We start from the raw sequence: 285,056 nt of genomic DNA, 5'->3' as shown, positions 1-285,056 counted from the left end.
CATGGCAAATCGGGGGGAAAAATGATGATTGTAATGCTGTCAATTTCAACCCATCTTTAAAAAAATACCACGGTTCAGGGTCCTGTGTATGACACGGCACTTCCTCCTGATTCGCTTAGCTTGTAGACTATTGAGTAAACGTGCCGCTACAGACATTATATTAGGTGTTAAGCAGAAACATCGGCAGACGTCACAAAAGCAATTTCGCCATAATTTCGAGTTTTCGGGAAGCCGTTTACGTTAGTTTGCGTCGCTAATCTGTGGAATCGGTAAAAATGTCCGTAATTATTTTTTTTGCAATTTTGTCCGAGGTCGTATTATTGTCTTTTAGAAGCTTGGCACCGAGCTGTTTCGTACCTTGCGTTGCTTCAGTGTCAGAAAGATCGATGATGATCGCGGATCACGCCGCTGCCCTCGGTGTCTGGAGTTTTAAGTTTGATGCAGATACATGGAGGTATCATAAACAGCTTCAGACGCTTGTTTCGCCTTATCGACCAACGTCGCACTTTACTCGCGTCTGGCCACACCCACTTTTTCCTCACCACGTCTGAAGCAATATCGTTTCTTGAGCAGCGATAGGACAATTTTCAGAGCCTGTCTACTCAAAGTGCAGTTCTGTCAGGGGATTTAGGATTTTATTACATAGATAGATTTTGTTTATTACAACCTCGGCACTGCCCCTCTGACGGACTACGTCTTGCCGATTAGAACTTTTCTGACTTGCAGCTAAGGTTTAGATGTGGTTATGGAGCTGTACATAAATTCAATAATAGTTATATATGTAATTGCGCTCGGGACAAGTTCGGAAGTTTTTCCGTTTTGGAGGCACAAAAAGAGAACAGCGAGCGACTGGAAGAAGGTCCTTTGGAATCCAAATGTGACATTTTTTTGGCTCTAATAGAAGAACTTGTGTAAGATTAAGAACAGGAGAGATGATGTTAGCAGGCCGCCTCACGTCCACTGTCAATACATGGTAGTCGTGGAGACTTATTCCAAGGGAAAGGAAAACAGATCCAATATGGCTCCCATTCCATACTTCGTCACCGTCATCTGGACTGCGGCTTTTTGGAACCAACTTCATCAGACAACTTCATCAAAAAACACTCATCTGGATTGTTCTCTTTTATGGAATGACCTGCCCAGTCACCGCACCTAAATCCTATGAAACTGCTCTGGGATGAACCGGACCACAAGGTCAGATGGAAATCTAACGAAGAACACTTTTGGTAAAGCTGTTATTCAAAATGTAGTAAAATGAAAGTGGAACATCTGTACTTATATTATCTGTACTCATAAACAAACGTGCGCTTGCGTCTCAAAAACCCATTAACATCAGGTGTTTCCAAACTTATGCACTGCACCTTCCATGCTCACACCTCCCCACCCCCCGCATTTCATTGCTAAATCTTTTTTTTTTTTCTCAGCACATTCCAGATGCTTTCCGCTTGCAATAGTGCTGCGTCAGAGCAGTGCCGGTTTGCAGTCAGACTAAAGGATAGTTTAGGATTGTCTGAGCTCATTGTCGGTGTGCAGAATGTGATAAATGGCCAGATCTGAAACCTCAGAGGAGTAAAACCCTGCTTTTGTACCACTAAGACTGTTATTAGGGGGCCGAGCACATAATTCTTGTTCCTCCATCTCTTCTTATTCGTTTCCTTCAGTGTATGGAGGGCGCTGACCAAACCATTGGCCCAAGCTAAGGTGATGAAACTGTCGCAGTGTGTTTTTAGGACTTACCTAGAAAAGTTCCTACAGCAAATTTTCTTATGCATCTGTATTGCGTGGGTTCTCCAAATAAAGCCTCAAGGCCAACAAGAACCAACCCTAACCCTAGGATTTTTGACCTATCGTTGTCCAACTTCTAAGAAGAGCATGGCCATAAACATGGAAGTTGTAAACATTGTGGACTTCACACACAAAACCAGGAAGCCTTTATCACTGCTGAATGCTCACGTCATGTTTTGGAGGTTTTGGCTCGTCTCTAAACCTCTGAAACTTATAATTACCTACAAACCTTGTCTTTTCACTCCACCCATTCTCTGTTTCCATGACCAGGGCCTGACCCTGAAACCCTGTTTGCTCAGGAAGATTTTTAATGAAAATGAAAGTGGTCAAAGCCTTATTGATTCCAGCTTTGGTTTTCTCTCAACTGTTGTCACGTTTTCAGGAAGGTTGAAGCTTCGAATGTTTGGCCAGAGCTCGTAGTTATTTACAGCTGCCATTTTAAACGAGTGAGCACTCGCGATCGGATTTCACACTCTGTTTCGGCTGGAGGAACGCTGTCTCGCGTTATGTCCATCTTAAAAGCCATTTGTTTTCAGGCAGGAACTTGATGTAAGACCTGCACAGGTTGTCGTCCTGGTTTTCTGACGAAACTTGCACACAAACCGGACAGCAAACGAAGCTGGGAAATGCTGTTACTGTTCACTGAGATAGAACATAGATAGGATCTTTTGTCGCTTTCTGAGACGTATCGAGAAGCATTCTTTTGGATACTATAGACATTATGTGGGTATCGGATGTTGAGAGGATGGGACATCAAAAAGACAGTGGTAGCACAAGTGACTCGCATAGTATTAGAAGGTGATGAGACAGTGATAAGGACAATTGACATTGAACATTGATTAGACAAAGTTTGGTACAATGTTTGGACATTGATAGGTCAATGATTGGACGTTGGTAGGACAGTGATTGGACATTGACAGGACAAAGATTGGTACAATGATTGGACATTCGTAGGAAAAAGATTGGTACAATATTTTGTCAATGTTAGGACAAAGATTGGTACAATGTTTGGACATTAATGGGTCAATGATTGGAGATTGGTAGGACAAGGATTGGTACAATGATAGGACATTGATAGAGCAAAGATTGGTACAGTGTTTGGACATTAAGTCAATGATTGGACATTGGTAGGACAAGGATTGGTAGGACAAGGATTGGTACAATGATTGGACATTGGTAGGAGAAAGATTTGTACAATATTTTGTCAATGTTGGGGAAAAGATTGGTACAATGTTTGGACATTGATGGGTTAATGATTGGACATTGGTAGGACAAAGACTGGTACAATGTTTGGACATTGATACTACAATGATTGGTACAATGATTGGACATTATTAGGACAAAGATTGGTCCGGTTATTGGAGATTGATAGGTCAATCATTGGACAGTGATGAGTCAAAGATTGGATACTTATTTGACAAGTGATAGGGTAATTAACCATAATAAGACATTGATGAGGACAATTGACATTGACAGCATAACAATGTGACCTTGAGAGGCATTGGTATGGATTTTTGCTATCGACCTCTACACAAAGATTTGTGTGTGCTGTTAGAAAATCCCATTTCACATTTAATCCCAGTTCCCTATTATAATAACCTCTACTCTTCTGTGAAGATGTTCCACTAGACTTTATGGAGATTTGTGCTCATTAAATTACAAGTGTTAGTAAATTCAGGTAGTGATGTAGGTGAGGTGAGGAGGCCTGGGGTGCAGTCAGCATTCACATTCATCCCAAAGGTGTTCACTAGGGTCTAGAGCTCTAAAGCATCAGATCTTCCATTCCAACCCATCTAAAGCAGATCTTCATGGAGCTGGCTTTGGGTCATTTCATGCATCCACAGCCAGAGAAGTTCGATACAATAGGTGAGCCTTCAAGTTTGTGGTAACAGTTTGGGGAAGAACCGCATATGGCTGGGAAAGTCAGGCGTCCCAATCCTTTTGTAAATGTAGTGCAGGGGTCTTCAACTAAAAACTAAAATCGAGGTCCAGTGAATGAATCCTCCTCGCCAGCGGAGGTCCGGACAACATTAACAACATTTATTGGACACATTATAAATGAATAAATAAAAGAAAAAGCCAGAGTGTCACATTTTAAATTTACCCTTATTCACTCACTCAATGTATCTAATGTTTAACACTTGCTCTCTTCATCAGCATCATCAAATATCATATCAGCTTGATGTGTCTGATATAAATAAGGTTTTATTAGAAAATAGCGTATATATTCATTTCCATCATGTGAAAAAGTTTCACGGTCCGGCTGGACGCATCTCTCGGACCCGAGTTCGGCAGTTTGAAAGAAAAAATAAATAAATCTTTGAGATTGTCTTTGAGAAGCTCCGATCGCCTAAACAGCTCGAGTGCTTTCGCTTTTCTTTGCTCAAAAATAGCAGAGATTATTCTCGACCTAAAAAAACAAATCTGGAGGTTTTCTAATTTGACGTAAGAACGATAACCTGTACATAACCTGTAACGTAAGAGCCGGCCGATGGCTGCTCCTGTCCTTTTTAGATCGAGACCAGAAGCGTACGTGACTTCACCGTCTCTGATTCTGTCTTTAAATAGCACAACGTAACTGGAGATGATAATGGGGCTGATGTGGGTGATGTCATTGTGTGTGTGTGTGCGCTGTGTGCGCTGTGTGCTCTAGGAAGCTGCATTTATTGTAAAGGTGTGTGCAGGGCTGTATTTTTTGAGCACTTATTCTTCTTTATCGTCCTTCAGACCTTCACAGTGCAGTCGTATATAATTGCTAGATACGGGCTACAATATATTTCAACGAACGTTCTGTGGATTCAGGAGGCACGTCGCTGTTCGTTCTCCACGAAAAAAACCTGAGCTACAGCGGCCACAATTACCAGGTCAATAGGGCTTCACTGAAAGGGGGCGGGGCTTTCAGGACATTTCAACTCGTAAGACAGATCATCTGCGTGAATCATCCATGTACATCCTCATGTTAGTGAGGCGAATATGGGGGTAGTTTGTAAGAAAGCGCATGCTTAGTGGATCAGATACGAGTTCAAATCCCAGCACCACCAAGCTGCCTTTTGGGCCCCTGAGCAAGACCCTTAACTCTTATTTGCTTAGTGAATAATTGAAAAAAAAGGAGGATGAGATAGAAGATGATTTGTATATATGGTTGTATTACGTAAATGTAAATTCAGTTTGGCGTATACCTCTGGGTCTGGTAATGTAATATGATCATAATAAATTGTATTATTATTATTATTATTATTATTATTATTATTATTATTATCATCCCAGTGCTGTTCATTTCGAGTCAGAAATCAGGAGCTTTATGGGTCTTTATGCACTTTATCATGTATTCTGTTTTTATTGTCGTTTAGGCCCCGAGTTGTTTTTATGGCGTGCCTTTTTTTTGTAGAAGAAGAGTCTTTACCCGATTTACTAACAAGTCAATAATTAACCCTTTCCAATGCATCTTTTTTTTTAGATGGACTCGGGCTTGACATGGTTATCCGTGTGTTCAGGATGCAGTCTGCATCAAACAATTGACAGTTTTTTATATGGCATTTAATGGAAAAAATTGCTGTTTTAAGAACCCCCACTCTCTACGTGCTGATGCAGGTGACGTGAGGAGGTCTTGTGTGCAGTCAGCGTTCACATTCTCCCCTCCCCCAAAAAAAAATTCAGACGGAGCAATCAGGGGTCCCAAAACTTTATAGTGTATTCAAGTATCGAGAGTAAAACCATCCTGTACATACATCCCATAAAGACAGAACAAACAATGGCACCTCTGGTTCAACCACTGGGTTTCTGCTCGTTTCTTAGGCTGTGGACTTTACATAAGGGGACATTTACAACTGAGGGTTAAGTGCTTTGCTCGAGGGCCACTTGGCGGTGCCGGGATTTGAACTTGTGACCTTCCGCTCCAGAGTTCAATGCCTTAACCAGCTCCCATGAAGAACTCGTGAAGAATATGAACAGTAGCTACAAGTTCTAGTACTAATCCAACACTTCTATAAGATCTGTCGTGTAATCAGATTCACATTCTAGATGTATGTTAGTGTGCACGTGTGTGCGTTTATTCCTGTTTTTATGGAGCGTGAACACTGCTGGTCAATACTAAAAGAGGTTATCATTTCCTGTTTTGGATGCCGTTTTGGTATCTCCATGACAATTGTATAACAGGCAACTGCACATCTGCGACTGCCTCTGTATTCTATGTGAAAACTCAGCAGACACCAAGCGAAAGCTCAGACTCGCACCAAAACAGCAACACACACTTAATAGACTATTAATCACGGTAAGGTTTTGGCGTGTTTTGTAGCGCAGGCCGAAAAACATTCCTTTGACGAAATACAAGGCATGTTTGTGTTCTTCCCTGTGTGTGTGTGTGTGTGTGTGTGTGTGTGTGTGTGTGTGTGTGTGTGTGTGAGTCTTGTTGCTGGGTGTGAGCCTTCAGCTTTCCTCTTCTGAAAAATAACAAAGTTTTATAGGTCTTTCTTTAGTCTCCACTCATTGTTTTTTTTTTTTGTGCTTTTTTTTTTTTTTTTTACTTATTGCAACTTTCCCAGTAACCTGGGGCAGAGGAGGATAGGGATTTCCTCAATTGAAGGGGGTAGACATGTGACTCGCATTCTCTTGCCTGTGCTTGTACCCAGTTTATACACATACACATTCACATACACACTCGCACACATACAGCAGCAGCAGTATTGTAAGAGCTTGGTGAAAGGTTTACATGGATAATTTTATGGTTTAAAAACAAGTTCCGTTACATTCGTGGAGTTTCACCTCGGAAGGATTTTGAGGTTGTCCCCGGAAAGCCGTGTCCCAAAAAAAAAAAAGTGTATTTCCGTGAAAGCGAACAAGTCGGAACGGCTCTTAGATCAAACATGTATAAACACAGAGATTGACATCTTTAGCTGTGCAGAAAAGCGAAAGCCGTCAAAAAGACACGCCACGTGTCCTTCTCCCCTCTGAAGTGCAGGAAATTACTATCGAAGGCGATTTTTGTCACAAAGCTAATGATGTCCCGTGTCTCTCTTTGTGTCTATTTGTCCAGCTTCTGTCCCAGTGAGCAGCAACAGCAGCAGCAGCGCCAGTAGACGCTACACGGCTCTGTCCGTTCCACTCAGCTGGGAGAAGCGCAGCGTTCACGCCGCAGCCATGTCCAGCATCACCATCGACCCCGAGCTCAAGCCCGGCGAGTTCGTCATCAAGAGCCTGTTCGCCGAGTTCGCCGTGCTCGCCGAAAAGAAGATCGAGGTGGTCATGGCTGAACCGCTGGTCAGTATTCGAGAGACATAAAAACACAATCGGTTTATTTCAGCAAAATCAAAAGTATTATCATATAATATGCAGGTGTTTATTATATATTTTTCCTTACTATCACTACGCTCTACTGCAGGAACGGGCAACTGGCGGCCCACGGGCGAGATACGGCCCGCAGTATCTTTTTTTTTAGTTACGGCCTGCAGAACCATGTCAGTCCTATCGTTGAAGAATGAAAAGACTGCTTTCCTATTACGGTGCTAATTCTCCAACCAGGAGAGGGTGTTAGCTTTTGCCGGTCACCGTAGTAATTAAAAACAGCAGGATTTGCGCTCTATTTAAACGTTCACCCGAAATGAGTTAAAAAAAAAAAAAAAAGACAAATTGATAAAGAAACAGATGGTCTTTTTACCGAGTTTAAGGGGGACACTTTGACATTGATTCAATTGTGCACCAGCAGGGGGAAGCCACAGGTTTCTCATCGAGACTGTTTGGTGTAGGAATGTTGTCTGAAATTATATACAGTCAACCCCCCGATTATGAAGAATATTTTTCTACTTTCTCATTTGGAAAGTGACTAACCGCAAGTTGCAGGAATCCTCAGCGGGATCGAATGTTTAGGAACGTAAGAAATAAGATTTTAAACAATTTAAACAAATGTCATTACATTTTTAAAAACACTATTGTATTAAAGTGACATAATGTCTAGATTTATTCACTACAGTACCATAGGTGCTGCGGGGGTGCGTCCAAAATCCACGGATTTTCAGAACTCTTATAAATAAATGTATTTGGGAAAATGATGCACTAAATTGTTCATAAATTCATTATTTTATTACTATTTCAAGTTCTTTTTTAAAGGGATAGTTTACCCAAAAAAATGACAATCATTTACTCACCCCACAATTTTGTTCCAAATACTTTGTTTTGTAGTCAATAAACTCATTGTGATAATTGTAAATTGAGTTCCTTTAATAAAAAGCAAATTGAGAAATGATGTCAAATGTGTTAGTCTGGATTAATAATCTGGTCCCCTGCTATAAAGGAGAGAAAGACATTTTATCATCCACTTCATTCGAAATGAGCAGCTGTTCTTCTTTCAGTTGGTTTCTTATAAAATCCAAACGAAAATTTGTTTCGGTTGTTTTTTTTATTTTAAATTTTTTTATTATTGTTGCAGTTTTGCTCGGCTCAATGGATTTTCCTTGTAGAAAAACAATCTTTTGAATGTCTGAAATCTTTCTGAATGCTCTTCTCCCCTGACCATTTGTCCATTTTCTGTCCAGGAGAAGCCACTGTCCAGATCTCTGCAGCGAGGGGAAGACTCGCAGTTTGATCAGGTGAGACGTTAAACAGAAGCTGGAGATTTGCTGCGTGTGCACGGGAATCGCTGCATCATCCACAGCGATAGATCACTGTGGGGTGTTGGAGTGTGTCGGGCCGAACGAGAGAGAGCGAGAGAGAGAGAGACAGCAGTTACATAACTCTTCCCAGCAGCATCCGTCACTTCACCACGCGGTCCAGACGATAGAACTGGGAATCGCTCCCTGATTCCGACTTGCTCGATAGGAGTCGTGCCTTTAACAGTCTTTGGGAAGGCATTTTCGTTACCTGATCCCTGTGGACCAGGTGTCCAATCTTTTCCACTAAGTGTGGGTGCAGGTTTTCATTCCAACCAATTAAAAAAATCTACCTGTTTAAAATCTAATGATTTTCATTTTCAGTGACTCTCAGGTGTGGCTCTTGATTGGTTGGAATGCAAACCTGCATCCGCCCTTTGTCTGCATCCTTAAAGCAGCCCTACAGTGTTGAAACCTTTCTGTATTGTTTCAGTCGTCGTATGGTTTTATGACAGTACAAAGTGCCTAATACAATGATCAGGCATAACATTAAGACCACCTGCATAATATTGTGTTGGTCCCCTTTTGCTGTTAAAACAGTTGTGACCCATTAAACATTAACATTACAAACATGAACTCCTTCAGCAGTTTGAGCTACAGGAGCTTATCTGTTGGAACATCCCACAAGAGCTGCAGGTTTGGAGATGCTCTGACCCAGTCGTCTAGACATCACAATTTGGCAAACTCGCTCAACTCATTACGCGCGCCCATTTTTCCTGCTTCTAACATCAACTTTGAGGACAAAATGTTCACTTGCTGCCTAATAAATATATGCACCCACTAACAGGTGCCATGATGAAGAGATAATCAGTGTTCTTCTCTTCACCACTCATAATGTTATAATGTTATGCCTGATCGGTGTATAATCGCAATATCTGTTAGTTCAAACTCTTTCATCCCAAAAGCACTAATGATATGGAGGATCGATCCAAAACAATCAGCTAATTTAAATCATCAAAAAATAATAATAATCAATAACAAACCAGCATCTTCTAACATGCAAGTGAAAAACAAATAGAAATGCAGTACAGCGAGTCCTTTAAGACTCCTGGGAAGGCTGGGCCATGCCTCAACTTACCATATTGCATCTCCATTACAGGTCAGGGTTTACCTGTGTTTCGACTTCCGGGAAAGAAGGATTCTAATGTCTAATGTTCGTTTATACGTATAGTGTATATAATGCAGTGGTTTATAACGTGATTTGGCGTTTGTGTGTTGTAGTTAATAAGCTCTATGAGCTCCATAGCGGAACACTGTTTGCCCTCGCTGTTGCGCACACTGTTCGACTGGTACCGGAGGCAGAGCGGCACTGAAGACGAGTCTTACGAATACAGGCCCAGATCCAGCACCAAGTCCAAAGGGTAAACACAGACATATACACACACACACACACACTGATGTATGGCACGCAGGCATGTTTTTGCACGTTCTCCTATTTTTTTCCAGTGTTTAAAGTTCATTTAATTTGTTGCGTTCGATTTTAGATTTCATTTTAACCTAGGGATTTGTTTTTGTCCTCCTCCAGGGATGAACAGCATCGGGATAAAGACTACCTACTAGAGAGGAGGGATTTAGCCATAGACTTCATTTTTTGTTTAGTTTTAGTGGAGGTTTTGAAACAGGTGAGATGTTTGGACTACACCTTTATCAGACCTTCAACCAGCTTCAGTCTTGTACTCATGGCTGATGATGCCTCTGTTTTTGTCTTTCGTAGATTCCTCTTCATCCTGTACCAGATGCATTAGTACATGAGGTCCTTAACCTGGCCTTTAAGCACTTTAAACACAAAGAGGGGTAAGTGGGGCACGTGTTCACACCTTCTCCCAAATTCTCATATCTATGTTCTCCTTAAGCTAGTTTTGTCTCTGATGTTAATTCGAAATATCGCTCTAATTGAACATGTGGCACATTTTTCAAAAATCTTTTTTTTTAGTGTTCAAGAGTTTATAGTTATGTGTCCAGGACACTAGAGGTCGACCAATACTTATAGCTAGGTTAAATTGTACTGCCGATAACCGATTAATCAACCAATTGTTTTTAAAGTAGATACTGGATAAAAAGAAAAACCATAACAATCCTTGTAAAATAGTACAGAAATAAAAAAAACAAACAAAAAAAAATATTACAAAATCATGGAAATGTGCTAAATATGATATATATATATATATATATATATATATATATATATATATATATATATATATATAACTATAATTAATATATATATATATATATATATATATATATATATATATATATATATATATATATATATATATATATATATATATAGATATAGATATAGATATAGATATATATAGATATAGATATAGATATAGATATATAAATTATATTAATAAATATTGAGGAAAATCAAAGGCATGCGTTTAAACTGAACACAAATAAATGTTAGTTACATCCGAAATTAATAAAAAAAAAAACACTTCAAATAAACAGCATATGGCATCAGTGATCTGCCTCTAGAGGCCACTTTCGTACTGTATAACGCAACCCGGAAAAACTATCGTTAAGTATTTTTGCAGAGAGTTTCAGCACATATTGGTGCCGAATAATCTGTAAAACTGGTTGACCCTCTACAGGACACACATTCTCAAATGCTTTTGTTTGTTTTTTTAAATACACATGGTGCATAAAGGACATCCCGAGTACCCACAACGGAATAAAAAATTGTGTGGGAGGCTTTGTTTTGTTTTGGTTTTTTCGCTTTGATTTTACCTGCTCAGAGGTGAGAAATTACGAGCTCCGATTTCTAAACGAATGCAGCAAAGACAACATTATAAAAGAGTGTTATCTACTTCTAATCGGAAGGTCATGTGGTCAAATTTTAGCACTACCAAGCTGCCCCTGCTGGGCCCTTGAGCAAGGCCCTTAACCTTCAATTGCTCAGTTGTATAACAGAGAGCTCTGGATGAGGGCATCTGCCAAATGACGTAAATATTAACGTAAATGTGTTGAGGTTCTTTTTTGAGTCCTTTCTTTCTCATACCATCTCAGGGAATTTTCCTTGCTTCGATCTAAATTGCTCACTCATTAGGGATAAACCTAAAGGCTTAACATATAAATTCCTATTTTATAACCTCTTTCTTTCTGTAAAGCTGCTTCGGGGCAATGTCCACTGTTAAAGGCGCAATACACATAAAGCTAAATGGACTGGAATCGAATCTAACTTGTTGCTTGTGATGTGTTACAGGTACTCTGGCCCCAACACTGGTAACGTGCACATCATTGCAGATCTGTACGCCGAGGTCATCGGAGTCCTCACTCAGTCCAAGTGAGTCGGGATTTCGGCCAAAACCTTACTTTGAATTTTTTTTTTAGGACTTTGTAAGATCTGAAAATGAGTTTCTGAAAAAGACTGTTGTTGTCGTCCTGGTGTCAGGCTGTTTATATGACTTGATCAAAACATAGTCTGTGTTTTATGCAAATTCCAGCAATTTTATCACTTCCAGACAAACTAGATGGTCTGTGCAGGACAAACAAAACTTGTGTTCAAACCTTTCGCCCAGAACAGGGAATCCTGGGCAGCTCCAGACACATTTACCGCCGGCATAATTCACCATGAACACATGCTAAATCTCCAGCACAGTTACACCGAGCACCCAATAATCTCTTTTTACTTACTACTGCAATAGTAATAAAGAGTGATTTACTATATAAGCTTCATGCTCTTCGTCTTTTGCCCAGAACTACTTAATGTCTGTAGCAACATATGTAATTGTGATGAATTTGCTTGTATCCTGGTGTCTGAATATAATAACATTGGGACTGGGGGTAGTTTATTTTTTTTTTTATTATTATTATTTTTTTTTTAAGGAAGCGAAAGTCACTGAACCGATTAATGTGGTGTTTTGGTGAATGTGTGCAGGTTTCAGGCAGTGCGCAAGAAGTTCATCACAGAGCTGAAAGAGCTGCGGCAGAAAGAGCAGAGTCCTCACGTGGTGCAGAGCATCATCAGCCTCATCATGGGGATGAAGTTTTTCAGAGTCAAGATGTACCCTGTGGAAGACTTTGAGGCTTCCTTTCAGTTTATGCAGGTTGGTCTATATACACACACACACACACACACACACACACACACACACACACACACAAGCAATCCTATGTGCATGTGTTTTTTCCAATTGTGCATTTTGGCCAAACGTTTTTGGACACCTGACCATAGAGGCTGCTTTTGTACTGTATAAAGCAACCCGGAAAAACTATTGATATGGTTTTTTGCCAGTAGTTGATAGTACCAGGTCGACCGATTAATCGGAATGCTAGTGAAAATAGTGAACATTTTATTGCTCCTATTTTTAAGAACACAAGTATCTCTTCCCATAAATGCTAAATCTCCATTATCACATTGACACCGGAGTGATTTTTTTTCCCATCATATATCGCTTATTTTCATCTCATCTCATATCTAAAAGTGATATATTTTGTATATGCTGTTCATGTAGGAATGTGCCCAGTATTTCCTCGAGGTAAAGGACAAGGATATAAAGCATGCTCTAGCTGGCTTGTTCGTGGAGATCCTCATCCCTGTAGCTGCTGTAAGTACCTCACTGCCCATCTTCTGCTTGCTCCTTGTATATTTTGGTACGTGTGTGAGATCTTGAACCACCTGACCCAGTGCTTTAGACAGTCCTATTTCGGAACTTTTTTGGGAGTTGCATTCCAAAGAAGAACCACAATATTTGACTTGCGCAGCCCAGGTGCAAATATGCAGCCTTATCTTCGAGCCCGAGCCACGTCCTTACTCCCCATCGCACCGGTTGCACAATCGTTTTACAGCCACAATTCTACTGCGGCGGGGTTTTGAGGAGCTAATTAGGCTCCCCGCACTAATTAGATGTTCAGCTCATCATTATTTCCAGCGTGGCCCTAAATGGAAGAGAAAGACGATCCAACTAATTGTCAGATTAATTTTTTTTTCCATAATTGTAATAATGAGATCTCTGGAACCGAACACATGGATCCTAATCCCGATTGTGTATGTTTGTCAGACTTATACTGTGTGTACAAGTGTAGTTGATGCTCTGTTAGCGCAAAAACTGACCTCAGAGTAAATATGAATATATGTGTTACATATTTCTTAGCAGAAAAACAGGGGTCAGGGGTTTGTTTGAGGTGTAAAAATAGTTAAGTGTAGCGTTTATTATTTGCAATTATTATGTCAGTGGAATGACTTTACAGAAATGTGTGTGTGTGTGTGTGTGTGTGTGTGTGTGTTTTAAGGCTGTGAAGAACGAGGTGAACGTGCCCTGCCTGAAGAACTTTGTGGAGATGCTCTACCAAACTACTTTTGACCTCAGCTCCAGGAAGAAGCACTCATTGGTAAATTCAGCTCTCATGCAGCTGTTATGGGGGAACGCAACAGTGCATGTAGGGGGCGTGGCCTCAGTAACCCTGCAGAAAGTGCGCTGTGCACGTGCGATTGATGAAAGCGTAGAAATTCAACTCAAACCGCATTAAATCTCTGTTTTAACTTTTTTTTTTTCAACTGCATTTAAGTTTCTTGTTATAGGCTCACCTACAATTTAGTAAATTACCAGTTTACTACTATTAATTCCCGTGGAAAGTTTCCCGTCTTGGATTTTGCAACATTACTGACAACTGAGTTCTTATGACAAGTGTAAAGCGTTCTTGTACTAAGTGCATTGAGCCTCTGAGTGCGTTATTTAGCAGTATGAGAAGTTGTGTCCGTGTCTAGGTGTCTGGGAAGAAACTGCACAAACTGCACCGATTTCATTTAGTAGAAGTGTCTTTCATTATGCGGGTGTCTTTCAGGGTTTTTTTTTTTTTTAAGACTAATTTTAGATTAAAGAATGTTAATCCTCTCTCTCTCTCTCTCTCTCTCTCTCTCTCTCTCTCTCTCTCTCTCTCTAGGCACTGTATCCTCTGGTCACATGTTTGCTGTGTGTCAGTCAAAAGCAATTTTTCCTCAACAACTGGCACATCTTCCTGCAGAACTGCCTCTCACATCTAAAGGTACACAGATCCTTTACAGTACAGTGAACTTCCCATCAGTCATATTCATCATCATGCTTCAAAAGGGCATCCACAGTCCTGTAGTGATCTCAAATTACATATTCACTATTATTTATCGGTGGCCATATTCAGGATCATCTGAGATAATTTCTGCTCTATTTATATAACAGGGCTTTCTGAACTACCCTTAATAATCCTTACAGGTGGTCCCCGAGTTATGATGGTTCAACTAGCAATTTTTCGATCTTAGGCCGGCGATAGCGAGAGACAAAACCGTAAAGATGTTTTTGTGCGGCAGGAAACGTCGCAGCGTATACGCGGTATATTGGGATGCTGTCTTTTTCTCCGACATCACCAGACACGAACTCGTCCATGCGCCCGCATATATACATACATATATACTGTATAGTATATACAAATCCATAATCCATATTGCTAGACAGTGACACTGCGCAACTCGATCAATACTTGGAAAACACCATATTTTGTGATTTTGTTCTGCATGAAATCGCTGACTTCCTGCCATTTTTAAATATTTCTACGACAGTCCAGTGATACGGATGTATACACAATTTTATCAATATCATTAAAAAAGTGAATTGCTTTCATTTGCGTTATTCGATTAAATTTTTTTATATGTTCCACACATAAAACAATAATTGCATTGTACATGTGCGCACCGTAGCGAATACCTGTTCTGTCAGACCCCTACAAATTACAGTAGACTTCCCCATAGTGATCACCATTCTTTAAGACTGGTGTAGTCTAGGCCATGTCTCGATTTACTCAAGTTGCAGCAGGTTCAGCAAAGCGCGTCTGCACTGTAATCAGGGACTACTTGTGTTTTGTAAAGTACTTTAAATGTAGGGCCACTTTTTAAATACATGCAGATGTTTTGTGTCTCTGGATTTTAATCTACACGTACAGTGTTACCACTAATTAACACGTGAAAGGGAAACGTTCCTTATGTCCCTCCCTCCCACCCAAAAAAAAAAAAAAAAAAAAAGTCAGATGAGCCAATCAGCACATGCGTCTGGAGCGATTTCCAGTCCAGGCCGCGGCTCAAATGTTGACATGTTTAAATCATATTTCTATCATCACATTCAATTTATTCTTAGTTGTAACATCTTGTTTCTTAAACGAGTGGAATGAAAGTAAATTTTTTGTGTGTGAGCAGCTTATTCAGATTTTACATACGTTTTAGTTACGTGATATAACCGTACGTTACAGTAAGTAACATGACATGACACATTTTCTGTCTTTGTATTAAATTTGTATTGTATTGTATTGTATTAGTTCAAGCCTGAATGAATAGGACATACAGGTGTTGGAACTGTTTACCGTGTCCGATCTTTTTCTTGCTTTTTTCCTCCTGTTGATGTTGAGCAGGAATATATTAGATTTTTTTTCTCCTCTCTGTGATTCTCTGGTTTGTAGTCGACTCTGTGATCATGCTCTTGTAATTCAGTCCGATTTTTCCATTCAGTTCTCAGTGATTCCCTGCAGTAACTTGTTCAATTACAGTACAAATTTGCGCTTATACATCGGCTTTGCTTGCGAGGTTTCGTGGCCTCTCCTGTCTCTCCTGTAATCCGAGCCGAGTTCTGATCCGATTTGCGTTTTTTATTTTGTGAATGGAACCAATCTATCGATGATCAATGAGTAGCTTTGACGTCGGTGGTGGATAAAACGCGTCTGTAGCCCAATTGCTTGTGATTCCTCGGCTCATTGTTGGGATTTTGTTTTTTCCCCCCTGATTTGATCCTTGAGCTCTTCCAGTTCACTTGTGCTTTATGATACAGAATGTAGAATGTTTTTCCCCTCATGTTTGTCCGCGTCTCCTTCTGTCGCTCCACCCACCAAAATCAACCAAAATTTTGCTTTGCTTGCTTTTAATCGCTCCATTTGTCTTGTTTTTTTTTTTTTTTTTTTTTTTTTTTACTAATCCAAGTGCTTTTTCTGCAATGATGCTGATTTCAGACTTTTCCTGATTTCAGATTGAGATACCATTCCAGTGTGTCGGCTCAGAAAAACTAAGATACCCAGACTATAGTTTAGTTTGGGGCCAGAAGTACCAAAATTTGTTTTTTCAACAAAAATATACACATTTAAATAAGAAAAATTCTGGGGAAAAAAAGCTTTCTCGAATAAAAGTTTTCATTCTTTAATTAATGACTCAAAAACTCAATATTAATCATAATCTAATATCTTATCAAATAAAGCATGGAAGGAAAGGAGTAAATTCCGGTACTGGACCACCTCCAGAACGCTCTCCAGACTTTGTTCAGAATCCAAATCCCACTAGTCAATGAGAGTGAAGAGTGATTAAGCCCGCCCTGTAGGAGAAATTTGTACTGGAACTTAAACACAAACTTTCAAAGCGAAAAACAGCTCTTTCATAAACAATGAATCCTTTTGTTTGCATTTTTCAGTCTTTTTATTATTAGATATGTTTTGGCTGGTTTCTCCAAAATGTCATTCCGATAACGTGTCGTTTTGTCGATCAGACATTTTGTTGCTTTGTCAGTCACGAATTCCAGGTTTTATCGAGTGGATATTCATTTAAAGAGGTGTCTTTTCCGGCTGCCACATTGGGATTTTCAGGTCGAAATATCGTTCCTTTGCACTTTTCCCTCCCAAATCTAGAACCCTAGATTGCCATATTTGTGTTTCTCTGTTATCCTTTGGTTTTCTCATGATTCACTCTGGGGGAATGTCCAGTCTTCTTCTAACGCTGTACACAGCTCACACACACACACACACACACACACACACACACACACACACCACTGTGCACAATATTAGTTTATTAAATATTTGATTTGTGTAAGTTCATGTTGCATCTTTTTTTTTTTTTTTTTTTAACATGCATGTTTTCCTCTAACTTACAAAACCCCCTATACTTTTGACCCTCCCCCCTATTCTTACCCCGTTTCACAAATTCACTTGCTCCAGATGCCATCAAACAACAGCATCCGTAAGCAGATTGAGACTCTCCAGGTGAGTGGCGACCGACACCTGTTACGGGAGCCGATCTTGTTTCTAGGAGGTCTTTTGATTGGCCTCGTCTTCTAAGCGGGTTTATTCGACTCATGGTGATCCTTGTGCACTGATCTTAGGGGTTAAACAAAAAAACAGATGCAGACATATGCGGTACATGGAAACATTTGAATGGCCCACAAACACACAAGTGGGTTGTGTTTCGGTAAAAGTGTTGAAGTGTCCAGCAGCATTAAAAGCCTCCTCAAGGTGTTCAAACTCTGGCTTGCTGATCGCTGCATGCACTTCTTCCATATCTACCTTAGCATTAGTATCCGCACAAATGTACACAGGAGTCAATGGCGGAGAATGCTCTTGGTAGTAGAAGCAGAGCAGTGAGAATCTGCGCACCATGATTTGTGAATGAATACACAGACCTTCTCCATTGAGTCCGGAGTTCTTACTACTCGGGGAAAACGTGACACTGTAACTCTGTAGTGCTGCGGGGATTTTTGTATTGCCATCAGTGGTGGACGAAATAAAAGTGAAAGTGCTCACTTGAGTAAAAGTACAAAAGTATTTGCCTTCAAATTAAGCATACAAGGTACTATGATTTATTACGGCTGTAACGATCCTATTATCATTTTTATCACAAGACTCTTAATCAACTCAGTTTATGTGAAAAGACTCTGATGTGAATCTCAGCACAACGATCTATTAATAGAATGATATTAATGAGTCGAACACTGATTGATATCTATTCAAATGATCATGAGTCCAAAACCGAACTGTATGTTGGTGATCAGTAGAAACCACCAAGCGCCAATCAGAACAAGTTTAAAACAGACCCTGATTGGTTGTTTGCTGCGTGTTTGACCAGTTACTATTTTTTCCCCATAGAAATAAAAAGACTGATTTCAAAACATGTAGCGGAGTAAAAAGTAAAAGTCTCCCCGAATAGAAACACTTCAGTGAAGTACAAATACGCCAAAAAGCTACTTAAGTACAGTAACGTTATATTTACTTTCTTACTGTCCACCACTGATCCTCGGCCCGGCGCCTCCCGGTCTTCCAGTAAGTCTCGGCATGGACGCTGGGTTCCTTCTGTCCTATGGGACGGATTTGCAGCCCACATCAGTCTGTGGATTTCCCGTGTTTTGCAGCTGTACTGATGATGGACTCAGGGCTGAGGAGTTGTTCGAAGCACGTTGGGCAAATGTGTCAATAAAAGGCTTTTTTTGCAGGAGCTTTTCTTAATTCTTTCATTTTAACCAATCAGATCTTCTTCTTCGTGATAATCATTAATATTCTGGGCTCATTAAATCACATTCCTGAAGCCTTCATGCTGATTCTCGATTCTAATCTAAATCATCGGTGCATGGACTGACGGGGTGAATTTAATTTTCAAGAATCGATTCTATATTAAATATATGCAACATTTTTCCGTAATATGTGAAACCTTTCACTAAAGTTCACTCCCACGTGTCTTGTGTCTTTAGAACAAAGACCCCAAAATGTCTCGTGTAGCACTGGAGTCCCTCTACAGGCTGCTGTGGGTTTACATCATCAGGATCAAGTGCGAGAGCAACACCACCACTCAAAGGTAACGCTTCCAAGACAGACAGAAACAGAGTTTTTAAATAGTGTACAGAAATCACTAAACTCTTCTCTCTTTCTCTTTCAGTCGCCTTCTCAGTATTGTTTCAGCACTTTTCCCCAAGGGCTCCCGCAGCGTGGTGCCCAGGGACACGCCACTGAACATCTTTGTCAAGATTATCCAGTTCATCGCTCAGGTAAAAGAAATTAATACAAAAATAAAAACTCTCTTCTCATGCAGGGACCTCTAAAAGAGGAATTTGTATATTTGGCTCTCGGGTTTCAAAGCATGTCAGCCAAAATTGTGAAAAGGGGATTTTTTTTTTCTTTATTTACTGCTGCAAAATTAAAATAAAATAAATAAAAGGTCTGCATTTAAACTCCATCACTGAACATAGATGGCGCTATAATAAATGGACATTTGGTGATAAGGATGAGGACGGGGTCCCTTTATAGCAAGGGCCCCAAACAGTTTTTCTGTGAGGGCCACATAGTTTTTTCTTTCTTTAATGGGGGTCGGTCTGTAATAGGAAATGACATGGGCCCGAGTGACTACTAGTATTATTGCGGAGATTTTATTATGATTTTAAATATATATATTTTGCCTCTTAATGCTACGTTAGTTTTTGTTATTTTTTGACACTTTTTCAAAGATATATCGCTTATTAAAATTGCATTATTACTGTCCTAATGACATTTCTTCATTTTCATGAAATCAAGCTGTTGAAGTCAAAACATTTTCTTACTTATGCATATGTTTGGTGAGTGAATCTAACAAATAATTAGGCTACATTTCATTTTACAGATACCAATAGCTTGGACGATATACTTGCCGATAACCGATTCGTTGCATAACATTCATATAAACATAACACTCCATGTAAAATTGTACTGAACTGAAAAAAAAGATTATCAAAAACTAAATCATGAAAATATGCTAAATTAAATTATTAAATATAATTTTATGAATCAACAAATTATAAATAATAAATATAGCGCTCTTCGTGCAGTGCGCAGTCTGACGCGTAAAAACAAAGGGCACGTGGTGTCAGTGATTCTCCTCTAGAGGCCGCTCTCGTCATGACAGCCACCCAGAAGCCGGAAAAACTATCGGTGTGGATTTTTGCTGAGAGTTCCAGCTGTCAAAAATCGGTGCTTTGACCTCTATTAATAACTAAGGGCTTAAAAGCCAACATTTGTTATCAAATGGAGAATATGATATGATTTATTTTAAATTACATTTTCAAAATATATGTCTCTGGCACTGTTCAGAGGGCCGTTCTAAATGTGGGGTTCCTCTCAATATCTATTCACTTTCCACAGTCGCCACTGGCGCATTTATTGAGGATAAACCTAATGTTTTGTAACCTGTTTGTCTGTGTAAAGTTCGGGCAATGGCCATGGTTCAAAGCACACTACAAATAAAATAAAATTGAATGGAAATAATATATTTGAGCTCGTTAAACGTTAATGAGGACGAGATGGAGGAACAGTAGAGGGATTTTGTATAAGACACGATGACTCTCGTAGCCATGTTGTTGTGGTCGGCCTGAGATGTTCAGGGAAGTGCTGCAATCAGAAGAAATTAGGGCCGATGAACCGCGGACATTCCAGTAAACTAACAAACATAGAAGAACAAAACTAGTGTAGTGTTTGTGTAAGCTCTGTGTGTCCTTACTGATCCCTCATGGTTGTGGTTATACAGGAAAGGCTGGACTTTGCCATGAAAGAAATCATCTATGACCTGCTCTGTGTTGGAAAGTCTCACAAGACCTTCACCATCAACCCAGAGGTACGACACACACACACACACACACACACACACACACACACACACACACACACATTATTTTACATTCTTTTCATCTCGCATCTCTCTTTCTTTCCCAGAGAATGAATATTGGTTTACGGGCGTTCCTGGTGATAGCAGACAGCCTCCAGCAGAAAGATGGCGAGCCCCCCATGCCCACCACCGGTGTCATCCTGCCCTCGGGGAACACCTTACGGGTCAAAAAGATCTTCCTGAACACCACGCTGACCGATGAGGAGGCCAAGGTCATCGGTAAGAGAATCCTGTCTTGCCTGCTCAGCTTTTTGATTTGGCCTCGAGGAAGGGCTTGTGTTCATATATGAACTCCCCTCCGAAAAAAATAACAGAATAAAGCATTGTACGAGATTTTTTGTTGTTTTTGTCTGTATTTCAGGCACTGCGTTTTTTTCTTCTCTCTCAGCCCATTGTTTTATACTTGAAAAGCATTTCTCAGATATATACTGTTTTTCCTGTTGTGAATTATATTGTGAGAATTCAAAAGGTTCTTTTGTTCTTTTTAATGTGTGTGTGTGTGTGTGTGTGTGTGTGTGTGTGTGTGTGTGTGTGTGTGTGTGTGTGTGTGTGTGTAGGAATGTCCCTGTACTACCCTCAGGTGAGAAAGGCTTTAGATAACATCCTCAGGCACCTGGATAAAGAGGTGGGTCGGTCCATGAGCATGACCAGCGTGCAGATGTCCAATAAAGAACCAGAGGACATGATCACGTGAGTGCTCCCAGTCTGTCTCTCATCATAGTTCCCATGATCACTGTGTTAATTAGATGCAAAATGTGCAACAATGTGCACGTATTTCCGCTGTAGCGGAGAGAGAAAACCGAAGATCGATCTGTTCCGGACGTGTGTAGCCGCCATCCCCAGACTGATCCCTGATGGCATGAGCAGACAAGACCTAATTGAGCTCCTGGCCAGGTAATGACCCGTCACTTCAGACCTCTTTTCCCTTTTGAAAAAATTGTAGCATAGGGTTCCGATGCGAATCGCTGAATCTTACCATCACCAACATTTATTATCGAAATCCTGAGCGATTAGACAAGGACTGCATTAAACATACCAAGATTATTAAACGTTTTTCACAAAACAGGGCGTTTCTCGTCATACAACACGTCAGGGCGGAAAAGAACAAATTGCGCTAATTTGCCTGCTTCATGAACACGTGTTTTTTGCTAATATTTTGCAGACTGACCATTCACATGGACGAGGAACTGCGAGGTCTGGCCTTCACCACTCTGCAGGCTCTGATGGTGGATTTCTCCGATTGGAGGGAGGACGTGCTCTCGGGCTTCGTGTACTTCATCGTGCGGGAGGTGACGGACGTGTACCCCACGCTGCTGGACAACGCCGTCAAGATGCTGCTGCAGCTCATCATTCAGTGGAAACAAGCTGTACAGAGCAGCAACCGCAGTCAGGACTCACAGGTGTGTGTGTGTGTGTGTGTGTGTGTGTGCGCGCCAGGGACGGCTTCAGTACGATACCAAAATGTAATACCTCGGTTTTGATACTAAATCGATACCATAAGTGACAAATAACCAGCCTCAAAAGACAAGTGAATTAATAACAAATTTTACTGATAATAATAAAAATGTATTCATATCTTAATACCTTTGTATCAAACTGTAACAAAAAACCCCACAAGGAACATGGGTTACATTTTGATGTTGAAGGAAAAAAAATCGACTGAAGTAACACAATTAATGCACAATGTTCATAACTTTTCAGTCTTTTACCAGTTTCGTGGCAATTTGGGAAGCACTGCCACCTACAGGTACATTTTGGAACAGCAGCATATGAAATACCGGAGTCAGCAAAATGATGTACCGTTTTACGTAGTAACTCGAGTAATTGGAATACATAAATGATTTGCTTAGATGCTTCGTTTAGTCTATTTAACCACACACGGAGCACTGTGTTTCATCACGGACCGTTAATAATAAAGCACCGTTCAGGGGTCTCATTTATAAACATGGCGTATGCACTAAACATGTTCTGAGGAGGAGTTATAACTCTGAATGTGTGTCTGTGTGTGTGTGTGTTAGAGCTCTAAGGGGTGTCTACCTCTGGAGCGTTCTCCCGTCATGGGCGTGCTGCACGTGGTGGAAGGTCTGGCTCTCGCGGTGCTGTGCAGCTGTAGGCCGGCCACACGCCGCCTTGCCGTCAACGTGCTCAAGGAAGTGCGCGCACTCCACAACGCTCTGGGCATCTCCAAGGTAACCGCCATTGCCATGACCACAAAGGAGCATTTTTTAACGTCTGCAATCATGCATCGCTGGAACAGTGCGTTTTCCAAATTGTTTCAGGGGGATGAGGAGCTGGCTGTAGATGTCATGGATAGGGTGAGCGCTTCAGTTCTGGATAGCTTCATCCATCTTACCGGTGCAGATCAGGTAGGAAAAGTCCACGTCTATAAAAACGTTCCCCGCACAACAATGCATGCTGTAATCCTGATATTTTCTCCGTGCAGACCAGCCTGCTGTACTGTCCCAGTGGAATAGACCTCCAGACTCTGGCGGAGTGGAGCTCGTCTCCCATCAGCCACCAGTTTGACGTAGTCAGCCCGTCACACATTTGGGTTTTCGCACACGTGACTCAGGGTCAGGACCCGTGGGTCATCAGCCTGTCCAGCTACCTACGCCAGGAGAATCTGCCCAAGCACTGTCCCACGGCGCTGAGCTACGCCTGGCATTTTGCCTCCACCCGACTCCAGCTGCTCTCCCCACAAGTTGACATCAAGTAAACGATATTAATCCAAAGTCTGTCTGTCTGTATTGGTTTGTGTCCATGTCTGGTTTTCATGACAAACGTACTTATGTAAGTTTTTAAAATTAAATTATATATTTAGATCTAAAGACACACCTCTATTTACCCTGTTTTACTTTTGCAATATTTTATTTCTATCAAAATTCTTTTTGATTAAGGGTGTAACGGTACAAAAAAAATGCACAGTTTGGTTACGTACCTCAGTTTTTAAGTCACGGTTCGTGACAATTTCAGTACGGTTAAAGGGGAGAAATGCAAAACATAAAATCGCTTGCTTTTTTCCCCTCATCATCGTTTATTCATCATCAACAATTTACATTTTTTTAAAACAACTTTAAATCAAATGCCTGCTTGGTTAAATAATATATAAAATTGTCATAATATTTTATATAGAATAAAATATCAAAAAATTTAATAGAATAAATCAAATGCGACACTTTTAATTGTATTTAATTGATTACATTGAGTGATCTATAAAAATGGCACAAATTAGATCGATTAAATAAAATAAATGGAAAAAAGAAAAATAAATATTTGACATTTGTTAGATCTCATTTGGTACAGAATCCTTTCAAGAGAAATTCTTAAAGTGAACGCGCTAAAATCCGTATCGCTAGCATTGGCAATGGCGGCGATTTTGTGCACGTGCAAAAACGACGCACTACGAATTTTTTACTACGAATTATTAAGAATACGTGTCCCGTTACACCCCTAGTTTCTATACCAGTAAAAGTGTGTACCCTTTCAATTTTCCATCACTTTTCTCTCTCTCTCTCTCCCCCTCCACACCCGTCTCTAGTAGCCCGATCAATGCTAAGAAAATGAACAGCCTGAGCAGCAGCGACTCGTATGTCGGCTTGTGGAGAAACTACCTGATCCTGTGCTGCAGCGCCACCACCTCCTCTTCATCATCCTCATCGTCCTCTTCCTCGTCCTCGGCCACAGGATCCGTGCGCTGTTCCCCTCCAGAGACGCTGGCGTCCACCCCAGACAGTGGATACAGCTACGAGTCAAAGGTCAGTGTCACCGCGGACTTAACTCGATTTGGATTGTTGGACTCAAGTTCGTTATTTGTTATATCCATGGAAAGCTTTGAATTTTTGAATTCTTGATTCCGATTGGCTTTCCTATTTGTCGTGCTTCATTGCAGTATCGAGGTGAATTCATTGAGGTGGTATCAAAAAGTTTGGAGAGTAGTTTTGTAACAACAGATGGCAGCACAAGGCTGCACGCACAGTCACAGGGTGCACCTTTGTAAGTCAGTGTGCCAAAAGACATCGTCCTGTGTACATCGGGAGCTAGAGCAAGTCTCGAAACTTTCTGATACCATCTCTGTCTTTTTTTTTTTTTTATCCATTCAGTCAGTTTTGTATTCAGAGCATCAATGCTGGCACATGACCATGTTATAAGCGGGATAATCCACGGCTCGGTGTGAGGCTTTACACAGTTTTAACTCTGCTTCGTGTCAGGCGGTTATTCGGTTCTGTGTCGTGTGTTAAAACACACACCTGTTCGTGGATTATCTGTTACATGTTGAATGTTCAAGGTGAGAGCAGTTACACATATTATATATGCTAAGGATTTTGTGTGTGTGTGTAGATCATTGGCATTCCGTCCCCCTCTTCCTTGTTCAAGCATGTGGTTCCTATGATGCGTTCTGAGAGCATGGATATAACGGAGTCTCTTGTCCTGGGGCTTGGCCGGACCAACCCTGTCGCTTTCAGGTGTGTCTACATGTGTGTGTTGTAATGCAGTATCTACTCGTCATCGTAAAACTCCTGTGTGTTCCCTGCGATACTGAATACGTGTGTGTTTGTGTGTGTGTGAGATGTCAGTCTCAGTAATGCTGTAATGTTATTGTCTGTTTGTCAGAGAGCTCTTGGAGGAGCTGAACCCCATCATTAAGGAAGCTCTGGAGAGAAGGCCAGAGGTGAGCGGATTGAGCGGATAAATCAGCCACGTTGTACAATATACGGCTTGTTTCTTTTTTTTTGTCATCTTCACATTTGTATCTCGTGTGTGCATGTAGAACATGAAGCGGCGCCGGCGTCGTGACATTCTCAGAGTCCAGCTGGTCCGGATCTTCGAGTTGCTGGCTGACGCGGGAGTCATCAGCCAGATGTACGGAGATTTCTCTTTATCGTTCTGATCGCATTTGTCTCTCATTAGATCTCAATTTTTATTATATTAAAATTTGTGAGAATCCGCAGATTTGTTCTGTTAGAAAAGTTACTGTTACTTCAATGAAATTTTACTCAAGTACAAGTCACATTACCAGTCTAAAAATCTACTCAAGTAAAAGTAGTGTACAAAACAAAAGTGCAGATTCAGGATTCAGACATCGAGCACACGTGTTACACATCTCAAACAACGTTTTCCTCAAAGTGACGAATCAAAACGATTTAACTGGCCACTGCATTCTCAACAAAAGTATGTGTTTGGGTTATACAGTAATGCTCTACTCTAATGCAATAACACTTTTCATTCATTACACTTAAATCGTAAACAATTGAGTTAACTTCACAATTTTTCTCTATTAAAGTCCTCGTTCATTTCCAACCCTGGTGCTTAACAACATTTTTTTACTCAGTAAAGGATGTGATTTTAAAATGTACGATACTTTAAACCAAACATACTTAAGTAAAAGTAAAATAACATGAGTAAATGTAATCCGTTACTTTCCATCTCTGTGTGTTAACCAGGAAGCTCTATGGTTTAATTTGCTTATAACGATCCTGTTTATTCTACAGTAATTAATTTCTTTTTCTTTTTCTTTTTAAGGAAATAACTAAATAATTCAGAGATTTTTTTGGACTTTCGAAAATCAGATTTTTGTTTTTTCTATACATCGTACAGTAGATCCCAATTTCAGCTTATTAGCAGATAAGTTTTACACCACCCAGTTACTATCCAACTATCCAATATTATCTGATAGACTCATATTTGATCGAATACAGCGGTGGACAGAAAGAAAGCAAATGTAATTCGTTACTGTACTTAAACAGTTTTTTCACATTTCTGTACTTTACTGAAATGTATGTATTTGGGGAAACATTTACTTTTAACTTCACTACATTTAAAAGTCAAATATCTTATTTTTTACTCAACCACATTATGGTCAAACAAACCACCAATCAGGGTCGAGCGTGCTGTTTTGAACTTGTTCTGATTGGTGCTTGGTGGTTTCTACTTATCGCCAATTGACAGTTTAACTCGAACTCACCACAACACACGTGACCTTATTTACGTGTTTTTTTTTTTTTTTTAGATCATTGTGTTGAGTCTTTTCACATAAATTGAGTTGATTAAGAGTCTTGTGACTAAAATGATAGGAACATTATAGCTGTAATAAATCATAGTACTTTGGATGCTTAAGTACATTTGAAGGCATTCGTTTCTGTACTTTTACTCAAGTGAACGTTTAAAGGTAGCACTTTTACTGGAGTAACGTTTTACCCCGTGTATGTTTGCTGATTTGATCGTAAGTTTACTCTGTAAACTGGCAGGTTGAATGTTTCATGAAATTCATGATCAAGGAAGATTAATAAGACTATTTCAGAAGCAGCCATAATGAGTGCTTTGCCTCCCATAGTATAAGCCTGATATTATCTTTGAACAGTAGATCATGAGATCTTCACTTCTGCCCCTATATAGACTGTTGGTGACATCACTGCCTGTTTTTTTTTTTTCCCCTTCTTTTTCTTTTATCTACACTCTCACAATGTTTCACTTTTTTATGTTTGACCTGTTTGTTTGACCCCAATATCTGGTGGTTGGTATTGAAGTGGTCGCTTTCTTTTTCCAGACATTTCAAAAGGTTATATTGACTATACCCAGTGCTTGTGCAACGGCTCTGAACTTTCTCTCTTTAATCGGCTTGCTTTTCCCAAAGACAGCTTTCTGATCTTCATGTTGGTTTATCCTTGATAGATAGATAGATAGATAGATAGATAGATAGATAGATAGAGATAGATAGATAGAGATAGATAGAGATAGAGATAGAGATAGAGAGATAGATACTGTAGGTAGGTAGATAGAGAGATACGGTAGATAGATACTGTAGGTAGGTAGATAGAGAGATACTGTAGGTAGGTAGGTAGATACTGTAGATAGAGAGATACTGTAGATAGAGAGAGATACAGTAGGTAGGTAGATAGAAAGATATACTGTAGGTAGGTAGATAGAGAGATACAGTAGGTAGGTAGATAGAGAGATACTGTAGGTAGATAGAGAGATACTGTAGGTAGGTAGGTAGATACTGTAGATGAGAGATACAGTAGGTGGGTAGAAAGAGATACTGTGGGTGGGTAGGTAGATAGATACTGTAGATGAGAGATACGGTAGATAGAGAGAGATACTGTGGTAGGTAGGTAGATACTGTAGATGAGAGATACTGTGGTAGGTAGATAGAGAGATACTGTGGTAGGTAGGTAGATACTGTAGATAGAGATACTGTAGATGAGAGATACTGTGGTAGGTAGATGAGAGATACTGTGGTAGGTAGGTAGATACTGTAGATAGAGAGATACTGTGGTAGGTAGATGAGATACTGTGGGTAGGTGGGTAGATACTGTAGATGAGAGATACTGTGGTAGGTAGATAGAGAGATACTGTAGATAGAGAGATACTGTAGATAGAGAGATACTGTAGGTAGGTAGATAGAGAGATACTGTAGGCAGGTAGGTAGATACTGTAGATAGAGAGATACTGTAGATAGAGAGATATACTGTAGGTAGGTAGATAGAGAGATATACTGTAGGTGGGTAGATAGATACAGTAGGTAGGTAGATAGAGAGATACAGTAGGTAGGTAGATAGAGAGATACTGTAGGTAGGTAGATAGAGAGATACTGTAGGTAGGTAGGTAGATACTGTAGATAGAGAGATACAGTAGGTAGGTAGATAGAGAGATACTGTAGGTAGGTAGGTAGATAGATACAGTGGGTAGGTAGATGAGAGATACGGTAGATAGAGATACTGTAGGTAGGTAGGTAGATACTGTAGATAGAGAGATACTGTAGGTAGGTAGAAAGAGAGATACTGTAGGTAGGTAGGTAGATACTGTAGATAGAGAGATACTGTAGATAGAGAGATACTGTAGGTAGGTAGATAGAGAGATACTGTAGGCAGGTAGGTAGATACTGTAGATAGAGAGATACGGTAGATAGAGAGATACTGTAGGTAGGTAGGTAGATACTGTAGATAGAGAGATACTGTAGGTAGGTAGAAAGAGAGATACTGTAGATGAGATACGGTAGATAGATACTGTAGATGAGAGATACTGTAGATGAGAGATACTGTAGGTGGGTAGATGAGAGATACTGTGGGCAGGTAGGTAGATACTGTAGATGAGAGATACTGTAGATAGAGAGATATACTGTAGGTAGGTAGATAGAGAGATATACTGTAGGTAGGTAGATAGATACAGTAGGTAGGTGGATAGAGAGATACTGTAGGTAGGTAGGTAGATACTGTAGATAAAGAGATACTGTAGATAGAGAGATACAGTAGGTAGGTAGATAGAGAGATACAGTAGGTCGGTAGATAGAGAGATACTGTAGGTAGAGAGATACTGTAGATGAGAGATACGGTAGATGAGAGATACTGTGGGTAGGTAGATAGAGAGATACTGTGGGTGGGTAGGTAGGTAGATACTGTAGGTGGGTAGGTAGATACTGTAGATGAGATACTGTAGATGAGAGATACGGTAGATGAGAGATACTGTGGGTTGGTAGATAGAGATACTGAAGGTGGGTAGGTAGATACTGTAGATGAGAGATACGGTAGATGAGAGATACTGTGGGTGGTAGGTAGATACTGTAGATAGAGATACTGTAGATAGAGAGATACTGTAGATAGAGAGATACGGTAGATAGAGAGATACTGTAGGTTGGTAGATAGAGAGATACTGTAGGTAGGTAGGTAGATACTGTAGATAGAGAGATACTGTAGATGGAGATACTGTAGATGAGAGATACTGTGGGTGGGTAGATAGAGAGAGATACTGTGGGTGGGTAGGTAGATACTGTAGATGAGAGATACTGTAGATGAGAGATACTGTAGATGAGAGATACTGTGGGTAGGTAGATGAGAGATACAGTGGGTAGGTAGATGAGAGATACTGTAGATAGATACTGTAGATGAGAGATACAGTAGATGAGAGATACTGTAGATGAGAGATACTGTGGGTAGGTAGATAGAGAGATACTGTGGGTGGGTGAGAGATACTGTAGGTAGAGAGATACAGTAGGTAGGTAGAGAGATACTGTAGGTAGGTAGGTAGATACTGTAGATAGATACTGTAGATAGAGAGATACAGTGGGTAGGTAGAGAGATACAGTAGGTAGGTAGATAGAGAGATACAGTAGGTCGGTAGATAGAGAGATAATGTAGATAGAGAGATACTGTAGGTAGGTAGATAGATACTGTAGGTAGGTCGATACTGTAGATAGAGAGATACAGTAGGTAGGTAGATAGAGAGATACTGTAGGTAGGTAGATAGATACTGTAGGTAGGTAGATACTGTAGAGAGAGATACAGTGGTAGGTAGATAGAGAGATACTGTAGGTAGGTAGATACTGTATATAGAGAGATACAGTAGGTAGGTAGATAGAGAGATACTGTAGGTAGGTAGATACTGTATATAGAGAGATACAGTAGGTAGGTAGATAGAGAGATACTGTAGGTAGGTAGGTAGAGAGATACTGTAGGTAGGTAGGTAGAGAGATACTGTAGGTAGGTAGATACTGTAGATAGAGAGATACTGTAGGTAGGTAGATAGAGAGATACTGTAGGTAGGTAGGTAGAGAGATACTGTAGGTAGGTAGATAGAGAGATACTGTAGGTAGGTAGATACTGTAGATGAGAGATAATGTAGATGAGAGATACTGTAGAGAGATACTGTAGATAGAGATACTGTAGATAGAGAGATACTGTGGGTGGGTAGATAGAGAGATACTGTGGGTAGGTAGGTAGAGAGATACTGTGGGTGGGTAGATAGAGAGATACTGTAGGTAGATACTGTAGATGAGAGAGATACTGTAGATAGATACTGTAGATAGAGAGATACTGTAGATAGAGAGATACTGTAGGTCTGTAGATAGAGAGATACTGTAGGTAGGTAGATAGAGAGATACAGTAGGTAGGTAGATAGAGAGATACAGTAGGTCTGTAGATAGAGAGATACTGTAGATAAAGAGATACGGTAGATAGAGAGATACTGTAGGTAGGTAGATAAAGAGATACTGTAGGTAGGTAGGTAGATACTGTAGATAGAGAGATACTGTAGATAGAGAGATACAGTAGGTAGGTAGATAGAGAGATACAGTAGGTAGGTAGATAGAGAGATACAGTAGGTAGGTAGATAGAGAGATACAGTAGGTAGGTAGATAGAGAGATATACTGTAGGTAGGTAGGTAGATACTGTAGATAGAGAGATACAGTAGGTAGGTAGATAGAGAGATACAGTAGGTAGGTAGATAGAGAGATACAGTAGGTAGGTAGATAGAGAGATATACTGTAGGTAGGTAGGTAGGTAGATAGATACAGTAGGTAGGTAGAGAGATACTGTAGGTAGGTAGGTAGATACTGTAGATAGATACTGTAGATAGAGAGATACAGTAGGTAGGTAGATAGAGAGATACAGTAGGTAGGTAGATGAGAGATACAGTAGGTGGGTAGATGAGATACTGTAGATGAGAGATACTGTGGGTGGGTAGGTAGATAGAGAGATACTGTGGGTGGGTAGATACTGTAGATGAGAGATACAGTGGGTAGGTAGATAGAGAGATACTGTAGGTGGGTAGATGAGATACTGTGGGTAGGTAGATACTGTAGATGAGAGATACAGTGGGTGGGTGGATGAGAGATACTGTGGGTAGGTAGATGCTGTATATAGAGATACAGTAGGTAGGTAGATAGAGAGATACTGTGGGTAGGTAGATACTGTATATAGAGAGATACAGTGGGTAGGTAGATAGAGAGATACTGTGGGTGGGTAGGTGAGAGATACTGTGGGTGGGTGGGTGAGAGATACTGTGGGTGGGTAGATACTGTAGATAGAGAGATACTGTAGGTAGGTAGATGAGAGATACTGTGGGTAGGTAGGTGAGAGATACTGTGGGTAGGTAGGTGGGTAGAGAGATACTGTGGGTGGGTAGATACTGTAGATAGAGATACTGTGGGTGGTAGGTAGATACTGTAGATGAGATACTGTGGGTGGGTAGATGGAGATACTGTGGGTAGGTAGATACTGTATATAGAGATACAGTGGGTAGGTAGAGAGATACTGTAGGTAGGTGGGTGAGAGAGATACTGTGGTAGGTAGGTAGAGAGATACTGTAGGTAGGTAGATACTGTAGATAGAGAGATACTGTAGGTAGGTAGGTACTGTAGATAGAGAGATACTGTAGGTAGGTAGGTAGAGATACTGTATATAGGTAGATACTGTAGATAGAGAGATACTGTAGGTAGGTAGATACTGTAGGTAGGTAGATAGTCTTTAGTCTTTATTGCAAAAAAATCTATTGAAATTTTCTGATCTCCATAGAGCTTGTTTTTTTCTACAACGGCACCCCCCCGCCCCCCTACATCAAGTTATTCATATGTTGTGTGTTCAGGTTTCAATATATATTGTGGTTCTGGTACTGACTGTGTGTTTGTCCGTGTGTACGCAGTGGGAGTGGGGGGCTGGACGGGGAGAGTCATTCTCTGAACAGTACCCTGTTAGAGTACGTCGATCTGACGAGGCAGCTGCTGGAGGCCGAGAACGACAAAGACTCAGACACACTCCGGGACATCCGCTCGCACTTCAGCGCCCTGGTGGCCAACATAATCCAAAATGTGCCAGGTACATACAGGAACACACTTCAAAACCTCATACACTGCAATTTTCGGCCGGTTTTAGTCTTTCCAGAAACACCAGTACATTCTTTTTTTTCTGTGTGTGTTCTCCAGTGCACCAGAGGAGGAGTATTTTCCCTCAGCAGTCTCTGAGACACAGTCTGTTCATGCTGTTCAGTCACTGGGCCGGACCCTTCAGCATCATGTTCACACCTCTAGACCGCTACAGTGACCGGAACATGCAGATCAACAGACACCAGTACTGCGCCCTGAAAGTAAGGATGCGCACAAAATACACAACTGATCAACTATCAACTACCCAGATTTTAAAGCCTACCTGTAGCCTAAACTAAAGCTGGTTGAAGGTTTGCTAACAATACGGTTCCAAAAAGTTACTCACGTTCTCTCTTACTGTCGTTTTTTTATAAACATTTTTTAACTCTGATTGGCTATACTTCTCTTTGCAGCTTTGCAAAAACGATTGAAAAAAGCTACACGAATCCGCTAGTACACGCTGCTCGCTTTATACAATTCAAAGTTCTGTCTCCCGGTTTCCTTGTTTGGATGGCGAATACAGACTACCGCCACCTGCTGGCATTAGGGAGTTACGTGCTCCTGTGGTTTGGTGTGCCAGATGCCCATGGCTAATAATCAGCTCGGTCTGACTGTATGAGTGTAGAAAGGACATTACTGATAATCACACAACTACAGTGTGATATTTCTCACTCTCCATTGTTTTGTATTGTGGATTTGACGATTTAGAATCACACTCTCGGTGTCTCCCAAATGAGGACGGGTTCCTCTCAAGGTTTCTTCCTACTCTTACTAGTCCATTGTGAAAAGCGCAATGGAAATAAACTGGAATCGAAAAAGCCTAATTTGCAGCACATCAATAAAAAAAAGCCTAGATTAATCAGAAGGCCGATCAGTCGCTCAATCTACCCACGATCAAGGCATCACGTTTATTTGTTGTACCCCACAGGCCATGTCGGCGGTTCTCTGTTGCGGCCCGGTGGCTGATAACGTCGGCCTCTCGTCTGATGGATACCTCTACAAATGGCTAGACAACATCCTGGATTCTCAAGACCGCAAGGTAATCCACGCACTCTTATCGTAAGCAGGGAACGATGGATACAGTTTGAGGAAGGAAATGAAAGCATTTATGTGTGTCTGCAGGTTCACCAGCTGGGCTGCGAGGCCGTGATGTTGCTGTTAGAACTGAACCCAGACCAGAGCAATCTGATGTTCTGGGCCGTGGATCGCTGCTACACCGGCTCCCGCAGGGTTGCCGCCGGCTGCTTCCGAGCAATCGCTAACGTCTTTCAGAACAGGTCCGACTCACTGCATTTGATCGTGAGGGTCCTTTGAGTATAGAATGTGTGCTAATGATATTATTATATCTCGTGTGGCAGGGATTATCAGTTTGAAACTGTAGTGCTACTCAACCTGATCCTCTTCAAGGCTGCGGATTCTTCTCGAGACATCTATGAAGTGGCCATGCAGCTACTTCAGGTACAAAAAAGTGCACACTTTGCGCCACCGGAAAATGTTTAAACATATGAATTATGTCTAAATAGTGTGTCTGTGGTAGATCTTGGAGCCGAAGCTCTTTCGCTACGCCCATAAACTGGAGATCCAGCGTTCTGATGGTGTCCTGACTCCACCCTCACCGCTGCCCCATCTCTATTCCGTATCTTACTACCAGCTGAGCGAAGAGTTGGCGCGAACCTACCCCGAGCTAACGCTCCCTATCTTCTCAGGTACTAAACACAAAGTCCATGTTTTTTTACAGCATCTGCAGCTTTTTGGAAATTAATATCAAACACTTTGTAAATTATACTTGAGCCAGAGTTACTTTCACTTCCCCGACTAACATTTGCTTTCACATTGAGCCATTTCGACTGTTTTGGTTCATGTCAATGCAATGATATGATATGGTGGCCGAGAAGTGCAAAACTAACGAAAAAATACGAAAACAAATGAACAAACCCGCAAACAAAATAACAAATCGCAAAACAAATGAACAAACCCGAGAACAAATGAACAAATTTGAAAACACATTAACAAATCCAAAAAACAAAATGACAAATCACAAAACAAATTAACAAAATTGAAAACAAATGAATAAATTCGAAAAACACGTCAACAAACCTGAAAACAAAATTAACAAACCTGAAAACAAATTAAAAAAAAAAAATCACAAAACAAATGAACAAATCCAAAAGCAAAATAACAAATGACAAAACAAATTAAATATTTTTAACCAAATCCATAAATTGGAAAACAAATAAAAAGAAATCACAAAACGAATGAACAAATCTGTAAACAAATGAACAAAATTGAAAACAAAATTAACAAGTCAAAATGCAAATTAAGAAATCCGAATATTGTGATATCTTGAATGTTAGATGTCTTGTCCAATGAGCGGTAAGTACTTTATTGGCGTTAGATTTTCGTTTTAGAAAGAGAAATAAAAAAATGAAAAAGGACTGTTATGTTTATTTTCTTTGAATACTCCAGAACCAAACAAGGCTTGATTTTTTTTTTCTCACTTTTTTTTTATGTCTAAATGCAGAACTGCAGAAGCAGTGTTTTTTGCTACTTTGTAAGACTTTTGTGTTTTGAGTTCATTTCCTGAGGCTCCTGCCTGCTCTCAAGTTTCCGCTGTTGTGATGTATTGTTTCTTCAGTTCTGCAATTAGACGTAAAAAAGAAAATCAACCCCTTTGTACTTGTTTTTCTGTAGTTTGGTTCTAAAGTATTTTCTTTCTTCCTACATTTTTATGAAAATTGCATGACTGGAGAGTACTATTTTACTATTTTCATTTTTAATTTGTTTTCGGATTTGTTTAATTTGTATTTGCATTCGTTTATTTGTTTTCGGATTTGTTAAATTGTTTTGCACTTCTCGTCCACTGTAAAATGAAGAGGTGAGTCAGAGGATCCAGACAGCGCACCCTGGTGGTAGACAGGTCATGCTGCATTACCTGCTGCCGTGGATGAACAACGTGGAGTTGGTGGACTTTAAACCGCTGGTGCGTCGGCAAGAGGAGTCCGAGGACGAAGACAGCGCACGCGAACGTGAGATGATGGTGAACAGTCGCCGCTGGCTCAGAGGAGAGGGCTGGGGATCTCCACAGGCAACGACTATGGTCCTAAACAACCTTATGTTCATGACTGCTAAGGTACATTGTGTTGAGGATACCATTTTAGAGTAGCTTAGAAATGCATGCACGGCCTAACGTGTGTATATCGTTTGTGTTCAGTACGGGGACGAATTTGCGTGGTCGGAGATTGAGAATGTGTGGACCACTCTGGCAGACAGCTGGCCAAAAAATCTCAAGATCATCCTTCACTTCCTCATCAGCATATCTGGAGTCAACAGTGAGCCAAGTCTCCTGCCTTACGTGAGTTTCAGCTAATTTCACATTCAAGCATTTTGGCCTTAATAATGTGTAACATATATTATACATAAAATTACTTGTTTTTTGTTTAACCTCGTTTCTTTTATTAACATTTGCGAACATCAACAGTTTACATTTTCTTTTATCATTTTAAGTAAAATGCCGACCTGGTTTAAATAACAAATATTTTATATAGCACCAAGCATAGAAATAGAAAAAAACAAAATTATAATAATAAAATAAGTAAATAAAATAATCACAGATACGTCACAACAATATTAAATAAATAAATAATAAAAAAAATTCAAATAAATAAATTAAATGTCAAAAATGTGATGAATAAATGGAAAAATTAAATGAGTTTACATTTGTTAGTCTCTATTTGGGTAATACAGATATAGATATATATTTAAAATAATTTTCTAAAGATATATTCTACTAAACTGTTGTACTTTATTTCAGCATTATTTATGTGTTTCTTAGATGCATCCACTTGTTATTTTCATTCCGTTCATTCATCCATTCACTCCCTCGATGTGCATAATGTCTCCTTTACATAAAATGCTAAAAGAATCCACATGGCTAGATTGTCGTAAAAACATCAGCGATGACAGGAAGTGGCAGCGACTTCACCCACAGCTAGAGCCGAGACTTGCAGTCCGCCATTAAAAATGTCAAGGGAACGCAGATATGATGTTCCGCGTGTAAAACAAGGATTGAATTGGGTACGAACGAGTGTGCTGTTACACACCTATTAGTAATGCATTAAGTAAAGAAGTCCATGCATGATATAAACAGGTAAAGCGTGTGGTGGTCTACCTGGGAAGAGACAAAACCATGCAGCTCTTGGAGGAGCTGATGACCGAGCTGGAGCTGACTGACGCTGTGAGCTCGGCTGTAACCCACATGGATAACCCACCGTATTACCGTATCACCTCCTCCTATAAAATCCCCTCAGTCACTGGTGAGCATGTTTGTCTACAAAATCCCCTCTTGCTTGTGAATTTATTAATATTGTAATCAATCCTAGTCTTGATAGTTATTTTTGTTTGAAAAGAAGCTTCTTTTTTTTTGTCTTTGATAACTAACAGGCACTGCATCCAGCAGTAACACTATGGTCCCCGGGCCTGATGGTCACCATGACAACAAGATCAAAGATCCCAATATGGACGACAAGTAATGCACATAATTCCTTTCATTCTGTAGTGACCCTGCAAGCACTGCTTTGGCTGATATTGATTCTTATCTGTGTGTGTATGTGTGTGTGTGTGTGTGTGTGTGTGTGTGTGTGTGTGTGTGTGTGTGTGTGTGTGTGTGTCTGCAGTTATTCCCATTTGGATATCTACACTGGGCTGAACAGCAATCTGAACAGACAGCACCACCGACTGGAGTCTCGTTACAGCAGCAGCTCCGGAGGCTCCTATGAAGATGAGAAAAGTGAGCTCTTGTGGCTCATCTTGTGGGCCAATTTGCATTTTATCTGACACAATAACATCCGAGATTAGTGTGTCCCAAATTCTAAATCAGGGGTCCCAGACTTTTTTTTTTTTTTTCTGTGAGGGCCACGTAATGATTTTTTTTCTTTAATAACACGGCCCGGAGTGACAACAGTATTATTGTGCAGATTTTAAGATAATTTTAAATGTATTTATTTTGCCTCCTAATGCTAGATTAGTATTTGTTGTGCACCGTACAGACAATAAGCACTATTACTGTCATAATGCCGTCATTTTTTTATTTTTATTGATTTATAGAAATTCAAAACATGTACTTACTTATGCATAATTTTCACTTATACACGTTATACGTACACGTTAAAAACTAGAGGTCGACCAATTGTGGTTTTACCGATTGCCAGCTTGGATCGTACTTTCCGATAACAGATTAATCAACCAATTGCTTTTAAAATGGATACTGGATTAAAAACACATACATAACACTCCATGTAAAATAGTTCTGAACTTTATTACAAAAATAAAAAAGTACTGAATCATGAAAATGTGCTAAAGGAAATTAAAATCAATATATTTATTACTAAATGTAATTATATAATGAATAAATAATATATATAATAACAATGCTCTCTGTGCAGCGCGCAGTCTCACGTGTATAATCAAAAAGCATGTAGCGTCAGTGATTCGCCTCTAGAGGCCGCTCTCATAATGACAGCGGACAGAAAGCCGGAAAAACTATCGGTGCCTCGACCTCTTTTAATAATTATGGGGAAATTTAGTTTGGAACCGACCTTTACTATTAAATACAGATTTGATTGTAGTAAAACCTATTTAAAATTACATTTTCTAAATTAGCAGTTCCAAATCTGGGGCGGGTGTAGTTCGGGGACTCCTGCTCTAGTATGTTGGAAAAGTATCATAAATGGAATACAGTTTTGGGTAGATGTTTGAAGTGTGCATCTGTGTACTTTCTTTTCACACAGATTTTTATTATCCTGCATAAATGTCTGACACGTGTAAAAAAAATTTTTAGTGCACAGTGATAGTTGGGACACGGCATAACCGTGCGTTATTAAATTATTATTAGAGCCCGATGATGATCACAATCAACCATGTACAATTCGGGTTACAGCTTTTTCACTTCCCCCCTCTTTTTTTTTCCAGGCGACTCTATGCCAGTCTATGCAAACTGGCGCTTGAAGGTTATGGAACATAACTGTCCTGAGCCCCTTCCATTCCCACCCACTGGAGGCTGCTGGTCACCACTGGTTGACTATCTGCCTGAAACCACTGCACCTGGAGTCTCCCTTCACAGGTACATAAAATTACAGTACATACATACATTTAATAAATAATCAATAATAATAAAATTAATGCCATTCAAATTAATTTTAAGCTCTAATTTATATATATATATATATATATATATATATATATATATATATATATATATATAATCATCCGGAAAGTATTCACGTTTCCACATTTTATGCTACAGCTATATTCCAAAATGGATTATTATCTTCCTCAAAATTCCATAAACAAAACCCCATAATGACAACGTGAAAGAAGTTTGTTTGAAATCTTTGCAAATTTACAGAAAAAAATAAATCACAAGTGTTCACAGCCCTTAGTAATATTTAGGCCGAATTACATTTTAATTGTTGGATATCAGACTAAATTCTCAGCGTTTCCACCTCTGCTCACCTTCTGAACTTTTCGCAGGTGTAACATTGCTGTGATCCTGCTCACTGACCTGATTGTGGACCACGGTGTCAAAGTGGAATGGAGCGCTTACCTGCATCTTCTACTGCATGCCATCTTCATAGGTAGATTTGTCTCATAGAGAGATTCATTTTAAAACATCTCTATATACACTGCATATACAAAAGTTTTGGGACACCTGACTTCCTGGTCTCCAAAATCTCTACAAAAGCACTCCATAATTTAGTGGAACATCCCAGAAGAGTGCAGGATATTTTGAGAGCACGGAATGGGATACTCACAAATCTTATGGTCAGGTGTCCACAAATTTTATAACTATACATTCTATACGTTCTACTACATTTACATATACTACATTCTATAACTATAGTTAAATTGTATATGCTTTCTGTTCCCCTGTAGGTTTTGACCACCAGCACCCAGAGGTCTATGAGCATTGCAAGCGTCTGCTGCTCCACCTGCTGGTAGTCCAGGGAACCAACAGCAGCATCCAATCGCTAGCCTCCGTCCTGCTGCGCAACCGTGAGTTCCACGAGCCCAGAGTTCTCACCGTTAAACCCATCCCCCAAGAGTTCAACCTGACGGGTGTGTATACAGTATACGCACGAAAGCCATAACAGTATTAAAGATGTTTTCTCTATATATATACGTGTGTGTGTGTGTATATATATATATATATATATATATATATATATATATATATATATATATATATATATATATTGTACTTCTCTCAGGTGTGTCAGAGTTGGCTCCGGAGTACCAGCCTTCCCCAATGACCGACTCCGGTTTGAGCTCCAGCTCCACTTCCTCCAGTATCAGTCTGGGTGGTACAGCTCTGCCCCACCTTCCCCACACGCTGCTCAGCGAGGTGCAGCTGTCGGCCGAACAGGACGAGAAAGTTAAAAACCTCATCGAGTTCATCAGCTCCAGGTGCGCACCAGTGCAAACAGCGTACGTGCGCGTAATGTCACGCGGTTCTTCCGAGAACGTAGGTGTTTTATGTCCAATGTGCAGCTCTGTCTAGCATTTTTCACCTTCACCCTGGAGGTGGAAATGGTTCTTGCTTATGTGTTTTGTAAGAGACATTGTTGTTGAGAGTCGCACCTGTGCCAGCTGCCTGTGCTCAGGCTCTGTTTGTTGTCTTGTGCCCACAGCCATGTCTAACTGGAGAGGGTATTGTTGCTTTGCATGTGTGTGTGTGTGTGTGTGTGAGATTTATATTTATTTAGATTTTTTACTGTGTGAGATCTTAAATATCTAAATTATATATCAGGGGTGTAACGGCACACACAATTCACGGTTCGGTACGTAGCTCGGTTTTAAAGTCGCAGTTCGGGTTCAGTTTCTCTACAGTTCGGGGGAAAACAAAATTGCTTGTCGTGTTTTTTTTTTTTTTTAAATTAACGTTGTTCATTAGAATAAACATTTGTGAACTTCAGCAGTTTCTTTTTTTTATTTTTAAACAATTTTAAATAAAATGCCTGCTTGGTTTAAATAAAAAAAAAATCCAAATATATTTCAGAATAAAATCGAAGTGAATGCAATACACTTTTTTTATTATATTGATCAAATCAAGTGAAATTGAATTAAGTGAAGTAACTGATTAAATTGGCACGAATTCAACTGATTAAATATATTAAAAGAAATGGAAAAATTCTATTTATTAGTTTGTTAGACCCATTTGGGGTGTTTTAGGTTTAATATTTAATTTTCTGATTATATGTTCTACTTAACTTCTACTTATTTTAGCATCCTTTCACAAATTTCTGCCTTTAAGAAACAAGATTTTTTTATGTCTCGAAGCTGGACATAAAACACAAAAAATATCGTTAGTCCGTTGTAAAAACGTCGGCGATGACAGGAAGTGGCAGCGATTTCACGTGGCCGCAGCGACACTGCATTTAAAGTGCGAGGCGGAGACTAAAAACATACTTGCGGTCTGTCACCTAATATGTTCGTGATGGATTTTAACTCTGTTCTTTATACTTTGTTCCGCCGTACCGAAATTCCTGTATCGAAGCAGCTCGGTGTGAATGTGTGTACCGTTACACCGTTAGTAAATCGATATTGTTAGAAGCTGTGTGCTTTCTCTCTTTTCTTTTGTCGTGCTGTATGACATCTCTTCCTGGACTGATTGTGTTGTCTGGTCGCTCGGCCCGCAGGAAACGAGCCCCCTTGTGGAATCATGAGGACATGTCTCCTAAAAACACCAACATCAAGAGTGCCGAGCAGCTCAGCGTCTTCCTCAGACACGTTGTTACGGTCTTCAAACAAAGCCAAACTGGTTCGTTAGTGCTTTGTGTTTTTCTTTTTTGTGTGTTTTTTTTTTTTTACTTTCTAAAATGATACAGAATGACTATATATGTACGTACCTGATGACCGTTTTGTGTGTGTGAGAACAGGATTCCAGCTGGAGCAGCTGTTGAGCGAAGTAGCCTTGCAGACTGCCCTGTCTTGCTCCTCTCGCCACTACGCCGGTCGCTCTTTTCAGATCTTCAGGGCTCTAAAACAGCCTCTAACAGCCTCCACGCTCTCAGACGTGCTGTCGCGTCTAGTGGAGACTGTCGGAGATCCAGGAGAGGAGGCTCAGGTAACAGCACGCCCTAATAATGGTAGCTGAGGGATCGCCTTTATATATGAAAACATACTTCTGCTCTCAGGATGTTTATCATCTTTAATGAAAATACAGTGATTTTGTTTTCCTGGACAGACGGTCTCCGAGTTAAGACATTTCTACTTACGTATTTTTGATCTTAGGATGGCAAATGTAACAGGGTATATGCAATGCGATATTTTGATATATGCCTTATTCTCGTCTGCAGTCAACAAAGTTAAATTGTCTTTTGTTAGAGTGCGTATTTTTATACTTCATGACAGAGGTCGACCAGTTTTGCTAATAAATCGGCTCCGATTGCTGGAATGATCGACTTTCAGCAAAAATTCATATTGATCGCTGTCATTACGGGAGCGGCCTCTAGAGGTGAATCACTGACACTCCGTGCTGTTTGTTTTAACACGCAAGACGGCACGCAGCACGGGGAGTGTGGTTACATTTATTATTGATCATTTATGAATTGTGATTATATTTATTCATTTATATAATTTATATTTGTTTCATTCGGCACATTTTAAAGATTCGGTTGTGTATTTATTTATTTTTTTTCTCTCCCCAAATTCAGTATTATTTTACATGGAATATTATGTTTGGTTGTTTACAAAAAAAAAAAAAAAAAGTACTGATTGATTATTGATTATATATTAGAGGCTGACCGATAGTGGATTTTACTGATAGCTGTGTTAAATCGTACCCTGTTAAAAAAAAAAAAATTAAATACCGGTTTTTCGGAATCCATCCGTCTTCTTCACTCACTTGCTTTTCTTTCTTGTCCCCCAGGGCTTTGTGATCGAGTTACTGTTAACGTTGGAGGCTGGTATCGACACTTTGGCCGATAACATGAAGAACTACGATCTGCTCACAGCATTATCCCAGTAAGCCCATTTCCAGCTTAAAAGATTATTAATACACTTTCCTATCAACAATTAGTGTTAATTGAGCAAAAATCTATAATGTAGAACTAACATTTTCGACTTTCCTGCAGAGCTTCGTGCCACGATCCTTTGCTAGGTACGAAGTTCGCCATCAACAGGAAGAGCACGGGTCAGCTGAACCTGAGCACTGGCGGCCTGTTGCACACGCACTACGGTCATATACGCAGCAACTCGTTACGCGTCAGTCTGATGGGAGAGCGCAGGGGAGACCGGAGGCGGAGTAACACTCTGGACGTCGCCGACCGTTCCGGAGCCAACCACGGCAACCTGGCCCGAACTCGCAGCTTATCATCCCTCTGTGAGGGCGGTGTACTGGCTGGTGGGCGAGGAGGAGGAGGAGGGGGTGGTCCCGGGACTTGTACAGGAGACCCTGGTCCACCTGCGGACCCCACAAACCTGTTGGCGACGCTCTTTTGGATCGCAGCGTCGCTCCTGGAGTCGGACTACGAGTTCGAGTACTTGTTGGCGCTGCGTCTGCTAAACAGGCTCCTGGCCCAGTTGCCCCTCGACAAAGCCGACAGCAGGGAGCGACTGGAGCGCGTACAGACCAAGCTGCGGTGGTACAACTTCCCCGGGCTGCTGCAGCTGTTCCTCAAGGGCTTCACCTCAGCTGCCACACAGGAGCTCACCATACACCTGCTGAGCAAGCTGATCAGTGTGTGTCGGCACACGCTCGTGGACCCCTCGCAGGTGGCAGGTCAGAACACATCTCACGTCAGCATTCAGGTGTACTGATTTGGTTCCGTATATCGAAATTTGCATTCGGGCAAGAGTGTAATTAGGTGCAATATCGATTTGAGGCACATCCGAAAAAATGCAGTAGTCATGGAAATAACAAAGGAATTAGGTTGCAGAACCTTCTACAGATCTTCTGGACATTCTTGTTGCAAACCCGAGAAACTTAATTATGGTTTCTTAAGTGAAAAGGGATCTGTTAGGTAATACGTTTCTTTCATGACCAATATTTTTCTGTCATATTAAAGACAATTTAAAAAATAATTTCTAATGACTCAATAATGCAGAAGTGATTAAATAAAGATCTATCTATCTATCTATCTATCTATCTATCTATCTATCTATCTGTCTGTCTGTCTGTCTGTCTGTCTGTCTGTCTGTCTGTCTATCTATCAAATCAGTCAAGTTTCAGTTTACAGTTTTTGGGAGTTTGGGGCAGATTGTGAGGAATTTCCTACTTTAAACACTAGGGGTCGCTATAAAAAAAAAAATCTAAAACCTCAATACTTCATTCTCAAGACAATAAAGATGTTTTTTTTTTTTTTCCTCTCAGGTTTTCCTTTGAACATCCTGTGTCTGCTGCCTCACCTGATCCAGCACTTTGACAGCCCCACGGTGTTCTGCAAGGAGACGGCGGACCGCATCGCCAAAGTCTGCGCCGAGGAGAAGTCGGCCACGCTGGCCAACCTGGCGCACATGATGAGCCTGTACTCCACACACAGCTACTCACGAGACAGCACCAACTGGATCAACGTGGTATGCCGCTACCTCCATGACGCCTTCGCGGACATCACCTTTAACCTCGTGACCTATCTCGCTGAGGTGAGACCCGAACCTAAGTCAATTCTTCCGGTGCAGTTCAAAACATAAATGAAATGCTCTTCCTTCTGAAAAATTGTTGTTTTGTCCTGTTTTTAGTTATTGGAGAAAGGGCTACCCAGCATGCAACAGTCTCTGCTGCAGATCATTTATAGCCTGCTGAGTCACATAGACTTATCAGCTGCTCCTGTTAAACAGTTCAACCTCGAGATCATGAAGATCATTGGCAAATACGTACAGGTGAGTCTTCTTTTCTGCATTTGGAATATTATCACGTATTGTACGTCAGCGAATGAATATAAATTGTGGGTTTTTGTTTTATATATTCAGTGAGGAAAATAAGTATTTGAACACCCTGCTAAACCTGACAATCCCTCCTGCAGTGTGTGCAAACCTGGTGAAAAACTACAGGAAACGTTTGACCTCTGTAATTGCAAACAAAGGCTACTGTACCAAATAATTAACATTGACTTTCTCAGGTGTTCAAATACTTATTTGCAGCTGTATCATACAAATAAATAGTTAAAAAATCATACATTGTGATTTCTGGATTTTTTTTTAGATTATGTCTCTCACAGTGGACATGCACCTACAATGACAATTTCAGACCCCTCCATGATTTCTGAGTGGGAGAACTTGCAAAATAGCAGAGTGTTCAAATACTTATTTTCCTCACTGTATATATATATATATATATATATATATATATATATATATATACGGTTAAAGAGCTATCAAAGAAAAAGCAATGATTATGAAATTGCACATTTTGCACTGATGGTCTTGATGCAGGAGTGTTCTGGGGGTGACCCCGAATTGGATGCTTTGATAGGAGCATACCAATTTCACAGTTGAATCCTCACTAATGTGTAATGAAACGATCCTGTACATCGTGGCGTTCAAATGTTATGAGGAATTGTTTTACGAATGTGAATCCACACTGCCTTTCAATTCAACGTAAAAAAAAAGCAAGAAAATAAACACACACACACACACACACACACACACACACTCCCACACACACACACACACACACACACACACACACACACTTCCACACACACACACACACACACACTTCCACACACAATTTGACTATCAGTCAACTATTGGCAAGATTCTGATTCGACTTTGTAAATCCCTAGTCGGGGAAACCCCTAGTAAATACATTCCTGAGCAAAAGTCATTGGTCAGGACATAAGACAGAATGAACCTCGCACCCCCGAGACTCTCCTGTGCCTCAATTTGCCGCAATAAACTGTCTTTGGTTCACGCCTACAGTCTTCTTGTAAAATGAAACACGTTTCTGGATTCACAAAATCCTGCTGAATTTCCAATGTGCTTAAATTCACCTCGATTTAATTCCTCCATTATAAGTGTATAATTATTGTCCTGATCCTCTACAGGCCACGTGTTACATGTCAGGCTCCAGATCGTACCCGTTTTTGAAACTCGACTCTTTGCGTTGTTCTGAGTTTTACGGACAAACCATGTCTCTGATTTGATCTAGAGCCCCTACTGGAAAGAGGCTCAGAACATTCTGAAGTTGGTGGTGTCTCGCTCTGCGTGTCTGGTGGTACCCGACGAGGTGCAGCGCTCCTACGTTGCCGAGTCGTCCGGCTCTCCGGAAATCACCTTCACACGCATTTTCAACAACGCTTCCAAAGAGCTGCCCGGCAAAACACTGGACTTTCACTTCGACATCTCGGAGGTACATGCCGTCCTCCAACAACACAAACACACCTTTTCTGTCATGCGACTGTGGTACAGCACAGATCTAATCTTCTTCTAAGGTGTGTTGGTTCTTTCACGTTTATCGATATCAATAATAATCCTCTCGACCTTTGACATTTTAGACACCCATAATCGGGCACAAGTATGGAGATCAGCGCAATGCGGCCGGACGTAACGGTAAACCTCAGGTCATCGCTGTGACCAGGAGCACATCCTCCACCTCGTCTGGGTCGAACTCGAATGGCCTGGTTCCGGTCAGCTGGAAGAGACCTCAGCTGTCCCAGGTGCAGTGATTTACTTTTTTACATATGTTTAATATTACATTTTTTTCATTTTTACAAACCTGATTTTCTGTAAAACTAATTTTGTGTTTCCTACATTTCCTTGATTTCAGAGGAGAACTCGAGAGAAGCTCATGAACGTCCTGTCTCTGTGTGGACCAGAGACCGGCCTGCCCAAAAATCCTTCAGTATGTGTAATGTTCAATTTTAGTACCACCGAGTCAGCACTTTCACATAGTTCTGTTGTGTACTGTTCTGAGTGACGTGTTGCTTTTCTTGCAGGTGGTCTTCTCCTCAAACGAGGACCTGGATGCAGGCGATCAGCAGACCAGCCTTATCCCGACAGTAGAGGAAGTGACCCGTGAGGAGGACGGGCAGGCAGAAGACGCAGGAAGTGAGCAGCAGTTTGGAGTGTTCAAAGACTTTGACTTCCTGGATGTAGAACTGGAAGATGCCGAGGTGAGAACCGATCTGCTCTCGGCCCCTCTATTCAAATCGATTCGAAAATTGTTCACTTCACTGTTCCTAATGTAACCAGGGTTTCTACGCATTTTGGAAAAGTATTAAAAAAAGAATGACATTTAATTTGAGTAAATTCTAGGTTTGTTTTTTTACGGGGGAAACAGAAACACAGAGTATTGAAAAATATTTGTTTCCATTCGGTAAAATAAAAATAAACAAATTGTAAAAAAAAAAAAAAAAAAAGCCTACTGTAAGTTTACACTAATTTTTTAATTAGTTTTTTTTAAAAGGTATGTTTTCGGCGACTGAGGCCAAAACTGGAAAATTTGCGTTTTCAAACCAAAATCGAAAAATCAGGCTTCGTCTACACTAATCAATACATTTGAATTCTTTTGTCTAAACAAAGTTCCGCTTCCAAGTTTTCGTTTTCGGTCGTTTCCCGAAAGTTGCCAGTTGGCATTTTTTTACCCTTTTTTTTTTTTTTTTACCATTTATTTAAGCCACGACAGTACAGCGCCCCCTGCTGAAACACATGGAAAATGAATATTTTAGATATTAAATGTGGTTTTAAAAATCGTTAGGGATCCTCTGTATTGTCGAGTCTGGAAAAACACGGTATATTGAAATGAAAAATGTGTAGAAACCCTGCGTAAGGTATCATAAATAATTATTCAGTATTTAGATTTCTGTCAATCTTGACATTGCAGATACAGCCATATGAAGCCGTTTTGGTGTGTAGAATGCGATACAATTCTGTGTAATGTATCATAAAAATATGTAGTTTTTTTTATTAGTAGTAGTTTTAAGCACATCAGGAGTGTAGTGATGCTGTGGAATTATTATTGTTACGATTGTGAACAGTGTGATTAGTTATAATTATAAAAAAAGAAAAAAAGAAATGCAAAACTGCAAAAACAGTTTCTCTAAATATTTAATCGTTTTGCATGTGATTTGTGATCGGAAGGTAAGTAGGCGCTTTAATCAACTTTGACAGCGTGCGTGTTTGTTTCTTCAGCTTTCTGACTCTAACACCACTGTTGTCTTTCCCCCCTTTTCTTGCGTTCAGGAGATGCAGGTAAGTTTCTGTGTCAGGCTGTGGGTCATTAAACATATAATAAATAAACCTCTGATTAGTAAGCAATAAAAGAAACGAACCAAAAAGCCAAAATGTGCATGTGTGTGCAGGGCAGCAGCTATCGGTTATTTAAGCAATCGAATATTCTACCGATTAATCGGATGAGAAGTACTCGTTCTTTATTAAAGCGCAATGCTAAACAGGAGAGAGAAAATAAGACGGGTCTTTTAAAACGAACAAGTAAATTGTTTCCTTTTAAGAAAAACATTGTTATTGCTGAAATTGCCTAGAAGAATCTCTGTGCAATTAATTAGCGTATTCAATCAAAATGCAAATACAAATATGTACATAAAAAAAAAAAAACTGCATGGTGCAGAGTTTTCTTCGTTTTAGTTTGAAATGATCCCAAATTTTAGAAACGTTGTTCTCCGTCGTTCCTCTATTTTTAGCGTGTGGTGCGTCAGGAATAACGGTCCGCAGGGAAACACGGTGCGCCGTGTGTAGTTAAATGGACCAAATGAGGCAAATCATTTGCCTCGATGCTTTTTTGTATTCGAATTACTCGAGGAATTGTTTAAACCCTAATATGCGTGTGCGAATTTCATTTCATATTTGAAACATATATTTGAAATTCGACTATGAATTGCATCCTCGAACGAGAGACAGAATAATATGCTTGGTTTTCTGTATAATATCCACATTTAAAATCTAGCTGACCTGCTCTATTTTTGTGTTCCTTTGTTGCTGTGTGTGAAAGAATATATTATAAATCTGATTAATTAAACCTATACAACTCTTCAGTCATGTGGCTGCAGCACGATGCAGATGCAGGTCTTGAGCATCAGTGAATGTTCTTACCAGACTTCAGAATGATGAAAAAGTGTGAAATCAGGGATTTTAATTTAATAGCCATTTGGGTTATTGTGGGCTTTTTTTTTTCCCCAGTAAGCCCAAATCTGAGAATCAAAAGCTCCTGAAATACTCAAACCCATCCTATTTGGTTCCACCAAACATATTCTGATGTTTGTTGAGAAGCAGTGAGCTCACGATCGGCTGATAAGTTAAGAACGGCATGATTTGTAAAATATCAGACTTTCCATTATTTCTCCCTCTGTGTTCCTCGTCCAAAGTGGTGCTTGTTCCTTCGTTCTTTCCTTTCATGTTTTTCATCTCCACGAAGACTAGGAATGGCGTGCGTTGTGTCGCGGTAGCGTCTGACCTCATTCTTTTACACACTCAGGGCGAGAGCATGGACAACTTCAACTGGGGCGTGCGACGGCGCTCCCTGGACAGCATGGACAAAGGTGACACGCCGTCGTTGCAGGAGTGCCAGTACACGGGCAGCACGCCGAGCCTCAATCTGACCAACCAGGAAGATACGGACGAGTCATCTGAGGAGGAGGTACTGAGCGCTAGCCAGATTCTCACCCGCTCCAACCTCGTAAGTCCCGTAACCCCACGTCCTCTATCCGGGGGCCCTTCGTTCAAACGGGGCCGCCGGCACGGTGTGTCTGTGCCGAGCTGGGCTTAGATGCTGCCATGTATCAGCTGTGGGTGGTTAGACGCTTGCTTCTGCCCGTAGCTCAACAAACCCCGATCATCTTCCTTCGAAAATACCTTCTCCCCCATCCCCTGCCCCTTTTCTGCCCAGTAAGCCTATTGCCCACCATACATTGCCTTCCTGAAGTATATTTCCCAAACCCCCTTTTATTTTAATTACACATTTATGCTTTTCAACGGTAAGTAAAGACACATACGACTTTTTCCTCCTTTTGTCTTTTTTTTTTTTTATTTTTTATTAAGAAAAGGACTTTCAGTGAATATGCATGTAAATGCGAGAGTCACTTACAACTAATTACACCACGTAATAACATGAACTCGGCCATCTAGAATATATAACCGCATGAGCATGACGCCGTATATGGACATATACTCTATATTTCATGAAATCTCTACGCTCCTCTTAGACCTACTCTAACTCCCCTCCGCTTGCTATGGCGCTTTGCCGTTTTCCGCCGGGCTTTTGCAGAGCAGCGCCGCAATTTCCGACGATTTTTATATATTTTTTTTTTCGTTCTTCGAGCCGGAAGCGTCCTTCCGCTTCTTGTTTTTCTACCCCCCTTTTTTTTCCTACTAATGAGTGACATTAAGGTCTTTTTCTAAGCTTTATAACGCTAGCATGCAGCATGAAGAAGATGAATGAGATGCTTAGGTGCACTATGATGTAAATGCTGACAAAAATAGGGTTTGATTTGAAATATATAAATATATCTATAGATCAGGGGTGTAACGGTACACAAAATTCACAGTTCGGTACGCACCACGCTTTTTACGTCACAGTGCGGTTCAAAACTGTTTGCCGTTTTTTTAATTATTAATTTTGTTTTAAAATGAACGCAGTTGTTTTTATTAATAATATAAAAACAGCAACAGTTTACATTTTTTCAAACGATTTGAAATAAAATGCCTGTTTGGTTAAATAACATTTTATAAAAAATAAAATATATTGAATAAATCGAATTAATGCAATACACGTTTTTATTGTATTGACGAAAGCGTAATCAAATTAAATTGTCACAAATGAAATTGATTAAATGAAATTTGATAGACATTAAATAGCAGCAGACTTTAAAAAAATAACGTCATTTCTTCCATCCTTCATTCATTTAATACCTTTATATGCGGAATTGCCAGGATTTTCTTTTAAGAGAATTTCTTGAAACTGGACATAAAACGCTAAAGAATCCATAGTGCTACAAATCGTATTTCCAGTACGGCGTGAGCAGCCACAGTAACACTGCGCTAACACTAGTACTTTTTCATACCCCTGATGTTGTTGTGTGTTTTCAAGTTTAATGATAATAATAAAATTTCTTTAAAAAAAACAGTGACTGCACTTAATGTCCGAGGTGGAGACTAAACATACTTGTGGTTTATCACTTAATACGTTCGTGAGGGAACGCAGATTTTAACTGTGTAAAAAAAGAATGCATTTGTTACACGTGTACCGTAACCAAAATCCTGTACCCAAATGGTTCGATACAAATAAATGTACTATTACACCCCTAAAGTTTATTGCTAGTATTTGGCATGTTTGCATGCAGGTATTCATGATTTTTTTTACAGAATCTCACAAAAGTAAGTGCACCCCTCACATTTAAGCAACCATTGTAGTTTATCTTCTCAGGGGACAATACTATAGAAATGAATCTTGGATATTTTTAGGGTAGCAGCTTGTATAGCAGTGCAGATTTACTGCCTTGCCGAGGAAGGTGAAGGTGATAAAGTGGCAGAATATGTCTCCAGACCTAAACATATTGAGCACCTGTGGGGATCCTCAAGCGGAAGGTGGAGAAGCACCATGTGTCTAACATCCAGCAGCTCAGTGATGTCATTATTGGAGAGTAGAAGAGAATCCCAGCAACAATCTGTGCAGCTCTGGTGAATTTCATGCCGAGGAGGATTAGTGCTGGATGGTGCTCATACAAAATATTCACACTTTGGACACAGTTTTGACATGTTCACTCGGGGTGTACTCACTTTTGTTGCCAGGTATTTAGACAATAATGTCTGTATGTTGAGTTATTTATAGAGGACAGTAAATCTGTACTGCTGTAAAAGCTGCACATTGACTACTCTAAACTATATCCAAGTTTCATTTCTACAGTATTGTCACTTGAGAAGATGGGGTGCACTCACTTTTGTGAGCTACTGTATGTATATATATTTATATAAGTGTGTGTGTGTGTGTGTGTGTATATGGAGAACATGTCTATTCACTGAAAATCCTTTGGTATTTTCCTCGTTTGTGTCTCAGCTTAACAGCGACTCCGCTACAGACGACGCCACGTCCAATCACATGGATTCCCTGCAGCAATCCCAGGAGTCTTCCAGTAGCGTCCTTACCGAGGAAGCTCTGCGCACCCCTCCGCTGCCCCGCCCGGACAGCCCTAGCCACGAGACCGCGCATTCTGACAGCAATCTCAGTCAGCTGCCTGAGGTGGGATCAATCAGGAGCCTCAATAATTTCTGGTGCACGGGTGCTTTCTAGCTCTTGCCTGACATCTGTGCGGGGTTGTGTGGTGGTTTGACCTGGTGTGCCTTTCTTATCTTAACATCTGTTACGAAAAAAAGACTTTGACTTTATTTTTCGCTATTAGGAAAAGGTCATGGTGTTGAATCTACACAGGGCTTGTAGTTTGCCCCTGTGCAACACCATTCCCTGTTAGCCTTCTCACTCAAGTCTTCTGCTGCTTTTCATCCTTTTTCTTAGCCCTTTTCATGTTTTCATAGCCATGCTGTAAATGCTTTTTCGCACTCGTTACGGGGCAATCGGGCAGTGATTTTTTTGTTGCGCACAGGGTTCGTACAAGATGCTCGAAAATCACAGGACATTAGTAAATCGGACCAAATAACCTCTACAGACGTTATCACAAATGTAATAATAAATCTAAACAATATACCACAATTTCATAAGACATAACTCGTATGCTGCCTCAGCAAACTGTACGAACCCTGACGGTGGGCGGGGCTTGCTTGTCATTTGGGTTGATTTTGGGGTGAAGATTGCTATTAGCACCTCAGGCCAGCTGTGCTAAAATTGGATTGAGAGAAAATACAAAAGCACAGAATGTGTTTTAAAAGAAAAAATAACCCTCCTCGGACAGACATTCCAGCTCGGAGCTACAAGCATAGAGTGAGTAAAGCTTAACACACAGCATTGGGGTAGAGCATAAGATAAATTTTTTGTCACTAACAAGCTTTTGCATTGCTTCCTACCGCATCTAACATGGTCACGTGACTGAATGGCTACGCCGGATTTAATAACGTCATTACAACAGTATTTTAACCGTCTTCCAGCTCCCGGATTCTTACTGTTATACGTATATTAAGGGTCAACACTGAATGTATTATTGTTTGTGCATATTAATTAGCAGGTGCATGAATGAATTTCTTACATTTTGTTTGACATTACATATTTTTTGTTATAATAATCTCCACTCTTCTGGGAAGATTGAATTGTACCTGTAGAGATTTGTGCTCATTTAACCGCAAGGGTGTAAGTAAAGTAAGGTACTGATGTAGGTGAGGTGAGGAGGTCTGGGGTGCAGTCAGCGTTCACATTCATCCCAAAGGTGTTCCATGAGAGTAGAAGTGCAACAGATCAGTTACAGATGAATTGCTCTTTTTTTTTTTTTTAACTCGTGGATTCATCTTTTGAAGTCATTTCGTAGCTACACAGTGCAGGCAACATGTTCACGTGAAGGAGACCTGTTAATCAGTCAACAACAACGGCTGGCGGAGGAGAAGTTTGAAACCCTCTCGCTTCTATCAAATCGCATGCATGGGAGCATTTCCTTGCTGTAAATTTTCTTGTATTAAATGGAAATTAGATTCGTCTCCTCCCCTTTTTGAGTTTTGTGATCCAACACTAGTTGCCACTTGAGATCTTCCACTTCAAAACATGGAAAGCAGATCTTAATGGAGCTGGCTTTGTGCACAGAGGAACCGTCATGCTGGAACAGGTTTGGGTCTCCTGGTTCAAGTGACGGGAAACAGTAGCGCCACAGCATCCAAAGACATTTTATACAATTGTGTGCCTCCGAGTGCGTAGTAACAGTTTGGGGAAGAAACTCGTATGTCTGGAAATGGCAAGTGTCCAAATACTTTTGGTTTTTACACAGTTCTTGTATAAAGTTTGCGTTCCATTGAGCAGATTTGTCGCATTGTTTTACCTTTTAATAAATGCTGGTAGAAATTCGATTTTGTAAACAATTAGCAGTCGTGGATGAAGAAGGACACGATGCTTTTTCTCCATTCGATATTCATTCCTCCATTAAACACTGCAGGTAATCTGTCTAAATATACGCATATGTAAATATCTCCGTTATGTTTTTCGATCCTGTAGGTCATACACATTATTCACAACTGCACCGGTGTTTCCCAGTGACCGAGAGAAACACTGCGTATTTATATTACGTGATATGGTCCTAACACTAGTTCAGTTCATTCCAGTCCAGTCCTAAATTTAGCTCAAGGACATCTTCCTTTGTCGTTCCTCCAGCTTTTAGTGTAATGAGGTCTGATTAATCTCATCAGCTTCTCCATTACAGTCGTTCCCTTTTAAAAGCTTTCAATAATACTAAAGCACGCTTCTGGACGACTGCCACTGTTCTCTCTTGAGAAAGCAGAACGAATGAGGAAAATAGCAGGAAGGATCTAGTAATTTTCATTTATAGTATTTGTGTCTTTTATCGTGTGACTAACTTGGTGGGCTTGAAATATATTGTTTGTGATTTTTTTTTTTTTTTAATTACAGCCTTACAGCCATTTTCCTTGCTGTTTTGCCCTGGTTCTATTTAAACATCATTAATAGTCTGAGAAGAGAGAGCACCACTCTGTCTTATTTGTCATGATCTTGAAAGAGTGTGGTGATAAATATGCTTTGTGCCTATTTTTATTGATATCTCTCGTATGCTAAAAGGAGCAGTTTCTCTGGAATATATATATATATATATATATATATATATATATATATATATATATATATATATATATATATATTTTGTTCTTTTTAAAATTGCTGCCTCTAAGTGCCCCCTCGTGGGTGACCGGGGTTTGACCTCTGGTTAATTGGATTGAATTTCTCCTGCTGTTAAACATAGAGAGAGGGTGAGGTCAGAATTGTAACTGCGCAAGATGGTTGCCACATCCTTTGCTTTTAATCCAGAAATCTTCATATTCATGATATTAAATGCCCAATAGTACAGTGTGAATTGATTTTCAATAGTTATTGTTTTTTTTTCTTTCTCACATTAACTGATTACCAGACAGTGTCAGCGAGCCACAACCAGAATATCATCTTGGTTCAATCCGGTAGTTGTATGTCTATAGATTAAACTTTGGACCTTGACTGTGTTATCAAAAAGAGCATATGATTTCCATTATAAGTCTTGAATGCATTCTTTTTTCTGTCTTAACATTTAGTATATAAATGATAATCCATGCCTAGGTGCCATTGTCACCTGTGGCAAGTGCAAGTTATTATTGATGTTTTGGTGTAAAACAGGAAATTGTTAAAAGTAATGGGTAATTTTTTAATTTAGTTAATTAGATCTAGAATTCTGCCCATTCCATATCATACACAGGGATAAAGTAGTGTGATGAGATGTAGTTTATTTGAACTCATTTTTATTAAATTACAGAAAGAGAGATCTGAAATTCATGCAAAGATTCTCTGTTTTAAACAGTATTATTTGTACTAGAAAAACGGTGCCCTGCTCTTTACCACCATTCCATATTTACAGGACACCAGTGTGATGGCGGTGGATGAGCTGAGCAGCAGCGTCAGCGAGGACACGGGCTTCTGCAGTGCCCCCCCTTTACCGTCAGACCCCCCCGATCTTTGTGAGCTCCCTGACCCTCCGGATGACCCGGACCCTCCTCCTCCACCTCTAGGCATGGACAGTCCGCTTGGTTCGCTTTGCGAAGAGGAGACGGCGCCGGACTCGGTGTGCGACGAAGACGTGACCCTGGCACTCAAGGAGCTCGATGAGAGGTGTGAAGAAGAAGAGGCAGACTTCTCCGGCATGTCCAGGTGAGCGAGATCGGCAGGTGGAGCATACGACCCTAGTTCCAAAACAGTCGGGACACTGTGTAAAATGTAAATATAAACAGACTGAATTTGCAAAACTCACAAACCCATATTTAATTCACAATAGAACACAGCAAATGTTGAAACTGAGGGAATGTACCATTTTAAGGAAAATAAAAAGGGTGATTTTGATGGCCACAACACATCAGGGCCAAGGGCTAGAAATGTAAGCATTACCAAAAAGACAGCTGGAGGAACATTTTGGTAACTAATTAGGTTACTAGCAAACGATCAGTAAGATGATTGGGTATAAAAAGAGTAGAGGTGGAGTCTCTAAGATGTAAAGATGGGTGGAGGTTCATCAATCTGGTGCAATTCCAAAATAATGTTCCTTGGACATCAAATTGTGAAGACTTTATATATCTTATCAACAACAAAAGATTCTGAGAATCTGGAGAAATGCGCTGCAGATGCTCCTCAGAGATGCATAGCCACCAAAAAGCTCAGCTTCCAGCAGATGTTTGCCTACAAATTCACGCGGCTGCTTGATTAAGAGCAACACTTTATATAAAAATGGCGCACATAAGAAATAACGGAACTCCACGTTGACAGGACGGGACGCAGGCTGCCAATGTGCACTTGTCACAGAGTCATTCAAAGCGGCTTTGTAAACACTATAACGGATTAGAGAACGTCTCATGTAAACAGTCCACCGAATCTTTCATTCGGAATGAACAAATTGTAAACGTGAGTATTTTGGCCTTAGTAATAACGTGTGTGGTGATTGGGTCGAGGTTAAATATATGTAACTTTGGCTCTGTGGACACCAAATAACCTCCAGCATTTCCTGTCATTTGAACCAGAGCTGAAAATAAAATTCTTAGCGTGTCTGATTTGAACAGAACTTGACTCAGTATTTGACTCATTTACAACGTAGGTTCAAAGATGCACCAGTCCAAGACACACGTTAGCGAAAAGCCAAAAACTGTTCATTTGTGAGGTTTTATTTCCTAAAATACAATTGTGCATCTCAATACTCCATTAACCATCAACACAACAGCCTCTTCAACACGCGAGAACGAAACAAAGATCAAACAAGTCGGTCAAAAAAACTAAAACAAAGTACAATAAAAGTAAATCTTTTAAAACGGAATCTTCAGTTACCAAATATTATTACGGTGTCATGTCACAAATATTCAGAGGTGACTGATTTGATTCGCCGGTCAGGTGATGTTTTTATTTAACTTCAACAAAAGCTGGTTCTCAAAGTTTATGGATTTTATTCCACCTTTCTTTATTTTTTTCCCTTAATCTAAAAATGAATGGAATGGATGAAAACGTAGCTAAAACGTCACAGGCAGCAGATACTTATTTTAAAGTATCCGGATAAGTATAGACGTAGCCTCAGGGCAAAAAAAAGTCTTTATAAGAAGGAAATTAAAACTATAGAGCAGTGACACAGACATCAAACTGCATCTTTAATTAGGTGTGTTCATGCTGTGCTTAGGGATTGGCTCTGATCCAGGTTCTTCCAGAACATTGGATCCTCAACTTTCAGTAAATAAGTTGACACACAAACTTCCACAGAACAGATGGCACGAGTCCCCAAACTGCAATAAAAACGCAAAAGCGATTTCCACGAATCGCTGTGTGTCTCAGGAGACTCGAGCGTTACCGGCGATTAACGTCGCACCAGCACTCCAGGTTTGACTGGTGCTTTAGCGCAGCGTAGGAAGCAGGTGCTCCGTCCGGCTGTGAAGCGTGCCGAAGATGCGCACATCTCCCACAATGAAAACTGCCTCCGTGTGCGTTAGAGTGTGGCGTCGGGGGTGGGGTGAGGGTAATGTAAAACCGCTCGATAAAGCAGCGCACACTATCGGCTCACGGACAGGGTGCGAGACGAAGAGGGAACGTTATTAGGAGACGTGAAGGATAGAAGAGGCACCGAGTATGAGGACTGCAGAGAGAGAGAGTGTTTGAGCGGCGCCTGGGTGTTCGAGAGAAGAGTAAAGGAGAGGCTGCTGCTGGTGAGGATGAGAATGAAGACCGAGTCGGTGTCCTTCATGTCACTCAACAACGCAAGCTTTAAATACTTCTATTCCGTCTGCTTTATCAAGATCTTTGGGCCCTCCGGGCTGTAAGTGTGCGCATGTTTGTGTTTGTGTTTGAGATGTTTTTCTTTTTCCTCTGCAGTACGTCCGGGTAGAAACTACGTTGCAGTGCAGAGCATCTGCAGTGGGATGGGGGAGGGGGGTGGTGGAGAGGAGGACAGGAAGTAGAGGTGAAGGGGGAAAAAAAGAGCAACTAGGGGGCAGTGTCGAATCAGAGTCGAAGAGTTTACTTTGTTTTTCTATTTATTTATGTAGGAGATACTGGATAAAAGAGCGAAGCAATAACATGAGACATCGGTTGTGATTTTACTTTGCTTACCGTGGTTGTAATTTCGCCTGTGTGTGTGTGTGTGTGTACACAGTCAGGACGAAGGAGACACCGATGGCTTTCCTGAGCTCGAGTCTTCTCCACCCCCATCTCCTTTTCTCTCCGCCATCCTGGCGGCTTTCCAGCCCGTCGCTTACGATGACGAGGAGGACGCCTGGCGTTGCCACGTCAACCAGATGTTATCCGACACGGACGGATCCTGCGCCGTCTACACGTTTCACGTCTTCTCTCGGCTCTTTCAGGTGTGTCCGGGGGTCCACCATGCACTCGCATTGTACACTTATTTTCACACACGTACTGTGAATAATGTTGTTTTTGCTCCTTTTTCAGCACATTCAAAGAAAATTCGACTCCATTACCCACACTTCGGTACGTTTTCTCGGGGATGGGCTCCAGCGAATGGGAAACCAGTTCCTGAGCTCCCTGGAGGTCATGACCTCTTGCTTGCAGTGCCCTACAGTCTTACTGGATGCAGAGACTGTGAGTCTGAAGCATCTTTTATATATATATATATATATATATATATATATATATATATATATATATATATATATATATATATATATATATATTTATTTATTTATTTTATTTTATTTTTATTTTTTTTTACATGATCTATTCAAATAGGCACCTTTATACTGGTATATACAGATACACAATTATGAATTATTCTAAATATTTTAGTATATATTAAAATAAATAGATCATTTAATATGAACTATTAACACTTTTTCCAGTTCAGTAGTATTAAAGGGTCCTGTACTGAGATACAGTGAAATCCTAGCGCTCGTCACTCGTGACGTCTGTGTGTGTGTGTGTGTGTGTGTGTGTGTGTGTGTGTGTGTGTGTGTGTGTGTGTGTGTGTGTGTGTGTGTGTGTCCTACAGCTGGTTTCTTGTGGGCTGTTGGAGACGTTAAAATTCAGCGTCCTGGAGCTGCAGGAGCACCTGGACACGTACAACTGCAAGCGAGAGGCAGCCGAACAGGTGAGCATTAAACATCTGTGCATAATACACTTATAGAGCCATTTACATCCATCTATCTGTTTGTTCACCCCAGCTTTAAACCAGAGGAGGGATCCTGGGGTATGCAGTATATGCAGTGCATAGGGGCACATGGGGGGGCGCCATTGCGTATAGTGTATTCATTTTTGTATTTACCCCTTTTTTTTTTGTGAGGGTGAGGGGGTGCCTACCATGAACTTGCACCTCAGCTTCACACACCACAGTAAAATACTTTAATATAAAATATTATCTACTAGGGGTGTAAGAGAATATCTATACACACGAGTATTGCGATATTTTGTTTGGCGATACTCGTAATATCGATATACAAGATTCATGGAGGTTGTTTCGTCTCGAGTTCATATACCGACTGCTAGCTAGCAGTCTGAACTTAAACAATGATGGGAAGTACCAGGTTAAGGGCACGCCACTAACATTAGTGCTAATATTCACCTGTTTCTTATGCCCCATGAGGCTTTGCGATTAGTATCATTGTACCAAACATCCTACTTTTTTTTTGTCATTGTTAAAAACACCTAATATGAAGTCGGAGCACCCCCAGGAAACAGGTGGATATTTCGCTGCTAGTAATGGAGAATGAAAGGATTGTTCCAGCTCCCTAAATTTAAAGGATTTATCTAAAGAAACCCTGCAAGCACTTTATTTTCCCCCTCCCCCCTTTATTAGTACTTCACAAAAAGTGGTTCAATAACGTTGAACATTGACTAATACAAAAGCAGATGAGTTCTGGGAAAAAGCGTTCCAGCGTTCCTAAAATGATGATATATTCCTATATCCTATGTATCGCAAAATATCGTATCATATCACCAGATTCTTGCCGATACACAGCTCTATTTTTCACACTGTATTCACTAAAGGTTACGTGTGGAGATTTTGGACCACGAAGCGCACTGGTGTTTTTTAAGCTTTGTGGAGTTTTAGAGTGAAATAACGATCGAAGCGAAGGAACATAAATATCACAGTCGTCTTCGTAGTCGCAGCTCGAGGCATTGAGTCCTCTTGATATCTCAAGACGAGAGCAACAGCGTTAGTTTCTGCTTGCAGCCACCCAGCATTCGCGTTCGAAGCTAAGAATAACCCGAACATGCTCTATGATTACGGTTAAAGGGGAGGGCAAGAGAGAAAAGGAAAGGAAGGGGTGGGCTGATGGGAGTATGAGACATGTTACAATATGGAGCCTCTCTGAAAAAGACCTATGCCTGCCTCTCTCTCTCACACACACACACACACACACACACACACACACGTGCATTGCTATCCTCATATTGAACGTCCTATTATTGCTATTATTCCTACTACTGCTTACACTTTATCATATATCTACCTTTTATATAAAGTTATATACACTAGAAACCGTCTTTCGGCTGCAGCTGTTGTATGTGGCTTTTTGGTCTGAGATGAGAATAGTCTAAATCTTTTATACCTTCTTTCTCCACCCTCTGCCCCGACATCTTGTTTCTTTCCCCACAGTGGTTAGAAAATTGCAGAAAGACCTTCGGGGATAAAGATAGAAACCGTCGACCGAACACTCAAGCTCAGGTAATACACACACACACACACACACACACACACACACACACACACACACACACACACACACACACTAATCTACACTGACTTTTAGCAGAGAATTAGGCCGGGGTTATACTTCTGCCAGTGGATTCTCGTTAAAGCATTTTTTATTACAGTTCTGTTTACAGCAGGATCTCCTGTATTAATGCATTCGCATTTATTTATTTGAAAATGAGAAAAATTAGGTTGTATGGCGTATGTTAGGAACCTGGAGTCCATGGTGTTTGTTACATACCTATACATCCTATACAAGGAGACCCAAACCACCCCAGTCCTCCTCACCTCACCTACATCAGTACCTGACTTTACTAAAAAAAAAAAAAAACCTTGTGGCTGAATGAGCACAAATCTAGAGGAATTGTAACAGCACATGGGAACTAAATATAGAATGGGATGTATATAAAACACACACCAATATTATGCTCAGGTGTCCACAAACATTTGCCCCTATATCTTGCCCCTATATCTTGGCCAAATATTTATTTTAAAACGGATTCAAATCACCTTTAACTCACTATAGCACTAAAGCACTATATATTTTTTTATACATATAATGTATACATTTATAGAATATACAATATCTTGCCTAATGCACCTAATTTGCATGTAGTTCATTTGCATATTTAACATTTATTATTATTATTATTATTCTGCCTAATTTTTTGCATAGAGTTGTAAAGATCTGATGATCATCACACACACACACACACACACACACACACACACACCTTCTCATTTGCAGGAATTTCACACAAAACTGTAAAAACACACGTGAAAAACACTTCTGAGCACCTTTCCTACCCAGATCCCCAAAATACTTTCTATGCTTTGAGACAAATGCTACCACACACAGACGTATAACCCTGGCTATAAATTCACTCAAAGCGTACGAATGCATGTTTAATTTTGCATCGTCTCATTTTCTTTCCTGCCCAGTTTTATTTGTTGTTCTTCAGAGTCGCAATCTTGTTAGGTCTAAATCAGAAAACACAAGAAATAAATACAAGTCATTTATTTGCAACAATCCTTTGCAGATATCCTGTGAGGTAATGATGAAGGGTGAACATGTCTAGAGACCTCACAACCTCGTTTTCCTCCCGCATGCTTCGAGTTTGAACGAAAGCCCAATCAGAAGCTGCATTTTGCCACCTGTCTCTAAACATGTTGTTCATGCTATGCTTTTTTTTTATTCTGCTTATCGAAATTCTGACTAATTCACTTCCAGGAAGCATTATGGGACCCGCTCTTTTTTCCATTTTGGAATCAGCCTAACTGAATTATTCCCGCATGAAGGAGGACAATGTAATTTTTAAAGATAAGATCTTAATCACATATGGAACAAGAATGTTTGATGTTGGCTCATGGTATTCTTCGCTTTTAGGAGCTACACATGTGTGTAGAAGGGCATGTACAGTATCTCACAAAAGTGAGTGCATTTCAGCAAAGATTTTATTATATCTTCAATACTATAGAAATGAAACTTGGATATAGTTTAGAGTAGTCAATGTGCAGCTTGTGTAGCAGTACAGATTTACTGTCCTCTAAAAATAATTCAACATACAGCCATTATTTTCTAAATAACTGCCAACAAAAGTGAGTACACCCTGAGTGAGAACAGCTGTACAAAGCCACACGTCCTATTCATCATGTTGATGTTTTTGTCTGCTTGACAGGACCATACAAATTGGTGTATCTTGTATTAGAGAAGTTAAAATTTGGTGCTTTGAGTCTAATTCTCTCATACTGACCACTGGATGTTCAACATGCACCTCATGGTAAAGACTCTCTGAGGATGTAAGAATTAGAATTGTTTCTCTCCACAAAGATGCAGAGGCTATAAGATCAGTAACACCCTGAAACTGAGTTACAGTACAGTGGTCAGGGTCATACAGGGGTTTTTAAGACGGGTTCCACTCAGAACAGACCTCACAAGGGTCCATTTAAGTCGAGTCCCCGTGCTGTGTGTCAGATGCAGAAGCTGCTTTAAAAAACAGAGGCATGAGTCCTGCAGCATTGCTTTAGGGGCAGAAGCAGAGGGTCCGCTTGTCGGTGCTCAGACCATACGCTGCACACTTTAACAAGTCGGTTTGCATGGCGTCGTCCCAAAAGGAGCAGTTTGCTGAAGACGACCTGTCCAAGAGCATGAATTACTGTAACATGTCCTGTAGTGTGATGAGACTAAGATAAACTTGTTCGGCTCAGATGGTGCCCAGCATGTGTGGCGACGTCCTGGTGAGAAGAACCAAGGCAATTGCTTTGCCTACAGTCAAGCATGGTGGTGGTAGCATCATGGTCTGGGGCTGCATGAGTGCTGCTGGTACTGGGAAATATATATATTGAGAGAAACATGGATTCCAACACATGTACTGTGACATTCTGAAGCAAAACATGATGCCCTTTTTTGAGAAACTGGGCTGAGCAGCAGTTCAACATAATAACAACCACAAACACACCACCAAGATGACAACTGCCTTGCTGAGAAAGCTGAGGGTGAAGGTGAAGGAGTGGCCCAGTATGTCTCCAGACCTGAACCCTATCGAACATTTTCAGAGGACTGCTACACAAGCTGCCCATTGCCTAAAATATATCCAAGTTTAATTTCTATAGTATTGTCCATTGAGAAGATGTAATAAAACGGATGTGAGATATTGTAACTATTTTCAATTGTGTAGTTGCAGCATGAGCAGGTGCCGAGATGAGAGAACGTGGCCGCTTCATGAGTTACAGACGATGTACAATTGGCAAAAAATAGGTATTATGTAGGAGCATTGTGGAAAGATTGATGAATCTGGCTAACGTTATATATATATATAATTTTATATCAAATTCTCATGCAAGTCTTCCAGTGCAAATGTGTCCAGGTTCCTCGAGAATAAAAATTCAGTCAGTTTTAATTCACGTCACACAGGTTTTCATTCGGCTTGTAATTCGTATCTACACAACATCTCGTAGATATACGTTTAATTTGTGTGTATATGTTTGCACACGGTATTAAACATGCAGCTTTCACAGCCACCTCAATATCACCACTTCAATTTCCTTTGCAGGGATTTCTTTTTCCTCTGATCTCCTCCATCTCTGTTGGAGTCTGCTGTCTGTCCTGCTTCCACTGTTTGTTGTTCTATTTGCGACAAGTTTTATATGTGATGTGATTAGATGAGAAATTTTCTCTGCGTCTTTTTTTTTTTTTTTTTTTTTTTTGCATGTATCTTGCTTATGATCTGTTTTCTTGTAGTGATAAAGTCCACTGCATTGTCTCTGCTCTCTCTCTCTGCTCTCTTTTTGCTCTCTCGCTCTCTCTCTCTCTCTCTCTCTCTCTCTCTCTTTTCTGTGGTTTGGAAGTAATACTCTTGACTAATGTTTTTTCTCTCCATCTTTTCTGTTTTTTGTTTTGTTTGTTTGTTTGTTTGTTCTTATGGTGACCTCCCTCTTGCTTAGCAAATGGAAATTCTTGCAGTAAGTGGTTCTTGTATTCTTGACCTTTCCATAATCATTGTCGTTCCGGCGAAACACGCTGCTCATTCCATCTATTCATCGTAGACACAAACGACTTATGCAAATCGTCACGCTACACAAATCCGAGACTTTTATAGGTCCCTTGCTCTAAAACTGATTATCGAGCTTTGGAGATTTTGTAGATCTTTGCTCCTTCTTGCACACACATTTCCTACCGGGTGTAGTACTGGTGTGTGTCCTGTGGGTTACGGAAAGGAGAACAATCGACCTGAATTAACATTATACATTATACACATTCTGCTTTTTCCTCAGTAGTCTGTCCTTTTCTTCGCTTTTTGCTTCAGAAATTCCGCAAATACACTCTAATATTCATTCTGCTGCATACAGCTCAATGTCCTGCCGCTTTTCTAATCATGGTCAGCGTTAGTTAGTGAGCATGTTCGATCCATGCTCTTTCCAGAATGGGCTTTAACTCGGAGTTTCTCAACCTTTTCCGATCATTAAACTCTCGTTAATACTTATACTTATGTCTGGGTTTTTTTGGCCATTTAACAAGATTCAGACCGACCATGTAGTCACGATCAATCATATCAGTATTTATATATATATGCTGTGTGTGTGTGTGTGTGTGTGTGTGTGTGTGTGTGTGTGTGTGATGCTGATTTTACACCAGACATATGCCTTAGAATGAATCGTTAATTTCGGTGCTTTGATGCACATGCATTTATTTGGACTGACCATCAAATGAACCTTCATTATTACGTTTCTCGTCAGCACTACGTCAACACATCACACACTTGGACTTCAATCCCACAGCCTGAACATGGCGGTTATACCGAATACGAGCAAAATATATTCAATGCAACATTCAGTCCAATTGCACGGTTATGAGTGAGATATTTACTTATATGCAAGAGTTCTATTAATAGGAAATGTCTAGTAATTGATATCTCGGACAAAAAAAAATACAATACAGCTGTTAGATAGACTGTTGGGTGTTGTCATGCCAATGCACAAATTGACGACAACCTGTAGTAAGTGTAGTAATTGTAACGGCCTGTTGTTCAAATTATAATTTCACGTCCAAATGCAGTTGTATAAATAGTTGTGTGTGTGTGTGTGTGTGTGTGTGTATATATATATATATATATATATATATATATATATATATATATATATATATATATATATATATATATATAAAATGTATTAATTCCTCTTAACAGTTTTTCAATGGTATCTTAAGTTTGAAATCTAGTGAACCATATTATATAGATGTTTATAGAGACTCAAAGCACTTCTCTACGGCGCTCTGGATACGGGCTCCTAAACGCGATAAATGTAAATATAAACACACTTTAAATGCTGCTTGTCCAATCAGATTAGTGGAACAGAATTGCCTTTATAATTCAAATCATGATTAAAGGAAATCATACATTAACTTTAGGCTCGTCTATCGAAACTTCTACATGAAATAAACAGTCTGCTTCAACTTTTAATGAACAATAAAAAGGGTTTACTTGTAATAATTTTTTAATTTTTTTTATCTATTTGGTCTCATGGTTGAGAAGCTTTGGTTTAACTCGATCATCGATTTCTCTAACTTAGAACTTCCATTTACCCATTTGTTTATTCATTCACCTGACCATCCAACCAAACATCTGTCCATTCGTCCACCCTTGTGATTATGTAGCCGTTCTGCTCGTGCAAGTCTCTGTTAATGAAAATATATCAGTGAGTGGAATGATGATGATCATGATGATGATGGTTTTGTGTCTGTCTGTGTAGGAGCTGGAGTTGGGTCGGAGGTTGTACAAGCTTCATTTCCAGCTGCTGCTGCTCTTTCAGGCCTACTGCAAACTCATTAGCAGAGTGGAAACCATAAAGAGAGAGGCCGAGGTGTGTGTCAGTGTTTATTACAGTCATTCTTTCCTATTGCAGATTATATTACAGACATTGGATTTTATAGATAAGTAGAAGAAAGCAGAATAATCATATGTGGAGATTTCTCCTTTCCGCTGCTATAAATAATGATTCCATTTGTTTGTTCGCATTGATAATTTGTCAGCGTGATATAAGGTAAGGTCTGTGTGCTCCGAGCTCTCGGGCTGCAGCTGTAACGATTATTTCTCTGAGGAAGACTGATGAACTACAGGGCTGGACCAAGCCATTCATCTAATCACAGATCAATGCTAACAAAGTTAGTCATCTCTAGAGACTGCACACGGTGTGTGTGTGTCCGCGCGCATGCGTGTTTTCTCTCTACTAAAGCAACCTCAGAGTTTCTCATTGCAAATAGAACTCGATTGAAATGTAGTATAGAAATATATGTCTAAAATTTTTTTTTTTTTTATTGGAACGCTTGTGCTTCGCAGGTCACCAACATGTCAGAGGAGCTGGCCATTTTGGAAAGCTGTCTGAAAGAGGCGGAGTTAGTGAGCGACGGACAGGAGGGGGTGAGCGTGTCTGCAGCAGTGCAGTCCAACACAGAGACGGCTATCCACTCTCTGATCGAGAGCCTCCGAGCACGAGACTTCACCTCTGCTCTCGCCCAAGTCAAAGCCTTTAGGTAAACACTGACTCACAAACTTCACCAAAAGCTTCACAGACGTCACCAGGCTACTGGAGTTGTTGTGTGGTACACTGTTATAGTTAGTAAGCACACACATGCTTCATGTGGAGTTTGGACATTGGACCTCTTTGAGTGTTTAAAGGCTCTGGCATGGAGAAGCTGGTGTTGGATCTGTGATGATCGCAAATGTTGAGCTATTTTATGAGTTGCTCAGTAGCTCCTGGTTCCATAACATCAGCTAACTGTAAAAGACTGTAGAAAGATCATTACTCGTAATCTTACATTCCAGTGCTCATGCTAGTTCTCACTCTCCGGTGCTTTGTATTGTTATAAAGACTATAATCACACTCTTGATGTCACCCAAATGAGGATGGGTTCCCCTTTTGAGTCTGGTTCCTCTCAAGGTTTCTTCCTCATAACATCTAAGGGAGTTTTTCCTTGCTACAGTCACCATGGCTGATCATCAGGGATAAATACACATCGTTCACCTTCACTCTCAAATTCTGTAAAGCTGCTTTGTGACAATGTCTGTTGTGAAATTGACTTGACTTTCAGCATTGTCCCAGAGCAGCTTTACAGATAAAAGTACGTTATAAAATTAAAATTTCTATGTTTGTGCCTATAAGTTTAGTGCCTACGTTTATCCCTAATGAGCAAAGGAAAGGGAAAAACTCCCCGAGGAAGAAACCTTGAGAGGATCTGGACTGAAGGAACCCATCCACATTTGGGTGGGCATCAAATGTCCATTCATTATTGTTTTATGATAGTTGAGGCTTAAAATGGTATCTATCCTGCATTAAATATTGACATGATCTTAGATTAAAGCAGATGTTATAAGGGCATGTAAAACGCATGCGTTCGACTTCTAATCCAAATAGGGCATGTTTTCGGTCAGGGGTAACGCACCACAGTACTCTACACTCACTCTGAATAACTTGCGCTCTTGTTCTTCCTCAGATGCTTGTGGCCCAACGATATTTTCGGCAGCGAGAAGGAGAACGCCGTGCAAACCCTGCTGCATATCTACTTCCGTCACCAGACTCTGGGTCAGACGGGCTGCGTGGCCGTGGTGGGGCCGAGCAGAGACCTGTCTCAGGCCAGCGCTCGCCTCATGGAGCTCAACCTGCAGATCCGCGAGGCTGTACGCCAGACGCAGAGCTCCCGGAGCGCTCTCATTTACGACCAAACCCAGACGCCCGAGACCCGGATCGAGACACATAACACAGTCCTCAGCTCGGGGCTGTGAAAACACCATGCACGTCAAACAGTGTAGGCTAGAGACTCGCGAGTGGGTTTGAGTACGGTGTGTTTAGTAGGAGGGCCAAAGGGCTGAGGGTATTTCTTGACATTTTCACCTTAAAGGGCTAATGGACGTACCTACGTGTGTGTGTGTGTGTGTGTGCGCGTGCTTGTATGAGGATAATATTGACTGACAGACACACATTCGTTTTCCTTTTTTTTTTTGCTGTGGTTCTTTCTCGTACAAAGCACTGATGACGATCGAGGAAGAGATACGAGGCGATGATGATGCTAAACCGGAAACTTTAGCAGAACAGCCTATGTCCTCTAGTGTTCGAAAGAAAGACAAAATAAATAAAAAAAATCCTGTGTATAGAGCACTGGGATGTAACGGTTGTCTGGAGGTGGGGTCGCTATGGAAAGTCGTATTTTGCTCATCGACCACGAAACAATAAAGCGTTTATTTTTTCCCCAGGGTGCACGCTTGAAAGTGAGAGAGCACTGCAAGAACTATTTTTTTCGAGAAATCTATTTTTTATTAGAGCTAACAATCCTAGGTTGTAAATGTCAAAAGGGTATTTAATGTATAATTGAGAAAGCGAGGGCTCGGCCCTCAGACTCTGTACAAAGAGAGGATTAACTTTATTTGACCCGCGTGGAGCAGAAACCTTCGCTTTCACCACCGGGTAGCTCTAACAAAAAACTCGTACTCTTATAACCAAATAAGTAGCTGCCTGTAGACGACCATAGACCCACCTTTCTGTGTGTGTGTGTGTGTGTGTGTGTGTGTGTGTGTGTGTGTGTGTGTGTGTGTGTGTGTGTGTGTGTGTGGGCGAGCGCGAGTGTGTTCCGTACGACCGATCTTTTGCATTCTCACATGCACATTAGCACATTAAAATGCGCGCACGAACGTGCAAAGCGGCTGCAACTCATTATGGAAATGTCAATAACTTATTGTACTCTGTATATATTTTAGAAAAAAATGTATAGTGTAAAAGCAGTATTTTTTCCCTTGTACATTTGTGTAATGCACTGTTCAAACAGAATAGAGTATAAAGCTAAGGCAAAAAAAACAACAAAAAAATGAATAAATCGATGTAAACAAAAAAAAAAAACAGCTGTAACATTCACTAACCAACCCTCAATACACAAATCGAAATTTTTGATTTTTTTTTTTTTGGGGGGGGGCAATTTCAGGTACGCCTGATCCGTTCCTCTCACTCTGGCGCACTCTTGCCTTTTTCCCCCCCCAATATGCATTCCTTTATTAAGCTCCACTGTGATCCTCACGTTGGCTTGCAGGCTCCTGCTGACGCCATGCTTTAACTTCCCTGATGATGGGGGCGGGGCTTGGGGGAACTGTGGGTGGGGCTTGTGGAACTGGGGACCAGCTCGGTCCATCCCAGACTCAGGGCTGCACTGATGATGGGTTTTTTCCCCACTTAACCACAAGACACGAAGCGCTTACTGCTTACTTCCAGCAACGGAGGGACATGATAACGTCACGGCACATTACTCTTTTCTTTTTTTTTAAGTCACTGTATTCATTCCTTGAAGATCATCTTTCTTTCTGTTTCTTGTCTGGTACATTTTGGATGCTGTTCTTAATTATTTAAGGGAGATATTATTTACCTGGAGAAAGGTTTTTATTTGGAGGTGTCCTGTTTTTTTCCCCCTCATGTTCCTTGTTTTGGTTTTTTTCCCCCGTCATCTCACTTAACTGCCTTACCCTGTTCTGAATAAATAAAAGCAAATTGAACATGTTTTCTTCCTCCGTGTGCACGTGCGGTTTAATGGTGCATTCACCATTGAATTAAACATATGGATGTTTATATATACACACACACAGGTATGATTTGACTGCATGCCCCAAGAAAAGTGCAACCTCAACAAAATATTTTTACTGAGAGTCTCAGATATGAAATATCACAGGGGGTCAGATTTATTCAGGCACATTAAAAATGTTTTCTCTAGATTTTTAATTACAGTATTACCATAATAGGCTGTATATTAGGAGAAACCCAGTAGTTCTATGTAAAGTCAGACATTGAGCACCTCCATATAAAACACAATGGCACGATCCTTGTTTCATGACCTCTCTGCAAAGATTCGACTGTGATTGGTAGTGGAATAGAGCTCCTATCGAAGCATCCAAGCTTCAGATATTCAGGGTGTGTACACATATATAAAGACTGAGACTAGGTTTATTACAAAATATTGTGAGGCCGATGTGACTGCTCAAGCATGGATGAAAATCTCCAAATTGGTGCACAATGATTGACAATTTAAAGTTTACATTTTTGATGGGTAGCCTGAAATACAAACTTAAATACCAATCTAAGATCTAGGGTTGCCTCTTCTAGTGGGTTTACATTTTGGTTTTTCTTTCAACTGTATAATTATTTGGAAAACAATCACTATTCGTTTACCAAATGTGTACACCAGCGAGTCAATTTCAGGGCTGAGGCCAAATCCCAATCAAGGCTAGATACAAAAATGAAGGCATAAAAGGGAAATATCATTAGAATGCAGCATTAAAAAAAGTTTAATTTTCATTTACTGCATGTTTTTTCCTTAACAAAGTCAACCAGATTAACTGGAACCAGCTTTAGAAAATAAAACCCACACCACAGCTGTGCTGCTGTTCATTTAGATTTATTTTCACCACTGGGAGCGCTGCTGTTCAACACAATTGAACGAAATCAAGAACAGTCACGAGGTCTCCTTCAAGTAATCTGATTGAGGTCATCGCCTGGTCGAGGCCAATGTTGGGGAAACTCCTTGCCCGAGCATCAGTTCTGACGGCAGTGAGCTTCCATCGGGATAGACTGATGGACAGAGAAAGCACTAAATGATGTACTTAAAACTGAACGTGCTGTCGCAGGAGAGCCTCTTGCCTTTGCAGCGGCCGCACAGGTCTTGTCTGTGCGGGCGTTTGGGATCCACGTGGCGTGCCGTCTCCGGACACGTACAGCGTGCCTTCTTGCAGCTCTGAAACCAGAAATAAACCGGTCATGATCTTTAGATAAAGACGTTTTAAGGTAAGGTGATCAGCGTACCTGACAGGTTATGTCCTCTACCCTGTATGGGTTGAACGCTTTCTGGCACGTTCTGCAAAACTGCTTGAAATAAACCTGTGAAAAGAGGAGTCCATAATGCAGACAATGTTCACAGTCAAGAAATAATGCAAAATTCTGCTGCTACCTTGTTTGTCCCCTGGACACACCACACGTAGGCGCTCTCCCAGCGAAGGTTGCAGTCTCTGCAGTGGTAGTAGCCGTACTTCTGCTCCAAAAACTACCAGGAGGAGAAGTGATGCTCAGGCAGTGTGGACATACGTCAAGTAGTTACAGTTACAAGACATCAGTCAACATTTCACCAAGATCTCGACAGGGTTTTCCCCTGAGAAACCTTATGCTACAAGAAAGCCAATGACTTAAAAAAAAAAAAAGCATTTGAAAGATCTCACCTGAAAGCGCACTCTCCCCTTGGACTTGAAGTCCTCCTGACCGCTTTTCTCATTCTCGCTCTTCGTGCCACCATCCACTTCTTCTGGCTTGCCTTCTTCATCATCAGCACCATCATTTTCCCCAGGACTAAGCTTTGGTTTGGATTTTGGGTTTTTGGTCTCAACACCTTCATCCCCACCCTTGATTGTGCTCTCTGAGTCTTTTCCTTCTCCACACTTTTGCATCTCCTCTTGGTTATTGCGATCATCATCCTCTTGGTCCTGGAGGAGAGCTGCGAGTCCCCTGGTGGCGATGGGGGAGTACACAGCTTGTGTGCGCGGGAAACGGACGCCGGGGCTCACCGGGCTCCCGGGCGTCGGGCCGTCCGGTCTGCGCCTGCGCACCGCGTCCCGCCGGCACGCCGCCAGCGTGCGCGGGCCGAGCGAGCACTGCACCGAGGCGTCGGCCCGCGGGTTCACCTGCACGCCCACGTCCTTGGTGTTAGCTTTGCGCAGGCGCGGTGTGAGGTTTGGGTTGATCTGAGACAGGATGGACTTGAGGTGCGCGCGGTGGTAGTTGTCGAAGTATCCGCCGTCTCCTCCTCCGCCGCCGCACGCGCTCAGGTAGCCTTTCTGCCGCCAGCTCTTGGGCTTCGGGCATCGGTATGAGTAAGGGTTGTACGAGGAGTAAACGTAGGTGTCAAGCGCTTCATCTCCGTACGTAGCCATTTTTATTTTATTTTGTTTAGGTTTTTTTTCTTTTCTTTCCGCTTAGCCACCTGCCCGAGTCTCGGGGCGCGTTAAGTAGGCGGAGAGAGAAGCGTCTTAATTCGGGTCAGGTGTTCAATTACAGACAATTACCGCCCCCGCCTTCATTATACCGCGCATGCGCGCACGCACGTGCACACACCATGTACTTAAGTTAAATGAGATACACTAGTTGAAATATTACTTGAGTAAAAGTATTTGCTTTCAAATGTACTAAGTATCCAAAGTACTATGATTTGTATCTATTTATTATTTTGTCAAAATCAATTCAATTTATGTGAAAATTTTATGATAATGTGACTCAGCACAACAACCTATTAATAGAATGATATTAACGAGTCAGATACTGATTGAATCTATTACAATTAATAATGAACCTTCTTTTCAACAAAAAAAAGGTCACGGGTGTTGTGGCGAGTTCGTGTCTGGAGTTTCTTAATCATTTATTCTTCTCTAAATGTTCTGCTTGCTGTTGAACTGATGTTGAACTGTATGTTGGTGATAAACCACCAAGCACCAATCAAGTTCCAAAAAGTACGCTCGACCCTCATTGGTGGTTTGCGGCGTTTTTGACCAGGTACGTTTTTATCCTTATAAATAAAAAGACTGATTTCACAAAATGTGGTTGAGTCAAAAGTAAGATATTTGACTTTGAAATGTAGTGGAGTTAAAAGTGAAAGTCTCTCCAAATGGAAATACTTCAGTGAAGTACAGATACGCAAAAAGCTACTTTTTATATACTACAAATTACATTTACTTCCTTACTGTCCACCGCTGACACACACGTGTGCAAACACATGCCCACTACATTTTACTTTGTAATATCGTACACTTTATTTATCGTGCTACATTATAGAAAAAATGTTTAAGAAAAACAGGGCTGTCAAGATTAAGGTGTTAATAGCGTGTTAACATAAATTATTTTTAAGGCCACTCATTTTATTAACGAGCATTTAATACAGTGCACATTTGTTTTACTAATGCGCCAAGTCTCAAAATCAAACACCAAAATCCACCATGATCATCTTCTTCTTTTGGTTGCTGCCATTAGGGGTCGCCACAGCGGATCATCCTTCTCCATACTACTGTCCATCTACATCTGCCTCTTTTAAACCAAAAACTGCATGTCTTCCTTAACCACATCCATAAACCTCCTCTGTGGTCTTCCTCTTTTCCTTCTTCCTGGTGGCTCCATCCTCAGCATTCTCCTACTGATATACCCCATGTCCCACCTCTGCACATGTCCAAACAATCACAATCTCGCCTTCCTCACCTTGTCTCCAAAACGTCCTACATGCGATGTCCCTCCACCTTTTCCACCTCCTGTCTTTTACTCAATGCCACTGTCTCTAAACCATACAACATCGCAGGTCTCACAACAGTCCTATAAACTTTTCCTTTCACTCTTGCAGATACTCTTCTATCACAAATCACTCCTGCTATCACTCTTCTTCACCCACTCCACCCTGCCTGCACCCTTTTTTTCACTTCTCTAACACACTCTTCATTACTTTGCACTGTTGACCCCAGGTACCTGAACTCCTCCACCTTCACCACCTCTTTTCCCTGCAACCGCACCCTCCACTGCCCTCCCTCTCATTCACACACATTTACTCCGTCTTACTCCAACTGACTTTCATTCCTCTTCTCTCCAGCATGTACCTTCATCTCTCCAGGCTCTTCTCAACCTGCTCCCTACTCTCACTACAAATCACAATATCACCCGCAAACATCATAGTCCATAGAGACTTCTGTCTGACCTTGTCCGTCAACCTGTCCATTACCACTGCAAACAGAAAAGGGCTCAGGGCCGATCCTTGATGCAATCGAACCTCCACCTTGAACCGGTCTTTCGTTCCTATCGTACACTTCACTGCTGACACATTGTCCTCATACATGTCCTGCACCACCCTCACATACTTCTCTGACACACCAGACTTCCTCATACAATACCACAACTCCTCTCGTGGCACTTTGTCATACGCTTTCTCTAAATCCACAAACACACAATGCAACTTCTTCTGTCCTTCTCTATACTTTTCCATCAACATTCTTATAGCAAATAACAATCTGTGGTACTGTTCCTCGGCATGAAACCATACTTTTGCTCACAGATGGTCACCTCTTGTCTCAGCCTGGCTTCCACTGCTCTTTCCCATAACTGCATGGTGTGACTGATCAAATTTACTCCCCTTTATTTACTGCAGGTCTGCACATCTCCCTTATTCTTAAAGATTGGTTCCAGCAAACTCCTTCTCCATTCCTCAGGCATCCTCTCACCTTCCAAAATCCTGTTAAACAACATGGTTAAAACTCCACTGCCATCTCTCCTAAACATCTCCATGCTTCCAGGTATGTCATCTGGTCCAACCGACTTTCCACTCTTCATCCTCTTAATCGCTGCTCTCACTTCCTCCTTACTAATCCTATCCACTTCCTGCTTCACCATCTCCACACCATCCAACCCTCTCCCTCTCTCTTATTTTCCTCATTCATCAGCTGCTCAAAATACTCCCTCCCTCTGTCTAGGACCCCTGCTCTTCACAATATACATGCTTCCCTTGGGAAATATTATTAAAAGGCATGGGATGAGCTTCCACTGTTATGCTGATGATACCCAGCTATATATCTCATCGACACCAGATGAAACATCTCAATTGGCTCGGATAACTGAGTGTGTTAAAGAATTAAAAGATTGGATGATGCATAACTTTGTATTATTAAATTCTGATAAGACAGAGATTTTGCTCATCATCCCAAAATCCAGTACACAGAAGCTCCAGCATTTCAACCTGCATTTAGACGGATGTTCTGTAACTACCAGTTCAACAGTAAAAGACCTGGGAGTTATTTTAGACACCAACTTGTCTTTTAAACATCATATCAACCATGTTACAAAAACAGCCTTCTTCCACCTGGAAAATATCGCTAAGCTAAGACACTTGTCTGTATCTGATGCAGAGAAGCTCATCCATGCGTTCATGACCTCCAGACTGGACTGTGTCCAACTCCTTCAGGGTAGATTTCTTTGATCATCATCCTCTCTTAAGAAACATCTCCTCCTCGAATAACAAGCAGATGTAATCATTGATATCTATGGATTCGACCACTGGTTTTCAGACCAGTTTCCATTTCAGGCTGCACAAAAGAGGCAGTTTCCTCAACATCTGTCTAATTTTTCTTCTTCTTTATTTCCTACATAACCTGCTGCAATGTTCGTTTACTAATTACAGTATAACTCCAACATAGAATTTCCTTATTACTAAATCCTAACCTAAAGTAGGATTTAACTAAATTCTTTAACTAAATTTTTTGCAAAACAGCTAAATGTGTCTCGCAATTCTGTAATTTTCCTAAAAATATTACCACTTTATTCTTATATTGCTATGATTTTTATTCTCAATATATATTTAGACTTTATTCTCCAATTATTTTGACTTTTCTCTCATAATTTTAACGTTTCTTCTAAAAATATTTTTACTTTTAATCTCAATCTTAGATTTCTTTTTTTTTTTTTATAGCACTAAAATGCTACATTGTAACGTTGTCTCGAAGCCACTTTACAGTGTTAAATATGTTAGCAATTTTTTATTTTTATGTTGGTGCCTATAATTTTATCCCTTTTTTTAATGAAAAGGTACTAAATCTGGAATTGGATTTTTATATGATAGAATATTTAGCTATATATTCATTCATGTAACCGGTATAATGTATCAGGGGAAGTGGCAGTTTAGTGGGGACAGCTCTGGGTTACTGAAAGTCGGCTGTTCAAGCCCCAGTTGGGTCACTCTTGGGGCCCCTGAGCAAGGCCCTTTGACTGAGAAAGAATTTGACTGTACTGTAATGTACGTGTGACAAGAATAAAGCAAATTTTGTTTAATAAGTAATATACCTTAGAGCATAAATATAATTCTCGGTGTTTGCATGAATCAGGTTAAATTGGAGCTTGGAGTGCTCTGTTAAAAACTGACCCTGATGTTTGGATATTTGGGTTGATTGTTTGTTTGGAGGGGTCAGTGGAATTTATTTGTAGTTAAACATCTGCCTGGCTGCACCAGAGTCAAGAACCCCTGTCCTGGAGAGCACAGATAACACATATCCCACACATGGACTGGGCAGTATAATGCTTTTATTAACAGTATACTTTCCTGGCATTCTCATCTCGTTCACTGTAAACATCGAAAATCAATTCTAAAAGTAGAGTGTGTGTCGTGTCTATACATAATATACTCCCTTATACTATATTTCTTTGAATATAGTCGTATTTTACGATGATCATTTAGGTACATGACTGTAGGAATTCCCAGGGTTATTTGTCCACTGGAACTGAGCCGAACCACAGATTGTCAATGAAGATTGATCAAGATTAAAGTTTCTGTATATCTATTCCTTATTTTCACAGAACGGCTTCTTCTGAATCGAGGAGTTTCTTAAGCATGCAAGGTTTTGGAACGAGCCTTCAGAGCTCACTAAAGCCAATGACGAGGTAATGAGAAATCAAATTGCAGTATGGCTACAACACTTCATCAGCAAATGATTGGCAAAGAAGCATAGAATGGCACAATGTATTGCACAGTTCAAGCAACTGTTCACAGTGATGTCCCGTATTTTATTAGATTTCTTGGTGGCTTCTAGAGAGGTGTTGGACTTCCCGTCCCTCCCTGAGTTTCCAGCTCAATGTAGTCGGGGTTGTTTACGGTAACCGAGCCGTACGAGGTGTCGAACGGGCCATCTTCCTCCTCTTTCATTCGCTTGTATGTGACGCTGGTGTCGTTGTCATCCTCACCGTTCAGGTCCTGCTTGCGGAGCACCTCGCTCCTGTACACGCGATACACTAGGATGATGACTGCGGCCTCGGCTGCCTGGAAGAGCGCGTATAGGAGCGGGAACATGTACATCGCGCCCATGAGCTGTGGTGGGAAGGTTAGTTTCAGGATGGCATTGCAGAGCTGGACGTTCTGGCAGCCCGTCTCTAGCGATACGGTGCGGCAGCTGTTGGGGGGAAGAGAGAACAACACACCCAGCCCGTAGCCTGCTGCGTATCCCGCCATCGGCATCAGCACGGCTACTACGTACACCGCCGGAGGGATGGTTGCCAGCAGCTCGGGCCCCAGCATGACACCCGTCATGATGAACAGCAGCACCAGTGTGACCAGCATCAACCACAGTGACACCTGGGGGATAATCAGGAGCGACAGGTAAAATGCCGGGAATGGGATTTGAAAAATATATACAAAAGACATACAAAAAAATTCAGAATAGTTTGTGACACAATTTATTGCGATATTGATTGTAATCATATCGACCAGCCCCAATGCTATTATTTCTCTGAGTTAACCTGTTTGACTACTAGATGGATTGCGTTGTAGCTTCATCATTATTTCGGTTCCTTGTTTCCGGTCATTTGGGAACTATTGTCTCTTTTCATTTACATTTATAGCATTTGGCAACGCCTTTATCCAGAACAACCTACTTTTATCTCATTATTTATGACGCACTTTTATTTTTCTGCATCCATTACTAATAAAAATAAATCCTCCCTCCAGATCTTCCTATTATCTAGGCTAAAGCAAATACAAAAAGATGCCCATGATAAATACTTCAGAATAACAGATTGAAGTATAAACTGAATCCTGGGTGTTACAGGCATGTAGGCAGGTCTGACTTAAAGCCATTTATCAGAGGACAAACGAGCAGAGCCATCAGAGCGACAGTGCCGCCTGCTTTTATCCACTCCCTTTAATTTACAGCACTTTCCTCCCCCTTTTACCCTGTAAACACACGCACACACACACACATCTTGATACCCTTTATCACTGTGCTCATCCCTCTTTCGTTCCCTCCCTCTCTCTTTATCTCTCATTGACCACCGGGCTTTTATCAGGCTGGTCGCTGACAAAATCAACTGAAACAAAGAACTCAAGTTTGTTTAATATCCAGAACAAGAAACCGACAAAACACCAAAGTGCGACACAGAAGCACCGACAGCGAAGACTCACTCATATATTCATATATATATATATGTCCCTCACAGAACCCTGACCTTGACCCCCACCGAAGACCTTTGGGATGAACTGGAACACAATCTGCATGAATGTGATGTGTGTGATGGTCAAACATTTGCATATTACATGTGTGTTAAAACCTCTGGCAGGTGAAGTAAATAACATGGTCATTCAAGGTGCAGCTGTGAAGCAGTGGGATACATTAGGCAGCAAATTAGCAGTCCACGCTGGTGTGTTGGAAATAGGAGAATGTGGCAAGTCTAAGGATCTGTGGTCCATGTAAAGTGTTCCCCAAAAGGGGTTAGAATTAATACATAGTGGATGTAGATGGACCTTGGAACATGGCCTGTGTAATGCCAGATGTTACCTTGAGCACGATGTCGGCGGCGCGGGGGTACCGGGCCCTGAGTGCGACCCCGAGTCCGATGGGAATGAGTGTGCTGCACACAGTGAGAGTAACAGCACCCAGGGGCAGCAGCTGCACCACCGGCGTGTCAATCCACGCCCGACTGTACAGCCACAAACACACCGGCATGAGCAGCAGCGCCAGCACCGTGGACGAGATGGTCATTACAACACTGTCGACACACACACAGCGACATACACACACATTACACACAACACAAGGCTGACACACTACCACCACTATTGTTTTTTATTATGCAATTACTGTATTAGAAGCAGAAATTATTAGTTTGGGCATTTCTAATGGGAAATGACTCAGGGGGCTCCAACAACAAGGGCAAATTTATAAATATTGACATGCAAAACAGCTTTTTTTTTTCTTGCAAAAGTAAAATCGGGAGATTGGGGGGAAAGAAGAGTTATTCACTTTTCACCCTATTACGAATTATTATTATTGTTATTAAGAATAACAATAATAATAATAATAATAATAATAGGAAAAATATAATAAAAAAAAAATTACTTGTGGAATATTGGGGCGTGCGTGTGTGTGTGTGTGTGTGTGTGTGTGTGTGTGTGTGTGTGTGTGTGTGTGAGGTAGTCTTATCTACCTAAGGTTCATCTCTCCGTTGATCAGTAAGGTCATGAGGTTAGACAGGTTGCCCCCGGGGCAACAGCCGCACAGCAGCACAGCAACGGCGGCCACGTCGTCCAGAGAGAAGGCGAGCGCCAGCAGGAAGGCCACCAGCGGCATGATGGCGAACTGGCAGACGGCCGCGAGCAGCACCCCGACCGGCCTGCGCACGTGCTCGCCCATCTGCGCGATATCCACCGTGCAGCCGAGCCCGAGCATGGTGAAGCACAGGGTGAAGCCCACGAAAACGTTCATGCCGTGGCTCAGCGGCGAGTCCCAGAACGCTACGACCAAGCGCGCGGGCACCGGCGGCTCCACCGACGCGCGCCAGCTCGCCAGGGCAACGTGCGGCATCTCGGACACGTTCAGGGCGTCCACCGGGAAGTTCAGAAGCGCTACGCTGGAGGGGTCACTGCTGCTGCTGCTGCTGCTGCTGGTGGTGAAGTTCTCCATTGTGTTCTCAGGTCCCGTGAGGAACAAACCACGGGGAAACCCGGAGAGCTTCGAAACGACTGCGCCTTCAGTCAGCAGCGCGCGCTCATCTTCTCGTGACGCTGGAGTGTGCGAGGGGTGTGTGTGTGTGTGTGTGTGTGTGTGTGTGTGTGCGCACACCGCTCGTGCTACCCAGGTATGGATGCAATGGCACCTCAGAGGGCACGTGCATGAGCACGGAAGCTGGGGTATGATCTAAATAATCATTTGGTGATAAAAAGTAGAAATGTGCATAACCAAAAACAGGAAATCTACCTATCTAATAGATAGACATGTTCCTTATAATTAAAGTTTAATAAATACTATTTAATATACTAACACCTCCACACTCCATCTCCATCCTCACCAACGACGTGCACTCAGCCATATTATATCTTATCATCAATGCAGATGTTCCGGATTTCATTTCAACATCAGGTTTGCATAAGACCCCATAACAAAACCCGCCTTCAGCACTGACCTTCCTCTTCTGAGTCATCAGCGCCTCTTTCAGTCCACCATGCTGTCATAAGACGTGAGCACTCTGTTAAATGAGACCGGGTGTTATATTGCCTCTGCAGGATTTATAGGAGCAGAGTGAGCGTGGGGTTCAGGGTCATTTCACCTGCATGATGTGTAGGAGTTTAACGCAGCAGGCTTTTTAGCTTGCCATTATTGTTTAGTGTACAATAGCATACTACAGTTTAGTGCAGTATAGTATAGTACTGTACTGTACAGTATAATATATATTATGATAAAGTATAGTATACTTTAGTATAAAACAGTAGTAATAGTATATTGGATAGTACAGTGTATTATAGTGCAGTATAGTGTACTTTATATTACAGTATGTTACAGTAAAGTTACTATAAGTGCAGTGTAGTGTACAGTACAGTGTAGTACACAATATTCTATAGTACAGTGTAGTGTACAGTACAGTGTAGCCCATAATATTCTATAGTACAGTGTGGTGTATAGTGCAGTACAGTGTAGTACATAATATTATATAGTACAGTGTTCGGTACAGTACAGTGTAGTACATAATATTCTATAGTACAGTGTAGTGTATAGTGCAGTACAGTGTAGTACATAATATTCTATAATACAGTGTAGTACATAATATTCTATAATACAGTGTAGTGTACAGTACAGTTTAGTACATAATATTCTATAGTACAGTGTAGTGTATAGTGCAGTACAGTGTAGTACATAATATTCTATAGTACAGTGTAGTGTACAATACAGTACAGTGTAGTACAATATTCTATAATACAGTGTAGTGTACAGTACAGTGTAGTACATAATATTCTATAGTACAGTGTGGTGTATAGTGCAGTACAGTGTAGTACATAATATTCTATAATACAGTGTAGTGTACAGTACAGTTTAGTACATAATATTCTATTGTACAGTGTAGTGTATAGTGCAGTACAGTGTAGTACATAATATTCTATAGTACAGTGTAGTGTACAATACAGTACAGTGTAGTACACAATATTCTATAGTACAGTGTAGTGTATAGTACAGTGTAGTACATAATATTCTATAATACAGTGTAGTGTACAGTACAGTTTAGTACATAATATTCTATAGTACAGTGTAGTGTATAGTGCAGTACAGTGTAGTACATAATATTCTATAGTACAGTGTAGTGTACAATACAGTACAGTGTAGTACACAATATTCTATAATACAGTGTAGTGTACAATACAGTACAGTGTAGTACACAATATTCTATAGTACAGTGTAGTGTATAGTGCAGTACAGTGTAGTACATAATATTCTATAATACAGTGTAGTGTACAGTACAGTTTAGTACATAATATTCTATTGTACAGTGTAGTGTATAGTGCAGTACAGTGTAGTACATAATATTCTATAGTACAGTGTAGTGTACAATACAGTACAGTGTAGTACACAATATTCTATAGTACAGTGTAGTGTATAGTGCAGTACAGTGTAGTACATAATATTCTATAATACAGTGTAGTGTACAGTACAGTTTAGTACATAATATTCTATAGTACAGTGTAGTGTATAGTGCAGTACAGTGTAGTACATAATATTCTATAGTACAGTGTAGTGTACAATACAGTACAGTGTAGTACACAATATTCTATAATACAGTGTAGTGTACAATACAGTACAGTGTAGTACAATATTCTATAGTACAGTGTAGTGTATAGTGCAGTACAGTGTAGTACATAATATTCTATAATACAGTGTAGTGTACAGTACAGTTTAGTACATAATATTCTATAGTACAGTGTAGTGTATAGTGCAGTACAGTGTAGTACATAATATTCTATAGTACAGTGTAGTGTACAATACAGTACAGTGTAGTACACAATATTCTATAGTACAGTGTAGTGTATAGTGCAGTACAGTGTAGTACATAATATTCTATAATACAGTGTAGTGTACAGTACAGTTTAGTACATAATATTCTATAGTACAGTGTAGTGTACAGTACAGTGTAGTACATAATATTCTATAGTACAGTGTAGTGTACAATACAGTACAGTGTAGTACACAATATTCTATAATACAGTGTAGTGTACAATACAGTACAGTGTAGTACACAATATTCTATAGTACAGTGTAGTGTATAGTGCAGTACAGTGTAGTACATAATATTCTATAATACAGTGTAGTGTACAGTACAGTTTAGTACATAATATTCTATTGTACAGTGTAGTGTATAGTGCAGTACAGTGTAGTACATAATATTCTATAGTACAGTGTAGTGTACAATACAGTACAGTGTAGTACACAATATTCTATAGTACAGTGTAGTGTATAGTGCAGTACAGTGTACATAATATTCTATAATACAGTGTAGTGTACAGTACAGTTTAGTACATAATATTCTATAGTACAGTGTAGTGTATAGTGCAGTACAGTGTAGTACATAATATTCTATAGTACAGTGTAGTGTACAATACAGTACAGTGTAGTACACAATATTCTATAATACAGTGTAGTGTACAATACAGTACAGTGTAGTACACGATATTCTATAGTACAGTGTAGTGTATAGTGCAGTACAGTGTAGTACATAATATTCTATAATACAGTGTAGTGTACAGTACAGTTTAGTACATAATATTCTATAGTACAGTGTAGTGTATAGTGCAGTACAGTGTAGTACATAATATTCTATAGTACAGTGTAGTGTACAATACAGTACAGTGTAGTACACAATATTCTATAATACAGTGTAGTGTACAATACAGTACAGTGTAGTACACGATATTCTATAGTACAGTGTAGTGTATAGTGCAGTACAGTGTAGTACATAATATTCTATAGTACAGTGTTCATTTTGACAGCAAATTTATTATACTAAGATATAATCTTAGTTATAGTCGTTTGACAAAAATAGCATTTAGATTTTAGTTATATTTCAGTCATCTGAATTGTTTTAGTTATTGTCTAGTTTTAGTCAACTAAATACCGTAAGATTTTAGTCTTTAGTCTAGTTCAGTAAATTAATTTGACTAAAATCAAATAGGTTTCGTTCAATTGTAATTTCTCGAAAATTTCCAAACCTTATATATTCCTGGAGAAACGTTTGTTATACAGTAAGAATGTTGTTAAGGTTTTAAATTGCAATACAGACATATTCAACTAAAAAAAACTCTTCTCTTACAGAGACAAGTATTAATTAATAATAAGATAATTTTTATTTTTTTGCTTTTTATTCTTTGGAACAGTCACACTTTTAGCTACGGTCTCCATCATTAGAACAGTTAAGTTCTCAGCTTCAGTTGTTGTGACTGGTAGTCCTGTGCATTCTATCCATTTTGCATTCATCCAAGGCCTCCTCCTTGTTGTTGTTTTTTCATCTGTACAGTCTCTTTTGTACTTTGACTCACTTAGAAAAGCTGTTGCAATTTTCTGTTGGAATGCAGTAGGTTTATTTGAACCTTTTGACTCATTTTTGCCATTTAGAGTCTTTTGTATCTGTTGAATAATGGGGAAAACAAGTTAATATGATTATTTCTTCTCTCACACACTCCTCTTACTCAATCACATGCAATGCACACACTGACTAAAGCAAATTTTAAATAAAACAGCATAGTATTTATTATTTACATTAAATATAGATTGATTCTTGCTACGAAAAAGTTACAAGAAAGTTATTCAGTTAGGAGCAGTGAGCGATTTAGTCTCGAGAAAAAAATGTATGCCGCCAATACGTGTAAAAATATTTAGGTGCTGACTAAAACGATTTTGTTTACTTTAACTGCAAATCTAAAATGTATCCATATGTCTGCTGTTCTCTTTCTCCGGGATGTTGACATTTTGAAAGTTTTGAGCAGCATGCAGCAGGTGTATGTGTGGCAGGTAGATCAGTGTAAATGTGCGCATCTGACCTGCCTGCCATGAAGGGTTTTTATTCTGAATGGATCTCTTCCCATATCGTCACACCAACTAAACTAACATTTCATCTAATTTTTATACGTTGACAAACGTCAATTAATTTAAGTCACAGCTTTTTTTTTTTAATTAACAACTAATTTGTTTACATGTTTTTCTAATTTATATATGCTATTTAATCATATTCACTATAGTATATCGTATAGTACAGCACAGTATAGTACAGTATATTGTATAGTACAGTAATGTATAGTACATTGCAGTGTAGTGTATTGTACAGTTCAATGTATTACAGTATAGTGTATAATACAGTACAGTATTGTACAGTATATTGTATAGTACAGTATAGTATATTACAGTAGTGTATAATACAGTACAGTATTGTACAGTATATTATATAATACAGTCATGTATAGTACAATAGTGTATAATACAGTACAGTAATGTACAGTATATTGTATAGTACAGTATATTACAGTGGTGTATAATACAGTACAGTATTGTACAGTATATTGTATTGTACAATATAGCATAGTATAATGCAGTATAGTGTAGGACAGTATAATGCATAGTGCAATGTACAGTGCAGTACAGTACAGTATAATGTATAGTACAGTACGGTGTACAATATAGTACAGTATAGTGTGTAGCACAGTATAGTGTAGTGTATAGTATGGTACAGTGTGTGGTATAGTACATTATAAGGTATAGTACATTGCAGTATAATGTACAGTACAGTGCAGTGTATAGTATAGAACAGTATAATGTATAGTACAGTGCAGTGTATAGTATGGAACAATATAATGTATAGTACAGTGCAGTGTATAGTATAAAACAGTGTAACGTATAGTGCAGTGTACAGGAAAGTACAGTACAATGTATAGTACAGTGCAGTGTATAGAATAGAACTCTATAATGTATAGTACAGTGCAGTATATAGTATAGTACAGTATAATGTATAGTACAGTGTATAGTAAAGTACAGTATAATGTATAGTACAGTGCAGTGTATAGTACAGAACAGTATAATGTATAGTACGATGCAGTGTATAGTATAGTACAATATAATGTATAGTATAGTGCAGTGTATAGTATAGAACAGTATAATGTATAGTATAATGCAGTGTATAGTATAGTAGAGTATAATGTATAGTACAGTGCAGTGTATAGTATAGAACAGTATAATGTATAGTATGGTGCAGTGTATAGTATAGTAGAGTATAATGTATAGTACAGTGCAGTGTATAGTATAGAACAGTATAATGTATAGTATGGTGCAGTGTATAGTATAGTAGAGTATAATGTATAGTATAGTGCAGTGTATAGTATATCACACTATAAAGTACAGTATATAGAACAGCACAGTATAGCACAGTATAGTACAGTACCATATAGTATAATTTATAGTATAGTACAGCATTGTACAGTATAGTTTATAGTATAGTGCAGCACATTATAGTGTATTGTACACTACACTTTAGTGCAGTATAGTGTAAAGTATAGTGCCGTATTTTGTAAAGTATAGTACAGTGTATTGTAAAGTTTAGTACAGTGTAGTGTAAAGTATAGTATAGCACAGTATAGAAGAGTAAAGTACAGTCTCATGTATAAAATAATGGCATATAGTACAGTATAGTGCAGTGTAGTGCAATACAGTGTATAGTATTGTATATAACAGTATAGTGCACATATAGTATAGTACATATATTATAGTACAGTGCAGTATATTGTATAGTACAGTTAAGTGTATAGTAAAGTGTATTGTATAGTATAGGCATATTTGTAGAATTTAGAAGATGGAGACAAAATTGGCTGACTGTTCCGTAAAGTACAAGGTACACCACGTTCTGGAACAGTGTGTGTATGTGTGTGTAAGGGGGAGAGAGAGAGAGAGAGAGAGAGAGAGAACTCATATGAATGATTCACTTTTATTGATCAGGAATCTGCTGAAGCCTTCACACGCGGTACGTAAAACCTACTTTTTGTTTAAAACTTATGACAAGAGATATAATCATCTGAATCCTGTATTAAATAGACAGCCAGTAATACAACTACTTAGTCTAATCCGAACTTTATTCTCTGAATGCTGGACTGGACGTGAGGTCCTGACATTATTTGTTTAGTGACGGATTTTCAGACTGTAGTGAGTTTAAAAAAGAAACACCACAGTGAGAGGTAAAGGCTTGGTTTTTCAATGTTATTTCATCCTGTTTTACCCTGAATATACTCAGTATAGTTTCATGTGGGAAGAAAATTAATTATATGTGCATATATTATTGCACTATAATATTTTTATTATGTCTATGTTTTGTGTAACCCTCATAATAATTAGTGCACTTTAAAGCCTATTTATTGGGGATCTGGGATGATTGGTGTTTGTATGTTTGTGTATATATCTGTCCTTTAGATGGATCGTTCTCGAGGTCTCATTGTGCTTGGGCTGGTTGTCTGGTTCCGTGTCTATGGCGCCCTCTCCTGCCCAGTGCGCTGCACATGCCACTTCGGCATTGAGTCCATCGAGGCTGTGTGTCCAGACGCGGAGCTGTCCAGTTACCCAGCCGCTGGTCTCCCGGCCAGCACCACCTCCCTAACCATCCAGTTCACAAACCTCAGCAGCATCTCTGCCCATGACCTGGGAGCCACACCACTTCTTCAAGAGCTCCACCTACCAGGGAACAGACTCAGCAGCTTACCGGAGAACCTGTTTACCGGTCTCAATCACCTGCATACCGTAGACCTAACAGGTGCGTGTGTGTGTGTGTGTGTGTGTGTATGTACAAGTATGTGTATGGATGTGTATTTATAGTACCAATCAAAAGTTTGGACTCCCATCTTATTCAATGGGTTTTCAAAACTATGTAAGAACACATGGAATTATGGAGTAAACAAAAATGTTTTAAACAACCCAGAATATGTTTCATATATTTCTTTTAATTTTTATTCTGTTGAAGAACAGGAGATACGTGGTCCATTGAAGGAGTGAGTATTCGTGCACCTGAGTTCTGCACCAACTGTAACTTGTGTAAGAGTTTATGAGAAATACCAAGAAAATTGCATTGCAACAGTCTATGCGTGAGGTGACAAGAGCATTAACCATAATAGCAGTTTTCCTCATTGGGAGAGCCGGGTGGAGGTGATTTATATTACGCGTGTGATAGTAAGATGTCTGGGTGATCTTGGTAATATGTGTTGTAAAAGATTGTGATTGTGTGAGTGTTGTCAAGGATACCACCCAAGCTCTAAACCTGTGTTGAAATAGATTATAGAAGCTTCAATACACATAGAAAAACTACTATAGATAGATTTTTTTTGTGCCCACAAGGAGTAATTCAGTTTTACTACTGTTAAGTTTAAAATTATGGTTTTAATTTGGCCTCTTTAATGTTTATTTACTTATATTTTTATTAGAAATGCTCAAACAAATGCATAAATCGCATGCTAATAAAATTTGTGTCACATTAAAATCCTCTTGTCCAATCATAGTGTATTCATCAGTATCTGCTGTAGAAGAGGCTCCAGTGCTCATGATATTTCTCACTCTCTGGTGTTTTTAATGTTTTAATGATTTATAATCACACTCTTGGTGTAACCCAATGAGGATGGGTTCCCTTCTGAGTCTGCTTCCTCTCAAGGTTTCTCATACCATCTAAGATTCTTTCCTGGCCACAGTCGCCTTGGTCTTGCGTTTTGATGATAAATACACACAATTCAATTATAATAACATTTTTGTTCTTTCATTCTTACATTCTGTAAAGCTGCTTTGAGACAATGTCCATTGTGAAAAGTGCTATAGAAAAAACTTAAATTGAATTGAACTTTACTGGAGTTTAATGGATGTGTGTGAAGGGCTTTGCTGGAGATTTTCACTCATAAATGTAAACGTATTTGTTAAAATGATCCACTAAAATATTTGTTTATATATTTTATTAACATGGACGCTCTGTGTGCTGAAGTACATAGTTATTGTTAATATTTATGTAAATTTTCATGTGTTTTTTTTACTTGAAGGTAACCAGCTACAAGAGTTGCCCGCTCGGGTGTTTTATCACGCCCCACTCCTCAACCTGGTCCTCAAAGACAACCGTCTCAGTAGCGTCGATGCTGACGTGCTTCCTACCAACAGCAATCTCACATGGCTCGACCTGTCAGGTAACAAGCTGAAGAAAATCCCCTCAGCTCTGCTCCAGAGGCTGAACCGCCTAGAAACTCTGCACCTCTCTCAGAACCTGTTAGAGTCCATTCCATCTGAGACCTTCCACTCCCTCCATGCTCTAGAGAGACTTCACCTGGAAGAGAACAAACTCCAGTCGCTGGACACCAAGGCATTCGGTCACAACTCGAGCCTGACTCACTTGTTCCTTCAGAAGAACAAGCTGCAGTCTCTCCCAGCCATGGTCTTCCACGGCCTTGACCGGCTGCAGTACCTGGACCTCTCAGAGAACCAGCTCACATTCCTGTCACCTGGCACCCTGGGATTGGGGATCAGCGTGGTGGAGTTGACCTTTAACCCGTGGCACTGCGACGCTAAAATAGAGTACCTGTGGAAGAGGCTCAATAACGTGGCGGTGCAGTCGGAGCCGAGATGCGCTTCACCCGAAGCTCTGAAGGACAAAGCGATCGTGGAACTTACACGCAAAGAGCTGGGCTTGGCAGACTGAAGGAAGAAAGGATAATGAAGGAGGAATGGAGAAGGAAGAATGTTGGAAATGTTGAAATCAGTGACGAGCAGAAGCGAGAAATAAACGAATAGCATTAGAAAATCAAGAACAGCGAAGACAAAGTAACTTCAGCTTGTGTTTAGCAGTATAATGATAAAAGAAATGATTTGAAGATGACAAAAATAAATGACTGTATGATAAGTTGTGTATGTGTTTGTTACCACTGATCTCTCAAAAAACTAAAAATAAATGTGTGTGTGTGTGTGTGTGTGTGTGTGTGTGTGTGTGTGTGTGTGTGTGTGTGTGTTTTGGCATATCGGCTACAGTGTGTCCTGTATTTTAGAGACTGGATAATTTATAATAAACACGTTGCCAAAGATTAAATTATTATGCAGAGGTGGAAATTAACGAATTTACTTGCGTTACTGTAAGTGAGTACCGTAATTTCTGGACTATAAAGCGCACCCAAATATAAGCCGCACCCACTGAATTTTACAAAGATTTTTATTTTGAACATAAATAAGCCGCACCTGTCTATAAGCCGCCTTCTTTATGTCTACACTGAAACTAATGAACTTTACACAGGCTTTAATGAAAGACAGTGTCTGTAACGGTGTAACGGGTGAAATATGTTGTGGCTCCTTTAAGAGCAGAGTGGCATTTTGGGAATAGCCTGGCGCCGCATTTTTCCGTTATTACTGCATGTGTGCAAGACCTCATTATTTTCTGATGCTCATTTCTAAGTTTCTTTGACTAACCTGTAACACTGTTGCCAAGAAAAATGAAAAAGCACAAGTTTTGGAAACCTGTCTGTGCTTATATGATTTCTGTTGTAACTGGAGTTAGCGAGTGAGCAGCAGGTCTAACGTCAGAGGAACCTTATCCATATTTATGATGTGGTGCGGTCTTATTCAGTTTGAGCACGTCTGATTTAATATAAAGAGTATCATTGGTTCACCTGAACCCGTGCCGCAATTTCATTGGTCTAATGTTATGGGGTTTAGTTTTTTGGCTAGAAGTTTGTGAAACCGGGAAAAACCCAGGAAAATCCATAAATTAGCCACTTCGTTGTTTAAGCCGCGGGGTTCAAATCGTGGAAAAAAAGTAGCGACTTATAGTCTGGAAAATACGGTAGTTTTTTTGTGTGTACTTCTACTTTATAAGTAATAAATTAAGGGGGAAAAATCTTTAAAAAAGAAAGAAGTGGGGAACAAAGAGACTTTTTTATATAATACATTTTGTACTGAAGTTTAAAAATATGCTTAATAAGTTGATTTAGAATAAAATTTTACTTAAAAACAGTTTAAAGTTAAAATACAGCTGGAGGTTTTATGTTTTCGAAGTTGTTTTTATAATCAGTGTTTGTTTTAAGTATGAATTATATGTTGTCTAATTTAGTAATATTAGCTATGGGGAGAATTGGATTAGTTGTTTGATTACCCACCCTAATATAATTGGCTCGATCCGGCCCTGGTAATACCGTGGTACTTGACACATTATAACCACTGGAAAATGTTTCGGTACTCGTCGATGCTCGAAACTCAACACCGACTCTCGCGATGAAACAGATGTATGAAGAGTCTCGTGTTTGCTCGTGAACAGTGCAAAAGCCCCAGGTCACTTCCAGAGCCATCCGGCAGTGATGTCGCGGTCCCGGACTCCTCTGAGGCCGACACCACAGCCCCAAGCTCCTCTGATGGCGACGTCTCGCCTCCAAGCTCTTCCGATGACGACGTCTCGCCTCTGGGCTCCTCCAATGGCGATGTCTCGCCTCTGAGCTCCTCCAATGATGACGTCTCGTCTCTGAGCTCCTCCGATAGCAACTTCACGCCTCTGAGCTCTTCCGAAGGCGACGCCATGCCTCTGAGCTCCTTCGATGGTGATGCTTCTCCTCTGTGCTCCTCCGATGGCGATGAGAGTGGGCGTCACTCGGCCTCTGGACACCGCCGAGGACGTTTTTCTGCTCCCGGTCTACACCGAGTGCATCTCCGCTACAGACATAACTCTGCTCCTGACCTCCGTGGTTGGCACCCCTTCGGTCCAGGTCTCCGCCGAAGGTGTCACTCCGTTTCGGGTCTCCGGGGTGGACGTCGTTACACTATCGTTCTCTGTGCTGGACATCACTCCACTCCAGATCTCCACAGTGGGCATCAATCCGCCCCTGATTGCCACCGAGTGCGTCACTCGGTCTCTGGTCTCTGCCGTGGAGGTCGCTCAGCCTCTGGACTCCACTGCAGGCGCTGCTTGGTCCCTGTCCTACACCGGAGCCGTTTCTCTGCCTCCGGCCCCTGCTGAAGACGTCTGTCCGTCCCCAGTCTCTGCTATGGGCGGTTCGGACCAGGTACCTTTTGACCCTGGACGGACACCGGGGTCTTCTTCCAAGTGCCCAGGCCCTCCAAGCATCGGTGGGTTTGGGGCGTCAGGTGCCGCCCCCTCTGGGGGGTTATGTCAGGGATCCACCTGCTACGCCCCCTTTGGTGGCTCTTTATGCCTCCGCTCTCCCTAGAGCTCCAGGTTTAACCACGCACACCTGGGGCTCATCATCAATCATGCCTCCACTTTCTCTGGAGCTCCAGGCCTAATCACGCACACCTGAAGCTCCTCATCACTCCACCCCGCTCCTATATAAACCACTCTCTCACATTCACCCAGCGTTCGTTATTGTATGTGTTGGACTTAACGTGCGGGTTATGTTTTCGCAATCCGGTTGTCACACAGGACTCCTCCCATCCGTTCCATTCAGACTCCAGAATCCCGTACTGGCTGCGCTTCTCCTCCCCGTGCATCTCGGGTCAGCTACGCTTTTCCCAAAGTGCACTTCGGACTCTCTCTCAACCGAAGGACTGCCGTGTGCGTATGTGCGTACGCGCGTGTGTGTGTGTGCGCGCATGTGTGTGTGTGTGTGTGCGTGTGTGTATCTCTCTCTTACGCATGTCATTATGGAGTTCTGATGGGCCCAAGATCTCTAAATTCCTCTTTATTCTATGTAACAAGGTGTGATGAAGGAGATTAGGATTTCTTGACAGTGTGGAGAAGGAACTCTTGACATGGCTGCTACATACAATTTATGAAAAAGCTTCTTTATACTCCTGCACATATTTACACACACTGGACCGAGAGGATTAAATGAGCAGTATACATTACGGAAAGCATGCTTTGGTTAAATAGCTAATATTGGCTCGGCTGAGCGTCGTTATTAAAATCGCTAGGCGCCTGAACTCGAGATGAAACAGCCAGGAGATGGGTCTGCTTTAGGGCATTTGTGGAGGACTGAGGAGAGGCAGGTGATTGTGCAGGCTTGCTAATGGGCTTTAAAAAGCATACCCCACACACATGGAGTTGTAACGAAATAAAATTCTTGGAGAGGTTTTCCATACGACCTGCTATGCCCGTGGTACCTTTCTGATATCAGGGAAGAAGAAATACACAGCACACAGAATGCATGTTCTTCCTCTTCTTCTTTATTGCAGGTGGCAGAACATATTTATACACATACAGAGAAAAGAAACCTGACCTAGTTGTTTCCTGTTTAGACAAGAGGATATACTAGCTGGAGATGTGTGAGTCCAGATAAGGACTCCCTGTTTACCTTACAGACTAACATCGTAAATATTCTATAGACACTGAGCTGACAAAGTAATGTGTGTGAAACAGTGTAAAAACCATCTTAACACTAACAATGGCCACTTTAAATCATTTATGATTTAGCATCACACACCAAAACATAGGATGTTCATCCGGGGAACAGAACTGGTGACACAAACTGCAAATGAAAAGATAAAGACAAACAAAAACATACAGATTCCATTTCATTCTTTCTCTACATGCATATAATCCTTCATCATCACCACTCCAATGAGGCCTTTATGGCCTGTCTTACCATCGTCATCAAACATGGCAACATACAAAGTACAATTCCAACAATCAATACAAGAATCTATCCTAAAACAAAATAGTGTTCAACACTCATAAACAAACTCTTAATCTTCTCAAAAAAACTTTGTTCAGCAGTTGTTTCACGTTCTCCAAGACATCATGAGACATTTATTTCTCAGTGCTTGTTCAGTATGTCTATTAGCAGTATTATAAGGTATACATAACAGTTTCTTCTCACTGAATAATGTACTCAAAGAGAATAAGAAAAAATCGGAGTCTAGTTACAACTATGCACATATTGTTATAGAATTCAGACCTAGAGCAGGTATCAGGGTAAGCTAAACAGTCAAGTGAGATCTTCACCCCAGAGGTGGCCCCCTTTCTACTATAAAGAAAGGATCTTTCCGTGGGCTCTCAACTGTTTCAGCCCTGAATACTCACTTAGGTAGGCTTCTTAGGCCAACAGACCAATTAGTGCATAGAATAAGTGGGTGCTGTTTTGATCCTGCTTGCATGTATCTACTGTGGCTGATAATCAGTCAGAACTCCAGTTCTGGTTACAGCTAGAACAGTCACTGGACTCAGATACTTCGGCTCAACGACATTGGTAGGCTTCAGACTTCTTATCAGGACCTGCTGATTAGGCACAAAAGGGTGTGTTGGCTTATCTGTAGGCAGAGGAAGAGTTAGTGAGACATCAGCACTGATAGAATTCAATTTCTCAACCAGGGCAGAAACGTAGTCGTCCACCATCACTTCCAGGTTACCTAAAGAAGAAATGCCAGTGCGTCCCCTGACCCATGGGGTCAAGAAAGGTTAGAACATAAAACTTTCAAAGGTTAGTTTTGTTGAAGATAGGGTCATTCTCATTTCTGTGAGTACTACCGGGAGAACAACAGTCTAATTTCGGCCTGTTTCAATGCAGGCTTTAGTAACACGTTCCTTACTGGTTCTGTTTGTTCTCTCTACCACTCCAGCTGACTGTGGGTGATAGGGAATATTAAAATAACAATCAATTGCTAAGCTTATAGCCAAAAGTTTTGTAACCTTCGAAGCAAAAGGTGTGCTGTTATCACTTTCAATCACACTAGGAATACCAAACCTAGAGATGATCTCTTTCGTTAAAATTTTTGACAACCGTTTTAGCGTTCTCTGTCGCACATGCAAATGCTTCTGGCCACTTACTGAATCTGTCAACTATAACCAACATGTATCTCAAATTTCCTACAGGTGGCATATGTGTAACTATGGCCACTTTGGCAGGGAGTTGAACAGCTTTTAAAAAGTCGCCTATAAGATTAAAATGTGCTATGGGCTTTCCATCAGCTGTTTTAAAGTCTCTTTGCTTCCATGTTTCGGCAAAATCATGCACAACACCATAAGCATACTTAGAATCAGTGTATATAGTCACTACTTTACCTTCAGACAACTGACATGCTCTTGTAAGTGTGACCAACTCTGCAGCTTGTGCTGATGTGTATGGTAATGATTTCGCTTCAACTATTACATCAGGTAATCTTACAACCGCATAGCCACATAAATACACATCATCAGAAGGTTTTGAACATGAACATCTACATATAGACAATCCCCCTCTTCCAGGGCCGTATCTAAAAGATCGGGCCTACAAGAGGTCTCTTGTTCAATGTGTTTAAAGCAATCATGTCTGTCGTCAAAACCATCTACGTCAGTATCGTCTAGCAGATCACGCAGAGCTACTACAGCTAAATGCGGCTGAGAAGAGGCTTAATAGTTAAGATTTCCGTTGCCAAGAGCGTGGTCTCATAACCAGATCTACGTTGTGCTGTCATATGTTGTGTAAAATAGCTGTTACCTGATGTGAGGTGTACAGTATCAAAGGATGTGACAGCACCGTTTTCTCAGCATCCCGGACCATCAGAGCCGCAGCAGCCACTGCACGCAAGCACGAGGGCAACCCTTGTGCTATATTGTCTAAAGATTTGGAAAGATATGCAACAGGGCGATATCTGTCACCGTGTTCCTGGGCTAGGATCCCCGCAGCCTTACCACCATGTTCGTGCACATATAGGTGAAAAGGTTTAGTATAATTCGAAAGACCTAGAACTGGGGCAGACTGTAGAGCATTCTTGAGGGCAGCAAAACTGTCAGTCATCTCATGAGTCCACAGAATAAGATGTGATGGAGGAGCTTTGTGATCAATAGCACTACGCAAAACTTTATCATGCTGTGCGCAGTCAGGGATCCATGCTCGACAGTAGTTCACTAGTCCCAAGAAGCTCTGCATCTGTTTCACAGTCTGAGGTCTTGAAAACCTAGTCACAAGCTGCACTCGGTCCTGCGATATCTTACGTTGGCCTTCTGAGATCACATGGCCCAGATATGAGACCTTTCTCTTCACCCTCTGTAGTTTCTGGTGTGAAGCTTTAAATCCAGCCTGAGCCAGGACATTGCAGACAATCACTGATGCTTTGTGGCAGTCCTGCTCAGTCAGTCCTGTGACAAGGATGTCATCTGCGTATTGAAGGATGCAGGTTGTTTCTGGAAGGTGTATATCAGCCAAAGTTCTGTGCACTACAGCGGAGAATACGGCTGGCGAGTCAACAAAACCCTATAGGTAAACGCGAAAAGCGTCTGCGTCTCTGAGGCCAAAGGGACACTGAAAAAAGCAGAACAAATATCAATCAAAGTAAAAAAATCTGTGAGTCGCTGGTATAGAGTTAACAATACTAGCTACATCGGGTCCCAAAGGAGCTAACGGAATAACCAATTTATTAATCTCACGTAAATCTTGTGTGAGCCTCCAGCATTTTTTATCTGCCTTCAAGACGGGATTAATCGGTGTGTTATAAGGTGAATGTGTCTCGATCAAAACACCTTGTGACAATAAATTGTCAATATCTGGAGCAATGCCAACATTCTTCTCTTTCGACAATGGATATTGTTTAACAAAAATCGGATGGTGTGTTTTCATGAGTGCAAGATACGGTTTTACCTGGATTAAACCTGCCTCATCTTTGTGAGAGGCCCATAATTTAGGGTTAACTTCACCTAAATTCGGTTCATCAGGCAGGACCTCTGTGGCTCGGTTGAGAGCATGAGGACAGAAGAAAAAGACAGTGAAACATTGGTTTCAAAAAACAGAATTTCTATTCCCATTTTGTGCATCATATCTCTTCCTAAAAGGTTTAAAGGCGAATTTGGAATTATTGTAAAGCTATGATAAAAATTAGTACCAGTCGATGTCACTACAGGCAAAAGGTGAGTTACAGGACATGAAATTGGAAATCTATCTATTCCCTAAAAGATGAACTTCCTCTTTTTCCTAGGACCTCCTCCTTAAGTTTTGTGCTGAGGCTGGAATGCACCACTTCCTGTTGCAGTGCAGAGCACAACGGGTTAACTTAACCTGGAGCATAGTAGAAACCTCTAGCAGCTTTTAAATCTCTAGGAAAAAGTATCTAGATGTAATACAATTTCACTCCATAATGCCATAAGATCTAAATAAGGATTAGTTCAATAACCGGCACTATTCCTATACATAAAATCTTTGGGATTTTCTTCCGGCAATAAGTGAGAAATGTCATGACCCATCTTCTTTACATAGAACAAAGAACAGACACACAACACTTAATACACAGACAATACAGCTGTGCTAGGCACCAGGGGGATCGCAGTCTTCAAACAAAAATGTAATCCAGTCTCTCCAATTGGATCACAAATTTTGTAAGTTAGGAGAAAAAAATAGACTATAAAGCCAAAACAAGATTGAAGTCTTTTGAAAAATTTTAGTCTTTTCAAAATGTCCGTTTTTCTTTAGTTCCTTTTCTCTTTTCTCTTCCTTTTTTTTTAAAAACAATAAATTTTTCATTTATCTATTTTTTTCAGGCATATAAAATATCGTGGATTCTTTTGGATACTTCAGACAATATCGCCTATATTAGACAGACCGTAAAAACGTCTTCTAATCTTGCATCTTACATCTAAGGTGAGGAAACCAATGTCGCGACGAAATCATCCCACCAAAGGAAATTATCATTAAACAATTAATGCATAACCAAGACACAAACACATATGCAGCCCCTATTGGCTGGCATACGGGACAATCCCCGCAAACAAGTAAGTATCTTAAAACTTACCTTGATGCGTGATTTCCCTTTTTGGATATTGCTGAAAGTATCTCGCTTCTGACACCAAAACTGTTAGATTTTTATCATGCCCAAACCAAACTTAATTCTTGGAGAGGTTTTCCATACGACCTGCTATGCCCGTGGTACCTTTCTGATATCAGGGAAGAAGAAATACACAGCACACAGAATGCATGTTCTTCCTCTTCTTCTTTATTGCAGGTAGCAGAACGTATTTATACACATACAGAGAAAAGAAACCTGACCTAGTTGTTTCCTGTTTAGACAAGAGGATATACTAGCTGGAGATGTGTGAGTCCAGATAAGGACTCCCTGTTTACCTTACAGACTAACATCGTAAATATTCTATAGACACTGAGCAGACAAAGTAATGTGTGTGAAACAGTGTTAAAACCATCTTAACACTAACAGATAGATAGATAGATAGATAGATAGATAGATAGATAGATAGATAGATAGATAGATAGATAGATAGATAGATAGATAGATAGATGTGGTAGCCTAGTGGGTTAATGTCAGGGTCCCCACGAGGATGAGTTTGAGAGTTTGATTCCTGGTCGAGCTGGTGGTTGCTGTGTTGGTAAATAAAACTTCTGGACCTTCACTCTCCACTCTGAAAACATTTCAATTCTGTGTTGGATTAATTTCTTGATTTCCTGGTCTTTAATGAAAGATAACTCCACCAAAAACAAAAAAGGCACTTCAGATGTAGCTCAGTGGGTTAAGGCTTGTGCCTGAACATGGTCCTTAATATAGTCCACGCTGGTGATAAGGTTTCAAAGCCAGTCCTACATGCCTTCTTTCTTACTGCGCTGGCATGAAACAAAGTATGAACCCTCCAAAAAGCACACATGCTTTTCAGCAGTGGTCGCTCAGTGGTTTAAGGCTTGTGCCTCATCTAAACATGCTTCCCAGTCTGATCTCTTCCATGGTTCAGTGGGTTAAGGCTGGTGCCTCACTGAAGTCCTAGACTTAACACTCGATACACACTCATTACTCATCTCAGCCCATTCCACCATCATTTATTTATTATTATTTATACTCTACCGTACTACACTGTTTATATGTTGTTTTTTGCACCTTTACTGTTTCTTATTACACTATACTGTTATTATACTATACTGTTTACATGCTGTCTTTCGCACCTCTTGACTGCTGCTGTTTTTTGCCCTACATTGTCTGTTTATATTCAGTCCCGGGTATAGTTTTTACAGTTCTCCTCATACAGTACTGTATATTCAGAGTATACAGTAGGTTTACTAGTTGGTGCTATCTCAGGTTTTGTGTCTTGTCTTGTGTTTTCTGTCTGCACTGTCTGTCTGGACTGTTTTTTGTGTGCACTGTTTGCACTAGGTTGCACTCGATGCACTTTATGTAGCTTGTTGTTGTTTAGTGTAGCACCAGGGTTCCGGAGGAACGTTGTCTCGTTTTTACTGTGTAATGTGTACCACTGTGTATAGTAGAAATCACAATAAAAGCCTCTTGACTTGACTTGAATTGATGGTGAGGATCAGGGTTCGAATCCTGCTTTCTTCCTGCTATTTACAATGTGGGTTTTAACTTGTGCTACTTACATCTGTATTCGCTTCCTACATCTTTCTTTAGCGTTAAATTTTTGTGTTAATGGTTTGAAAAGAATGATAGACCTGCTCTGAACAAGCTTCCCATCCTGTTTTTTTTGATGGCTTAGTGGGTTAAGGCTGGTACTTTGCTAATGTTGGTGGTCAGGGTTCAAACCTGGCTTTCTGTCTGCTAGTCATGAGGTAGGTTAAATTCCTGATTTCTACATCTTCATATTCTTGTTTTGATGGGTTAAAAAGAAAGATAGACCTGCTCTAAATAAGCTTCCCAGCTTGTCCTTCCTGATGGTTCAGTGGGTTAATGCTGGTGCCTTGCTAATGGTGTGAATCAGGGTTCAAATCCTGCTTTGTCCCTGCTAGTCACGTCATGGGTTTGCTTCCTATGTCTGTCTTTAGCATTATATTCTTGTGTTGATGGTTTGAAAGAAAAGATAGACCTGCTCTATACAATCTTCACAGCTGGTCCTTCCCGATGGTTCAGTGGGTTAAGACTGGTATTGCGCTGTTGGTGGGGTTCAGGGTTCGAATCCTGCTTTCTGTGTTTCTGTCTGGTCTGAATTTCTTGTTTTGAAGCATGAAACAAAGGATAAACCCCCAAAAAAAGAAGGTGTGTTGTGGGACTTGATGGCTTTGTGATAAAAGCCTTGCCTCTAAATTCAGAGGTTGCTGGTTCAAATCTGGCTTCTCCCTGCACTGGGTAAGCTGTGTGGAAAGTACTCTGTGGTGAGTAATGGAGTGGTTGACTGTAAACAAAGGTTGTGAAGACCTGATGCTTCACAGCCTCAGAAAAAGTGAGGGTGATAGGTTTTTGGCAGAAATTTTCCCTATATATGCAAAACTAAGTCAATACTTTTTTGGACGTTTTTGCTTCATAACCCCCTGTTTTCAGCTTCTCAGATGCTGGGGGGGCAGATGCCCGGATATTGCCCCCCTGCTTCAGGATACGCCCTCCGAAACCATCCACATCCAACCTTCCACGCAGCCATTTCTGACACCTTCCTTATGACAGCCACCAGAACCTTCCACACTCTTAATTTTGAGTCCTGGCCGGGGTTTGAACCAGCAACCTCTCAACACAGAGGCAAAGCTCTTCCAATTGAGCCACAGGATCTCCTGCAAGAACCTGATTTTTAGGACCTTTAATAGTTCTTTATTAAAACTTTTTAAACAATTTAAAGGAAAGCTAAGCAGTAAGAATCGAACCGGGTGAGTCAGATAGCAGAGACCGCATCACTAACCACTACACTACCACAGGGGTGGCAAACAAGGTTTTGCTTATTGGACTCTTGGCTTTTCTATAGTTAAGAGACCACTGTTTTCTCTTAGATCATGATTTTAGAGGGTCAAAATTTCTCCTTCCTGTTCATTCTCTCAGTAACTCGAAGTCTATGAGAAGTGACTCAGGTACAAGAACCACATCTCCAACACCTGCACCACTGATATACCATGATTTGCCAGCAACCAATTTTAATGACCTTTCATTGTTCTGTTTTTAAAAACTTCTTATAATGTTCAATATGAAACTAAAGGTAAGAATCAAACCAGGGAAGTCTTTCATCATAGATCGCTAATAGCGTTACTTCAAAACTCAAAACTTTGTTAGACATGCAAATAAGCAGGAAAGACAGAGACAAAGACAAAGAGACACAGACACAGACACAGCTTTAGAAAGAGTGAGAAACAAAAAAAGAGACAGCAAGAGAGAGACATATACAGTGAGACAGAGACATTTACTAAAAGAGACACAGTGACAAAGATAGCGAGATATAGCCACTTCCTGTTGGAAGTGTTTATCCCAAGCGACTCCTAATGATCTCATTTACTAAATTAGCAGTTGTGAGTTAAGGGCTTGCTCAGGTGCCCAAAACTGGCAGCTTGGAGGTGTTAAACATGTATCATATTTACAGCATGTGATATATATGTACTTATAAAGCACTAAATGGATTATCTCCATGTATCTCTCCAGTCTTTTAACACGCTACAATCCGTCACGCTCCCTGAGATCTCAAAACTCTGGGCTTCTAGTAGTTCCTAGAATAGCAAAGTCCACTAAAGGCGGTAGATCATTTTCACATTTAGCTCCTACACTCTGGAATAGTCTTCCTGACAGTGTTTGGGGTTCAGACACACTCTCCCAGTTTAAGTGCAGATTAAAAACATATCTTTTTAGCAAAGCCTACCTATAACACACATCACATCATAACCTTGTGCTCCAGAACATTTGATCACATGCACATTATCAACTTGTGCTGTTAATATCATGAACAGCAGCTACCAGCTTCCTCTCCACTGCTTCTCTTTCCCTCCCCATCCCGAGGCATCCTGAGGTTTGGCCAGCTCCAGTCACCTCCCACCTCGTGAATAATATGGACCTTTGAAGAAGTAGATGCCGAACTCGCAAACATCCTGAACCATCTAGAGACGTACCAGTGCCAATTGGATCCACTACATGTGTGGTTTTGACATTGGACCTCCTGGAGTGTTTAAAGGCTCTGGCGTGGAGAAGCTGATGCTGGATCATAAAACTAGGAGCTACTAACCATATAGACTGTATAAGACTGTAGGAAGAACATTACTTATAATCTTATACTCCAGTACTCATGTTAGTTCTCACTCTCCAGTGTTCTGTATTGTTTAAAGATTTATGATCAAACTCTTGATGTCACCCAAATGAGGATGGGTTCCCCTTTTGAGTCTGGTTCCTCTCAAGGTTTCTTCCTTATTACATCTAAGGGAGTTTTTCCTTGCCACAGTCACCACGGCTGCTCATCAGGAATAAATACACACCATTCACCTTCACTGTTGATTTCTGTAAAGCTGCTTTGAGACAATTTCTGTTGTGAAAACTTGACTTGATATGTAAGCATATGTACAGTGATTAAATATAAAGGCTATAACAGTGCAGAGACGTGTGGACATCATTAAAATCCTTTGCTATGTTTCCACACGGACAGTTATTGAGGTGATACCGGAGAGACTGCACCTCTTCAAGTCAAGTCAGGAAGCGTATATATATAAAATTATAGACATTTTACAGATTTGAATGATGTATTGTTTTTATCTGTACGATCATTAAAGACAGCAATTTAAGTTTGTGTCACCATTATGAGGGAAAACCTCACAAAACGCCACCCAGAGGGTAAATTGTGTAAAACATGGCGGATTTTGGTGTTTGATTTGAGACTGGGCGCAGAAATAAAACAAAAGTTTACTGATTAAAAATATTTTTATCTGGAGTTTATTTATTCATTTTATATCTAAGTAAAGAAAGGATGTCGTGGATTAATGTATTTTTTGCCAAAGGTTTTAATTTCGCCTCTTTTACATTTAGTTATTTATTTATGTATTTACATTTGGGGAAACAGAAATGTGCGCTGAATTGATAGCGCGTTAATAAAATTTCGTGCCGTTTAAAATAATTTTCATTTTGACAGCCAAATATACATATACATACATACACACACACACACACACACACACACACACATATATATATATAACCCTAACCCTAACCCTAACCCTAGAAATCACAATGTATGATTTTTTTACTATTTATTTGTAAGATACAGCTGCAAATAAGTATTTGAACACCTAAGAAAGTCAATGTTAATATTTGGTACAGTAGCCTTTGTTTGCAATTACAGAGGTCAAACGTTTCCTGTAGTTTTTCACCAGGTTTGCACACACTGCAGGAGGGATTTTGGCCCACTCTGGCCTGTCGCTGAGAAACACGGCGTTTGAGCTCCCTCCAAACATTCTCTATTGGGTTTAGGTCTGGAGACTGGCTAGGCCATGCCAGAACCTTGATATGCTTCTTACAGAGCCACTCCTTGGTTATCCTGGCTGTGTGCTTCAGGTCATTGTCATGTTGGAAGACCCAGCCTCGACCCATCTTCAATGCTCTAACTGAGGGAAGGAGGTTGTTCCCCAAAATCTCGCAATACATACATCCTCTCCTTAATACAGTGCAGTCGCCCCGTCCCATGTGCAGAAAAACACCCCCAAAGCATGATGCTACCACCTCCATGCTTCACAGTAGGGATGGTGTTCTTGGGATGGTACTCATCATTCTTTTTCCTCCAAACACGTTTAGTGGAATTATGACCCAAAAGTTCTATTTTGGTCTCATCTGACCACATGACTTTCTCCCAAGACTTCTCTGGATCATCCAAATGGTCATTGGCAAACTTAAGACGTGCCTGGACATGTGCTGGTTTAAGCAGGGGAACCTTCCATGCCATGCATGATTTCAAACCATGACGTCTTAGTGTATTACCAACAGTAACCTTGGAAACGGTGGTCCCAGCTCTTTTCAGGTCATTGACCAGCTCCTCCCGTGTAGTTCTGGGCTGATTTCTCACCTTCCTTAGGTTTATTGAGACCCCACAAGGTGAGATCTTGCATGGAGCCCCAGTCCGAGGGAGATTGACAGTCATGTTTAGCTTCTTCCATTTTCTAATGATTGCTCCAACAGTGGACCTTTTTTCACCAAGCTGCTTGGCAATTTCCCCGTAGCCCTTTCCAGCCTTGTGGAGGTGTACAATTTTGTCTCTAGTGTCTTTGGACAGCTCTTTGGTCTTGGCCATGTTAGTAGTTGGATTCTTACTGATTGTATGGGGTGGACAGGTGTCGTTATGTAGCTAACGACCTCCAACAGGTGCATCTAATTTAGGATAATAAATGTAGTGGAGGTAGACATTTTAAAGGCAGACTAACAGGTCTTTGAGGGTCAGAATTTTAGCTGATAGACAGGTGTTCAAATACTTATTTGCAGCTGTATCATACAAATAAATAGTTAAAAAATCATATATTGTGATTTCTGGATTTTTTTTTTAGATTATGTCTCTCACAGTGGACATGCACCTACGATGACAATTTCAGACCCATCCATGATTTCTAAGTGGGAGAACTTACAAAATAGCAGGGTGTTCAAATACTTATTTTCCTCACTGTATATATATATATATATATATATATATATATATATATATATATATATATATATATATATACAGTGGAACCCGGTTATCTCGACCTCGGTTAACTCGACAACCCTATTAAGTTGACATTTTTGAAGTGGAACCGCCAAATTCTCGCTTTTTCTAAGCATTTTTTAATCGGTTATGTCGTCTTTTTTTATGTCGCCGAACCCTGATATCTCGAGCACAAGGGGGAAAAATTTGCCATTTAACGTCGGTTATCTCGGTGCAGCCGCAGAAGACCTTGCGAAAGTGGCGGAAAAATCAAGGCTTACAGATGCTACAGGTGTTGTATTGTATACTGGTGAATCTCTGCTGTTAGTTAGTGCACATATGCCTTTTGTTGTTAAATGTTATGCGATGAACGGGAGGCGAAAGTAGAAGCGCGGCGCTGAACAGCACACGGGAGAACGCGGGATGAGCAGCAAAAGCATAGAATGAACACCAGCAGGATCGGGGGGAATCCGCGATGCACTTTGGGAAGAAAAGAGCAGCCGTTGAGAAAGTGCTGGTGGGATACGCATGCGCGATAACAACGACCGCCGTGAACCAACATATACCAACAATAACGGACAGTGAGAGTGTGGAAGTTTAAATAGGAGCTGGTGATGATGCTAAACGAGCACCATATGTGCGCGATTGAAGCCGGGAGCTTCAAAGAAAGCGGCCGAGAAAGCACCTGACACGCTGAAGGGGGCCGAAGGGGGCATGGCAGGTGGATTCCTGACAGTTAACAAACATGTACTGTATGTATTTTTATAGCATGCCTTCATCAAACAAATCGCGGCAACGCTGTTGTGTAAAAAAACCCTCCAGGAACACGTGCATGCACATTCTCATTTATTAACGCACATCATGTACATAAAGAAATTTCAAGCACGTTAATGTATTGCCGCAATTTTGATTTTCGTTTATCTCGATCATCGGTTACCTCGATGCTTTTTGGCGACACCCTAGGACATCGACATAACCGGTATATATAATATATATATATATATATATATATATATATATATATATATATATATATATTAATACAAAATGAATTAAAAATGTTGTTACCTAATGAATGTGTTCAGGCTGAAGATCCACATATAGAACACAAGCAGAGAAAAGATGATGATGATCAGGAATGTGTCTGTTCTCAGTCATGTTTACATCACTGACTCCCTCTGTCTCATCCACATTAACCCCAAACTTCTTACTGCTTCTGCCTGCTGATTCTTAGCTCCGTAAACTAGTCTACATCTGTGGTGAGTGAGAGTCAGGACTTTATACACCAGTGGATTGAACACGCAGTAACAGGAAATCGGTTGTTCGGCTGAAATCGGCGCACAGTGAAAATAAAAAAATAATATTTCACCAAATCAATGGATTAAAACTAAAGTAACGAGTCTGTTTTGAAAATGTAAGAAGTAAAAAGTACAGATATTTGTGTAAAAATGTAATGAGTAAAAGTAAAAAGTTGTCTGAAAAATAAATAATGGAGTAAAGTACTGATACCAGAAAAATCTACTTAAGTACACTAACGAAGTATTTGTACTCCGTTACTTCCCACCTCTGGTGTGAATCTCGTGAACCTTCAAATTGCGTCAAACAGAGCAAAACACAGAATTACAATTTCTAAAAATAGAGGAACGAACAAGAAATGAACGGACACTAAAACAGTACAGTAAAAGTGTGAATTTCCATCAATATAAATCAAATTTGCAATCAAAGAAATAAATTTGTGCTGTTAAAATCCATAGATGGTGTACAGAAGAACTGAACTGAAGACCACATCAGCGTCCAAGTCTGTCTGAGGTTATCAGAGGATTTGGTCATTAGTCCCAGTTTGGGATCCAATCATTCTGATGTTGATCTGTACTTGTAGGATGTCATGCATCACTCTGCTGCCATGTGATTGGCTGATTAGATACCTGCAAAAACGCCCACTGTTCGAATGAACTGAGAGCGTGGTAGTAGTCTAATGTTGTAGGCAACCAAGACCCCTGAAAAAATAAAGAAATGTAATGAAATATTGCATGTTCTAATATATATTATATAGTAGTGTATGGAGCTGCTCCTTCATTTATGTAAAGTAAATAATAAAAAAGAAAATAATAAAAAAAAACTGTTGTACCGGCACATTCAACCTGAATATACAGTAATAAAAGCTATTTTACATGATTTTATAGTATACCTTTTTTTCTTTTTTTTTTGAGTGTATATAAAAAGTTCTATAAGCTTTTTTTTTAAATAGGGTTACTCACGTCCACAAATTTTTTTTTTTTTTGGAACATAATTTTGCTTCTTTCTAGTTTTAAATCTTTAATAAAAGACTGATAAAATGATAGAACAGGACTATTCCATGCTTAAAATTCCTCAAATGTGTCTGGAACTGGGTTTCCCTTATTTAACTCATTTAGTTTGGTGCAAATTTGTAGAAATAATATTCATGCTGAGTTTTTTTTTGCAATGTGACAGAGGGAGCAGCGAATAAAATCTGCTTGTGCAAATAAAACATCGAACAAACGTACCAACTAACCAAACATATACATCATTTTATCATCATTTTATCTCCATAAAGTTGCTTTGTGGAGCAAATATCCATTGCTAAAGTGCTCTACAAATAAAAACGAGAATACACAATAGACCTCCGATACACAATTTCCAGCATGACGATGCCGCTGTGCACTAACGCCAGATCCATGAAGATCCCCTGCTATAGAGCTCTAGAACCTTATTAAACACCTTTGGGATGAATGTGAACGCTGACTGAACCCCAGACCTCCTCACATCACTACCTGAGACTTTACTAACACACTTGCGAATGAATGAGCAAAATCTCCAGAAAATCTAAATAAGGACTGAATACTCAGTTGTCCACAAACTTTTATCCATATGTTTAAAACAATAACTCACTGGGAAATAAAACCTCCTTCAGTGACCATCGTTAGCAGAATAAAAAACACTTCACATGCTGTTTTAGGCGTTTTATTTGAAACGTGAACGTGGATACGTGAGGGGAAAAAATAACAAAAACTGAGCATCATGTTTGTGGAGATATAAAAATGTTTAACAAAACATGTCCAGAAAACGGTGTGGGATGAAGAGTCCTCACGTCCACACCAGGCCCGGACGTCCCACCAAACGCTGCCCCGGACTGTTCACGGGTTTCACTTTGTTTTAATAAATAAGCCTCTTATTACATCTGAGCATTAAGTCATAAATATCAACGCGTTTATAACATACATATAAATGTTATCAAAGCAATTGCAAAAACCAGAAAGAAAAAAATAATACTAATAACGTATCGGCTGAAAACTCCGAGACCCCTGAAGCAAATCATAATGGCAAAGTCGACTCTGTTGGCACAAACAAAAAATATATTTATGTCTTATAAAAAGCAAACAAAAGCACTGAAGTAATCACAACTTCATAAATGATAGGCACTCATGTTTAAAACGATTGCAGTCTGAAGTGGCAGTGCCGTTCAGGTGCACTCCTGCGTTCTCCTTGATCTCGAGCTCTCGCTGCAGTAACCCCTTGGGTCTTGCTCGGGACTTCCTGGTCCGTTTCCTGTTGCTGGACCACGACCCTGAAGCCTACGTGTGCATTTTTTTTTTTTACGTGATGGCAGAGAGGAGCTCATAATGAGAACACTTTTCTTTTCCAACACAATACACATCACAATGTCATCCTATGGACCCCGCCGACCCCCACACCACCCTCCCCCTCCAAACATTACCCTCTACCCCACCCCTGAGTAGGAGACAGACAGATATCCTCCTTTCTTTTCCTTTTTTTTTTGTTTTTTTAAAACATCGAATGGGTTACAACAATTGGACCGCAGAATTCAGACATGATACACTCCCAATTTCCGTCTGGACATATAACTTAACACCCCCCCCAATGATCCTCCAGTCCATGAGGTCACATTTGAACATACAAAAACATCCACCCTGGTGCATCTCGGTTGTTAAATAATTCCTAACCCAAATCTTTTACAACACACTGGTTTATCGTGGATCCGTCAAAAAAAAAAAAAAAAAAAGAAAGAAATTAAAAAAACGCTTTGGAAAAGTAGCTTCAGCTTCATAGTTGAGGTTTAAACATTAACATTCAATAAGGTGTAGTTTTAAAAAACCAAAAAAACCCCTAAAACTGAGTCAGAATATATTCTGTAAATAATCTCTTACGTAATGATTTCGAAATAAATAATCGTCACGCAGATATGACGAGACATTCCCGCTGAAAGACACTAAGGGGTTTGATCACCAAACAGCCGCTTGCTTTTATTGATTTATTTATTTATTTTCGGCCGTCGTGAAATACCGTTCGAACGACTTGGTATTCCACCCTGTCAAGATTGCAACAGGCAACAGAGGGGGGATGAGACGAGGCGTGCAGCGATAGTCGAGGGTCTCCTCTGCAGGACGCAGAAGCAGAGCGTGATGATGAAGACGTACAGGTTTATTAGAGAGAGATCGGGTCGAGGCCGTTCTCTCTGTCTGAGCTGTTTGGATTGTGAGCGCAGCTCTGTGTCCGTCTCGGTCGGGTTCTTTGGCGTTCACTGATGTCCAGCCAGCCATGATATGAGCATCGTCACTGATGTGAGAGTTTCTAATCGGCGCTGATTGTATGCGGATTAAGAGGATTAAGAGGAAGAGGGGAAACTCTTGCTCGTTTGTGTGGATCAGTAAAGTGCCGGGTTGGACAGTGTCTGTCTCTGTGCTGTAGTAGCAGCGCCTCAGTAGCAGCCCTCTCTCCAACTCTCGTCCCTCACACCACTGTACGTGCGTGGAACCGGCAGAGACCTACAGGAGAGAAACACATCAAAAGCAATGTACTCACAGTATACTAGAGAAATTCCTGACAATTCTGCATATTGAAAGAAAATGAATAAATGAATGAGGGATGGAACGAATTAATATATGAATAAATAAACTAAATTAATGAAGTGTTTCAATTGAATGTTGACATATGCTGAAATAAGGTGTCCCAATAATTTTGTCCATACAGTGTATAGGTGGTAGTAGTTCATTGGTATGTTACGCTACAATTATCTAATAATTTGACAATTTCTTGGTGGGAGGTGACAATTTGAAGTTAAATAAATTGATTATTATGTACTGAAGTATTAAGCGTAGAATTTTACTGGCGTATTGGGTTTTGAGAAATATGTCAAACTATAAACTTAAGTAAAAAACAAAAATAGAAATGGTCTATAATTGTGTCAAGTATTAAAAAAAAAAAAAAAAAATATATATATATATATATATATATATATATATATATATATATATATATATATATATATATATATATATATATATATATTCATATTCTTATATATATTAATAACAAAAATAAATATGGAAAAAAGTGTGTGTGTGTGTGTACCTGCGCACAGGCTGGGCCAGTTTGCTGCGAGGAACAGGTAAACCCCCAGCAGCAGGACCGCTGGGGCGTGGCAGACCACTCCGGGTCGGTGCCAGAGAGCGTGTGGGTGTGGTGGTGACAGAACCAGGATTAGACACCACTTTCATGGGCTGGCGAAGGGCGAGGGGTGACGGTGCTGCTGGCGTGCGCAACTTACTGCTAGGGGGAACTAAAGAGCAGAGAAGTGCAAGAAAACCGGCTTTAAGTGACGAGGGAATAGAACACACAAATCAAATGTATTGTTTGTACACAGAATGCAAGCAATGTCTGGAGAGAGAAAAAAAAAAGAAAAAAAAAAAAGATGGATCAGGTGTAAACTTCACTAGATGAATACTGAATCACACACACGCAAACCACTGTACCGTCAACACGATAGAATAGGTTGTGTGTGAAATTACACACTCCACAGACCACCAGTGCATACAGACAGACCGAGAAAAAAAACAAAACACCAACACACACAAAATCAACTGATGTTCAGTTACAATAATAAAAAATAAAAAAAATGCTGCAATGAGACGACACAAGCATTCATCAGTTCACTCTCCTCACTACGAGCGGAGCATGCTGCTCCTCCCTCTACTAGTGGCAAAATGGGAAATAAGCATTCATATCACAAAGCACACCCAGACCCCACACACACACACACACACACACACACACACACAAACACACACACCACAGTATGAAAAACAGCCGGCACCTCAGTGAATACTCACTAAAATCTGCTTCCTCTCCGAAGCAACACGAGAGAGGAACTAAAGATAGAAACAGGAGATTCTTGGGTTCAAATACATTCACAACCAGACCTTCACGAGCCGTTGCCTTCCGCGGCCCACTAAGTGCACCTGGATGTAGTTCATTTAATGCAGAAGTGCTTAGTTTACTTTCACACTACCACTTTAAACTGACTTCCTCGTCTACCGTGACCTAAACATTACGGGTGAAGATCCCCATTGAATGCGTCTATACTAGAGGTCGACCGATTAATCGGCACTGATAGTTGATTGTTGGCGCTATTGGCAAAAATCCATACCGATAGTTTTTCCGGGTTGTGTTACACACTACGAGAGCGGCCTTTGTTTGAAAGGTCTTTAATTTATTTTGGATGTAACTTTTGATTGATTTAAAAAGCTGCTTTTTGTTTCATTCTGAATGCAGGTCTCATTCTCCACAATATTTATTAATATATTCATAATTCCCTAAGCACAATTTCATGCTTTGGTACTGCTTTTTTTTCTTTTTTTGTAATAAAGTCCAGCACTATTTTACATGGACTCGTATATTAGTTTGTTTTAATCCAGTATCCATTTTTAAAAAAGTCATTGGCGAGTACGATCCAACCTAACTATCGGCCGACCTCTAGTCTATACACCATCAAAGAATCCTATTTAAAGTGCAGATTGCGTTTAGGACACAGCATTGGTTGAATTCTTGTTTGAAAGTCTATTATTTGCCTCTCTTTTACAAATTGCATTACAGAGAGTACTTCAAAATGTACACACACTTTTTATACATATAATCCTATACTAACAGAATGTGAGGTGAGGTGAGGCATGAGATGGTGTATGGAAAATTATAAAATCGAAGCGACACCCAGGGGGAAAATAAAAGCAAAAAAAAAAAAAATGGCTCATTGTTTTAGCGCATGAGACTCATGAGAACCCAGATGGCACTTCAGCAGATGAACACATCGCTCTACACACAAACGGCAGGAAGCGTCTCTGCAGCTCTATGAACAAGATCAACCTGGTGATAATTTGGAGTCACAAAATCTAGCACTGAAACTCAAATTTCAGAACAGGAAATGCTGCTGCTTAGAAAACAAATCCGCCACTGGCGTTCCCCTCGTGATCGTAGACACGCCCCCGCTTCTCTCCTATAGCCCTCACACTGCGAGTCCTTACATAAAGTGCAGCTTAGTGCCGCAAGTAGCGTTCAAACTACTGTTGCCATAGTAACCTTTATCAGTGGATGGGCACAGCTAGAGTTCCGACAAATCACGAGACGGATCATTTGCAGTCCGCAACATTCTCTCCCACTGGTATCCTTTGAACCGAAACACTCCATATTTGAATGTTCATATATGAAAAGTTTAACTTTTCTCAAGTCGTTCATGCCACCAGGGGACACCAGCTCTTGTTAAAAAATGAATGATCTCCACATAAGATGTATAAGATGGTACGCCTCAAAAAAGTTTAAACAAAAGCTCCAAATATATTGACCAAACTGAACTACCATTTGCTAGTGAGAGGACATTGTTGTTTATTCAAATATGAATGTATCAATCAAAAAATGTATGGATTAAAAATGCAAGAATTTACACGTCTGAACAGGGAAGTGTGAGGCTTCATGGCACACAAAATGAGTAAGTGGTTAAAGGCTTGTGTTCGTTTTCAGGTCATACACTCCATTTCGCTAGAGAGCTACCTCGGTTGATGGCAACATTATGTTTACTTGTGTTAGTTTGATGTTTATAATATCTAGTTGAAACATCAAAATGAGTAACATACAGGAAAACCTGAAAAGATCTACTGAAGTGGTAGCTCAGTGGTTAAGGTATATGACCTTCTGGTCCAAAGTCCAATACCTTAACCACTGAGCTACCACTTCAGTAGATCTTTTCAGGTTTTCCTGTATGTTACTCATTTTGATGTTTCAACTACAATCCCAGCACCACCAATTTGCCACTGCAGGGCCCTTAAACAAGGCCCTTTACCCTCAGCTGCTCAGTTGTAAGTTGCTCTAGCCATAAACGCAAATCTCCCCTGAGGGTCTGTGATGGCTTTCCTACAACCTTCTGATCAGAAGTCAAACATCTTAACCAAGTGTCTATACGGCAAAGCAAGTAATACATAATATATATTTTATATATTAATATAATAAATTAATATCTTAAAATGTAAATTTTATTTGTTTTCTGCTCACTGGGACATTGGAAACATGGGCGGGGGAGAAACCTGCACTAAGCGGTCACTAGGGGGCTCAGAGATATCCACTCATCTACATGGTCATTGCTCCAAACAAGCACAGATACAGAAAATGAAGCTAAAGCCATTTCGTGTAGAAATTATAAAATGTGGTTAATAACTTCATCTTAGGTTCATTAGCATCTCCCTGAGATAGATCTATAGAAACGGACATCTTCCAGATCACCCAGTGGCCAGGAGTGGTAAGTGCAATATTCAGCTTTCAGATTATTTTACCTCTTAGAGACGTGGGGCTCTGCAGCCGCTCTTTGGGTTTCGGGGAGGCACGTGCCGGCCCGGAGAGCCTTTGGTGCTGCGCTGCTGAGAGACAGAATCAGAATCGTGGTCTGATTCAGGCCAGCATAAACATAGTAACCATCAAGAAACTGATCCTGGATCAGTAAATATTAAAGAAACGGACAGCAGTCAGCGTGGGGTTTCGGAAGCAAAGTGAGCGAGCCATGCTTCCACTGGAGTCAGAGGAGAAACTGTGAGCTAGCCAAGATGCCACCGGCCACTAGAGGGAGCCACAGATAGGGGAATCATTTCAACCACCTAGCAAGGAAGCATCGATACCACAGCCAAAAAGGAGGGCGGGAGATGAAGGAAAGGATGACATGCCAAAGAACAGCAGATGAAAAAAAGAGGAGAGATGGAAATAATGAGGTCCACCAGAAGGTGGCATCAGTTATTCTTTCGTCACCTCAAACTTCGACACTCAATCTTCATCCCAATGGGTTTAGCTCTTTTCTTAAATTCATTAGATTTTATAGAAATCTTTTCATTTTTCAAAATTATCAATAATCCCAGAAAGTTAGACAAAAGAAAGAAATGTCACAGTAAAGAAAATAAAGAAAAGGGTACTGAAAAAAAAAGAAAATATATTTACAGAAGTTATCAAACAGCCAAAAGAAACTTTTTTTTTTTTACTGCATTAATAAAATAATATATCACAATAAAAGCCACTAGATAAAGGCCACTATATTGTTGTGGTAATAAAAATAAATGAATGTGTATTAAATCTGGCCCTTACATGTAATGTAAACTAATCACCCACTTGAACACCTCAATGCCTTTTTGTTTATGAAATGATCTAATCAGCCAATCACAAGCACCGATTGTGATCTCGCAATCATGAGTCTCTGCTCATACTGTGGATGTTGATTGAGTGATAGGCTGAGGGTTTCAGAAACTGCTGATCTGCTTGGAAGGTGGTAGCATATTGATTGAGGCAATTGGATCAGAAGCCACTCCTGGGCCCCTGAGCAAGGCCCTTAACCAGATCAGATGTATGAATGAGATCAAATGTAAGTCGCATTGGATAAGGGAGTCAGCAAAATACCGTAAATGTATATCTCCCGGATGTTTTCACACATTTTACACAACTCTTAGAGTTTACACAGAGTGGTGCAAATAAACCCCAAAAACAAATGCTGGCACGTGATTGGCTACTTGGGTAACTGCAAAGATGAGCGGTAAACATTGAGTATACTTTGTGTTACTTTGTGTGTGTAAATGTTAAATATAGTAGCATAAAACTGTCAAAAAAGAAAAAGAAAAAAAAGTGTGTGTTGGGGGAGGGGGGGTATATTCTCACTGGCTGACTGGCTCTGGTGTCGAGGAGATCCATTTGGCACCTGCAGGTTGGACTCACAGCTGCGACTGTTTTTGACAGGTTCGACAGTAGGACCAGAGCCGGAACGCGTCAGGTTGGGAAGACTGCGCCGTAATTTTTCTACACACACACACACAAAGTCACAGATTAAAGGCATCAGAAGTAGAGATAGACGATTGTGAATTTTACACACAACGATTGCTCGGTTAGATCGTACTTTTTAAAAGTTAGTTTTCAGAACAGGAAATGCTGCTGCTTAGAAAACAAATCTGCCACTGGTAGTTTTTAAAATGGATACCAGATTTAAAAAAAAAAAAAAAAAACCACACTCCATGCATAATGGTACTGAAAGTAGCCACCTTTTGCTTTGATTACTGCTTTGCACACTCTTGGCATTCTCTTGATGAGCTTCAAGAGGTAGTCACCTGAAATGGTTTTCACTTCACAGGTGTGCCCTGTCAGGTTTAATAAGTGTGATTTCTTGCCTTGGGGTTGGGACCATCAGTTGTGTTGTGCAGAAGTCAGGTGGATACACAGCTGATAGTCCTACTGAATAGACTGTTAGAATTTGTATTATGGCAAGAAAAAAGCAGCTAAGTACAGAAAAACGAGTGGCCATCATTACTTTAAGAAATGAAGGTCAGTCAGTCCGAAAAATTGGGAAAACTTTGAAAGTGTCCCCAAGTGCAGTCACAAAAACCATCAAGCGCTACAAAGAAACTGGCTCACATGCGGACCGCCCCAGGAAAGGAAGACCAAGAGTCACCTCTGCTGCGGAGGATAAGTTCATCCAGTCACCAGCCTCAGAAATCGCAGGTTAACAGCAGCTCAGATTAGAGACCAGGTCAATGGGACACAGAGTTCTAGCAGCAGACACATCTCTACAACAACTGTTAAGAGGAGACTGTGTGAATCAGGCCTTCATGGTAGAATATCTGCTAGGAAACCACTGCTAAAGAAAGGCAACAAGCAGAAGAGACTTGTTTGGGCTAAAGAACACAAGGAATGGACATTAGACCAGTGGAAATCTGTGCTTTGGTCTGATGAGTCCAAATTTGAGATCTTTGGTTCCAACCACCGTGTCTTTGTGCGACGCAGAAAAGGTGAACGGATGGACTCTACATGCCTGGTTCCCACCGTGAAGCATGGAGGAGGAGGTGTGATGGTGTGGGGGTGCTTTGCTGGTGACACTGTTGGGGATTTATTCAAAATTGGCTATGTAACCTCCAGGCTGTGTAAGGGCTATTTGACCAGGAAGGAGAGTGATGGGGTGCTGCGCCAGATGACCTGGCCTCCACAGTCACCGGACCTGAACCCAATCGAGATGTTTGGGGTGAGCTGGACCGCAGAGTGAAGGCAAAAGGGCCAACAAGTGCTAAGCATCGCTGGGAACTCCTTCAAGACTGTTGGAAGACCATTTCAGGTGACTACCTCTTGAAGCTCATCAAGAGAATGCCAAGAGTGTGCAAAGCAGTAATCAAAGCAAAAGGTGGCTACTTTGAAGAACCTAGAATATGACATTTTTCAGTTGTTTCACACTTTTTTGTTATGTATATAATTCCATATATAATTCCACATGTGTTAATTCATAGTTTTGATGCCTTCAGTGTGAATCTACAATTTTCATAGTCATGAAAATAAAGAAAAATCTTTGAATGAGAAGGTGTGTCCAAACTTTTGGTCTGTACTGTATATATATATATTTTATTTTAATAGTTTATAACTGTTGCTTTACATAAACCAAAAACTCCTGCTTAATGCTTAACCATGCATACCTTCGTTCTTGATTGCGTTCGTGTGGGTTTCATGGGCGTGGCCTTGCAGCGAGAGCCGGGGCTGCTGCAGGCGACTCATGATTGGCTGGGGTGAGGCACGGGCAGGTGAACGTGAGCGTGGAGAGTGGCGAGGTGAAACACGGGGCGAGGCGCGAGGTGAGGGGCTGAAGCGCGTGATGGGTGTGTGGTGGTAGGCCATGGGCATGGCTGCCTCCTCGTCATCCTCCAGACTCTGTGCGTCCAGCTCCTGATCGCTGAGAGTGCCACGTCTCAGGGACTGGCACGATGAGCCCGAGCTGCGACGTGACGCCGTGGCAGCGTAGTCCTGACGTAGGCCTGTTAACACACACGCAGGACACTGATCAAAGAGGGCAAGACACAAAATGCTCTGAACAACAATGTTTCTCTTTATCTCTATCTGTCACCACCATTATTCTCTCTTTCACTCTGCCAGCTCAAACATGCTCCTGATTTACTAGTGATCCTGTTCCCTTTTATCTATCAGATCTGACTGATTCACCCTGATTCACCCCCCAGACTGATGACTCCCTACCTCAGGGTGGACTTCCCTTCAACTGAAGACCACTCTCCACAGCTGAGGAGAGTGGTCTTCAGTTGAAGAGCACTCTCCTCAGGGTTAAACTCAAGAAACATGAAGATGGAATTGGATTGTGCATCCCCACAACTGAGGCCGATTCGATGTGCATATCTATGCATGGCCAACGATACGATACATTAAAGATAAATATGAAGCAGCTACCGATGTGTTGCGATACGATTGAAATACAGTTTTACAATGCAATGCTCGAGACAGACAGTTTAGCAGCGAGAAATTGATCTACATATCACAAATTGTCACTTTCTAAATACAAAAAAAAATAGCAGCGCATCTTCTAACAATTATATAGAAATAAATTGGATTTTATTGATCCAAATATGTTAAAAAAAAAATAAATAAATAAAATAAATAAAAATCGCATCGGCATACAAATGCCAACTTGTATCCAATGCACAATTTTTTAAATCAATCTTTTATTTTTATGCCGATGCACCAATGCAAATCAGTGTATTTTACTATCCCTAATTTGGACTGTAAGTAACAACTGCAACAACATCTGCTACATTGTTTCCCTTATTGAACAGTTGATGATGGAACTATAATGTCTGGATGTTTTGATAAGTCTGATTCCTCTCGAGGTTTCTTCCTGGGCAATGAATCATGTGGGTTTACTGTGAAAATAAAAAATGCATTCCAAGATGGAAATATGAACGTTAATGTGTCAGGGTGCTACTTTCTTGACATGCAGGAACTGTATTAATTTGTGTTCTGTATCAGGTTAAAGCTTGGTTGCTCGGTGTTCTGTCATACATTCTTTGTTGAAAAGGGCGGGGGGGGCGGGGGAATGAGGGATTGGCTCATTGCTAGTTAAACATGACTACTTTAACTGCAATAAAGACATTCAAAAAACTAAACAGGCAGAGTTACATGGTTATTGAAGATGAGGTATTATCTAGCAGCTTTAAACATTTCACACAGAAATGCTGATTGCATCCTAGTGTTCTCTTGAAGCAGGACATTTAAATGCCAAGACATTTCTCGACTAGTCCAGTCTACTAATAAAAATATCCAAGCTTGTCTACTTCACAGAAAAATGCTTTGCTCTGTTTGCCGTGTTGAGACAGATCAGACATGATCCTGCAACGTTCTTACAGAAGTTACATTGTACATATCACATTTTTATATTTATTTTCTCTACACATATTGTGCCTTACACACATCCTGCACTAATATACACCGACAAGACAGAACTTAATCACCACTGATCAGGCATAACATTATGACCACCTGCCTAAAATTGTGTTGGCCCCCTATTAAAAGCATTAACAGCGTTCAATTCTTCAGCAGTTCGAGGAGCTCGTCTGTTGGACCGGACCACATGGGGGAGTCTTTGCTCCCAACGTGCATCAATGACCCTGTGGCTGGTTCACCACTGTTCCTTCCATGGAGCACTTCTGATAAACACTGACCACTGCAGTCCAGGAACATTCCACAACTGCTGCAATTTTGGAGATGCTCTGACCCAGTTGTCTAGACGTCACAATTTGTCAAACTCCCTCAAATATTTACGCTGGCCCATTTTTTCTGCTTCTAACATCAACTCATATATATATATATATATATATATATATATATATATATATATATATATATATATATATATATATATATATATATATATCCACCCACTAACGGGTCCCATGATAAAGAGATAATCAGTGTTTTTCACTTCACCACTCAATGTTATAATGTCAATATTATGCATGATCAGTTGAACTTCTTATATATGTTTATACTTATTCTTGCTGTACTCACATTTTTATACTGCCCAGAACCTTTATATTTATCCACTTATATGTTACATGTTGTACATATATTTGTATATTCACCTGCACAATTTCACCTGCTACTATTTCGATCGATCCCTATCCATCCATCCATCCAATTATCCATCCATCCATCCCTCACACACACAGTCACTCACTCTCCTCCTGCATGCGGGCGAGAATCTGCACATCGGTGACATCATTGAGCTTGTAGGTGGTCGAAGATCCGACGGAGTCCTCGTCCATCTCGGAAGTGCTCAGCTCGCTGTCCACTGATGACTGAGGGCTGACCGCAGTGGCGTTTCTGTCCACAGAGCCACGCTGATAACCTGTAAACAAATAATATCAAATCAACTGGCCCCCATTTCACCGCTTAGAAAGCGATAGTTGCGCTGAGAAGTGCGTTAAAGAGCACCTGTGCTACTCGGCAGTACGAGTTGCTTGACGATAGGCACTCTGCAGGGAGTGGAGGAAGGGGAGTTGAAGCCGCTACTGTAGGGGCTGTTTGCTGCGTTTGGACTGCATGAGCTTCCGTAGGCCACCTGAGGGCTGTAGGTGTTGTTGTACAGACTCCGCCTCTTATTCGCTGTGGAGAAAAGGAAAGATAGAAGAGATGATGCAGAGGGAGCGGTTCCAGGGGAACGCGAGGGTTTGCTAAGATGGCGGCCGCCTCTCCCTGCTGCAGAACAAGTGAGCATGACGATGCACTTAAAGTCTATTTAAGCATATGACAGAGGCAAGGCCAATACACAAAGCCTTTATTAGTGTGTCCAGTGCTTTAACAATAGACACTATTCACTCCATATGTGCACAATGTACCTCAAACACACACACAATGTAGCCATTTACTACAAAACACTATGAAAGCCTCAGTCATTAACAACCCAGTAATGGAGCTGAACTCTTCCTGAAAGTCCCCAGACTCCCAACTCCCAAAGACTTGCTGGAGCTCAGACTCCTATCCCAGATGGAATAGTCACCTAGCAGATCCTACTCTGACAGCTGGACATTCAAGAGGCCAATAGACTCTATTTCCATGCTTTTACATCTCCCACTTCCTTTTTTACTGCTTGACATCTCTACTGTTTCTCTTCTACTGCATTATTCAGGGACAGTGGACACTAAAAGTCAGCTTAGGAGAGGGGAAAAAAAAATCACTAATACACAATCAAACAAAGTTTAATGTTTTCTCTACCAGACAGTGGTGGAGGAAGTTCACAAACCATGTACTGAGTAAATGTAGAGATACAATCGGTAATATGCCTTCAGTAAAAGTGCTGCCTTTAAACTTTCCCTTGATTAAAAGTACACAAATATTTGCCTTCAAATGTTCTTAAGTATCCAAAGTGCTATGATTTATTAAAGCCTAGGATGTTCCTATTGCCACAAGACTTTTAATGAAATCGGTTTATGTGAAAAGACTCAGCACACCGATCTATTAATATAACGATTGGTCAAAAACTGTCTGATATCTATTCAAATCATCATGAGCGCAAAACCTTCTTTTCAAATGCTATCAAATAACTAATAAAAAAATTTGCACAAATCACAAATCCACTTTGTGGACTGATTTAGCAAAATATAGTTTAGTTAAAAAAAGAAAAAAAGTTTTTTGAATTGAAATGTAGCCAAGTAAAAAGTAAGCTACGTAAAAGTTGAAAAAGCTACTTAAGTACGGTAAGGAGATACATTTACTTTATTACTGTCCACTGCTGTGGTACCAGAGTTTGTGTCTTGAATATATTAGAAAATTTCAACATGTGAAATTAAGAATTGCCAACATCACAGTAATAATTAGGAAATAGAAGGGGTTATTGTTAGGGGGAAAAAATATGATGGTTATATGCAGAAAAACCTCCACACAGTATAATTTTTTACCAACACTTTTCCACATAAAAACATACAGATCCAAATACCTTCCTACAAACATAAGACAGTTTTTTCCATCTGAAAGTGGGTTAAAATGATGGCTTTTCCAGAGCAGTACAGTAAAGAGAAAGGCCTCTTTTCACAGATGTTCACTATCTGTCTGTCTGCATGTGAGGGACCGAGGCACAAGTTACAGCATGGTAGTATTTTGACCTGAATCAGTAACACAATGAACTTGAACTGCAATCTTGGCATGTACAAACACCTACACTAATACGACTCAGAGTCTATTAGTGGATAAAAAAGCTTAGCCTTTGTATGTGTCCGTCTGGAAAGCCACGTTTACATGTACACTTTTTTTTGCCATTCCGATTGAAAAATTCAATAAACTGTTTACGAGACTTTCTTTAATCCGATATGGTGTTTACATGTGCTGCCGACGATGGGGTTCAATCCTAGGCAGAGAGAAAGTAAAGAGAGAAATTTGTGCATAAAATATATATATATAGAGAGAGAGAGAGAGAGAGTGAGTAAGATGAGTGAAAGACAGGAACAAGTGAGAGAAAGAGAAATTAAGAGATTGAGAAGGAGAGGATGAATAAGTACAAATGACAGACAGAGCAAAAGCAAAAGTGAGAGAGAAGAATGAATGACAAAGAAGAGAAGGGAAGAGACAAAAACAGAGAGAGAGAGTATGAGAGAGAAAGAAAAAGAATAAAAATAGGTGTGAGAAAAACAGAGAGAGAAATAAGAGAGTGAAAGAGACGGACAGAGCAAGAGATATATACAGAGAAAAGCTGGCATTGTGAGAGTCATGTCTGGAAATAGAGGAAGAGAAAGGAAAGAGTAAAATAGGGAAAGTATTTGTTCCTTATAAGTTTATCCCTGATGAGTGAGCCAGTGGCGACAGCGCCAAGGAGAGAACTCCACGAGATGGAATAAACCATGGAGAGGAAACTCACTCAAAAGAGAACCCTTCGTCATCCTTAACACCGAAAGTCTATTCAACTACCAGACTCGTGATTTACATTACTAACCCTGGAGCTTTTTATTCCTGAACTTCCCTTTGCTTAGACAAAACACATCAGATCCATGCTGAATTTATTTGCTGGTCCATTTTTGTTGCAAATGCCTGGACCTGGCTTTTGTTTCAGAATATATTTGATTAGATTTATACGAGTAATGCAAGTAGTGTGTATGTGTGAAAGTGTGTGTATCAGGTGTAAAAATTTTAGAGACATATTCAAATTGAATCAAACCAGTGACCTCAGTTGTCTCTGTTCGTGTAGCTTTAAATCTGAACCAATCTGATTCTTAGGGCTGTACAAGTGCACTTAAGCGACTATCACTAGAGGTTGATATCGGTTTTACTAATTAATCGGCACTGATAGAGCCATCCGCAAATATCCATACCGATAGTTTTTCCGGGTTGCGTTATACAGTACGAGAGCGGCCTCTTGAGGTAAATCCCTGACACCACATGCTGTTTATTTGAAGTGTCTTTTACTCATTATGGACGTAACTCATTTATTTTTAATGTTATTTTTTGTTTCAGTTTAAATGCATCTTTTATTTTCCTCAAAATAAAGAAATTATATATATATATATATATATATATATATATATATATATACACACACACACACACACACACACACACACACACACACACACACACACACACACACATATATCATATTTATTTCATTTAGCACATTTTCATGATTAAGTACTGTTTTTTTTATATAAATTTTAGTGCTATTTTACATGGAGTGCTGATTTTTTATTTTTTTTTTGTTTTTATCTAGTATCCAATTCAAAACATCTATTGTATGATTAATCTGTCATCGGCAAGTACAAACGAAATTAGCTATCGGTAAAATCCACGATCAGTCGACCTCTAGTAATTAGCGAGTGCTATACATCGCATGGTGTTGAATCCTATTCAGCATTTGCATGAATGAAAGCCAGCACCAGATGATCATCTGATTATCCTAATCATCTGAACATACCAATGTTCATGTCATGCATTTCAGATAAAAGGTCCTCGCATCATAGCTACAGAAAAAAAAAAAGAAGGAAATAAATATTGTGAGCCGCAAACCAGCTGGTGGTGAAGTTCTTCTCCAGCACAACAGTTACTTCACAAATAAAGACTGAATAAAATAATGATAATGAAAATAAAATAAAATGATCATGAATTATATATGTATAAAGTTTGAATTAAGTTCATATTTAAAATTCCTCTTCTTCTCTCTTTGCTCCATCTCTAAAACTTTATTTAATTATAGCGCTATCTCCTGCTCTTGTGTATATTACAGGCAGGAGTGTTAAGACAAGAGACTGGTTACCATGGACTGAGTAACAAACACAAACACACCAGCCATCTTGCACATTAATCTTTATATATATATATATATATAAATAAAATAAAAAAGTTTTTAATTCAAGAAAAAAAATGCCCATCCGGTAACCGCTACTTAATTTAAAACATTATTATTTGTGTAGCACATTTAACAACTGACAGTGTCTCAAAGCAGCTTTACAGACATAAAGCAGTTATAAAGTTGTATAAATCTATAAGTTAAGTGTCTGTAAATTCATTCCTTACGATTGGAAGTTAATCCCTAATGAGTGAGCCAGTGGCGATTGTGGCAAGAAAAAGCTCCCTGAGATGACACAGGGAAGAAGAGGACGGTTTCTTGGTCTCGTTCTCATTGACGTAAAACCCTTTCTAACGCAGAGTTTCCTGTGGAGTTACACATATTTAAGATTTACAACCCAAAGTCTAGTAGTACTAACTAAAAACTTATTTTCTAATGAAAGTTGCCTTCGTTCGAGGCTGAGGCATGGGAGTTGCGGTTGGTGACGGAGACATAGTAAATACAGCGCATTGCTTGAGGTGCATGGCGTTTTGTTCGTAAATGATTCATTATATTACTAGTGTTGCCTCCTTTTTGTTTACTACTACACTATTGCTTATAATGCACACTGGTGTCGTCCTAGCTTGGATATCGTGCACGGCAAATGTTGGCCACTGTATACGGAGATAAAACAACAAAGGTATCGATAACAATATCTTTTGACCCTATCTGACCCAATTACGTACTGGTCCAAAAAAAAAAAAAAAAAAAAAAAAAAAGACACTCGTTCTCGTTCCCATTCCTACAAATGAGCTTGTCATCTATGCCCTCAGGTTGATGTTGAGAGTGGATTTTACCTCACTTGTAAACCTGAAAGCATTTGGCAAAATTATACGTCAAATGAAATAATTAGTGAGCTCATGGTGGACGGTTCTGGTGGTTTCCTGGATCACGCTTGAAGGGTTTGGAGACTAGAGTGGTTTTCCACAGTGTTGCTCAAATTAGGTTTCATATGAGCATAACCAAGTAAAAATGGCATGGACACCTCTCCCAATGATCTGAGCTCTCCTAGAGCTTTCCCTATAATTAGCGCAAGAGCCTGTGTACACACACACACACACACACACACACACACAGATAGATATGTGGGTTTTTAAAACAGAGAACAGGGTAGAGTAAGCTGTCAGCCCACATGCTGAAAACAGGCTCACTGAGAAGGAGATGGGAGGAGAGCAGACAAAAGTGCCAAAGTGGAGGAGGAGGAAAAAAGGAAGAAGAACCTCTTTAGCAGTGAAGTGTAAAAAGAAAAAAAAGAGCAAGAGGACAAAATGAAATGCACAAGATCTCGGTCGATAAAAAAAGAAAGAAAAAAGAGAATAGACAAAACCACGACAGACGAGTGTGTGTGAATGTCTGTGTGTGTGTGTGTGTGTGTGTGTGTGTGTGTGTGTGTGTGTGTGTTACCTGTCATGGTGAGGTCGAGTCTGTGCAGAAGGGAGCGTTTGGCTGACTCCATGTCAGGGCTAGGATTGTCCAGGGCTTGTCTACACCACACGATGGGACTGAGGGCTTTCTGAAGGGGACTGTTCAGCTTCGCCTCATATAACCTTGCAAAACACACACACATATATACACACACACACACACACACACACACACACACACACACACACACCCTTAAGTAATGGCTTACATGAAGTATGATTTACGAACTGTAATAATAACATTAATGATTTCTTTTAAAGTGAATAACAGAAACCACAGATCCAAGTTTGGAAAATTACTCAACAATAAACCATCAACCACTAAAAACCGTACTGAACTGAATTATAACTCTGCTGCAGATGATACGTTTATAAGAATTATCACTATTTTAATGTAGTGAAATAAAATACATGCAATCTGGCACTGACCAAGTTGAGAAACGCGGTCTACATCTCCAGGACAGACGATACGACGTCACAGACATGACTGTGTGGCTAAATAATGATGTAGTAGCACCTGGAATGCACCGTTTAAAACTCTAAAACAGGCGAGTTTTGAGTAATAGCGGTCGCTAATGTCGAGCACTCTGACTAGTATAAGGCGCATCATTGGTTATTTTCAATTCCTGTCTGTTGAAGCTTTGGCAATATTACATGCAAACAATCATACGAATAAAGTAAACTGAAATAGAACTTGAGAATGAAAGACAGACTGATAGGTAGACAGAACTTCATTGTCATTGCATAGCAGCAACAAAATGCACACACACACACACACACACACACAACAAATAAAAAAAAAAAAGCTATAGACAGTAAAATGTGCAGAAGCTGTTCATCAAGTACATTAAGGATATATACATAAGTTTGACTGGTACTGTATCTTTATTTCTATGATTTTCCACATTAATGAAGCATCCAAACAATAAAAGGAAACACGTTCTCTTATCAGAATCACGAGGTAGGCAACTGGAATGGTTTTAAATTCACTGGTGTGCCTTGTCAACACTTCATTTGTGACATTTCTTGCCTTCTTAAAGTGCTTCAGATCACCACTTGTCTTATGCCGAGGAAAGGGTGAGTACATGCTCTATAGCCCGATTAGCACTACTATCATCTACTGTACAAATCCATATTGTGTCAAGAAACACTCAGTGTAGTAAAAAGAAAGGAGAGTCTATCATTTCTATCATGAAGAGCTACCTCTGCTGCAGTATATTAAAATTACCAGCCTCGGGAATTGGCGATTTACATAACTGCTTCAATTTCAAACAACTTCAATTGGCAGACCTTATTCTTTAGACCTCACTCTTCTCCTTCACCTCCACAGCCATCCTACAGAACACCATCCGATGCTGTCTAGCTACATTGTCCGCTGTCAACACCTTACAATCTTTAGAAAGAGGTCTGAGGAACCTTATTAGAAGACTGCTTAGGCTTCATGAATACATTACACAAGAATCTTCTTAACTCTGGAGGTCAGGCAAACCTATTTTGATTACAGCAGCACTTCTGGCATCAGTAACAACACTGTCTGCCTGTTAAACCCCTGTGATGGTAATGCAGGATTACAGCATGACTCAGTAACTGAAACTGGCGCTCACGCTGCATTCGATTTACCTCGCAAGCGGGAACTCAAAATGACATCATTTCTCATATCTCCAAGTGCTATAAGGTGGTCCAAAAGCAATTCGTCTTCTGCTGGAAACAAGGTGTACGGCTAACGGCCGAGTGATAAATATGCATAGTCAGGGTTTTTTTTTTTTTATCCAGTTTGAACGTCTGTATTTAGGTATGAAGTTAAGATGTGCAGGTTATGGTGATCCTTTCTTTTAGTGTAGCATCTTTTAGAGTAGCATCCACTCAATCCTCTACACTCAGACACTATTAAGCGCTGATAATATTAAAGATCATTGGAGTCAATGTGTAAATATCAGGACAACTAGAAATGGAAAAGAAATGGATCTTTTGAAGCTGAAAATGTTCATATAGTATGTTGAGACTTCTTTGTTAGTACTGATATTACATTTGTACTTCATTCTATTTACAGAGAAAGTATAAAGAGTTGATTGAGTTTTTAGAGAAAACAATAAGTTTAATCAATATTAGTTAATACTCAATTTCCTTTACTACCAAAAGCATTTCCTTTATTGAATCTTACTGACTGTCTGTCTGACAAGATCGCAAACTTCCTTCTCCGCAGTCAGCAACTTTTCACATTCCTCACATACAGATGCAGAGCGACATAACAAAACAAAACAAAAATTCTGACCACAGCTGCTGCAGGGTTTTCCCACATCATCCCCTAAGATTCTGTTGAACTTCTGCCCAAAAATCCACACACACAAGCTCCTGTCCGAGTGGAAAATCTTAACAGATTTTTTGTAAAGCCTTAAAATACAGGCAGTGGAAAGTAACAGAGTTCAAACACACCAGTAAGTCACATATCGAAACATATCTCATGCACCTTTTATAAGCTGATCTGCAGTATATTAACAGAGTGAAAGGTCAGGCCGAATGGCACTGAAGGACAACAACTGTGCCTTCCTGATCCGACACCTGTGTTTGTCAGCAGTGTTGTTTGGGACAGGATGGTCACATGACGCTCTCTGACTGGCTAATAATAGTTTTCTAAATTCTACAGTGGCCAAAAAGCAGTCTTTGGCCTAAAACCTATCTAAGAGCTGTATACAAGCTGAAACGAACTCCTAAACATTAGAGAGTCTATTCTAATCTAATCCATTCTAATCTAATCCAATTTACAGCATCACGGTTTGCCACCCCTCTGCTCCTCATGGCAATGGAGGAAAACGTGATTCGGGAGAGAATGGCTTGTCTAAACCAGAAAATCTGATCATCTTTAACTGTAATGGAAGAAAATCCCATTTACACTGTGCAAAAGCAAAGACAGGAAGTAGCTTCTTATACATAATTACAAAAATATAATGAAATCCGGAGTCACCCACTGTTAATGAATGGATGGTTGGACATCAGTCCTACAACATTAAATCCACTGACAGGAATGAGGTGAATGTTACAGTGGCACTTGTCAAAATGGGGGAAATATTTGGAAGAAAGTACACAGTTCCCGATGTTGAAGTGTTGGAAAGAAGGAAAAACGAGCAAACGCAACACTCGTGGTCACTTTGTAGTGAACTAGATTACTGTTACTGTCCTTCTCTCAACTCAAACACTTGAAGGGGGAAATATTTAAGCAGATTTGGATGAATCGGAGCGGAAAAGTAAGATTTTCATTAATAAAAATGTGAAGGTGTAATGCATTGGTAAGCAAATATGAGGATTTCGACTGTAGGGTTCAGTACTGATGGAAGTGAATTTTTTATTAATGCAAATTCTTTTTCTAAATTAATTCAAGACATATTTAGACAGACAGATTATTTAAATATGTCCAATAATATTTTAGCTTTTTTCAGCAATAGAGCTAAAAAATATATATAACATTCATACGGAAACCCTCAATAAGAATCAGTAGAAGGTGGTGATGATGGTGATGAGGAAAAAAGGAAGCAGATCACTGTTACAGATTTAAGGTCTCCGGGTGATCCCTGGAGCCCAGATTTGGGAGCAATGGTGCGAGAAGTTAAAATTATATCCCTGAACACTCCCAGACTATGTCGCTCTCAGACCTGAACACTTTCAGACTAGATCACTCTCAGACCATGTCTCTCCAAGACCTGATCACTCCCAGACCTGATCACTCCCAGTCTGTTCAGGGCAATCTGTTGCTCACTGCAGCATGTTTGGATCCCCTTCTAAAAAGGGAACATTAGTCACACACAACCATCCAGAGGACAATGAAGAAGGGACTGGTGATCTGGATGATCTAGTGCACCAAGTGATCACTAATGACGTCAGCTGTTTGACACGCCGGCCCAGGAGTGGAGTGTTCCTGTGCTGGATGCCTGGAAACAGCTGCTGTGGCAAACTCCCAAACAATTCAAGGGTGTGATTATACACACACTCACAAACACATTCCTATAATAATAATAATAATAATAATAGTAATAAAAAATGGACCCCGCTGTTGGACTCACCAGCTGTCTTCGTCCTCGTTCAGACAGTCCATGTCCTCCAGATCCAGAATCTCCACCTCGTCCAGGACCGAAGACTCTCGGTCGTCGCCGCGATCCAGAGACTCGTGACGGCGATAGTACGGGGTGCTCACAGAGGCGGTGAAGGAGTTCGTGCTGGTCGTGGAGCCGTCGCTGTCGTACGCCGAGCCGTAGCCGCCGTGGTACGAGCGCCTGGGGCTCGCACAGCGCGAGTTCTCCAGTGGCGCTCCGCCGCCGAAGCACCGCACGCCGCCGAACCCCGCCCCGGTGAACCCCGCCAGACTGGCGGCCACCGCTCCGGCCGACAGCGGCGAGTCGAAGCCGGCGCTCAGCGGCCTGGCGTTGGCCACCAGGCCCCCAGAGGACGACAACAGAGCAGAGCGGCTCCGCAGCTGCTCGTTTTGCTGCTCGAGCTTCTTGACCAAGTCCTGGAGCTTCCGCACCTCCAAGTCCGCGTTGATGTTCGAGTTGATGTCCTCCATTTGGGCTGAAGGAGCGCTGCTACACCCGAAGTGGGACCAGAAATGTTTTTTTTGTTGTTCCTTAGCAAGTCAACAAGACGTTGAACGGTTTAAATCCTCTACACCGACAGTGCCGCAGCGGTACAATCCGCTCCCGGGCTGATCACCGTCATCTCTCCTGACAACTCGCACACACCAGCGGCTCGGCCGCCATCTTTACCGTCCCGCACTTACCAATCATTGAAAGTGGAAAAAACCTGACGTCTTGCGTCATCACGCACGGAAAGCGGAGACGAGCACGTTTAGGGAGTGACGGCTCACGTGAACGCGCTTTCTCCCGCTTTCCTTTTTCTTACGACGGCGTGCAAACTTCTACACACACACACTTCAATAAAACCCACATTAGCAATGAAATAAAGAGAACAGACTATTGGGAATAAATTAATACATATTCATTAACAAAAAAGGTAATGAAGTGACTAATATTGTTTAGTAACCCTGACGGCCCTCCACTGCCAAGACACCTTCTGACTGTCCCTTAACACAGATTCTCATAGCAACAGCTTATATTTTATTTAAGGATATGCGGACTAAATGTGCACCAACCACACAATATAAATCAGAACAGACAAAACAGAGCACAATATGTTCAAAAAACAGTTTATTCTGAGAAGTGAATGCAGCATTACAGTGAGTACACGGATTACAAATATACATGAAACATTTGATTTCACCTTGAAAAATCATTATAGAGTCACAAATTGGTTTGTTAGCGGTATAATGACCTCAGCTCATCATGTATCTGACCCTGAAGTTTGTTCCAAGAGGTTTCCTGACCCGTCCTTCATCTCCTCACATGCTGCCACTTCTCCATCTCCATCTTCTCCCTGATTAGTCAAGGTTTCCACCAGTCCATCCTGGTCACAGCTGATATCTTGTGACTCGTCTGCCCGCTCTTCGTCCTCTTCATCCTCCACATCCATCTCAAATACACGGACGTGGCGCAGGTTCGAGCTCAGCTGGATTAGCAGACGCGAAAACGTAGGGTTAGTTTAAATAAAACAGCAGCAACAAGCTGCAGGACAGGAATCATGTCTAAAATGACATCATTATAACTAGTTCTGTAACTACTACTACCTAAGATTGATCAACCTTAGATCTTCTAGCACTGATTGAATGGAAAAATCTCTCAGTGTAAGAGGTAGGTATACATCAAGACTCTTTTCTGTTCAGGCACCGAGGTGGTGGCATGAATTTTCTCTAGATGTCCAAACAGCTTATCTCTGCAACTCACTGCATATCTTCAAATCACGACTAAAGACCTACCTCGATCTCAAATAATTCAACTTTTTCCCTGTTTGTGTTATGTTTTTAAAAGTGCAATAATTCCTCAACAGAGTTTTTTCGGCTGATGGTATCCTAAGTATCTGGATGGTATCTGGAACCTACTGATCCAGTATTTATGTATTGATAAAGACTTTGAAGCACTTTTGTGTGTCGCTTCGGATAAGAGTGTCTGCAAAATAGTGTAAATTTATGAAGATCGTTTAAATTAAAAAAATAATAATAATAATAAAAGTCTAATCTGAAAGTATGTAGAGAACTACTTACCACACAGGACACTTTGCGAATGCCATTTACAGCCACAAACTGAGCTTTCATGTTCTCCAGATCTCGTCTCATGGTTCCCCATGTCAGGCCTCGTACGGGGAGATCATCGCTTTGCTGGTCCAACCTGCTCAAAAATTATACAGAGCTACTGTGAGCTTGATGTGCAATGAACCATTGGTGCTAACATATAAGAATAGGAGGTGGTTGCTCAATGGTTAAGGCTCTGGGTTACTGATTGGAATCCTGGGGTTGAAGGCTGGGGGTTCAAGCCCCGGGATCACCAAGCTGCCACTCTTGGGGCTCATGAGCAAGGGCCTTTATCCTGTGCTCTGACCCCAGCTTCCTAACATCGCTGGGATATGCGAAGAAATATTTCTACTGTGTTGTAATGAACATGTGACACATAAAAGTATTTTCTTTCAAAAGGCGACTTTATCACTAGTATGACTACCACTTTACTATTTTAAAGCATATTCATTTTCGAGAAACTTTTACTTCACTGCATTATTAATGCGGAGTAGCTTACGTTCTAACAGAGTTAGCAGTCATTACAAGAGCGGCCTCTAGAGGCGAATCACTACGCCGTGTGCAGTTTGTTTTTACACGCGTGACTACACGCTGCAAGGAGAGTAATAGTTTATATTTATTATATGAATATATTTATTAATTGACATTTTTTTCATGTTGCACATTTCCATGATTTTGTAGGGTTTTTTTTGTAATAAAGTTCAGTACTATTTTTCATGGAGTCTGTTTGCCATGTTTGTTTTTTTTTATCCAGTATCTATTTTAATCGGTTATCGGCAAGTGCAATCCAACATTGCTATTGGTCAACCTCTAGTTATTAACGTAGCCTAATCATTTGTATTTCACCCAACAACCATAGGCAAAAGTGAGTAAATGTTTTGATTTCAACAGCAATGAATATATATATAAAAAAAATGTCATTATTACAGTAATAATGCTTTTTTTAATAGGCGATATATCTGTTGAAAAGTAATGCTCATTTGTCTGTACGGTTCAGAACAAAATAAAAAAATTAATCTAGCATTAGGAGGCATAAAATCTCAACAATAATACTGGTAGTCACTCCAGCCCATGTAAATTTCTGTTACAGACAGACCTGGCCGGCTCATTATAGAAAGGGAAAAAAAAGGATGTGACCCCTGTTTCAAACCTGCCTCCTAAAACAGCAGGATATCATTTTTAGAGATTTGGGGATTTGTGAGCCCACGCTACAGATATGCCACTGCGAACAACTTGCAGGACAATCAGTTCTCTGGTGTGGATCAGTCTAATTGCAGCAGGCATAAGTATAACAGCACACAGAAAGAGAAACAACGTGAACAGTATCTGAAAAAGATCAGATGCTGTGTTTTACAAACACACACTTAAAGACAGTGAGTTTCTGGCTGGATATTGTTAGTTACAGATTCCAAAAGTGTAACCTCACAAACTAATATTTTGGTGCATCATAACAGAAAAATCATCAGCTGCTGTCACTAGTATTTACTTTTTTTAAAAGAAAAGTGTAAATAAGTATAAATATCAATAATTCCAGTGATGTACCTAAAAGCAGGATCCCAACTAAACTCCGTCTCACAGCTGAGGGCAGGGCCGAGAGGGAGCTGGGCCAGAAGACGGCGCTTGTGCTCGTTCTCTTCCTGGGCTTGCAACACCACAGTTAAAGTCTCATCATCGTAGAGACGGGCATCAAGGCATGTATAGGAGCAATCACTGCAATGCAATGAGATTTTAAAAATGTGTCAAAAAAAATAATAAAAAGATGGAAGGTTTATATTTTGGTTTATATTATAAAACTTACGAGTGTTCAGTTCCTGCTACTTCATCATCAACCCCAGTGTGGAGAGTAGTATTTAGATCTATAGCCACCAAACCATTTTGGACCGATCTATATATTTAAATAAATAAATAAATAAATAAATAAATAAATAAATAAATAAATAAATAAAAAAATTGGAAGTCTTCTTATTGGAGTATCTTTAATATAAAGATACTCCAATAAGAAGACTTCCCTCAGAGTGCTTTAGTAAAAACAATGTGTGAGAGTGTGTGTTTGTGTTCAAGGAGAGAGATTATTTAAGGAGAGATGGGACAAACACCTGTTTGGGTCTGTTGCTCTTCTCAGTATACAGATTTTAGAAGTGGATATCTCTGGCATACAGAAGATTACATAGAGCATCCCAGCATTTTTATCATTCCATCTGTAGGGCAGGGGGGCAATGAGCAACCAAATGAATCATATAATTACATTTCATTACAATAACTATAATAAGAACATATATATATATTAATCAGAACAATAAAACATTGTGAATTAAACTACAATACTGGTAGTATATTCAGTGATTTTATATGTTCACAATAGTTATTAATTAACTGATTGAAAAAAATATTGATTTTCCTCTCCTGTTTGTTCAATTCCCTAGCCAGCATTCCCTTATTACATCCATAAAACTAACACAAACCAAAGTTAAAATATATATATAGTAGAAGTATATATATATAAGGTTCTTGCAGCATATTACGGAAAATGGTACACAGAGTGGCCCGTCAATTCTGTGCCATAACATGCCACTCTACAAGAACATGGGCATTACTTAGTGTTTGCACCACACCAGAAAACCTGTGCTGCTGCTACCTAGACATCAGGGTTGATGGTGGTAGATACCCCTGGTAAATACCCAGAGTAAAACCAGTTTGTCATTTTAAAATGGCCTGCTCTTGTAAAACGTCATTACAGTAAAATGTCAGAAATGAGGCAGTGACTGTGTTACAGGTGTACACTTACAGTGACGGAAGCTCAAACAGCCGCGAGGTGTTCTCAGAACTGTAGGAAAACAAAAAAAGCAAACACATCGGCGCATCTCTTATCTGAGAAACAGCTTTAATGAGCGCATCAGTGTTATAGTGTTAGAGAGAGTGTGTTACCTCTCAGGCACCGAGTACAGCCGCAGACACGCAGCCTGCTTCACTGAGCTCCCGATTACCTCCTGACCAAAAAGAAGACAAACAAATAAAATGCATTTTAAATCGCTTTTAACATATTTGCATCTGTAAAAAACTATATTTATACATAAAATTGTTAGTAGATGCGCTTTACATTCTAAAGTGACCAATAATTTGTGATCGATATTTAATATGTAGATGGATTTCTTGTCGCTAAACTGTTTCTCGAGCACGTTCTCTTAGCACCACTTCTACGTGCACAAGGTGTATCATAACACCACTGAGACCGAGGCGTGTCCTTAAAGTCACATAGAATACAGATTAACATGGCAGAGGTAGAGCTGCATCTTCCTAAAGACAGAACAGGAAAACGACGTCTGGTTTTATTTCATATTTCTCTTTTTTTTTTTTTTTGCCCCACAAAGACCTTTGAGTAAAAAGGGCCATTTGTTAGAAGTCAGAAGGCACTTAAGTAAGTGAACTGCATATCCAATTTTTTTTACTATTGCATCAAATCACATTGTGTTAGAATATTTTGTCTTCATGCTCTATGTTGAGTTTGGCTTCACTAAAAATAAACATAAATTTGCACAAAGCATCAATATTTGTCTATGCCCATGTTGATTAGAGTATTAAAAACGTATTAACTTAAAAGTATTAAATTTATGTGCAAACACAGAATTAGTATTCAGTTCCAATGTGACAACAGCTGAGAAAAAAAAAAGAATATAGATAGATAGATATAGATATATTCATATTTTGTACACTGTATCCCAAGGGAAATAGAAAATTGTATACTGTATAGTCATAAATAGGGGAAAAGATTGCAAGTTTGGTGTGTGTGTGAGTGTGTGTGTGAGTAAAGTTCTTATGCTACAGCAATTCCTATTCATAACGGTTTATTTCTGCCTGCACACACACACACACACACACACACACACACACACACACACACACACACCTAACCCAGCACTGCTTCAGAGGCAAACTTTAAAGAGAGGAATGAGAAAAAAAACCCTGTATGTTTTCAGGTGTTTTTTTCTTTTTCAACTGGGACGTGTAGAGAGCTGTGACTTTTTTTTTTTTTTTTAAATGCAATTTAACATTCAGAAACCGAACCAAACATAGGAACTCTGAAGTTACGGCTGTGTGATAGATAGAGAGTCTGAGAAATATGCAATTATGTGTGCAGATGAGTAATAGATTTACAGCTGGTTTTTGCAGACAGAGGTCAATGGAGCCCTCCATCAACCTTTTCACAAAGTGCAGAGACTTTTGAGGGTAGGTGGGGAACAGCAGAGGACTTTCTGCAAAAAACAAACAAAATAAATTAAAAAAGTCAAAATGAGAAGCCTCAAACCCTAATTCTACAATATTCAAGCAGTCTAAAAATGGCATAGCGTACAAAAACAAAAAAATAAACAGGAGAGAATTATCCATACTCCAACCCTAACTGCCCAAAGATTATGTGCATTTATATACTTATATATTTATTGTTTTATCAAAGTGCAACCCAGTTTTTTGGGAGCCCCTGTACATGCTCTCATGCAGTTATCCAAATAAAAAAAAGTCAAAAAAAAAAAAAAAGTCAAAAGCTGCATATAAGAAGGTGCAATACTTATTTTTTTTAACATGCAAGATTTATTTTTAAATAGTTGACTAATAGACTGATAGTTGATTGCTGGAACTATCGGCAAAAATCCATACCGATAGTTTTTTCGGGTTGCGTCTGCGCTGGAGTGGCTGGGAAGTTCTGCTAATATTATAAGTGCGGCCTCTAGAGGTAAATCACTAAAGCCACATGCTGTTTGTTTAGACACGCGAGACCTGGTGCTATATCTCATTCACGATAGTTCAAAAAGATCTAAAGATGCATTAGTATATGTTGAATTTTACAAACAATACTTCTAAAGCTTTTATTAACTGATGATTCATCATTTACCAGCAAGTACGATTCAACCTAGCCAGCGACCTCTAGTCGTTCGACCTCTAGTTATGACAATGTATTAACAATGTGGCCTTAGCAAAACATTTGGAAACTGGATTTCTAATCTGGAAAGCTAGTATGGTTTTACAGAGATTCTAGATCTTTTATGTGTTTGGATAACAGCATAAAAGGTACATGGGTGCACATTAAAGTGGACACAGATTGTAGTTCATAATAAGAGAAGAGTCATTGCCTTTTAGCTTTTTGGTCTTTTGAACAAACGTCACCCAGTGATTGCCTTCCATATTTGGGGGAGACACTAAATCTTCATCTTCATCTTTCAGATACTGGAGGGTAAATAAATAAATAAATAAATAAATAAATCAACCTCTGAGTGATCATTGCTGACAAAACATAATAATGACTAACAAATATAATACATATTACATACAAGATTTAAGGCAATGCATTATAATATTTTCGCTATCATGACAATTTTCTCATGATCAACATAAAAACCTGTTTTCTCACGAGGTACTTGTATCGCGAGAAAATCTCACGCCTTGTGTCTGAAATGGCTTTACTAATTAAAGTTACTAATGCAATAATTTTTGCAGCAAATGTGGACTTTATCTCTGCAGGAGAGCGAGAGAGAGAGAGAGAGAGAGAGAGAGAGAGAGAGAGAGAGAGAGAGAGAGAGAGAGAGAGATAGTTTAGAGTTTCCCAAAGAAAAACCTGACAAAAATTGAAGATAACAATGTTTATGTAGAGACAACAAGAAAATTAAGTCGAGATCAGGAGAAAACAACTTTTGCTATGGTGAGAGAATCAAGTTTTGATGAAAAGGAATCAAGAAAAATAAAATTAGACTCTATGCCCTCATAGGATTTCTGTATTAAATAAATGTGCATGTAATTCAAATCCTGCAATCCCATCTAGTACAAAGACAGTAAGAGGTTTCTTTTAGGACACATACCCATATACAGACAGACTCGGCTGACTTGTCCTTACCTGCCCCACTCGCTCCACGTTGAAGTATTTTCCTTTGCGATCAAACAGCTCCTCATTCTGTCACGACAAAGAAGCCGAGCGGACAATGCAGTATGCTGTAAAGACTTGTACTAATGTTTAATGAAGTGCTTGCACAGTATTTACTCACGGCACTGAAATGCTCCGAAAGGAAATCGGCAACGAATGCCAGGTCCTTCTGGGTCATCTGGGGACACGGGATTACAATTAGTACTCATTTAGTTCTACAATTAGTTTGATCTAAAGTATGACAAGTTGAGGCGGTGGGGTTGGGGGGGAGTGGCTATCAAATATAAAAAAAAAAATCAGTTTGAATATACAGCTCAGAAAATGTAAACATGTATTTCTATTGGATTTAATTGAATTCAATGGAATATTAACTTCCATTAAACTGTGCTATTTTAACATTTACGACATTTGGCAACCAAAGCGATCTATAGTAGTCCTTGACTTGAAAGGATGCGTTGCGATGACGCCATCGTAACTTGAAAATATCGAGACATGGCCCAGTCTAACCAGGAGTCTTAAAGAATGGTGATTAGTATAGGGTAGTGTACTGTTAATAACTGAACACATTACAGTACATAACTTCGCAAAACAGTCATTTACAGTACCGTAATGTATAAACTATACAGTATATACGAGCACCGGTTCGCGAGTGAGGGTCGAAGTTGGATGTGCTCCGTTTCAGTGTCAGGTGACGCCAATAAAAAGGAGAGACAAGAGCTAGAATTGGGCTTTGAAACACCAAAAACACAGAAAGTATACATGCCCCAACACAGAGACAAGTGAAGTCTGTGGAACGCTTGCGAGAGTATGGATCTCACAATGCAGGAAATCCGTACACCTGGCAACGCATCATACCATAGGTATATACTGCTACCATTGCCTTCTGCACAAAACAACATATTTGTACAATTTTGTCGTATTGCTATCGTCATCGTAATGTCGAAAGAATCGAAAGTCGAACCATCATAACTCGGGGACCAGCTGCACTTACTGTATGTATTTCTTTTTTTATACAATTGAGCAGGTTAGGGCCTTGCTCAAGGGCCCATTAGTGCCAGCTTGGTAGAGCTGGAATTTGACCTTCCAGTCAGAAGTTCAACACCACTGAACTCTCACTTTCCAATGAAGCTGTTCCTCAGGGTTCTCACCTTATTTAGTTCTGCTGGGACGTGATCTTCGGACATGCGCAGCATCGCTGACCAAGAACAGGAGAGAAGGAAAAAAAAAAAAAAAAAAAAAAGGGAAAAAACACGATTACATCAGTGATGACTTTTTCATGGTCCATTTGTAAGTATTAAAAATAAATAAAACACATGCTCAAAACAAGGCAGAGAGCTTCACGCTTACCGACGTAAAGCCATCGGAAAAACGCCTTAAAATTCTTCATACTTTTATCAATCACTCTGGAAAGAAAACGCACACACACACACACACACACACACACACATACAATGAAGAGCTCGATGATGAATGGCTTAGGACACGATTACAAGCGTGCTTTCCCGCACTGCATAGCAGAGGGACATGTGCTGGCCATGTGGTGAGACTTACTGTAATAGTTCACTAGCCTTTAGTGTGAAGGAGCCCACTGCTGTGATGGCGTCTAGACACAAAAAGACACAGCACAGTACTAATGAGTCCTCGTTTTTCGATACCGTTTCAACGTGTTTTAATATGTTCCTATAAATAGATTATGATGACTCTTACGTTCAATAGCTGCCGGGTCCAGACCAAGAGGTTGAAACTTTTGCTTCCACAAAGCCATGCCTTTCACTTCGCTCAGATGGTACAGCAAAGCCTCTGAACCACTGACAGAAGGTGAGAAAGTTGCATGTTAATCAACATAGAGCACAAGTATTGGCAATAAATACATAAAGTCAGTGGAACTATGCGCCGGAAAAAACTTAATAATGGTTCTGAATGGTGCTACAGAAAATCTCTACTGTCATGAGATCGTTGAGTGAATGCAAAAATTGCTAGGGTGAAAACGTGACTTTATCGCTTGTCATTGCGATATCAGCCAATCACCAGCATCTGTGAGCTAGCGTATGTGGAAGAGAGCCGACAGCTATTTCCGGCGAATGCGTTACGCTGTTAGTAAAGAAAGGATTGGCTGGCTTCAGACGCGACTTCTCCTGTTCCTTCAAGACGTTATACCTCTGTAAGTGACTGATAACCAGTTTCTGGATGCTTGAGTATGACGACTCGATGGACTGGCCCAACATCTTCAAGCCCTTTCCAAAGGCAAAAAAGACAACAGTTGAGTTTCAGCAACATTTCTTTTTGCATTGTGTGGAAGACACAAAAATATATATATCAATTAAACCATTAAGAATATTACATTCTCCAGACTTACTTTGACAGTCAGCTGATTCATGAGAAGAGCTTGCAGTTCAGGGCTGGAAAAAAAAAATTACACTAAGTGTAACTAAGTGCCCCCTGTTGGACAATTGAAGCTATAGCAGACTAATGTCTTTTCACTCTAAGAGCTCTGCCATAATTTGCACAGGTGTTGTAAAAACTGATTATAACAGATGCTGCCCAGAAGCCACCACCTCATCTCATCTCACATGCCCCAAAGACTCATGAAGCTCAGGACTGAAGACATGATAACTGTTTGTTGAACTTGTTAATGTGAACCAAAATCTAAGCAAAATGTAAAATTCCCTGACTTTCACTGACTAGCTACATTTTCAATTCCATCATTGACCGCATGCTACCTAACATAGGCTACCTGTTTAAATATTTATTTTGTTCATTATAACTAGCTAGCTAATGTTATAGCTGCAAACCACTTTGTTCTGATGACCTGGATGACCAGTGGGAGCTTCAGGCATCACAAGATTTCAGCCAGACACTTTGCTGGTGTTAAGCCGAGACGTTCTCCACCGTGTCTCACACTAATGTCACTGCTGGAGGTGCGAGCAGCTTTATTGGCTGACTGCTGTTCTCTTGGAGCTATTAGGGGAGGCTGTAGTAAAGCAGTGATGGGCACTTGGGATGAAGCTCCTGTCAGCTTTATACAGGTAGCATGCTCGATAATAGTTTTACTAATTTTACATTTAGCTTTTCTTTCATCTACTTTTTAAAAGTCTTTGAAGAGATCATTTTGTAGCCAAAGCTCTTGAAAATAACATTTTCCTGGCATGTTTGCTTCAGTTGACTGGTACAGTCTGGTTTCCATTTGACTTAAGTAACTGCAAGTTGATAAGCAGAAACAGAATAAAATTGAAAATTGAAGCCTAAACCATAACAATAGGTGTGATTTACGGTATAGAAAAACTTTATTTTGATGGAAACTCAAATTTTGTTTGTTAATGAAAACTAACATTTAACCCTAACCAATATTCCATGTCTTAGACAAAAATAATATAAATTTCCCTCACTTTTAATGTCTGGAATAGACCTTTCAAAATTCCATGATATTCCAGAAATTCCATGACCCATGGGAACCCTGTCTATAGACATGGAATTAATAAAGCTTAATCCAGCTAAGCGATTCACTGGGAGAAAAATTTAACTCAAGTTTGTATGAGGAAATAATTGGAAAAATAAATTTAAAAAATCTATATTTAACAGATACAACCAGATTAGACTGGTGGTGTCTGATCTCTTCAGTGTCTGTACCTGGCATGTCCCCATAGCAACAGCTCCAAGAACTCATCTTGAACCTGAGTACTCGTATTCTTTTCCTGCAAAACAGCAAGAGAAAAAGTTGTCATTTATTATTGAAACAAGCAGCATTAAGCATTAAAGCATTAAACAGCGTTATTGAACCTGGACAAATTTGGTCAGGCGGAGATCCATTTGCATGAGGATGTCTTCCCAGGCTTCACACATACAGGTGAGAGACAGACGCAGGTACTGCAAGAGGACAAAGAAGTCAATGTCAGGATGCCAAGAGTGTGTAAAACTGTTACTAATGCTAAGGGAAGATTTTTCAATGACACCATATACCATTATATTCCCTAGTTTGTTGCATATAAACAAAAGAAACGTGCATGTTTTTCTTAAAAACAAAACAGAACACAAAAGACTAGGTGGACCCCTTTTCCTGACATCTTACCAATATTAGACCCTACTGACTGCCTATTCACATATTTACTTAATTATTTATTTATCTTTTTTAAAAGTATATTTTTGTTCATTTTTTATAAGGGATAAAAAAAAAAAAAAGGAAGTGTGATTTTACTTTTAATGTATTTCGATATTTCACACCTGTTTTTTCTATTAAACTTGAAAACATACACAACAATGCCAAAGATATAAAAAAATTGTAATAAACAGTTGTAGCTGTAACAGCTGTAAGCTGTAACAGCGCAGGGTCACTGTGGCTACTCACTCCATACCGGAAATAAGATTTATTATTAATATATATATTTTTATCCAAGCAGGCATTTTTTTTTTTTTTTTTTTTGCAATTGCTTTTAAAAATGTAAACATTTGCTGTTCACAAATGTTAATAATAAACAGCATTAACAAAAAAAGACAAATTTGTTTTGCATTTCTTCCCCCAAACCATATCAAAATTAAACCGAACTGAGAATTTTGTCTATAGTTACACCAAAATAATAATACAAAAACACAGGAAGACAATATTGAGCTCCGAACCTGTATTAGGGTGGAGATGTGTGTGAATTTGCGGGCCATCCTCGTCAGCTCTGGGAGACATGAGGACAGCAGGCCAGTGTCCATCTAAATGAAAGAAACAAGAACATCCTAATGTGAGCACTGGCCCACTGTTTAATCCCGATCATTACCTGTCACCCACATGCAAAACCTGCCTCAAAATATCTGATATCTACAGGACAATGCTTTGTTATCTTATCTACAGTATCCCACAAAAGTGAGTGCACGCCACTTCTCAAGGGACAATACTATAGAAATGAAGCTAAGTTGACTACTGCTTTGCTGAGGAAGCTGAAGGTGATGAAGTGGACAAGTATGTCTCCAGACCTAAACCCTATTGAGCACCTGTGGGATCCTCAAGCAGAAGGTGGAGAAGCGCCATGTGTTTAACATCCAGCAGCTCCGTGATGTCATTATGGAGGAGTGAAAGAGGATCCCAGCAACAACATGTGCAGCTCTGGAGAATTTCATGCACAGGAGGATTAAGGCAGTGCTGGATGGTGCTCATACAAAATATTAACACTTTGGACACTCACTTTTATTGGCAGATATTTAGACAATAATGGCTGTATGTTGTTATTATTACTGAGTTCAGAGGACAGTAAATCTGTACTGCTGTAAAACCTGCACATTGACCACTCTAAAATATGTCCAAGTTTCATTTCTACAGTATTGTTTTTTAAGGAGATATAAAATAGTTGCTGAAATGTGAGGGGTGCACTCACTTTTGTGAGCTACTGTATACTAAATATAAACAGCAACAAACAGAAAAACAAAGCTGAAGATTATCAAGACCTGGTCCCTGAGGTGTTTCATTCACCTGGATGTATTGGATCTCAGACTTCCTGATCGAGGATTTAATTTCCGTTATGACTGAGAGAGATTTGAGGTCACTGGACAGACAGAGGCTGCGGCACGTACCGGTGATCTGAGAACGCCAAAGCACAATTAGTTCTTTCTGACAAGGTAAAAAGCAATAAATACTGTATAAGTATAAAGGCAGCAAGAAGCAGAGGAAAGAAAAGACTAAGTCGCACCCCTTTTAGCGTGGCGATCTTATACAGTCCATACGCATAAAGTTCCACAAAACCGGACGGCCCGCTTACGACTAGGATGTTGAACCTTCATGGAAGAAAATAAAATAAAAAAGTGTTATATATAATTTATATACAACACCTATATTTAATAATAATAATATATTTCATATTAATAATAATATTATAGAATATATTATATAATAATATATATATTCCAGATTCAGGGTATATATTTCAAATTTCAGGGTCACCAAAGCAGGAAAGAAATCCAAACCACTGACCTGACGTCCCCCAGCAGGTTAGTGACTTCATCAGACTTCTCTTCACTGCAAAATCAGATCATACATACATCACATGATGAAGTCTGCAATCTGGTCTCCCCCAGATGTTAGACGAATCAGGCTCCTCCTATAGAAGCATCCAATCTTCAACTATTCGGGGGCGCCCCCTAGCGTAAACCGAAACTAATTCGTTTCAAAAGCTACATATAAATGAATAATACACTTTATTGCCAAAAGTATTGGGTCACCTGACCTTTCCTGCTGTATGTGGTTCTTTTCCAAACTGTTACCACAAAGCTGGAGGCACTCAATTGTACACGTCTTTAAAATAAAATTTTGCATTCACTTGAACTCACTGAATTTACTGATTTCTCTCCAATAACTGTGAACTGCCTTACTTATGAAACAGGAGCCACGTCAGCGCATTGCATCCACCCACCTGAAAATCTTCGATGACGTGCTGTAGCTGAAAACACAGAACGCAAAAACGCTTGAGAACGAGCATTCAAAACATAGCGCATGCAAAGACAAATCGAGCAAAGCTCCGACCCTGACGTCCAAACTGACCTCTTGGGTAACGTTGGTAGCTTGGGCAGGAAACGGTTGGACTCGTCCTCTGACTCGTTAGCCGAGGATGATGACGGCGAGCTGTTTAAAAAAATTAAGTTATTTGATGAAATCACTCAAATTCAAGATGTTGGCCTTTTCACCAGAAGGTCGTGAGTTTAAACCCTGCTACCACCTCAATTGCTCAGTTGTATGAATGAGATAATTGTGAGTCACTCGCCTGCCAAATGCCGTACATATTAATGTATTAATAATTACAGATAAGACCCACTTGCTGTCACTCTGCACTTCCATCCAGTGCATACAGGACACTGGGCCATCCACAGGAAACAGGTGGAGGATCTCAGCCTTCTCAGCATCACACAGGACGACCTGCTTGGTGTCGCCCACACTGAACGCCAAGACTGTCAACAACAACAACAACAACAGAGAAATATTAAAAATAGGGACGTGCATCTTCATGCATGGCCCTTTCACACACAGGCCTTTGTAGTGCAAAGTAAATAAATAAATAAATAAATAAATAAAAGATACACGATACACAAGAACTAGACGTTCTTTTCCTGTTGTGTCAACAGGAAGTTACAGCTCTACCTCTGCCATGTTAATCTGTATTCTATGTGACTCTCAGGACACGCCTCGGTCTCAGTAGTGTTGCGATGAGTCACGTTCACGTAGAAACAGTTTAATGGCGAGAAATCGATCTACATATCAAATATCGCTCACAAATTATGGGTCAATTTGAAAATAAAAGGTAAAGCGCTTCTACCAATGATTATATATAAATAAATAATTTTTTTACTTTTATCTGATGCACACTTTTACACACACACACACACACACATATACGTGTATATATATATATATATATATATATATATATATATATATATATATATATATATATATATATACATACATATACATATACATACACACACACACACACACACATACATACATACACACACATTATATACATAAATATACATGAATGTAAAATAGCCTTGCCACTGAAATCTGGTCTGATATCAAATAAAACATCTAAATGCAAAGCTGATTTAGAGAGACACTGCCCAAAGGTCCTGGCTCTGGAAATCCAGATTACTGATCTGAAACTCTCAGAAACAGGAACAGAAAGTATCCGCGGCACAATAACAGCCTGTTCGGATTCGGAGTCATTCCAGGGTCAATTGCAAAATCTCTGCTGCATCAATCAATACTGCGAGCATTCATGGCATGAAATCGGATCAGAATTCATGTGTCAAAGCTGTCAATCAGATTCGGCCCCCACATTGACGCTTAGTACATATCATTTAAGTTCTACCTCCTGGGTAAAAAAAAAAGAGCTTACTTTTGCCATCAGGCCTCCAAGCCAAGGAAGTGATCTCTTTTCCGGTGTTTTCATTTGGCGCTAAACTCCAAACACGCTGGAAATTAGCAAGACGGTGGAGCAAAAGCTGAAATTGAACAAATTAAAATTAACGGCGGTCAATTACACACAGTAAGATCGTCTGGGAGCTGTGACAATGTAATACATCAATCATTTTCTTCTTAAAACAAGCTGTTTATTTGAACCTGCTTCTGAGAAAACACACACGTCGTGATAAATGTTGTTTATTGCAGATCACGACGTAATTTTTTTTCATTGTCAAGGGGCATCTTATCATCCACAAACCTTTGGCACCCCAACCCACTGCCCCATCACCTCCAAGCTGCCATGAAATAAATTTCATTCACTCTCAGAATAAAATATAATCTGCATGATCATGTGAATATGTGCTTTTGAACATCCCAGGTCAGATTTATGACCTTAGTAATATAAGCTCCACTCTTCAGGAAGGATTTCCACTAGATGTTTCTGGAGTGTGTGTAATTCCTCTACAATAGCATGATTGAGTACTGATACTGGTACTGATGTGGATGAGGTCAGGTGAGGACACCTGGGGTGCAGTCAGTGTTCCAATTCATTCCAAAGGATTTCAGTAAGGTTTAAAGCTCTATAGCAGGAGATCTTCCACCGCAACCCAACTAAAGCAGATCTTTATGGAGCTGGCTATGTGCACAGGGGTATTGTCATGCTGGAAGAGGTTTGGGTTTTCTAGTTCAAGTGAAGGGAAAATGTCATGCTACTGCATCCCAAAGACGTCCAGTACAATTGTGTGCCTCCAGATGTGTAGTAACAGTTTAGTGAAGAACCGTGTGTGTGTGTGTGTGTGTGTGTGTGTGTGCTGACCTCTCCGGTTGTGTTAGCCAGGGCTATGAGATCCCTCTTTGGAGACCAGGCCATGTAGAGGACAGGGTTGGGGAGCTGCTTCTCTCCCACCTGCCTGAAAGCTCGCATGCTGAAAGACTGTACACAGACCCAAACTTTAAGAAGGTCCTTTATAAAGCTATATGTAGCTCCTTGCTAGCTGCATTAGTCGTCTTCAGCAGTTAAAGGAGCCTATAATGTCCCCTAACACTCACAGACCACCAACACGGACACGTGATAGACTGATAAACTCCATCTGAACTGTTACTGTTAGATTTGTTTCCTCTGTTTGAAACGAGGACGCTTTTCAACCGGAGACTTCCGGGAAAACGGGGCGCACAGCTAACACCGACCAATCAGAGCTCTCCTTTACCCGCTCGCGAGCCGTTAACTAGGGAAGCTGATAAGTGACAAACTAGTAAGAGAAGGAAAACGCGGAACAACCTTTATTTTTTATTTATTGAACATTTTTAACACGATATATACATATACAATGGCACTGATAAACGCAAATAAAGAAATATTAAGCAAGGCACATTTGCATTTATGATTTTTTTTTGTTGCCCAAATTCAACATTACATTGATGAAAAAAATCATTCATTTCGTCATCTAATATCACTCCAAACATAATGTGGGCAGTGACTGAATATTTTGTCTCCAACCTATTAAACATATTTTTCCAGAACATTCTGGAATACACACAAAAAAAAAGACAAGATGATCAGTTGTCTTTATGTCAGTTCGACAGAAAAAAGGCATTTACTTCAAAATTAAACGAATTAAATTGTCTTAAAATCTAAAAAAAGATGAGGGATATATTCTATTAAATATATCTAAAAATGTTTTTCCTTTGCTTTAGAAGCCAGTGGACAGCTAAAATATTGTGTTTGCAATTTTTTATTATTGGCTTATTAGCTTGCAAAATACCGTTTTGCTACAAGGATGATGAATATAGTACAAAATTAAAACAAAAGCGAATAAGTTTGCTGGGAAGCATTGCTTTGAGAACCTCCAGACCTTCCATACATACTTCCCACATGCTTAGTGCTTCATTTGTAAAGGTGCAATAGTTGATTTTTCAACGTGTAATGTATTTAAAATTACCTGGAAGATATTAAAAACATAGTACAAATGTGTGCTTTGAGCCACAACTACAGCACAAGTGTACAAGGTGGATGAGAAATGTTTGTGTTTGAGCCAACAATACGATACATATGAAGCAGCTACCTTTGGGTTACGATTTACCTCAATTACGATGCATTACGATATGTTTTTTTCGATGCGAATATGTTAAAAACCATTCATCGGGATACAAATGGCAACCTTTTTTTAAATCGATGCATCACATCGTTTACTTTTATGTCAGTGCATCAATGCGGATCAGTGACTCTTACTATCCCTAATAGGCACTATACAGACCAATGCAAATCTTCAGTACAGGGATCTGTGAGCAGTGGAATTGGTTTAAGTTTTTTAAATTCACAATACACATTATATGATTATTTATTATTTTAATTATTACATATAGAATGAAAATGTAACTCAACCCACCATAATGTAGAATCAGTGCAATCATTTATTGATCCATAGAAAATCTATCTATGGTAATCCACGGGCTGTGGAAGGTCCATACAGGGGCTTGGGGACCCGTGTGCTACATTATTATATATCACTACATAGTGAAAAAAATTATACCACAATAACAGTTTGATGAGTGAGTAATTCTTCTCTCAAAAACACTCAAAAGACTGTTAAAAACCTTTAAATCATGACATTATTTATTGATCTTGTTCCGAATCAAGTCAAGTACGCTTTTATTGTCATTTCAGTCATACACAGTAGAATACACAGTAAAGATAAATGTTTATTCAGGCCTGAGGTGCTACATAAAGCAACATAAATGAACACAAAAAAACACAAAACTGACTTGGATGCTACGATGCTAACTGCACGTGTCTGTCCTCTTTCTTTGAATTGAGGAGTCAAATGGTTTGTGGAAATAAACTATTACACAGTGTGTATGTGAGGGCCAGAAGACTGTACCTTTTCTAGGCAGCATGTGTGTGAGATCATACTGTACAGCAGTCAGAGCTCTGGCTGAATTACATTTTATATAACTTTGATATGATTTTTTTAAAGATGTTGTTTGATTATACACTTGTTTTTACTACGTGAAGACAGAATCAGAATTAGAATCAGAATCCTCTTTTTCGATGGCTTGTACTAGGGCTTTGTCATGAAATGATGGTCATATAAAGAAAACTCTAAAAACTATGGAAATAATACAGCAATTCATGACACTATAATTATTATATTCCAAATGTATACTTTTTATACAGCACAATATATTTTGAATTAATTATTGATTCATTTTATTGTATTAATTTATTAATCCCTGTACCTGACCTAGTGAACTAGCTAGAAGATGTGTTTTTGATAAAGACTTGCTATATATATACAGTATCTCACAAAAGTGAGTGCAGCCTAAGTGATAATAGCTGTACTCTTGTATTTAAATTAGTTGCTTTGAGTTTAATTTTCTCATGTATATATACGTAGATATCTATCTATATAAATGTACACACTCTGCAGCACGAGCAAGATACATTTCAAAATAAATTTCTTAATAAATGATGGCCATTAAACCATTACAAATAGTGTTTGTGACATGACACAAACAACACCAAGTGTAAGTCTGTGATGGCAGTCAGGCTGTGATAAACCTTGCATGGTAGACATTCTTCTGTATATAGTCAGGAGGCTTAAATGTAATCAGTGGATTGTTGGGAAACGGGAATAGCTCCGAGCTGTCAGACTCTTAGCAGTGAATATGATAAGGGCCCTTAAATAGAGCTTTGCTGCTTCTCTTAAACTCACTCACTCACAAACACACACACACACACACACACACACACACACACACACACACACACACACACACACACACACATATACCACAGTCACTTTCAAACACCTCTGAGATGCAGCAGCTATCATTAAACAGCAGACAGGCTCCCATTTCCCCTTCTAAGTTTAAAATCAGGCTTAATATCAGTCACTTAGACAGTCAGTCAGCGCAAAGTCAAACTGGAGAAAGAAAGACTGGATCAGAGTATACAAGAATGCTAAAAAGGGAAATTCATTAGTTATATGTGTTACATGGTTTGTGTTTGTGGTGCTTAAAGCAATGTGTTGTATCAGGCTTCTCTCAGTATTTAGTAAATGAGCCACTTTTATAACTGGCCCTCATGGATGCCTGATTTGACACTCGCTACATTTATATCAATATAAGATTGATTTAAATTAGACACAAGTAGACATGGTTTTGGCAGCTGTACGCACAAATAATAACGTGGTTAACTTTAAAAAAAATAAAAATAAATACCATTGTATTTACAAAATCACATCTTGACATGTTAAAAAAAATGTGATTAAGGGATCTGCGACCATTCTTTCACAGAGACCCTTTCCAGATTCCACAGATTTGAAGGTCCACACTGGTGGACTCTCGTGTAGACAGGTTGTCTATGGGGTTTAAGTCAGGGGACTGGGACGGTAATGGCAGGATGACATTTTTTAGTGGTCAGTAAACCTTTTTTGTGTTAATTTTGATTATGTTTTAGAATTGTCTTGCAGGAAGATTAAACCATGGACCATTTCAAGCTTTCTGGAAGACACAGTCAGGCGTCCACGATACAACAGAAAACAGAAAAGAGGCACCACCATATTTAATACTCGGCATAAGATACTTTTCCATATGACTACCTGTCTGTGTACCAAACCCACCACTGGTGTTTCTTTTCAAAAAGCTGTATTTTGGCTTCATCTTACCATAGAACCCAATCCTGTTTGAAGTTCCAGAGTTTCAGTAGTGCCTGGCAAACCGAAGACGCTCCAGTTTGAGTTCTTGAAACCGGTCAAAACTATTTGTGTTGATGTTGCTTACATTGTAGTTTTGAAAATGTTCTGATCTCAGGACATTACATTACAACTTCTACTTCAACTTCAACTCCCCAGGTGTAATCCATGTTGAGACAATCTAGATACATGTCCTCTTCCAGGTTCATTTAAATCTTTTCCAGTTGACTTGAACTTGTTTGTTATTACCCTGATGGTAGAAATGGGCATATTTTTGAGAAATTTGTGCTATTTTCTTATTGACAATTTCCAGTTATGTGAAGCTCGACAACATTTAATCTTGTATTACACCTATATTCTGTTCTCTTACATGTTGTGATGAATGAATTCCCCTGTGAAACCGGAAGACATAGTTGAATAATTTCCTGTTCCTAGCCAACCAGATGTACGAAAAGAAAATCACATAAAATATTTAAAATGTATTCAATTGATATGAATTTCAATACCTTTGCCACACACATATTAAACAATATATAAATTGTAAATTTTTTGAATAATAAAGAAAAAAAAATTATTTATTAATTTATCAAGGGTTTCATTAATATTAGAGGGCACTGTAGGTTTATTTTTGCTTTTATGTGGACCATAAAGGTGTTCTATTCTGTATGTGTTTGATTCCATTAATATATTCCCCTAAAATAAACTGAAATATTTCACATTTGTTCCAAAATAATGAGCATATATAATAATCACCAAACACTATAATTACCATATTTAATAATCACCAAATCTTTTAAAATGTTTATATAATTTTTAATTAAATTAGAAACAAATGGAAGTAAATCAAGGGTGATCAGTGACAAAACAATGAAGGTCGATAGGGTCGAATGCCTCATAACAGGGTGGAACATACAGTTGGTGTGTGACTTAAATTCACTTATTGAATGTGTCCTCAGCACACTATTCTGCTGTACCTGCCATACATTAGGTGTAAAGAGATCTTGCAGTAGGTGTTTGTTTTGTGTTATGCAAACACATTACTGTCTACTGTGAACAGGCGAGCATATGTGCAATGTTAAGATGTAAGGAGGCAGGGAACCACCTCTCTCTCTTGTGCTTCCTCTCTATCTTTTCCTTTCCCTCTCTCTGGCTGTGAAACCTGAGCCAGTGGGACAAATATAGCGGCGCCGGGTGAGCGGTCAGGGCTCAGGACAGGTGGGACGGCAGGCCACCCTCAGCCACTGTGCAGCACACCGACCAGCTCACTGTAAAACACTCTGGCTTAATTACAGAAAATAGAAGACAAAGAGAGATTTCAAGATCAAACGATATACACACACAAGTGGGATCGAATCCTTTGGTTTACTTCACTGACTAGACTTTAACCTAAAAAAAACTGGACTCAAAGTGGGACAGAAGTGTGTGGAAAAACACTTGAAGGTAACCAGAAAAATATTTCCAGCTTTTTTTTGTTTTTAGATCAAATTATAACATGATTCTATGAATGTTATATTATCAATTAAATATATTTAACTGTTATTTTCTGAATCTGTTAAATGACTGACTGATAATTGACTTTTAATGTCATTGGTAGACAGTTACATTTGTTTGGCGGCAAGTTTCAGTAATGAACTATGCGTGTTTTTATGCTGGTACTACCTCAACATTTACATGCTGTTGTTTTGTATGAATTGTTTCATACATGAGGAATGAACACCATCAAGTTCAGATGTCAGTGATGGCTTTGTGCATGTTGTTTATCTGTCTTTTTTGTTTTTGTTTTTTTGCCTTCCACTATGAATTATTAAGTAATTCCAAAGAGATGCTTACATGTTTGAGGTAAATAACAGGCTTAAACACAAGTGTGTTTGTTTTATCTATAATAGTGTTAGAGTTTAAAGCTGTGAAACGTATCCCTCAGGGATTAAAAATAACAGCTGGCCTCCAGGTCGCCATGACGCAGAGAATGTCACACCATCATATTTGCTTCCAACACACACACACACACACACACACACACACACACACACACACACACACACACACACAAAATGAAGCCCTGGGCTTCAGGACCCAACGTTTGATCATTGGAAATTCTTCTCTAGGATCCATATCTTACTCTTAAAATGCAAATACAGTAACTGGGTGATTGTTTTAGCCTTTTATATTTAAAGCAAGCAGTTACTAAACATTTGATGTGATAAGTTGTGGGCAGCTGTGCACACAAATACAAGTTTATACATATATGAATACATAATGCAGGTTCTGTCTGAGACTTGATATGCTTTGGGAGAGAGACAGCCACTGTTCCTTTCCGACACTGTTTCAGTTTCATGCTAATGTTTTACCTGCTGAGATATTTTTTGCACAAATGATTGATTTGGAATGTAAAGGAACTGTCACTGTGAAACACCACAATAATCTTCTACTTCTTAATATCATTTGATTATATGTTTGGCCACAGATCTTTATTTTTGCATTCCACTGACATGTTCATATACACTGATCAGGCATAACATTATACCATTATAACATTATGAGTGGTGAAGTACATAACACTGATGATCTCTTCATCATGGCATCTGTTAGTGGTTGGATATATTTATAAGGGAGCAAATGAACATTTTGTCCTCAATGTTGAGGTGTTTGAAGCAGGACAAATGGGCGAGCGTAAGGATTTGAGCGAGTTTGACAAGTTGTGATGTCTAGATGACTGGGTCAGAACATCTCCAGAACTGCAGCTCTTGTGGGATGTTCCTGGTCTGCAGTGGTCAGAATCTATCAAATGTGCGCCAAGGAAGGAACAGTGGTGAACCGGCGACAGGGTCATGGGCGGCCGAGGCTCACTGTTAATCACACTTCTTAATCTGATAGAACATTTTCCCAGAGGAGTGGAGGTTAATTATAAGAGCAAATGGGGATTAAATGTGGAATGGTATCAAAAAACCATAGGTTCAAAAACCATATACTAATCTAATGATCAGGTGTCCACAAACTTTTGTCTATGTAGTGCATATTATGTTAATTTAGTAGTGTCTTACATTATAAAGAAGAAATTGATTTTATGTTACATATTTCATTATGAATATCTCACGAATATCATCAGAGAGAGTTTTTCTTATTTTTTAGATAGTTAAATATTGATATATTATGCATGATCACAAAATGGTATTTAGATTCAATAAATTGCAAAGCAATGTCCCAACCAGTGGTGGCTTCATTCTTGTAAGCAAACAAGCAAAATTATAAGGAATATTGTAATATGATGATGGTAAATGAAGGAATAATCATGCACGCCAGTGATGCACCGTTGGACTCATAGTTTATACTCATTTAGTTAATACCCATCAGCTGTGCCCAAGGAATGTCTGAGTCACTGTCCAAAAACAACTGCCCTCGAAAGGTCTCAGAGTGTGTATAAGCTGCGCTCAGTATAAGCTACTTTTGCAGAAACATACAGAAACCAGCTTATATCAATGTGTATTTGTTTTAAGGTTCAAATGAATAACATTTTATTGGTGTGTTTTGTGCATTATAGGATGCAGGATGGGAGCTGGAATGACACACTCCCCCACTCAGTGCTTCAGAAAGAAGCGTGTCCTCCAGGGGGTGTGTCTCATGATGGGGATAGGGACATGCTTTTAGAGGCATCCTCAGATGGCAAAGTATATCTGGCGGAGTTCGATGGTGGGGACGGGGACTTTCTGGAACTCTCTGCCTTCCTTAGTCAGGATGAGATCGGCCTTAGTCTTGACTTGGCTCGAGAGGCCATGAGTGATGCAGGTGATCCCTGTGATGCCTCTGATATGCCACCTCCTGTTTCTTTACCCAAAGAATTGGAGCCGGTGGCAGTCCATTCCCCACCCTCTCCCCTAAACTCCACCCCTCAGCATTTAAGTGCAGCAGAAAATCAACCTTTTCATTTGCCAAGCAAAGGCACAACAGTACAGAATTCTGTTGCAATGGCATCATCAAATCCAACTGAAGCTACATCGGTCACGGTTACGTCCAGTCAGAGCATCCAAGTTAACAGACCCACTCAGGCCCGTTCATGCCCTGAACCCCCAGCCTACAACAAGTCCAGCATGCCTGTGTACAAGCAGGAGCGTCCCCGGTTAGTCCATGGAGGCCTGGAGGTCAATGAGCGAGCGGCTTCGACTACTGAGTTCTGCAGCCGGGCTGCGACCTTCATCGAGGAGCTCTCCTCTATTTTTAAAGGGTCTAACCGCTTTGATCACCAGGAAGACGATGACTCCTCCTCTCCAGACAGTGGCTACTTGTCTCCAAAGAGCCATAAACTGGCAAAGCAGCAGGTGCGGTCCTCTTTATCATCGGCATCTTTTTCTCCAGCGGTCCATCAAGAAGCTGCTCTTGAAGGCATGGCAGGGATAGAGTCAGTAATTGATGGGAATGAGCATCAAGTTGGTGAGATTAGTACGGATGGGTCAATGGTTCCTCCTCGGTTCACCCAGAAACTGAAGAGCCAAGAGGTTGCGGAGGGGAGTCCTATTACTCTAGAATGCAGGGTGAAAGGGAACCCCCAGCCACTGGTCAGGTAAGTGAAGATCTTGTCTTGTTACTTGATGTTGGAAATAAATATTTCAACAATGTTTTTTTAACACCTTTTATGACAATGGCAACCATTTGGTGAACATAAATACCGGAAAATCAGGCAGGTATTATTAGTAAACATGCAATCCATCAAAACCCTGCCTGCTATTCATCATCATACCTTATATGTTGTTGACTGGTTATGAGATTACTCTTTTGGCTAAGAGATGCACGATGAAACAACTGTGTCTCAGTGGTTAAACAGCAGAACCAACAATTTAGCTTGCCAATACTGAAAGGTGCTGTCGCAAACACCTATTTTTAGAGGGAACGTTGCAAGGCAGTTAAGCCCCTCTTGGTCCTGTTCCTGACCAATTCCCCTTGAAGGAAGTCTGGAGAGCTAAAAAGTTCACCCCTATTTACTCATATTTGAAAATATGCAATAGTTTAGTAAGCGCTTCTAAAGCCAAATAGAGTATTTACAACAGTTGTTCAAAATATGCACAAAAAAGATTAAATTGTCTCAAATCAGTTGGCCACACCCTTAAAACTCTATGGAAAAATGTAAATGCCTGTTGTCTTCCTGTCATTAAAATCAAAGCATGAACATATTGTTTCATTTAGTTGAAACTGAACCTCAGACTAATCTGGGTCAGAAGCATTAGCAAAATTACACTGACTTTTGGTTTTGTTTGGTTGGATTTTTTTTTTCCAGTAGTACTAAACAACTAGGTTTCTTATATAAGTGTGGTATTGAACAGACCTAAAAGCTATAAGATCACGTTAAAGGATATATGTGTGTGTGTGTATGTGTGAAAGAGAGAGCGAGAAAAACAGTCCATGAGGGAATTTATTGAACCAACCCAGGAAATAGAACAAAGTGTAATACATTAAGTATTACTACCTCACAGCTTCAGCTAATTATACTGTGGTGACATTATACATTCATACCTCTAAATAGACAAAGATCTTCATTTATATAGTGCAGTACAAATGTTTGATTGAAATATTCTATCACATCATACATTGGAATCATTATGTTTGTTATTAATGTGCTGATAAAAACAGGCAATACGATTAACTGTAATCAGTCTCTATTTTTATATCTCCATAATATAATATAAATACATTTTTGTTTTGTTTTAGTTATGTCATTTTGCATTTAATTAATGGCTTAACCAGGTTAAAATTGTGGTGGATCTCAAGAATGTTGGTCTTATACAACCTAGGAATACACTCTGATTTGGTCACCTATGAGCAGAATTGATCAGTAGCAGGTCAGAATATTGTACAGAACAGTGCCTGAAAATTGAATCTGCAATGGCATGAACAGTAGAATACAATGTACTGCTTCCAAACCGCAGTCCTGAGAACCCTATGTATCTCCATCAGGTCTTCAGGATGTATTTAATTAAGTTGCCATTGCACGGTGTGGTAAAGTTGATGACAAAAAATATGTATTATTATTATTGCCACTGCTATTTCGATCACATGGATTCTGAGTGGATGTGCTATGAGTAACTCATGGTTGGGTTTTTAGCCAGGTCCTGAGATTATATCTAGAAGAAGATATAATACAGGTACCATGATTAGTAAGCAGGAACATTATGAGACATGGTGATCTAAATGATCAATATAGTTGGTGATGTAAGAGTTGAAAGATACCATACTAGAGATAACATATCTACTCTCTCTCTCTCTCTCTCTCTCTCTCTCTCTCTCTCTCTCTCTCTCTCTCTCAATCTCTCTATATGCAATTGAGTGGCAGTATAAATAGGTTGCCCCAAACCATGCCAGCCATGTCATGACTTGACAAATTCCAATGCGCTCTGTCCGCTCCACCTCTCCACACCTTCTTGGGTAATATGTAAGGAGAGGAGCTGAAGGTAAGATTGAACTGTTCATATAGAAACTGTGCGATGTGACAGAGCAGATACACTCTACTTTCACGCCCTACTGAGGGGTAAAATTTAGAGCCCATGCAGTAGGAAATCTGGCAAAGAGACACATTGAACTCTGACATCACATGTAATGCTACTTATGAGGTATGTGTTGAAGGCCGTTAAATGTAAAAAGGATCCTAGAGACACATATTTTTAGTATGCTTGATCTTTCTTTACCCAGAGGGCAAATCTGTCTTCAGGTACAGCCTAAAGCACTTAAATAATTGATCAGTGAGTTTGGCAAATACTGTATTCTATGTTCAGCTGCAGTATGAATCCCAGTTCCCACAAACTACAGTAGAAGACTAGTAACTATGATAAACTATTGAACCAAACTTAAATGGATCTCCAGCGGTGGATGGACGTGCCTCTGTCATTGACTGGCAGAATCAATATAGTAAAAATGTATATATTGCCTAAATTAATCTTCTTATTTTATTGTATTCCTTTTAAAATTCATTTTAAGGACCCCAATAAAACTATATCTTCATTTATATGGCATAAGAAAACCATTGGGTGATGTTAGCTCAATTTGCATGACTCATCATAAAAAGTATTTTATCTTGCTTGAAAGCACTGCAGAAAAAAAAATTATGCTTAAATACTGAAAATCGGAAACTCCCCCAGAAAGAAGACGCTGGATTAACGAGCAAGTGTCCACTAGTACTCCTGAAAATATATTATGTTCTGTCAGGAAAAAACCTGCAAACTTTGTATTTGGACCCCTTTTCTTGACATATTACCACTGTAAGACTATGTTAACTGATATTCACGTATTTGCTCTTCAGTATTGTTTGTTTGTTTCTGTTTTTTTTCCTTCTATTTCTTTCTCTTTTCTCTTTTTTTTATTTTGGAATCTATTAGTAACATTTACTTACATTTATTTATGTATTTTTACTTTTGGTTAACTTTTTTTATGATATCACAAATATACTGTGCAGGATGGTGGGTTTTTAATAAGGGGGTAAAAGGAATTTTTTTGATGAACAATGTGTTTGTATATTTTGTAACTGTATATTGCTAATAAACATATCTTTACAAAAAAAATTGAGGGCAAACTAAAAAAGACAGAACACTCTCAGCATTTTGCAGTGACAAACATAAACATACCTCTAGGTAATGTACCTATTTGTCCAAGTGATGGAGTGCTGCATCAGATGACCTCGCCTCTACAATCACCTAAAATTAGTAAAGTTTAACTGAAGTGAAAGAAAAGCAGACAACAAGCACTTAACACCTCTGGGAACTTTTCAAGATTGTGGGAAAACCATTTTCAGGTGACTACCTCATGAGGCTGACTGAGACAATGGCAAAAGTAGTAAAGCTGTCATCGAAGCAAAAAATTATTTGAAGAATCAAACATGTAAATCATTTATTGGTTATTAAAAAAAAAAAGCAAGAAAGAAAAAAATCATACTGAGAACAACAAAACATTTATATTTGTCCTGTTTGTGAAACACACTGGACAGTTGTCGGTCTGTTTGTACAAATACAGGTAGTGCCCAAGTTACAATGGTTTGACTTGAGATTTTTCGATCTTATGATGTGACAAAATTTGGAATACAAAGCTGCATTTCCATCATAAGGCAGGGAATACCTGTATACTTCTGTATTTCTGAAGGTGTAGCTGAACCACCACTTTGTAAATACCCTTCGACACAGGAGACATTGTGTCCACTATCTAATGAATGTGCTATGAATGTGATCACTAAGAAGCTCAGTAGGTTAAGACAGAATAGTCTGTTCATGTCCAGAATTTGTTTCCAGCATGAGAGCTTGTTTCCCACAGTGATCTCATCTGCCACATAATTACGTATTGTAGCAGTAGCCACATTGATTTCATTTAAAAGATGCTAATATGTTAATGTGCTAATAGGTGTTTTTCTTCTTTTTACTCTCATGTTTTTGCACATGGCCCTGCAGCATTTATACTCTGTTTCAGTATCAGTTGATATACTTTTTTAAAGGGGAAAACTTGTGCCAGAATAACTCCTAGGGGTGTCCACAAACACTACGTCATGATGTGGCTGAAAGATGCTGAGCATACAGGAAACATCTAAACGACCTGCTGTGCAACATGTCCAGCTTCACAACTAGTATTGCAATATTAATAGCAATCTCACAGCCAAGTGTACAAAGCCTGGGCAGTTTGTTTCCATGAAAAGAATAGCATGGATACAGTCATGACCAAAAATATCAGCACCCTTGAAATTCAGAAAAAATTCCTTCTCTTTTAGAAAATTGTTGAAGTTGCAAATTGCTTCCCATAACTATGAATGAGTTTCTTACACCTTTCTAATGGAATTTTGGACCACTCTTCTTTTGCAAACTGCTCCAGATCATTCAGACTTGAAGGTACTTCTCCCAATTGCTGTTTTAGGTTCAGAACGCTTTTTGAGGTGTGTTTCAGGTCATTGTCCTGCTCAATGACCTCTGGTGGAGACGCAGCTTTCTGACACTGGCCACTACGTTGCGCCCCAACATTCTTTGGTAATCAACAGATTTCATGGTACTGTTCACACAGTCAAGGCATCCAGTGCCAGAAGCAGCAAAGCAACCCCAAAACATCTTTAAACCTCCACTATGTTTGACTGTAGGGGCTCTGTTCTTTTCTTTGAAGGCCTCATTTATTTTTCTGTAAACAGTGCCCTTATGTCCATAACCAAACAGCTCTACTTTAGTCTTTTCTGTCTACAGTATGTTCTCCCTTAAGGATTGTGGTTTTGTTTCATAAGTTTTGGCAAAATCCAGTCTTGCTTTTTTATGCCTTTCTGTCATCAGTGGTGTCCTCCTGGGTCTCCTACCATAGTGTTCCTTTTCATTCAGATGGTGACGGATAGTGTGAACTGACACTGTTGTACCCTGTGTCTGTAGATCAGCTTGAATTTGTTTGGAAGTTAATCGGGGTTCTTTATCCATTATTCGAACAATCGTTTGTTTAAATTCTTTCATACATTTTGCTCTTCTGTTCATGTCCAGGGAGGTTCACTACAGTGCCATGGGCTGTAAACCTCTTGATTATATTGCGCACATTGGGCACGGGAACATTAAGATCTCTGGAGATGGACTTGTATCCTTGAGATTGTCCATGTTTTTCCACAATTGTTTCTCTCAAATCCACAGACAAGTCTTTACACTTCTTTCTTTTCTTTATGTTTAGTGTGACACACAACCTTTTTCTCCATTTTAACTGGTTGCAAATGTGATTACTATATTTCCCACCTCTGTTACTTGCCACAGGTGTGTCTAAATACACATTACAGGAGCATCACATGCTTGAAAAGCAATTATTTCTTACAATTTTGACAAGGTGCCAATACCAGAACATTTGCAATTGGAACAATTTTCTGACAGAAGTGTTGCTTTTTCTGACTTTCACAATATTTTTGACCATGACTGTACATCTAATGGCACTGAACCATTCAAAAATGAGTCAAGATTTCCACATGAAATATAAGTTTTTCTCACACACAAGCATTTTTTTGTGTTCTTCTGGTTTTGTAATATACCTAGTAAGTGAAACAGCAGTTGTATTAAGAACACACTTAGGCTTTCTAGACATAAAAATTGTGCATTCTGCCTGACTCATATACTTTATCAATTCTATATTTCTGTACTATGATCAGGTGCCAGGGGTCCTGCCTTTTTGCATAATGGCATCTTGCATTTGTGATTGTTTTCAGTGAAAGTCTATCTATTACAAATCCTCAAAGGTGAAGCCCCAATCCAATGAACAAGTACTGTCAATGAGTTTAAAGTCTAATCTTACATGGGTTGTGTAGTTGCACTAACATGTATACTGCTGTATGCTGTGTAACTTTTGCTAAGTGGTTTTAAAACCCAGCTTCTGCATGGTTTTCAGCTTTAGCTTCTGCATTGTGTTAGTTACATATGTTTGATTTATAGTTTTGGAAGCTGAGTGTATTGTACTCTATTGGTGTTGCCAATACAATGTGGGTTAAATCCTAATCGTGATTTGGTCCAGGTTGAAGATTATACATTGTTTTTCTGCATGCATTAATATTGCTGGGTTGTGTGATTACATTGGGCAAACTGTGCAATTGCACTAATCTTTGACTCAAATGGACTCAATGAACTTTAGTCACTGACCAGAGACTGCATTTGACCATAAAAAGGCATCCAGATGTAGCCTGCCCTGTTTCTGAGTATATGAAACAATAACTCTTGGATATATGAAGATTATAAGTAAATATTAATATTTATGACGTGACAAATAGCAGTGGTGTATAGTATTTCATTGAATGTACATTGTTACTGTACTTAAGTCATTTTTTGTATACTTTCTAGTTATACTGAATATCAAAGATAAAAGCAACTTTTACTCTCTACTCAACTTTATGAAGTCGTTAAGGCTCAACACTCCCCGACCTACATGTGCTGCCTGTGAGTGACTTTTTCTTAGCACTTCTGGCCTCATTTTCAGTCCGAAACCAGCTTGAATAAATTTCAAAAAAGTTGAGAACCAGATTTAGTTGAAGTTAAATAAAAACATTGTCCCTCTCTGAGACTGAAAGCTGATACATCCATAAAATTTGTGAACCTCGTAAAAATCAACTGTTTTTTGGCTTGTTGTTAAGGACTATTGCATCTTTGAGCTTTCGTTTAATATGAGTCAAATACACAAGTACTGTTCAAATCGGATACTCGAAGACTTCAACTTAAGTCATATTGGAAATCGCGACATTGAATTTGCAATGGATTGAGTTTTCTGTAAGTCTACTGAAGTATGATTTTAGGTACTCTTTACACCTTTGACAAATGGATGTCAGGCATGTAGTAACAATTAGGAGGTATTTCTTGGTCCATGAACGCTCAAGATGAGTTTATAGTTACCAGGCTCTAGATGGCAGTGTTGTTATCTAAATAAAAAGATCAAGTGCAATGTTGTGTACTCTAAAAGAGCTCTTTTCTGGTGTAGTACACAAATAACACACTGAGTGTATGCTGTATGTAGACAGGGAGAGAGAAACTGCATGACAGGTTTTGCTCAGGTTTTTTAGTCAGAAAGCACAGAGAAAGCACAGTAAGCATACGCTTTCTTTTGTAGTAGACACATCTTTATATGGAAATAGATTGAATGGATAGACGTAGTGAGTGGAAAGTTCTGGAGATGGAGCTTTTTTTAGGTACTATTGCATGACTCTATTACTTAAATATTATTAAAAAGTACTTGAAGTACTGGTTTAGCCTTTTACACAGTACCAGACCCCTTTGTGTGATCTGTTTACAATTATTCAGCACCACATTATTCGGTTCAAAAAGAAAATTGATGTTTTATTCCTCCTCATTAAAAAGAATAATCAGTGATACCGGTTTTCGTGATCTAACATCCGAACATGCCGTACTGTCGAGTCCTGAGAGAAAGAAATCGAACCCACAGTCTCAGGGCTGAGTTTATTTGAAGGAAATATGCATAAATAAAGATCAATAAACACTGCAAGGCTTCTGTTCTACATTAGACACGGCGTCTCTTATAAATCTCACGAACATGCTGTTCTTTCCTTATTCCATCTCTCCCTTTTTCTTCCTCTCTCTATCAGTCTTCTGATCATCCTGAATTCGCAGGACCGGAGTGCAGTAAGTAAAGGAAGACAGAAGACATTACAGGCCTTTAATTGCCATTTTTTCCATGAGAAGAAAAGAGTATAGTATACTGACTAGGAGGTCGTATGTAATTACAAGCTTATGGTCTACACTGACAGGAAATCCCACTAAATATTAAAATATTAGGCTAAATCCCAGTCTGAAAAGAATACAACGAAGTTCCTTATATCATTAATATGGTAGGGGTCAATAGTTTGTGAAAAAATGACACCATTATTGTGCCTCAGTATCATTTGCCTAAGAAAAATGTATTTAAATTTTCTCACCAAAACTACCGTTCGATGAGATTGTTTTCGATTATGTTCACATACCACTCACTTAAAAAAATCTGTTTATAACTAAAGCCTGAATAAACATTTTAAAAGTAATTACAGCCCCAAAGAATTGTTCCAAAATAAAAACCACATTTAGTTTCTTTCCTAAATATAATCAATAGTTTTTCTTTTTCAGAACATGTTTTTCCGAACAAGAGATTTGAATCATTTATTTCCATTCATAATAAATTAGCATTAGCTTGTAAATGGTGAAAATGTACTGTATGTTCTTTCCTTTTCTACCCTTTTTTTGGTACCCAGGGTACCAAAAAAAAAAAAAAAAAATCTCATATCTCTCTATGTAGACTTTGCTCAGGGTGTAGAGTCTGTACATACACACGTACACTTTATCGCCAAATGTTTGCGGACACCTTGTCCTAAGTGTGGTATGTGCTTTTTAAGCACAATGTGCTGGTACAATTCCCTCCACTCTTCCGGGAAGATGTTCCACTAGATTTTGGAGTGTGCATGTGGAGATTTGTGTTTATCAGTCACAAGGGTGTTAGTAAAGTCAGGAGAGGTGAGGAGGTGGCTGGGGTGCAGCCAATGTTCACATTCATTCCAAAGGTGTTCAATAGGGTTTATAGCTCTATAGCAGGCCATTTAATATCCTCTGGAAACCAGATCTTCATAGCACTCGCTTTGTGCACGGGGGCATTACCATGCTGGAACGGGTTTGCGTTTCCAAGGTCAAGTGAACGCAAACTTTTGTTATACTGCATCCAAAGACATCCTGTACAATTCCCTTCAGCTTTGTGGTAACAATTTAAAAAAGCACCATATATGGCAGGGAAGGTCAGGTGTCTGCAAACCTTTATACATACAGTTTAATTATATAACTTGAAAATTATCCATTAATCATGATTTACTGAGATATACTATCAAATCCAATATTAACATCAATATACACTAAATTATGAACCTGTATGGATGTGGAATAGGCAGCCTACAGCATACCAGGCAAGCCTCAACCATAGAGGTAAAGTTAAAGAGTCCAGTACTTACACCATCATTTACCACAGCTGTAAGTAATAGCTGGCTAATGTTTTTTTTTTTTTTTTTTTATAATATAAATCTCTCTTGTTCTTTGAAATGAAACACTGTTAGATTGTTCTTATGTGGGGCCTAAAGAACATTTTGATGGATGACCTCTTCCTAATCTTTAAAACTCTAAGCCCAGTCATTTGCAGGTGTGGAGAGATTGTGTTATGTAGCTCTGTCTTGTTGTGGGGCCGAGAAGGGGCTTGTGTGCTAAAGTTATGGGTTTATGGGGATGTTGCTATAGATAAATGCTTGTACAGCATGTGCACTGTGTTGTTTTGTGGGAAACTGATTGTACGTGTATATTCCTCTGGGCTGGACCAAATACAAAAGAAGGGAGGGGATTTGAAATGTTCTTTATATCACTAACTTGACATTACTTTCATAAAACCATATAGTTTATTATAGTTGTGCTCTATAGGGCTCTCATCATTGTCCATACTTATATAACACATACACAAAAGAACATATTTATTAATAGTACTGTAATTAAGTTACACTGATTATTGCATACAATTGTCATTAATCCCTTTGTGTAATTTGAATCCTGGTTTCTGGGGCTCTACATACTAATATATTTATCATCTGCAGGAAAGCCAGGTCTTGGTCTTCCTATCCTGGGGGGGGGTCTCATAAGAGCCTTTTTCATCACAGTGTTTGATGGTTTTGGCGATCGGTTCAGATTGTCTTTTCCCTTTATTTAACTGAGTGTTTCCTCCCATAATATGGATGTGTACAGTAGTTAAAGTAGCACTAATAGGGCTATTAACTGTGTACTCACCCTCTGCACAGGACAACAAGACAAGGCACACTTGTGAATTGAAAACCATTCCAGTTGACTATCTTGTGAATCTAATACAAATCTAAAAAGTATATGTAGCTACTTGAGCAATCTAAAATATAAAACACAACAGGAGAAGGTGTGTCCACACTTTTGACTAGTACTGTATACATACATATGTGTGTACAGTATTAGGATTAGGAATTTAAAAAAAATCTGTAATTGATTGTTCCAGATTGTTCTCTTTCATTATACCACTATTTCTTTGTCACTGTTGATGTTATTGCTGTGACAGCATAAATGAACCCAAATGCACACAAAATATACATTATGTGATCACCTGACATGACTGGCTGAGTTGACACACAGTCTGGGCTACAAAGAAATCAGCCTCCATGTTTTACAATACTGTGCATATTGTTTTTTACTTGCAGATGGTAGTAGTGCTTTTGTTATTTGTTCCATAGAAGGATAAATCCCCTTTAATCCATTTAAAGGGGAAATATAAAAATAACAAAAATATGTAAAGAAATAATAATTTTTTTACATAAAGAGAGGGATAGAGTTTGGTCCTGCGGTCTGTTTATTAATGAGTAGATGACAGATAGAGAAATACCATATATGATTTTATGTAGTATAACTGTGGATATCTGCAATTATTTAAATCAGGGTCATGCCTTAATGTTCTCTCAGGCTCTGCACTGGAGTCAGAGTGTAATCATCCCTGTAGGAACATAATCATTATGATTCAATTTATTAAAGTAAAGCAATAAACCCATAAATCTAATTTACATAGTTGGCAACTGACCTAACCAACCGTGCCATGCACACACACACACACACACACACACACACACATACACACACACACACAAATACGAGCTAGTAAATGCCACTGTTCATTGCTTTAAAACCTCAGCTGCTACTTATAAAAGCAATTGGAGGTGAACGCATGGAAAATAAATTGACCGGGATGCCAACATGCAGTAATACACTTTATTTCTTTCACTGCACTATGCTTTTTTCATCACATTTCTCATTCATAATTTCACTTTGATCCCTGTTTAATTTCATATGGAATAAAACTAGATTAAAGTCATACATTTTCCTACATTTCTGACACAGGTAACATGGGCCATGCAGAGAGCCTACAAATGACTTATAGTACCGTCATAGGAACAACAAGTTTTAAATGAGCAGATCACGATTGTTTAGCCAGACAGGCTCATGGCAATTCGTGATATAGTCACGAAATGTAATGTATTGATTCGTGTTTATAGGCACGAATTACATCCTTGTTTTATTGTTTTATATTCGGTAAGCTAATCGCTATTATAAACCATCATCAGTAGTTAATTCCAGTCAAAATACAGTAATTATATATTCTCCTCGTTAATTAAGGAGACTGCATTAAATAGAAACACACACATTTATTACAGAATAACCCTAACACTAACCTAACCTCAACTGTATATTTTCTGATTTATTCTCTAAATAAAATAGGAAAAAAGATTACCTTTGGCATTCTGTCTGCATTATCCATGATCCTCTACCTCTGTTGCTATGGCGACAGAACCAGACGGAGGCAGTTGTGCTGAGTGACACGAAAAAAGAGGGAAATTTGTGCCCACACGAATCGAGAGAATAAAGTTTGTCACGAAATGCCGTGAGACTATTGGTTTAACATAACCTCCTGAGTAACAGAAACTGAAATATAAAACCAAAACACAACAATAATGAAAGCAATATTTTACATGTTGATTATTTCCCATCTCTAAACTGTTTCTCGAGCGCGTTCTCTTAACAACACTGCTGCTATGTGAATATGGCATATCACAACACTACGGAGACCGAAGCGTGTCCTGAGACTCACATATAATACAGATTAACATGGCAGAGGTAGAGCTGTAACTTCCTGGAGACTGAACAGGAAAATTACTTCTGGATTTGCTTTTTATTTTTTGCACTACTAAGGTCTGTTTGTGAAAGGGCCATGCGTCAGAGGTCAGAAGGCCTGAATGTATGATTTGCTGTCTGTTTGAACCAAAGAAATAAATGTGAACTATCTGTACTATATTGAGTTGCAGAGCATCATACTTTTTCAATTGCATCGTACTCCACTGAATTGATTTGAAATCGGATCACACTGTATCGTAATAGAGGGGTGAATCGTATCACATCACATCGATAGCTGATTTATTTGTATCTTTAATGTATTGTATCGTTGGCTACGTATTGAGATGTTAATTGCGTCGATTTCAGTTATCTCAGGAGATACACATTCTTCTGGAGCCTATCCCAGGGAGCCTAGGGCATGAAGCGTGGGGAACACCCTGGGCACTGTGCGTAGCCATTGCAGGGCACAATGGCAGGCACATTCACCATATGGAAATGACAGTCAGGCTACAACGCACAGGGAGTACATGCAAACTCCAGACACACAAGGTGAAGGTGGGATTTAAACCCGCATTAATAACATTTGTGGCGTTAAAATGAATCTGCATTCATACGTTATTAAAGTGTTAATTTTGACAGCCCTAATTAATTAATTAATACAAAACGAATTCAAAATTTTGTTACAAAATGAATGTATCCAGGCTGAACATCCATCATATAGAATACAAGCAAAGAAAAGATGATGATGATCAGGTGATCAGGAATGTCTCTGTTCTCAGTCATGTTTACATCACTGACTCCCTCTGTCTCAACCACGTTAACCCCATACTTCTTGTTGCCTTCTGCCGCACTCATTGTTATCTTCGTAAACTAGCCTACATCTGTGGTGTGTGAGAGACAGGAAATGATCCACCAGTGGTAGATTGAAAAAGCCGAGATGACAAGAAATAAGTTGATGGGCAGTGAGAAAAAAGATAGATTAAAACTAATAATGTGTTATTATAAAACCCATGGGAGCCCACAATTCTCAGTAATGCCCTGTTTATGAGATCAGCACATATGAGTTTGGTGGGCAGGTGTCCCCATACTTTTGACCCATAGATAGGGTAAATTGAAATCTCATCTAAAGAACAGGCATAAGCTCAATGTCCAGAATTCACATCTGTTTGTGTGCAGTAAAACATGAAACCTAGTGATGTCCTACACACACACACACACACACACACACACACACACACACACACACACACACACACTTACAACCACGCAAATAAGCACCAGGCAGACACACAGCAGGAGGAAACATTTCACATTATTGTAAAACTAATTGGAAACAAAGTGAAGAGGAAGATCTGCTTCTCCTTTGTAGGAAACATGCTTTCGTGTTTCATTATTTTTCCTTTAATAGTTCCTCCCTATTTTATCGCTCATTTCCCTTAGGCAAACTCTTTGATGGGGTTGCCAGGTCTTAGCAGGAGATCCCTGTCTCTCTGCTGAAAAGTTTTCACACCATTGCTCAGGGAAAAAAGATGGGATGGTTGTGGGCTGAGAGTTCCCGTAACACACACACACACACACACACACACACACACACACACACACACACACAAATGAGAGCATTAATCATTCACTACTTTTTGTCTATTTTGTGTCTATTTTGTTAAAATATTAATTTTAATTGAAATGCATACACATAATACACAAATACATTGCGTTAATTTCAATTTTGGAAAAATGTATCTATCTATGCAATACTAGCAGCCGATCCAGTTTCAGTGCATGAGGAACAAGATGCCCCTTTGTCTTATCAACAGCTGTGTACATTTATACATTTCCTTTTTTTATAATTTTAACTGTCAATCATTTGATGTAAAGAATTTGATCATGTGGTAAGATCGGTATGGTGCCGGATGTTGTGATTGTAAAGGACGAAATAACTGTACAGTTGTATGCTCTCCCATTCGCTGATTCCTGTATTGTCCCTGGGTGGGTCTGGGAAATTATGAGTTGGAATAAAATTACAGACTCCTCCAAAGAGGCGTTTTAAGAATATCCTGAATCCAGCACCAAGAGGCTGGTCATTCTCTGTCTGATTATCGAGAGCTTTCATTAAATTCAAATGTATGTTTTTCGCTTCTGACTCATGAACAGCTTGATATGATAAGAGAACAGGACAACAAGATGACTGGGATTTGTTCGAACCGAGGTGGCCAGATTTTTTGCCTAGTTGCTAAAGTATGTCTGAAAGTAAAAAATGTGATGGAATCTGATCTAGATTTTCTATTCAGAAGGATTTGTATTGAGGGCTTTGCATAGACAAATTATTTGGTTCGATATACATAATAATATACATTATGAAATGCATTTATTTCATTAAAATGTGTCAGAAACAAATACAATTTTGTCCTGTGCCTATTTATACTGCAAAAAATGTCACAAATATTTTGAATATATAATTTCCTAATGATAAGATTTTAGTCAATTTTTAGATTTAAATGATCAAATTAAGCAAACGTATTTCACAAACGAAGATGCATTTTTTGATTATTATTATATATTTAAAAGGAAATATTTATTTATTTATTTATTTATTTATTTATTTATTTATTTATGTAAACTATGCAACTATTTGAAAATATCAAAAAGAAACCGAAACACAAAGTAACGAAGATAAAATGATCCGAAGACAAGGACTGTAAAAAAAGACACTAGACACAACTATAGAAAGAGAAATGTGAGACAATAAATGATTTGATTAGATTAGATTTTGTTTAGGCTAACTTTGTGCATTGTATATCAGTGTGCAAAATAAATGTACAGACTGATTGGAATGCAATTATATATACAGTATATATATATATATATATATATATATATATATATATATATATATATATATATATATATATATACACAGTGGGGAAAATAAGTATTTGAACACCCTGCTATTTTGCAAGTTCTCCCACTTAGAAATCATGGATGGGTCTGAAATTGTCATCGTAGGTGCATGTCCACTGTGAGAGACATAATCTAAAAAAAAAATCTAGAAATCACATTAAGATTTTTAAACTATTTATTTGTATGATACAGCTGCAAATAAGTATTTGAACACCTGTCTATCAGCTAGAATTCTGACCCTCAAAGACCTGTTAGTCTGCCTTTAAAATGTCCACCTTCACTACATTTATTATCCTAAATTAGATGCACCTGTTTGAGGTCGTTAGCTGCATAAAGACACCTGTCCACCCCATACAATCAGTAAGAATCCAACTACTAACATGGCCAAGACCAAAGAGCTGTCCAAAGACACTAGAGACAAAATTGTACACCTCCACAAGGCTGGAAAGGGCTACGGGGAAATTGCCAAGCAGCTTGGTGAAAAAAGGTCCACTGTTGGAGCAATCATTAGAAAATGGAAGAAGCTAAACATGACTGTCAATCTTCCTCGGACTGGGGCTCCATGCAAGATCTCACCTCGTGGGGTCTCAATGATCCTAAGGAAGGTGAGAAATCAGCCCAGAACTACACGGGAGGAGCTGGTCAATGACCTGAAAAGAGCTGGGACCACCGTTTCCAAGGTTACTGTTGGTAATACACTAAGACGTCATGGTTTGAAATCATGCATGGCACGGAAGGTTCCCCTGCTTAAACCAGCACATGTCCAGGCACGTCTTAAGTTTGCCAATGACCATTTGGATGATCCAGAGGAGTCATGGGAGAAAGTCATGTGGTCAGATGAGACCAAAATAGAACTTTTGTGTCATAATTCCACTAAACGTGTTTGGAGGAAGAAGAATGATGAGTACCATCCCAAGAACACCATCCCTACTGTGAAGCATGGGGATGGTAGCATCATGCTTTGGGGGTGCTTTCTGCACATGGGACAGGGCGACTGCACTGTATTAGGGAGAGGATGACCGGGGCCATGTATTGTGAGATTTTGGGGAACAACCTCCTTCCCTCAGTTACAGCATTGAAGATGGGTCGAGGCTGGGTCTTCCAAAATGACAATGACCCGAAGCACACAGCCAGGATAACCAAGGAGTGGCTCTGTAAGAAGCATATCAAGGTTCTGGCGTGGCCTAGCCAGTCTCCAGACCTAAACCCAATAGAGAATCTTTGGAGGGAGCTCAAACTCCGTGTTTCTCAGCGACAGGCCAGAAACCTGACTGATCTAGAGAAGATCTGTGTGGAGGAGTGGGCCAAAATCCCTCCTGCAGTGTGTGCAAGCCTGTTGAAAAACTGCAGGAAATGTTTGACCTCTGTAATTGCAAACAAAGGCTACTGTACCAAATATTAACATTGACTTTCTCGGGTGTTCAAATACTTATTTGCAGCTGTATCTTACAAATACATAGTTAAAAAATCATACATTGTGATTTCTGGATTTTTTTTGTGTTTTGTGCAGGGTGTTCAAATACCTATTTTCCTCACTGTATATATATATATATATATATATATATATATATATATATATATATATATATATATATATATAACAAGCAACACAAACTTTTATAAAACTGCTATGCTAAAAAGCTAATTGGCACAATAAAGATTTTGTCCACCACTGGACACTTTATTTTCACTTTATTTACTATGTATTTTACTGTATCTTCTTTTCTCTATACTTATTTTTTACAAAAAACCTGTTGACTGGCAAAGCTGGCTGTTTTGATAGATAACTATGACAAAAGTTCAAATCGGTGGCTCACACATAGAGAACTCATACTGTCACCCTGCTCTGACATTTTCCGGCTACACAGCAAGATTACATGTTTACCTCAGTGAAGTAAAAGAAAATACTAAAATCTATAATCAATATTTCGACTTTTTAATTAAGATAATGAGATGCTGTTAGATTAGCACTGCTTCTACAATGCAACATTTTCTGAAGTGCACCAAATAAGCGTTGACCTCGTCCTTTAAATTGTCTTCTGGCTTTTTTTTTCATAAAAACCCCTGAAGAACCGCTTTTCTAAAAGTGCAGGCAAGCAGCAGTTAATTACAAGGTTGAGCATGACACTGAATCCAGCAAAGCCTGAGATACATGGCTTCCACTATACTTTGTAAATATCTGGTCATTCTGCACAAATTTCACACACACACACACACACACACATACACATACACACACACACACACACACACACACACCTTTACTGACACAGAAATACACACACACCTACTGACACAAAAACACACCCACACGCACAGACACACACACACACACACACACACACACACACACACAAACCCACATCTACCCACACACATTGCTTTACACATATATCTAAACACACACAAACACTGACCCACACACCTACATCCAACCACACACCTACCTAAACACACAAATGCACCTACCCCACACATTCGAACCCACACACACACACAGCCTAAAGCACACAAACACACCTACCTAACACCACACCCTATATTCAAGCACATACACACCCATACATTTATACATAAACACATACATAAACACTTATGCACACACCCACATTTAACCTGACACAGACATCCCCAAAACCACACACATTCACACATATACTACCCACACTCACTTACAAATATACCACTCACACATATACCTATCCACACACACACACAAACACACATATCTATCCTATTCTCCCAAAATGGCATGATGTCATACTGAATGCAACAATACTGAAAGCTACCCAAAGAGTTCAGTTATTTGAACAGCTTAGGCTTTAAAAGCCTCATTATCAGCTCTGCCTCTGAAGTTTTGGAGAAATGGTTGCTTTTTTCCTGTTTGCTTACCTGCTGTTGTTTGCTTAAAGGTGGCTCGGAATGATGACATCATGTCCAAAGCATTGGTTTAATAACAGTTCTGGTGGTTTGGGTTTTTTTTTTTCCTTCCTGCGTGTGTTTGTGTTTGTTTTTAGCTGTTTCTATTTAGTTGGTGCCTCGTGATCCTGGGTGTCTGCGAATTAGCTTTTCTGTAGAAAATGCTAGCAAATGTTTCTAGCCAACATTATTATCTAAATGAATGAGAATGACTCTAACCTGAGGACGAAACAGATTTAAAGGGTTGGCAGTAAATCCAATAAAATAGAAAAAGGGTTAACTGAGAATGGCAAAATCTAGCATTATATTAAAACTGAGCTTGTATGACCAGGAAAACTACTTTCTTTTACATAAAATATTCAAGATGTTGTGATCTCTTTTTGCACCAGGAGATGCCTATCAACTAGTTCCATGTTTGTGTGTCCTGTAGAGCAGATTACTGTAATCCATTATTTGCTAGACGGCCTGGAGTCGCTATTCACAATGTATAACTTATACAAAATGCAGCTGCCAGAATGCTAACAAGTGGAAAAAATACAGGTTTGCTTTCTTTCTTTGAGGATTGATCGGTTTCTCTCCTGGACAATGCTGAAGCTTAACAGCTTACACTCTGTGCACACGATTCAAAAGATAAACAGGATGCTTGGCTGATCAGTTTTAAGTTAGTGTCCATGCGCTGATGAATGAGATAAAATGGAAAGAGTTTCTGCAAGGATATTTGTTAGTAATGCATTCATCTGATTCACAGGTATGTTTTAATCCAGATCAAACCTTTTGGTTATTTAGGCTCTACTTACTGAGCACTGCATAAAAAAAGAAGATGCTTATTTTAATCATAACAATAATAATAAAATTGATAACAGACAGGCTCCATCTGTCCACACCTATTCCTATTGTAATTATTTAACTGTTATATATTTAAAAAAAAACTACACTTCTACTTCTACTACTGTTACTCCTCCTCCTACTATTGTTACTTCCCCTCATCCTACTACTGTTACTCCTACTACTACTTCTCCTCATCCTACTGCTGTTACCTCCCCTCCTATTACTACTGTTACTCCACCTACTACTGTTACTCCCCTCCTATTACTATTGTTACTCCCCTCCTACTACTACTGTTACTCCCCTCCTATTACTATTGTTACTCCCCTCCTACTACTACTGTTACTCCTCCTACCCCTTCTGTTACTAGTTACTTCTTCTCCTCTTCCTACTGTTACTTCTTCTCCTCTCCTACTGTTATACTCCTTATACTACTACTGTAAAATATGCTACTACTACTATTAATCCTACTACTACTACTTCTACTCCTCCAACTACTACTATTTTTACTCTTCTTTCTACTATTGTTACTCATTCTACCACTACTGTAACTACTTCTATTACTACTGTTACTCCTCCTCCTCCTTCTGTTACTCCTCCTTCTACTACTGTTACTTCTCCTACTGTTACTCTTCCTACTGTTACTCCTCTTCTACTACTCTTACTCCTTCTACTACTACTGTTACTCGCCCTACTACTATTGTAACTCTTTCTATTACTATTGTTACTCCTCCTCCTCCTTCTGTTACTCCTCCTTCTACTACTGTTACTTCTCCCTCCTACTGTTACTGCACCTCCCCTACCACTACTGTTACTCCTCCTACTGTTACTCTTCCTACTGTTACTCCTCTTTCTACTCTTACTCCTTCTACTACTACTTTTACTTTCCCTACTACTATTGTAACTCCTCCTATTGCTATTGTTACTCCTCCTGCTACTACTGTTACTCCTCCTCCTACTGTTACTCCTCCTACCACTACTGTTACTTCTCCTACTGTTACTCTTCCTACTGTTACTCCTCTTCTACTACTCTTACTCCTTCTACTACTACTGTTACTCGCCCTACTACTATTGTAACTCTTTCTATTACTATTGTTACTCCTCCTCCTCCTTCTGTTACTCCTCCTTCTACTACTGTTACTTCTCCCTCCTACTGTTACTGCACCTCCCCCTACCACTACTGTTACTCCTCCTACTGTTACTCTTCCTACTGTTACTCCTCTTTCTACTACTCTTACTCCTTCTACTACTACTTTTACTTTCCTACTACTATTGTAACTCCTCCTATTGCTATTGTTACTCCTCCTGCTACTACTGTTACTCCTCCCCTCCTACTGTTACTCCTCCTCCTGCTCCTACCACTGCTGTTACTCCTCCTACTGTTACTCTTCCTACTGTTACTCCTCTTTCTACTATTGTAACTCCTCCTATTACTATTGTTACTTCTCCTCCTCCTCCTGTTACTCCACCTTCTACTACTGTTACTCCTCCTACTACTACTGTTACTCATCCTACTACCTCTGTTACTTCTCCTAGTACTACTGTTACTCCTACTACTACTACTACTACTGTTCCTCCTCCCATTGTAACTCCTCTTTCTACTACTGTTCCTCCTCCTACTGTATCTCTTCTTTTGGCTACTGTTACTCCTCCTACTGTAACTCCTTTTCTGCCACTGTTACTCATCCTCCTTCCACTGTAACTCCTCTTTCTATTACTGTTCTCATCGCCTACAACTGTTGCTCCTCATCCTGCTACTGTAACTCCTCCTCTTCCTACCACTACTGTTACTCCTCCTACTGTAACTCCTTTTCTGCCACTGTTACTCATCCTCCTTCCACTGTAACTCCTCTTTCTATTACTGTTCTCATCGCCCTACAACTGTTGCTCCTCATCCTGCTACTGTAACTCCTCCTCTTCCTACCACTACTGTTACTCCTCCTACTGCTACTTCCTCCTACCACTACTGTTATTCCTCCTAATGTTACTTCTACCCTCCTCCTGCTGTTACTCCTCCTCCTACCATTAATGTTTCTCCTCCTACTGTTACGTTTCCTCCTACTGATACTCTTCCTTTTCCTACTACTACTGTTACTACTCCTCTTTCTACTGTTACTCCTCTTTCTACTACTGATATTCATACATCTCTTTGTACTGTTCCTCCTCCTTCTACTACTTTTGATTCTCCTCCTCCTGTTAGTCCTCCTTCTACTACTGATATTCCTCCTCCGCCTGTTTGTTCTGTTAATTCTCCTCTTCCTACTGTTACTCCTACTGTAACTTCTCATTCTCCTATTGTTAAACCTCCTACTACTACTATTGATACTTGTAGTCCTACTTTTCATGTTCCTCCTCCTCCTCCTCCTCCAACTATGACTATTCCCCCACTTAGTACTTCTATCCTTACTTCTCCTCATCCTCTCACTCCTCATCCTTCATCCTCCTACTGTTACTCCTACTACTTCAACTACTCTTGCTCCTCATCTTTCTAAGACTACTTTTATTGCTTCTACTCTTTTTCCTTGCTACTGTTACCCTTGTAAATACTGATACCACTGAAGATAATTGCTACTACTACTACAATTATTATAGTTACTGCTACAAATGCTCATACTATTCTTATTGTAATTCCTCTTCCTACAATTACAATTACAACTGCTTCTACTGATACTACTGCTACTCCTCCTTCACCTCCCCCATCTTATTTCTACAACTGCTACTACTAGTACAGTTACTAACAACAATAATAATAATTAAAAAAATTTGATTTAGATAAATTAACAACAATAACAATAATACTATTTTATTGTAATGTAAATATGTAAATGTATTCTAAAACATATCCTTTCCATCATACTGCCAGTTACACCAAACACAGGATAACTTCTGCAAATGCAGTATGTTTGTTGATTTATAATAACCAAATTGTTGACACCAGAATTAAGTGAACGGATAAAACGGATCAGCATTATAAACAGCTCTGAGTACAGACACTAAGATTTGCTGACACATGCATGATGTCATTGGTCTTACCTGCTTGCAGGTGTAGACTTATTACTTGCCCCTGGGAGGAATTTAACCATGAATACCCTCTGATCACGCTCCACCTGTTTTACAGGTGCACAAGTGTTCTACAGATACAGCATCTGTTTGTCACTGGGTAAAGGAATGACAATGTACCAATGGTGAGGGTCATGTAACTGAATTCATTATGAAATGAATGAAAGAAAAATAGAAAGTCATGATCATGATGAACATTCTATCAAACAGCTTCCATACTGTGAATTTCACAAAAACCCCATATGCCCCTTTGACCTCTACTTGTCCCTATTCTACAGATGAATCCTTCAGGGTAGAACAAAATTTAAGGCAAAAGCAGCTTGTGCAGGCAGAAATACTTGAAAGAGGGCTTTGATTACAGTTGAGTGGTGTGATGCAACCCTTTGCAATGCGGACGATTTTTGTAAGGTTGTTATCCAGAGCCTCTGGTGTGAAGGGAAAAAACCCATTTGAGGGACACTTGAGGAATTATTAACACCAACTAAGAAACACAGGAGAGTGATGGTTAATTAAGAACAAAAATGCATAAAGGAGAAACAATTTTATAGAAAATAAATTCCTGAGGTTCAATCAGAAGAAAATAGGGTTCAGAAATGCACAGCTCAAAGGTGGCAAGCTCACGCATGGATCAGCTTCCAGGTACTTAGTACATAGTTGTATGTAGTTATGCACAAAGGAGGGCATGATAGAACACCTATTTCAATAAGGATCTTCTGTCTGGAAGGCACTTCAGTAAAATTATAATTTGCTTTTGTCTAAACCCAAAGAAATTAAAGCGATTTATCTGTATCATATTGAATTGCATAGCATTGCACTGAATGGCATCGTGTCAAATCAAATTGAAATCAGATCGTCAAATTATCGGTAGTTGCTTCATATGAACCTTTAACCTATTGTATCGTTGGCTATTCTTCTTAGAAAATTGAGGATTCATTATTTATTTTTTTACATATATTGGAACTTAGATAGGCAAACCAGAGCTGGAGGGAGTGCTGAATGTGGCTGGAGGTGTTTCGGTGGATGTTGTTCAATAGCTGCGGTTTCTATAAATCATGCACATTAAAAAAAAAAAAAAAAAAAGACAAACATAGCAACGGTACAAAACCAAAACAAAGGTTTTCAACAGACACTGAATCGAGTCGAAACATGGGAAAATACAGAGCAGGTGAACAAGTCCAAGACAAAAAAAAACAAAGCAAACAAAGTAAAAACCAGAATAAGTCATCATCTCATAGATGCATGCATATAAAAAAAAAACTCTTGCAAGTTTCTATTGACAAGCTTAGCCTAACGTATAAACCTTTAATTATAGCATGCGATGACTTGCAGGTGTGTGTGTGTGTGTGTGTGTGTGTGTGTGTGTGTGTGTGTTAGTGTGTGTGAGTACGGGTGTGGGCGTTTTTCCACAAGAGGGCATGACAATAGCAGAACAGACATGATTCAATCTCAAACAAAAAGGTGATTACATTAATATGGGTGTATTAAAAGAATGAAAAGAGAAGCACAGAGTGGGAGAATGCAGACAGGATGTTGGAAAAGAGGGTGAAAGAAAGAAAAAGGGAAGAGACTCAAACTCCTGATCACAGGGAGAAAAAAAAACTGTAGTTCTGCAGTTCACATAGATGTACAACATAGCATTGAGTTGTGTTTGTATGACAGCTGTACCACTGATGAAGGGAGTGAGTGTGTGTGTGTGTGTGTGTGTGTGTGTGTGTGTGTGTGTGTATGCCTGAGCTTTAGACTGCCTGTCAATACCATTCCATACCATGTACAAACACTCAAGTTCACACAACATATACATGTTAAACAACCCTATACTGTCCCAGTCCTGATAGAGATGCACAGCCTTCCACTTATACAGCATTCGAATGCGTAAAGAGCACCAGAGTGCTAACTGGTAAAGATGTCAAACTGATGTCAGAACACACGCACACACACACACACACACACACACACACACACACACACACACACTCACACAATCTGCTGACTCAGTGCTGACAAAACTATGTGTAGGGAATGAACGATGTGTAGGAACACACACACACACACACACACACACACACACACACACACATTTACATGAGCTAGAATTAAAATATATCTCAGTGTGGTAGAAATGATTGTTGCTAGGTTATATAATTAAAAGCATGTTATATGCACATTGCCAATGAGGTGGGAAGGTGCTTTATACACTGATCAGGCATAACATTATGACCAAATGGCTAATATTTTGTTGGTCCCACTTTTGCTGTCAAAACAGCATTAACTTCTACATCAATCTGAGTGACAGGAACTCGTCTGTTGGATCGGACTTCAATGAGCCTCAGCTGCCTATTACCCTGTCGCTGGTTCACCACTGTTTCTTCTTTGGAGCACTTTTAATAGATACTTAGCACTGCAGACCAGGAACATCCCACAAGAGCTGCATTTTTGAAGATGCTCTGACCCAGTCGTCTAGCCGGCACAATTTGTCCCTTATCAAAATCACTTAAATCCTTACGCTCGCTTATTTTTCCTGCTTCTAACATTAACTTTGAAGAATTGTTTACTTGCAGAATGTTCACTTGCTGCCTAATAAATATATCCACCCACTAACAGGTGCCATGATGAAGACATAATCAGTGTTATTCACTTCACCCGTCATAATGTTATAATGTCATAATGTTATCCCTGATCAGTGTAAACATCAGAAATCAAATTTGTTTATCCTGAATAAAATTGTCTAATATGTTGAAAGTCAGTGTGTTGCTAGACAAATCAATAAAAAAAAAAAGCTGTCATTGAAAACTGCATCAGTGTGATATAAGTGGGACACAACAGTATATCTAAACTAAACAAATCCTCAAAATACTTAAAAAAAATTCCATAGGCTATTTCTTTATTGTATTTCTTTACAGTATATTCTTCCAGTCGCATCTGTATTTATAGTTAAAGCAATCCGGGGGCACCCCGACTTCCCTTCTCTTGGGCCACTCTGGACGGATTTAACCCAGCCAAGCGTGGACATCCTCTGGCTTTGTGTTTTCACATCTGTTAAAAAGTAGAAGTAGCATTCAATCAAACATCTGCATCGACTGACACTGATACTGATATGCTTCTTTCTAAGTGTTTTCCATTTGTCCTTATGAAACCTTCTTGCCTCAATTCCCTCAGTCTCTCTCTATCTCTCCCTCTTCCTCTCCCGTTCCCTCTTTGCTATAAATGTCGCCCATCAATCCTAATAAATGTCTGAGGACAAGGAGAATAGCCCATGCCTGGGTCAGCATGACTCTGTCTTGAATTACATGCTCACTTACTTCTTCTCCACAGTACACGGAAAAGCAGCAGTAATGCTAAAAATTCAGGGCCAAAAAGGACTCATTCGGGAGCCAAAGTAACAAAATGTAATGGAAATTGAGAAGAGCCTGAGTAGGAAATGGTGCCCTTATTTGACATATATTTTTTGAATAACTCTTTTTTTTTTAACCTCTAATGAAGAAAATGATTGTTCCAGTAGTTTTATTATACGGATTACTTTTTTCAATTTCTGCCAATAAATACCACAGAAGAGAAGGAGGCATGTCATGCCTTTTCACAGCTAATATTTTTTGGTATCTGTGTGACAATGAAACTCTCAGGCTCTATTAGCATGTACAGAGTAGCATTCCTTACTCTTACCCTATTAGCTTCAGTGTAATTACTGAACAATCGCTAGTAGTCGCTGAAAAATATGCTAAAACGTACTCCTGTGGTCTCTTTAAATTTGCTGAAAACACACTGTAGTCTGCTCATGAGATGTGTACACAGGAGTACACTGGACCGCTAAGCTGTAATTACGCTCATGCTAGCACTGGGTTTGGCCTCCATTGCAGCTCAGATAGAATTGAATATCCAGGTCAAGGCTGTAACAGGACTGCTAACGGCACCAATGCGTAATCACGATGTAGAATAGTGAAGGAGCACAGACAGAGAAAGAGCCTTTCAAGCCGAGGCTACAGCTTTATTGACTTGGCTTAACGACGTACATAATAAAAACATGGCACTTCTGTAAAAGTCAAACGAGAGAATTATGTTCAAACAGATTTTTCAGACTAAATGCCAAGAGAGATACTCATCTTCAGGCCTAGAGGAGGGTGATCTCAGCACTGTGTTTGTGTGTGTGGGTGTGTGTGTGTATGTGTGCCTAAAAGAGCAAGAGAGGATGATTTATGAATATGTTTAAAAAGCAGCTGGAAGATCTCCTCTGTCATCTCCGAAAGCATGTTTTGTGCTGAGCGCAAGAGAGAGTTTCCATATCTAGGCCCCACTTCATATTGAGGACCATTTTTTTTTTTTTAATATCCATTGTTTTAAAAATAATGTAAAAATATAAAAGAGCCAAAGACTTTTTGGTTACTAAGGTTAAGATTAGGAATAGATTTGAATAGATTACTGTAGATTAAATTTTAGTTTTAGCATGCCATAAATTATATTAATATTATATTAATAATGATTAATTCTTATTAAAATTTTAGACATAGTCCTCATGTATCAAACTGATTTAAAACATTTGCAGGAGTATTTTTTACAAACAATTCAGTTAGCATTTATTAAAATCTCCAGGAAAAAGGGGTTCAAGGGGAAAAAAATGCTTGTGCTTGAGTGTGTTTAAATCACACTCAAGAAAATGACTTCATGTAAACCTTGACTTAATGTCGTAGACATCACAGCCAGTAAATACAGTTTCCCAGAACACCTCACAACCTACAAATAAGGCCACCATGGACTGCACATGCCAAGAACATCGCATCTCAGCACCTGAATTCAGTGATCATTAACAGCACTTTATATGGTACATCAAAACACAATATCTCTGAGAAGAAAATTCCCCAGTCTGTGCATTTAACTTAATCTTCTACCATGCTCCCTGTTCTCTTTTTGACTTTCCCTAGCTTTTGACCCCCATATTTTGCCTAAGCTCTAGTCCTCCTGTTTGTAGCATGCTTGACCTAGTTGGTGTTGTTGACCCTGCTTAAGGCTTGCACTTTGGATTTGTTTGCCTGGTGATTCATTGAAATCAACCTCAATGCATTTTTCTCAGAGTCCTATTTTAAATAAAAATGCAATGCTGTACTGCCAATACAAGTTGGAAGAGCTTATTTAATTCAATTATACCAGAGGTGCCCAAACTTTTTCCTTTGAAGGGTCAAAAATCTAACTTAACTGAGGGCCAAAAAACAAACCTGACTGAGGGCTAAAAATAAATGTTGCATTATACTAAACATTGTATTACAATTACAGTTGCCATGGTTCCACTCTTCAAAATAAATAAATAAATAGGAATCATTACACTCTAGGGGCTTAACGGTAAAAACCGAGGTACATACAGAACCATGAATTTTGTGTACCGTTACACCTCTATTACACAGTAATCATGCTCAACTAATACAGATTTTTTTCAGTTCTAGTCCAGTGAAACTTATAGTACAATAAGAAACAATCCAATTTACTATACAGTAGTTTTACAATAGAGTTCTAATACAGCGATTTAGTGACCTCTAATGAGAAGCAGGAAGTTTTTTGTGGCATGGCGAACCAAATCAAAGATCACCACAGGTTGGGCTTATAAGCCCTAGTTTGGGTATCTCTCAATTATTTATATTTACATTTATGGCATGTGGCAGACACACCTATGCAAAGCGAAAGCCACTGGTGGACAGTAATTAAATAAATGTAATTTGTTACTGTACTTAAGTCGCTTTTAGCGTATCTGTACTCACATCTTTACTACGTTTCAAAGTCAAATATCTTACTTTTTACTCAACTACATGTTGCAAAATCAGTTGTTCCTTTTTATTTATCAGCATAAAAACTGGTTTCTAGATTCTAACTCGCCACAACACCCGTGGCCTTATGAATGTAATTTTTTTTAAGTAGATGTAAAGTAGGTTTTGGATAATTTGAACAGATATCAATAAGTGTTTGACTCATTCTATTAATAGATTGTTGTGTTGAGAGTAACATCAGAGTTTTTTCACATAAACTGAGTTGATTAAGAGTCTTGTGATAAAAATGATAATAGGAACTTTATGAAATATTATAGCCATAATTAATCATTGTATTTGGATACTTAAGTACATTTGAAGGTAATTAATTTTGTACTTTTACTCAAGTGAAACTTGATTACTGAGTGTATCACTTCTTCTAAGCAACTACAGTTGAAAATAATTATAAATAATTATTCCCTGCTGATTTTGTAAATTTACCCACTTACAAAAAAATTATCAGTCTAGAATTTTTTGGTAGATCTATTTTAACAGAAAAAGACAGAAAAAAAACATTAAAGAAAGTTATAAATTAATTTGTATTTGATTGAGTGAAATTCCCACACACCCAAATTAGTCCTGTCCTTTTAAGAAAGAAAGATTATAGACCTTCACAGGGGTGGAATGGGCTACAAGACCATCAGATTGATGCCTTGGCCGTATGTTTTGGGTCACTGTCATGCTGGAAGACCCATCCACTATCCATCTTCAGTGTTCTGGCTGAGGCCAGGTGGTTCTCAACCAAGATTCTACAGTGCATGGCCCCATTCATGTGGTGAAGTCTTCCTGTACCCTTAACAGAGAAACAGCCTCGAAGCAGAATGTTTTCTCCTCCACGTTTGACAGTGGGGACGGTGTTCCTGGGGTCATATTCAACATTTCTCTCAGTCGAGTTGATGCCAAAGAGCTCAATTTTGGTCTCATCTGACCACATCTCATTCTCCCAAGCCTTCTTTAAATCATTCACGTGTTCATCAGAAAACTGTTCATGTGCATTCTTGAGCAGAGGGACCTTGGTGGGTTACCAATGGTTTACTTTGTGACTGTGGTCCCAGCTCCCTTGAGATCATTAACAAGCAACTCCTGTGTAATTCTAGGCTGATCCCTCACTTTTCTCAAAATCATTCTCACCCCATGAGGTGAGATTTTGCATGGAGCTCCAAAGCGAGGGCGAGATTTACTTATCTTGTGTTTCTTACATTTTTGAATTATCATGCCAATAGTGCTTCTTTCACCAAGCTTCTTTCTGATGGTCTTGTAGCCCATTCCAGCCTTGTGCAGGTCTACACTCTTGTCCCCGACATCCTTTGACAGCTCTTTGGTCTTGGCCATGGTGGTGGAGAGATTTGAATGAAAGAGGTTGATTCTGTGACTGGTGTCTTTTATACACATAATGAGTTGATTTCAAGAGATCTTTCTTAAGGGGACAGGACTAATTTGCATGTGTGGGAGTCAATTCCTTGCTGGTTGGTAATCAATCAAATACTTATTTCTCTTGATCAAATATAAATTAATTCATATATAATATTAGTTTATAATCCTTTTTCTGGATTTGTTTAATATTCTTTCTCTCTCTCTCTCTCTCTCTGTTAAAATAAACATACCATAAAAATTCTAGACTGTTCATTTCTTTGTAAGGGGTACATTTACAAAATCAGCAGGGGATCAAATAATGATTTGCCCCACTGTACATGGCTTGTGTACTTCTGGTTTGTGTACCACTAAGATTCCACTTCCCCGGTCATTTCATATTGGTGGCATTGATTAAACAACTTAAGAGCCTTGCTCAAGGGCTGAGCAGTGGGAAGTTGGTGGTGGTGGGATTTAAACCCATGACCTTCTGATTTAAATTTAAACAGCTTGGCCACTGTACTACCACTTTCCACTTATCACCTGATCATGTCTTTAATTCATGATTATTCAAATTGTATTTTGGTTTTCAATTTTGCATTTTTTTCAAGTGCTGTTACAGTATTTTATCAAAAGATGTATAATTTTGTGCTGAGATTTTTGTATAAAAATACCTCCCATTTATGCCTTTATGACTTTTTATGACTTTTTTTTTTGTTGTGTTGTCCTCGTTTTAGTACTGTGAGCTTTCCCTTTTTTATCATGAAGATTTGTTGGTATGATCACATGCAAATCAGGTGTGTTGTGTTTGTGCCTGGTAATTTCTAAAAGCTTTGTAAATGTTTAGTTAAGTTTGGCTTCCACAAACATGTTAAGGGGTAGGGGGGGTAAGGGGTGTTACAGGATCCTTGTGAATTTGTGACTGGCATGACCGCAGATTTACTTTATGGATTGCAACTATTTTGATCTGTGCACATGATGTGCTCACAGTTGTACAAAACAAACAAGACAAATTGCATGTGGCTGTAGAATCCCTATGCTTGTAAACGGTGAGTATTAGAGTTACAATAGCTTTCCTGTCTTAAGTAACTTCTTTTTCTAATCAACAAGACTTCAGAACTCACTTTGATTTTTGTTTTCCTATGTAACTGTTGTTTTTGAAATTCTCAAACTATCTGCGGTTTCTGAAATACTCATACCAGGCACCAAAAATCAGCCTCGGACAAAGACACAGAGATCACAGATACTGGTGTCTGATATCTGCATGGTTTGGTGTACTGTACTACTGCCACATGATTGGCTGATTAGAGAACTGCTCTAATTTGGAGTTATCACTTTCACATATGGTGATTGATGTTGAACTCAACAATTCTTTTTTTCTTCTTCTTCTTCTTCTTCTTCTACTTCTTCTACTTCTTTCGGCTTCTCCCATTAGGGGTCGCCACAGTTGATCATCCGTCTCCTTACCCCTCTGTCCTCTACATCTGCCTCTTTCAACCCAACTACCTGCATGTCTTCCCTCACCACATCCATAAACCTCCTCCTTGGACTTTCTCTTGTCCTCCTTCCTGGTGGCTCCATTCTCAGAATTCTCCTACCGATATACCCCATGTCCCTCCTCTGCACATGTCCAAACCATCTCAATCTCGCCTCCCTCACCTTGTCTCCAAAACGTCCTACATGCGCTGTCCCTCTAATGAACTAATTTCTAATCCTGTCCACCCTCGTCACTCCCAAACGAAAACCTCAACATCTTCAGCTCTGCTACCTCCAGCTCCACCTCCTGTCTTTTACTTAATGCCACTGTCTCTAAACCATACAACATTGCAGGTCTCACCACAGTCCGATAAACTTTCCCTTTCACTTTTGCAGATACTCTTCTATTACAAATCTCTGCTATCACTCTGCTATCACTCTTCTCCACCCAGTCCCCCCTGCCCGCACTCATTTTCTTCACTTCTCTAACACACTCTCCATTACTTTGTAATGCAGTCTGTCCAGTCTGTCGTTCCTACTGCACACATCACTGCTGTCACACTGTCCTCATACATGTCCATACTTCTCTGACACACCTGACTTCCTCATACATTACCACAACTTCTCTCTTGGCACCCGGTCATACACTTTCTCTAAATCCACATACACACAATTAAACTTCTTCTGACCTTCTCTATACTTCTCCGTCAACATTCTCAAAGCAATAATGCATCTGTGGTGCTCTTCCTCGGCATGAAACCATACTGTTGCTCACAGATGGTCACCTCTTCTCTCAGCCTGGCTTCCACTACTCTTTCCTATAACTTCATGGTGTTTTGGCCCCAGCATAGTAATCTTGGTAGTTGATAAGTATGTCGAATATTATATGCATTGTACTTCTAAGAGCAGTTGTATAACATTTTCTTATAATTCAGCAAAGATAAAAAAAATCATTTAATCGTTTAAATCATAACTCATTGTTAAAGCTTGTGCCATTTGTGATATTTCAAAGCTTTGAGAACAAACTTTACCAAAACATTTCCTCCTATAATTTGTCATGAAAAAGGAAAAGAACAGATCCACTCTGTCGAGATTTCATCATTATGCGACGCTTCACCATGATGAATGATGTGTTTAATTTTTGAGGTCTGCACTTGTCTGTACTGTATCGCAGATTTGAATGTTTAGTTTTTTGGGTTTATTTACATCCTGGAGGCTTTTTAGAGGTCGGGGTGTTTAGCGTTCCTGGAGTAGCCAGAGATTTTGTTTTTGTTTGCGTGGTCCCTTTTTCCTACGGATGTGGAGGTTGTCATGGGGATTTCAAAAAGCATCATGCGAGGGTTGCGTGAGGTGCTTTTATAAGAGTTTGATTGTATCACTTTTAATGATTAGAGGCAGAGATTCACAATTCATAGTTAAGAACATCGCTAAGACATATTTGGTGCCACAGACCAGTTTCCTGTTATGCAAACTTTTATGATAAGCAAATCCGTTTCAGTTGCAAGTTGCAAGGGTCTCCCACCTTTTTTTACACAATGGATTAGTTTTATTTTTAATTATATTTCCACGGACTGACTGTTAAGGTGTGTATGGGTGGGTTGGATTGTTTTTCCATTGAAAATAATCCAGTGGTTCGTCTCTCAATGCAAGATGCAATGGCAATTTTGAGGGCTTCATTCATACATTAGCTAATGTATCTCTACATGTTACACACACATGGAGTTTGGAGCAAGACCAATTTGAGGCATGTAGGTTAAAACGGTTATGTAAATAATTTGCTAAACCTATTGCAAGTATGGATTTAATTTTGCACGTTTTAATATTAACTGCTAATGCTTTATGCTGTTAAATACACAATGGGTTGAGTGACATGACACAGATCAGGTGTTTGACTCACCAGATCAGTGCAATGTCTTCAGACATCTTGACAGAATCTGTATTTTTGTACAAATAGAGTCAAAGTGTGAGTGTCAAAGAAGGCAGATACTTAGTGCTGGAAAAAGTGGGCTTTGAATAAAAATGCTATATCATGTTTGCTTCAAACCATGCCACATGGTTCAGTAATCTTATAGAGATGTATTTATGTGGTATGTGAAATTGTATATCCAATACTTTAACTGTAAACAAGTGTGGCAACATGCTCTTCTGCATGAGCAGTTCCAATTTCTAAATCATGGAAATGAGTATTACACGGTAAAGTTGAGTAAGTTCAGATGATGTTAAACTGGCGTTAACCATAAAGGCATGGACATGATCTGATACAAATCTCTAATAGACTGTGGAATTCAAATGCTAATCATTGTTTTAATAAAGATATAGAAAGGTAGAGGTAGTAAAACTTAATTTAAAATGTAATATGCAAAATGGCAATGCATTTCTGTGTAAGTTGGCAGATAAGGAATAAGGCAAAAGAAAAAACCTAAGTGATTTCTCTAAGATGTAAGGTTTTCTCAACAATGAGGCTGCAAAACTGTTGCTTAATGGATGTTTTTTGTTTTGTGCACCTTCCTGTATAACTGTTGTTTTTTAAATTCTCAGACAATCAGTTGTTTCTGAAATAATCACACCAGACACCAACAATCACACATGGTCAGTCACAGAAGTATCTGCATGATTTAGTACATTGTACTACTGCCATATGTTTAGCTGATTGGAAAACTGCTCTAATTTTGAGTTAATCTAAGACATATAGAAATTGATGCTGAACAAATTTTTTTTTTTAATTACTCAGAATTAACTGATGATATAAAAGTGGATGCGCTCATCCACAGCGTGCACTATATTAGACTGACCCCAGTTTATGATTAATCTTGGCAATTTATAAGGCTGTCTAATAGCTATGATTGCACGATGCTGATATGGCAGTGATATCAACATTAACGCTAAGTGCTCAGTGCTGTAACCGCTGCGGAATTTACTGTGTTAGTCAGTGGCTGTAATTAAACAAGAGGTTTGGGCCATCTGTCTGACAGAGACCAGGTGCTGCTACTCCTCTTTTAGACTTTTACCGAGGTGCCTATTTTAACCTGAGACCCAAGGGGTTGGGGGAGGACGAGGGGCACCTGTGGACACAACTACATATAAAATCAGGATTATGCATAAGTATTCTTTATACGCACATACTATACACTCTATATCCCCTCTATATGCAAATATATACTGTATGAAATAATCTGAAGCCAATTTTACTAAAACTACATATAAATAATTGTTTATGCATTATTTACAACATACACTCATCATTTACCTTTACAGGATACAAATTTTCTACGTCGCTGTATAAGAATTTTTATATAAAGTATTTGTCTCGAAACATTGTCTTATTTGACAACTGATATAAAAACACCTATATTCAAAAGGACTAAGTATTTATGTCTTAGTTGGGGACAGCTAGGAATAACTGACAGTCTTGACCTTGTGGTTCCCCATAAAAAAAAAACCAACCAACTATCCAAACAAACAAACAAGCAAACAACCACAGCCAAACAATAAAACAAACAACCAAAACGACCAACCAAACACATGAACAAACAAACAAACAACTAACCACACAAACAATCAAAAAAACAACCAAGCAAACAAGCAACCAAACAACTAACCAACCAACCAACAACCGAAAAAACAACCAGCCTAACAAATGAAGAAACCATCAAATTAATAATTTGATTGAACAAAACATAAACTCATAAAAGTGCGTGTGTGTGTGTGTGTGTGTGTGTGTGTGTGTGTGTGTGTGAATGTGTGTGTGTGTGTGTGTGTGTGTGTGTGTGTGTGTGTGTGTGTGTGTGTGTGTAATGGTGGTGGTGGTGGTGGTGGTGGTGGTGGTGGTGTGTGTGTGTGTGGGGGATGTTTGAGACCCCAGCTTTCACACTGGAATGAGAAACAGAAAAGCTGTGACAGAATGAGATGGCATTCAGTTGATGAACATTGCGGCTGAACAGAGAACAGTCTAGAATAACATTCACACAAATCCCCAGTTACACTGTCCTCCATTATACTTACAGTCTTTCTGTGTGTGGATGGACAAAAGCGAACGATGTTTGTGCTAATTCAACACTGTTAATGTTCCCAGGATTAACCTTTTACACACACAAATGAGTTATGATAGTTCGACTTACAATTTTTTTATCTTACGATAGGCCAAATATTTTTTTTAAGAATAACTTTTGTGTGGCTGGCAAACTTATATTTATATGCAGTGTATGCTCCCCCCTCCACTCACACACAATATACACACAGCGCTCTACCACACGCCTGCTCCTACATACATAAAGTATTTACTGTATGGTTTATACATTATGGTAGCGCAAATTGCTCCGTTGTGCTAAATTATGTACTGTAATTTGTTAATAATTTAATACTACCCCATACTGATCACCATTCTTTAAGACTCCTAGGTACTGACTCCTGGGTAGGCTGGGCCAAATCTCAACTTTTTAAGTTATAAAGATATAAAGAAATACAAAATTTACTTCATTGCACTCTTCTAATAGGATTCTTTTTCATTCCATGTTCTAATGCTGCATACGAACAACACAGTGCTGCTGTGTGTTAAATTTTTTTTTTCCATTTTGTGTGGTTAAATGTCATCAAAACAATGCAAGTCTAGTGTTCATTAACTAAAGGTGAAGGTGTAAGCCCTGCCTCCCCTTTGCTTTTATTGGATGGGATTCTTTTGAACGAGCTTCCACAAATTCCAGTCACATTCTCAAGGTTCCTGTTGCAAAATCCATCAAAAACAATTTCAACAAAAATATCTGGCGTATAGGAATGATTGTGCGTGTTTCTAGGACGTTTCTTTCCACCACATGAGTGATGTATTTAATGTCCAAGCTGATATGATACTCAGAGGTGTCAGCTGAGGTGCTGCTGGTGGCAATAACCTGATATGGAGTTGTGTCTCTTTTGAGTGTAAGCTGCAGGGCTTTTAAATGGGTTAGAGAAATAAAGACCCAAGCTGTAGACGTGCTAATTGGTTGAGAATACAAGGGTAAAGAGAGAGAAAGAAAGAGGCCAAGGAAGTGTCAAACCAGAGGAAACAAACAACAAATGGTTCAGTAGCCCATCCCACCTACAACGCTAAAAGACTTTATTTCTTTATTTGCTGCAGTGTCAATCTTTCTCTCTCTCTCTCTCTCTCTCTCTCTCTCTCTCTCTCTCTCTCTCTCTCTCTCTCTCTTAATTTTAGTACTCCCTCCCACCCCCCTCCCTACACCACCACCTTCTGTGTGTGTGTTTCACTCACAAGCAGCACTTAAGCTGGTAGTAGGAGTGTCTTTATTCATGTGGATCAGAGTGTAGCCTAGGGACAAGTCCGCTCAAGCGTCCAGAGTGAGCGTTTCACGGATTTAGAGCCTGCACATATTCAATAACTCTTGGTTGGACGAAGAGGGCCACAGGTAAGGGTGAAACTTTCAATTCTTCTCACAGTGTCAAAACTTTTATGCTTCCAGATATGATTGTCCTTTAAATAAAAACTAATTGCATGAAAGATCACACTCATAAGCTACACTATATATATATATATATATATATATATATATATATATATATATATATATATATATATATATATATATATATTTAAAGGTACCATTGCATTGCACATATTCCCATAACCTTATAATTGTTCATGTGAGCACCCTGAGAGTACCCTGAGTGTGAGATTTGTACTATTGATGCTGCTGGAGGAAATAGAGGATCATGATTTTGATTAGACCCGGTCTGATTTCTCCACACCGTGCACAAACTGGAATGGCAGAGGTGTGGCTGGTGTCAGATTCTGCTGCGGTATTGTAGTGATGAGCAGCTCAGCTGTCAGGCACTGCTCTGTCTTCTCTTGGTGCTCGAATTTTGGATTTCAGTGCAGTGAAAGAAACTAATAAAAAGGGGTGATTCTGTAATGAAACAAAGGCCTTCATTTATCTCAAGAGTTTAAAACCTCCCTGTGATTTGTGATAAAATGTGAGTGGGGCATAAAAGGTGAATTTGGTGTGTAAAAGAAAAAAAAAAGCAGTATCCTTCCTCAAGTAACTTTTGATTCAGCAGTTGCTGGGCAGCACTGATCAGTGTTTCTATATGAGGCATCAGTGTGTGTGTGTCTCATATTTCTCCCTCTCCTGTCTGTCTCCACTTCCTCTATTCTTATCGCCTTTCCCCGACCCCCTCCCCTCTGACCCCTGACTTATGAGTGTATACGGTATCTAGTGTAGAAAATGATTTTTTATCCCTCAGATTGTGCCATAAGTCTCGTCCTCATTTGTCAGCGACTCGGACTGAAAGAAGGCACAAGAGCATATTAATCTTGGCCTGGCTACGTAAACGTCTACACTCCCTAATGTAAGCATGCGCACTCCTATGCACTGTCATCAATCAGAGATTTCACCTCTGTCCGTGTGTTAGTCTTTCTCATTAGCTCCATGGCTATTATTTGTCGGAATCATCTTTTTTCCAGATATACAATTTGACCTTCCTGCCCCTCAGGCTTTCTCGCTCTGTGTACTCAAATGATATCTGGCAGCTTACATAATGTATTATGGTTTCTGTTTTGATGGCAGTGAAGTGTAGCATAATCTTTGTGGATTATTATATACAGCTAATTTATGTTATGCTTAGGGTTAGGGACCAGGCAAATGTCTCCACAACGTCAAAAATCTTATTTATTATCTATCCTTGTGAAGACGGTTGGTAATTTGCATACACACAAATGCAGGATTATGTGATTACAGTTTTTCTCAGTTGCATTTCTCAAATCATCCTTAATACTTGCAAACCAGTAAGTGCATTTCTCAAAACAATTCCTACAAACGGCACCACACAATGATTTGCTTGTAAAAGCCTGCACATTTCTTATAATCCTTAGTTCATCTCTCAAAAGAAAGCATTTGTGTCAATAAACATCTCATTACCATTGTTCACAAACAATATCGTCAAACTGTTTAGGCATGTTGTCAATATGATGAAAAAGTTTGATACAGTACAGTGATTGAAAATGCACAATTTCTTCTGTACGACATCTATGAATTTCAACAGCACAAATGTACACGTGACTGCATGTGGGATCTGCATCAGAAATTGTAATTCTTTGTTTTGCTCAGTATGTTGCCAAGATTCACCTTTGACCTTTTTCAGATAACTAGTTGATTATTGGTTGATCTGATGCCATGCACTCGCCTTCATTAGTGACAGTCAAGATTCATTTGCAAAATTCATCAATTCAAGACACATTTACAAAAAATGTTTAAAAGAAATTTAAGCTTGACAGATTCTGACAAATGGTTTAACCATTTTGCATTTGTTGACTTTTGTAATGAACTGATGCCGAGATGTTTGGATGGTTAAAACTATTCAGGTGAGAACCAGTATATATATTTCGATCAGCATTACATAAACAACTGCTAATGTAGGAAACAGCAGACACTTGTACACGATTAATTAAATGAATGTACCAAAGCATTCGCACTTTGTTCAAAGCAACGAGAAATTGCTTTTATGATGTGCACATGTGACGACATGATGTGGAGGTTAAACAAGTCGTTTTGAGAATTTCATTTCTGTTCTGAGAAACGCTCCAAAGCAACTGAGAAAAACTGTAAGACAATTAAATCTGCACACAGTGTATACTACATGAATAACTCTATACAGAGGACATATTCCTCCCAAGCACTCACATCATTCAGTCTGTCTTGCACACATACCCACACACACATACACACACATGCTCCAGAAAAGGAGGGTGAGTGACTTGTCCTAAGTTAACCTAGCTTTCAAGCTCGGGATTGCCAAGTTACATTGTCTCAGGTTTCTGTGCCAAAGTCCTAGGAGGATGGACATCAGAAAGAAATGAAAAAAAAAAAAAGTTATCCTTCCTTTTTGTAAACATCAGTCATTATGTTTTATCAGACACCATGACACAGATGAGCTGCATATGGAATGGATTAGTACACACACACACACACACACACACACACACACACACACACACACACACACAAACACACATACATGAGTTATCGCTCTCATACAATCACAATGGGGTTATTACCATACAAAAAAGCGTGCTGCAAACACCCAATTCTCTGTATTAAACTGAATGTTTGACACATCTGTTCTTCTTCCTAAGCATGTGTATTACTGCTTTTGTCAAAACTCTCCCAAGCTCATGAATGCAGCCCTGTCCGGCTCTGACCGTGGGTGGAAACACTGCCGTGGCTCAGGCTAAACGTTTCAATGCATTTGATCTTTCATCTGAGGATGAATATGCATCGGTCCGTATTTATGGTTCGTAATTACGAGTCCTGCTTTCCTTGTTCCGCTCCGAAGCCGCTCTCGGTTCCTGCGGTTTGCACTCATGACAGGAAAAGTACTAAACCCCCGGTGGTGTATGTGCAGAGATTTTGGTTGCAGCGTGAGCGCTCATGAGCGTGACGTTGACTTGCATGTGTCTTGATGAATCTGAGGGAGGATATGGCTTTGAAGATGTGCAGTTTGTCCGGCTGTAGCGGTGTGGGTAGCGGTTACACCTAAGCCTAGGGTTGGAATTGCGAACGGTCTGATTGACAGATGTGTGCAGAGACATATAAAAAGGCACTAGTGTGCACACAGATTGCAGCAACACCCTCACTCACCTCATGGACCTCATGGACATTATTCTTATTTTCTGCTTTGCATGGAAAATTGAAATAGAAGGCTATGTCATGGCCAAACCACAGAGTCTCAAACTTCTTTCTGTTGCTTTTTCTGTTGCTGGTTCTCATGCTGGAGCACAGAACAACTTCTCAAAGTCTTATTCATACATTACCCAGTGAAAGTGAGATTAATGTGATGGTTTGGACAGTAGAGTTATGCACCTATCCCCTGGAACATTATAAACACTGACAGGTCAAGTGAATAACATTGATTATCTTGCAACAATGGCACATTTTAAGGGGTGGAATATAGTAGGCAGCAAATAAACTCAAAGTTTCAAAACCTAAAGTGTTTTGGAAGCAAAAAAAATGGGCAAGTGTAGGGATTTGAGTGACAAACTGGGTCCGGGCATCTCCAAAACAGCAGGTGTTGTGGGGTATATCCATTGGTGATAAATACCAGCTTTGGAAAGAGTAATAAAGTGTTCTTTTCAAGTATTCTCAAAGTATTGTTCTTCAATTAAATTTTACTTAAGTACAAGTACTGGTCTAAAAATCTACTTAAATAAAACTTATATACTGACCCCTGTTCATTATTCAAAACTCCTACAATGGATCAGAAATGGTGCCCTGGTCTAATGAATGAAGTTTTTATTTACATCATGTAGAGAAGAATAGAATTTTTGCCAGTGGTGTTGGATTTCTGACTTTGGAAAAAGGTGAGCTGGTTTAGGCAGTGTGATACTCTGGGCAAAGTTCTGATGGGAAACATCAGGTCCTGGCATTCATGTAGATGTTACTTTGACACATACCACCTACCAAAACATTGTTGCACCCCTTCATAGAAACTATATTCCTTAATGGCTGTTGCCTCTTCTAACACAATAATGCTCCCTACAAAAATTGTTCACGAACATGACAAAGTGTATCAGAGTGTTAACTGCTAACATCATGATGATAGATACCACAGCACACCCTTAGAGGTTTTGTGGAGTCCAGGCCATGACAAGTCAGAGCTGTTTTGTTGGCACAAGGGCAACCTACAGTATACACTCACAGGCAGGTAGTTTTAATGTTATGGCTGATAATTACCTCCTTTTAAATGCAACACAAGCCCTCTTCACTATTTAACTCAGTGTGTCTTAAGCAGGCTTGATGAAGCATCATGTGCCCTTTAATCGGCAGTAATGATGTGAAGGTAAAGGAGTAATCTAAAGGTCAGTAAGCACTTTGGAGGAGAAAGTCTACTAGGCTTTGAAGCCTGCAATATGGGTAAAAAGTCGTATAACTAAGAATGACCATGTTTATTATGATAATTTGAGTTGCTATACTTTGCTGTACTTGAATAAATAAAACCAGCTCTGTCGAGATATGATTGATATAGGTTGGAGTAGAAGATCTTGAGTGGCCTGCTATTAAGCTCTGACCTCAACACTATTGAACATATTTCACCCTTACCCTCACCTACATCATTACCTGACTTTTCTAACACCCTCATAGCTGACATCTCCACAAGTACATTCCAAAATCTAGTGAAACATCTTCCCAGAAGAGTGGAGGTTATTATAACAACAAATGGGGACAAAATGTGGAATGGGATGTCAAAAAGCACACAACAATTATATGGTCAAGTGTCCAAAAATCATTTGTCCATATAGTGCAGTTTAATGTGCAATTTAAATAAGTAGATTAAATAATAGTTGACTAATCTACCAGTCTTTCCAGGTATTTGATACAAGCATATCGGAAACTAACATACTTTTTGAACCTCTTATTGGGTGTATAGTAATATCCTTGTAGTAAATCGGATAGTGTAAGTGATATAGTGACAAATCTGAACACAATGTGTTGAGATCTATTGAAACTGAAGTGGAGACATGAGACTGCGGATGTCTTTTGTCTCAGAAGGAAACTTGAGAGAAAAAAGATGTAATTAGAAGAGTTCTTTTACTGTATATGTTTTATTTCCCATCTGTCTTAGAGGATCTGTGAGGATAATGCTGAAATTTTCATTTAGACTTCAAAAACTTCAAGAAGCTCCCATGGAAAATTATTCATCCTGTCTGACAGGCGTGTTGGATTTCTGCAAAGTTTTTGGTGTAAATAATACTGTAGTCTGTTGAGTCTTGTTGCTGTGGCAAGCCATCTCCTTCCTCATGGATTACAGGCGTGGTCAGGCGGCATGTGGAAACACTTACAGCAGTCTTGGAGTTGCTAATTAGTGCTAACTTTTAAATACCAGACTCATTATAGTGATCAGTAGGCAATAGAGCATGGGGTCAGTCTAAGAGAGTGTATAGGAAGAAACACAAGCTTATAGAGTGTGTAGAGCACAAAAGTCTACTTTCTTGATCAGGTTTCAACCGCTATGAACAGACAAAGTGTAGACAAAAGATGAGCCAGTCTGTGATGAAGAGAAATGAGCTGAGACTCACTCTAAATACAGCTCAAAGAGGATGAAAGAAAGAGCTGTGAGAAGAATGTCTTCGATGCCTGATTGATGGAGAGGCATGCGAGAGCGCTTTCTCTTTGTTCTCTGCTCCTGGTCTAATCAGAGAAGGGATCTGAAACCACACAACTTTTTGCGGCCGGACTTTAAGCAAACAAAATCTTCACCGCCCTCACATGCTGTATTTTACTGTATGAATGAGTCACGATTCTGTTTCGCATTAGAACGAGCATGTCAGGAAGTGAGACGGGAGAATGACAACACTTGAAAATGTGTGCCTCCGACCTTCAATTCAGTAATTGGATGGCGATCAATTAATACTAATTATTAGAAGGAATATTTAAGAAATTCGAAAACACTTTAGCCTGTAATATTAATGCCTGAATTAATGTCCGAATTTAGTGCTATATCATGTCTGAACACAGATTTCTAACATCGCTGGGATATGTGAAGAAAGAATTTCACTATGCTGTAATGTACATGTGACAAATACATCTATTGTATATTCTACTTCATTAAGTCATGCACTAATCACGAAATAACCTTAACTATAACGAGTCTTAAAAATTTCTGTACTCTAATTCATGTTAGTTTATAGTTTATGTCTTGTTAATGTATTATTTAACACTTATGACCTAAATGCCCTTCAAGAAAGAATATCCATTAATTGTGCCTAATTCCAGATTGTAATATAATGTGCCGTATGCAACCCCTGTCCACAAATATCACTGGATTGTGTTGGAACACTTCTATAGAAAATTCCATTTAATTGAATTAATTTGTATGTGTAAACCTCTTTTAACAGTGGACATTGAATCAAAGCAGCTTTACAGAGATTAAGAGGATATAAAGTTGTATAAAAGAATGTATAAGTTTAGTGCATGTAAGTGAGTGAGTCAGTGGCGACTGTGGCAAGGAAAAGAGAGAAGTTTGAGGATGTATTTGGACTGTAATTAATATCATAAGGTCTACTAAAATGGCTCAGGACCACAGGCGTGAACACGTGGACACCTCAACAATAATGGAACTTTGATGAATGGACATTTGGTGTTGACGAGGATTAGGTTCCCTTTTGAGTCTGGTTCCTCTCAAGGTTTCTTCTTCATACCATCTCAGGGATTTTTTTTCCTTGACACATTCGGCACTGGCTCGCTTATTGGGGATAAATTTACACACCAAAATTATACATTCTTTTATACAACTTTATACAATCTTTATATCTGTAAAGCTGCTTTGAGACACTGTCCACTGTTACCAGAGCTCTACAAATAAAAACCATTTAAATTGAATTAGACTTTTAGTGTTCGTCACAAGAGATGCAATAGCTTTTCTACAATCTCCAATGCCATTAGCCACCAGTTACAGCAGCTGTACTGAGGCCTCTCTCTTAAGAAGATGCTGAGTTATTTTCAGAGTGGTTTTACATTCAAAGCCAAATGGTGGCTCTTACCAAAAGGTCTCTCTGTGGCATTGGATGGGGATTTGTAATATAATGTGTCACAGCTGAAACACTTCCAAATGTCCTTGTACTCATGAGGAGCCTTCAATTTTTTCTTTTGTTAATTAGACTGGTCTTCATCATGTTAATGTTTGAAAAAGTGTCAGTGCTTTGGAGGATAAATAGTTATAAAAATACCACTGGTGATGTCCCCATAATTTCCCAGAAATTGTACAAGACCTAGTAAAAGTCTTTTGAAATTATGGGGCTATGGCAAAAAGAAAATGTCAGTTAACCACATCAGACTTCCTGGGATATGGATTCGGGCTCGCATTCCTGATGAATTGCTGTTTTTCTGTCCACAGTGCAATGTGTGAAGTCTGTAAAACACTGAATGGAAACATTAAGATATGATATGAATTTTTGTCCTTGCTTAATTAACAAGTTTTCTATTAAAAGTGAGTGCTTACAGCTGCTATCAGGAAAATCCCCATATAAAATATATGTATATTGCTTATATATTTTATTATATTAAATAAAAATTGCTGTCAAAATGGTTCGCTGGCTGGTAGGGATGTATGATTCCGAAGCAAATGTGTTAATAGGACATAGGTGTCGGCCTGAGGTGTGGAAATGACATGATGGTGTAAGGAATATGAGCCAAACCAAATGGTTATGTCCACGATATTTACAAGAGTTTTTCCAAGATGCTGTGGAATGTGTGAAACACACGCTCCCTGCTTGAGAAATGGAGAAAAGATATGTCAAAAATCTCTTTACACTCTTTGCAGATCATCAGGAAACAAACTTGAAATGGATTAACTATGCACATAAAGTTTGATAGAGGAAAATGAAAACCTGACCCGAACTACGCCACGTTGTTGAGCTTCTTTATAGACGTCTGAATAATGTTCTGGAATTTTCTTGAGCTCTGCCAATTCTTCAAACAGCTGTTTTGTCGGCTCTTAGGCTTACAGCAGGGCAAAGAATAGCTTTAAGTGTTTGCGTTTGTGTGTGTGTGTGTGTGTGTGGTGTGTGTGTGTGTGTGTGAAGGGTACAGGATACTCTGCTTCCCGTAAGTATTAGTTCTTGTACCCTTGGGGTGTATCGGAGAGTTCTACACAAAAAAAGCCATCTGAGGTCATGGGTTCATGTTCACGTGAGCTAGAGTGTGTATGTCTGTGCATGAATGTCTGTCTGAATGAGAGTAAAGCATGCTTGCTCTCACTCTGTCCTTCATGATTCTCAGACCTATGCGTCACGCCAAAGTGCGGAGTCTCCCAGGCATGAGTGTGTGAGACACCTGGATGTTTTTCACTGCCATCTGCACACATAAACTACATAAGCTTGTCACTGTCTGAATATCAATCAAATGTGTCATGACTAAGCATGGTTACCTGTCAGAGTGAATAAAATGCTCAAATTCAACTCAAAGACAGAGGGAAAAACCACAGTATAGGCGGAAAACCGCAGGCATTAGCCTTTTGAGTGAAGGGTAATTGTCAGCACAGCTGGTGGGACATTAAGAAAGCTTGGTAAAGTTCAGTCTAGCATAATCAGCTTCTATCAGACGGTTTTCTCCAGGCTTTCCAGGTGAGACAACTGACATACCCTGATTTAGTCATTTGCTCTGGTCTGGTCTGATCTCAGCTACAAAATTAACAACAAAGTGGCAATATTTTAGAATCTTACCATCTTAATTAGATTTTATTCAAGGTGCTGAATAGAATTAGATTCTTGATTGGATTCCAAAATGGCACAATATGATGTTTTTAATGGTCTTAAAAACAATGAATTGGTCAGGAAATGAGCAAGAGTGAACCGAACATATAAAGTAGCATTATGGGAAAGCATTTCCAATAGATTCCTTAAAATTTTTAGGTCTCGTGTATGAACTTGAGTAGAAAATAAAAGAGTTGGTGCTGTTCCTTTGAATACTGATTAGCTTCAAACGGTTGATGAGTTGCTCAGGGATCTCGTGCAACTCAATTCAAATCATACTATAAAATATTCAAATATGACCATGATATACCTTTGTGCAATAAAAGAGGTCGAGGTAGTAGCTTAGTGGTTAAGGCATTGTATTCAAACTCATTAGTTTAAATTCCAGCCACACCATGCTGCCACTCCTGGGCTAAGGTTAATTTATATCCTTTCTTGGTAAATAGTGGCACAGTAGAGTCTCGAAAGTGTATTTGTTTCATTCTGGCTTGTTTCCTGAATATATATAACATATACATTTTGACATTGTTTTCTTGCCATCGTCGATCTTCCTTCTGAAGGGAAAATTTCAGGGAAAAGAGGGCTTAGACAAAGCTAAGACGTGTCAGGCAAACCCTAGCATAACATGAGCAAAGAACAAAAGCTTGATAAGTCAGACAAATATACAGAGTGCTAGTTCATGGTGAGTAAGTGGTTTGTGTGTGCTTATACTGTACATTCTGTCAGTGATTGAGTCTAGGTGCAAACAATAATCTGGTGTATGTGAACGTGAGAGTGTGAGAGTGTTGCGAGTCCATGGTGGTCATGTCTGCAGGCTGCAAGGTGTTCTTTTTTGTTTTTACATCATAGCATTTGGCAGATGCATTTTAGATTTATCCAGAGCGACTTATATATATTGGTGACTCATGAATTACAGTAATACAACTGAGCAGTTGAGGTAAAACTGAGCAGTAGTTGCTTGTTGTAAGTGTAATGCCTTAACCACTGAGCAACAACCCCCCCATATTGCTGATGGAATTCACCAATGATGACTTAGACATATTAATTTGCTTATTAATCTCTAATGACCTTAAAATCACTGGGAAACATGGTGATTTTGATCTTTATCTCATGCCATGTGTTTGGCAGTCTAAAAAATTGTCGATATTCATTATACTTTTCTATATTTGACTGAAGAGGACGAGCACTTTTATTTTCCACAGTCTATCTGATCTGCGCTATGCATTTGGAAATGCAAGCCAGCTGTGGTACGAGACGTGGATTTAAGACATGGAATCTGAAGTAATAGGATAAAACAGGATTAAAGTTTATTGCATCAAAACCAGTATTAAATGATAATTGTGTTCCAGATTGAGTAACTGGATTAGCATGTAAACTAAACTATAATTTAGTCAAGGATTTTATTCTTGTGATGTCAAGTTTATTAAATATGTACGTGTATGCGAAGCGTATCGGATTGAACATGTCCCCTAGATATCAGAGGTTTTGTATAAGTTAAGGCATTTGACAGACACCCTTATCCAGAGCAACTTACAGTTATTACATTTATACAACAGAGCAGGTGTGGATTAAGGGCCTTGTTTAGGGGACCAGCAGTGGCAGCTTGCCTTCTGAGGTGAGTTTTGCTTCAGCATAACGCATATTTTGTTTAAAAAGTCACCATCACCCTTTGGCTCATTAAGGATCTGTATACTCTGATATACTCAGATTTATGAGGCTCTTGTCATTGTGATTTAGCTTAGCATTTGTCACATCCTCGCTTGCTCAGCTCTGTTAGCTTACTTATGAATGTTTGTTGAATAGTTTTCCAACCGAAGCAGGCCGACCTTCCTGCGTTTTGATGGCGCGTAAGGTATGGCACAGCTGCAACCCTTCCACCAAACAGATTTCTTTAGTCACAACCACTTCAAACAACTCCCATCAATAATCACCGAGCAGATCTTTAGGGGACTAAATATTTGGTTTGCAGAAACAGACGCTAATAGTATGCTGTAGTAAAGATCAAAGATTGACCTCTCGCTGACATTTTTCTTTGCCGTTTTGTCGTTTGACGCACTTGGCCGGTCCATCACAGCTAACCCTCCCTCGTTGCTCTCTGATTGGTCAGGTGGTTCTGTGAGGGGCGCGAGCTGCACCACTGTCCTGATATTCAGATCTGGCAGGATGGTGACCTGCACACGCTGGTGATCGCCGAGGCTTTCGAGGACGACACGGGCAGGTACACCTGCGTAGCCTCCAACGCTTTGGGAGCAGACAACACCTCTGCCGAGGTCTACATCGAGGGTGGGGAACTTGTGTAGACACACGTATAGATGAAGCACTAATATAATAGTTGTATACTGATTTATTAAGTAGTTCCTCTCTCTCTCTCTCTCTCTCTCTCTCTCTCTCTCTCTCTTTCTATCTCTCCTATCTCTTTCATTTTTTTCACCCTCCATCCTCAGGAGCCTCCTCTTCAGACTCAGAGGGCGAAGGATCCGTGTCCAAATCTAAATCAGGAGCCATGCCACAGTATGTTTTTCAGTATAACTGCTTTGACCTCACTGACATTTGACATTTGAGCAAGGCTAATTGCTTTTGAACTAATTCCCACCGGTCATAACAGCTTCATTATTGGTAACAGGCTTGAAATGGCTTCACAATAAACCAGGGAAACACTAAACTGCGATCTCTTGGCCTTTTGGGCGTATGTGCACCATCCTAATCCATTCTAAATCTTGAATCACATTTTTCCTCTCTCTTTTTATCTCTCTGTCTTTCGCTATTTGCTGATATCACATTAGGCAACTTCCTTCCTCTCTCCAAATAACTTATTCACCCCATCCCCCATCCCATCCCAAGTCATTCTATCATTCTTTCTTCGCAGGCTTTATTTGTTGCAAGTTTGTCTGTCCCTGGTACAAAAATTATTTCACTAGGAGTGTTACAGACTCGTTACAGCACTCATGTTGCTCCATGGTGGATTACTGAAATCATAACTTAGACAAGAATATTCTCCAGTGTTTCTGGTGTGTGTAAGAATGTAGTCAGTATAGTTATTTTCCTCAAACCTGCTGTTAGCTTGCTTTTTTTCATGATGTCAGGTAACACTATGTATAATTATGTTTACCTCAGTTACACCCTCAATTCAACCCACAGACAACAAAAATAATTATCTCCTTCACACCTGAGCAAAAGTTAGATTTATTCTTTTAGAAATTGATTTTAAAGTTTTTCTAGTCTTTTCCAGCCAATGTGGCCAAAATGGTTTAGAAAAAAACAGAAATGTAGACATGTTAGGTTCCTGACGCTACCTTAAACCAAGAGCTCTGACCAAAGTTTATCTTGTTCACCTTTGACGGCCATCTTGAAAATGTTCCCATGCAGTTATTTGTCAGTCATACAAGACCAGGCTCCTATTTACATGAACAGTGAAAGACTATTTCTATATAAATACATCAACAAGTCAGCGTTTAAAACATGGATATGAGATGGATGGTAGAATCTAATAATAATGGCATGAATAGAACAGCATGAGTGGTCTTTAGCTTACAAAGTAATATGATAAAAGCATAGTTTTTCAGGCCATTCTGAATGTAAGGCAAGCTAACTGAGCAAGGTGCCAATTTTCTGCAAATGCATCAGGATGCTCTAGTGACGTCTTAACCAATTAGAGGTGATTAGCTCTTTTCAGATCAAATCAAGTGGTGCAGCAGAAGAAAAAAGTAAAAAAAATATACACCAGTACACCCATGCAAAATAGAAGTCCTTTCTGGTTTCTTCTTTTGTTCCAAATTGTCATCCTGAAATGTTCAGGTTTTTTTTTTAAGGTAAATTGAATATAAAGTTGCCCTAAATGAACATACAGTTTTTAACTCTAATTAAAATTATTCAATTAACAAACGCAAACGTTCTCTAAATCTGTGTGAAAATGTAATCGCCCCTGTAGTAACTTAATCAATCAATTTATTAAAAGATTAATAATAATAAAACAATAGAATAGAAATACAGGTAATAAATGGTGATCAGTATGGCTAGTTAATAAATGAACAAAGCAGTTTACAGTATTATAATGGATAATCTGTACAGTATATATGTATGTGGCAGCAGGCACATGGACGAGCTCCGGTTTGGAAGTGGAGGGCGGAGCATACGCTGCTAATTTTGCTTGCCTCGCTAAACATAAAATATTTTTATCATCATCGTAAGATTGTAAAATCGTACATTAAACCATCGGAACTCAGGGACCATCTGTTAATAAAAGGAAAAATGGAATAATTGGTTCCTATTTAGACTCAACATACCAGGGCCTGATTACTGCCAGCCCTATTGAATTGAAACATCACTTAAAGAAATAAAACATTAAGGCTTGTCAAACATTCTCCAAAAAAACATTTGGATATTATTACATTCTATTATTTTTCGGAACAATGCTCTGTGGACTGATGAGTCAAAGGTACATTAGACAAAAAGTTAACAAGGCATTCCACAATAAGAACATCATAACATGCTGGTGGCTTGAATTGAATAAAGTTTTGGAGTGGCTTAGATGAAGTCCTAACTTGAACCCAATTCAGATGCTGTGGCAAGACTTTAAACAGGCAGTTTATGCTTGAAAGGGATCCAGTGTGGCTGAATAAAAAAAAAAACAATTTGGAAAAATAAGAGTGGGCCACAGCACAGGGAGGTGAAATACTGATCTCCAGTTATTTAAAGTGTTTGTTTGCAGTTGGTGAAACCTTATGATTTTTTTCCCTTTGATAATTATGCATTTATTATTTAGAAATATGCTTTTAAAGACACTTGACACACTGTAGCTCTACTATATGTAGATTTACACTGTTTCTATCTCAGATTGACCAATTAAATATCAGAAAGAAATACAAACCACGCTGAACATGGCTTGCATGATTATTTCATTCTGTACGCTGATCCTCTCATTATAAACACAACAAACATATCTCAAACAGACTCCGGGAGAGATACAAATAAGCATAAAATCTAGCAAAAGGTCTCATCCAAAATAACAGAGACCTTTGGCCAGGGATTTATCCAGCTAAACATTTAGTCATTCTCGCACAATAAAAGAAAAATAAAACCCGTCCACACTAAAACTTTAGAGGAATTTTTTAGTTTACCGTCATATGCACAAAGAGTGCGTCAAACCTTTATATGCAATGCCGAGTTTTTAAACCTAGAGCCGAGCCGAGCTTGTCTCATCAAACTTAATAAGCCATGTAGCTGCTTTTGTGATTCTAAATCCGGCCGTTAGGGATTAATAGGCCGAGACCAACCTCAATCTTTCAGCCGTCTCTGCCTTTGAAGCACAGTTCACCTTAATGGAGCATGAATCCATTTGCTTTTGTGTTAGTTGAATCATTAAAAAAAAAAAAAAAACAAATATGAGAGAACAAATATGTGAAGGAAGATCAAGGATTATGTTTGTGCTAGGTAGTTTGCCAATGTAATTTTAGCACAATTTCTTTAGTAATTGTGTGTATAAAAGTGGATTAGAGTGTGTGCAGTGTTCCTGGGTAACTCTGGGATATTTCCTCAGGGTGCAGAAGAAAACAGCGTCGGTGTCCTTGACCATTCGCACGTCTTCACCAAAAAGCCCTGATAAACCGTCCCTCCGCTCCACACTACTCCAGCCACTGTCACAGAGAGTAAGACACACACACACACACACACACACACACACACACACACACACACACAAGAACACTAAAAGGGTTTTAAAATACACAGGTCTGGAAAGCTCATTAAGAATGACAGTAACAGATGTCAAGGCATACAGAAATTTGAGACAGTTTCTTTAGCAAGATGAATATAATAATCTCTCTCTCTCTCTCTCTCTCTCTCTCTCTCTCTCTCTTTCACACACATTTTTTTTTAAGGTTCAGAGTCCTGTCTCTTCACAGTATGCTGCTGACGGACTTCATTCAGCTCCCCCTACCTTCACCAAGGTAAATAAATAACAAAAAAACAAGCAAGATGTGACTAATTTCTCTTCTTTTACATTCTACTCCATCTCACCCATAATCTGTTTATCTTTTTTTTTATCTGCCCTTCAATGTCATTATTCATACATATGACAGACAAGAGTTTGTGGACATCTGACCATAAGATTCATATGTGCTTTTTGAACATCCCATTCTACATTTAGTCCACATTTGCTGTTGTAATAACCTCCACTCTTTTGGGAAGATGTTCCACTCGATTTTGAAGTGTGTTTGTGGAGATTTGTGGAGATTCATTCAGACACAAGGGTGTTAATAAAGTTAGGTAGTGATGTAGGTGAGGTGAGGAGGCCTGGGGTACAGTCAGTATTTCAATTCATCCCAAAGGTGTCCAATAGGTTTAATAACTCCATATCAGGAGATCTTCCACTGCAACCAATGTAAAGCATATGTTCATGGAGCTGGCTTTGTGCACAGGGGCATCGTCATGCTGGAACAGGTTTGGGTCTCCTAGTTCAAGTGAAGGAAAATTTTATTCTACTGGATCCAAAGACCTTTTATACAACTGTGTGGAAAACTTTGTGGTAACAGTTTGGGAAGAACCTCATATGACTGGAAAAGTCAGGTGGCCCTGAATAGCTAAGTGGATTATAATAATGAGCTTTCATAATTTATTGTAAAAATTCTTTTGATCTTGTCATTGCCACATGGCTTGGGGTCTCAACATGTTTTAGCCATCATGGATTTTATGTCGACATTTTCATGATGAAATTTTGAAGAACAACATAATGAAATAATTCGCGTTGGCCTTGTGAAACATTTTGTCATTTAAAAATCTGTAACTTATGAACACTTTATGTTCATTTAATGCAGCACATACTGTATTGGTTATACAAGGCTCCCAGTTTCAAATTCCTTAGATCCTAAATGCCCATAAAACGGAAATTAAGGATATCTGTAATATAATAGTTACTTTAAATAAGCTGACAATAACATTTGACAATAATCTTCTCTCATGTAATAATAACTAAACCTTTCAATTGAACTTTGTGGTGATTCCAGTGTTGTTCTGTGACTCAGTCCGGTCCTAAATATCTTCTAAGCAATGGTTATATATACACCTTAACTTTATGACCACCTGCCTAATATTTTGTTGGTCCCCTCTTTTGATGCCAAAACTGTCATGAACAGTCGAGCATTAACATCATTAACTTCTTTAGCAGTTTGAGCTACAGGAGCTCATCTGTTAAATCGGACCACATGGACAAGCCTTCGCTCCCCACATGCATCAATGAGCCTCGACCGCCCATGACCCTGTCGCTGGTTCACCACTGTTCCTTCCTTGGAGCATTTTTGATAAATACTGACCACTGCAGACTGGGAACATCCCACAAGAGCTGCAGTTTTGGTGATACTCTGACCCAGTTGTCTAGACTTCACAGTTTGTCCCACTCAATCCTCACGCTCGCCCATTTTTCCTGTTTCTTATACATCAAATGTTGTCTTGCTGAATAATAAATCCCACCCACTAACAGGTGCCATGATGAAGAGATCACTGTATTTCACTTCACTGGTCATCATGATATGCCTGATGGGTGTATGTGTGTGTGTGTGTGTGTGTGTGTGTGTGTGTGTGTGTGTGTGTGTGTGTGTGTGTTTTAATCGTAATGCTTCCTCTTTCTCTTTCTCCCTATAGTTATTGCAGGATGCCCAGGCATGTGAGGGGCAGCTGGTGGTTCTGGAGTGCAGGGTAAAAGGAAGTCCGCCGCTCCGGGTTCAGTGGTTCCGGCAGGGTCATGAGATCCAGGACTCCCCGGATTTTCGCATCCTTCAAAAAAGTAGGAGCACACCATCAACACACTCATGGCACTGATTTTGACACTGATAATGGCATTTTCATTGACACTGACGATGACACCTTTTTACCTCGAGCGATAGTCAACATTCCTGTTAAAGTTTTCTTTTCAATGATTGATGTATTTGTTAAACAGCTGCTGTCACATGATGCTACAGGATGTGATAAGGAGAAGATTGTTCAGATTACATGAACTGTTTTTGTAGAATTCTGTATTCCTCAGAACTGCTCGCTCAATAGAAATTATTAAAAAAATTAACTTTGACAGCACCACCACCACCAATATCGCAACATTTTCTAAGTTAGAAACACCCAGCAATTCTGGGATAATCAAACAAATATTTTGCTAACACACTTGCATGCATGTATTGATTGACAAAAACCAATGTATAAAAAGAAACCAAGCAACAATGTACAGTAAGTAATGTACTACACACACAAAAAACAATACTACTACTGACATGTTCCTTTTTCTCCTTTCTCACGATCTTTTGTCTATTTCCCAGAACCGAGATCTACAGCAGAGCCTGGTGAGTGTCACTCTTGCCCCAACATGCAAAACAAACACAAACACATGGCACACACACACACACACACACACACACACACACACACACACACAGACACACACACAAACACACACATATTCCAACCCTCTCTTTGGCACTCTATCAATCCCAGAACTACACATCCTATGACTGTGCGTGACGCAACAGGATTTTGTCAATTCCAAACTACGCTTTTGAAACAAATGCAAAATCCGGACGTATGTGGAAACAGTTACTTGTCAAAAAAATGACACACACACACATTTCCTGCTTATTTAAAAGGTACACAGGCTGTGATGCATCCTCTGTGCATCTGTATAGTTTTACCCAGACACTAGATTACGTCTAAACAGGATTAAGATATATTTTAACGTTGAATCACACCAATTTCTGACAAATTTATGTGTCTATGTTGTCACACCTGTCTTATTCTTCCTCTCACCTGGTTGTGAAACACATCTGGTTGCATTACGCCCATCTGTATTCATCAGATTAACTCATCAACTCTAAAAGTCAATCACAGCTTCTGTCACAGCACTTTTACCTTCATCACTATATTCCTGATAATGATGTCATGCTGCATCAGAACACAAAATTCCTATAGATTAGTGTTGTGCCACTTATTTGACATCAAGTGCACTTTCTTTGTTTTATGAGGACATCCTCTACTTGAATACAGAATCATAAAGGTTTGAAAGCCATGGCCATTTGTAACCAGTAATGGATGCAAATCCTGTATTTGGAAGTACACAAATCCTGTACTTGAATACCCCATTTTAAATTGATATAAATATCAGAAGTAAAAGCAGAGGTATAAAGAGTTCCAATATGACTTGAGCATTTGAACAGTACTTGAATATTTGACTCATTGAATGTAGACCAAGTCACGTGAGTGAAAATCCAAAACATTTGTGATATAAAACTTTGTGAGGTTTTATTTCCTAAAATACAAAACAAATTGTAGTAAAGCAATCTTTCAAAAGGGGATATTTAATTAACAAATGAAATTAGAGGATCATGTAACAAAGTAGAAGAACCATTAGTATTCAATGGAAAAATAACATTTAAGTTAATCATTTTAGATAAAGTTAAGGCTGACTGATTGATTGCAAAATGTAAATGATAATGGTCATTGTCACTTAAAATATAATGGAGTAAAAAGTACATATATGGAATCAAAAATGTAGTTGAGTAGAGAGTAAAAGTTGCTTTTATTTTTGATACACAGCAAAACTAGAAAGTAGCCAAAAAATACTTAAGTTCAGTGGTGAAGTACATTTACTTAAATACCACTGAGTAAAAAGTAGTGATATATAAGAACTCGATGTGAATAATGAATGCAGATCAGTGTTCCATTCTCCTGAATATCAGACCTTTATAATGAGGAAGATTTCTATAGTTACAGACACACAGTGAAAGAGCATGTACTCTACACACTCTTAGAACTACGGGTTACATGTGTGCTCTCGCCACAGCTTTGTATTTAACACTGTCTATGTGTTCAATTTGCAGTAGCGAGGAACTGTATATCTGTCTGAAATGTACTGCAGTACAATTTTCTGAAAAATATAAATATTCTTATATACGATAACAGAGTAAATAATGAATTCTTACAGTCTACCATTGTCTGTAAGCAATATTTAATTTATCACTCCTCTGACTGATCTAACAGAGGAGATCTGCACTCTGGTGATAGCCGAAGTTTTCCCTGAAGACGGAGGCCTGTTCTGCTGCAGTGCTTCAAACCAGTACGGCTCCATCAGATGCAGCGCCCAGCTAACCATTCTGCCAGGTAATCGCAAATCACCTTTACAAACATGTTTTCCTCATTAATAACGAAGTGTTATGCATTAATATAAATTAGTAGACACAATGACCAGGAATAACATTATAACATTATAGTGAAGTGAATTACACTGATTATCTCTTCATCCTGGCACCTGTTAGTGGGTGGGATTTATTAGGCAGCAAGTTCAAATTTGCTGTGTTGGAAACAGGAAAATGGGCAAGGATGTGGATTTGAGTTTGACAAGGGACAGATTTTGATTTCTAGACGACTGGGTCGGAGCATCTCCAAAACTGCAGCTCTTCTGGGTCCTTCCGGTCTGCAGTGGTCAGTATCTATCAAAAGTGCTCCATTGAAGGAACAGTGGTGAACCGGGGACAGGGTCGTGGGTGGCCGAGGTAAATTGATGCACGTGAGGCATGAAGGCTGGTCCGTGTGGTCCAACACAACAGATGAGCTCCTGTATCTCAAACTGCTGAAGAAGTTAATGCTTTTAATGCTCGATGCATCAGGATTGTGTTAGCAGCAAAAGGGGAACCAACACAATTTTTGGAAAGGGGTTATTATGTTAATGTGGTCGAGTTTGTCCTCTATGGTGATCTGTAAAGCATCATAACCTGAACTAATGGACGAATTTACCATGGCAATATGTTTTGTACAATCTGCTCCCAATGGAGGTAACAAATCTTTTATATTAGTCAGCAGTAATAAAGCGGTTGCAATAGTAAATATTTAGACGCATGTGGCTCGAGCAGTATGACTTAATTATACACTATAAGTGACTCATGCGAAAGTCTTCAATGGTTTGTGGTGAAAGAAGCGACATAAGAAGGGTTTCCTGATTCAAAGAGGCATTAACAACAAGGAACTCTTTCTCCTTTTTAGGTTTTGAATTCTTTCTGGTAAAAAACTCGAAAAAAGAGGAATTGAATTCTCTCATTTACAGACAGGGTTTTTCCCAAGAGGAGCAGTAAAGGTTTTAGCGTTTGGTTTTCTCGCAGTAAAACCCTATGCTCTGTGCATATATTGAGATTGCTTGGAGTGAACATGAGCACCTGTATGGTGGAAGTCGATCCTGAGTGCAGCACACGCATGCCAAGGAAGAAGTGTTTATTTCTGGGGCTGGATCAGCAAAGTTATTTATATCAAAGATGAGGTCTGACCCAAATAAACAAGGATTACATGGATTCATAAAGGCTTAGATGCACTCCAAACCAAAACACGTTTCCTTAGAGATAAATCAGCACCAGAAAGAACACTGATTTTTGTTTAATAGTTTTTTTTAAGTATTATGTATTAATCATACTTAAATATACAGTCTAAGTCTTAACTAAGTACAAATAAATAAACCAAAATACATGCCAACGTTTTTTTTTCACCCAATCTTGAAGTGTCCAGTTTTGTGCTAATAATAGCCGTAGATCCCTGTTTTTGGCTGTCAATTCTAAGATGCTTTTCTCCTTGTGTATAAAGTGTGGTTATTTGAGTTACTATACACTTCCTCTCAGCTTAAACTAGTCTGGTCATTTTCCTCTGACTTTCCCTAATCATCCAGAAGTTATCACAAATTGAATGTTTTTGGTTTTTTTATAGTATTTATTTTTAACCCTAGATATTGTTGTGTGTGAAAATCCACCAGAGATTGTCCAATCTATCTGGCACCAACAACCATGTCCTAGTTAATAGGACTGAGATCACATGATGTGAACATGACATTAATTTTTAGACTTGTATCTGCATTTTTTTAAATTGTGCTTGTGTGGGCAGCTGGTGATTGTATTTAACTATGTAGTTCTGTGCTTTGTATTATCAATAATTATTACATATTCAGCCATGATACTAATAGAGTTAGCTACCATAATTATTTATATTAATCGCATATTTAACTATTAAACGACATATCATAATGGCTCAACATATCATGATGTTTCTACTATGTCACAACAGGCATACTGTTCCATTGCCTAAGATATATAGTGCACAAACAGGATTAATTTCACACTACAATTTATAAAAGAAAAAAATTAGTTTTTACATTTTATATGTCAAAAAAACTATAAAAACCAAAACAAAGAAATTGTAATCTATTCAATATACTTTATTGTCTGTCCTCAATTTAGGGCCTGAGGAGTCATCCAGAAATGGCATATCCAAAGACAACAGCATCTTCGAAGACAATCATTCGTTCCCGCCCCCTCCCCCGCCCAATGAAATCAGCCTCCTAGAGGTCCCACCCAAAACTCCGCCTAGTGCCGAAGCCTTCCAGATAAATGAGCTGGACATTTGGCCTAGTGTCCAGTCTGCTGTAGCTGTTGAGCACCAAGCGAATGGAGCATTTTCCAGCAGCAGTACCCCAAGCCCCCAGTCAGCAGTGAGTATGAAGGATGTTCCATCACCTGTTGAAGAAGCTGACCTTCCTTCATCTCCATCTCCATCTAAGGAGGGACCCCCTATTCCTATCAAGCCCAAACCCAGACTGTGAGTAACACATTGTTCTCCTGCACGTCGTCAGCATGATAAACCCATGTGGCTGATTTACACAAAAGCATTGCAACCATGTGTGGCATCACAGGACACAGTAATGAGGGAGAGTCTGTCTTTTCCTTACTATGTTATTTAACGGCAGTTACACTACTAGTACAAATTTCAGGGGCAGCTATAAGTGCTGAGGGGGAGTGTTTATGCCTCATGTGTGTGGTAATGTGCTGGTGGGTTAAAATTATCACCCTGGTTGTAGGTTAACTCAGGGTTAAGTGCCTGCCTTCAGATCATGAACGCATTACTTTTTATGCTGTGCTTCTAGTTACATTTCTACATCAAACCACTCTGACTTTTATTAGTAATCTTAATAAAAATGTATAGTTTTATTTAAATCTGAAATAAAACTATAAATTGAAATTATTTGATTTTAAGTATGTCCCCAGTCATCTCTGACATGCTTATAGATGAAAGTTTTAAATTCAGTTTTCAGCTTATGCTAGTTTATTACTTCGGACATAGAACATGTACATCTATGTACAAAAAGAAATATTTATAGTTTAGTAATTATTATTCGTTCAATTTAATACCGTATTTGCATAGTGTCAACATGTATAAACAGTCGGGTTGTTTTTTTTAATTATTATTTTAAAGTAAAATATTTGATTAAAACAACAATTTATTATATAAATTCATTTTAAAATAGTATGTAAAATCACCTCCAAATCTCCTCAGACCATTACTGCAATGTAATATAAAACAAATTAATCCTTGCTTCTGCTGCTTTTAGTCTTTTAGTTTTTTACTTTTTTTTACTTTTGTAAACTTTTTAATAACTCAAACAATATTTCCATATTTCCATATTCATCTTTGTATATATACACATATGCTTAAATAATGTTATTATATATTTCATATGTATAATTCTTTTAATTTTGTGACATTTTAATAATCTGAACTGAAAGACTACAAACCAATAAAATAATCACATATTGACAAACTAAATATTTTAAAACAAACTTAAATATATTATTCTCCATTAAGTTTTTTTCAACATAATTAAATATAACAATTATTGTGCAAAACAGCATTAATACAAACTAGAACCAACCTCAAATTGTAAACAACAGTTGTAGTCACAAGTCGAGAACAAAGTTTTTAAGGCTACACAAATTATTATGTAATTGCACATTGCAAATTGGACTGCTTTCTATTTCAATAAAAGTAGCAGGTTTCTATTCAAGAACAACAGTTGCTCAGCTTTCTGGCAGTAGAGACTGTTCCTCCTGTCATTGAGAACATAAGATGCTGCACTGAATAAACGCTCACTCTCTGTGCTGATGCTTGGTGCAGATAAACACCTGTGTGCAATCCTAGCAAGCGATGGAAATCGCTCTTGGTACATGCACCAGTAGTCAAGTAGATTATTACTTTTGCTACTGGTAGTTCAACAAGGTATGTGTCCAGGCATGCAATCATAGGTCAAAAATTAAATAAAAATACAAATTTCAGGATTCTTCTATATATTTTTTAATCATTTATTAAGATTCAAAAGAGTAATTTTTCAATATAAAGTATGATATACAGTGTCTGTCAAAAGTTAATACAGTACCTAGCTTTTATGGTTTTTAAGACACATGCATAGGCCTTTTGTTTGAATGCACCAAACTAGAAAAAAGAGAAAAACACACAAGAATTGCACAGTGAAAAAATAGATACAAAGTTCTGTGGATAGATAAGACATTATTGGCTCTAACAAGAGAACTTGTGTAAGATGGAGAACAGGAGAGATGATGTTAGCAGACTGACCCACAGTCAAACATGGAGGTGGAAGTTTAATGGTTTGGGGTTGTTTTGGAGCAGGGAAAGTTGGAGACTTATTCCAGGTAAAAAGAAAACTAAACCAACATGGCTACCATTCCATACATCAACACCATGCAGTTCCATCTGGACTGCGGCTGATCGAAAACAACTTCACTATACAACAAGACAATAAGCTGAAGCGTACAATGAGACAATGGTAAAAACTTAAATTGATACAGCATTGATGTAGCTTTTTCTGCTTCTATGGACTGGATTGTGTCATGTATCATGACTGTTGTGTGTGTGTGTGTGTGTGTGTGTGTGTGTGTGTATGTGTGTCAGAAGAACATGCAACTTGAATGAAGTTTGAATAAGTGTGATATAATTTTCAGGTCAGGAAAGATGGTCAGGAAATACGAAGTAATGTACATATAAATATATGTGATGTGTATGTATGTGTGTGCGGTCATGTTCAAACATCAAAAAACGCACACTATATACACTGTCTTTTTACATGATGTAGGTATGTAGTACCTGAATTTGTAAAAGTAGGAGTTTCAGTAACGTTGTGCACTTAAACAAACTGACCTCTGCCCTTTTAAACAGGCTGCGATCTTTGAGTTTTATATACCGTGTGCCAGATCATAAATATATTCAATATTGGGTTTATGAGGTTCTAATGAATTGTAGGCTGATAAGATAATGCCGTTACACAACGTTATGAAAATATACAGTGTTGCCATATATAAAAATTCAACCAAAGGTTGGGAGTCTTTGGAACACACTGATTAATATCCTTGAACCTGAGATATATTCCAGTAATTTACGAATGTAGCATGAGATTCGAATCAACTTGCTGATGTAGCATGGCTTTGGTTTGGCCTGAAGATCGGAGTATGAACAATGATTTCTTGCACACTGGGCTGTACATCCATCCTGCTTCTGTCCCTTCACGTCATCTCAAACTCTCAATTCTGTGCTTCCAGATTGAATGATGTAGCCGATGATGTCTCGGAAAAAAGGTAGTATGATTAGGCATTTGGATCACCCTGGATCCACAGTGCGTGTGCGTGTGTGTATGTTTGTGTGTGTACATGAACATGCGTGATGGGCATGTGTTAGGCGATGTGAAAGACTCATTGTTTTTTATCAGGGCACTGAGCCAGCTCGAACGGCTCACTGGTTGGCAAAGTCGGATCCTTGCTTGAGCTTCCACAAATGGCAGAATTGCTGTAAAAAAGCTGCTTCCTCAACAGATTTTCCACAATAATATTGCAACCAGGCTGCCAGACACTCCATGTCCCACCAGGAGTCTAACCCCATTTGCAAGCACCCTACCTCTCCACCCCACCTTCTGCGCCCTGTAATTTGGCCATAAAAACAGAAATCCTATAATGACATAATTACTGAGAGTTAATTTCCTGCATGCACTGTGGAAGCTTATCAGCCACACATCACCATCACGATCACCCTGGCAACATCCACACTTCGGTATTTTGACCCCTGGCCTACAGACACAGAGTTTCCAGGTTCAGGCTAATTTCTCCTCAGGTGGCGTGAGCGTAATCCTACTGCTGTGCAGTTAATAATGCTAGGTGTTGTCTTTTAAAGGTTCCCTAACGTCCCAGGTTTTGTTTAAATGTTGAGTTTAATCGACCATGCCATTACCTTGTTGGCTGAACCGCAGAACTGGAAGATTAACGGAAAGTGTGAGTGTTTCGTTTGGTTACTGTGCTCTCATATATATATAAAACAAACATCTCCTTCTCCGGAGAGTCTCACGTTTCAGCGGACAAGGCCTAGCCGTTGTTGACATGATGATGTTGCTTTGATGCACTACACTCAATCCAGCTGGCCCATAAACTGACCACAGTGGCTGTAATACACAATACATTGTTACACTGCCAACATCCTCCAGTCCTATTTGACCCCTGTTATATGATTCGAATGGACATGTGTTGGCCATCTGCTAAGGATGTGATAATAATAATAATAATAATAATAATAATAATAATGATAATAATAATAATAATAATAATAATAATAATAATAATAATAGGAATCGCTACATACATGTAAAACCTGCAAATAAAACAATTCAGTAATTTTTATTATTTAGAGTCAAGCATTATTTTCTCCAGCAGAAAGGGTTTATTCTTTCTAGTCGCCTGTATGTTTTGGCAGTTGAATTCATGTTCTATGAAGATGTTCTACAGTCAATTGTGTTAATGTGCGATTCCTATCACGGCTGCGTTGTCGGACTCAGGAAATGGCTCTGTAATTTCACAGAGAGCCAATGGGTAATAACTACCACCCAAAATCCTTCAGCACAGGAAAGAGGTAGGAGGAAAGGACAGGAGGAACACCGCAAGAGCATGAAATGAAGTGTTCAGCAGGGCCAGGATCAAAATCTTACTCCAAGTTTAATGTTTAAAAAAAAAACTGTGTATGACGGGAAATACTGGGACTCATGAGGAAATGTTCAACTGATTAGTAGCGTAAATACCTCACCATGTTTGAGTTATGTGGTAGAGTTTATCATTATGAAGGGTTTATCATTGTGTTTGCATTTGAGTGTGTGTGTGTGTGTGTGTGTGTGTGTGTGTGTGTGTGTGTGTGTGAGAGAGATTTATGAGCTGAAAGAATTGAAAACACTGTGGGGTTTTTACTGGAACATGCCCCACAGAGTGTAAAACGTATACAGTACTGTACTGATAACACCTGGAGCTTGTAAAAATGTGTGTTTGCGTGTGTGTGTGTGTGTGTGTGTGTGTGTGTGTGTGTGCGCGGATAGCACGAAAGGAGGGAGGGTAGAGGTGTCCATTTGCAGATGTGTGACTTGAGGCTATATATGCTCTTTCATTTGTTAAACTGTGTGCGTGAGTGTGCATGTGTGTGATGAATGAAGTGTAAGCTGTGGCTGGTGTCTGATATCTGCTTTCTCAGGTTGATGAATGTGTTTGCTGGCTGAACGAGACATTTCGCAGGACCCTTTTGAATTAGAAACTGATTATGACGTATATTTTTGGGGGGATGTTTGTGCGTTTTTAACAGAAGCACCCAGTTTCAAAGCGGAGAGTCTCGTCATCTACAATTAACCACCCTGTTAACACTGCAGATGGAAATTCGGCAGGCAGAAACCCACAAAAAAAAACAAGGATATAATTATAGAGCTGCCAAATTTAAACGACAGCGCTGTGTACAGCATTCGATTATGAGTTTCTTTTGATTTGTTGGTTGGCATGACAGAAACTCGTTGACAAAAAAACTGTGCTGATGCTCTTCATATACTGTAATGGATTTTTAGTCCCTTGAGCAGGGGTCACCAAATCTTTTTCTGTGAGGGACACATAATTTTTAGTTTCTTTACTGGGGGAGTGACGACCAGTATTAGTTCATCATTTTGTTATGTACCCTACAGACAAATGAGCGTTACTTTTTAAGAGATACAGTATATCGCCTATTAAAAGAGCTTTATTATTATCATATTGACATTTTATCACATTTAATGCCGTTAAAATTAAAACATTTACGTTATATAGAATGTACCATTCTGTTGGTTGGAGGGTGAATCTAACCAATAATTAGGCTACAATAATAACTAAGGAAAATTTTAGTTTGAAAGCCAACCTTCATTATCAAATACAGATATAATATAATATAATCTATAAATATCAATTACATTTTTAATAACATGTCTCTGACATTGTTTAGAGGGCCGATCCAATGTGGGGGCACCATAGTTTGAGGACCCCTGCTCTTGCTCTTTTTTCTGGCCTGTCACATTTAGAAGATTTTTTCAGGAAAAAATAAACAGTGTACTAGTTTGAGATAATAAAATGAGCTCCGCCTGACATGTCGAAGGTTGCTCAGACTTTTGGACATTGTTCCAAAAGGCAACCTTTAAGCATTCAATCATCAGAATCAGACAAGTTTATTGATCCTGCAGTGAAACTGTCGGGTTGCAGCTGCTCCCAGTAAAATTCAACTAAATATTAAGTAAAGATTAATGTAAAATATATATAAATATAAAGTACAATCAATGCATTTTAAATCTTATGGAGATTGCTTTTAAAATGTGTAATGTTAAACAGATGGCAGAAAAGTCAGATTATGATACAGTTACTGCACATTTAGCAATTATTATTGTACACAAAGCTGTAATAGAGGCGTGGGCTGGATTTGGACTCAGAGGAAAACTTGCGCAGCACTACAGTTCCTCTAATTTTGTATGGGAAGTCCAGTTCTCCAAGTTGTCGTTTTAATTCACATATATTTCATCTATGACTTAAATAGATTGTGAATAAGAAATTGGAGCTTTGCCTGAGTCCTGAACGTACAATGTACTGGAATAAAACGTGCTGAATCCTGTCAAGCGAAGACAGACTACAAACAAGCAGTACTTCAGGGGGTCAGGGGTCAATGTACTTCATGCCTAGGGCTAGAGGTCAAACCAGGACCAGGCCACACACACCTGAGATGCTAGAATTCATGTCATTTGACATCAAATTGGTCTTGTTTGTGCCTGGTTTATCAATAGCAGCTAAACAGGGGTTAAAGTCCTTATGGTCCTTTATGAAATGTCATTCTACTCAGCTGAGGGGTACACGTCCACAAAATCCAGTGAAGCATTTAATGCTCCTTAAAGACCTCGACATTGCATGTGGACATACTTGGCAGGAGCAGCAGGACGAACTCCCCGGCTGCATTGCTCTCATTCCGCTCAGATTAAAAGAGCGAAGGCTTTACAAAATCCGTCCCACTGCTGTGGGGCTGTTGCTACAGCGACCAAAGACAACTGCAGCAAACTGTGGTTCACATACTCCCGAACTGTTTATTCCTTCTTCTCTGGCGTCTCTAATTTCTTTTTTTTCCCTCTCCAAATCTCGCCAAATTCCCACTCTCCCAATCTCCAGCTCAACAGTTTTACACACATTTACTAAGTTCCATTCTATTCAATCTGTCAAGTTCTTTTAGATGCATTTGATTTTCCATGCAGTAAATTGCTGTGAATTCTGACCTTACTATAGCTATAGATGAAGTGTGCTGGTTTTTGTGGTTGTGCTAGAGTTTATTTTGCTTTAAACCAATAAAAACTGCAGCTTACAATGTGGCCACTGTGCATCTGGTGCTCTAGTGAGGTTGTTCGCTGGTCACGATTCTATTATAAGAAGGCTCGGGATCTCGGGACAGTGTTTCTCATTGGTCAGACATGTCTTAGAGATGTGGTCAGGGTTAAAGACGGGTGCAAGCTGTCTGAAGAGCTGAAGTCGCATCAGGTGACAGTGATTATGATTAATATCTGCTCTGTTTTCAAGCTTGACATTTTGCAAAGCTTAAGAGGGTAGAGTAAGCATTGCAATTATTGAATAGTATGCCGACTCAGTGTAAAACCATGCTCAGACATTATGCTTGGGAATAGAAGTTTGAAATTTGAGGTTTGGGGAATTGTGATGGGGTAGTTAAGCCAGCCAATCACATGCTGGACACATCACAGGACAACGTGACACACTCAGACAAAAGCACTATGCTCTACTTCCCATTAATACCCATCTACCCTCTTTTGCATACATGATATTACAGACACCTAGAGTTGCTTTGAGTGAATAATAATCATAATACCTTAATTATTTCCTACCCAGACAGCCTGGTCAATCCTGCATCCCTAGCTTCTTCTTTGCATTGTTCATGCAGATATTCCTTACATTTCCATTGAAATAATATACATCGGTTGATCAAATCAAGGCCAAAGTTTGTTGCCAAAAGTAGAATTTAGACAATTAAATTTAACTATTAATCAGACAAAAACTGGGTTAATTCAAATTATTGGCTGAATGGAAATTATAATTTAATCGAATTAGCTCATTTCTATCCATATTTGCCAGTCAATCCATATTTCTATCCATATGAGCCATTAAATCGTGTTACAGGTGATTTGCTTCTGCTTGTTTGAGAAAAATCAGTCAAAGCACATACTTCTAATCAGTGTACAGAAAATGAAAGTGAAACGCATTTATGGTTAAATCGGCGATACCGTTTATCTGCTTATGGTTGATGCAAAGCTTCACCACTCTGGTCAGCCCCAGATACTTACCTCTAATGTGACTCAGAACTATTCAGCTCAGCAGCAGCAGGGTTCGCTTTAAAAGGTGTAGCTTGTAAAGCGGTTAATGGTTTACTAACAGTCACTTTCTTGTGGCGTAGCGTGTGGTTAAAGACTAGGAATCAGGTCAAGAAAAGTTATATAAGAAAATATGGATAAGAACTAACAGGACATGTACACAACAGGTATGTATACGATAATATAACGTGTAAATGTAATACTCAAGCAATAACATTTCTAATAAATGAACAAATAATATTCAAACAAAAGAATCAAATCTCACCAGCACGTGTAAAATGTAATGGCAGCATAGGATGCATATGTTATAACAACTTGTGCAGGAACAGTGTTTCCCAGAACATGCACATCATATTCCTGACCTCATAATTCCTGGCCAAAGGACCCAAGCAACACCTCTGCGTATACCTTCATATACCTACTTTAAAACTTCTCAAGTTCAGGAAGTGACATTCAATATGGCTGCTTACAGTGTCATTAGAAAACAAAGCACTTCTTCCGTGTAAATGCCTAATACTTTACTATAAATACACACACACATTTGATTTAAATTCATTTAAAAAACATACTAGTTTATTGATAATGCACTCAGGTCACATTTAATGAGGAGGACCATATTGTATACATTAATCTTTATAGCTAGCTACCTAGCTTTTTGCTGACAAAAGAGAAACATGGAGGCATCCATGTTTTTCCCCCTACTTTGTAGCTAAAATGCATTAATGTTAGACATAAAGTTTTTCCGAGCTCTGGCTCCCCACTTCGGAGGTAAGTCGCAATAGAGCAAAAACCTACTTTTATCTTTCTTTTACTACTGACTAGAAAGCAGCCATGATATTTAGTTTTTTACATATAACCTATTAATGGTGGGCAGCTAGTGTAGACCATATCATCCTGGAGGCAGGAAAAATTGATCAGTTACGCTTTAAAGCAGATCAGCAAACAGTGTGTTTCTAAACAGGATAGGAAAATAAACGTATATGATGCAATAAGTGCCAACTAAGCAGTCTTTTGTGTTTTTTGAGAGACACATGCATGTTCCTTTTGTTTCTATGCAACAAACTAGATGATTTAACACTATGAAGATTGACTTTGACCAAATAAATATATAAATGTACTGATGTTAAACTATATTTTCATTGAAAAATCCTTCCTTAGCATGAATAACAACTTTACACACAGTTTGGACAGTTTGTTTCTCCAAACATTCAGCTGAAATACTTGGCCATGTCTCTTATAAAACTTGGCATAGATGTTCTTCACTTGTTATAGATTTCTTTCTGACTTAGTGATGCAGTTATTCTCGGAGCAGTTCAGTAGGATTTAGGTGCGTTGACTGGGCAGACCATTCCATGATATATATAACTCCAGAAGACTGTGTGCTCTCTAAATAACACCTACAGAGTGCATTGTCTTGTTGTATGGTGAAGTCGGTTCCAATGAGCCGAAGTCAAGAGGAAAATACATTGTGTTGATGTATGGAATGGTATGCATGTTGGTTCAGTTTTCCTTTCACCTGGAATAAGTCTCAAACCTTACTTGCTCCCCAAACCATTAAGATTCCACTGGTGGTGGTGAGGCAGTCTGCTAACATCTTCTCTCCTTTTCTATGTCTCACATAAGTTCTTCTAATACAGACAAAATATGTCCACTTGGGACTTATCTGTCAAGAGAACTTTCATCCAGTCATTCACTGTCCATTTCTTGTGGATTTAAGTCTTTTTATGAAAATGCATATGTCTCAAAAACTATAAAAGACTTGGTGTTTTATTGTATTTATTGTATTGAATTGATAAATAAGAGAACATCAGTATGTAAACAGGCCAATACATCATCCCACTACATACAAAATGTTACAGTTTGTTTACCCTGAGTTAATGTAGGCTTGGTATGCTAGGAAATGACATCTTGTAAGTTTTTAAAATGTCCATTCTGAATTGTCTTTGTTCAGTCATATCTTGAAGCTGTCACCATACTCTAATGTAATGTAGTTTTATTTAACTTAGTGATAGGCTAATGTACATATAATATGGAAATACAGGGACTGTGAAGTGCGAACTCTGTACCACAAAGCCTATTTATAGATACTGTTGTTACATAGGGCAGGGTTCTGAGCAGTATTGGCTAAAACTATTAATGCATGGTGCCATAAAGTCTTATCAGTGCCATGATGCCATTCGTTTCAACGTTTAAAAACTGTCAGGAGACACATGAGCGTTACTGTACCTTCGTACGTCCTTTTTTAACATCCTATTCTATGTGCTGTAATATAAGCTACACTCTTCTGGCTGGGATTTCCTCTTGATTTTGGAGTGTAACTTTGGGAATTAGTGATCATTCAGCTACAAAAGGATTAGTGAGATCAGGTACTGATGGTGGTGAGTAGGTCTGACACTTTAACCTTAACACACCATGACTTTATGGCGTTTGCTTTTCAAAACTGATTCATTGTCATGCTGGAACAGTGTTTGGGTCTATTAGCTCTGGTGGAAAAATAATGCTACAGTACAATACAAACACATTCTTTACAGTTGTGTGCTTTAGACTTTGCATCCACAGTTTGGCAAAGAGCCAAATATGGTAGTCATGGTCTGAAGTCTGCATGCTTTTGGTCATACAGTGTATATCTTGTTGTATTGTACTCCGGGTAAGATTGACCGAATGAGTTGGCAGGCTGGTTGACACACTGATGAAATTGAGATTGAATAAGGGAAACGAGGTCACAATTTGCTGGTGTACAGAGGAAGGAAAGCTTGAGGTGGAGACAGTGAGTTTGAGGTAGAAAGATTGGGAGTCCTGTGGGAAAACAGGAGCCACATTTCACAATATGAAATATATATCTGTAGAATCAGGATCATTCTGGTGACTTTGCATAGTGAAGTTACAGAGAAAGTTTGAAAACTGATTTGGAGAAGTTCAAAACTTGATTGAATGTTAGCAGAGAGAAAGTTGAAAGTTTAGAGATGTTTAAACTGAGACAGGACACTTGGATCCTGACAGAATGGAAATACAAAGACTTTCCTGATCCTCTGTTTGAGGATCTAAAAGCTTTTGGTCCGTCGAGAGCTACACAGTATGTGACACAAACACACACAAACAGCTAAGGGAATTGCATTGTTTCCATGTGAAGGCAGGTGAGGTGTTTTAGTAAAGTGTGTGTCATGACTTCATGCCTGTGAGTTGCTAGGAAAGTTTTATCTCTTTCATGTTAATAAGGGCAAATATTTTTGCAAACTCAGACACAACAATCTTTGATGCTAACACCTAATCACATTCACTGACTGGTAAAGTCTGATGCGATGACGCAAGAGTGAGTGTTCACCCTCTGGGCCTCTTTCTCCCAGCCATTACGGGGTGACACACACACAAATGACTGGAATCTAAAGGAACATGTAAAGGTAAAAAAAGATACAGAATATAAAAAAGACAGATGGACTGTTCACACCTCCAGATTTTAAAGGTTCACAGTACCTGAAATATGAAATCGGTTTGCAGTATATAAACTATAAATAATGATGGGTATGACAATAAAAGAAGAGATTTTTGATATACTGGTGTTTTAGATCAAATTCCTATTGTCTGGTTATTTTTCCTATTGGGAAAAAATGTGGAATAATGTGAGCTCTGTATCTATAACTTTCTTGTGAAAATGCTTCACAATACCGTGTCATAATACTCATGTCATAGAAAAATATGGCGAAAAAAATGATCTGTTCCCTTCTGTATTGGATTGTGATTTGGGAAAGTGTTAAGGAAGCAGAAGGGGAAAAAAAGTTTATATAGAAATGTATTGTTTTAGTTATTTATTGACTTTTCTTTCCCTATTCCTGAAATATTGCATCTGTTTTTCTTATATAATTTAAATGTCCCTTATAATATCAGATATTTGTTCTCAAACTAGAATAAAATTGTATCAATAAAAAAATCATTATTATCAATTATAAATATTTATCTTAAATAATCCCAAACCATGTTTGTTTTACAATCTTTAAAACTTACTCTTAGTTCAGTTTTTATTTGTAGAGCACTTTTATTAACACTGGGACATCCCAAATCAGCTTTAAAGAGATAAATAGGTTATAAAATGTTAATTTATATCTTAGTGTCTATAGGATTGTATCTCTAATGAGCTAACCAGTGGTGACAGTTGGAAGAAGAAACATTGAGAGGAACCAAACTCAAAAGACTGAGGAATTTGAGGAAGCTGTCCTCATCCTCAACACCGAATGTCCATTTATTATAGTCCCATTACTTTAAATTACATGCAAAAAATAATTAAATGTTATACTATATATATATATATATATATATATATATATATATATATATATATATATATATATATATATATATATAAGCTGAGTGCACCATTAAATAGATTTCATTTTATTCTAGTAGAAGGAATCCTGGTTGTTTTGTTGTTGTTTATTGCATTCACGTTGCACATGTGAGTTTTGCATGCATGTGGAGCAGAAGCCGAGCTTTTATTGTGAATAGGAGTCTTTTACCCTGAGTGAGAGTGCAGGACAAACTGCAACCTACTTGTTGCACACACACACACGCACGCGCGCACGCACACAGACGCACAGCGGCCAGGAGGGAGCGCGAGACCGACCGACTTCAGCGGCGGCTACGGCAGGGCGGGCGCGCGGGCAGGCGTTCGCTCGTGCGTGCGCGCGTGCGCTCGCATATAAAGTACCCGTTACCTGTTGCGTCTCCGGCTGACACACACACTTACAGACACATACACACACAAACACACACACACATATATACATACACACCCACACACACACACACACACACACACACGTAAACTCTGATATTACTGCTGAGCAGTTACAGGAGGCAAGCGCACGCGCCCGGGGAAAGCAGAAGAAAAAGAAGTGAAGGTACAAAAACTTTACCTTTTCTTTGCATCTTGCCATTGAACACTGAGAGAGAGAGAGAGAGAGAGAGAGAGAGAGCAAGTAAGAAAGTAAACTGAAGTGTTATTATTAAATCATTATTTCTTTTAACCCAGTGCATGTTGTTTTTTGGATTGATGTGATGTCCTAGATATTTATTGGTGGACAGGAAATGAAAGGAGGACATGATGTGACTTGACATGTGGAAAGAAGGACAAGTTAGAATAGAAGAAGCAGGTAGATTCAACTGGGCCACCTGGTGTAATGAATATTGATGCTTTTGAGATCTTTCATGGGGACAATGAGGACAAAAGGATGAAGTTGTGGTTTCCTCAGGATTTTGTGGAAGTGGATTAGAGTGGGATTAATGACATGCATGCTGTGTCAGGGTTTAATTATTATAATTATTGTTTGTAATAATATAAAATATGAATGAGCTTACTCAGCAGGATCAATCTGTCTAGGATCAATCTGTCTAGGATGTAAAAAAAAAAGAGTGCACAGTTCAGGGTTGATGAATTGATGAGTTGACTTGATGATAGAAGACCATTGTGTTGACTGCTTTCATGCCCCTGGGGTCCCGACTGAAATTTTTAGGGTTTTTTGAGTCGGACGAGACGAATCCTTTGGAGATCTGCACTTTTTCCTTTGTCTCCGTCTCCCTTGAGAGTGCGAGCATGCACAGACCCAGAGGAATGTGAGCCGAAGACATTCCTCTGCGTAACGGCCGAGGAGACGTCGCCATCAAATGGGATTACCAGAAGAGAGAGAGCGAGAGAGAGACGGAGGGAAAGAGGAACGGAGAGAGAGAGAGAGAGAGAGAGAGAGATTGTAGTCTCAGTAAGCCATGCTATATTCTGCCTCTGAAAGGAGGGTGAAAAGAAAACAGTCTGGATCTATTTTATGTGGTGTGTAAGCAATTACAGTGAGAGAGGGAGAGAAAGCGAGAGGGTGGTGGGGGATGGTTTGTAGGACGAGAAGAAGAAGTAACGCAGGGAGATCGAGAAAGGTGAACTGTGTGCCAGAGGAGACGTCTGGACGAGTGAGTGAATGAGAGAGCGAGAGTGCTGAAAGAAAAGAGAGAGAGAGCGCTGAAAGAAAAAAGAGAGAGAGCGCTGAAAGAAAAGAGAGAGAGAGCATGCAGTTGAAGGGCGAAGTGCTGGAGCTTTAAACGGCAGGACGTTCAGACCTCCATGAGGTGAAGGAGGAGAGAAAGTGAGAGATGAGAATGGCGCAAAGGCCAGGAGAGAGTCTGTGGAAAGTGAGACCACATCGCCAGAGCGTACAGAACGCCAACGCAAGGGGTTTTGGGTGGGAGCCTGAGCCAGAGATCAGATTTGGGTCAGGCAGGAACAAGCTCAGCTTATGTCTTCAGTCGCAGAAAGGGGGTGTGTAGCTTTTTTTGGTAAACGACATGCTTTTGTCAGAGTTGTCTGGTCAGGTACTGGGGCAACTTTAGATCATCTGAGGAAGGTGGAGGATTTCAGGGATTGAGTAGGAAAAAAAAAAACGACAGATCAGGGTTTTACTTGGGGATGAGTGTGCCTGCTTCGGACTGACACGACTGTTATTACACTCAGACATGGAAGAAATCTGTTTCGCTCCCTGGTGAGAGCATGCAGACGTGTGTGTGTGTGTGTGTGTGTGTGTGTGTGTGTGTGTGTGTGTGTGTGTGTGTGTGTGAGAGAGAGAGAGAGAGAGAGAGAGAGAGAGAGCGAGAGCGAGAGAGATCAGAAAAGTGACTCAAGAGGCTTACCAAAACATTCTAGACCTTCGTTTTTATTGCAATCAAAGAATGTAGGGACTGGGGGGGATGTGAAGCTGGTTTTACAAGAACTCTGGGGTGGAAAAACAAAGCATCCCAGGAGCTAAAAATGATTTTCAGTCAGGCATATTTTTAGTTTGATCAAACAAACCCCATAGACCAGAGCAAAGTTTTTTTTCCCCTCAGCATTCCCTAATCTAAGCAAGACTTGTTGGTCATTCTTTTTCATTCGGTGCATCATGAACGTCTATGAGTGGAGCATTTCCAGGCATTTAGGAAGTGAGGGGAGGTGGTGGCATCGTGGTTAAAGTATTGGACTTTGGATTCGAAGGTCATAAGATCCACACCAAGCTGCCAGCCCTGGGCCCCGTAGCTGCTCGGTTGTATCAATGAGATAAATGTAAGTGGATAAGTGTGTCTGCCGAATGTAAATGCGTTCCTGTTAGAGCAAGAATCAGAAAACCAAACGATTACCGGGACAGGACTTCACGATCCTGATTTGTCTAAATGTCAATGGACACCTGGAATACATGGGAATTTTGGAAAAAAAATCTGTTTGCAAAAAGCGTGAGTCAGAAAGACATTGGGACCAGATTGAGACACCCTGAGACAGTCATAGCTTAGTCTGTGTAGGAGATTTCTCCAGCATTCTGGGGCGATGATGTCATGATGATGTAACGCTGACGGAAAGGTGTGATTTGTGTAAGGGCAAAAGGTGAGCAGAGAGCATAGTGCAGGTGTGTCTTTTTTGTTTCCTCAGAGCTATGACACACACCACTCAGCCTGAGAACGAGACATGTTTTGGCTCGAGCGTGTCTCCGTACCCCCGTTGTTTGCTGGAACAAAGCACTCCCAGGTTGGATTCAGCTGTGTTGTTAATTGGCCATAAATCCTGGGAATAAAATGGGGGGAATCAATCCTTCATGCTCCTCATTAACGTAATGTTTATCAGTGATGCAGATTTGCCTAGGATTTTTTTGTTGTATTTTTATTTCATTTCAGTCTCTCTTTGAAATGCACCTGCTTGAAGCACGAAAGTCAAACTTAATCATCGTTACTAACAGGTGCAATTATCCGCGCACACACACACACACACACACACACACACACACACACACACACACACACACACACTTTTGAACTCTGTTTCTGTTTACCAGGCGAGTCCAGTGATCATCAGCTGTTTACACTCAACTACTTCCTGTCTTCCAGCAGTTATTTCCTGCTTTTCCACTGCACGGACGCACACACACACACACACACACACACACACAGTAATTGTGCATTCGGTTGCCTGTTTTTCCTCATCAACTAACTACTATGCAGTATTTGATTTAAGTTGAAATGATGCTGTTTTTTGTGGAAAAAATAACATGGTACATGCTAGCTGACTAGCTGCGATGAGTGAAGTATATAGTATCATACAGTATGATACTCTCTCTTTCTCTCTCTCTCTCTCTTTCTCTCTCTTTGTCTGGAGTAAAATATTACTCCAGTAAAACGCTTTCTTAAAAGTTTCACTTTTTAATGTCCTATTAGGGGGTAGAGGTACATGACTTTGTACCGAAAGTTTCCGGTACAAGGCTGCGTGTATTAAGTGGCGGACTGCAAGTTTTTAGTCTCCGCCTCGCACTTTGAGCAAATGTTTTTATTATTTTTAAACTGGAAAACATAAACAATGTCAGGGGTCTAAAAAAGAAACTCGAGTTAGCGCAGTTCCACTGTGGCTGGTCACTCCGTACCGGAAATACGATTTGTTTTGTGCATGCATGAAAATGCGAAAGAATCCATAGCGCTAGCATTAGACGCTAACTAGGAAATGGCTGGCAGCTAATGTTAGCGCTATGGATTATTTTGCGTTTTATGTCCAGCTTCAAGAATTTCTCTTAAAAGGAGAAAATAATGACAATTCCACATTTTGAGGGAGTGAATGAATGAGGAATGGAAGGAATGAAGGCATTTGTTAAAATATACTCAAATAAGTAGAACATAATTTTTAAAGAATTTAAATACTAAATGAAAACACACACTGTCTGGGGTTTAATTACATTTTTCCATTCATTTAATTTAATTATGTGACAAATTAATTGATTATTTAATCAATATAATACGTGTATTGCATTAATTTAATTTATTCTATTATCAAATGTCTATTCTATCTATTATTTGCAAAAAAAATTATAAAATATTATTTTATGCATTTAACCAAGCAGGCATTTTATTTAAAATTGTTTTAAAAAAACCAATTGAAACCATTAAAGCTGTAGAATGGTATTCTCAGGAAAATGATCAGGAAGTCATGCAGGCTTGTCAGTTAGAGATAAAGAGATACAGTAGTGCAAATGAATCAAGAAATGTTTAGAAATCCCCCAGAACGAAGTGGGGCCTGACCCCCACCAGTCACTGATTTCCTATACGCAGGAGTACTTTTAGTATCCCATGACTGATCCACTAATTAACCAGTCCTGAATCTGTCATGTGTTCAAATGTCATGAGTTTAATAAGTTCCAGTCACTTTAGACACACATTTGCATGTAAACCTTAAATCTCATGGGATTTTCCTGTTTTCCCTCGAGTTTTTTTCTCACTGAACTGATCTTGGCCAGGGGAGAAGCGCTGCTAATACAGTAGTTTCCTGTACTGTCTGCTCAGCGTTGTCGCTTGGATGAGCAGAGAGAAGAAGAGTTAGCCGCGCTGAAAGAGAAGGCGAACCAGGGAGGAGGAATGGGCAGAAAAGTGAAGGATGGGGCCGCAATTATTAGGGGATTGTGAACAGCGTGTGTTTGTGTGTAAAATGATGGAGTAGTTGTTGGACTGAAGCGCAAATTGACAACACTGTTCCGTCGGCATGGCAGCAAGGAGGCCTACAGGGTCTGCTACTCTTTCTTGCTTCAGCAAACCACAAAACCTCAGAGAGAGAGGGAAAGGTGGAGGAATGCAATTTAAATGGATTCTGTCGGGTCAATTCCTGTAATCAAAGGATTATCTGGATCATGAAGATGGTCATGTGATGGTCGAACCAAATAATCTCTCAACCTTTTAAAGCGAATAAATAGCTTTTAAATATTACGATCCAAAAAAAAAGGTATTTTGTAGAAATAATGGTTTTAGATTATGTGGATTATTAATAGCCCAGGAACAACGAAAGGCTATTTTTTAAAGCGTCCTGTCATTTCAGACACGCAAAAAAAATTCTTCCATAGAGGAAAAGGAGTAAAAGTGATGAATGACAAATTAGCTTGTTTTTGACCTTTAAGGAAGGAGGAAAGAAGAGTTAGAGAAAGTAACTATACAGTATATAACTGATCCCAGCTTTAGGAGTTAATGCAAATCATTCACTGAATTAAACCAGATCCTTTATTTAGTACCTCTGGCACTGATTACACCTTTGGGTCCTGTTGGGTCTCTACAGACTTTGCACATTTTGTAGATCCGTCGTATTTCTCCCATTCTTCCTGACAGACTTACTCTCAATCCCAGTCAACTTCGACGAGGATCAGCTATAAACTTCTCTTTAAGGTTATGGTTGAAAAGCTGTACCTTCGCCCAAGTTGTGTTCATTATGGAGCAGGTATTCCTAAAGGACCAGTCTGTATTTAGCTGTTTTTACTTCTATTCATACTGACCAAACTCTCTGCCTCTTTTACTAAGAGCACCCACATAGCATAACACTCCCACCACCATGATTCACCACATCGATTTAGTTCACCAGATGATGAGACACTTGAAAACACAATCCTTAAAGACACAATCCATCTCCTAAATAAAAATCACATGGTGGGCTTTTTCAATACTTTAAAAGATTAGAAAGAAAATATTTATGGAACGTGTTTCTGCCACAAAAAAAAGCAATTTTTATTTCTTACAATTCTGACAATTTCTCGCGATTCCGCGATTTATTTCTCAAGTCATGTCAAATCATCTAGGTCATTCCAACCATATACAGTGCAGAACATAGTGGAACAACTAAACAATGTTTCCCCAGGAACAAGGTGCTACACCAGACAACATAAAAGGAACACGAAAGTACACATGACTAGAAACTAACAACACAGTGTTAGTTAGTTAGTGTTTAACATTTAGTGCGACAAAAAACAAAGGACAACATGAGACAAGGAAAGAGTATACACAATAAATGTTTAAACAGTAACACAGCGACACTGTAGCACGGACCAGTACGGTACAGAAGATTGTGCTCATGGATTGTCCATATAATTATAAAAAGAGGGCAAATAATTTGCCTCGATGCTTCGTTTAGTCCACTGAATTTCCCCACAGACCATTATTACTGACGCACCACCTGCCAAACTCTGGAGCGCTCTGATACATAAAAGAAAAACGTTTGCCTAGTTCCAAGTTTTGTTTTTTCTCGCAATTACGACTTTATTTCTTACAATTTAGACTTCTTTTTTTAGCCAATCGGGCAGCGTCAACCCTCTGTAGTGCCAGAAAGATTTACACATTGAAAATGAAATGGGCTCCAATCAATAGGATCGTATGGTATTAAACTAAGCCTCCGAATCCTGGAAAGAACTCTGTCTAACAATCAGCTCTGGAGGAGAGGAAACTAAACAGATGAAGCAGAGGTTACCGGTGGATGCACCAGAAATGTTGGAAGTTTTTTTAGAAATAGTCAGAATTCGAGAAAAAACTCGGAATTAGGCTTTTTTTTTTTATGTGACGAAAACGGGCTTCCATACAACACAGAAGACGCTGCAGAATGGAAAAAATGGAGGAATGGGGAGAAAACAGCAAGGGGTGAGGAGATTCAGGCCAAAGAACACAACAGAAAGTTTCCAAAGTTTGGGATAACTTCAAACTAAAACACATTTTACATTTATATTTGCATTTTGCTGTAACATGGCAATTAAATGGGTTTAAATTTCACAGATATTCTTGTAGGCAACTTCAGCAATAAAATGTAAATTTTTTTAATTTGTTTTGTTTTTTTAAACCCGTCTTATTTTCGATTACTCGATTCATTGTTGGAATAATTGGTAGAATATTTGATTACTAAAATGATCAATAGCTGCAGCCCTACTGTACATGTGTGCAGACAACAATTTTGCGATGATTTTATTTTATTTTATTTTTTATTTTTTTTCTCGCAATTCTTTGCTAGCAACCTAGATGAAGCTGGAGCTATAATTTCTGCTCCTGCTTTAATGATACAATGCAGCACGTGTACATATTTACAGTTTGTAAAACCACACTTAAAAAAAGTCCTCTATGATTTTATCGATTGTTTCACAGATTGAGCTATTAATTGTAGCCTATTTCATTTTCAATGTGTAAAGCTTTCTGGCACTTCAGAGGGGGTGACGCTGGACAATTTGACTAAAATAAATCGTAATTGCTAGAAATAAAGTTGCAATTAGTCAAACTTTATTTTAACTCGGTGGAAATGGGCTTCCATAACAATCTTCTTTCTTATCTTTTGGAGTCTTGACAGAGCTTTCAAGGATTGTGTGTGTATCAGTCAGCTAGATTAATCTAGATTAATCTAGTTTAGTCGTCATGGTAGTTGAAATAAAACTCTTTTTTTTTCCCAAATAAATAGCTGTTGGTTTTTATGACCAAAATATAGAAAATATTTATTTTAGATATGTTTAGACACCAATGGCATTTTGTTCATCTCCCTAACCAAAGACTTCAAGTTTAATTGACTGTATTTGGCCTGAAAACCAGGCAAAGTAGCGCATGATGCTTCCAGATTAGTTCTTTATACATAATGGCTTGGGTTTTGCTTTGATGTACAAATGTAAAGTGAAGAATCTAACACACATACAGGTGTGTACCTTTCTAACCTTTCCATTCCAGCAACTAAATTTGCCCCAGGTGAACTCCAATCATGTTCCCCTAAAAAGCAGATAGAAAGACTTTAAAGATAAGTTTTATGTTACATTACATTTTGGAACACAATACAATGTGCTGAAGCAGTAAGTCTTTGAATACTTTTCAAAGAAAGTATATGTACAGTGTCCTCCAAACTTTAAGAAAATGGACAGGAATATAGAGGTAACATTTGCTATCAGATGTTAAGGGACCAGGAAAAACCGTCTCTTTTCCTGTAATGTCTGACACGTTTGGCGATGATTGTAAGGAGATCTTTGCGTATCAGGATGACTATTAGCTTCTTTATGTTCTATATGGATGTGCCTCCTCAGTTCAGAACACAGATATTCTGTTGGGTTCAAATTCTGAAAGAAAGACGTTTTTTTTTATTTTCTATCTGAACATCGAGTCTGTGTTTCTTAAGCCGTTTCTGTATTAATGTAAAAGTATGTTCAGCTTATCATCTTGTTGAAAGCTCTATCTATGGCAAAGTCCACACCTCCTGGCTGAGGCAAACAGACTTGGGGCTGAAATACAGCATTCACATTTGAAATAATTTGGACACATATATTTTGAGAGGAAATGCTGTTGTTGAAAAAAAGTTGTCCTGTGTTTGAAATGGGCATTTGTTTTTTTACAGTCAGTTTTGGCTCACTTGTCTGAATGGTGCACTGTAGTGCATTGTGAATAAGGGTGTGTGTGTGTGTGTGTGTGTGTGTGTGTGTGTGTATGTGTGTGAGATGATGTGTGCATGTGCTCTCAGAACAGAACCAAAAAAGGAATGAAAGCAAAGCGCCTCAGAGGGCCGAGTTTGAATGTGTTTCAGCCACTGCCAAACTATTCCTGTAAAAGTGCACTTTCACTGCTTGCACACTCCGGACACGACAAGGGAGGCACGGGGAAATGAATGAGGGGCTGAAGGGAAAGATAAAAATGCGAAAGAAACCATCAAGTCTATATAGAAAGCATGGATCTTGTAGTAGTGAACCCAGGACAGATCTGGGATCAGACACAAACAGAAAGACAAACGTTATTACGTAGACATATTCTTTTTCCATGATATAAAAACGAGTTTATGTATTAAGTATCTGAAAAACACATTCACCACAACACAAAAAATTTCTCTGTCTCTTGCCCTGTTCTATGATTCTCTGCCTGTTTTTAAGTTCTTATCAGGTCTGTCAGACTCAATTCACTAGAAGAAGGAGAAGGAGTAGGAGAGAGGGAGAAAAAGATAAAGGGGGGGAGAGAGAGAGAGAGAACGAGAGAGATGGAGGGAGGGAGGTCTTCGATATTTTCTTTAAAAAAAAAGAAAAGTGAGCATAAACCAGAGTGACGAGCCACTACACATCTGGAAACATTTAGGCTCAAATGTGCTTGGAGCCTATTGACAGAGCGAGGGAGCAGCCTTCATACTGCACACACACTCCAGTATGAAAGACAGAGAAGGCTTGCTTGCTTGCTGTCCTGCTTTCGGTCATTGTGAAGTGTTTGCTTTGGTTTTGCAGGAACAATGTCATGCGAGCTCTTCGTCGAGTTACACCTGAGTACGTTTACAATGCCTCGGGAGAACCACTTGTTACCAGAAAGCTTTCTGATTCAATAAGATTCAGGAAGTCGGACAGGGCGTCCTTCTGGTTTTGGGGACCTTCTACTATCCACTAAGCAAACATTAATCCGCAGCTTATGAAGTGACGTAATAAGCCATGAGGCGTCACGATACTGGATAAAAAAACCAAAAACTCCATGTAAAATAGTATTGAACTATTACAAAATAAATTATAATTTGCTAAATGAAATACAGTAATCACCCGTTTATCGCGGTGGTTACGTACCAAAACCTCCTGCGTTAAAGAAAAAACAGCGATATATGGACGCCACCCCAAAAATGCTGTTTTACGTATATAGTACTGTTCTGTAATAAAATTTTACTTCATTTTATAATTAATATTTTTATTTTTATTAATAAATTTCATTATTTCAACATAAAACACAATAAAAACAATTCCCTATAAGTTTTTTGGTCTACTGTACTACTGTGAAAAAAACGGGAAAATCAGCCAAAAAAAAATTAGTTATGTGGCAAATGCAATTCCACGATAAACTGGTGGGCGTGTGATTCAAACCGCAGTAAAGTGGGGGATTACTGTAAATATGAATATATGAATTGAAATGTATAATTATATAATTAATAAATAATTATAATTATAATATAGCTCTCTTCGTGCAGCGTCTCGTGTGCAAAAACAAACAGCACCTCTAGAGGCTTCTCTTGTAATGACAGCGGACCAGAAGTCGGAAAAACTACCGGCATTAATTTTTGACCATAGACAATAGTTCCAGCAAATAAACAATTAATTGGTTGAACTCTAGTAAACAGCAGATTATACAGAAAGTCTTTTTTTTCCCCCTACATTCGTCTTCTTTGTAGCTCAAAATAAATTGACCGGACAGATGAATTCAATTGGCTTAACTTGTATAGAAAGATCTCGAATTATATTTACAATGGCAGTTAACCTCAGGCCTTATTGAGACAACTTTAATAGCATCAGCTAATCAAAAATAACAAACAATAATGACAAGCAATTGTAGCAATTTATACTATTTAATTTAATTATTTAGTTAAATGTTAAACATCTACTGTAAACCATTTGACTATCAGCTAAATAGATATTTTCGGAAACAATCAGAAACTTACAGTATAGTGGATTGAGCCATTGTTTTTGTTTGCGTTTTTTTTCCCCATCAGTATTACTTATGTTGGTTTTTTTTACAGTAATGTTAACTGCTTTGTAGTAGTATTGTAATCATATAGGAAGGCAAATTGTGTTATTTGCAATTTTATTAATTTAATTGTAGTATTTCAATTTTATTTTGATCGATAAACCGCTAATTTATTGATCAAAATCAAATTGAAATACTTCGAATTGCTTAGAAATACTTCTAAAGTACTTCTAAAAAGTAGCTTTCAGAAATGTTGAATGTATTTGAATTTAACATTTCTGAAAGCTACTTTTTAAATCTTTGGTTCTTGGTGTTAAGTGATGGAATATCTACAAATGTGTGTGAAACCTCTGGTGTACTATAATCTATTTTTAATATTTTTTGACTAAAATATGAGAAAATCCCTGACTTGACTTGACTGAAAAACCCTGAGCATATGCTCTATTCTGCCTTTGCAACTTTATGACCCACATCTTGACGGCCCATCAGTTCCAAGAGGGAGAGCCATTTTGTGTTTACGCCCCAGAGCTTTTTGCACAGCCTGAAAATGCTGATGTTATTCCCAGAACAGAGTGTGTGGCCCCACCATCACACTAAAAACATCTTTAGAATGTCTGAACAATATTTATGGTCTTACTCTCATTTTTTTTTCTTTTGCTTCACACAACACTTAACATTTCCATAATGTTAAAGTAGAAAAGGAAACTGATTATAGAGCAGCTCCGGTTCATCTCAGCGGTACTTACAGGACATTGTTGTAAGATTAGTTTAATGCTGTGGCAGAGTTAGTGGCATGTATTTGAAGTGTAGGCAGAGGATTAGGAATGCTATGAGCGTGTGCAAAAGGTGCACAGATTACACACTCATATTTTACAGGCAACATGACTCGTCACTTTTACACTCAGTAATACAGTTTATGGAAGAGTTTCACAAGTAGAACCAAGCAAGACTCATTTGGCCAAATGTCTTCTCATTGTATTACTAGTAGCTCAGGGATTAAATCATTGGACTTATAACAGCCCCATCAAGCTGCTAACCCAGTTGCCAGAAATTGAGATCATTGTATGTATCAATCTGATAACAGTGTTTGCCAAATGCCATAAATGTAAATTGGGCCAGCCAATGAAATAACACGCTGAGTTAAGTACAGATGGTCCCCAAGTTACAAAGGCTTAAATTAGATCTTACGATTGGTATTGTATGATGAAGTCAGGTGTGTCAGAGAAGTACAGTGTGACAGCAGTGAAGTGTGCAGTAGGAACGACAGACTGGTTTAAGCTGGAGGTTGGACTGTATCAAGGATCGGCTTTGAGCCCTCTCCTGTTTGCAGTGGTGATGGACAAGTTGACGGACGAGGTCAGATAGGAGTCTTTGTGGACTATGATGTTTGAGAATGATTTTGTGATTTGTGGGGAGAGTAGGGAGCAGGTTGAGAAGAGCTTGGAGAGGTGAAGGTACACGTTGGAGAGAAGGGGAATGAAAGTCAGTAGGAGTAAGACAGAGTACATGTGTGAATGAGAGGGAGGGCAGTGCAAAGTAATGGAGAGTGTGTTAGAGAAGTGAAGAAAAGAGTGCAGGCAGGGTGGAGTGGGTGGAGAAGAGTGATAGCAGTAGTGATTTGTGATAAAAGGGTATCTGCAAGAGTGAAAAGGAAAGTTTATAGGTGGTGAGACCTGCTATGTTGTATGGTTTAGAGAAAGACAGGAGGTGGAGCTGGAGGAAGCAGAGCTGAAGATGTAGAGATTTCTATTGGGAGTGACGAAGATAGAATAAGAAAACAAGTTAATTAGGGGGACAGTGCATGTAGGACGTTTTGGGGACAAAGTAAGAGAGGCCCGATTGAGATGGTTCGGACATGTGCAGAGGAGGGACATGGGGTATATCGGTGGATGAATGCTGAGGATAGAGCCACCAGGAAGGAGGAAAAGAGAAAGGCCAAGGAGAAGGTTAATGGATGTGGTGAGGAAGGCATATTGGGTGAAAGGTAGTTGGTTTGAAAGAGGCGCCGCTGTGGCGACCTCTAATGGGAGCAGCCAAAAGAAGAAGAAGCCTTAAATCTTACAAAGGCAGGCAAACGTAGCAGCTTTGAAATGCTCTGTTTTGATAAATTATGTACTGTCACGCATTACATTGTTAAAGATTGTTGATCAGTATGGGGTAGTATACTATAATTGGTTAAGATTTATGGGTGGGCTAGGCCATGTCTCAATGTACGATTTCAAGTTACGATAATACATCTTCATGGTAAATTGGGAATTTCCTGTACTGGGCTGTTTACAGCCCTGATAGATTAGATCTAATAGCATACACTTTGATGACTGTGATAGAAGAGTATCTGGCTTTCTAGAGTGAAAGGGAAAGTTTCTAAGATGGTGCGAGACCTGCAATGTTTCATGGTTTTGAGACAGTGGCATTGACAAAAAGACAGGAGGCGGAGCTAGAGTTGAACATTCTGAGATTTTTATCAGGAGTGACGAGGATGAACAGGATTAGAAACGAGTTTTTTAGAAGGAATGTCCAGGTAGGTCGTGTTGAAAACAAGGTAATTGAGATGGTTTGGTCATGTGCAGAGGAGTGACATGGGGTATATGAAGCGGTAGAAGAATGCTAAGGATAGAGTCGCCAGGCAGGAGGAAAAGAGGAAGGCTAAGTAGGAGGTTAATGGATGTGGTAATGGAAGACATGCTGGGGGTCGGTTTGAAAGAGGCGGATGTTGACGGATGGTCCGCTGAGGCATCCCTTAAAAGGAGCAGCTAAAAGAAAAAGAAAAAGAGCACAGATTTTTAATGACATGAATAATTACAGCCTCAAATAAAAAATTAAATTGAGAGGTTATCACATTTGGTCAAAAGTGGAACGCTAGTTGCAACACCTACTGAGAAATTAGTCATACTAGTAGTGTCACCTCATGTGTAAACATAACATAATAGATCATTTTGAGCAATTTTTTTATACAGCAGGTGTTTCCCAAAAAGCTATCATCAGTCTGGTTTGTCGGGTTTCAGTGATTCAAGTGCATTCAAGACTCCCTAGTGCCAAATATATTGTGTTGGGAATAAGGCCTTTCTGGACAATTATATTTTTTGAATGGCGGATGTAAATAGCGCTCATATCAACTTGCTTCTTTGGGTGAGCATCAACTGATCTACAGTTTCTTTTCTTTTTCTTTCGGCAGGAACGCAGAACAGCTAAAGCAGCTCCACGATCAGGTCCTCCTTGAGCAGCAGGAAGCGGCAAAGTGGCAGCAAATCCAGCAACAGCCTGAACAAAAAGCCCCAGCTCTTCCGCCACAGCAGCCTCCCCAGGACGCCCCACCGCCATCTCCACCTCTTCCACCTCCTCCCTCCTTCCAGGAGTTGGAGTGCGGCACCATGCAGACGAGCACGTTCAACTATGCTCGGCCCAAGCAGTTCATTGCTGCCCAATCTCCCACTAGCCCCAGCGTTGGGTCGGTTAACTACTCTACCCAGTCGTCCACCTCCTCAGGTTCCAGTCTGGCGTCACCACTCTCGCCCTCCGCTTCCCACAAGCCGTTTGGTCGCGTCACTCTGCCACCTTTCCAGTCATCGCCTAAAGTCGGCAGCATGGCGTCACCGGGCTCTCCTTCATTCCCTCCTCCTCCTCCACCCTTCCTCAGCTCGAGCACGGTCACCTCTCCCTGTGGCCCACCTCAGGACTTTCCCCCACCGCCACCTCCACCACCTCCGCCAGTCTCCACAAGTCCCACCCGCTCTGACAGCTCATCCCCGTTCACATCCAAGCCTCACTCACCAGCTGGGTTCTTGGTGTCTGTGCTGCCAGCCACACCCCCTGCACCACCTGTTAATGCGCTGGGGCTGCCCAAAGGAAACGGCACAGTGTAAGTACCTGTGATGATCCTCTATTATCTATTATTATTATTTCTGCTAAACACATGCCTTTAATGTTCCTCAACTACTGGTAGCTTGGTGGCTAAAGCATTGGATTGTGGATTTGAATTGAGTTTGAATCCCAGCCACATCAAGCTGCCACTCCTGGGCCCTTGAGCAAGGCCCTTAACCCAATAGCTGCATAATTGTATGCATGAGATAATCGTACAGTGCATCCGGAAAGTATTCACAGCGCTTCACTTTTTCCAACATTTTGTTGTTGGTCTCATTCTAAAATGGATTAAATTCACCAATTTCCTCTAAATTCTATGAACAATACCCCATAAAAAAAATAAATAAAAGAAAGAAATTACTGATACATAGGTATTCACAGCCTTTGCTCAATACTTTGTTGAAGCACCTTTGGCACTAATTACAGCCTCTTTTTGAGTTTGATGCTACAAGCATGACACCTATTTTTGGGCAGTCCCTCCCATTCCTCTTTGCAGAATCTCTTAAGCTCCATCAGGTTGGATGGGGACCTCGGTGTACAGCCCTTTTCAGATCTCTCCAGAGATGTTCAATCAGGTTCAAGTCTGGGTTGACTGGGTCACTCGAGGACATTCACAGTCGTCCCATAGCCACTCCTTTGTTGTCTTGGCTGTGTGCTTAGGGTCGTTGTACTGTTGGAAGATGAACCGTCACCCCAGTCTGAGGTACAGAGCGCTCTGGAGCAGGTTTTCATCAAGGAGGTCTCTGTACATTGCTGCATTCATCTTTTAATCAATCTTGACTAGTCTTCCAGTTCCTGTTGCTGAAAAACATCCCCACAGCATGACGCTGCCACCACCATGCTTCACTGTAGGGATAGTATTGGCCAGGTGATGAGCGATGCCTGGTTTCCTCCAGACATGACGCTTGGCATTCAGGCCTAAGAGTTTAATGTTTGTTTCTCATGGTCTGAGGGTCCTTCAGGTGCATTTCAGGAAAATCCAGGTGGCTGTCATATGCCTTTTAATGAGGACTGGATCATCCGTCTTCATACTACTCTGACCTCTACATCTGCCTCTTTCAAATTAACTACCTGCATGTCTTCGTTCACCACATCCATAAACCCGCTCCTGGGTCTTCCTCTTTTCCTCCTTCCTGGCAGCTCCATCCTCAGCATTCTCCTACCGATACTTTTGGAATTAGGCTGTAACATAAAAATGTGGAAAAGTTAATCTCAGTGAATACTTTCCGGGTTGCACTGTAAGTCGCTGTGAATAAGGGCGTTTGCCCAATTCCGTAAATGTAAATGTAAAAAATGGCGTGCAGTAGAGCGCTGTGTAGGAATTGTAATTTGGAACGTAGCCCTGGACTCCTGCAGCTGCACAGCGGCTCCTGGATAGAAGATTGTGTTTACATTCTTATAAAGCATGTTTATAGAGATGGAAGGAGCTTTTTAGAGACAGGAGGGAATGTTTATGTGCACGCTGTGTGCAAGCGTGTGTGTGTGTTCCGAGGCAAAACAAAGGGCTTTATCACAATGTGTGTTTATGCCTTCGAAATATAAATCACTTCTCGGGAACGAGACTGCAGAGAATGACAAACGTCAAGGACAGAGAGACAGAGACAGGTCATAATGAGACATTGTATGCACACACTGTTCACTCACTTTTAGTAAGGATCATTGTGGATCCGAGGTGTATCCCGGGATCACTACGAACATCTTGGTGCCACTTTGTCACAAGGGACCATGACCACACATTGAAACACCTTTACACACTTTTGGGAACTTTGAAGAACCCAGAGGACAGAGGATATTTACTGAACTGAACTCAGGATTAAACCAGGGAGCTTCATTACCCCATGCGCCACCATGCCCACAGTGTATACTCACAAAAAAAAAAACCTTGATAGCTTGGTAACCTTTCTCTTATCTTATAGTAGAGATAAGCGCTCTTGGTGCTTAGGTTTCAATCGGAGATCTTAAACTTTTATTCCTGGTGATATAAAGCGTACCAAAACCATAAACTGCACTTAAAAAAAAAAACAAATCGTTCCTTTTACAGTGTTCTTTCAATTGCCTTTTATCATATCCCCATCTCTCACTCGTTTCTCTTCTCCCACACACACTTGGCCTGATCTCTGGGGTTCGAAAATCCGAAAGAGGACGATTGAATTTCAGCACACGCTCACATTGATAAAAATGTTTTTTTTTAAATATGTGGTTTTCAACTTCTAGATAAAGGCTCACTTCTGTCCACAAGTGTATTTTTTGCAAGTCTTTGTACGTGTTTTTGTAAAGAAGCGCATATAATAGACATGCCAATATTTAGCCAGCGATCCGCTGATGTGATTTCCCACCTGGCCAGCAGGCAGGGGGCTGGGCATCCATCGAGCAGGGGGCGGGGCTCCCAGTACCTCTTATTCTCAACCTTGTCTCCTGAGTTTGAGCTACGATTTCTGTGAGAGCTGGAAGAGATTTTTTCTTTTTTTTTTTAAAGGAGAACAGATGTTTGCAAAGATTGTCTCGCTCCAGACAGGAAGCTTTTCACGTTTTTACATCTCCTTATGAAATCTCACATGTCTGTGACACTAGGGCAGTCTGAAGAGCTTTTCTGCATGATGGATGCATTTTGAAAACAGCCAGTTGGATTAAGATTGGTGACACCGACATTGAAATATAATTTCTCTCCTACAGGAATGCATTCAGTCGAAATCCATTCAGCTTTTCTAATATGGAGAGTGTAACTGAAATATGGCATATGGTATAATATTAAGATACATTAGATAACCAAACCGCTAACTGGTAACTTGGGAGTGCATGAACATAGCTGACTTATGCTGCATCTTTAAAATTGTATTTTTATTTCCTGTTCTTATGCTTTTAAAACGCTTTGAGATATAAGTTTTAAACTTGCTATATAAAATAAGGATCATTATATTAGTATATTATAATACCTGTTCATATGTATTATTTTTTTTCTTCGTCCTGTATCGCTGTCAAACAGAGGGTTCCCTCGCAAGACTCGCGGCACACCACGGATCGTAAGTGACTCCGAGATCCAGGACACGAAAGATGCCGTCATTCAAGACCTGGAGAGGAAGCTGCGTTTTAAAGAGGAACGTGTCAGCAACGGCCAGCAGGTCTGTATGTGGCTGTGAATATGGCTTGCTGTTAAATCAATTGGTAATCTCTGGACCGCATTTTAACCTTAATAAAGGTGACAGAAAGAAATAATACTGAAAAACTCGTTTGCATCCGTACCGTGTGCACGATTATCACAAACAGTAGTTTGAACACTTGAAAAGGTCTTGACTTGAAATGTACTTACATGTACTTAAATAAATATGTATATAAAACTGTGATATTTTATTAGCAAACACTTTAGTCATAGAGATTTAGCAAAGCAAATAATTATATTTACAGTACGAGTTATTTCACCGTAAGAAGAACCACTACTGTTGATGCTGTAAGCAAACATGTTTTGACGTCAATTCAGACGAATTCTGAGTCCAGACCACACTGAAATTCTGAGCAGGAATTCTGCTGAGGAGGCGTTTTATTCGATTCTTTTTTTGGTCAGGGAGGTTCAAGCTCTAGCTGCGTATGAGTCTGCATACTGATTCATCTAAGAGATAAATCTAAAAGATTCAAGATTAAAGGAAAAACGTTGAACTAAATTTGGAAACCGCATTCGTATGGGGATTGTTGATATATTACAGATTAAAAAATACATCTGATTGTGGATCGGATGTATTTTTTTTCACAAAGAAAAAAACAAATAGTTAAGATCAACAGAAGTTTCTCTGTATTACAAATGTAGGGTCCATTCCACATAATGTTTAGCACCCAAATGTAACAGCACCAGCACTGATCTCTAATGTTCTGCAGGAAACGCTTCTAAACGACAAGATTGCATGTTTGTGTCTCTGACACACTAATCACGGCTCTCATCGAGTAATCGTGCTTGCTTTCAGAAGTTAACCTATGAAGAGAAGATGGCTCGCAGGCTCCTGGGGGCTGACAACGCAGCCACAGTGTTTAGCACACAGCAAACAGAGGAGGAGGCTGTTACACAGGTACACACACTCAATCATATCCTATATTTCCACTCACATACACAAAGACACACGTGAAGACCTCAGTGTCTATACGTTTGTTTATTTTTGAGGAACAATACATTCAATTCAATTAGATTGCAATTGTATAGGGCTTTTAAAAATGGACTTCTAAGAATCATAGAACAGAGTTTACTTCTATTTAAATTGGCGTATTTATCACCGATAAACAAGCCCGTGACACCGCGGTAAGGAAAAACTCCCTTAGATGGTATGAGGAAGAAACCTTGAGAGGAGCCAGACTCTTAGGGGAACCCGTCCTCATCTGGGTGATACCAAGAGCACGAATATAAATCATTTCAAACTTTACAAACACTGGAGAGTGAGAAATATTATGAGCAAAGGAGTGTATGCTTTTGAGTAATGTCTTGTAATGTTAAAATTATTCTCTGATCAAAGGTGAGGTGTATCATTGTGGCCGCAAAACATTTCTTTCCTATGAAAACTACAGTAATGGCATTCTTCCTATACGGGTTCTGTTTATTCATTTTCTGGCCCAAAAAGTGTTCATGTTCATTACAGGAGGTGGGATCGGGGTGGGCGTGTTAAAAGTTCTCTATCCATGTGATGCGGAAATGTTGTCCGGTAAAGTCACATGACTCGTAATATGTACTAATAATCAACCAACTGGGAAATCTGATTATTGCATGTTTAATCATGCGAATGGCTACTTTGTCAGGTAATGTATTTAGCATTTTTGTTCCCAGGCCATCTAATACAGTGGTCCCCAACCTCAACCCACAGACCAGCACCGTTTCATTGGTCAATTGGTATCGGGCCGCACAGAAAGAATACATAACTTACATTATTTCCATTTTATTTATTATCTGATTCTGAACAATGTTTTATTTTGGAAAATTACTGGATTCTCTGCCACATCTGTCTATGACTCACTCTTGACGCATGTCATGATGCCTCGGTCACATGTCTTACCTCCATCCGCTACCTTCTTAAAGGGGCTGCTCCGGCCACTAACACATAATACATTACCGCTAAATTAAAACCTAAAGCTAGCAAAACGAACAAACAACAACACAATGGATTTATGTTTATTATTATATTTAGAGAATACCAGTTTTTGTGTCGGTCGTATTATTTTATTTTGTTGTATTTATCCGCCACACCTTAAAGGCCGGTCCGTGAAAATATTGTCTGACATTAAACCGGTCCGTGGTGCAAAAAAGGTTGGGGACTGCTGCTCTAATACACACAAGCATGCATAATGCACCTTTATAATACAACCATACCAGCAGTATATTATACAGTCTGAGCACAGGATGTGAAGTCCTCACAAAGCTACTGCCTGTTCTCTGATCTTTCTACAGGAAAGCAGCTCGACTGATTCAGAGTTTGTCCCTCTAAAGGTTTCCCAAACCTACTTTGCTCTACTTTCAGTCTTTCTCTCCTTCACTTTACATTTTGCTTTGGTTTGAAAGTATGTTGGCTGTGTTCACACGTTTTTGTTTGTTTTTGTCTCACCAATCAAAGCCAATGGTCTGAGCTGTCCATGATCCAACCTTCTTTATTATTACCTTCTGCAATCTTTTGTGTTTGCGATATGATCTGGGGAATCTTAATGACTGCAGTCGGGCTGAAAGAAAGAATCGGAGCATGTGTGTGGGTTCAGCTTTGATACTCTATAAAAGATGAACACGGTTTTCTTTTCCTGGAATGGTCCTTATATTATTTAAACCTAATGTTCACTAAATGCTTATTACATCTGTGTGCACAACTGTGCACTGTGTATCTGAGAGAGGATGGATGAATGATAGATACTACAAAATGTGTGTGTGAGTGTGAGCACGCACTTCAATCCACATTTCATCACATATTTCTGGTTGTCACACTTTTCTACTTTGTAACCTCACACCTATTTCGCCTCACACTCTGTGGTGCTTGTTAAACTCTAGTGCCCAGCAGATCTTTTTTCTTCTAACCGATCGTTCCCGCCTTTTCTCTTCTCGGTCTCAGGAGTACAAGGTTTCGAGCTTCGAGCAGCGGCTTATCAGCGAGATCGAGTTCCGGTTGGAGCGCTCCCCGGTGGAAGAGAGTGACGATGATGTCCAGCATGGCGACGACCCTCTGGAAAACTGTGTGGCACCGTACTTCGACCAAAAACTCAAACACTTCAAAGTGTTCGAGGGCATGCCTGTCACTTTCAGCTGCAAGGTCATCGGGGACCCTAACCCTAAGGTCAGAGGTCGAAATTGTTGGTTGATCGATTCTTATTCTGAGAGTGCATGTGGTATGAGAAAACAATTTGTGAGAGAAAGAGAGAGAGAGAGAGATAAAAAAAATCTAAAGAAAAAAGGGATAATGAAATGAGACAGTTACAGGGATTAGTGGTGGCAGTTTTTATTATTATTATAAATTATTATTAAAGTTTATGTTTCTCTGCTGTTGCCGGGATTCCTGACTCTTTCAGCCATATGTATATTTGGGGTGTGTATATATATATATATATATATATATATATATATATATATATATATATATATATATATATATATATATATATATATATATAGGGTACACTGACTGGTACACTGGCCTCCTCACCTACACCATTACCTGACTTTACTAACACTCTTGTGGCTGAAATAATCTTAAAAAGAAATTTAGTGGAGCATCTTCTCAGAATAGTGGAGGTAATAAGAACAGCAAATGAGAACTACCGTATTTTTCGGACTATAAGCCGCAACGTTTTTTGTTTTTTTTTACTATCACTCCTGTACACAACGTATCCCTAAACTTAACATTTTTTACTTTTTCTTCTTTGCTTATCTTAATTTTCATCACAATTTTCGCTTTCTGGCTTCGCTTCACCATCTAGCAGCAGCGTCTCGAGCTTGTACCTCAATTTTTTGCTCGCGTAACAAAGCAAAAAAATCGACCGAGTGACCGCTCGTTCCTCGCAAAACTCGTACATTAATGCACTCGTAGGTCAAGGTACCACTGTAGTTGTGAAAGGAAGGAGGAAGACAGTGAACAGTGAACACTTACTTGGTCGGCTACTGTTTAGATACAAGCCGTTGTAACGCGTTGAGTCTGGGTGAAGGGAGAGCTCACTAAAACTCCAGTTGCAACAGAAATCATATAAGCACAGACAGGTTTCCAAAACTCTTGCTTTTTTATTTTTCTTGGCAACAGCGTTATGGGTTAGTCAAAGTAACTTAGAAATGAGCATCAGAAAATAATAAGGACATAATCCTCAGTCTCACACGCACACACGCAGTAATACCGGAAGAATGCAGTGACATGCTATTCCCAAAATACCGCTATGCTCCTAATAGAAGCGCAACATATTGCATTTAGTGTATTTCGTTAAAGCCTGTGTAAAGTTCATTAGTTTCAGTGTAGACACCTGCAGCTTATAGACAGGTGCAGATTATTTATGTTATACATAAAAATCTTTGTCAAATTCGGCTTATATAAGGGTGCGCTTTATAGTCCGGAAATTACGGTAAATGTGGAATGGGATGTTCAGAAAGCACATTCCAATCTTACGGTCAGGTGTCCGCAAACCTTTGTTTATATAGAGTGTGTTTGTGCAAATGTTACTTATTGACATATGTTTACATGTTAAATGGATTTATGTTTGTTTAGGTGTACTGGTTTAAAGATGGAAAACAGATCTCAAAACGGAGCGAGCACTACCGCATCAGTCGAGATCCAGACGGGACATGCTTTCTACACACGGCCGCCGCTTCTCTGGATGACGACGGCAACTACACCATCATGGCTGGAAATCCTGGGGTACATCCGCAAGCTGAATTTTTATATATATATGTACTGTATATTTATAAAAAGATGATCCCCGAGTTACGATGGTTCGACCGGATTTTTCGATTTTACAATGACGATAGCGATACGACACAATTGTAAAAATATTAAAACTTTTGCACAACAGGAAGCAGTGAACGATGTACTATACGCTGTATGTGCAGCTGGGATGAACATATCTCTCGCCCTGTAAGATTCCCCACTCTCGCTAGCGGTCAACGGAGTAAAGTCTCAATATGTATTTTTTTCTGTTTCAAACGGTTTCAAACAGCAATTTTTGTGATACAAGCAGGTCTTCCAAGCACCCAAGTATGTCTCCTGTTTATAATGAAAAAAGAAGAGGAAAGCAATCAGTTTAGAGCAGAAAATGAAAATAATAAATCAGCATGAAGCAGAAAAGACTGTCACAGTCATAGCACGTGAAACCCAGCTATCACCTCAACGATATTGACAATTATAAAGGACAAGAAGCGAATGGAAGCGGTGAAATCATCTGCTTCAGTTCATATTTATATTATATATTTTTCAATTTCGATTGGGTCCTCGTAAAGAATCTCCATCGTAAGTAGAGGACTACCTGTATATGATGAATAATCTGCTCCCTATTTTGGCTCCTCTCAGGGCAGGGTGAGCTGCACCGGAAGGATGATGGTACAGGCAGTGAACCAGAGGGGGCGAAGCCAGCGCGCTATACCTGGCCACATCCGCAGGTAAACAAGCTCCACCATTACATTACTCATTCCCCATATCCGCCATCTGACCTGCAACTCCAGCCTTTTGATTTCCTGTGCTGTAATTGTACAAAAGTTGAGCTCATGAGTCATTTCTGTTTGATGTCTGTCCCCTTCTGGCTTTACCTCGGCATTATGTGATTATACACAGGGTGTGTCCATTTTTAAAGACACCTGCGTGTTGTCCAACAAGCTGGACTCAGTTTACCACTCGGTTGCCATTTGCATTGCAATGCATTGTTTACATCAGTAAAAAACTATTTCTATATAATTATTAGTAGGTGCGCTATACTTTTATTATTTAGAGCGTGACCAATAATTTGTGATTGATATTTAATATCTTAAAATATTTTATAATATATGATGTAGCCGCTGCTACGTGAACACGACATATCACAACACTACTGAGACCGAGGCGTGTCCTGAGAGTCACATAGAATACAGATTAACATGGCAGAGGTAGAGCTGTGTCTTCCTGGAGACTGAACAGGACATTTAATTGAATTGCAATTATTTTTTCCATTGCATCGTATTGTATTGTATTGTGTAAAGAAGCAGTACTATCATATAAATGTTTCCGATATTAAATAGTATTTTTGCATACTTCTATTAGATTACCAGCTGATGCAGCTTCTCTAGCAGATGTATCACAGACTGCTAGTGTTACTTCATCCACTATTCGCCTTTCTTTTTCCCTGACAGGGCCCGTTCCAGATCCAGAGATGGAGGCGAGGAGAACGAGAACATTCAGGAGCGCCACTTCCGTCCCCATTTCCTGCAGGCCCCAGGTGATCTAATCGTCCAGGAGGGGAGACTCTGCCGCATGGACTGTAAGGTGAGGCTTAAAGACTAAATACCAGAGACATGCTGAGAGAGCTGTCAGATTACATGCAAGTTTTTGTTTTGTTTTGTTTTCCTAAAACAGATACTTAAGTGGAATCGTTGTAGAAGCCGTTTCAGCCGTATTTTTGTGTTATCCAAAAAATAGTAGTGTGTGTGTTTGTGTGAGTCTCCAGTATCTATAAAATGTTTCCTCCCTATGCATTCCACACTGGAGTTGGGAAAAAAAAAATCCGAGGCTTGATGATTCAGCACCTCTCAAATGACAAATGGCTTCCAGTGAAAGAGGAGGACGCTGGAAAATATTCCCTTGTGCATTTTTACTTCATTATTTGTGTGTTAACCCTTTAACCCAAAGTAATCGCTCCCTTACATTACAGTCTGTCCTGAGTCTTCCATCTGAACAGTTTCTCCTCTTCTCTCTTTTTGCACCCTGCTGCACAGCTACTTCACATAATTCCACTGAAGCCACTGTTCCACATGCTATTAAAAAAAAGGCCTGTAATTAGAAGTACCATACTTGCATGCAGAGCGGCTGCTGGTATTTATTTCTCGCCGATTTGTTTCCTGCCACTCCGCAGCTCCGATTTTTTCAAGCCAAAAACGTCCCTCAGTGCAGGGAGTACAGAGAGGGATAAATCCTGACATGGAATAAAAGCATGTTCTTCTCCAGAGGCCTCTGTAGAGACGAACACACACACACACACACACACACACACACACACACACACACACACACACACACACACACATACACACACAAGAAATCTGCAGAAATCATAAAAAGAATTTAAGGGACCATTCTATCATTAAACACCACTTTCATGCATACATTATTTGAAAATGTATGCAGTTATATTTTCCTAAATATAACTTTTATATATAAAAGCAAATGGATTGTCCTTGTGCTGGTACATAGAATAACATTAGAAAAATGTCCTGAATATTCATGGATGTTGGATGAATCAATAATTAAATTAATATATGGTTTAAGGTTTATAAAAAAAAAAATAGGTTTAAATATATGTTGAAAATAATATAAGGGGCGTCTATAGAATTAAAGATTTAATCGCATTATTGTCATGAGTTAACTTGTGATTAATCACAACCTCATCACACATTTGTATCTGTTCTAAACATACCTTTAATTAATACTTTTTAAGTTTTTAATGCTCTAATCAACATGGACAAATGTGGATACTTTATGCAAATGAATGTTTGTTATTTGTGAAACCGAATTCAACAGACAAAATATTATTGTAAATGTTTTATAGCAATGGTGTATTAAATTACGTAAAATCATCGGAACTATTGCATATATAAATGAATAAAATATATATAAACATATACAGTAGATAGATGAAGATTATGTAATAACGTACCGACTCTCGAGGTGTTAATTACTTAAAACTGCATGTCACGTTAATGTCATCTGATACTTAACGGATGCTTTTTTTTTTTTTATGTACAGTAAAAATCAATAAGCTTTTTATTGTAGCCTGAAGCAAAAAAATATATATTTTGTAGGTATTTTGTGTAAAAGCAGAAATCAGGCTTTCCTAGATTTCAGAAATGTTCAATGAAAATTCTTTTAAATGTACATTGACTGTGTGGGTGATTTGTATAAAAGAATTAAATGCATTTAACATACAAAAAAAGTCTGATTTGGAAATGATTATCTGGTCACACTAAGTATTATAGTCCATATGTTGTAAAATCTCTGTTCTACTGTATGAAAGCTGGAGAGAGTGATTTTGCCACACCTGAGGGTGGAGTAGGTATTGGGTTTCTGAAGAGAAGGTGAGGCTTGTTAACAAAAGAGCTTAAGTTTTTAACATAATCCAATTTCCCATGGGAAACCACTTAGCACCAGCCGACACTCACGGCGGGAGATACACACACATAAACTTTCAGATAGCAAAAGCATACTTTGGTCTGGCATTGTGAAAAAAGTGTGGAAAAAAATGACTAGAATGGGTTTACCAGAAAAACTGACTCGATATCTAATTCTCCACAGGTCAGCGGGTTACCCACGCCTGATCTGATCTGGCAGATCAATGGCCACACCATCCGTCCAGATTCCTCTCATAAAATGCTGGTGAGAGAGAATGGAGTCCATTCGTTGGTAATCGAGCCTGTGACTAGCAGAGACGCTGGAGTTTATACATGCATTGCCAGCAACAGGGCCGGACAGAATTCCTTCAACCTGGAGCTGATTGTAGCTGGTACGTTATAATAATAATAATAATAATAATAATAATAATAATAATAATGACAAAGCAACACTAACAAATCCAATCTGTCTGATGTTTTCTGTTACAGCTAAAGAGATGCACAAAGCTCCTTCCTTCATCGAGAAGCTTCAGAACACAAGCGTCGCTGAGGGTTACCCTGTGCGCTTGGAATGCCGTGTGTCCGGAGTCCCTTTCCCTCAGATCTTCTGGAAGAAGGAGAACGAGTCAATCACTCACAACACCGACAGAATAAGGTATTCTCCCATTGTCACACTGCCTAAACTAACCTGAAACTGGTTAACCAATCACAGGGCTTGACATGTAGAATCTCTAGTTTTATAAGTAATATTTATACTGAAGTCTGAAATACTGCTTTAGTCTAAAGGGGCAAACCAAATGAGGTCGTAAGTTCAGTTCACCGAGCTATAAGCGACAAAGTGCTTTGTGAGGTCTCCCTATGGAATTCGTGTCTCTCTCTCTCTCTCTCTGGAGGTATGTTTCATCTGAAAAGCAGGCTCAAGCTGTAGCACACCGGCCGCTCCATAAATGGCAACCCGGAGCGGCCGCAGTTGACAAGCTGTCTGAAATGTTACAACGTGTATACACAAACAGCGACAGGCAAGGCCTTGTAAAGGGGAGCACTCACAGACACACACAGTACAGTACAGCTTCTGTTCCGAGTTAGGTTTCTTCAAACCAGCAGAAAATAATTAGTCTTTGGCGAAGAGAGGTCGGACGACCACATCAAGAAAGCAGTAAAAGTGCTGCTTTTGGGCACAGATTTTGTGTGTTTGTGTGTAGCAGCTATTTGTTGTTCAAACTACAATTACATTTTGAGAGTGGGGAAATAAAACATATGTTTAACCCTTCTGTGTTTGTTTCCCAGCATGCACCAGGACAACTTTGGCTATCTGTGCATGATCATTCAGCCGGCTTTGAAGGAGGACGCAGGCTGGTACACCGTTTCAGCCAAGAACGAAGCAGGAATCGTCTCCACCACAGCACGACTCGATGTTCACCGTAAGTATTATACACACATGTACAGCGGATATAAAAATGATATACGAAATTATATTAATGAAGTGGCAGGTTTTTCAAATGTAAAGACAACAATAACGATCTTCCAAAAAACTGAAATTGGGAAAGAAATAAAATAAATATTTAATAATTGGGAAATAAATTGTTCCATTAGGCATAATTGGGATTTGAATAAAAAATAAATAAAAAAGTACAACAAGTTTATCGGTCAAATTCAGAATTAGCGCATATCAAAATGAACAAAGTCACGGAAAAAAATAATCACAGTCCTAGAACGGCCCGACCAGAGCCCACACGGCCTGACCAGAGCCCACATTCCCATCGAAAAACCTATGGAATGACCCAAACCTAGAGGAGATCTTGCAATTTAAAGAAACATTTGTTTTTTTTGCTGCAAAGAAGAGTGGGATAAAATTCCAAAGTCTAGATGTGTGAAGTTAATAGAGTCTTGAAAAGCTTTTACTAAAAAAAAAAAATCAAGATTTTTACCTCCAGGTGTGAAATGATTATGAACAAACAATAAAAGCAAAAGGAAAACTCGCAGATAATCCGAATCTATTCGCAGATTTGCTTAAGACGGAACACAAATTGGGTATTAGATATAAGATAGTTCAGAGTTCAGGTACCTGGGGTCAATAGTGCAAAGTAATGGAGAGTGTGTTAGAGAAGTGAAGAAAAGAGTGCAGGCAGGGTGGAGTGGGTGGAGAAGAGTGACAGGAGTAATTTGTGATAGAAGAGTATCTTCGAGAGTGAAAGGGAAAGTTTATAGGACTGTGGTGAGACCTGCAATGTTGTAGGGTTTAGAGACAGTGGCATTGAGTAAAAGACAGGAGGCGGAGCTGGAGGTAGCAGAGCTGAAGAGGTTTTCGTTGGGAGTGACGACGATGGACAGGATTAGAAATTAATTTATTAGAGGGACAGCGCATGTGGGAGGTTTTAGAGACAAATCTGTCTTTATGTTTTAAAAATTTCATAAGGGCGCGTAGACGTTTTATATCCACCGTACATGCTGATCAGACACAGACACATAAAACTCAACGCTGAAACGGTACGTTCACGAAGGAACACCTGGGGTGCAACAATTTCACTCAGGCGCAGGAATGTGGACTAAGAGCCAAACTCGGGTGATGTATGTGGAAGCGATGTGCAACATGTGCGTAGATGTAGCCAACCTAAGCGAACTCCCTTTCCAGCACCGAAACCGTTGTATCATCAACTCTATTACATGTGATATTAGTTCATTAAGTCAACAAAGCATCCGACTACAGTTATGCGAGTGTCCTGTAGAGAGGATGGTCTCTATAATAGTGAGCATAAAGGGACCATTACAACATGCTGGCAAGTGGAAGAACCCAAGCAATAAAATGATATTGCGTGTGTAATACGGTGCTGATTGTTTAGCTCGCATGTAAAGCTGTTTTTCCATGGTGTAGTAAGCGGATTACGTCATGCAGTGTTCTGGTCGTCTCTGTCTAGGCAGAGCATTAAAACCTGCTCAATACACGCTCGAGTGAAACATTCATTTTTATTTATTACCCGAAACCGATCTTTTCATCCCAGGATGGTTGACTCCTGCTAACACACTCTATGGGCGAAAATCTGTAGGCACCTGACCATAAGTACATGCTTTTTGAATTCTACATGGAGTCTCCGTTTGCTGTTATAAAAACTTCCACTCCTCTGGGAAGATGTTCCACTAGATTTTGTGGAGATTTGTGCTCATTCAGCTACAAGCGTGTTAAGTAAAGTCAGGTACTGATGTAGGAGAGGTGAGGAGACCTGGGGGGTCCTTCCAGTTCATCCCAAAGGTATTCAATAGTGTTGAGGTCAGAGTTCTATGGCAGGAGATCTTCCACTCCAACCCATGTAAAGTGTATCTTCATGGAGCTGGTTTTGTGCACAGGGGTATTGTCATGCTGGAACAGATTTGGGTCTCCTAGTTCAAGCGATGGGAAAATTTCATTGGGTTCAATGCAATACAATTGTGTGCCTCCAACTTTGCAGTAACAGTTTGGTGAAGAACCACAAACTGAAGAAAATTCAGGTCCTAATAGATGTCAATATAGTGGATGTAACGCTTAAGATACACTGATCAGACATGACATAATGACATTATAGCATTATGAGAATAACACTGATAATCTCTTCATCGTGGCACCTGTTATTGGGTGGATATATTTATTAGGCAGCAAGTGAACATTCTGTCCTCAAAGTTGACGTGTTAGAAGCAGGAAAAATGGGCGCGCGTAAGGATTTAAACGAGTTCCAAAGCTTCCAGCATCTCCAAAACTGCAGCTCTTGTGGAATGTTTCCGGTCTGCAGTGGTCAATGTCTATCAAAAGTGCTCCAAGGAAGGAACAAAAAGGAACAGTGCTGAACCGGCGATAGGGCCCATGTGGTCCGATTCAACAGACGAGCTCCTGTAGCTCAAACTGCTGAAGAAGTTAATGATGTTAATGCTCGATGAGTCAAGACTGTTTTGGCAGCAAAAGGGGGACCAACACAATATTAGGCAGGTGGTCATATACCCTGTATACACTTGAATAAAGAAATTGTATTCTTTTTTTTTTCGTCTCATAGACCAGTATCAGCAGACACACACCCCGAAGCCCAAGAAGGTGCGTCCTTCAACCAGCCGCTACGCCGCACTGACCGAGCGTGGCCTGGACGTGAAGGCAGCTTTCTTCCCAGACTCCAGCCCCCTTCCCCCTGGCACCCTGGTGGAGAGCGATGACCTGTAGATGCTTGCTCAGACAACCTCACGCTATTAATCATGACCCTGTGACCCCCGTGCCACCGTCCCAGAAACAGACACCACCAACAGACATACCAGAGGAACACCGAATCTTCTCGGCTGTTCGAAGCTTAGCTGAAGAAAAAAAAAATCAATCCGGAAAATAATTAAATAACTAAACCAGATTCCAGTTCACTACAAATTTGGAAGATTTTCGGTCCATGTGAGACGATGGGAATTGAGGAGGTGTGAGAAGCACTGAAATGAGATCATATCTATTTTCTTTCAGACAGTACACACACACACACGCACACTCACACACACACACACACACACACACACACACACCAAGCTGAGTTGAGGAAGGAGGTACTAAACCAATGATCACCTTTTCTACCATAAGTGCCTGATTCAAAACCAAGACGTAGCTTTTAGTTCTGCATGTGTTACTACGATTTCAGTGTGTAGCACTTAACACTCAGTGCCTTTGTCTCTCGAGAGCTGTTCGATTTGTAGCAGAAAGATTCATGGGAAATGGGGTGGAGTTTTCTAACGGGTACGTTTAATATAATTCGCTTTTTAATAGAGGCGTTCCCTATTTGTAGTGAACTTTTTTTTTTTTTTTTGAACCACAGCAGTTTTGGGTGTAGATAGACTGATCACAGTACCACAGATATCCACCATGTCTGGACGCCGTAGATTATTGCACAAGGCCGGGCCTTATTATTATTATTATTATTATTATTATTATTATTATATATTTTTGTCTTTCTCTATCTTGTGTTTGGGAATAGGGAAGTTGATACAGGTGCTGAACCGGTTTAAGAGGTTGAATGATTTTCAGAATGACAAATGAGAGTGGGTGTAGGAATACTAGGAACAAGAGCGAGCCGATGCAGGAGATACTAAGAATTACTGATAAGAAAACATGAAGTGTTATTGGCTGCGGAAGAGATTACACTGTCACTTTAAACAGAACGTGAGAAGGTTCGAAAGAATTTACATAACAGAAATTAGCGACTCCGAGGACACAGTGGATACGAGATGGTACACGAGTTATAGCGGCTTCCGAAAGCGTATTTCCCGCTCACACACAACTGTGTACTTTATAATATGGGGAAAAAGGGGGGAAGGGAAGTATTTATAGCCAGATGCAGACATTAAATTATATTAGTGATTTGTTTTTTCCTCATGGCTTTAAGCCCAGTCTTTATTTAACTATATATTTACCACCATTCGAATTATTTACACGTATCTTTTTTTTCCTACGTATTAATATATAGCCCTATTACACATATATCCACGTATTCAACTCTGGTACTTGTATTATGTAACAATATCTTAGTCGACTAGAGTCAAGGGTAGCAGGATTGCACAAATGTAAAGCTTGCAGAAATATGACCTTCATATGTACTCACTCAACTCCTTTCAATATATATATATTTTTTTGCCTCTTACTTTTGTCTCAACACAAAACATACTTAAGGACCGATGAAAGATTTTGTTCTTTTAGTTCCAAGCTGACATGCCGCTATATAAAATGTTCTTCTGACTGTTTTTGGTTTATGAACAATATAAATAAAATTCTCTGGAAATACGAGACCTGTGGTAATGCGTCTTTTTCTTAAGGCGTAATATACTCAGGACCACCTATTTGTTGATTATAGTCATGTTTTGTTGCTTTGGGACCACAACCAGTGGTAGCTCAGTTGGACATCTGATCAGAAGGTTGTGAGTTTAAATCCCAGCACCACCAACACTGAAATGAGGTAATGGAAGTACCAAAGAGGCCAAATGTAATAAATGTAAATACAATTTTCTCATTCAATAAAGATAGACAGGTCCAAACTCTGAGGCAAATTCTGGAATCGCTTACACTCACTGTCCACTTTATTAGGAACAACTGGACATTTGTGGAGATACAAGCCTGAAAGAGCCTGTAAACATTCACAACAAATATCAGCATGAAGGGAATTCCGATCGTCATTTATCGTGACCTTTTTCTCGGTTGCTTTGGGAGCGTTTCTCAAATCAGGGAGGAAATTCTCAAAACTACTTGTTCGACCTCCAAATCATGTCGTCACTTGTGCACATCATAAAAGCAATTTCATGTTGCTTTGATTGAATTGCGAAAGGCTTCGGTACATTCGTTCAATTGACTGCATTCAATTGTCTGCTGTTTTTCTTCGTTATTAATTATTTGTCATGTTGTTTAAAAATATATTATACTGGTTCTCACTTGATTAGTTTTAACCCCCAAAACATCTCGGCATCAATTCAACGTGGGTCATTAATTGCGAAATGGTTTTAAACTTTTTTTTTGTGTGTGTCTTAAATTGATGAATTGTGCAGATAAATCTTGAATTTCGATAATCAATAAAAACCAATAAGCACCTAGTTCTCTAAAGTAAGTCAAAGGTGAATCTTGTTAACCTTTAATTGGCCAAACGAGCAAAAACTGGTACAGAACAGTAAAAGTGTAAATCCTCTAGCAATCAGTATCCCACATACAGTTATGTGTACATTTGCACTGTTCATTTGCAAATTAATAGACGCTGTACAGAAAACATTTAGCATTTTCGATCATCGTGATCCAAACCGTAGTTTATGTCAGAAAACGCTGAAACCGTGGGCGTCATACAGACAACATGACTAAACATCTTGTTTGTAAACAATGAGAAAAAGGGCTCGTTCTCATTCTGATGGCAATGAGATGTTTCTTGACACAAATACTTACTTTTAAGAGATGTATAATTGTAAGATTTGTAAGAAATATGTTGTGTTGACGTTTGTACAAATTGTATTGAGAAATGCATTTAGTGGTTTGCAAATTTTAAAAATGCTCCAAAACAACTAAGAAAAACTGTGATAGCACCTGGTTGAAATATTTCAGAAACTGCTGATCTACTAAAATTTTCACACAAAACAGTCTGTAGAGTTTACGCAAAACAAGGCAAAATATTTCCCCAAACAACATGGTGAAGCACCTTATTGAGAAACATTAGAGAGAAAATGATCAATCTGGTCTGAGCTAAATGAAAGTCTATAGTAAAATAGTCAAATAATCACTTTTTGCAACCATGGTCAGCAGAAAAGCATCTCAGAATGTATGACACGTGAAACCTTAATGTGGATGAGCTGCAACAGAAGACTAGATCAGGTTCCACTCCTGTCAGCTAAAAAAAGAGGCCATGATGGACACGGATTTACTCAAACTAGACCTTCAAAGACTGAAAAACACACAAAGAAAATCTTCTACATACGTATATATTTCCGTACAGGATGCTCTGAATTCAGTTTCAGGTCAGTTTTCAGTTTTATAGTGTATGTAAAGGTTATGCATGGAGGATGAAGAGCTAATAATTAAAAAAATATATTTTAGTTCACATTTCTAAAATGTACCCAAATGAATCATCACACACTCCATAAATATCTGACTATTGTTTTTCTTTCATTGTATTTTATATGAGATGCATTTAAAGGAATATACTTGCATGTATGACATCACCATGTCAGAGGCAGGGTAAAGATGACATCATTCCACGACTCAGATCCTCCACACGCCGACCTCTGACCTCAACCTTCTGCACTACAGCATAAAGCCCCCCAAACACACACCACTAAAATCACTCAATGAGCTAAAAATAAACCGCAGCCTGACTCTTAATCCAACTCAGCTGTGTGCCTGTGATGAGGGTCTGAGCAGAATCCCTCCCGTGGGAAAGGAGGATAAAACATAAAAGTTACGATTACACCGCAAGAAAGTATGTTCTGGTGTCAGTGCTGTTTTCTTTGCCATCTCTGTGTTTTGTCTCTGCGGCTTTACTGTGAAGACTTTATTAGAACAGTTATTAAAAATAAAAGTGATTTGTAGCTCTATTACAGTACATACATCAGTACTGTGTATACATGGCTTTACTACTATATACGACCAAAAATATGTGCCCACCTCAGCATCACAACCATGATGTATACCATGGGTCTTCAACAGGGGTTCCGGCTAATTGATGTTACATAAAAAAAAAAAAAATTGTGTAAAAAGAAAATTTGCATAAAAAAGGGTAAAAACATTTTTTAAAAAAATACTTTTTTTCATTTTCACATAAATGAATAACAGTCCACCTGATAGTAAGGAAAATGGATGAAACTGCAAATCTATTAAAATAAAAGACCACTGTGAACAACTTAAATTTCTTAGTAAACTTAAGAGTTTCTAATATTATTCTATTATTATCAGCGGCTATTTTGGACACATTTTGTATTGGGGGTCCCTGCCCCATGACTCTATCGCCTAACGGGTCCTTGACCTCAAAAACCTTGCAGACCCGTGGTGTATACAGAATACCTTTATATTTTATATACAAATCATTAACAACCATCTATAAAAAAAAAGGTTTAACACATACAATAACCAATGCAAAATCTCCAGTTCAAAATCTCTTCAGCAGAGAAATAGGTACATAATTTAAATGGGCGAGAGCGAGGCAGTGGGGCTGCTGTAGGGGGCGCTCACTGGCACCTATGCCTAGAAACGGTCCCTCTGTACAATTTCCTAATTACAATTTCCCTTTAATGGAACCAAAAACCCAAACACTGTTCCATCACAATGTCCCTGTAGACAAAAGCGAGCTGAAGTGATGCGGCATCTAGAACATTCCTTGTGATCATTCCTGTGAATTTCGGAATAAGAACATCTTCTAAAGGAGTTCTAGACATGTGCCGGTGCACAATGGACCGCAAATGGTTATTGTTTGTATCCATGATGCTGCCTCTAGAACAAGCTCTTACACGAATAAACAGAGTTAATATTAAGTTCATTAATAATCATGAGGAAACACTGTTATGTCAAGATTGAGTCATGATAACAAAAAAAAAAAATTTATATATATATATATATATATATATATATATATATATATATATATACACATTTTTTTTTTATTATCTCAAAAAGGTTAAAGCTCATCCTACTAGTAGAAACCACCTCCATATTGGTTTTAGAATGGAACGTTCGACAAGAACACATGGGTCCTTATGATCAATTGTCCACAAACTCACAGTCAGAATGACTTGCTGCCTTGTTTTGTGAGGGAGACGGAGCATGCGCGATCTCTTAAAGTCCAATCTTATTCTTAAAGGTCGAAATATGAAACATTTCAGAAAGAAATTTCTGATCTTCCTTGATCGTTCACGCCTGGAGGTCGCGTTCTCAAAATAAAACTGCTGGCAGAACGTCGGTACTGAAAGCCCTGCGGTTGGCTAATGTTTTTTACCATAAATCGAAATCATGTGTGGTGTTACAGTTGAGTGAACATATGTAATTTATATATTTTAAGTATGACCACAAACTGGAGCTGGTTCGCATAAACCTTCAGACCGAGCCGATGAAATGCTATGGACAATTGCAGTCCTGTTTACAAAGAATTTTAATTCGAGATCTGTAACTACACAAAGTCAAGTCCTCCCTTTTGCTTATTCCTTTATTGCTGAAAAAGTGGGCAGGAATGAGCGGGGATCAGGAATCACATGGTCAGGTGAAGTCCTCCATCCACCGACATGACATGGCCGGTGATGTACGGAGATTCCAGAAGGAACAGAACGGCGTGCGCTGCTTCAACCGGATCACCAAAGCGGCCCAGTGGGATCCGCTTTCTATGCTCGTCTTCGTTCAGCTCTGCTGTCATGTCTGTCCGGATGAATCCTGACCACAATTACAAGGCAAAACAAAACAAAATAAACGCACTGGTTTACAAAACAGTACAATATAATATTGATGAATAAAACACTTTGTATTGAGGAAAGAAGACGAATCAAGGAGACCTGGAGCTACCATGTTGACTCGAATATTTCGGGACGCGACCTCTGTGGCTAGAGAACGTGTGAAGCCCTTTAGGCTGGCTTTGCTAATGCTGTACAAGCTCTGATCAGCGTTACAATTCAAACCCACCACTGAACCTAGGAAAACACAGAAACAGGAAATAACACTAGGGCCTTTTTATTACCTATTTCTTAAAGATAATACCATGTAATTGAAATGCACATGTATTAGAAAAGGTTTTAAAGTTAAGCAGATAATAATGATGCCTTAGTGCCGCCAAGTGGCATGTATATGCATTACATACTTTTGATTTTTCTCTCTCCTGTTTTCATTGGTTGTCTTTCACAGCCTGCTCTGTGTTTATAACATCTGGCTTCAGAAGACTGTTATGTGTTGGCAGTAATGTTTTAGTTCTCCTGCTTCAAGAGTCTTTGGGCAGAACTAGCATTGAATCCCTGAGACGGGGTATTCGTGTGCTCTAGAATAGCCAGGTATGGATCAGTCTTTGCTCTCTTTGCCTTTCCCATGAGCTGTTTGGCCATCTTTACTGCAGACTCGGCTACTACAGAGTCAGCTGCTGTTTCTTCACCATCACCATGCTGCTAATCCAATCTGTGCTCTTTTCTACATGAGCTATGATGCCTCTCTCCACCAGGCTTCCCAACTCATCCTTTAGATTTTTCATCAGAGCCACTGGAACTCTTCGCTTCGGAAGCCTTACCGGTTTAACTGCAGGATCCATTTCTAGGATATATTTTCCTTCCAGGCATCCGTCTCCTTCAAATACATCAGCATACTTCCTATGCATGTGTTATGTCCCAGTCTAGGGTTGGGGCGCACAGCGTGATTAGAGGCACGGGGTAAATATATATTATGTGGATGAAAGTGTACTTAGTAAAAGTGTGATTGGAGAATGGAAACACAAACACTGTGGTATCATAAACGGAAGGTATATTGAAGTATGTACAATACTAAGCACCGGGACAGACTTCAGGGTGGACCAAGGCCAAAATATTTAACAAAAAGCACTTTGGACAAATACTAACTGCCTACAAAAAACCCAAAAGAAAGACAAACCACTTCCCTAACTCCCTCACCAAAACACAGGGAACAAACACACCCAACAGAAATGGCAGCCACACCCCTACTACCGGTGAACAAAACAACAAATATGTATGTACAGTACATATTTACAGATATAAGACAGTGAGGTACAAAAATGGGACAAGGCAAACTCAGAGTCAGAACGGGCGTGGGTCAGTCACAGGAAATCACAAAAAGAATAACGAGCAAAGCAAGCGTCGGCTAAGCGAGCTCCCGAAGCTCAGCTTCCCCTGGACTTTATAGGCTGCCTCCTGGTGATGTCATCAGAAGGAAAAAGGGTGTGGCTTTAGTTCACAGGAATGCAGTGACGACCTGGACTCTGGACCTGGAGTCTCAGGATAGCACCTGCACACAATTACACGCTGCATACAAAAACAATACAACAATAGCAAAATACTGCGGGTTGTAACACGTCACTCTTGTCCCACAGATCCTTTTCTCTGCGACTCACTGTGGTAACAATATCATCAATCGGCATAATATTTTTAGGCTGTATTCTTACAAGATACATTGCTTTCACTGACTTGTTTTCAAGCAGGGGCATTGACGAGCTTCCCAGCACTACAATAAATTCCAGCCGGTAGAGTTTTCTGTTTCTGGGGTTTCTTATTTTTATTCTGTATTTTCCTACTGGTTTCAGGGTGCTCCTATTGTACATGACCAGGATCTGTTCAGTCTTTTCCATCACTGTATCCAGGTGTAACAGCTGAATGGGAATTACGTTACAACTGGCTACGCAGTGTAGTTAAAATCTTACAGGTCTTTCTCCTATCAGCATGATCGCAAACAGTAGTTTTTCCTGCTTGTCCTCTCTCTTTTGTGAACTGAGGCTTAGGATTTCCTAAAACAGTTCCTCTTCCATTTCTGCTACACTGTGTATTGCTTTTCTCTTTGTCTCTTTTGTTTTGCATGTGGTTGCAATATGGTTCATCTTGCCACATTTTCTGCACTGCTTTCCATAAGCTGGGCAGCTTAGCTTTTTCCACTCATGCTGTTTTCCACAGAATTTACACTTAGTCCTAGGAGTTTGTTTGACTCTCTGTACTGCATGCAATTCTTTAGCTTTTTGTCCCTCAATGGTCAGCATATTCTCTTTTGACAGTTCTGATGCTCTACATATCCTTACACATTTCTCAAGTGTCAGGTCCGACTCTCTTAATAGATTTTCTCTTTCATCATCTCATGTCAAGATGTACCTGGCCTCTGCAGAAGCATCCAATTGCACCAAGTCTGGCTTGACAGACAGGAGCGAATGCCCAATGGCAGGTAAAGGAACGCCCCTTACCCGAGTGCATAAGGCACCTGCACGCGCTACCTATCCTCAATTAACATTCTCACGACTTCTGCTATCCTACCTCACAGCTCCCTGGTTCTTGGACCTCACCTTTTGTCTTCAGAAGCACATATCTGATCAGCCTCTGCCGGACGTGCTTATCCTCAGCCAGGTTAGCTTTTGCAAGCCACCCAGAGTCGCACCCTTTTTTCTATAGGCTGCCCGCCTACTTCTTTTTCCTTTTTTCATGGCGCTTTCTAAAGCAGCACCGGCTACACCGGCGAGCCTGCCCAGCCGCGTGCAGCACACTCATCACCAAAAGGGATTTCCGTCCCTTCTGCGTTGTCTGCATGAGTCTCAAGCATGCTCAGGAAGCTATCGACCTCCCAGAAAACTGTAGCCACTGTATAGCGCTCCCGAAAAAGCTCCTGCAGGCTCAAAACAGCCACTTCGCAGTGTGTCGACTTCGAGCTGTCCGACTCGGAGGGGGGAAAAAGGCAACGCCACTGCGCACCCGGGGGCCTCTTGTGCTGCGACTTCCTTTAACTGGGCTGACCTGTGCCCTTCCCCGTTCGAGGATTTGCTGCCGGCCAATAATCGTTTCCCCGAAGGACCGACAGGTTCCAAGGATGAGGGCGAGGCTGTCCTCCTCGACGGCTCGGATGACGAGGAGGCTATCTCATTGTCCGTGGCCCCTCAGGCTCCCTCCGCCCTGCCTCAATCGGAACTTTGTGAATGCCCTGCCGCACGGCTCAGTATCAAATGCTTGACCTTTCCCCAGCCCGAGAAAGCAGCTTCTTCCCATCCTCCCTGCATGTGCGAAACACATGAAATATTGCTGGGGAGATTTGCTCGATCTGAAACACGTTTTTGCATGGCTTGAAGTTAAGGATATGGCGAGTCTTGGCATGGGTGCCCCCCCGTTATCGAGCCTTCCATCGCCAGACACCATGACCCATCTCAGGGCGGGCTGCATTCCGCACTCACTTCACTCAGCTCATATAAATTATTTGGAGCTCCTCACTGTGTTGAAAGCTCTAAAGCATTTCCTGCCCCGACTGCAGGGGCATCATGTGCTGGTGCGCTGCGACAATACCACGGGTGTAGCACATATCAACCATCAAGGAGGCTTGCGCTCCTCCAAGCTTTACGCTTTAGCCCACAAGCTGTTGGTATGGAGCATGCGGCATTTTCTGTCGTTACGGGCGACTCACGTCCCGGGCTTTTTAAACAGGGGCGCAGACCTTTGGTCGAGGGGGAACCCGCTCTACCTCCTGGCCCAAGCGAATGGGGAGATCTATCATCCTCACCCAGACAGGGTGACTCTCTTGGCCTGGCCGTGAGAGGGCAAATTTAAACGGGCCGCCTTACCGGTCACCAGAAGTGTAGTAGTCCCAGATTGGGATCTCTCCATAGTGCTGGAGGTGCTGGACCAATGGAATTTTGAGCCCCTGGGGGATATCTCCCTCAAACTGCTGTCCTTCAAGACGGCTCTGCTTCTGGCTTTGGCTCTCGCCAAATGTGTCATGTGCTCTCGGTTCGTTCCTTGTGCACCAAATTCTCGCTCAATGGAGATAAGGTTTTGCTTAGGCCTAACCTGGCTTTCAAGCCTAATTACTTCCCAGCATTTACTGGTGGTGTGATTGAGCTCTCCGCTTTTCACCCTTCTCCTTTTTCCTCTGCGGAGGACCAGAGGCTGAATGCTTTGTGCCCTGTGCGTGCCCTGCGGGGTTACATTGACAGGACAAACTCTTTACGAAGGTGTGACCTGCTCTTTATCTCTTGGGACCCGCCGAACACGGGGAATCCCATCTCTAGGCAACCCCTCTCTCGCTAGCATCTCCTTAGCATATGAACCACGTCATCTCCCATAGGTGGATCTCAAACACGAGATGATGAAAAAGAACAATAGGTTACTTTCGTAACCAAGCCAGAATTGGTGCAGTTGGATGCTTCTGCAGAGGTCAGGTACAGATGCCCTTCCCATAGTTGGATCTCTCCACTAGATGTTCTTCTGTGCTTTCTTTACTTCACGTGTCGGCGCATTCTAATGATGTCACATACTCAACTTCTAATTCTTATAATACGATCAGTGTAATGAGAATTATTTAAAAGATCAGGTTTTATCTCACCTATGTTGACAATAGCACCTCCGTTAGTGTGCATGCTCTGTGACCCTGCCCAACAGGTCAGCATGGAGCCAAGCAGGTTGGTGTGAAAAACAGAAACTGTGTCATTAGGTTTACTCATCGATAATGCATTCCTGAAACGCAGAGACAGAATTAGCTTAGTAATGACAAGAAATGAGGCAAGATCCTTATCTGTATCATTAAATCTGGCTCTAGATCTGTTGCACATCTGTGTGTAAAGCATACGGTGCACTTGTAACAATAACGCCTCTGTGTGTCCACACACACCTGTAGATGCCTGCTGCATTGACCAGGTATCCCACAGGACCACAGGTCTTAGTGATGGTTTTGAATGTTCTCTGAACCTCCTGCTCTTGGGTAACATCACAAGCCAGACCCATATGATCCGCTGCAAAAAAAAAATAAATTAGTTTTATTTTTGAAGCTGGGAAAGTGGCACAAAAACACCATGAAATACTTCTCAGGGATAAAGTGGTCCACCTCCGGAAAGCGTGTCTACTGTGGCCTGTGCTGCTTCCTGGTTCCTGGAGATCACTGCAACTCGATGCCCCTTTAGTGCCAGCAGTTGGGATACCGCTCGCCCAATGCCACATGAGCCACCAAACACCACACCCAATCTAGACATCAGTCTATATAAAGGGAACAAAAGACCACATTAAGGATCAACTTTATTACCAATGATACTGCAGATTTATTACCAGCTAAACGCTAAATAGCCTTAGGATGCGCTGAGAATACGTTGAATACTGGCAAGTGAATCTACAGCAGCAGTGAAGATTATGTGTATGGTATTTCCTTACAGTAAATTAACATGCAGCACTGGTACACACTACAATTAGATACACACTATATTGGAGAAAAGTATTGTGACACCTGACTTTTCCAACCATATGTGGTTCTTTCCTAATTGTTACTACAAAGTTGAACAATCAATTGTATAGAATGTCTTTGGACGCAGAAGCTTTTTTTTATATGGCTGTTAATTTAAAACAATTAGGTTTCATGGTAATAAATTTGTCCCGCACGCTATTTGTACAAAATTTCGTCTCCTATTTGGCAAAAAATAAAAAATTAATAAAAACAGGTCTAAAAACCAGATCAAACTATCAACAAACCTCATTCAAGCTTCATAATTTGTTAATATATACATTAGTTTTATAGTAGCAAGTATTTTGTGTCCAAATTTAGTTATTCCCCTCAAATGTCTTTACAAACCTTTGTTTGTTTTGGATTGTATTATTATTTTAATGGTTCCAGAGGGGACTATTGTGTCCCTGAAAGTTTTTACTGCCTTTTGGCTTAAGATTACTGACAACAAACTACTTTAACACCGACAATCAGACATAAAAAGGAAACTGACAGTCAGACTTTGTTATAATGCTTAATCAAAGAGACAGATTTTACAGGTTTTCCACGAGGTTATCTTGGATCCACTGTGACGTATGGCCACGCCCACAACAACGCGTGACGCTTTCTTCACGCCTTGCAGTGAGCGCCGTCCTTTTATCTAAACCCCCACCACCCGTTTTAAAACAAGCCCCGCCTCCAGTGCGATTCCTACGCAAAAGAGGCGTGGCTTTTCAGAATAAAGGTGGGAAATAAACGCGTTAGGTACTTCGCTACGCAGCCAGCTGAGTCAAAATGGCGGAGCTCAAGGAAGAGGTCGCGGTGCAGCTTCACCAGGAGGACGCCAGTATGAAAGGCACGCGAACTCGTGTTTCTGCGCGATAATGCAGTAACAACTGGGTTATGAGTTTCGGGGAAAATATAGGTCAAGCTGCAATTCGCTTTGTGCTGCACATAAATGTGCTTTTAGCGCTACTTCTAAACTGCTGAAGTAAATATGGGCCTCCTCATGGAGCTTCATCACAGGACCTAGACGCAGATAATTGTAAAATAATGAAATGTATTTTCGTCCCGGTTGATAAAATTCATAGATGCACTTCATTCGCTTATTTTGCACAGAAATAAAACTGTTAAGAGATCAATGAGGTTTCAGAGAATTGGAGTTGCAGGTTGGCATGACTGGGATGTAGTTGTCTGACCGCGGAGCTCCGCAATAGGGCCGTCCACCTCTAGTTTTCGCGGTTCGGTTGTTATTTGTTTGTGTCACATGGGGGCGCAATGCTGATTTATCTTTCGACTATGTAGGGCTTTAACTACAACTAACAATGTTATGACGTCAGAGTGATGGCACTTACGAACATTCTGACGTCATAACTATTTAAATGTTAAACTCAGAAAGTAAACTTAAACTCTCCCTTCAAAATATTTTTAATGAAGTGTAACATTTCTGTAGAAGACCCTGTGAAGGCGGTAGCAGCAGTAGCAGCATCTGAGGATGATAGCAAACAGATGTCTGTCAATAATGTGACATCCAGTGATGCAGTGAAAACTGAGGACCTTCGAGGACAAGCCCCCGTCTCTTCGATGTCAGGTGTTGGTTTAGTGGATGTGAATCCTTTTTTTGATGTTTTTTTAGCTAAAGAAAAATGCCTGATAGGATGTGCAGCTAATCTTTATATGTATGTATATTTGTTTTCAGAGAGACACGCGTCCATCCAGACTTCTCTAGAAGGTCTGGAGATGCTCGTGGATTTAAATGGAGGTAAATAAGTGAAAAATTGATATGAAGTATCTGGGATGTACCTAAGCCTATAGCAGAGATATAAAACCAACTGACAGTGACCGTGTTTGTCCACTGAACTTACCAGCTGGTAGAAAGTCGTGTCCGTTATGCCCAGAGGAGAAGTTCAAGGCCTGCTACAGCCACAAACTGAGACGCCACCTGCAGAACCTGCACTGGAAAGTCTATGTGGAATTTGAAGGTAACCGGACGTATATTGAACCTCATTAGGTCATGAACTGTGTGGAGTTAAGAGTTAAGACATATTTTGAAATCATGACTTCTTCTGCGCGTGTTTGGTTCTGGCAGGTCAGAGGATGTGTATTTGTCACCTGCCATGCAGACAGATGAAGTCCAGCCATAGCTTGGATCAGGTGAGCATGAGATGGATGTGCTCATTCATTTACTCCACAAGGGTGTTATTGGTGTCATCCAGAGACATCTTATACAATCGTGTGTTCAAAAACCATGTATGAACGGAAAAGTCTGGCGTCCTAATACTTTTGGGACACGTCCAATTTTCTGACGTGTGCATGTCCTCCAGAGTCAGGCTCGGCTCGTGGCACACTACCACTGTGTGGTGTGCTCGGTCACCATCGCCCGGAAAACAGACATGATCAGCCACCTCAAACGACACTTCAACAAAGGCGAGACCGAAGCGAGCTACTCGGGCACCTCCGATGCATCGTTTGAGGAACCGGGTGAGACAAGTTGCCGATCATCTGTTTTAAAAAGATTCTGCAGAAATTATATCGAAAGCAAATTGTACATTGCTCTGCCTTCTTTTTGTCTATCAGTGCCAGGTCAGGCGTATGAGATCATGAAAGAACTGGGCACCAATGTGCAGCTCATGCCCAACCACAGCACACCCATGAAGACCGACACTTACTTCAACCGTAAGATGAAGACCAACAGGTCAGTAACTTGCAAATTTGCGTTTATCTCTAATCTAATTTTATTTTATTTTATTTTATTTTATTTTTTTTTAGTAAAGAACTACTTTTTCAGTATGATTTTCTCTCTCTCTCTCTCTCTCTCTCTCTCTCTCTCTCTCTCTCTCTCTCTCTCTCTCAGGCAGTTGGTGTTTTGTGCTCTTGCAGTTCTTGCTGAAGAAAGGAATCCTCTAGAATGTCTGGATGCATTTGGAGCCACTGGTGAAGCTCATGATTTTATCATCTGATCTATAATGAGAAGGTCTTGGGGTCAGATTAGAAGATACATTGAGTGTAACCATGAGATGCTAAGGCCAGAAAATAGCTCTTACTTCGTTTATCCTTTGGACACATGGAATTTTTGCCTGACTTCACATTTTTTCCCCCACAACAGAGATCATATTGGTCACCATGAGACTAAAATGCAATAACAGAAATACAGTGTAAACGTAATAAATATAATACTGTAGAATCTGTACATAGAAATTATAATGCATAATCTGTACATAGAAATTGAAACTATAATGCTGTATAACCTGTACATCGAAATCGTAATTTCTTCCCTCCTTTGTCACCACCGCTGTTTCTGCCAATTCTTGCCCACTAGTAATCTCTAGAGGTCGAAACATGGCATCTGGCATCTCAGAAAAAGTGCAGAGAGGGTGAAGGTGATTTATCGGTGCATTTATCTGCCCAGTTTCTCAGCATGAGCTCACAAAAGCTGCAGCACTGTCAGGATTTTATTGTAAAATGTTTGCCTTGGGCAGTTTAGATTCTGTTTCTTTTAATATCCTTAAAACTTTCTCTCCTCTATCCTATCATCAATCTGCAGGAATAATGGGCTTGCAGTGGGCCAAGCACCTGCGCAGTGCCGTTAACGTGACGATCAACGACATCAACGAGGCCTGTGTCAATATGATTAAGGAGAACTGCCACCTCAACCACATCCAGCTGGAGGGGGGGCAAACGGAAGACAGCGACGACATCAAGACTGTGGAAGTGACGCAGATGGACGCCAATGTCCTCATGCACCTGAGAGCTTTTGACTACATGTGAGTAAACAGTCAGAGGATTATAATGCAGGGGCAGGACAGGACAAGACAGGAAAGGGCTGGAATGAGATGGAAAGCAATGGGCAGGACAAAGGAAAGGGCAGGAATGGGGAGGGAAGGGCAGGGATGAAAAGGACAGGTCAAGAAGAAAAGGGCAGGACAAAATAGGAAAAGGCTGGAAAATGAAGGGAAGGAAATTAATGTAACTGTTGATGATCTGCAGGTCTCCATGACTAATCTCATGTAATTGTCTGTGAAACATAAAATTTCTGCTTGTAATTGTACACATGGGATCCTCGTTCATTTTTGCTCGATTCATTTATTTTTAGTGCTGGGTTTATATGAAATTGATGAGTCGTGCCCGAGTGAGAACATTGTGTGAAATGTTCTGTTCCTACAGTAAATAATCTGAATGAAAATTGAACTGATCAGGAGGCTAGGCTAGTGTTAAAAACACCTAAAAACATTTTGTTCTCACACACTGTTCTTGTTTCGCTATCAGACACCTGGATCCTTTCGGTACGTCCGTGAACTACCTGGACGCCGCCTTCCGGAACGTGCGCAACCTGGGCATCGTTTCTGTGACGTCCACCGACACCGGCTCGCTTTACTCCAAATCCTTGAATGTGACACTGCGCCATTACGGCTGCCAGATAGTCAGGACCGAATACTACAGAGAGCTGGCGGCTCGCATGGTTGTGGCATCTATAGCCAGGTGCGGTGTCTCGTGTCTGCTGTAGACACCCGAGGAGGTTGAACATAATTCATTTATCAGATAATAAAAAAAAAGAGAGAATTATGGATCTGATTTTGTAGCTTTGAGCTCATTAAATGTATTTTTATTTTATAATCTAAATGATTAAAAGCTTTTACGGGACATTTGCTGATCTGGATGATTTGTGTGTGTGTGTGTGTGTGTGTGTTTTCAGGGCGGCTGCACGCTGTAATAAAGGTATCGAGGTTTTATTGGCTGTGGCGTTGGAACATTTCGTGCTGGTGGTGGTTCGGGTGCTCCGAGGCCCCACGCAGGCTGACGAGTCCGCCAAGAAACTGCGCCAGCTGTTGCACTGCCAGTGGTGTGAAGAGAGAGTTTTCCTCAAGCCTGGAAGTATGGTGGAGGGTAAGCACAGAATACAGTCCCAAAAATGTCTAATACATTTTGAATAGTTCCATCATCGACGCTATTGAGCTGCACAAAATATTGCGAATACAAGAGTCATGGTTCTGTTTTCTTTTTTTTTCCCTTTCTTCAGAGAATCAGTACAGGCAGCTCCCGTGTCAGTGCCATGGCAGCATGCCGGGGAAGACCGCAGTTGAGCTGGGACCTCTCTGGTTAGCTTCGTTTGCGGATGTTCAACCTTTTTAATTATATATCATGATATTGACACTCATGTTCAGGATACAACTTTTATGAGACGAGTGTCTAGAATATTGTGTATACATATGTGAAATATAATTCACAAAATAAATAATATTTTTAGTAAAAATTGTAACTTTGACTGAGTGGATGCTTTATGTACTCTCCAGTCAGTCACTAAAAACCTGAGATTGTGTGTGTCCCAGGTCAGGTTCTCTGTTCAACACTGGTTTCCTGAGGCGTATGCTCTTGGCGGCGGTGCAGCACAGCATGGAGGACATTCAGCCTCTGGTGAAGACTCTGATCTGTGAGGCAGACTGCACCACACTCAAGACCTTCTCTGTCACAGGCCAACCGATGCTAGCCAACCAAGGTACATGATTCAACCTAGGTCTGTAAGGAGTACAAGGAGGCAGCTGTGTACTATACAACGCCTTGGACTTACATTTATCTCATTCATACAACCGAGCAGCTATGGGGTTTTAGAGCCGTTCTCAGGGGCCAATGGGGAATTTACAACGTTCAGATCCAATGCATTAACCACTAATCTAATGGCACTAATCATACCAGTTAGTCCAGTCGGCATGTGTTTTCAAAGACATGACCAAGGCTTGATTTTTACCCCTGTTGCCCACTAGTGCCAAATCTGTATATCTTTAAATAATGTAGTGTGATGAAGTGCATTACATATGAACAAAAGTATTGTCACTTTTCCCATCATGTGTGCGTCTTCCCCAAAGCCTCCATAAAATTCGAGGCACACTATCATACCGGATGTTTATAGCATGACGTTTTTCCTTCACCCAACTAAGAAACCCAAACCTGTTCCAGCATGATAATACCCATGTGCACAAAACCAGCTCCATAAAGAGATGCTTTACATGGGTTGAAGTGGAAGATCTTAAATTACCTGCTATAGAACTCTGATCTCAACCCTGTTAACTCCACACTGACTTCACCCCAGGCCTCGTCAACTCACCCTACATCAGTTTACTAACCCCATTGGGGCTGAATGAGATCTCCATCAGCACACTCCAAAATCTAGTGTTACATCTTCCCAGAAGAGTGGAGGTTATTATAACTGTAAATCGGGACTGAATGTGAAACTTTTCTTTTTCTCCATAAAGTGTAGTTTAGGAGATTTATTAATTACTTAACCATGTCGGTCCATGTTGGTACTTACTAATTTTCCATATATTCATTAATATCTAATGTTCATCAGAGTGTTAAACTGTTGAAGCATGTTTGTCTTTACCTTTCACTAGTGGAGTGTGGTGTCGTCATCAAAACTTTACAGAAGGTGGCGGAAGCAGACACCATTGAGCAATCAGGTATTGGGTTCACTTATTCACAATTATAAGTCACATTTGTTTTCCATTCTCTGGCTGTTTTATTGTTTAGAGATAAAGCCAGTTGCATGGCACAACCTCAGGAAAACTACAATGAGGAAAAGACAATTTGTTAATTAAAAACCATCACATTTTCCTGCCAAACTGGCCATACTGTCATTTTTAATACAATTCAGTTTGTTGGTTTTTCATGATTATTATCTAACCCATAAAGCAAAGTTGAGCTTTAAAAAAAAAAAAAAAACTTTGTAAAACACTCAGGTAAGCGGAGGATTGGAGAGGAGTCCAGTAACGTGGTGAAGAGGCTGAAGTCAGACGCTTCTCTGGAGCACCCTGCGTTTTACTACAGCATCCATCGCCACAGCATCCGCGGCATGAACATGCCCAAGTGAGTCCTCACTGTTCTTCACTGCGGGTTTACAGCCTGCTACTGAGCATCATACTGATTTTTTATTTTTTTCCCCATCACTCCCTGATCTGTAAGTTCTGTAAGAAGTACCTGCTTGCATGTAGGACGTTTAAATCGAGGGGCTATTGGGGTGAATTATTTAAAATAATGACCATATATACATAGCATAGTCATACTGTATATGACCGTTGCTAGTGGATTTATGGACTCGTTATTTTACAGGTTGAATAAGTTCCTGCAGTACCTGACTGAAGCCGGATTCAGGGTGAGCCGCACACACTTTGACCCTACAGGAGTTCGCACCGATGCCACACTGGACCAGTTCAAGTCGGTGCTCACTAAGTACAGCGTGCCGACCTACAGCTCCGGGCCTCCTGGGAGTCTCAGCACAGAGGGTGTGACGGCCAAAAAGGACTGAACGTGAACAAACCAAACAGCAATATTTAAAAAAGAATAATATTAATCTGCTGCTGTTGTGGTAAATGTTGATGCTCTGGCAACAGGATGCCACATGATGGCATCTTAGAACTAGTGTACTAAACAGTAAAAACCACGTCACACCATCACACCAGTACTGATTCATCTGCAAACCTGAGCCGGGTTTCCCACCGATCACTTGCTTTCAGAGCTTTTTGGGAAACTCGTCCCATTAAGTAGGAAAGCATTAACAGGAATATTTTGCATTTCACCGGGGACCAGTATTTGTGCTTCCTGCTTGCTAGGAAGTTTATATTAAAGGTTTCATTCTTGATGTGTGGTTACTATTTAGTACATTTATATGCACAGGGACCGTATTGCACTGAGACTTCGTGCCATGTTTGTTTTACTGTTGTTGGGTTTTTTCTCCTCTATTTGTCAAACTGAGCCTGTATGCTTTCGGTATCTAAGCTTTTATTTATTTTTTTTGCCATGTTTTGGAATGTGATTATTTTAAAAGCTGTTTGACCTTTTTATTATGCTTGGTGTGCTTTTTTTTTTTTTAACTGTACAGCATCTGAGCTGCCTATTCAGATTTATACAAGAAATGTTCATTAGATTATATAACATAAATAAACTCAATACAAACTTCTGTGTATTCTGTTCTAGAACGTGGAAATTGATTTTATGGGTTTGTAGATTAAAAAATGATTGTCCATAGAAGGAAATATTTATTTATATATATATATATATAAATAAATAAATATTTCCTTCTATGGACAATCATTTTTTATACACACACATACATATACAGCATTTCTAGTTGAAGGGATTTGTTTTTGGCGTTTTTGTGCTTTTGTTTCATTAATGATTAACAATAGTCATATCAATGGATCAATGATAGGAAATTATGTACATACACATTTATACAGTGAGGAAAATAAATATTTGAACACCCTGCTATTTTGCAAGTTCTCCCACTTAGAAATCATGGAGGGGTCTGAAGTTGTCATTGTAGGTGCATGTCCACTGTGAGACATAATCTAAAAAAGAAATTCCAGAAATCACAATATATGATTTTTTAACTATTGATTTGTATGATACAGCTGCAAATAAGTATTTGAACACCTGAGAAAGTCAATGTTAATATTTGGTACAGTAGCCTTTGTTTGCAATTACAGAAGTCAAACGTTTCCTGTAGTTTTTCACCAGGTAGTGTGTAGTTGCACACACTGCAGAAGGGATTTTGGCCCACTCCTCCACACAGATCTTCTCTAGATCAGTCAGGTTTCTGGCCTGTCGCTGAGAAACACAGAGTTTGAGCTCCCTCCAAAGATTCTCTATTGGGTTTAGGTCTGGAGACCGGCTAGGCCACACCAGAACCTTGATATGCTTCTTACAGAGCCACTCCTTGGTTATCCTGGCTGTGTGCTTCGGGTCATTGTCATGTTGGAAGACCCAGCCTCGACCCATCTTCAATGCTGTAACTGAGGGAAGGAGGTTGTTCCCCAAAATCTTGCAATACATGGCCCCGGTCATCCTCTCCTTAATACAGTGCAGTCGCCCTGTCCCATGTGCAGAAAAACACCCCAAAGCATGATGCTACCACCCCCATGCTTCACAGTAGGGATGGTGTTCTTGGGATGGTACTCATCATTCTTCTTCCTCCAAACACGTTTAGTGGAATTATGACCCAAAAGTTCTATTTTGGTCTCATCTGACCACATGACTTTCTCCCATGACTCCTCTGGATCATCCAAATGGTCATTGGCAAACTTAAGACATGCCTGGACATGTGCTGGTTTAAGCAGGGGAACCTTCCGTGCCATGCATGATTTCAAACCATGACGTCTTAGTGTATTACCAACAGTAACCTTGGAAACATTGGTCCCAGCTCTTTTCAGGTCATTGACCAGCTCCTCCCGTGTAGTTCTGGGCTGATTTCTCACCTTCCTTAGGATCATTGAGACCCCACGAGGTGAGATCTTGCATGGAGCCCCAGTCCGAGGAGATTGACAGTCATGTTTAGCTTCTTCCATTTTCTAATGATTGCTCCAACAGTGGACCTTTTTCACCAAGCTGCTTGGCAATTTCCCCGTAGCCCTTTCCAGCCTTGTGGAGGTGTACAATTTTGTCTCTAGTGTCTTTGGACAGCTCTTTGGTCTTGGCCATGTTAGTAGTTGGATTCTTACTGATTGTATGGGGTGGACAGGTGTCTTTATGTAGCTAACGACCTCCAACAGGTGCATCTAATTTAGGATAATAAATGTAGTGGAGGTGGACATTTTAAAGGCAGACTAACAGGTCTTTGAGGGTCAGAATTCTAGCTGATAGACAGGTGTTCAAATACTTATTTGCAGCTGTATCATACAAATAAATAGTTTAAAAATCATATATTGTGATTTCTGGATTTTTTTTTAGATTATGTCTCTCACAGTGGACATGCACCTACGATGACAATTTCAGACCCCTCCATGATTTCTAAGTGGGAGAACTTGTTCAAATACTTATTTTCCTCACTGTATATACAATCATTTATATATCATACAGTATTTGTAGATTTTATTTGGTAGATTTATTTGTAGATTTTATTTGGTGCATTTATTAATCAATCTCATTCCTAATCTAAGAATTAAAACATACTTTTTTAGCAAAAACATTTTAACAATGTGGAATCTTTAATAGGCATGTGTTTGGGTTTATATACTTGTAAAAAGAAATTAATAAAATAACAAGACCACTAGACTTTGATGCGCAGACACATCTGTCAAACCTGAAATGGAGCTTTAAATGCTGTGCAGGATTCAGATTTATGGTATTTGGAAGATGTTCCCTAATCCAGAGTAATTTACAATGATCGTTTTGTAACAACGGTTAAGGGATTAAGGGCCTTGGGGGGTCAGGGGTCCAGCAGTGTCAGCTACCACTATCCACACTGTGTCATTTACCCTTATAACTATTACTGTTATTTCCTAACATTATCAGGAACATAATTATAATATTTGGGACACCTATTGTCTAAAAAGATGGAAAGGACAACAGTCACCATAAACAGTTTTACACTTGAGTCCCCATCAGTGGACTTTCGATAACCTCAACAACTATGGAACTGTAATGAATGTACATTCGGTGTTGAGGATTTGTTTCCCTTTTGAGTCTGGTTCCTCTCAAGGTTTCATCTGCATACCATCACAGGGAGTTTTTCATTTCCACTGTTATCACTTGTTTATAAAGAAAGAAAGTAGGAAAGACAGACAGACAGAAAGTGTTTCTACTTAAAAACTACTTTGTGGTATTGTCCATTGTTAAAATGACATTGTTTTTTTGTTTGTTTGTTATGGCATATAATAATTAATAAGATATACATGAGATTAAATTACAAATCTTAAAAAGAATAAATCTCTGGAATGTTTGCTCACGTGCTAAACAGTATTTCTACGTTACATTATCACCACTCCAAGCATTGTTTTTTTTTCTGGTAATAATACATCCCTTCTTAATTTATATTTTAAATATTTAAAAATGACTAAACAATTATTATATATTATTACTAGTTATATTGTGTTTAGTTTATTCCTAGTTATTGTAATTCTCAGGACATTTCGAAGGTCGGAACCCAAAATCACAACTCGTTTTCCGACGGAATGCTTCCCCCAGTGAACTCCGTCATGTTGCTATGATGCTGGTTGCACTTCAAACTGTGGATATTGTGTGGTTATTGTTAGCGTTGTGTTTTCTAATAGCTTTCGGTATTTGTAAATTCTCTCTCACATTACCGGGAGAGCTCGAGTATATCTTCCAGGCTTTTATTCGTTATGGGAAAACTATAGCACAGACCCAGCAGCCCAGAAACGTCCCTTTACTTTATGTTCCGAAAAGGTGCTGATGTGTTAAAGCATTGTTGCTTTAATGATCATCTGAAATCTAGAACATATTTCCTTCCTATTATACTACAACATTACCCTATCCCTTGTACATCCTCTGCAGATGGTTCTGGCATTTCTATGCCGTGTCTGTCTTCTGGAATGGACTTCTTCTCTTCTTCTCCCTGCGCACTGTGTTCCTCCAGGAGCAGCTCCCGGTCTTCCTGTGGGATCTGCTTGGTTTTCTAACTGGAGAACCTAAAACTGCATGGGGAGGTACTTTTAATAAAAAAGAGTAATACCGTGAAAAAGAGATACTGCTATTTATTTAGTTATCAGCATCAACAAGCGCATTGCATGTTTTGGTTGATCAGTCATGCAGATACAGGAGAAAGGTTTCAGATATTGTTCACTAGAGGTCGACCGATAGTGGATTTTTACCGATATTTAGTTTGGATCGTACTTGCCGATAACCGATTAATCAACCGATATCTAAAATAGTACTGAACTTTATTACCCAAAAAACAGCATGAAAATGTGCTAATGCAAATAAATATGAATTTATTAATTAATATTATTATATTTTTTAATAAATAATACATTTAATATAGCGCTCTCCGTGCAGCGCGCAGTCTCGTGTGCAAAAACAAACAGCACTTGGCTTCAGTGATTCGCCTCTAGAGGCCGCTCTCGTAATAAGAGCGGACGAGAAGCTGGAAAAACTATCGGTATGGATTTTTGTCGTTCCAGCGACCAAATATCAGTGCTGATTAATTGGTCGACCTCTAATGTTTACATCAAACATCAAGACCAGGGAAGAAGCATGAATCTCTGTGAGGTTAACCGTGGCCTGCTTGTAGATGTCAGATGGGCTGGTCGGAGTATTTCAGAAACTGGGATTTTGGCAGGAGTGAACGATGGTTCTGTGTGTGGAAACTCTTTGTTGTAAGAAAATGGTCAGGAAAATGTTTTGACTGGTCCTCCAGAAAAAAATTGAGAAAATAATCACTCTGTGCATCACTTTAGGTTTAGGTTCAATGAGTCCGTCCTCATGATGGCCTCAGATTCTTCTTTTTTTGTGCAGGAGTGGAAACCTGATGTGGTCTTCTATTATCAATGTTTTATATGCACTCTGAGCTGCTTGCCCACTTTCCCTGGGTGTACAGAGTTATTATCTAAATTAATACAGATTAGAGGTCGACCGATTCATTGGTTTTACCGATAAAATCGGCACAATAGTTGACTACTAACAATAGTTTTTCCAGGTTGCGGCCGTTGCTAGAGCGGCTAAAAAGGTCTGCTTTCATTTTGAGAGTGACCTCTTGAGGTGAATCACTGATGCCACATGTAGTGTGCTCATTCTTTTTAATCTCTCATGAAACAAAGTGTTTCTCCCCGTGCAGAGAGGACATTTTATTCCTGTGTTGAGTGGGAAACCTCCTGTTTCTGAAATACTCTGACCAGCCCACAACCAAAGTCACAAAGATCACCCTTTTTTGTGCACACTGAAGCTCTTCAACCTGTATCTGTCTGATGTTATGCATCCCCTCATTTAACTGCATGAATGTTCAATTGAACATAAACAGGTGTTCCTATTAAAGTGGACCTTGAGTGTATATAACCATGTCTTGTGCTGTCTCCACTGCAGAAATTAAGCTGACCATCTTGGTGCTACAAGCTCTCGTGTGGATCCATTCCTTCAGGCGCTTGCTAGAGTGCCTCTGGGTCAGCGTCTTCTCTGATGGACTGATCAATATCGTTCAATATGCATTTGGCTTGAGCTATTACATCCTGCTAGGATTGACTGTCCTGTCTGTAAACGCCTCACTGACTACAGAAGGTAAGAAGGAGGTCATGTGATTAAAAGTATGGTACAGTCAATATTTATATAAGTGTCAATAATTTGTGTGAACACCATTGTTATCTAGCACTGCCATCACAGAGCTGCTGGATGTTAGACACATGGTGCTTCTCCACCTTCCGCTTGAGGATGCTCCACAGGTGCTCAATAGGGTTCAGGTCTGGAGACATACTGGAGAACACTCCATCACCTTAAGCTTTCCCAGCAATGCAGTTGTAATCTTGGCAGTGTGCTTGGGGTAGTTTTAATGTTCTGTTTATGCACTGCCTTTCTGTTTGGGAATATCACAGTACATGTGTTGGAATCCATGTTTCATTCCCCAGTACCAGCAGCACTCATGCAGCCCCAGACCATGATGCTACCACCACCATGCTTGACTGTAGGCAATACACACTTTTCATTTGTACTTTTTACCCCTTGTGAGGTCTGTTCCGAGTGGAACCTGGTCTTGGAAAACCTCTGTATGACCCTGACCACTGTCCTGTAACTCAGTTTCAGGGTTTTACTGATCTTCTTTTAGCCCTGTAGCCTCGTGGCTGTATGTTGTCATTAAATCTGAACTGCTATACAAGCTGCACATTGACTACACCAAGCTTAATTTCTATAGTATTGTCCCTCGAAAAGATATAATAAAATGGTTGCTGAAGTGTGAGGGGTGCACTCACTTTTGCGACAGTCCTGTTAGCCCGTTCATGTGGATTCGGCTGCAGAGAATGGTTTTCAGACAAAGAGAAGTCCACCCAGAAGTAGGGCGTCACGATGAATCAGGCAGATCCAAGAAAGAAGAAAGGGACAGAATCACTGGTATCTGAAAGAATAGAAACTTCTGTATTTCTAGATAATCCTTCTTACTTATAAAGCTCTCTCTTCTTTGAAGTGCTGCATCCCCTTTTTCTAGGAGGACACAGCTACAATATATTTTATGCTATGATGATGTAGGACACTCTTAATATCGGATGTTCATAGTTTTGATGCCTTCAGCTCCTTCGACAGTTGCTTCAGGGTTTAGTGGAACCTTCCGGATCAAAGTAGGTTTAGCCCTGAGAGTCCATTTGTGCTTTTTTCCTGAATGACACAGACAGAAAGTGTATGTGTGCTACCAAGAGTTTAATACTTTGCCTTCAAATGATGAGATTCGCATGAGTGTGTTTGAAGAGACTTTTTGATGGAAACCTGTGACCCACTGGAGTATCCACATAGAGAATCCATTTCATATTTAGTCCTCATTTGCTGTTATAATAACCTTCACACTTCTGAGTAGATGTTTCACTAGATTTTGAAGTGTGCTCGTGGAAATGTGTGGAGAATCATTTAGCCACAAGGGTGATGCCTGGTCCTGATGTAGGTCAGGTGAGGAGTTCACATTCGTCCCAAAGGTGTTCAGTAGGGTTTATAGCTCTACAGCAGGCCACTCAATGCTTTTACATGCTTTCCAATGCTTTTCCCATGGAAAGCATATCTTCTTGGAGCTTGCTTTGTGCACCTGGAACAGGTTCGGGTCTCCTAGTTCACGTGAAGGGAAACATTTTATTTTACTGCACCCCGATACAATTGTGTGTACAACTTAGTGGAAGCAGTTTGGAAAAGAACCACATATGATATATACCAGTATTTTGTCCATATATCACGTTGAGTTAAGAACCCGTAGATATCAAATATGCTGATTAGATGTCGTTCATCTCTCTATCTTTCTCTCATTCTTTCAGGGATCTCTGTTCTGACCTTCTCACAGTCCATATGGCACATAGCAGGAGTCTTGCTGTTCCTTTGGGCTTCATTGCTGCAGCACCGCTCGCTCTCGCTGCTCGCCAGCCTGCGCACTAGCAGCTCTGGTAACAACTCGCAGTTACTCAGCAGTTTATTGCGTATTATTTATAATGAGTATTTTCACTTTTCCATAAATCTATTCCAGTGCTATGAATGATCATCACACATCAATAAAGACGTTAAGAGAAGCCTGTATTAATAATTAACCTTTGTTACCATTACCATTAGGTCGGGTGGAGACGTTCGCCCACAGGATGCCACACGGCGGCTGGTTCGAGCGGGTGTCCTGTCCTCACTACCTTGCTGAGCTGCTGATCTACACAGCCCTGAGCATCTGCTGTGGGTGCAGCTCATTCACATGGTGGCTCGTTGTGCTCTACGTTCTCTGCAATCAAGTACTAGCGGCTCATCTCTGTCATGAGTATTACAGAAGGACATTTAAAACATATCCACCTGAGCGTAAAGCCATCATTCCATTCCTACTCTGATAATCATTTTCTTTTGTCTTTAATAAGCATGTTGGAACGAATGTGATTAAATATAATACATGACTGAAGACGTTACTCAACTCATTTTGTGAGACTGTGTAATCATTGTAAGACTGAGTTTTGTAAGGCAGTGGGCATTGTGAGACAGTGAGATTTTTTGGGACTGTGGGAGTATTGAGACAGAGTATTGTGAGAGAGTTTTAAGAGACTGAGATTATTGTGAGACAGAGTTTTAAGATAGAGTATTGTGAGACTGTGAGAGAGTTTTTAGACAATGAGAGTATTGTGAAACAGTTTTGTGAGAGAGAGTATTGTGAGTCTGTGAGAGTATTGTAAGACTGAGTTTTGTGAGACAAAGAGAATATTGTAAGACAAAGAATTGTGAGAGTATTGTCAGACAGAATTGTAAGACTAACAGTATTGTGAGAGTATTGTGCAAGAGTTTTGTGAGACAGTGAGAGTATTGTGAGACAGAATTGTGAGCGTATTGTCAGACAGAATTGTAAGACAGTGAGAGTACTGTGAGACAGTGAGAGTATTGTAAACCAGAGTTTTGTGAGAGGAGTTTTGAGACAATGAGAGTATTGTGAAACAGTTGTGTGAGATAGTATTGTGAGTCTGTGAGTGAATTGTAAGACTGAGTTTTGTGAGACAGTGAGAATATTGTGAGACTGAGAGTACTGTGAGACAGTAAGAGTATTGTAAAACCGAGTTTTGTGAGAGACAGTGAGAGAGTTTTGAGAGACTGTGAGTATTGTGTGAGTTTTGAGACAGTGAGAGTACTGTGAGAGTTTTGAGACAGTGAGAGTATTGTGAGAGAGTTTTGAGACAGTGAGAGTTCGAGACAGTGAGAGTATTGTAGTTTTAAGACAGTGAGAGTATTGTGCGAGTTTTGAGACAGTGAGAGTATTGTGAGAGAGTTTTGAGACAGTGAGAGTATTGTGAGAGGAGTTTTGAGACAGTGAAAGTATTGTGAGAGGAGTTTTGAGACAGTGAAAGTATTGTGAGACAGTTTTGTAAGGCAGTGAGTTTTTATGAGAGTATTAAAAGAGTTCTAAGACGAAGAGTTTTGTGAGAGTATTGTGAGAAAGTTATTGCTGTGAGAGAGATTATTGTGAGTTTTGTGAAGCAGTGAGTATTTGGAGAAAAAGTATTTTGATACTGTGAGCATATTGGAATAGATTGTGAGAGTATTGTGAGACACAGTATTGATGCAGGTCAAAATTTTATTGCATGCTGAAAATTAATACATAACACAAAATGTAAAAAAAAAAAACCCACAAAACCCTATGAATACTATTTTTCTTAAACAGAAAATTTTACTGAACAATGGTCTCATGCACAAGGAAACTGGCAGCTCTGGCAGATGTTTTTCTGTAGCCTGGATCTGCTGCAATTTAGACCATATGCACATATAAACCTAATTATATGCACAACTCTATTAAAATTCAATCAGCAAATGAAATTAACTAATTTTGACCTGTTGCTTTGAGACTAGAGTTTAATGCAACCACTTTCTTACTATATGCTCTTTTGAAGCCTTTAGTACTGTAACACACACTATGGTGGCGTGATATCACTAAAGAACTGGATATTAATTGAAGAAAATATTTCTGCAAAATACTTTAGATTAGTGTTTTCTATTTATTAGGAATAGGCAAAAAATGGCAGCAGCAGAATTGAATTTGCAAAAGACTTTGGACAATACACAAAGACATACAAATATAAATAAATATGTTTGAGAGTATTAGATGTAATACAAAGAGTGGGAATGCCATGCGAATATAAGGAGTTCAAGATTTGAAGAGTGGGTTTTCCAGACTATAACTGATAGGATTTATGTACTTTTGCTCCTTATGCCACAGACTGCGAAGTTGAAGACGATGCATTTCCATCACTGTTCTGGAATATTCCCTTGCGGTGAGACATGTATCAGTGTACGGCTGTTTCAGTCTTATAGTCTGGAAAACTTCAATATTTTTGACAGTAACTGTGGGTAAAATTATTGAACCCCAGAGACATAGATATTGATTTAGTTGAATTTAGGAGGCCGGGATTCCACCACCGATGGGCGGAGTCGACAGAGGGGGTAGGAGAAGAGACTTCAGCTTGAGTGACATGCCGGCGATCTCTGGGTCCTGAGATTCGTACATCTTTATCAGTCTGGCGAACTTTAGGACACCTGGACAATGAGCAAAAACCAAAAAAAAGGACGAGCTCAGGTCAAACGACTTGACTGCAAGTGAGATTGAAATCATGAGCGTACAGAATCCAGGAGAAAAGCCAGGAGTTCTGTCGATCACCATTCTAAAATCTGTAACTCGACTATCATGGACACTACCAAGTTTCATATGTCTCCATAATTATCTTGCAATGCGAGACGACTATTTCTCTATTATTCAGTCCAAGACCAACAAATTACACCTGAACAATGAAATAATGCTACTGTAGTATGCAAAATTCTTTCTACATATACACGTGATGTTAGGAAGCCTGGGTCAGACATGATACAGCGACTCTGGAGTACTGGTTGTTACGGGCCTTCCTCAAGGGCCCCAGGAGTGGCAGCTTGGCAATATCCGGGCTTGAACCCATGACCATTTGATCAGTAACACGGAGCCTTAACCACTGAGCTACAACAGAGCTACAACTAATTCATAACTTATAACAAATCCCCCTCCACTGGTATACATCATATAATAACCCACAGTAAATAGAATATTAAATAACATATGAACATAACATATGAATAATTTTTTAATTTTATTTCTATTTTGTGGTCTGCGCTTTCACCTTTTTTCTCTGTACATCAATGAATGCATACTGAGCTGGTCTCTGCACCTGTACCTCAGTCTTTAAACTCCTATAATATGTTTATTATGTGTGTGTGTGTATATATATATATATATATATATATATATATATATATATATATATATATATATATATATATATATATATATGCTTTTTGCACTTCTGGGTATCAGTGGTGGGCGAAGTACACAAACCACATTCTTAAATAAAAGTAGAGGCACACAAAGTAAAATATGACTCCAGTAAAAGTAAAAATGCTCCTTTTAAACTTCTACTATTCAAATGATCATGAGTCCAAAACCTGATGCTGAACTGTCTGTTGGTGATCAGTAGAAACCACCAATCGCCAATCAGAACACGTTCAAAACAGCGCGCTCGACCCTGATTGGTTGTTTGCTGCGTGTTTGACCAGTTATGTTTTTATCCTCATAAATAAAAAGACTGATTTCACAAAATGTAACGGAGTGAAAAGTAAAAGCCTTCCAGAATGGAAACACTTCAGTGAAGTATAGATACGCGGAAAAGCTACTTAAGTACAGTTCTTACTGTCCACCAGAAACAGCTCGCACTGATTCTGCATTATGGTGAGTTGAGTTTTCATTCTATATACAATAATTAAATTAATCATTCACTCATATAATATGTAGAATAGTGATAGAACATGCACGTTATATCCTGCATTGAAAAACTGATCAATCTATAGAGGGCCATAAAGGACATTTTAATCAATGGTCACAATGTCAGATCCAGCATTCTGCACCACATTTCTGGTTGTACAGTTTTCCCCATTTAAAGTTCCTCACCCTCTCCTTCATTGTTGAAGCCGTAGGCCTTGATCACCTCTTGCTGGATTTGTGTGGCCACAGGGAGAACCAGCTGGAGCATCTTACCCATGTCATTGCTGGCACTTTCCCTCGCCTCCTCCATCCGAGACGCGTTCTCGGGCACAGAGAATGCCTGGATCACCTCGCTCAGCACCACTGCAACACGATCATATGAGTAAGCACAAGATCGGGTTTGTTTTCCAGAACGGAAATAAACGCTGCAAACTGGTTTTATTCCCACGTTAGTCCAAAAGTTTCAGTTTGGACCTGTTTAGTACCTGCTGGGACCTGATATCAATGAGAACGAACGGTTCTGATAGGGGTGGGTGGGGCAAGGAGGTCTGCTTGTTGCTGATTAGTTGTGTCGCCTCACAAAACCCTAAAATTAAATAAGGTTACACCACATTGTGTTGATAATTTGGGAAAATTCCTAGAAAATTTGGTGGGACATTTAATTGTATTTTAAATGAATTCCTACAAAAGCCCAGCAATCGGTTGCCAGATCTGAGCTTCCCTGCTGTGCATGTTTAGTTCCAGAATCCTGAAATGTAACTCGTAGCCTTCCTATTCACTGACGTGCAGTTTTGGCATTTGCTGTTGTTTATTAGCGTCCGATTCTCGGAAACATAGTCAAATAGTAAAAGTGATTGGATTTGGATTGTAATGAATAGAAAGGCTTTGGACTACAATTGGCATGAAGAGTTTCGCATGTAAGTGATGGATGGAACTGTGATCAATAGACATTTGGTGCCACCCAGATGAGGATGAGTTCTGAGTCTGGTTCCTCTCAAGGTTTCTTCACTCATTAGAGATAAACTTATAGGTATTAACAAAGAAATTCACATTTTAGAATCTATTTATCTGTGTGAATTTAATTGATAAACACACACACACACACACAGGACTTCATCCTTACCTCGGGCTTGTTCTATAGTCAGTGTGGGCTGCTGAGCAGGAGCTGATGCCATTCCGGGGTGTTTCTGATGAGACACACACCAAGCACTGATTTATTTGATCTAATAAAAACATAAACATGGACATGGACATGTTGGACACATTAATAGTAAGAACATTTACCAATATTTACAGCTATAACAATCCTAAACGAATCCTTGGCACTTATATCCTTGCAGTTCTAACAGTAAATATATTATATATACACAAATATTTACAGTAAATGTTTCCTACCTGCCTGCACTTCTGACAATCAAAACGACATTAAAGTCACACCTACGCGTCGGTTTCTTTCTCTACTACCCGCTTTCGGTCAGCTGAGCAGCTCCATAGCCGTCCAGCGCAATATTGGCCAATCACAGAAGGTTTAGGGACTATCAACCAATGGCAATACAGATCGCAGATGATTTTTACCAATCGTAGTGCAGAAGGAGGGGTTTGTAGAAATACGGGTGAGGAAGAAAAATAATAATAACGCTATACTGCTACACACAGAAGCGTCAACTACAGGGACGCTTCCTGGTGTTGCACCGAGCGGTGCGCCCAACAAAAGCGCGCGTGTGCAACAACTTAAAAAAAAAAAAAAGGAAAAAAGAACACGGAACAGATATTATAGCAGTCGAAATTGTTAAAGTACATTTATTTATTTATTTGTTTGTTTGTTACTATACATAAATATAATTTGAAGTTGCAATTAAATACAATAAAACAAAATTAGAAAAGAGGAATAAAAAGTGCAGCTGTTACTTTTCTGTTCAGCTTCACACTGCTCGCACACAACGGCCCAAAGTATATTTCAGAATCTCTAAATAAGCTTCCTAGCTTGTCCTTCCTGATGGTTCAGTGGGTTAATGCTGGTGCCTTGCTAATGGTGTGAATCAGGGTTCGAATCCTGCTTTGTCCCTGCTAGTCACGTTATGGGTTTGCTTCCTATGTCTGTCTTTAGCATTATATTCTTGTGTTGATGGTTTGAAAGAAAAGATAGACTTGCTCTAAACAATCATCACAGCTGGTCCTTCCCGATGGTTCAGTGGGTTAAGACTGGTATTTCGCTGTTGGTGGGGTTCAGGGTTCGAATCCTGCTTTCTGTGTTTCTGTCGTTGAACCATGAAACGAAGGATAAACCCCCCCAAAAAAAGAAGGTGTGTTGTGGGACTTGATGGCTTTGTGATAAAAGCCTTGCCTCTGAGCTCAGAGGTTGCTGGTTCAAATCTGGCTTCTCCCTGCACTGGGTAAGCTGTGTGGAAAGTACTCTGTGGTGAGCAATGAAGTGGTTGACTGTAAACAAAGGTTGTGAAGACCTGCTGCTTCACAGCCTCAGAAAAAATGAGGGTGATAGGTTTTTGGCAGAAATTTTCCCTATATATGCAAAACTAAGTCAATACTTTTTTGGACCTTTTTGCTTCATAACCCCCTGTTTTCAGCTTCTCAGATGCTGGGGGGGCAGATGCCCGGATATTGCCCCCTGCTTCAGGATACGCCCTCCGAAACCATCCACATCCAACCTTCCACGCAGCCATTTCTGACACCTTCCTTACTAGAGCCACCAGAACCTTCCACACTCTTAACTTTGAGCCCTGGCCGGGGTTTGAACCAGCAACCTCTCAACACAGAGGCAAAGCTCTTCCAATTGAGCCACAGGATCTCCTGCAAGAACCTGATTTTTAGGACCTTTTTGGTTCTTTTTAAAACTTTTAAACAATTTAAAGGAAAGCTAAGGGTAGGAATTGAACCGGGTGAGTCAGATAGCAGAGACCGCATCACTAACCACTACACTACCACAGGGGTGGCAAACAAGGCTTTGCTTATTGGACTCTTGGCTTTTCTATAGTTAAGAGACCACCGTTTTCTCTTAGATCATGATTTTGGAGGGTAAAAATTTCTCCTTCCTGTACATTCTCTCAGTAACTCAAAGTCTATGAGAAGTGACTCAGGTACAAGAACCACATCTCCAACACCTGCACCACTGATATACCATGATTTACCAGCAACCAATTTTAATGATCTTTCATTGTTCTGTTTTTAAAAACTTCTTATAATGTTTAATATGAAACTAAAGGTAAGAATCAAACCAGGGAAGTCTTTAATCATAGATCGTTCCTCTCAAGGTTTCTTCCTCATTACATCTAAGGGAGTTTTTCCTTGCCACAGTCGCCACGGCTGCTCATCAAGGATAAATACACACTATTCACCTTCACTGTTGATTTCTGTAAAGCTGCTTTGAGACAATTTCTGTTGTGAAAAGTTCTACAGAAATAAACTTGACTTGACTTGATATGTAAGCATATGTACAGTGATTAAATATAAAGGCTATAACAGTGCAGAGATGTGTGCACATCATTAAAATCCTTTGCTATGTTTCCACACGGACAGTTATTGAGGTGATACCGGAGAGACTGCACCTCTTCAAGTCAAGTCAGGAAGCTTATATATATAAAGTTATAGACATTTTACAGATTTGAATGATGTATTGTTTTTATCTGTACGATCAATAAAGACAGTAATTTAAGTTTGTGTCACCATTATGAGGAAAAACCCACAAAACACCACCCAGAGGGTAAAACATGGCGGATTTTGGTGTTTGATTTGAGACTTGGTGCAAAAATAAAACAAAAGTTTACTGATTGAAAATATTTTTATCTGGAGTTTATTTATTCATTTTATATCTAAGTAATGAAAGGATGTCGTGGATTAATTTATTTTTTGCCAAAGGTTTTAATTTCGCCTCTTTCATATTTAGTTAT

The 285,056-nt window shown here is 39.6% G+C and overlaps 11 protein-coding genes across 33 annotated transcripts in view; 5 read left to right on the top strand and 6 right to left on the bottom strand.

The window, feature by feature from the left end:
- The window catches only part of fryl (furry homolog, like), a 110,542-nt gene extending 41,230 nt beyond the window's left edge, over positions 1-69,312 (top strand). For 3 of the 11 annotated variants that reach the window (XM_046835869.1, XM_046835861.1, XM_046835867.1), the window contains 62 exons: positions 6,818-7,041; positions 8,313-8,366; positions 9,648-9,787; positions 9,952-10,048; positions 10,141-10,220; positions 11,638-11,718; positions 12,313-12,481; positions 12,890-12,982; positions 13,668-13,766; positions 14,319-14,420; positions 17,376-17,420; positions 18,899-19,002; positions 19,084-19,192; positions 20,701-20,787; positions 20,886-21,057; positions 21,396-21,528; positions 21,625-21,732; positions 22,001-22,238; positions 22,857-23,027; positions 23,118-23,204; positions 23,282-23,550; positions 24,377-24,593; positions 25,177-25,301; positions 25,450-25,507; positions 25,607-25,698; positions 32,252-32,424; positions 32,532-32,692; positions 33,400-33,510; positions 33,594-33,748; positions 33,830-33,929; positions 34,009-34,177; positions 35,345-35,601; positions 35,683-35,823; positions 36,619-36,784; positions 36,912-36,996; positions 37,145-37,257; positions 38,439-38,589; positions 39,000-39,103; positions 39,402-39,584; positions 39,737-39,932; positions 41,165-41,286; positions 41,405-41,592; positions 42,397-42,491; positions 42,602-43,248; positions 43,840-44,108; positions 44,205-44,345; positions 45,616-45,816; positions 45,962-46,123; positions 46,234-46,308; positions 46,403-46,579; positions 47,649-47,657; positions 48,898-49,098; positions 51,475-51,657; positions 54,965-55,254; positions 57,725-57,932; positions 58,021-58,170; positions 58,577-58,675; positions 60,185-60,253; positions 63,725-63,742; positions 65,531-65,641; positions 66,118-66,311; positions 67,272-69,312. In XM_046835869.1, the coding sequence (XP_046691825.1) occupies positions 6,922-7,041; positions 8,313-8,366; positions 9,648-9,787; positions 9,952-10,048; positions 10,141-10,220; positions 11,638-11,718; positions 12,313-12,481; positions 12,890-12,982; positions 13,668-13,766; positions 14,319-14,420; positions 17,376-17,420; positions 18,899-19,002; positions 19,084-19,192; positions 20,701-20,787; positions 20,886-21,057; positions 21,396-21,528; positions 21,625-21,732; positions 22,001-22,238; positions 22,857-23,027; positions 23,118-23,204; positions 23,282-23,550; positions 24,377-24,593; positions 25,177-25,301; positions 25,450-25,507; positions 25,607-25,698; positions 32,252-32,424; positions 32,532-32,692; positions 33,400-33,510; positions 33,594-33,748; positions 33,830-33,929; positions 34,009-34,177; positions 35,345-35,601; positions 35,683-35,823; positions 36,619-36,784; positions 36,912-36,996; positions 37,145-37,257; positions 38,439-38,589; positions 39,000-39,103; positions 39,402-39,584; positions 39,737-39,932; positions 41,165-41,286; positions 41,405-41,592; positions 42,397-42,491; positions 42,602-43,248; positions 43,840-44,108; positions 44,205-44,345; positions 45,616-45,816; positions 45,962-46,123; positions 46,234-46,308; positions 46,403-46,579; positions 47,649-47,657; positions 48,898-49,098; positions 51,475-51,657; positions 54,965-55,254; positions 57,725-57,932; positions 58,021-58,170; positions 58,577-58,675; positions 60,185-60,253; positions 63,725-63,742; positions 65,531-65,641; positions 66,118-66,311; positions 67,272-67,560 (9,213 nt within the window). In that variant the 5' untranslated portion in view covers positions 6,818-6,921 and the 3' untranslated portion in view covers positions 67,561-69,312. The remainder of the gene's footprint in view (positions 1-6,817; positions 7,042-8,312; positions 8,367-9,647; positions 9,788-9,951; positions 10,049-10,140; positions 10,221-11,637; positions 11,719-12,312; positions 12,482-12,889; positions 12,983-13,667; positions 13,767-14,318; positions 14,421-17,375; positions 17,421-18,898; positions 19,003-19,083; positions 19,193-20,700; positions 20,788-20,885; positions 21,058-21,395; positions 21,529-21,624; positions 21,733-22,000; positions 22,239-22,856; positions 23,028-23,117; positions 23,205-23,281; positions 23,551-24,376; positions 24,594-25,176; positions 25,302-25,449; positions 25,508-25,606; positions 25,699-32,251; positions 32,425-32,531; positions 32,693-33,399; positions 33,511-33,593; positions 33,749-33,829; positions 33,930-34,008; positions 34,178-35,344; positions 35,602-35,682; positions 35,824-36,618; positions 36,785-36,911; positions 36,997-37,144; positions 37,258-38,438; positions 38,590-38,999; positions 39,104-39,401; positions 39,585-39,736; positions 39,933-41,164; positions 41,287-41,404; positions 41,593-42,396; positions 42,492-42,601; positions 43,249-43,839; positions 44,109-44,204; positions 44,346-45,615; positions 45,817-45,961; positions 46,124-46,233; positions 46,309-46,402; positions 46,580-47,648; positions 47,658-48,897; positions 49,099-51,474; positions 51,658-54,964; positions 55,255-57,724; positions 57,933-58,020; positions 58,171-58,576; positions 58,676-60,184; positions 60,254-63,724; positions 63,743-65,530; positions 65,642-66,117; positions 66,312-67,271) is intronic. The other 8 variants (XM_046835866.1, XM_046835868.1, XM_046835865.1 and 5 more) reach the window with 7 other exon arrangements.
- Positions 69,313-70,192: 880 nt separating this feature from the next.
- Positions 70,193-71,803, bottom strand: zar1 (zygote arrest 1). The gene is made up of 4 exons (XM_046835724.1): positions 71,023-71,803; positions 70,758-70,850; positions 70,613-70,687; positions 70,193-70,544 (listed from the first exon to the last, which is right to left on the bottom strand). The coding sequence occupies exons 1-4, from the start codon at positions 71,728-71,730 to the stop codon at positions 70,401-70,403; spliced, it is 1,020 nt and encodes a 339-aa protein (XP_046691680.1). The 5' UTR covers positions 71,731-71,803; the 3' UTR covers positions 70,193-70,400.
- Positions 71,804-76,251: 4,448 nt separating this feature from the next.
- On the bottom strand, positions 76,252-79,972 carry slc10a4 (solute carrier family 10 member 4). The gene is made up of 3 exons (XM_046836988.1): positions 78,791-79,972; positions 78,142-78,352; positions 76,252-76,943 (listed from the first exon to the last, which is right to left on the bottom strand). The coding sequence occupies exons 1-3, from the start codon at positions 79,264-79,266 to the stop codon at positions 76,401-76,403; spliced, it is 1,230 nt and encodes a 409-aa protein (XP_046692944.1). The 5' UTR covers positions 79,267-79,972; the 3' UTR covers positions 76,252-76,400.
- si:dkey-90m5.4 (leucine-rich alpha-2-glycoprotein) lies at positions 76,829-88,525 on the top strand. 3 transcript variants are annotated; one of them, XM_046836991.1, is made up of 3 exons: positions 76,829-76,967; positions 86,074-86,410; positions 87,675-88,525. In XM_046836991.1, exons 2-3 carry the CDS (start codon positions 86,074-86,076, stop codon positions 88,322-88,324), a joined length of 987 nt encoding a protein of 328 aa, XP_046692947.1. In that variant the 5' UTR covers positions 76,829-76,967; the 3' UTR covers positions 88,325-88,525. The 3 variants fall into 3 exon arrangements, with proteins under 3 accessions (XP_046692947.1, XP_046692945.1, XP_046692946.1); XM_046836989.1 differs by lacking the exon at positions 76,829-76,967 and adding an exon at positions 85,534-85,630; XM_046836990.1 differs by lacking the exon at positions 76,829-76,967 and adding an exon at positions 85,657-85,841.
- Positions 88,526-105,846: 17,321 nt separating this feature from the next.
- slain2 (SLAIN motif family, member 2) lies at positions 105,847-127,565 on the bottom strand. Of its 4 annotated transcripts, none has more exons than XM_046835942.1 (9): positions 126,826-127,565; positions 122,751-122,893; positions 117,470-117,640; positions 117,213-117,383; positions 114,670-115,005; positions 112,877-113,014; positions 111,517-111,600; positions 108,272-108,479; positions 105,847-107,685 (listed from the first exon to the last, which is right to left on the bottom strand). In XM_046835942.1, the coding sequence occupies exons 1-9, from the start codon at positions 127,323-127,325 to the stop codon at positions 107,619-107,621; spliced, it is 1,818 nt and encodes a 605-aa protein (XP_046691898.1). In that variant the 5' UTR covers positions 127,326-127,565; the 3' UTR covers positions 105,847-107,618. The 4 variants fall into 4 exon arrangements, with proteins under 4 accessions (XP_046691898.1, XP_046691899.1, XP_046691900.1 ...); XM_046835943.1 differs by having other exon boundaries at positions 111,517-111,597; XM_046835944.1 differs by lacking the exon at positions 111,517-111,600 and adding an exon at positions 109,030-109,068.
- Positions 127,566-127,948: 383 nt separating this feature from the next.
- Positions 127,949-143,974, bottom strand: anapc4 (anaphase promoting complex subunit 4). Its single transcript, XM_046835941.1, has 28 exons — positions 143,601-143,974; positions 142,719-142,824; positions 141,636-141,768; positions 141,365-141,445; positions 141,237-141,263; positions 140,798-140,842; positions 140,517-140,601; positions 140,300-140,407; positions 139,462-139,545; positions 138,628-138,714; positions 138,478-138,542; positions 137,207-137,249; positions 137,008-137,084; positions 136,558-136,658; positions 136,402-136,453; positions 136,198-136,253; positions 135,999-136,045; positions 134,972-135,028; positions 134,824-134,880; positions 134,066-134,159; positions 133,095-133,192; positions 131,868-131,929; positions 131,728-131,766; positions 131,039-131,140; positions 130,741-130,827; positions 130,485-130,652; positions 128,916-129,039; positions 127,949-128,323 (listed from the first exon to the last, which is right to left on the bottom strand). The coding sequence occupies exons 1-28, from the start codon at positions 143,706-143,708 to the stop codon at positions 128,099-128,101; spliced, it is 2,418 nt and encodes an 805-aa protein (XP_046691897.1). The 5' UTR covers positions 143,709-143,974; the 3' UTR covers positions 127,949-128,098.
- A 4,666-nt stretch (positions 143,975-148,640) lies between these two features.
- Positions 148,641-252,854, top strand: palld (palladin, cytoskeletal associated protein). 4 transcript variants are annotated; one of them, XM_046836013.1, is made up of 22 exons: positions 148,641-148,917; positions 151,016-152,032; positions 198,286-198,461; positions 198,623-198,689; positions 201,715-201,823; positions 202,055-202,123; positions 203,814-203,955; positions 204,479-204,502; positions 206,193-206,312; positions 208,427-208,784; positions 235,115-235,798; positions 238,784-238,919; positions 239,754-239,855; positions 241,220-241,258; positions 241,866-242,087; positions 243,501-243,650; positions 244,299-244,387; positions 245,111-245,243; positions 247,266-247,473; positions 247,571-247,736; positions 248,369-248,502; positions 251,101-252,854. In XM_046836013.1, exons 2-22 carry the CDS (start codon positions 151,017-151,019, stop codon positions 251,259-251,261), a joined length of 4,305 nt encoding a protein of 1,434 aa, XP_046691969.1. In that variant the 5' UTR covers positions 148,641-148,917; position 151,016; the 3' UTR covers positions 251,262-252,854. The 4 variants fall into 4 exon arrangements, with proteins under 4 accessions (XP_046691969.1, XP_046691968.1, XP_046691970.1 ...); XM_046836012.1 differs by having other exon boundaries at positions 235,112-235,798; XM_046836014.1 differs by lacking the exon at positions 241,220-241,258 and having other exon boundaries at positions 235,112-235,798.
- A 3,808-nt stretch (positions 252,855-256,662) lies between these two features.
- Positions 256,663-263,068, bottom strand: cbr4 (carbonyl reductase 4). 3 transcript variants are annotated; one of them, XM_046836706.1, is made up of 6 exons: positions 263,004-263,068; positions 262,080-262,228; positions 261,867-261,987; positions 261,582-261,712; positions 257,075-257,209; positions 256,663-256,955 (listed from the first exon to the last, which is right to left on the bottom strand). In XM_046836706.1, exons 2-6 carry the CDS (start codon positions 262,222-262,224, stop codon positions 256,777-256,779), a joined length of 711 nt encoding a protein of 236 aa, XP_046692662.1. In that variant the 5' UTR covers positions 262,225-262,228; positions 263,004-263,068; the 3' UTR covers positions 256,663-256,776. The 3 variants fall into 3 exon arrangements, with proteins under 3 accessions (XP_046692662.1, XP_046692661.1, XP_046692663.1); XM_046836705.1 differs by having other exon boundaries at positions 262,815-263,058; XM_046836707.1 differs by lacking the exon at positions 257,075-257,209 and having other exon boundaries at positions 262,815-263,058.
- Positions 263,069-263,205: 137 nt separating this feature from the next.
- trmt1l (tRNA methyltransferase 1-like) lies at positions 263,206-270,399 on the top strand. The gene is made up of 16 exons (XM_046836704.1): positions 263,206-263,301; positions 263,899-264,036; positions 264,145-264,207; positions 264,314-264,427; positions 264,535-264,599; positions 264,770-264,926; positions 265,023-265,140; positions 265,300-265,379; positions 265,990-266,209; positions 266,712-266,924; positions 267,139-267,329; positions 267,463-267,541; positions 267,773-267,939; positions 268,832-268,897; positions 269,177-269,303; positions 269,547-270,399. Exons 1-16 carry the CDS (start codon positions 263,241-263,243, stop codon positions 269,740-269,742), a joined length of 2,055 nt encoding a protein of 684 aa, XP_046692660.1. The 5' UTR covers positions 263,206-263,240; the 3' UTR covers positions 269,743-270,399.
- A 2,965-nt stretch (positions 270,400-273,364) lies between these two features.
- Positions 273,365-277,788, top strand: srd5a3 (steroid 5 alpha-reductase 3). Its single transcript, XM_046836798.1, has 5 exons — positions 273,365-273,620; positions 273,729-273,880; positions 275,253-275,444; positions 277,172-277,297; positions 277,461-277,788. Exons 1-5 carry the CDS (start codon positions 273,418-273,420, stop codon positions 277,718-277,720), a joined length of 933 nt encoding a protein of 310 aa, XP_046692754.1. The 5' UTR covers positions 273,365-273,417; the 3' UTR covers positions 277,721-277,788.
- Positions 277,789-279,344: 1,556 nt separating this feature from the next.
- Positions 279,345-282,802, bottom strand: grcc10 (gene rich cluster, C10 gene). Of its 3 annotated transcripts, none has more exons than XM_046836799.1 (4): positions 282,547-282,802; positions 282,275-282,374; positions 281,338-281,514; positions 279,345-279,902 (listed from the first exon to the last, which is right to left on the bottom strand). In XM_046836799.1, exons 2-4 carry the CDS (start codon positions 282,324-282,326, stop codon positions 279,763-279,765), a joined length of 369 nt encoding a protein of 122 aa, XP_046692755.1. In that variant the 5' UTR covers positions 282,327-282,374; positions 282,547-282,802; the 3' UTR covers positions 279,345-279,762. The 3 variants fall into 3 exon arrangements, with proteins under 3 accessions (XP_046692755.1, XP_046692756.1, XP_046692757.1); XM_046836800.1 differs by having other exon boundaries at positions 282,275-282,338; XM_046836801.1 differs by lacking the exon at positions 282,547-282,802 and adding an exon at positions 282,436-282,454 and having other exon boundaries at positions 282,275-282,338.
- Between the last annotated feature and the right edge of the window lie 2,254 nt (positions 282,803-285,056).

The sequence above is a fragment of the Silurus meridionalis genome, chromosome 23, assembly GCF_014805685.1.
Source record: "Silurus meridionalis isolate SWU-2019-XX chromosome 23, ASM1480568v1, whole genome shotgun sequence".
Classification (NCBI taxonomy): domain Eukaryota; kingdom Metazoa; phylum Chordata; class Actinopteri; order Siluriformes; family Siluridae; genus Silurus; species Silurus meridionalis.
Note: the sequence above shows the minus strand (reverse complement) of the source record. Positions and strands in the feature narration are given on the sequence as shown.

Bases quoted from the DNA above. Each gene is read 5' to 3' on its own strand.
- zar1 (XM_046835724.1), bottom strand. From the start codon at position 71,730: ATGGCTACGTACGGAGATGAAGCGCTTGACACCTACGTTTACTCCTCG. The intron at 70,851-71,022 runs GTGAGATCTTTC...TCCTCCTGGTAG, and splicing joins AGGGGAGAGTGCGCTTTCAG to TTTTTGGAGCAGAAGTACGG. The intron at 70,688-70,757 runs GTAGCAGCAGAA...CTCTTTTCACAG, and splicing joins GTGTCCAGGGGACAAACAAG to GTTTATTTCAAGCAGTTTTG.
- slc10a4 (XM_046836988.1), bottom strand. From the start codon at position 79,266: ATGGAGAACTTCACCACCAGCAGCAGCAGCAGCAGCAGCAGTGACCCC. The intron at 78,353-78,790 runs GTAGATAAGACT...GTGTGTCGACAG, and splicing joins AACGGAGAGATGAACCTTAG to TGTTGTAATGACCATCTCGT. The intron at 76,944-78,141 runs GTAACATCTGGC...ATTATCCCCCAG, and splicing joins CCGCCGACATCGTGCTCAAG to GTGTCACTGTGGTTGATGCT.
- si:dkey-90m5.4 (XM_046836989.1), top strand. From the start codon at position 85,580: ATGAATGATTCACTTTTATTGATCAGGAATCTGCTGAAGCCTTCACAC. The intron at 85,631-86,073 runs GTACGTAAAACC...TCTGTCCTTTAG, and splicing joins TGCTGAAGCCTTCACACGCG to ATGGATCGTTCTCGAGGTCT. The intron at 86,411-87,674 runs GTGCGTGTGTGT...TTTTACTTGAAG, and splicing joins GCATACCGTAGACCTAACAG to GTAACCAGCTACAAGAGTTG.
- slain2 (XM_046835942.1), bottom strand. From the start codon at position 127,325: ATGGAGGACATCAACTCGAACATCAACGCGGACTTGGAGGTGCGGAAG. The intron at 117,641-122,750 runs GTAACACACACA...TTTTCTCCACAG, and splicing joins ACTCGACCTCACCATGACAG to CGAATAAGAGGCGGAGTCTG. The intron at 117,384-117,469 runs GTGCTCTTTAAC...ATTTGTTTACAG, and splicing joins CGTACTGCCGAGTAGCACAG to GTTATCAGCGTGGCTCTGTG.
- anapc4 (XM_046835941.1), bottom strand. From the start codon at position 143,708: ATGCGAGCTTTCAGGCAGGTGGGAGAGAAGCAGCTCCCCAACCCTGTC. The intron at 141,446-141,635 runs GTGGGTCTTATC...TTTTTTAAACAG, and splicing joins GAAGTGCAGAGTGACAGCAA to CTCGCCGTCATCATCCTCGG. The intron at 128,324-128,915 runs GTAAGTAGTTCT...CTGCTAATCCAG, and splicing joins TTCGCAAAGTGTCCTGTGTG to CTGAGCTCGAACCTGCGCCA.
- palld (XM_046836012.1), top strand. From the start codon at position 151,017: ATGCAGGATGGGAGCTGGAATGACACACTCCCCCACTCAGTGCTTCAG. The intron at 241,259-241,865 runs GTTTCCCAAACC...TCTCGGTCTCAG, and splicing joins CAGAGTTTGTCCCTCTAAAG to GAGTACAAGGTTTCGAGCTT. The intron at 247,737-248,368 runs GTATTCTCCCAT...TTTGTTTCCCAG, and splicing joins CACAACACCGACAGAATAAG to CATGCACCAGGACAACTTTG.
- cbr4 (XM_046836706.1), bottom strand. From the start codon at position 262,224: ATGTCTAGATTGGGTGTGGTGTTTGGTGGCTCATGTGGCATTGGGCGA. The intron at 261,713-261,866 runs GTGTGTGTGGAC...TCTGCGTTTCAG, and splicing joins AATGCAGCAGGCATCTACAG to GAATGCATTATCGATGAGTA. The intron at 257,210-261,581 runs GTGAGATAAAAC...GTGTTTTCCTAG, and splicing joins AGGTGCTATTGTCAACATAG to GTTCAGTGGTGGGTTTGAAT.
- trmt1l (XM_046836704.1), top strand. From the start codon at position 263,241: ATGGCGGAGCTCAAGGAAGAGGTCGCGGTGCAGCTTCACCAGGAGGAC. The intron at 263,302-263,898 runs GCACGCGAACTC...ACATTTCTGTAG, and splicing joins GGAGGACGCCAGTATGAAAG to AAGACCCTGTGAAGGCGGTA. The intron at 265,141-265,299 runs GTCAGTAACTTG...TCTCTCTCTCAG, and splicing joins CGTAAGATGAAGACCAACAG to GCAGTTGGTGTTTTGTGCTC.
- srd5a3 (XM_046836798.1), top strand. From the start codon at position 273,418: ATGATGCTGGTTGCACTTCAAACTGTGGATATTGTGTGGTTATTGTTA. The intron at 273,621-273,728 runs GTGCTGATGTGT...CATCCTCTGCAG, and splicing joins TTACTTTATGTTCCGAAAAG to ATGGTTCTGGCATTTCTATG. The intron at 275,445-277,171 runs GTAAGAAGGAGG...TCATTCTTTCAG, and splicing joins CGCCTCACTGACTACAGAAG to GGATCTCTGTTCTGACCTTC.
- grcc10 (XM_046836799.1), bottom strand. From the start codon at position 282,326: ATGGCATCAGCTCCTGCTCAGCAGCCCACACTGACTATAGAACAAGCC. The intron at 281,515-282,274 runs GTAAGGATGAAG...ATCGTGTTGCAG, and splicing joins GACTATAGAACAAGCCCGAG to TGGTGCTGAGCGAGGTGATC. The intron at 279,903-281,337 runs GTGAGGAACTTT...CTCATTGTCCAG, and splicing joins CTTCAACAATGAAGGAGAGG to GTGTCCTAAAGTTCGCCAGA.